Below are 288,358 nucleotides of genomic sequence, written 5' to 3'. Positions count from 1 at the left end.
ATGGATTTACGTTTTTATTGGACAAACTAATTCGAGGTTTTTAATGGTGTAATGGTCCAATTCAAGCGAAAACTTAAAATTTCAGCAAAAGTGATATACTTAGAAATTAAAAACGTCATTAATTGTCAAAATTTTCTCATTTTGCTGACTATGACATTTTATAAATTTTAGCGTGTGTGTCAAACTGTTGCTGCTTGCGTACAGTACGCATAATGCAGTACTTACTTAATTTTTTCGAAAACTAGCAACTTCTGCAGTAAAAAATGTATCTGAACGTAATAATCGGTTTATTAATGTTTCAAAAGCCTAATACAAACTGCAATTTACATCTTAAACAAACAGGAGATACTAGGGAAGTAAGGGTGTAATTAATTGTAATAATTTTCGTATTTTGATGACCTTGACAGGTATCTTTGGTGCCAAAGTGCCTGTTGCATGCATACGGTACGCATTTAACAGGCAGTTTCGCATTATTTTTAGTTTTTCCTAAAATATTTCATCTCTAAAAAAAGGGAGTTTTAACAACAAAAACTTTATATTACGCGTAAGAATATTCTGAGCAAGCTAAGTGTAAGTATTATGCAGTATATGTTATGTTATTAAAAAAAAGTATATTTCTACATTATGAATTGTGTCTGGACATGTTAAGTGGGTGCTGATGTCCTAACAGACCTACTCAGTCGGAAATTCACATCATTAGCAAACAGAAGTGGTTAAGGAAGTAAAAACAAAATTAAGTTTCACTACTTTCGCATTTGGCTTAAGTTGCCATGGATTTACGTTTTTATTGGACAAACTAATTAGAGGTTTTTAATGGTGTAATGGTCCAATTCAAGCGAAAACTTAAAGTTTCAGCAAAAGTGATATACTTAGAAATTAAAAACGTCATTAATTGTCAAAATTTTCTCATTTTGCTGACTATGACATTTTATAAATTTTAGCGTGTGTGTCAAAATGTTGCTGCTTGCGTACAGTACGCATAATGCAGTACTTACTTAATTTTTTCGAAAACTAGCAACTTCTGCAGTAAAAAATGTATCTGAACGTAATAATCGGTTTATTAATATTTCAAAAGCCTAATATAAACTGCAATTTACATCTGAAACAAACAGGAGATACTAGGGAAGTAAGGGTGTAGTTGATTGTAATAATTTTCGTATTTTGATGACCGACCTTGACAGGTATCTTTGGTGCCAAACTGCCTGTTGCATGTATACGGTACGCATTTAACAGGCAGTTTCGCATGATTTTTATTTTTTCCTAAAATATTTCATCTCTAAAAAAAGGGATTTTTAACAACAAAAGACTTTATATTACTCGTAAAAATATTCTGAGCAAGTTAAGTGTAAGTATTATGCTGTATATGTTTTGTTATTAAAAAAAAAAGAAAATTTCTGCATTATGAATTGTGTCTGGACATGTTAAATGGATGCTGATGTCCTAACAGACCCACTCAGTCGGAAATTGACATCTTTAGCAAACAGAAGTGGTTAGGGAATTAAAAACAAAATTAAGTTTCACTACTTTCGCATTTTGCTTAAGTTGCCAGGGATTTACGTATTTCTTGGACAAACTAATTAGAGGTTTTTAATGGTGTAAAAGTCCAATTCAAGCGAAAACTTAAAATTTCAGCAAACGTGATATACTTAGAAATTAAAAACGTCATTAATTGTCAAAATTTTCTCATTTTGCTGACTGTGACATTTTGATAATTTTGAGCGTGTGTGTCAAATTGTTGCTGCTTGCGTACAGTACGCATAATGCAGTACTTACTTAATTTCTTCGAAAACAAGCAACTTCTGCAGTAAATAATGTATTTGAACGTAAAAATCGATTTATTAATATTTGAATAACCTAATACAAACTGGAGTTTACATCTTAAACAAACAGGAGATACTAGGGAAGTAAGGGTGTAATTACTTGTAATAATTTTCGCATTTTAATGACCTTGACAGGTATCTTGGGTGCCAAACTGCCTATTGCATGCATACGGTACGCATTTAACAGGCAGTTTCGCATGATTTTTATTTTTTCCTAAAATATTTCATCGTTAAAAAAAGGGATTTTTAACAACAAAAGACTCTATATTACGCGTAAGAATATTCTGAGCAAACTAAGTGTAAGTATTTTGCAGTATGTTTTTTTATTAAAAAAAAAAGAATATTTCTGCATTATGAATTGTGTCTGGACATCTTAAATGGATGCTGATGTCCTAACAGAACCACTCAGTCGGAAATTGACATCTTTAGCAAACAGAAGTGGTTAGGGAAGTAAAAACAAACTTGAGTTTCACTACTTTCTCATTTTGCTTAAGTTGCCAGGGATTTACGGATTTATTGGACAAACTAATTAGAGGTTTTTAATGGTGTAAAAGTCCAATTCAAGCGAAAACTTAAAATTTCAGCAAAAGTGATTTACTTAGAAATTAAAAACGTCATTAATTGTCATAATTTTCGCATTTTGCTGACCATGACATTTTGATAGATTTTAACGTGTGTGTCAAACTGTTGCCGCTTGCGTACCATACGCATAATGCAGTACTTACTTAATTTTTTCGAAAGCAAGCAAGTTCTGCAGTAAATAATATATTTGAACGTAAAATTCGGTTTATTAATGTTTCAATACCCTAATACAAACTGCAATTTACATCTTAAACAAACATGAGATACTAGGGAAGTAAGGGTGTAATTAATTGTAATAATTTTCGTATTTTGATGACCTTGACATGTATCTTGGGTGCCAAACTGCCTGTTGCATGCATACGGTACGCATTTAACAGGCAGTTTCGCATGATTTTTATTTTTTCCTAAAATATTTCATCGTTAAAAAAAGGAATTTTTAACAACAAAAGACTTTATATTACGCGGAAGAATATTCTGAGCAAGCTGAGTGTATATGTTTTGTTATTAAAAAAAAAGAATATTTCTACATTATGAATTGTGTCTGGATATGTTAAGTGGGTGCTGATGTCCTAACAGACCTACTCAGTTGGAAATTGACATCTTTAGCAAACAGAAGTGATTAGGGAAGTAAAAACAAAATTAAGTTTCACTACTTCAGCATTTTGCTTAAGTTGCTAGGGATTTACGTATTTATAGGACAAACTAATTAGAGGTTTTTAATGGTGTAATTGTTCAATTCAAGCGAAAATTTAAAATTTCAGCAAGAGTGACATACTTGGAATCTAAAAACGTCATTAATTGTCATAATTTTCGCATTTTGCTGACTATGATATTTTGAAAGATTTTAACGTGTGTGTCAAAAATGGTTAGAATATTGCTGCTTGCGTGCAGTACGCAATATGCAGTACTTACTTAATTTTTTCGAAAACAAGCAACTTCTGCAGTAAATAATGTATCTGAACGAAATAATCGGTTTATTAATGTTTCAAAAGCCTAATACAAACTGGAGTTTACATCTTAAACAAACAGGAGATACTAAGGAAGTAAGGGTGTAATTAATTGTAATAATTTTCGTATTTTGATGACCTTGACAGGTATTTTGGGTGCCAAACTGCCTGTTGCATGCATACGGTACGCATTTAACAGGCAGTTTCGCATGATTTTTATATTTTCCTAAAATAATTCATCTTTAAAAAAAGGGATTTTTAACAACAAAAGACTTTATATTACGCGTGAGAATATTCTGAGCAAGCAAAGTGTAAGTGTTATGCAGTCTATGTTTTGTTATTAAAAAAAAAGAATATTTCTACATTATGAATTGTGTCTGGACATGTTAAGTGGGTGCTGATGTCCTAACAGACCTACTCAGTCGGAAATTGACATCTTTAGCAAACAGAAGTCATTAGGGAAGTAAAAACAAAATTAAGTTTCATTACTTTCGCATTTTGCTTAAGTTGCCAGGGATTTACGTATTTATTGGACAAACTAATTAGAGGTTTTTAATGGTGTAAAAGTCCAATTCAAGCGAAAACTTAAAATTTCAGCAAAAGTGATATACTTAGAAATTAAAAACGTCATTAATTGTCATAATTTTCTCATTTTGCTGACTATGACATTTTGATAAATTTTAGCGTGTGTGTCAAACTGTTGCTGCTTGCGTACAGTACGCATAATGCAGTACTTACTGAATTTTTTCGAAAACAAGCAACTTCTGCAGTAAGTAATGTATTTGAACGTAATAATCGGTTTATTAATGTTTCAATAGCCTAATACAAACTGTAATTTACATCTTAAACAAACAGGAGATACTAGGGAAGTAAGGGTGTAATTAATTGGAATAATTTTCGTATTTTGATGACGTTGACAGGTATCTTTGGTGCTAAACTGCCTGTTGCATGCATACGGTACGTATTTAACATGCAGTTTCGCATGTTTTTTTTTCCTATAATATTTCATCATCAAAAAAAGGGATTTTTAACAACAAAAGGCTTCATATTACGCATAAGAATATTCTGAGCAAGTTAAATGTAAGTAGTCTGCAGAATGTGTTTAAAAAAAAAAGAATATTTCCACTTTATGAATTGTGTCTGGACATGTTAAGTGGGTGCTGATGTCCTAACAGACCTACTCAGTCGGAAATTCACATCATTAGCAAACAGAAGTGATTAGGGCAGTAAAAACAAAATTAAGTTTCACTACTTTAGCATTTTGCTTAAATTGCCAGGGATTTACGTATTTATTGGACAAACTAATTAGAGGTTTTTAATGGTGTAATGGACCAATTCAAGCGAAAATTTAAAATTTCAGCAAGAGTGGCATACTTGGAAACTAAAAACGTCATTAATTGTCATAATTTTCGCATTTTGCTGACACTGTCAGGTAAATAAGTTTGTGCCAAAATGCCTGTTGCATGCATACGGTACGTATTTAACAGGCAGTTTCGCATGATTTGTATTTTTCCACAAAACTGTAAATCTAAAAAAAGCGGTTTTCTCTACTTTTACGTTTTCTCTACCTTCCGTGACACCTACAGTACGAAGGTGTCCCGTTTCTGTCTGTCTGGCCGTCTGTCTGTACGTCTGTCTGCGGTCCCGGATTTTTATGAATTATGATACAGATAATCTACGAGCCACCGATTGTTGTCAAATTTTGTATTTATATTAGGAATATCTTGTAGGTAATATCAATTCCCGCTTGAATTGGGCTATTGGAACATCGAAAACCATTAGCACACCCAGATACAATCTATCCCATAGAAATTCCTAGTTTTTTAAGCAAATACAGTATAATCAGCGTGCTTAGAATATTCTTATGAGTAACATAGAGTGTTTTGTTCTTAAAAATCACTTCCTTTTTGATTTAAAATTTTGGGGGAAAATAAATGTCATGCGAAACTCCCTGTTAAATGCGTACCGAACGCATACAACAGGTAGTTTGGCACACACTTTAGTCCCGGTCACTGTTAGCAAAATGCGAAATAAAGACAACAAATAATGCCTTTACTTCCCTAGTATTTTCTATTTGTTAAAGGTTTCAATTTCCGCTTGACTTGGGCTATTGGAACATCTAAAACCACTTTGAATTTCCAGATACAAACAATTGTGTCGAAATGTTTTATTTTTTAAAAAAGTAATTCTAAGGGTGACGTACTTAGAATATTCTTATACGTAACACAAAGCCTTTTGTTTTTTGGATTTACAATTTTGTTGAAACTTACCGCAAACTTTATTAATTATAACATTTTAAATATAAATGCCAAAGTGCCTTTTAAATATAATTAAATTTTGTTTGGCCATCTATCGTCGAGGGGCTGAACTATGCCGTATTTTCCTTATGTGCGAAACTGACTAGTTTATGAGTTTGGTCTACTACAGTGTTGCCATAGTGTGCCGACCGTGCCAAAGTTCCGGGATTACATACATATATATATATTTATATATATATATACAAACTTTGCTCGTTTAATAGTATAAGATAATACCCATGTTTGGGCTGATGAAAATCCTCGCGCCATTTGGGAACACCGATTTCAACGACAGTTTCACGTCAACGTTTGGGCAGGACTTGTAGGTGGTCGTCTAATTGGACCTCACGTTTTACCACCTCGTTTAAATGGAGTTAGGTACTTACATTTTTTGGAAAATGTTCTGGTCGACCTTTTAGACGATATTCCCCTAGACGTAAGACAAAATGTGTGGTTTTTACATGATGGGGCACCCCCCCATAATGCTCGTGAAGTGCGGGATTGGCTTGACCATAATTACAACCAACGTTGGATTGATCGCGGTGGTCCTGTTTTGTGGCCTGCCCGGTCACCAGATTTAAATCCTTGCGATTTCTATTTGTGGGGCCATTTGAAACAACTAGTTTACGCCACACCGGTCGACAGTGTCGAAGAATTAGTGGATAGAATAGAAAATGCTGCTCAAACTATTCGACAAAACCCCGCCGTTTTATCAAGGGTTCAAGAATCGCTGATTCGACGAGCTAGAGCATGTCTCGATAATAACGGTTTACATTTTGAACAGTTTCTTTAATGTTGTTGTATTTTTATTTTATTTTTTTCCTTTATTAAAAATTCGAGTTCAACTAAAATAACTGTTTACGAAGTTTTATTTCTATGAACTATTAGCAATAATTGCAGCAACAAGTTTTAACAATCAGGTTGCTATGCATATAATTTTTACCTGTAGGTTGTTGGTAAGGTAATTTTGTGCATATCAATGGCGCCGAGTGGGGTCAGGATTTTGGAGTTTTTACCTCTGCATTAAAATTAATAATACAAAACGAAAACTTCTTCTACATATTTTCATGAAGCCGTGGTTTTTTTTTCCACCTCTATTTCAAAGTCACCCTGTATATAAAATGTTGTAAAACGAGATTTACTATATGTGTCGAAATAATTTTCGAGAAGTTTTTTTAATAAAAACGAGGGAGAATTGAAATAGCTGTAGCTGATTTTTGAAAACGAATTGTGCCATTAATTTTTTTTTGATGCTTCAAACTGAATTTAATAGATTTTACAAAAAATCTTATTTGCGTTTCGGGCGTGAACGACAATTCAGGCCCGTAATGCGAAATAATTATTTTTTTATTAAGTGTGCGAAATCGTGATTTTTTTAATCGAGTAAAAAACTAGATTCGAGAAAAATCAGCATTCGACAAGTTTCTTTATTATAAGCGAGTAACGAATGAACACCATAAATTTCTATTTTTTCAAAAAATCCTATGGACACTCCCTCCTTTATTATATTACAGTGCCGGTACATGTATTTCCATACTTCACCGGCACTGACTTCACCCCACCTTAGGATCCTCACTCTATCATCTCCCTCACCCTCTTCCTCAATTTCATTCACCTTCACCCACTCCTATTCTTCTCTTCTCAAACACTCTTCTTGCAAATTCCATCAGTCCGTCATACATCTCTTTCGACCCCAACAATCTCTCTAGCCGTCTCTCTCCTTCATCCATCCATTCCGACCACACACAACTTCCTCTCTCCTCATCATACAGTCTACACTCAAACAGAATATGACGGACACTCTCCACACATCCACACCTACACTTGTCCGTTTCACTCAATCCTCTCTTATACAAGAACTCATTCATACTACCGTCACCGGTCAGCAGAAACAACCCAAACATACCCGGCTGAAACCATTCATTCTCCCTAACAAATCTAACATTCGGAACAAAATCATACGTCGCCCTGCCCTTCTCACTCAATTCCCATCTTCTCTGCCAAACCTCCCATACTTTCGCCTCCAACACCTCCATTCTCCCTAAGTCTTCATCCACGCTCGTCCCTGTCTGCAACCACTCCAAATCTCCTGAATTCATTCCTCTCTTTTCCCTAAACATCACACCTCTCCTGACAAATTCTAAATCCCACGGCAACTCACCCATTAACACTTGCATCGCATCCGTGCTCACAGTTCTACACAACACCATACTCGCATACACCGCACACCTCTGACATCTATTCACCAATTCTCTCGCATACCCATATCGCAACACATCATACCACACTGCCACACCGAACGAAGCACACGCCACAACCAATCCCTTATAAATCACCCTTATCGCACCTCTCTTCAAACCCCACTCCTTCCTCAACACCCTCTTCAACTTCCCCATTATGTCAATCACCCTATTACCCAAACTCTCAACATGCGGCCTAAAATTCATGCGTTCACTCACCCTAATTCCCAAATACTTCACCTCCTTCACATACTTCACACTCTCTCCCATCACCCTTACATTCGCCGGCCTATTATCAGACAAAAACCCTTTCATCAACATCATTACCGTTTTCTCCTTAGACAACTCCACACCCACACCATTCCCCCATGCAGCCACCATCTCCATCAAATCCGTCCTCTCTCTTTCAATTTCTCTCCTACTGTTCGCCTCAATCAAACACAACAAATCATCCGCATACGCTACACACTTTATACCTTTCCTTTCAATCTCATTCAACAAACCATTCATCATCAAATTCCACACCGCCGGCCCACAGATAGATCCCTGTGGGCATCCCTTACTTACCTTCCTTTCAATCTCGTCAGCCTCTCCTACCACACACACTCTCCTATCCTTGAAATAGCTCACCCAACACTTAATCTCCTTGCACCCAACTTCCACCAACTTACTCAACACCTCACTCCAGCTCAGATTATCGAATGCACCCTTAAAATCCACAAACACTCCCATAACATACTTCATTCTCGACTCCTCCACAACCTGTCTCACTCTCATCCATGCATCCTGTGTTCCCACTCCTTTCACAAATCCAAACTGGGCACTCGACATTTTCCCTTCCAGTACCTTTCCCAATCGCTCCACTAACACTCTCTCAAACACTTTCCCCATAACACTTAAAAGGCAGATAGGTCTGTACGACCTCTTCAGGGACCTGTCCTTATCAATGTCTTTTAAGAGTATGACCAGACGCGCAACCTTCCACTCCTCCGGCACCCATCCTTCTCTCAAACACGCATTAAACAATTCCAACACATACTCCGGTACCACCTTCCACACAACATCCACCATCTCAGGCGTTATCCCATCCATTCCCGCTGATTTCCTCTTTCTCATGCACCTCACACTCCTTTCAATCTCTCCAAAACTTACTCTCTCCACAGTGCTTTCCTCCCTTTCATACAACCCATAATCCACCGGGACGTCAACCGGGAAAAATTCGTCTAACAACACCTCAACCGTTTCTCCCCAAGTTACTGTTTTCCTATCCCCATCCCATACTCCTACCAGCCCTTCACTCCTCTCTCTCCTACAAAGCTTATACACCGCTCCTCATGGATCTGCATTGCCAACAGTCCCAACAAAACTCCTCCACCACGACACCTTCGCCTCTTTCAAAGCCTTCTTATAACCTTTAAGCAAGCCCTGGTACTCTGAACTATAAAACCTATTCCCTTCCAAACTTCCCAACTCCTTACGTGACAATTGCCATCTTTTGCGTGCCTTTGCAACGCGACTTTTTAACTGTTTCAGTTCCTCAGTCCACCAGGCTGCTTTCTTCCCTTTAGCTTTGACAAACCTCCTCGTCGCTTTGTCCATGGCAATGCAGATCCAGCGATTCAAACTTTCCAGTTGTTCCCTACCCGTTAATCTCCCAAAATTTCCTATACCTACCACGTCAGCTTCCTTTTCCAACTCCGACTTGAACTTTCCCCAATTGACGTCCCCCATTTGCTAACCTTTTCTATTCCTCTTTCCTCCTTTTACACTTCCACTCATACTTCTCACATCAATCATCACACTGTTGTGATCACTCACACCCCAATCACACTTAACCTCCCATGCTACACACTCAAAACTGTTCAACCATCCAACATTCACCACCGTAACATCTATATCCGACTCCCCCATCGGTCCACTGAAGGTGAACAGGTCAGACGGCCTGTTCAGCACTTCCAGATCCAGTTCCCCAATTAACTTTTCTAGTTCCCGTCCTCTTTCCTCACTCCTACGACCTGCCCTCACAAATTTGCTGTGCCATAAGTGGGAGACGGCATTAGCATCCATTCCTATCAGCAACGCTCTTCCCTCACTAGCATTCACCACTTTCCTCATCCACTCCAAATACGGACCCATCTCATCACCATGCTTACAATATACAGACGCCACACACATGCTACCCATCTCACAACTTAAATTCACACACACTCCTAAATTCTCACCTTCCACACTCGTTTGCACAGCATCTACACCTCTCCCATCTATTAACACCGCAGCCATCCCATCAACATCTGACATATATACTTTCATATCACCAGGCACTCCCACAACACAACCTTCTCTCAAATACGGCTCCTGCAACAACGCCACCCTCACACCATTCTCCCTCATGCATACCACCATGTCACACGTCACACTATAGCTCCCCTGACAGTTTTTACTGTACTTGCAATCACCGCCGTTAATCCGCGCATTCCTTAAATTAAAATAAAAACTTTTTTTGTAAAATCTTCTCAAAATGAAGTCGTCTGTTTCTACAATAATAATAATAATAAATCCCAGAATTGAAATAACTAATTAAAATACCACCTGATATATAATAATCAAAACTTAATTTTTGATAACGAATTGTGCAATTTCGCCCTTTATAACTATTTCCGATGTATTTATTACCGGTTGCCTGTATGTACGCGAAATCGCAAATTCGATAGCGCTAATGAACGCCGTACGTTTATTGTATTGTAGATTGACTGTGCGTGTTTGAAAGTCGAAATCGATCGGTGGCGTTATATCGTCACTCGGCACGAACGCCGTACGTTATGAACGGCCAGTGTATTACCGGTTGCATATGCGGCGTGCGAGAAGCTTCGAATTAATCGGTGGCGTTAACGGACGCAGTACGTGTCGGTGTGTTGCGGGTTGCATACACGTGTTCGAAAGTCGAAAGGGATCGGGCGCTGACGTTAACGGACGCCGTACCTCGGCGTATTGCGAGTTGCCTATGCGTCTTTGAGGCCAGAAATCGATCTGGTCACCAGGACGAACACGGCACGTGGAGTATTGTTGGTTGCCTGATCGCTGAATTTGCGTATTACTGGTTGCATAATTGCGTTCGAAGCGCAGAATTTATCGGTGCCGTTAACGAACGACGTGTATTATTGGTTGCCTGCAAGCAGACGGACCAAAAAAAAATACATACAGTAACAATTTGTCGTCGTTTTTATGCGATTGGACGTATGAAATATACGAATTTGTCTACAATTTACTAATGTTATTTTTTTTATAATTATTTTCTTTTATAATTATTATAAGTCCCGAAGGACTCTTCGAACGACCATTCGATACGTCACCCATATCCATTTTATATGTTCTAACATTGGGTGACGTATGTACGTCAATATCGTAAAAATTTCACAACCGTACCAAAGAGATGACCAGTCGTCATTGGAAAAAAAGCAGAGTTGTTCTTATTAAGAGTCTTAGATGTGCTCTCATAAGCCGAAGGAATTCGGTACATGTGGATAGCATGTTCGGAAATGACAGACATGTTCCGTGCAGCCCTTCCTGCATTCGCAAAAAAAAACGAGAATTTTTTAAAGTGGATTGTCTTTTCAACCAAACAATGTGTGGACGTATAGTTTATTCGTGCAGAGGAATAGCTTGCATGTTGTTACGTTTAATAAGCACAGGTTCAGAGCGTTTAAAATATTGCATAGTTAATTCAAAGTGAGAAATTTGTGCTTTAATTTTCTTTATTTTTAGAAATTTCGCTCAACTCTTCGAAAACTTTCAACTGTCAGTAAACGACAGTTATAAAATCCCATTTACGTTAAGTAACAACACCCTCTGATCATATTCATAGACCTTACCAAATTTGAATAAAAAAACAAGTCATATTTGACTGTTGGATTTTCTTTAAACCAAGAGGATTTCCGGCTCAACTTTGTGACGACACATTGGCGTGTAACCAAAAGTTCTTCAAAACAATTTGCTATAATTCGATTTTTGATCGAATTCTCAATCTTGCGTGTGTGACAGATAATGGGGGGCGTGGTAACCCCGTCTTCTGCTCACACATTTGTTCTCTTATAATTTTTACATGTCAGTCTTTGTTACATTCACGGTTAATGAGCGGCTGCAGTGTCTAGTCTTAGATACTCCAAATATTTATTTAAAAAAAAACAAGAATTCGACTCAAGAACGAATTCCACCACGGCGTCTCGCCTAAACAAGACGAATCCCCAAAAGTCTTGCATGTGTGACAGATTTTGGCGTAGTAACTGTCTTCTCTCAAACAATTATCTTATTTTATTATTTTAAGTGTCACTCTTTACTATATTTACAGTTAATGAGCGACTGACTCGTATCTTATATTATTCGATTACTCCAAAATTTACTGAAAAAAAATACAAGAATTCCACTCGGGGTTCAGGAATTCGACAACGGGGTCTCGCCTAGACGACAAGACGAATCCCCAAATCTTACGTGTATGACAGATTTCGGCGTGGTAACCGTCTTCCGTCCACACTTCTTACTTAAGTGCATTCACAATTGCTAATGAGCGACTGACTGTATTTATAGTTAATTTTCAGTCAGATTGTATGATAGAATGTTCCACTTTGTTAGTGGACTTAAAAGTTTGATGACCTGAATTCTGAAAAGAATCATCAAAGTTCAGCATTCTCCTTCACTTTTTACTATATAGAGTGCGACGATTATAAAGTGTACTGAAAGTTTCATAAAGATCACACACACTCCGAACTTTATATTCATCAGAGATTTAACGACGTATTCTCGCTCGGAATCTGGGGAGTTGACGCAAATTCAATAGTTGTTCGATGCAACGGACGACGAATCGTGAAATTCTTGAACGTATGTCACCGTTTACAACAATGTAAGGTTGATCGCATAAGGACCGCCGACGATGGAACGTCCGCCGCATCCGCGATCTCGCTGTGCTGGACCGTCTTTAGAGGCAAGCTCGAACCCAATGAAGGAACTCAAGGATTCCATGAACTTCTAGGCGCAAACGCTCCGAGCAAAGTCTTGAAAATAAATTTAAAAGACACAAAACTTCAGGTCGTTTTCGACGGTGCGATATATTCTCCAAAATTCTCTAAAACACACACACACACATTGTTATGAGGATCGGTCGCTCCCTGAATGAGCGGAAAATAGCGCATCGTAAATTTTTGACTCTAATAAGGCTCTTAATTTCAAACTGAATGCATACATTCAATTCTGTAAATAACTCGAGAGAACAGAATGTATGGTCGTCGAAGTCTTTTGCTTACTTAAAATAAATAAACAGACCTTTGCGACCTTTCGTTCTTGGAAAGTTCGTCTCAACACAAACGCCTCCTTCCTCAAAAGTGTGCTCGCATCTGTGTATTAATTTGGAGAAAACATAACCCGCCGTCTTAAGACACCGAAGAACAGCGGAAACGTGCTGCGAAATTCATTTCGTCATAAATCCGAATTTCTTTTAAAAGTATTGGATAAGACTCACAGACAGTCCGTGATAACGAGAGGATGCATTCGTTGGTCGGTATCTCGAGAGAACACCTCGCACGCCACAAAATCACTCCGTTACCTATAATAGTGGGTTTGACATCGATCGGAGCCAAACATTTCCAAGCGGCCGCATTAGTACGCGAGTAGGGGCCAGGGACGCATGCTTTCCCCAACCAAGGTCCGCCCTGTTAGTATGGAGGCCTATTAAAACAGCAGTAATTGCAGAACGTTGCATATAATAAACGACGAACGCCTTCCTTAATAAATGCTTAACGTCGTACTTCATAATTCATTAACGTTGCACTTTATAAATAAGGAATGCCGAACTTTAGAAACGACAAACGTTGCACTTTATAAATGCCAAACGTGGTACTTTATAAATGATAAACGTCGTACATTATCTGTATGGCTAGTTGTCTTCAGCTTTACTACTGCATAATTGGTTGCCTATAGCTTTACTACTGTATGGTTAATTGCTTTTAGCTTTGTCTTTGTGTCATTTGCTGTCTTTCCAAACCCAGTACTTTATAAATAATAAACGTCATGCTTTTGTTGTATGGCTGGTTGCCTTTAGCTTCGTTTCTGTATGGTGGGTTACTTGTAGCTTCGCTTTTGTATTATTGGTTGTATCTTTTGTTGCCTTTCAATTTTTTGTCGTACCATTGTATATTTTTGGTTGCAACGTTATGTACTTGTGATGTGATTGGAAGTGCTTGCACAGTATCATTACGAGGATCTCTATACTGTGGTGCTTGTATGTGTTCATGTAGTTTACAAAAAAAAAGTAATGGAACAACAAAATGCTGAATAGCGCACAAAAATGACTAATTGTCCACGGGATGAGGTTTTAAATATGGATTTAGTGTATGAATCCAAACCTACCATTGAAAATAAAAATATAAATTAGTGCGGAAAAGGTCCTCTGAAAAAGTGGTACGAGAACCTGAAAAATGAAGAGCGGAAAACAGCCGCAGACGAAAAGTCCGAAAGAAGAAGAATCGGCGAAGAAACATGTCCACAATTTGAAACAATGAATCGTTGTTTTGGTCAAGTTACGGGCATCACGAATTAAAAAGCTTTTGGAGATGTACATCTCATATAGTGGAAATGAAAATATAAAAGCAACAATTAGTCAAGAAGTTGGTGCAGACGAAATCGTGTGGGTTTAGGTACACCAGGATGGCATCACAGTCTTCAGTTCCAATGTTTAATAGAAAAGTCTAGTTGAACAGTGTGGCAGTCATGTTGTATCAACAACCTCAAAAGAAGTATGTAAGTATAAATTTCATTGTTGGGAATAATTTAGTTTTAATAATTTCAAAGCAGTATTGTGAAATAGCATAATTATAAAAACCAAAATCTCGGGTAGGAGTTGTTGACTACGAAATTAAAGAATTTACTTTTAGGAAAAGGGTTTTAGAACCAGACGTTCATATACCTGCTGATTTAATTTTCACAGATATTCAGTTTAAGGGGGCCAATGATATTTGAAAAACGAGCGATATGAAAAAAAAAAATAGTTTACAACTTATTGTCAGACCTACCGAATATATATAGATAAAAAATTTCATACAAATTGGTCAACCCATTTTGGAGAAGTTCGGTTACAAACACTGTGACGCGAGAATTTTATACATAATGCATTATTATTTTAGAACAAATTTCATTACCATAAAAAAGGTTATACTGACTCGACCTTAAAAGATAGACATATGCTGTCGCGGACTTTTCTTTAAAACTTTTAGAGGGGAACAATTTCGTCATACATGATTTTTACGTAACTTTAACCGTTTAAGCAGCGTAAGCAACGGAAGCTGTCAAAGGAGGAATAATTTTCTCGTTTTTCCGAATTTTTCATTGCTACTTCGCTCCTAATGTTCGTAGCGTGATGTTACATAGCCTATATGTAAATATAATACATGGACTATCCAACACAAAAAGATGTTTTGAATTTGAACAAGTAGTTTCTGAGATATGCGTGTTCAAATAAACAAAAGCTTCAGCTTTATTATATAAGTATAGATGACATTCTCTGACAGCCAAGCAAAACAAAAATTCCCCATAACTTTAACACTAATGAAGAATGGAGCAGAGATTTGCAGAAGACAGTGCTGCAAGTGTTGAACGTTTCGGAGTGATTACTTTTTCTAGAACATCAACCTGCTCCATTGTAATCGGAGATTCCTACATCTTCAAGAAATTTGTTTTAATCATCTTTTTCCTTTGATCCACTTCCAACTGTGATTTATTCTTACTTAAGAGTTAAGAGTACAATTACTCTGCGCGGCGGCTTTTTTGGTTTCCTCGTAAATGTACAATTTATTCTCTTCATCTAATACTGTAACCTAAAAAAGCATTATTTTCTTGATTTTCCACCGAAAACTGCAGCTAATAATAATAGCGTTATGCACATGTTTGAAGACAAGAATCCCCTTTTTCAACTATTGTATTAAAAACTTAAAGTTTATCTGTTATACGTGTACATAGTATTTTGCAACGTCCTCATGTATTGAAGAAGTAATAAACACGATAAACACTTAATAATAATAATAATAATAATAATAATAATGATTTATTTTCCAACAGGTGTAATCACCCAATTACAGGAAAAAGAAATAATAATTGTAAAATTATGAATCCAGATATAACTAAACTAAAAAAAATATATATACAAAACTAAAATATATATAATTAAATCTAATAACAGAAAAGTAAAAAAAAAGTAACATTTGCTTAGGATAAAGAATTTTGCGTCATACCACGAACTGTTTGGAAAGAGTCAAAAAATAGATTTACACTATTACAGTAATTATTCGCGTTGGAGCACATCACGTAGATAGGACTTTTGATATTTGCATTTGTTCTGGCTTTGTCGCAATAAAGAGTTAACGAATTTCTCGCATTAATTCTTGGCACAAGTAGATTCAGTTTGGCTAACATGTATGGGCAATCAACTCGGTTGTGAAGTAAGTCATAAAGATGCTTAATAGAAACTATAATTCTCCTATTTTCAAGGGAGTTAAACTGAAACCTATCTAGCAGTACTTGGTGGTCAAAACCTCGCTCAGGATAAATGTCATCTGAAATAAAGGCTAAATATTTTAAGAAACATCTTTGAATTTCTTCCAATCGTAATTTATGTGTATTGTATAGCGGATTCCAGATGATTGAAGCATATTCTAGTTTGGCCCTAACGTATGCAAAGTATAATGATTTTAAACAATCAATATTACTAAAATTTTTACAGTTTCTGATTATAAATCCCAGATTATTAAATGTTGACGCTACAATGGGATTAATGTGTTCGATAAAGTTAAGTTCACAGTCAAACATAATTCCTAGGTCTTTAATATTATAAACTCTAGATAGTGTGTTATCATTGATTGACTAATCAACAAAAATGGGCTGCTTCTTTTTAGTGTAAGTGAGAACACAACATTTGTCTATATTCAGTTTTAATCTATTGGTATTGCACCATCGACTTAACTCACTAACACAATTTTGGAGATGATGACAGTCATGAGAGGATTCAATTCTAGAATAAATTTTTTAATCATCTGCAAAAATAAGCTTGTGACAATTCATTGTGGTTGGCAGATCATTTATAAATAATAGGGACAACAGGGGACCTAGGTTTGAACCTTGTGGTACTCCTGAAGTGGGCCTAAACAATTGGGAGCGAACATTTTGATATTCAACTAATTGTGTTCGATTAAGTAGATATGACTTAAATAAGAGAATTAAGGCGTTAGAAAAACCATAGTTGTCAAGTTCGTTAAGAAGTATGAAGTGATCGAGGCAATCAAACGCCTTGGAGAAATCCGTATATATTACGTCAATCTGACCAATTTCATCCAAGGATTCGGAAATAAACTGAGGTAAACACGCTAGATTGGTAGTAGTAGATTTCTTCTGCATACAGCCGTGCTGCGTTTCATGAATAAGATTGATAATTTATACTCGACTGTCGTTATGATCAGTAATATTCGCTCCCTTAACTTACGGTTAAGGTGTCACACAATTTATCTTGAACAAACTTCATTATGGCTGTAATTGCAATCAAGTTGCTTCACATTTTTCCTACCTAAATAAATGTATTTTAAAATTCGATGTATCCTCTCTATATGCATGTTTGTCTTCAGCCCAGTGTGCATCCTACAATAATGTGCCCACAATTCAGGCTTATGAGCGTAGTAGGTGTTAAAATAATCCAAGAATGGTTGGGTTTCGGCTTCACATTCCAGCTGATTTTTAAATTCCACAGATATTTTGTCGAACGCCAAACTGTCCGTTTATGCAATAATGTTCTTAACTGTTTATAAACTTGAACCTAAAATATTTGTTGTGACAACTGGATTATAACATGCATTTTTGCTCATTTGTCTTACCTATTTTTCTTTTGAGCTGATCTTCGACAAGTTATTACTCTAAATGTCAAGTAAGGGAAAGGTGTCTGAGATGGCATATTTAACAGTTACGAATTTTTTCTAAATCAGTTGTTTGTTTTTTATAAACATAAGTGATACTCTTAGGCGCAGTATATAGCCCTCTATCACTGAAAATCTCAATACAGACGTAATTCTTCACCACAGTTGATTTATGGGATATGTGCCATCATATCCTGATATGCCATCTTACCCAAATAAATTTAGCTAAGATGACATACCTACTATATGGTTTTATATATATATATTTTTTTTTATTTTGCAGCTATAGAGCTGGGTAGGTATAGGTAAAAAGTAACCATACTTTAAGTATATTGCAATATAATGTTAACGACAAACTAAATAACCTTTCTAATATTTAACAAAAACATAAAAATGTTTACAAAAAAGGAGCTATATCAAATATAATAAAGAACGTTCATTGGAAAATATTTTTTTCATTTGCATAAATCACAAGTAAATCGCTTTGTCTTCGATGAGACTCCAGCACAGTCTATATGACACCATTGTAGACACTTTTGACATTGCAACCACACTTCTTTTGGACGAGAATGACTAAACAGTTCATTGCAATATATGCAGACAGTGTCTCCATATTCATCATCAGTTTCATAAGGGTCATCTTCTGAGTTATCACTTTCATTAGGTTCAAAAACATTCTTTAAATTTTTTGACGCCTTTTTACCAGCCGTTCTTAAAGATTTAGCTTCTTTTTCAGCATGCAAACGCTTTGCCTCCACAATTTCTGGTGTAGCATTTATTATTCCACTTTTTCCTTTTCTTCTTTGGGTTCGATTTTGGGTTTCTACAGGAGCTTTGGGTAAAGGATAGATTTCCTCTACAGAAACATTTAATGAGCTTGACCCTCGGCTTGACCTTTCTTGAACATTTAGTGTATTTTTTTCTGGATTCAAATTTCCAGAATCGTCTGCCATATTTGAGCTGCACGGTTGAGAAGAAAGGTTGTCAGATTCTGTATTTGATAATACTACTTTTTCTGTTTCGATGTTTGTTGGCTCAGCAGCTACGTACATCCAATCAGGAATTATGTCGGGATTTAAAGGAATTATTCCTGTTTGATAAAAACCATTCTCTGCAGTAGATATTGTTGTGGCTTGAGCATATGCTTTTTTCAAAATACTAGCCACTTGAAAATGTGTAACCACCCTGCCAGGATGATTCTTTAACCATTTTTCCAGTTCAATGTTGTAGTAATTTGTAAGCGAACTGTAAAATGTCACATCCAGTGGTTGAAGGCGGTGGGTTGTGTGAGGTGGTAGGCAGAATAAAATAATTCCGTGTTTTTTAGTAAATTCTAATACTTCAAGGCTTTTGTGACTGCCATGTCCATCTAATATTAAAAGAATTTTGTCTTCTGGTGATGGCTTAACATACTTTACAAAATGATCAAGCCACTGCAAAAAAACTGGTCCCGTCATCCAACCCTTTTCTTGAGCAAATGCCACAGAACCTGGAGGAGAATTGTCCATTAACTCATTTTTTAGCCTTTTTCGTGGGAAAATTAGAGCTGGAGGTACATAGCTTCCAATAACATTCATAGCGCAAACCACAGTCACATGTTAGCCACGTTCTGCACTAGTCAGGACACCTACTTGCTTTCTCCCTTTTGTTGCAAATATTTTGGAGTTCTTTGACGGAACAGTGGATAGTCCAGATTCATCTACATTCCAAATTCTTGACGGTTCAAATTTGTACTTATCCATTACCAGTGACAAATTTTCAAAATGTTTACTAACTACGACCTTATTAAATCCGCGTGGCCTCGCTGCCGATGTAGCTTCTGGTATTCTTAGTGAAATTGTAGGATGACGCGACTGAAATCCTTTCACCCAATCCCATCCTGCTAGTTGTTCCTTACTAGAGAAATTGTGTGCTATTCCGTTTCTCTCAGCAACATCATACGCAAGTTTCCGCAGGTCTCTTCTGGTTATACCAAAAAACATTTCTTCAAGTCTCTTTATATGTTCCAAAATTTCTTCTTCAACTTCTGGGGTGAAAGTTGTTTTACGTCCTCCCAGGTATCCTTTATTAGCTCCCATTTGATTTTTAATCCGCCTTCTAAGAGTCGTTGCTGGAACACCGAAAGATTTGGACGCCTTTAACCATCCCATTTCTTTCTTTGTCACTGCGTCTATTGCTTTTGCCATTGCAACTGGGTCCCAACTCTGTCGTGAAGTCTTTCTTTGATATCTGCCCATTTTCTAAAAAACTTAATTTTTTAAAATACATATTTGACGTAATACTTAACAAGGTTAAGACGGCATACTATGCCATCTTATCCATACAAGAAATATGCCATCTTAGCCTGATTGTAGTCTCCGTTAATATTTGGCCCACAGAATCTTTAAAATAAAGTCAACACATAAAGTAACTAGCGGAAAATATAGGTTAGAAGTCACTAATTAACGTATGTGATGCAGTGTTTCGTATTATTCATTCGTTTAATGAATAAATCAAGTATATGTTATTAACAGAAATAAGATGTTTTACCCATTTTAACATAAAAAAATCCTTACCTCATAAACAAAGACTCTAACCGCAACAAAATTTTCACAGTAGTTAGATAACACACCAAACACTATTGTCCACTAGCAAAATAACTTAGACAACTTTCAGGAGCAATAAAATCCCACCTGTGCCATCTTAACCTAGTATGCCATCTCAGACACCTCTCCCCTACAATATAATCTAGGTGAGAAAGATAAGAAAAATTAAATAAGTGGTATATCACAAAGTCGATGATGGTGCTTACCAATGGAGTGGTTGGGACATGACTTGAATCCAAGCGTTATAAAATGCGTCAGCCAAATTGGGGCTGATTGTTCCCACTAAGGCTCTTTACCAGTGGATAGTGTAGACATTTTCGGATTGCTGCAACCCACATTTCTTACCTCGAAACCAATAATTCCTTACAATGCTCACAGCATGGTACCAAGTTGAGGTACGTATTGTGAAAGGAAATTCAAAGAAATCGGGTCATTCAATGAGTGACTCGAGAATATTGTACCGCAGGATTGGACATTTTACCAGAGAACATAGAGAAGCGACATAGAGGCTGATTTTGCAAAACCACCCTTATTGACACTGGAGTCCTCAACTGCCAAAGGCAAGCGCCAAATTTAAATAGTCGACGCCCATAAAAACCTTGTTTCATTATAATTGTAATTCGTGTGACCTGAATGAAAGTCAAGGAAACAGTAAGCAGCTTGTAATATTCTGGTAAATTTAGTGTCAATTTGTCGGAAATAAAACGCGTCATTAAAAATATTATGACATTTCTTCTAGTTACTTTTATCCCTAGTTAGAAACAAACACTGCTACCAACGTAAATTGAGGAGTCCGCAACCGTCATTTCATTTAAACTATGACGCTTCTCTGTGTTCTCTGGTTTTACTGTGAACAACCTTTTTTTACGCTGACATGTAAACAACGTAGAAGTAATTTCAGCACGAAAGGGTACAGGGGCGGGGCTTAAGTTGCGCGACTTGTAGCCGGGCCATCAGTGGCGTAACATCGATGCATTGAGAAGGGAGGCTCGGCTGAGTTGTACTTCTTTCAAAAACAATTAAAAAAAGAGCAATTTCTACAAAAGAATACAGACAACCATTTAATAAAAATAAATTAATTTGTTTGTTAAAAAAATAGACTTACGTAACAATAAATTATGATAATCTATCACACAAAATTTGGTATTTTTAATTATTAAACGAGTTTATAATGTGAGGGATTATAGCATGAGTAAAAAATTTCACGAACCCCTCATTATAAACCAGAACCAGTATCATATACTATTTTATAGTCGACTAGTCTTATATCAACAGTTAAATCTTTAGATAAAAGCGGGATTAAAACTCTGAGAATAAGCAACCTATCACTATAATTATATGTTTTTTTATTTTTTGGCACAATTTATCGATACCGTAAAGTCGGATGATAATAAGGCTTAACGTTTTCTGTCTTTAACATCGAAGTAATAACCACAGTTCATATTCTAGCATAACTGTCGTTTATAACTAGAGCTTCGACTGTACCCTAATTTAACAGTTATTATTGCTCACTAAAAATTACCTTTTTACTCCTTTTACTTACTTTTTTATTCAACTCATACAGCACTACTAATTGTTTAAATTCTTTTTCTATAATGTCAACGATAATAAAATAGAAAAGTGATATTTTTATTAACCGCAATAATATTTTAATATTTAAAATCGAAATATTCATCGCCGCTGCCACTGCTTGCACGATATTTGTAAGCCCAAACCAAAACAATGTTCTGCGCACTCCCACCACCTGTACCCTTTCGTCTTGAAAGCTGCTCTAGAAAATATAAACAAAGTAGAAGTAATTTCACCACGAAAGGGTACAGGGGCGGGGCTTAAGTTGCGCGACTTGTAGCCGGGTCATCAGTGGCGTAACATCGATGCATTGAGAAGGGAGGCTCGGCTGAGTTATACTTCTTTCAAAAACAATTAAAAAAATTGGTCTAAAGAGTTTAGACAGTATTTCCCTCGCTGTCGGAAACTTGACGACTGCATGCCTATTGTGTTTTTTTTCTCATTACATTTTTGTAGTGGGAATTAAAAAAAAATTGCGATGACGTCATCAACATTTTTGCAAGGATACGTATATCAGTTGGGATAGATGTAGTGTAATACTAAGAATAACATTGTTGTATTCCCAAATTTTTGGGAAAATGAATTGGGTCGTTTTGAATATTGATTTGTTATAATCAATAAAATAACGAAACAATTTACTCACGTATACGGCGCCGGCGTGTAATATGAGAGGCAACTGAAAATCGTTTATGTATAAGCATTCTTAATTTAAGATGACAAGCGTAACAGCATACGTGAGAGTCAAACAGAGAAACTGTAAACAAAACGACCATCGGTTTTATTGCTTCGACTTCCGCTTGTTATATAAAACATTGGGTTTTATTTTAATTTTTGACGGTGGAATTCACAATTGGTTGATTATAAACATGTCTATACCACATTCGCGGAACCTAGTCAGCGCACAAAACAAATGCACGTCGGTAATGTTAAAATAGATGTAAATAAGCGTGCTACCCTTATGTTTCAACCGAGTTTTTACTTTAAAAAATTTTGTGTCTACCAAATTGGGTTGGTCCAATGTAATACTAATAATAAGTGTTGCCTTTAATTTAATCAAAAAAATAAATTGACTTCATTAATTTTTTTGAGCCACCTCTTAAGAAAATCTAAAAAATATGAATGGAATGATAAATCACAATTACAAACTCATCATATTTTTTGCATTTTAGATAGGATTTATTCAGCAAAATTTAAGGGTGACGTCATCAATTTTTTTAGGAGGGATGAACAAATACATTTTGAACAAAAGTTTACCATGCTTATAATAACTTTAAAATATCTCCAAGATTTCAAAGCATTCGGTTTTGTAATTCCTGATTAAATCGATCAAATAAATTCACGCATTCATTAATTTTTTTGAGTCACCCTGTATATGCAAATCGAAAAATATGAATGGAATGATAAATCACAAGTACAGACTCATCATTTTTTGTACATTTTAGATAGGATTTATTCAGCAAAATTTTGGGGTGACGTCATCAATTTTTTAGGGGGGATGCGCAAATACATTTTGATAAAAAATTTACCATGCTTATAATAACTTTAAAACATCTCCAAGATTTCAAAGCATTCGGATGTGTAAATCCTGATTAAACCAATAAAATAAATTCATGCATTCATTAATTTTTTTGAGTCATCCTGTATATGCAAATCCAAAAAATGTGATTGGAATGATAAATCACAAGTACAGACTCATCATATTTTTCACATTTTAGATAGGATTTATTCGGCAAATTTTTGAGCGGACGTCATCAAGTTTTTTGAGGGGATAACCAAATATATTTTGACTAAAGATTTATGATGGTCTTAAGAGCCTTAAAACATCTGCAACATTTCAAAGCATTCTGGTTAGCAGATTAAAAATTAAATTTCAAAATGTTGTTTTATAATTTTGATTTTTTTTCCAAAAATCTGGAGGTTTCGGGTGAAAAGTCGATTCAGAGTTGTAAACTACATGTGTAGGACTATGTTATTTTATACAATTGAAAACCCATTTACTATGTACAATTTTGAAGTGACGTCATCGCATTAGTGGTGGGGATGATTAGACAAATTTTGGTTAGCGTTTTACCATCTGCATGATATTCCTAATATAAGTACAAAATTTCACAACAATCGGTCCAGTACTTTCGGAGATTATCTGTATAATAAAAATCCGAAACGGCAGACAGACGGACAGACAGACGGAAATGGGAGACCTATTTCTTCCTCAGGAACTACAAAACCGAATGCTTTGAAATTTTGAAGATGTTTTAAAGTTATCGTAAGCATGGTAAGTTTTTGATCAAAGTGTATTTGCTCATCCCCCCTAAAAAATTTATGACGTCACCACAAAATTTTGCCGAATAAATCCTATCTAAAATGTACAAAATATGGTGAGTCTCTTCTTGTCATTTATCATTCCATCCAAAAAATTAATGACGTCAGCTTGAAAGTTTGCCGAATAAATCCTATCTAAACTGTACAAAATGTGATGAGTCTGTACTTACCTATAATTTATCACTCCATTCATTATTTTTCATTGTCCTTTATGGGTACGGATACCTACCATAAATCTCCCGTTTAAAAGTGTTTACAAAATGAGTTTCGGCTTGTATACCTATTATACCTCTTCTTTTCTGTACGAATTCTTAGTAACCGGATTACAACTTTCTACCTTCCAAAATGCTTCTAATTGCCTACTCAAATGTTGGTTTTCCCCACGCTTGGTAATTAAATTGCACACAGCTGCTGGGTTGCTGTTTTTGTTCAAGTTTACCACTCCCTCAATAATGCAACCTAAATGGAAATTTTGAAGGTAAAGTTTATGGGGTTTTTCCGTCGTTTAAAATATCAAAGAAAAGCTCGGTCCCAATAAGCAGGTCCACTTTAGATGATACATTAAATTCTTGATCGGCCAGATGAATATTTTTAGAAATATCCAACGAATTTATTGCAAAATTCCGTAAATTGTTTTACCGTGGGTACTTGATTGGTTCGTTTAGACTGCCATACTTTTGAGCTATGATAATCTAATTTATTCGATAAAATTGGTACCAAAATTGGGTCCCACGTTACGGTGTCTATTTGTAATTGTTTCAGCGCCTCTAAATTAATCGTTATTTCATCTAACAATTTCCTAAAATTCTTATACATGGTCTTAGTGATATTTTGGAAATTTACGAGTTTCCGAACGTGAGCATGTACAAACGATCGTTTATTTTCAAACCGTTTTTCTAATGGATTTCGATAAATAATTTGTACTGGAAAGTGAGAGACCCTCTATCGTACGCAGCGCCTCGCCAACGAGAGGTGATCGCAAATAATGAAATTTTTCAATTTCGGTCAAATCTTTATTGTCGTGTATCAAAGTTTTATACAGATCCCGAAATGAAAGCCAATTGATGCTTTCTGCGAGTGACTACTTTGTTTAATCGGAGGATTACATGTGGTACGATTTTCCTTTTCATGTTTTTCAACGAAACTATTGATTTTTGTGATGGCTGAATAGTACAAGCTTTCAAATTCTACTTGGTCGTTGGTCTCCCTGTCCAAATCTGTTACGCGCTCGACAGTATCGTATTGATATTTATTAAATTCCATAAACGCATCGTTCACGATAGCTAAACGAGCCTTTACTTGCGATCTTTTCGATTTTAAATTTTTTAATTCCTGTTCGCGTGTTAGGGTCATCGTTTATGTAATATGCAATAGACATATACTACTTGTTAAAAATGGTAAATAGAAGAAACTGACCTTTACGCCTTGTTGGTATGCTGCCGAAGATGTCCTCTTGCTCGCGAAACTCACGCTTCCGATTTTACGAAAATCGGCGATGTTGCGCAATCACTCACATGTGTATCCTGCCTCCGATTTGAAGATGATCCGACTCGAAGGACCATATGTTGCGCTCGGCGCAACGAATAAGAAAAACTTTGCCGGTTTGAGCACACCACGCTCGTTGTAAGAGTTAAATGGGGCACTATTGTCACTTCGGTGTTTATTTGTGTTCTCTCTGGTATGTACTAACTAACCCATAACTAACCCGGCACTCGATCGTCTGAAAGTGGTGGGGCACATCCCCTACCCCTATCGTCACTGTTGCTTAGACGCAACACAATCCTAACTTTATTTTTATTTTGCCGTGGGAGGGTATCCGAATACGGGCGTAAACGGACATTTTACCGATTCGTTTTTTAAGCTTATTATTAAACTTGAAGACCAGCTTGAGGTGGCAATTAGTAGAAAATATAATATTCTAATGCGCACCGCGAAGAATTTTTTAAAAAAGGCAATAATTTGCTCCAAATTAATTAAAATAATAAAAGCAAAGAAGTCACTTATCTAGGTCCTCAGTTACATTATACGGATCAGCGTTAGCTCATCTTACACAGAGCTGCAAGTTAACAGGCGCACCGCAACGTTTTTTGCGGAAAAATTAATGGTTTATTAATTAACTCAATTAATAAAATCTATCATTTAGACAACTTGTTATACACTTTTAACACTTTTAAACGCTTCGGCCAAACCTTGCAAGTGATTTAGGATGGCCCAGCAGGCGACATAGTGCTTAGTACTACCATTGTTTAAGTATATTATAGTTGGACAACCTATACGGACAATCACTTTCCCATGTAGAAAAGAATGAATATATATTTTACATCTTACTCGCTTCACTATGAAGTGGCGGTACCTTACGAAAGAGGGTAAAAATAGTCCGTAAGCACGTGATGTCGATAAGGTAGTAAACGGACGTATTAATCAGTATGTTGTACGGGGCGCAGTCACAAAATAAGCAAACGTACGTGTTGAAGACTTTACATACATATATGTAAATGTAATATGTAATATGCATACCTGTTTCAAGGTTAAGGTAACAAAAATTTAATATTATCGCGGTATACCTATCATCCATGAACTGCATGGCTAACAAATATGCGTCCCTTCGTCCACTTTAAAGGTACGAAATTAAACGACCACTACTTTAATTAATAAGTAACAAGTCATCTAATTTGCCTCCAGAATAACTATGGGTTATCATCAAACTATGAACACCAAATTAATTCAATATGAACATCTTCTTACGTATTTTTTTATTAACAGTAGTCAAATCATTAAATACATATTATCTTTGAAACTAAAATGCATTTTATCCTAAGATTGTATCACAAAATATTCATCACCATTTAATACGATTTAGACATCAAGAAATAAATTTAAAATTGCAAAAATTATATCTAGCAGACTTAAAACAGCCTTAAATGTGTCTTGTATGTACGCGCTTATCAGTATGTAGGCATTTTAACGCACAGCAATAATCGTTCCTTATGAGTAATGACTGATGACTGAAAATCGAGAAATCGAAACATAAAAAAATCAAAAAAATAAAAATTGGAAAATCTAAAATTTAAAAATCGAGAAATTGAACAATCGGTTAATTCAAAAATCGAAACATCGAAAAATTGGGAAATCGAAAAATAAAAAAAAAATTGGACAATCGAAAATTTAAAAATTCCGAAAATTGAAAAATTGAAATGTAGAAGAACTAAAAACTCAAAAAATCGACAAAAATTAATAATTTAAAAATTGAAAAGTTAAAAATTTAGAAATCGAAAAACTGAAAAATCACAAAATTGAACGAAATATCAAAAAATTAGGAAATTAAAAAATTGAGAAACAGAAAAGTCAAAAAAGCAGAGTCTAAAAATCGCAAACTTAAAAAATCGAAAAATTGAAAAATCAAAAACCTGAATAATCGAAAAATTGAAGAAGTGAAGAACTGAAAAATCGAAACTTTAGGAAGTGGAGAAATGGGAATATAAAAAAATAGATTAATTGAGAAATCCGAAAACTAAAAATTCAGAAACGTCAAAATTTGAAAAATAAAAAAATATTGAAGAACTGAAAAATGGAGAAATCCAAACATCAAAAAATCAAAAAAAAAAAAAAATAAAAATCTAAAATTTAATAATCGAAAAACTGAAAAATCAACGAATCGAGAAGTCGAGAATTTAAAAAGTTGGACAATTGAAAAATAGGATAAATCAAAAATCGAAACATCGAAAAATCGAGAAACCGAAAAGCAAAAAATCGAAAAACCAACAAATCGAAAAATCGAAACATTGTAAAATTCAAAAATTGAGACATCGAGAAATCGAAAAATCAAAACACAAAAAAATCGAGGAGTCGAAAAATCGAGAAGTCGAAAAATCAAAAAATTGAGAAACCGAAATAGGCCAAAATCGAAAAATCGAAAATTTAAATATGGAAAAACTGATAAAGCGAGAGATTGAATAAGAGATCTCAAAAAATTTAAACATTCGGAAATTTAAAAAATTAAAATACATATAGAACTGGAAACTCGAGAAACCGAAAAATCTAGAAATTTAAAAATTAAAATATGAAAAAGCTGAAAAATTGAGAAATTGAAATAAAAAACAAAAAACTGAAAATCCAAAAATAAAAAATAGAAAAATCTAGAAGTAGAAAAATTAAAGAATCGAAGTATTGAAAAATATCAAAATTGAAAGAAATATCCAAAAATTGAGAAATCGACAAACCAATAAAGCGAAGTCGAAAAATCGAAGAATTGAAGAGCTGAAAAATCGAAAATTTGAGAAGTGGGAAAATCAAAAATAGATTAATTGAGAAATCAGAAAACTGAAAATTTAACGCAAAAATTTGAAAAATTGAAAAATTTAAATACTGAAGAACTGAAAGTCAAAAAATCGAGAAATTGAAAAAACTAAAATTTAAAACAATGAATAATTAAAATATCGCAAAATTGAAGAATCGAGAAATCCAAATTCGAAACATCGAAAAATTCAAAAAATGAGACTTCGAGAAATCGAAAAATCGGAGGATCGAGATTGAGGAGTCGGAAGCTACGCGTTAACACGATATTTAGTCAGAAATTTCAAAATGTCCAAATGTACGTCCGAGCGTACCCCACTCTCCCCTAGTTCTAAATCATTGACTACAAGTGTGGTCTGTAGTTCTAATTTTTCTACAATTCAAGAACGGATGCAGCAACCAATCTGTGAAGGGGAGCTAGGTATTTGTATCAATTTTTTTACACTTACACTATTAGGTCTTCATAATCATAATAATAACATTCAAACCCTGATTCAAAAATTCGTAAATTGACAAGTAACAGAAACCGAGCTGCTGTCAGATGCGTTACACTGTGGATGTGAATAATGGTAAAGTAGAAAGTAGAATTCTAAAGTGACAAAAATAGATTTAATTGAATCGATTCGTCTAAAAAAATTATCGATTCTGAAAAAATCGCAATGTAATCAAAATACCGATTTAAAATCAATTTTTAACCATAAAAAAGAATGCGCGATTCGCGATTCTGCGCACGCACTAACGTAAGGTGGGGGTAGTCTGTGGTAACGTGGAGCGTGGAAGAAAACAATTCGCCGGCACCAAGCAGACAGTGCGTGATGCTGAGAGTAGAAAGATACTTATTTCGCCATGGCCGCAAGAGGTTGTGCTTCTACTAGTAAAATACCATTATAGTGAACTCACACAGTATGTAATTAACCGGGTTAACCAGCAATATCGCAACCCCATAAAATAGCGTGTCTTTCTTTAGTAAATAGTTCCGCGCATTTCGACATCATGTGCGTCTAAATTACGCACGACAGAACAGTAGGTAACTCACCGTTGTGTTAAACCAAAGTGAAAGTAAAACATTGTAACTTTACTGGTATGGGGAGAACGAGATAACAGCTGTTGATAAGGTGAGTACCAAGTAGAAGTAAGGTTAGGTTAATCAGCCCCGCATAATGTAAGTCGAAGTTTCTTGTCGCGATTACGCAATTTCATTATTCGAGGATTATATTTCGGTACTTTCCAAACACTAAGAGACTGAGACCCTTTCAATTTTCGGGAATTAGGTCTTCACATTTTACAAAATTAAAAAATTTAGTTCAAATCAAATCGTAATTCACATTAATTAATGATTCTGATCTTATTAAATTACTTGGGGCTCTGCTTCTCCCCTTGGTCCATTTATTGCCCATTATAGGCACCAAACACTCGTTCAACGAATGCACTGGTTGGTGGAACGTTTAATACAAAGGTGATCAAAATAGTGATGTTGGATAGTTACTTCAGTTTTGCTTAAAATAGTCACCGATTTATCAAATGTTCGACTAGATAAAAAACTTCATAATTTTTAATCATCTCGAAGATTTATTGAGAGTGGTGATTTCATCAAAAACTAAATCGTGATCAGTGTACAATCTTTGAGGAAACTTTGTGATAAATTATTTATTTATTTAAACGTTTTTAATTAAATTTCATTTAATTAATATTAATATTTTTACAGTTCTATTTTGTACATTGCTCATCTTAATCCAAGGCAAAGCGCTCTTGTTTTTTATAACAACATTATTTTCTTCAAATTTCGAAGACCCAGCAGCTCTTAATTTTTTGGCTTGATATACGTCAACTTGTCCTTTCAAGTACGCAATAAGCTTGTATTTACATTAACCTTCTTACCTTCGTACCAATCTTCAAAAGCTTGATAAACCCCGTTGTACCTCATTTTTGATTTTTTTAGTAGCAGGCAGGGTTGGAAAAAATCGGATTTAAAAAAAAATAAAAATCAATGATTTTTTTTGCTTTTTTTTTAATTTTTTGTTTTTTTATTGTTTTTGATTTTTTTAGTTTTTCGGTTACTCACAATAATTCAAACTTTAAAAGTAAATTTAGTACTTCTGTAACCGTCCTATAGTAAACATCGAAACCGAACGCTGTCCATTATTTCAAATACAACAAACAAAGGTCCTGCGAGCAATGTCAAAGTACAATTCGGTATTCATCAAAACCATAACATGGTCGCATCAACTAGGTTACAAAAAACGTTGGTACTAAGAGCCGAGTTGTACAAAACATTGGTCGATCGATTCAGATGATACAATAAACATTATATGCCTAGGAAAATAATAAAGATGAACAACATTACTAAAAATCATTCTTTTTATTTAGTTATCATTATTTTTATAAATATTGAACACAATGGAGCAATTCGAAAAAGATTTTGATATATCCGTATTTTCATTGTATCGGAAACAGGTCTTCAACATTGAATATTCACACCATGTATGCCAACAATACGTTTTCCATCACCTCTGCTGCATTTCTTCTTTGCATCTAATCTTTGAAATAAGTGTATTTACCTTCATACAGTTTCGGCCACAAAATCTTGGGCAGTTCTGTCATTCCAGTGACATAAGCTCTAAAACAGGCTTTACGGACTTTTAACCTCAAATTTGCCATGTTTGTCATTTTGACCTAGACTGGAATGTGGATGATGACGTACGTCAAAATTTATTTTTTAAAAGTTTCAATCACTATGACAAAGCTTAGACTACATCGTGTTTTTTTTTTAAATGACAGAAAAATACTGCTCAAGATTTTTTGGCCGAAACTGTAACGCTTCTGAGATTTGGAGGTTAATAAATTCTCACAAGCAAGGTTCAATATCCATCTTTTCACCGTAAAGCACTGGTTGGCACTGGTAAAGCACTACATGTAACAAGTTTTGAAATTTTTATTTGTTCATAAAAACAAAATGTGCATGTACACATGACAATCAGGCACTTGCGATTTCTCAATTTTCTTTGTTTACGAACTAGTTTCTGGCAAGGAAACTTTGGATATTTTGCACGATATTGACTTCTGCTAGTGGGAGAAACTCATGCAGAACGTAAGAACTAACATTCCCCGGAAGAATCACGGGCCTCGGTTCCCTCGGTCCGTACAATTCTTCCTCGAACATTATAGTCTCCTTACGTTCCTTATGACTTAAATAACTATTTTCCACGACCAAGAGTAGAAGTTGGTTTCTATGGTCGCAAAATCATGTCAGAAGTGATACATTTCGTCCTTAGGGAAAAAAACTCCCTAGGGAGTTTTATTTTTCAGGCAAAAGAAAAAATTATCAACCACCAACTTTAATTCAATTTTTATTAACGTTAATATTAACAGTAACATGTTTGCATGTCTTAAATTGAATATTTGAAGGAATTTCACTAAGTGACATTGATGATACACTCGATGATCCATTTAAGTTTCCATCAGAGGAAACTATTCCTTGTAAAACCTTATTTGCAATATTTGGCTTGTTCTCGATTGAACTTTCCAAATAACTCCGCCACTGTCGTAATTTTCCAACCCCTATGGTCTTTAATCGTCGTGATGTCTGCCTGCAAGAATAAAATAAAATTTATTAGAATAATTTTACTACACAAAAATCAGTCAACACAATTTTATCTTCATTAGTAAATATTCATTGTCCTCTGCTTCTGACAAAAACGTTTCAATCTGACTGTCCGTAAAAACCTTGGATTTGTTCGCAACATATCCGTCCGATTTTCTGCTCAACGAGGCCCGTAGTTTGGCATATTTGCTTATGTCAATATTATCATGTACTTGAATGCAGGATCTTATCATCGAATATTGGGCCCACAACGATGATGATTTGTATTCTGTGGATTTTTCATCACAATACGTGGACAGTACGTTTTCTGAGTAGGTTTTCGCTCTCTTTCTCTGCACCATTCTCTGAAGCTTTATCGTACAAATCTCGTGATTTCTGAAGCAATAAGTTCAATGTTGCCGCGCTTGCAGCGTCCACTTTGGATTGAGGTTCCTCCGCTGGCGCTTCCACAAAAACACTTGCTTGAACCAAAACTTGAACTAATTTCGTGAAACAATCACTTTTTTGATAGTAAACAAATTTTGGTTGTCATGGTATGCATTGAAAATTTCCAAAGCTCCCAAAATTTAAGCTCCTCTTCCGTACAATTTTTAGCTTAATAAAATCGATCGTTTTAGTTCTTGGTCGTCTAAAAAATAGTATATAAACCACGTGCACGAAATTCATTTCGCCCTCAGTGCTTTGTCGGGCTTCCCTTTCTGGCGTCAAATTTGCACTTCTGGCGAAATCGAACATTTCTTTCCCTTGATTTATAATTTACTATTTCATTTCCATTTCCTTTTCTTAATCTCCTTAATCCATTCATGCGCGTCACTGATGAGATGACGAGGCATTTGGCTGTGACATGAGTCTTGCGGCTATGAGAGGAGATAAGCGCCAGATGTTTGCGCGAGGCAGATGTTGAATGCGTCCTATTTCCTGGACCGCCTAGGCGACCCGGCTTCGGACTTTGCCAAGAAAGAAAGTAACCGTCCTCTAGCCTGTGGTATTTTCGGGAGCCGGATGGGGGTTATGATGTCTTGCCCACACCGAGCGGTTAAACTCGGCATGTGTAGACGAACCCCACTTGAGTACCGAATTCACACAATTGCGCCGTATGACCGGAGGGATCATCAGAACCGCAGAGCGGTCGTTATTAATCCGCGGCCAGGCGCAGCGGGCGCCCACGATGATCGGAGCAAAAACGACTTCCTTAGCCGGACATACTTTCTTTGCCGCCCGATGGAGTAGCAGCACGTCATATTTGCCACGCTTGCGTTCAGAAGCCATTCTCAAGCCTTTGGAATACCACGCTATTTGTACATCAGCTATCACAACGATGCCGTTTAGCTGGTGAACTGCCAGATCGGGTTTAAACCATTGCCCGCACGGGGAGCGCAGGTGCGGTTCTTCCTCTATTTTCCAACCACGGGTACGACAGTGGCGAGCGACTTTCTTCACGACTTCATCGTGTCCCCGAATTCTTCAGCCGTACGTGAGCGGACAAGTCTGCAGCACGTGAGCTATCGAGTCATCGACATTACAACCGTTTCGACACCAACCGGCACAGATGGAATGGGTTTCGTCGGGAGATTGTCCGTTCCAGTTGCACCGCCCGGACGTAATCCCTACCCGACCAGTCGGCCGGCTTCACGCTGATCCAGAGCCTACTAGAAGAATCCTCAGAGACTTGTTCTAGGCCCTTGGAGAGGGCGCCACCGGCTATTCTCGCTCTCCAGAAAATAGACTCCGGAAAGTCACCCGCCATGTTTCACAACGAAGCCATCAATAACCCCAGCCTGCAAAGCCCGGTCATGTTCCTTCTCTAGCAGAGTATTGAGCCTACCCAGGAATTTTCGTGCAACCGCTTTACGCATAAGATTATCTCCCGCCCTGAGTCTCGGAAGTGACCTTGACATTCTGCAAGTCGTAGAGCAGTTGAGGAATGACATTATAGCCTTATGAGCGAAATTTTCTGGTCAGGTTTAAGAGGTGATTTCCTGATGCTATCTAGCCAGATTGTAAGGTTGCAGAGGTTCGGTCTTTCCACGCCTTTGTGGCTAAATTCGTGTCCCAGATACTGAAAGGCATTGAAACCATCGACATTTGGAATCAACATGCCGTTGACGGTGTAAGAATATCTATTCCGCGCCACTGAACGTCAGCTTACCACCCCGTCGATTAGAGCTCTACACTTGGCTGGGTTAACCGCCATTCCTCCTTCGTTCTAAAAATGCAGCGACATCGTCGGGCATCAGGGGGATCTCTACATCGTGGTCAGCGATGAGGATCAATTCGTCGGTGAACGCCATGATAGCACAGCGCCCACCGTTTGGTAATGAGCCGCCCTGGTATTTCTCATTAACCTTTTCCGGAATTTCGTCTAGGCAGATGTTAAATTAGACCGGACTGATCGGGTCTCCCTGTCTCACTCCACGGCGGATCCCAATTGGCCTCCTCGTGGCCGTACCTACTTTTATAGAGGTCGTCGCATCTATGGTCGCCATAATGTACTTAGATAGCATTTTGAATATCCCCAAGCGATCTAGCGCCCTACTAATAGAGCAGTGGGATGCCGTATCGAAAGCTTTCCGTACCTGAGGTACTCGTGGAGTATCATAGCGTTCGCAAGAGTGCCGACAATTTCTGTAAAACCCCTCTCGAACGAGCTCATTGAGGCCAACGTTGAAAGACGAGACGCCAACACCACCCTATGCAACAGCCGTTGTACTGCCGAGCCGATAGTAATTGGACGCCAGTTAGCCGGATCTTTCAGATCTCCCTCCTTCGATACCAGCGTAGTTCTGGCGGGAAGGGAGATATGAACATGCTTCTGTTCACGTTCATCGTGTCCTCCATGTCCGGCACATCTTTGAATTCGCTGAAAAAGTCCTACTTGAGCTGGGCCGCTTTCCCCTGAGACCTATTAGGTGGTCTTCCCGACTCCCAAATGGGCACGTTTAGATGAAAAGTCTGAGTGATCAAGCAAAGTTATAATGAATACAATTTTATGACACTAATTCATTCCTTACACTTTTATTTTACTGATGAAACATAAATACTGCACCAAATCACTCTAAAAATGTTTTAATCAGAGAAATACTTAGTAAGCCACCGATGTCTTAGAGTTTTGAACGGGCACACGTTGATTTAAATTGCAGGTTAAACCTGTATGCTGATACTTATTGACGGACCCGAATGGTTGTAAATGGTAACAAAGCGATGAGTAGGAATTAGGAAAGTTTTAAAACTGTAATGAAATTAGTTCAGTTTCCCATTCTGCATTAATTATTTACCTTTGAATTTAGATTTTTCAATCATTTTTTGTATTATCATTTCATTTGTTTGACATTCGAGTGACAGCGGTTTATCGACGGTATATATGATTTGGAGTATTACGAAATAGAAAAGGATGATGAATATTGGACTAAATAAATGGAGACATGTCTGGAAGCTTCTGTTTAAATCCAGTGCTTTCAGAAATAATTGATTCTGGAATCGAAACGGACCGCTCCTCGATATTTAAAGAAACGGATCATAGATCTGAGATTAGACGAAGATATTGCTGTTTATTTAAGGATATGTCCATATTTTAAACAGAGTAATCAACTGAAAGATTACACAATTTTGGCATTTGTTTTCTCTTTCTGGAGGTGGTAGTAATATAGTAGCTACTATGTATAACAATTGCTGAAACAACGTCATGATTTTTCGTCAATTTGTCAATTTTGTTCTCTCTCTCTCTCTCTCTCCAGGATGCGCCTGGACGGCTACATCTCGCTGGTGTTTGTTTGGCGTCGATAGCTCCACCCAAAGCCGAGTTATTCCACCGACAAGCGGAGATATCAATAATGGGTCACGACGCCAACGCTGCGATATGGCGCAGTTGCTGAGTGAATTCCTATATACTTGCACTATGTTTATGTGCTCCTGATACTTCAACTTATTTAAAATGTTTAGGTTGTTTATTATCCGATTTGTTTGTAATTTCGTATGGGGGCTCTTTGTGGAAGGTGATCTACCCCAAATAGGTAAGGTTATAAATTTCTAATATTAAATAGCTCCCACGTTTCGCTTTGGCACAGAGCACATGGATACACGTCCGCACACCACGACAGCTCGACAAAGAGTAGTGGAGGGACATGGAGATGCTGTTGGGGATATCCCCTGTCCGGACCCAACTTGACCCGACCCGACCCGAGCCTTCTTCTTTTTGCCTGAATTGATACCTTCTGCTGATGCACTACCTCGGCCATGAATTACTTTGGGCCCGGGTACCATTTATCCGCACGCGTACGGGCTCGGCCTTCTGGAATATTCCGCCATGACCTTCTTCCTCTCCACTTGAGCCTGGAATCGCGCTAGCATCACATCGGGCTTTTCCTAGTGTTGAGTCTGGCTCTGTCTTTCCTCCGCCTCTCTTGCTTGCATTACTTCCTCCACGTATTTAACCACTATGTTCCAAGACCTTTCGTCCCTAAGCATTATGTCGATCACGTTATTTGGGGTTAACTCTTCTATTGCTGGTAGTTTGCAATCCGAGGTGGAGTGCGCTTGAGCACTTTCGCCGCATGTACTTTCCTGTTGATCACAATTTCTTGCATATGAAGCATCTAGTTACTGTGATATGGTCAGAGATTTTGCATCTAGTGACCCCAATGTAGACTTTGCCATTGTTTAGTAAGGTTGTTCTAGTTTGATTTGTTCGTTTCCCGCTGCTGGGGTGACGAGTACCTTGGGCACATTCGGGGGAATGTTCTGCTTTCTCTTGGTTGTTGTGCTGATTTTACTCGAAATGTCAGCATAGGATTTGTTTTGAGTGGTTTGTGCTAGAGCGTGGATTCTGTGGTTTTGTGCTAAGATTGTATCCTTGATTTCGGATAGACTGTTTTGAATTACCACCGTGACAGATGTCCTGCCCAATAGGGCCGTAGCTACTGCTGAGATGCGTTGGGAAAGTGATTATCTCCTTCTTCCTTGCCGCCGCTTCGCGACTGTCTCTGTATCTAATTGTGGCCTGTATATTTTCTGCTAGTGAGACTGTTATTCTCAAAAGTTCCGGAACTTTTGCATTGCATTTTTTAAGGGTGGAAAATCTTCGGAGGTGCGCTGAACCCTTTCAGAGGGCTTGTCGTCGTCGCTTCTTCCCATAATATTCTTGTGAATTGTTACTTTTTCTACCCGGCTTGCGCCGGGGAGAGTTAGATTCGACTTTGGCTTTTTGCCGAACCTAAGGAAACTTATGTCTATTCGTCGACAGAGAACCTAGGCTTCGTTACCACCTTCGCCACGTGGAGGCAGACTGGGAATGAGCTAGTCTGGAGTTCGGTGGGTAATTCACGCTTAGGCGCACTCAACACTGAACCAGGTCTGAAATCCAGTGTGCCCTTTTCGTTTGAGTTTAACGTGCAACTCCCACCCATTGGATTTTATGACACGGCCCCGTATGGCCGAGGTCTACCAGTAACCGCCCATCGGGTGTAAACCCACTTGGGGGGGGGGGGGGGGGGGAGTACTACTACACAGGAAAACAACATGTCTGTTGCATGATTTTTTTTCATGAATCTTAATAGTTTTTCCACGCTTATTCCAAATAATTAAGCCGTTTTTATTTAGCAGCTCTAGTTTTACAGATATGGGGTGAAGAGCGTTTTTGCTAAAAATGCACTTACTTGAAGATATAAAAATTTGTTAAATGTATCTAGCTTCAATGAAATTTTCTTTTGTATGATTTTCTTGTTAGGAGTACTAATCTGAATGCTCCAACAATAATTAGCCATCATCTTTGTGTACCAGTAACCCTGGTATCGCTCCTCCATTGTACAAATATTTTGGTGAAAGAGTTCCCTGTGTTCCTTGCTGAGGTCACCAAGATTTTCGGGAAAACGGTCCAGATGGCTATGAAGGTAGTGCAGCTTAATACTCATGTTGCATCCAAATCGCTGCCAATGCATTAGTAATTGTTCAACGTGCTGAACGTAGCCATCAGATTTCCTATTTCCCAAAAAATGTTTTACTACCAAAACAAATTCTTCCCACGTACATATCTTGTTAACTGTCATATAGATGATAAAATTTGTATCATTTATTAATTTTCTGATTTGTGGGCCGTCAAAAATATCTTTTTGTAAAAGCTCTCCGCGCTTGCCTCTAGAACACCGTGACAGCCGCCGCTCGTGAGCGAACGGCGCACGCGTTTCGCCTCACCGAGTAAGTAAAGAAACGATGAAAGTAGTGGTATTTCACCGTCGATGTTGCCATCTCCCACTTCTGGAGCACATGGCAGATGGTCTCCTGCGCGTTGCAAGCATCTCTACAACCCTTAAGGTAGTCTGGGTTGGATGGGATACCTTGCGTGGGTAAATTGGCGGTTCGTAAGTGAATTGCACTTACCCAGTCTCTTCCCGTCCAGTTTTTGGGTGGGTAGTCAACCCAGCTCCTACTCGCGGCATCGTCAGAAGTGACCTCATGTCCCGTTATGAACGGACACCTGATTATGTTCTGCCGCCACATGTTCGAGGGGGCCTCAGGACCTACCACCGCCTCGAGTCTCTCACGCACCATCGTCACGTACGGGGACGCCAAAACCGCTTGTAGATTGTTGTCCTTAAATTCGCGGGCTTTCTCCGCCAAGTTGGTCAGGCGCTTTAATAGGATGAACGGAAGGGAAGAGGAAAGCTCCGTCAATCCCAGACCTCCATCGCGAATTTTTGCGAAGAGAGAGGCGTCCTGCGTGTGAAGGTGCAGATGCAGCCATCGTTTGACAAACATCTTGATTAGTTTGTCTGCCTCCTTCAGATCGTTTTTCGATACTCGAGGGTTCTGGTAGCAATGGTACACACCTTCAGTACCGTTTGCGAACCCATCAGAGATTCTCGAACGTAGTTCAAGAGGGTTTCACTGACGCCCTTAGCTCTTAAAGCATCGATCACCGCTTCCTGGCTGACAGAGTCAAAAGCCTTACGCACATCGAGAGAGAGCAGGTGATATTTCTCTCTTGGCAGCTCTTTTACCATGTATAAACGACTCCAACATGAGGAGGTTGGCCAAAGTGCCGTCGATGCGACGGAAGCCCTTCTGGCTGCTGTGCAGGTCGATGTGCGGGCTGATCTTATTTATGAGAATACGGTGAAACAATCTCTGCAGCACGGAGATGAGCGTGATCGGGCGCCAGTTCGCTGGATCTTTCAGGTTCCCTTTCTTAGGAATCAAAACGGTATTGGTAGTTCTCTAGGCGGTCGGGAGAACGTTTCTTAACAGAATGCAGTTGAAAAGAACTGCGAGGTGTAAGTCTGGTATCCTTTTGGCCGATGGAACGTTAATTATGTCCTGCCCCGGGGCAGAATTAGTCCAAAACTGTTTGGCGAAAGCCACGTTTTCAGTTGGTCAGGCGCTTTAATTGGATGAACGGAAGGGACGAGAAAAGCTCCGTCAATCCCAGACCTCCGTCGCGAATTTTTGCGAAGAGAGAGGCGTCCTGCGTGTGAAGGTGCAGATGCAACCAGCATTTGACAAACATCTTGATCAGTTTGTCTGCATCCTTAAGGTCGTTTTTCGAGACTCGGGGGTTTTGGTAGCAATGGTACAATTTGGTGATGATGTACCTCTTCAACAGAATGAATTTTTGGTACGGCTTTAGGGGAGCCTTCCCAAGAAGCTCCAACCAGCGCCTAAGATTATGGATCGACGGTTTCAGCGATCCGGCCGCCGATATGTCATGCCCCAGGAAGGTGTTGAGATCAGACACCTGAGGGGGATGGGACGGTCATCTAAACCAAACTGGGGCTTGGTAAATATTGCCGGCGAACCATGCAAATACTTCACAGACACCGCCGCGCACTTACCGGTGTTCAACTCCATGCCTCTTAAAGAGAGACTTCCGACAATGAAGTTTAAAATTTCCTGCGCTTGAGTGTGAGTGTCCGCAAAAGCCACCAAATCGTCGGCGAAGGCTAAAACAGACAGGGAAAGTCCGTCTGCTACCGCACCTCCGCTGAAGGTTTCATTAACGTCCTTAACAATCGGGTCCAACAGAATATTGAACAGCAGAGGACTCAGAGGGTCACCCTGCCTGACTCCTCTCATGATCTTAATAGGCCTTGTGCTGCCCCGACCCACCTTCAGTACCGTTTGCGAACCCATTAGAGATTCTCGAACGTAGCTCAAGAGGGTTCCTCTGACGCCCTTTGCTCTTAAAGCCTCGATCACCGCCTCCTGGCTGACAGAGTCAAAAGCCTTGCGCACATCGAGAGAGAGAGTAAGTGATATTCTCTCTTGGCAGCTCTTTTACCGATGAATGACATGCGATTGAAACTAGCTGGTACAGGTAACTTTTGAGAGTTTAACTAATTGACCTAACTAGTATTATAATTACAACTGCCGGGCAGTATGGGTCCACGAGGGGGTGGGTGGTGTTGCCGCGGCCGCCGGAGCGAAAGTCCTTGTGGTCCTGCCTTTTCCAGACTATCTTTATAAAAGAGCGGTGAGCCGAGCACCCTCATTTAAGTACGGAGGCGATGCACCCTCGCCTGAAAGGGAGCTTAATGTTAAGGGCATCTTCGAGGGGCTTGTTACAGGCAGGCCAGCTCCCTCTGGCACCGATGATGCAAGGTAAGAAAGTTAAAGCCACGTCGGGCCATTTCTTTTGGGCGGCTTCCAGGAATTTGGCGTTATCATATACCAGGCTTTTCCGGTCCCAGATGGATTTCATGGGTTCCGAGGTCTCCCAACTGATCTGAACGTCGCAGATGATTGCAGTGTGGGGAGAGGGGAAGGTCACCACGTCCGGCTGAAACAGCGTGCCGTCCGGGTGGCGGAGATGTGGCTCCTCCAGTGTGGACCACCCCCTTTTTGTGCAGTGGGCGGCGATCTTTGCCGAGTTTTGTGCCTTGCCACTCTGGAGTCATGGGAAATGGGGCATGAATGGAAGACGTGGCATATGATTTCGTTGGCCTTGCAGCCACCCCGACAGCCCCTGAGTGCCGCGGGGTTGCTCATGATGCCAATCGTGGGTAGGTTCGCGGTCCGAAGGTGAACTGCACGAACCCAGTCCGAACCAGATCAGCCCCGGGGACGTTCGATGATCCAGCGCCGGGAGGAGGGGTCTTCCTTGGCTTTCTCCAGGCCCTTAGAAAAGTCCCCCTTCTGAGATCTCGCGGCGGTGGTAGGTGGGTGGGTATTTGTTAGCTAGTTCTTCTTGCTTCGAGATGAGGTTTGCAGCCCGGACCGAGGATAGGGCCGCGAGGAGGACCGCGTCGTCCGGGTTCCTGGACTTGAGCTTGGTGATACGTCGAAGGAGGATGGTGGGAATAGATATTGCTACCTGGCAGATGCCGAGACCCCCGTCTTTTAGGGGGGCGTGGATTAGGATATCGGCCGTGTGGAGATGGAGGTGTACAATACGCTTGATGTAATGGCGTGTAACTTTATCCACGTTCTTCAGAGTAGCGACGGGGGTCCTCGGGGACATAAGAAAATGAAGGAGGCGTGGTAGAAGGTGTACCCGTAGCAGTGTGAGCTTCTGGTGAGGGCTCAGGGACAGGGTAACGAGGCGCTGGAGCCATGCGGAGAAGTTTGTGAGATTAGGCTTCATGACGCCGTGCGTGTCGAACGCGTACCCTAAGTACTGCATCGGATTTATGTCGGTGATGGTAGATAAGGCCTTCCCGTTGATTCGGATCCCCGGTTTTGTTATGTGGTAAATGTTGCCTGGGGGGATGGCGCCAGGACGAGGGCTCGGCATTTATCAGGGTGCAGAACCATCGCTCTCCGGTCGAAGAATGCGGAGGTGGTATCGAACAGCTTGCTGACGTCTTTAGCGTCGTCGCCGACCAGGAGGAGGTCGTAGGCGAAGGCGAGGACTCGGCATCGGGGGCCACTGTGGAAGGGGCAGTCGTTTTCAGTCATGGAGTCGAGGGTGTCCAGGAGTTCATCAATAACAAGGTTGAATAGCAGGGGGCTGAAGGGGTCGCCCTGCCGGACTCCACGCCTGATTTCGAGAGCTCTCGAAGAGGAACGGCCGACTTGAAAGGAAGTGACGGCGCCCTGGAGCGTGGCCTGGATGTAACTGCTCAAGTATTCGGGGACCCCGGTTCTCTGTAGGGCCCGTGTGATGGAGTGGTGGGATACCGAATCAAAAGCTTTACGAATGTCTAGCGAGACTAGCGCCAGGCCTCGTCGGGCAGATGTTCGTTCCCCCATGAGCGAGTCTAGAATGAAGAAGTTGGCAAGGCAGCCGTCAGTGAGGACGAAGCCCCGCTGGTTTCTATTAAGGCTGACGGTGGCGCTAACTTTGGGTATATGAACCCGGTGGAGGAGCCTCTGCACTGCCGACCCGATGGTGATGGGTCGCCAGTTCTTAGCCTTTCCTGTTTTGGGTACCAAGACGGTACGGAGTAACGTCCATTCAGGGGGCTGGTATCACGACGCTAGGATCAGGTTAATAAGAATAGTGAGGGCGTTGTCGCTGCATCGGGCGACCTTGGGGGCGACGACGCCATCGCACCCGGAGGTAGAGGCTCTCCAGCCTGACTTGGCCTGTCAGACGTTCTCGGGAGTAATGAGCTTGAACTGGTGGGAAGGGAAGCCGCCCTTCGGCAGATATGAATCCGGATCTGCTGGGGACTGGGACTCGAACACGCTCCCGTGCACTTCCATGTCGGGGCCGTCTTGATTGTCAGTGAGTGGCACACCTGCGGCTAGGGCGTCGGCCAGTAACCGGGAATTACGTCTGAACAGGTCTTGTGTGAGCTTAAGCTCGGCGGCCTTCCTCTGTGACTTATTAGGGGGTCGCGCGGGTTGGGGGAGGGGCGATTGCCCTTCTTGTTGATCTTGGGATGTTTCCGCTCGTCGGCAGGGAACAGGTGTTCTAACATCTCATCGATGAGCGGCCCCCAGTCTGCGGGGTTGAGGAGCAGGGCACGGTGGACCCAGCCCCTAAGGCGTCTTACAGAGGGGACGTCCTTCTCAGCAATTTCCCGAAAAAGGGGGCTGAGGATGTCTTTGACGTCTTGCTGCTGGCGGGGGGTAGGGCGGGTGGGATCCATGGTGGGAGAGGGTTGGGAATGAGCTGGTGTAGGCCGAGGCGTGTGGGCCGAATTCGGGGTGCAGGCCGGAGATGCCAGTCCAGTGGAGGTCTGAGACGGCGAGTCGGTGGTCCAGGCGGCCAGGTTCGCCTGCACGAAGTTGATGGAGTTCTTAGGGGATGCCAAGATGGAGCGGGAGTCGGCCGGAAGGCCCCGCCTAAGGGACGTAGCCGACAGGGAGGTAGGTGATCACGTTGATATGAACGGGCTGGGGGAGCTGGGCCCCGATGTGGCGACCTCGCGGCAATGGTGGGGAGGGCGACGTCGAGAGCGGGCGGGGAACTTGCGATGAGGTTGGTGTCTGATGGAGCTGTTATCGGGCCATGGATCGAAGTGGAGGTCCGACCGGCAAGGGACCCGGGAATGATGATTTCCTGGGTGACGTCGTTGCCGCTCTCGACGATCCTGATCATCGTGGGGGAGGGATCGGGGCCGATTGAGGCTTCGACGCTGGCTCGAGAACTATTGGTCGGGTGGGGGAGTGACTCCGGAGGCGTCCGGGTAGGTAGTGGGGGGGGGGAACCGAATAGTGGAGGGTCTATGAGGAGCCACTGGAGCTGCTGGAGGTATCGGAGTCTTCTAGCCCGGTGCTGGTTTCAAGATCGCTGTCGGAAGGGTTGTTGTTCAGGGAGGCAAAGAATGCTTCAGGGTGACCTCTTCGCATATGTTGACGCATGCCTGACAGACTATCAAAGGTCCGTGGGCATGCGTGGCACCGGTGTGAGGCGGGGGGGCTTGAGGGCGTCTCGGGGCATCTGGGGGCAGACCTTCCTGTGTCGGCAGACTCCAGAGTAGGAGTGGTAGATCGTCTGGCAGAAGGGGCAGGGGTAGGAGACGCCCTGTGGGTTGGGTGCCCGGGCCACCTGACCCGCGGCACCGTAGACGGCGTTGTGGCGCCGGAGGCTGGAGGAGTGGCGGTATTCTTTGCCACAGCCTAGGCAGGCGAATTTCTACCGCGGTGTTCTGCGATCAGCGCGAACGTGGCGTGTCCATCCGGATTTCGTCTGCAGCAGCCTTCCGCAGAGTCCGCAGATGAAAGGCGACCCTACGGGTGGAGGGGTGGCTTTGGGGATGCAGGAGTGCTCCTCCAGTGCAGCTGGATCCGGGAAGGTGCAGTTGCAAGCATCGAAGACGAAAGCCATTGCGGTGGAGGGCGTGGGGTGTCGTGGCGCGCGACGCGGGTGGTGGTCGCGAGAGAGGAGAGAGGAAGGAGGATGCAGGGGTCCCAGTGACCCCTACTTGGGCTCCTCCCCCGGGGGGAGCGAGACAGCGTGCGCCTCCCCTGGTGCAACTGGAATGGGCGGTTGGGGCATGTCGGGGGGGAAGGGTGTGCAGCTGGTGGTGGGGGGTGTCAGAAATGGAACACTGAGGCCCTGTGTGACGTAATTCTTTCTATAAAGGGCTCATGTAGGGTTATGGCCAACTAACCCAGTCAGAAAGGTGTGGGCTCACAATGATCAGCTCAAAAAAAATATATACGTGGACGCCACGAATTTATCACAACCTTACACGTTTGGTCACTCTTTACATAGTGCCCACCTAAATTCGAAAGCAAGATCTCTAGGCCAACACAAAGGACTTATACCAAATAAGACAACATAGACTAGCTTAAGATATAATATAATTACGGTAATTCGACAGAGATATAGGTTGTTAACGAATACCCGATAAAATAATTATAATAAACTCAATCTTCTAAGTGTTAAACGTTTCAAACTGGTTAATATTAGATTATCTCGGAAAATCACGACCTCAAAAAAAAAACTAGAGAAAAATTATAGATTGAGACAACATAACGACTTGGTGATTTTCTCCTTCTTCGGGCTGTTCCCCCTTGGGGACCTCGTGTAGTGGCGGGGCGATTTCTGGACGTTGACTTGGGTAACTGGAAGGTATTCCCTTTTCCTCTAACTAAGCACTCCCTAAATCCTTGTCTTACAGGGAATTACCGGGACTCAACAGCATGGTATTCTGGATGGCAACCCTGCATCGGTCGCGAAACACGTACCCCAGAAAAGCCTGTTATTTCAAGAATTGAATATTAATTAGTTTGTTGAATGGGTGTTTCACGTAACTTTTAAATATCGCAGATGTTGCAAGCACATTTAATATTAATATAAGGCCGAAACTATTATATAGAAATCATTCTAGCGATTCCCTGGGAAAAATAAATATGTATTTTTACCTTTGATGGCGTGTAGGCTGCTTGATATTCGAGAAGACGCCTTTTATTTCAAATCCGGCCTTTCACCGCGTGCGTTTCTTTCTATTTCAACCAAAGGAAAGGAATGCACCTAGCTTGCAAAATTATACATCCAGCACCACGCTCTGGAAATGGGCTGTATTCGAAAATTCCCCTAACACTTGGAATTTTGAATTATTATTCTTGCAAAACTTAAAAAGGTCTCACTCGAATGACTGGTAAAATTATACTGACTGCGACCCTCTTATCTTTCCCGTTTCTTTTTAGAGCTGGATCAGAAAAACTTGGCTATTGATAACAAAGTGAATTTTTAAAGTGGGCGGCAAACCGCGAAAATTTAGAGAAATTATTTAATATTAATTGTTGATCTCTATTCGTATATGTCTGTATTTCGGATTTAAGCAGTTCTATGGAACACTGGAGTAAAAAGTAACTGTTACACCTGATATGTCGAAAAGAATTTTTTCCCAGAGAAAATATCCACAGGGTGGCGAGTTTTGTGTTTATGGACAAGGCGTCGGGGGCGTCGAAGTTGGGCTGATGGTGGATTCGGACTCCCCTGACCTCAGGGAATCCGAATATAGCAGGCGTCGGGGGCGTCGCGACGCCCAGATTTCATATGGAGCCCAAATCCGGGGTCAAAAATTTGGGGGGCCTGAATGGGGGTCGTGGGTGGAGAGCGTCGCGGGCGGAAATGGCAGACTTACGTGTTCCGAGCGAGACGGACGGATGGGGGGCTGATCCAGAAAAGGCGTTTATCGGTTGTCGCCGTCGGGGGACTGGCGCGAGGCTAGACCGGTAGGGATGGAAAATAGCCGGTGGAAAGTGCCCGACGGCGAATTCCGAGGTTGTGGGGCGCGAAGACGGTCTCGAGCGTGGACGTTGGAGGGGCTCGGAAGATGACGTGAACGAGTGACGTACGTGTGTAGCGAGATGGTAGGAGTGGCGAGGACGGGCAACGACCGTTACACTAACCGACGGCCGCTATGAGTCAGCCGAGGCCGGACTTTTGAGTATTACGTGGTACATTGCCGAATGCGCTTTACGCATATGCTGACGCAACCCCTGAAACGAATCAAAGGTCCGTTCGCAGATTTTACACGCATGCGCTACTAGAGTGTTCGAGGTTAAAGAGACAGCGCGACCAGCACACACCTTCCGATATCTGCACAGGCCCTGAAAGGACCGGTAGATCTTATCGCACGAAGAGCAACTATACCTTACCTCAGAGTTCTCTGGGGCAAAGCAGGATTCGACCGGTTGCGAGTCGCACGCAGCTTGATGACGCTTTAGGCTGCAGAGGTGCTTATATACCTTACCACAGGATTTGCATGAAAAAAGTTGCTCCTGACTTGGTTCGGAAGGGATCGAGATAGCAGAAGCATTTGACGTAGATATTTTCTCGCTGACGCCCTTCTTTCCTCTAGGACATGAATTGCGTATATGTCTCGTGAGGCCCGACTTCGTCTGTAATACGCTACCGCAATAGGGACACTCCAGATTAGCCGAAGCTAAAACAGAGGTAGATTGGGCGCTGGAGTCGTCATCACCTCGGGCCACTGAATGAGGTTTACGCCCTTTGCAGAATAACCTCTGGTGCGTCTGCAACGTCTTATCCATCGGAAAATACAGGCCGCACATATCGCACGAGTGCATCATTATCGATCCTTATTGAGCGCGTGAATGCAGACTAAAAAAAAGGGGGGGGATTGAACAAAGGAAGGCGATTGAACGTCAATGACACAACTACAACATAAAATTAAAAGAAACATAACCATATACCATTAAGGACGATAGACTAAATTAAGACGAACACGTAAGCACTGAAGCTCGGTCACAATAAAAGTAAAGAAATTCGCTATTCCTGGCAGGTACCACCGCTGGACAAGTCGAAAAATAGAGAATAGGATAAATTGAGATACAGGACGGGAGAAGACGGACACGGGCAACTCAGCAGCCCAACAGCAGATCCCCCCAACCACAAGGGTTGGAGTGCCAATATATCCGTGGCAGAAACTGGTAGATCCTATCGACTCAAAAATCCCGGAAATCAATTCCTGAGGTCGAAAAATACACCCTAAAGTTTTTCCCCGCTTGAGAACAGCTCAGGGAGCTGAGTTTTGGACTCCTGGACTGAGCGTCGCGGGCGTCGATGTTGAGATAATGGTATATTTGGACTCCCCGGACCTCCAGGAGTCCGAATACGCACGGCGGCGTCGGTCGGCGTCGGGGGCGTCGCGACGCCCAATATTTGCGAGTCGCCCAAATCTGAGGTCAGATTTTTTATTACAGGCTTAGGGCCCCCAGCGTCGCGACGGCTGCACAGGTACAACCTCCACAACGACGTGAAAGAGTCCCTAGAAGGCTTGCACGTCCTAGGATCGAAAAGGATGGATGCCAATTAATAAAAAGAGAGACGCTAATCTGATTGATATTAAAGACGAAAAACACAAATCAATAAAAAGGTAGGTTCTTTATCAAGTCTCCGTCCACAAAAAACGATTAAAAGAACCAACACATTAAAAAATGCCGAATAATTTTCGCATTTACTCACCAATATCTCTGGGGCTAATGGGCAGATCTTGATGGGCCATGTGGCAAAATGGCCTCCACCACAATACGCATCTTTTGATACCACACACACATAAATTGGTCCACTTTAAACCACGATACTTTGACACAAACACGGAGCGATGTAAACCGTTTACCCGCGCTTGCTTGAATTTGACATTCAGAGCACTGGGCAGAAATCACATTGCGTCAACACCCGCTGGGGCCATCGCAATGCTTTGTTTTAATTAGACAGTCGGATTCCCCCGGTCCGTGCCAGTTCTGAGCTGACCGTTGAATGGCGGCCGAAGAGGACATCCGGACGCCCTTTCGGGCGCACCCGGAGCCTCGCAGCAAGACGGTTCCGCGGGAGGCCAAGGCACGGGACCGGGCTCGAATCCGACGAAGTTACGGATCCAATTTGATATCGAAAAAAAATCGAAAGACGATGCAGATCTTGTAGTTGTGCAATAGTTTTTCAGTTCGAGGTGTGCGTCAAAATTTAAAAAAAAAATTCGATCAGCTTCAACACTTTTGCATGTCAGTTTCTCAGTTCGAGGTGTGCGTTGAACTTTGAAAAATAAGTAAATAAACACACCTTTCCGGGGTCTCGTCTCGCCGACAAGACGAATCCCCAAGCTAAGGACTGAGTCTCAACAGATCGCAGTTGTAGAGCTTCTGCGGTCGCCGCTTTGCACGCCGGCCAAATTCCTCGGGCGCCTCGAATACAGGGGAGAAAGTATAAGTTGACATCGGGCCACTTTTGAAGAGCGGCCTCCCTAAATTTTTCGTTGTCGCACACACGCCGTTTGCGGAGATGGGCTCCGAGGTTTCCCAGCTGACCTGAGCGTCGCAAACTACGGCGGTGTCGGGGGAGGTGAAGGCCACGATGTCGGGTTTGAAGAGCGTGCCGTCTTGGTGTCGGATATGTGGCTCTTCAAAGGTGGTCCATCCTTTCTTCTTGCAGTGGGCGGCGATCCTGGAAGCGACGCTGTTATGTTGCTCCACCCCGATGTCGTGGGCAATTGGCCAGGCCTGGAGAATGTGGCATATAGTCTCATTGGCTTTACACCCTCCTCTGCACCCCTAAAGTACCGTAGGATTGCTCATAATCCCGACGGTGGGCAGGTTGGAGGTCCGCAAGTGGACGGCCCTGACCCAGTCCCCGCCTGACCATCCCTTGGGGCATTCCTCAATCCACTTGCGAGACGAGGAGTCCTGCTTTGCGTTTTCCAATCCCACTGAGAAGGCCCCTCGGATGATCTCCTGGCGATGGAAGTCCGCTGGAAATTTCTGCGAGTGCTCTTCGAGCTTAGTCGTCAGGCTGATCACTCTAGCGGAAGAAAGTGCGGCTCGCAACACCGCATCGTCGGAGCTATGCGAGGCCAGGTTTCTGATTCTGCGGAGCAAAATGGCCGGGATGGAAACGGCCATCTGCATGACTCCGAGGCGTCCGTCCCTCAGAGGGGCGTGGATGAGAGCGTCCGAAGTGTGGAGATGGAGGTGTAGGAAGCGTTTCACGTAGTGACGAGTAGCTTTGTCGACGCGGGGGGACATCAAAAAGTGGAGTAACCTCGGTAGCAGGTAGGTCTTAAGCAGGGTCATCTTTTGTTTTTATTTTTTATTTGTTCTTCCTTTATATGTATAACATTTCTAGGTACTTTTCAAGATTCTTTTTCCGGACTCGGTGACCACTCTGCAGAAATTTTGCTCCAAAAGTTATCCTTCAATGCTAGTGTTTCGAATGTAATATCCATCTCCATAACTCCATAAAGAATTAAGGATATTTTTGGACCTCGGTCAATTGCTTGATTTTTTAATATAACATGAGGCAGTCCATCTATTGTCACCTGATTACCGATTAGTAAAATAGTAGTCTGGCGCCTGCCAGCAGTGCCTCCAATTGTCACATTAAAATTCATTTTCTGTTTCTTCTTCAACATTAACTGATTTTGTTGGGGCTTCAGCGACAGGACAGCGAGTCGCTGCAGCCAGGCTGAATAATTAGTCAGGTTGGGCTTCATCACCCCATGAGTGTCAAACGTGAAACCCAGGTATTGCATGTCTTTAAAATAAGGTTTAACGCTGGGTATAGCCTTCCCTTCGATACTAAGGCCGGACTTGGGGGCTGGATAGACCGGCCCGCTGGAGGAACGGACGAGCACCAGGGCTCGGCATTTCTCAGGGTGCAGCGTCATGCCCCTGCGATGGAAGAACGCTTCTGTGGTGCGTAACAATCCCTTCACATCTCCGGCGTTCTCGCCAGTTAACACCAGGTCGTCGGCGAAGGCGAGTACGCGGCATCTAGTGCCGTTGCTGAAAGGGCACCCGCTGCCCTCGGAAGAGTCTAGCGTGTCAAGGAGTTCGTCCACCCCCAAATTAAAAAGGAGAGGGCTGAGGGGGTCTCCTTGCTTTACGCCGCGGCGTATCTCGATGCAGGGGGAAGTTTCGTGCCCCACGCGGAAAGATGTTACAGAGCCGCCATGGGAGGCCATAATGTAATCCGACAGACGGTTCGGGACTCCGCTCCTGTCCATTGCACGACGGATGGACTCGTGCAAGACCGAGTTAAAGGCTTTGCGAATGTCGATACAAACTAATCCCAAACCCCGGCGGCTACTAGTCCGCTCGCCCATGAGCGTGTCCAGCGGGATGACGTTGGCCAGACATCCGTTGACAGGGATGAACCCTCGTTGGTTGAGATTCAGGCTGACGGCAGCGTCCAGCTTAGGGATCAGGACGCGGTGGAACAGCCGCTGGACGGCGGACCCGATGGTGATGGGCCTCCAGCTGGTGGCCAGCCTGCGATCCTTCCCCGTTTTAGGGACCAGCACAGTTCTTAAGAGGGACCAATCAGGGGGCTGGTACCGCGGCGCCAGGACGAGGTTGAAGAGAACGGCCAGGGCGTCGTCGCAGCACCGCTGAACCTTCATTGCGAGGACGCCGTCGCAGCCCGGGACTGACAGCTTCCAAGTTCGTTTAGCCGCCTTGACGTTCTGAGGAGTGATCGGAGAGAAAGGTAGCGACGGAGATGGCCCCTTCGACGTGAAGGGCTCGCGGTCGGGAGGGGAGGGGGACTCGAACATCGCCCCGTGTACCCGCATGACCTCGTCGGAGGGATGTCCGGCTCGTCAGATGGGGGAGCTCCAGCCGCGATGGAATCGGCTAGGCCCCTAGGGTTGCGACCGAAGAGCTCCCGGATCTTTTTCAGTTCTGCGGCTTTGCGATGGTGGCGGTTGCTGGCTCTCCCGGGCTGGGATGGAGGGAGGCCGCTTCGCTTCTTGGGTGCTTTGGGATGCTTACGCTCGTCTAGGGGGAAAAGGCAACCCAGCATGTCTTCGATGAGCTCGCCCCACTGGTCGGGTTGTAGTTGTAGGGCGCGGTGGACCTAACCGCGTAGCTTCCTAACTCTAGGATTGTTCTTGTCCGCGATCTCGCGGAATAGAGGGGCGAGATAATCCCTCACGTCCTGGTGAGTGGTCGGCTGGGCAGGAAGGTGGGCGACGGCGGGGCTAGGCTCGAAGGGGCGCTCTGATGGATCGAGGTCCTGGCAGAGTGGATGGTTCGATGAACCCAGAAGGCTGTCCGGAACGCTACAGGCCGGGAGGGTGGTGGGCGGATGCCCACACAGCCTCGTTCTCCGCGGCAAAGTCGGTTGTTCTATCCGGAGACGTGGTGATGGAAGGGGCGTCCTGAGATTGCAACGACACCGTGAGCCAGGGTAGAGAGGGTGCGGCTAGAGGCGAGGCCACTATCCGTGACCTGTCAACAGGTGCCCGCGGGCTCACTAGGGTGGTGGGTGATGTGATGGGAGAAGCGTAAGCGAACCCTGGTGATGAGTCTCCCGTGTACGGAGAAGGAGGAGGCAGACACGCGGCCGGGGATTCGGTGGTCAAGCTAGCACCAGAGAAGCTCACGTTGGAGACCGAGGACACGGGACCCTGGATTACAATGGATCTCCGAGCCTCGGAAGAACCTGGGATGATGATCTCCCTCGCGATGGTGCGGCCATTCTCGACCACCCTGATAATGGTGGGAGAGGGGTCAAGATTGAGAGAAGCCTCGATGCACGATTGGGGTGAGCCGTCCAAGGTGGAAGAGACGCTAAGTGGGGGGCCCGCTGGACGGTGGTTGAAGGTGTCTGACAGGCTGGGCTCCAAGGCTGCCGATGCCGAGCGAGTCGACATATCGGACGCCAGCGATCCGTCCGGGTCGCTGTCTCCGGACGCGTTGGTGAGCGACGCGAAGAATGCCTGAGGGTGAGCTTTGCGCTCATGAATCCTCATGCCTGGGAGGCTGTCGAAGGTCCTCGGGCACTCAAGGCATGGGTGGAGAACGACCTTGGCGCGAGCCTCGGCTGGTTGCTGGGAACACTACTTTTTATGGCGGCAAATACCCTGAACCGAGTGGTAGACCTTGCCGCAGAAGGGGCACGAGGAGCTTAGTCGGGGTACGGAGGGCTTCACGGGGAGTAAGCCTGGCGCGCATATGGCCATGTGTCGGGTGAGGCTGGAGGGGTGTCGATACTCCTTCAGGCACCCTACACAGGAGAAGGTCCGTGCCGCCGACGGGCTGGAGCTCCTGTCTGCGTCGGGACGCAGGCGGCAGCTGTCCCGGATGTGGCGCACCCTTCCTGATCTCGTTCGGATAACTCTGTCGCATATCTCGCCGGGGAGTGGCGAGCCCGGGTAGACGGCACCCGAGATGTCGCGGATGGTCGCGACGCGGAAGGAAACGCGGGAGCAGGGGGGGGGCGCAGAGGTCCCTGTGACCCCTACTCGAACCCTGCTCAACGTGGGAGCGGGTCGGGTGGGCGACTCCCTATCGCCTGGCCGACGAGGCGGGCTGCAGTGAGAAAAGCCTACATGATGGGCCGAGACTCGCGATGGATTGAAAGTTTGTGCTCGGGCCTCTCATGCGAATCAAAGTCTAAAGATTTTCTGTGGCGCCGAAGGTGGACTAGATACGAGTCCGGCGATGTTTCCAAACGCTCGGCGAGGTCAAAGAATCCCCGGATACCCTTTTTCCCGGCTCCTAGGTCGTCTGGGGGCCGAGTTTGCAGCTGGTGTCACCGGCGTCGGGGGGTCGAAAGTGAGAACACCGGATTCTGACTCTACACACCCTCAGGAGTCCGAATATCACAGCCAAACCTTTCCCAGACGCTGCGTCTATGGGCGTCGCGACGCCCAGTTTTCGTGGGTCGCCCAAAAACGGTGTCAATAAAAATTAGGACGCCTCTAGATGTAGAGTACGCCGAGAAGAAGGCGGGCGTCGAGGTGGAAACCGGCGTCCAAGCAGAAGCGGGGCCTGAGTTGGGTGGGAGCCTAGGGACGCGAAAATAAAAGAAAAATAAACCAACTCAGGTGCAATGTCGTAAGGTTCAAAACTCCACGGCGCGATGACGTAACGGTGTTATCGACACGCCGCTTGCCAACGGCCGGAGTGAGGACGCGATGGTTAGATTTTTAACGGTCGCTACCGAACATTTGCAGATTAAAAAATCGATATTTCGCGAAACGCTTGACCGATTTGGCTGAAATTTGGACCAAAGTAAAGCTGGCGTCGGGGCGCTTCTTTTAAGCCCAACTACACAATTTTTACAACACTTTTTACCACCACTTTCTTGGAGTTAGACGGAGCGATGTAAAACACGACCGTATACCCGCGCTTGCTTGAATTTCTTCACGTTTGACATTCAGAGCACTGGGCAGAAATTACATTGCGTCAACACCCGCTGGGGCCATCGCAATGCTTTGTTTTAATTAGACAGTCGGATTCCCCCGGTCCGTGCCAGTTCTGAGCTGACCGTTGAATGGCGGCCGAAGAGGACATCCGGACGCCCTTTCGGGCGCACCCGGAGCCTCGCAGCAAGACGGTTCCGCGGAAGGCCAAGGCACGGGACCGGGCTCGGATCCGACGTCGCCGCCGAAACGGCAACGCTTCACCTCGCCCAGGCCCGGCACGTCAGCCGCGACCCGCTTCCCCGACAAGCCCGACACGCTCCGATCCTCAGAGCCAATCCTTATCCCGAAGTTACGGATCCAATTTGCCGACTTCCCTTACCTACATTATTCTATCGACTGGAGGCTCTTCACCTTGGAGACCTGCTGCGGATATGGGTACGAACCGGCGCGACGCCTCCACGTGGCCCTCTCCCGGATTTTCAAGGTCCGAGGGGAAGATCCGGACACCGCCGCAATTGCGGTGCTCTTCGCGTTCCAAACCATATCTCCCTGCTAAAGGATTCCATGGAACTCGAACGGCACGTCACCCCGACGGGCCGCTATCGCGGCTCCGGATGTCGCGTACGCCGGATCGTACTCGAAACGAACGAACGTTATGTAAGTCGTCTCGGCATCGACCTCCAACGGTACGCGTCTAAAAACATCCAACTCGCTCCGACGAACGCCTTTCTCAAACGAGGCTAACCGAACAGTCTTTGAAATTCACACGACCCTCAGCCAGGAGCGGTCCGGGAACAGTTTATCCGAGGACCGCAATGTGCGTTCGAAATGTCGAGGTTCATGTGTCCTGCAGTTCACAAGTTCACGCGCAATTAGCTGCGTTCTTCATCGACCCACGAGCCAAGTGATCCACCGTTCAGGGTAATCTTTTAGAATATACATTAAGACGCACGTTCTCTCCGGCTCGCCTCGCGACGGCCTGGAACGTTCTGCGTCGAAATTCTCTCGGTTTCGATTGTTTATTAAGAAAAAAAAAGAAAAAAGAAACTTTCTTACGACGTGTTGTCTTACTAGTTCCTTTCTCTCTTTTTTTAGTTAATCGCAAGACTTAATCTCCTTTTCTAAAGCAGAAGCTCAACCGCACAACGATCACTTAACCAAACAAACTAGGTGTGATTTCGTCAAACGGCGCTTCCTAGGAGCGTCTCGAACGACGTTTCGAATCGTCTCTACGATAACGGCGGCATCGAGCCGAACCCGTCGGTCGGACGAAAATCTTTTAAAACCCACTGTGACGATGACGAGCAACGGCGCACGAAACGCCCCGCACGTACTTACGAAACCTGCGATCCGAATCGAACTCTTTGAGGTTCTTTCGCGGATTAAGGTGCCCGAATTGCCGTCTGCCCGATCGTACGACGAACGCGCGTAAAGGACCGGCGCCGCGAGTTCGCATCGGCAGGACGCCTAATCCGACTCTGGACTCTTAGACGCGTTTCCTCTTTCGCATTTCAGCAGAAATTTTTACTGCTTGGAAAAATCTCCTTGCAGTATTTCCGTCATTCGAATTACCGCTACCTTCTTGCCTTGGAAAATCTACCAGGAGACCTAATTTCTCCTCAAAATCCTGCTGGATTCTCTTTTTGCGTGTTTCGATTTGTTTAACACATTCTTTGCTCCTCTGCCATTTTTGCACATTTAACTTATAGGATATATGTAACAAACACTCAAAGAAACGAATCCAAGCGTGTAATGTCGATAGTCCAAATGTTAGCATCTTCAAATTGATATATTTCTGTTTGCACTTACCTATGTCATTCATTTCTTTGGGTGTAGCCTTACAAATGTAACACGACATAGAACTTTTATTTTGACTTATTGAATTACACACTTTCCCATCGATCATAGTGAAGATCAATTTATGATGCACTAAAATTGTGTTGTCCCCGAAAGTAACTCTTGAAGGTTGCACATTGTTTATATCACTTTCTAGTCTATTAATAACAGATTGTGTTAATTCATTCGTTTCCTTAGCAAATTGTATTAATATAGGACGGCAGTATTTGTTAGAAGAAGTGGCAGGATTTTGCCAAATATTCACGTCTGCATGTCCGAAAATACTAATTGGTACTAAAGAAGACAAGAAAATGCTATTATCACGAATGTTACTTGTTTCCCATTTTTGTTTATTTTCTCGTAAACCCGTCGTACCATCACATCCATATTTACATATGAAAGTTACATTTGACAAAGTTTCATTTGGTAGATTATTTTCAGGTAAGGTATCAGAAATCCTTTGGTAAGTATGGTCAAGTAGAGACTGAAGATCAACTTGTGCGGAGCTTTCTGTTATCGATATATTTCGGGGATAGCATTTCTTTTTTGCTTCCCTAACGTAATCGTAGGAAGGAAAAACCTTTTGTAGCTATATACTGATCCTTCCATAATTTTGAATCGACCATGTAAGCAAGAGCCTCGTCTGGTGACATTTTAGAAGGTTTTACACATTTGTGCATATGTTTATATGCACGACATGTTCCAGTTTTCTGAGAGGTTGAAAAAACTTCTGCTAAAATTTTCGCAGCATCATTTTTCCCAGAAGACCGTAGTTTCATTTGAGCTGCATAAACTAACTCATTTTCGGTATTTTCCATTCTCAATTCTTCGGTTCTCCTTCTTTTGGACCGATCGCTAGCTTCTGCAAAACGGACACACGGTCTTCCTATAATATTTTGTTTGGATTCTTCGCTAATTTGTTCCAACGGTGCACGTGCCCTTGCCGCAATAGTTGGATGATTTTTGTCGCTTAATAAAATTACCAAGGATTCGCCTAACCATGTTTCATATTTCTTAAAAAATGTATCTTTTTTTCGGTAACAAGAATTCCATTTGTTATTCCACGAAAAATGACATCCACTAATGCTTGATGTTAAATGCTTAATTCTGAAATTATTAAAAACATATCTTTTTAATTGTACGTAAGCTCAAAATAATAATTTTTTAATACGAAATATAAATTTAATACTAATAACTCAACTACTTGCAATTTTTCGACTAATACAGGCCTTGCGGAAAAAAAGTTTGTAAGCTCCTTGTTCCGTATAGGTTTACTAATTATAATTCGCCGGTACAATTTCTAACAGATGCTAACATTTTTTTGAAACTCAATTTGAATACAAGGAAAATATTTTTGACAAAATTAATTACGTTAGCTTTGAATCCTCATATCGAAACTTAGTCAAGTTCTAACTTAAAACTGAAGAAGTAGGGTAAATTACTTACCTTTAGTTAACACTTCCATCGTAAAAACTTTTTATTTTTGCAAGAAATAAAGCCAATATATGCTGCTTAAACTCACTCGACTTCCCGATGTTTCAAAACGAGACAATCGCTTTGACATCAGCCCACTTCTTTTAATAGAAATATGATGAATACGTTGTTTTTTTTATCAAATTGCGTCCTAAGCATTGCGGATTAACTTATTGGTAATAGATATAGAGTCATAGGTCTTTAAAATATTTATTATAAATTTTTGCCTTTTGGCCGCGTTTTTTGAGATATCGCCCACTGTGCCCTGTGGGCATCCCTTACTCACCTTTCTTTCTATCTCGTCAGCCTCTCCTACCACACACACTCTCCTATCTCTGAAATAACTCACCCAACACTTAATCTCCTTACACCCGACTTCCACCAACTTACTCAACACATCACTCCACCTTAGATTATCAAACGCACCCTTAAAATCGACAAAGACTCCCATAACATACTTCTTTCTCGACTTCTCCACAACTTGTCTCACTCTCAACCATGCATCCTGTATCCCCACTCCTTTCACAAATCCAAACTGGGCCCTCGACATTCTCCCTTCCAGTACCTTTCCCAATCGCTCCACTAACACCCTCTCAAACACTTTCCCCATTACACTTAAAAGGCAGATAGGTCTGTACGACCTCTTCAGGGACCTGTCTTTATCAATGCCTTTTAAGAGAATGACCAGTCGCGCAATCTTCCACTCCTCCGGAACCCATCCTTCCCTCATACACGCATTAAACAACTCCATCACATACTCCGGAACAACCTTCCACACAGCATCTATCATCTCAGGCGTTATACCATCCATTCCCGCTGACTTCCTCTTTCTCATACTCCCCACACTCCTTTCTTTCTCACCAAAAGTGAGATACCACAGATATGGTGTGAAAATTAAGAGAAGAATTATAGATTATAAATAGGAATCAGGTTCACCAGAGGCAGATAACATTCATGAATATAATATGTGGTATAATAAGATAAAGTAAGATTATATTAGGAATAATTATGACGTGAGAAAATGAATAATAATAAACATACACTGTCAGTGTTTCATTAACTACCACCAATGGGACATTAGAGACTAGGAGATTATAAGTAAGGACGGGCTGAATTAGAATTTTGACTAAACCACTAGGGCTTCCTTCTTTCTGCTAAAGACACATTCACAAAACGCAGAGAATTTTTCATAAATGATTTTGTTCTCCAAAAATTGAGCAATATTATGTCTCAAATTGTCGTCCCAAGATCTCACATCGGTATATAAGGGACAATCTAATAAAACATGACTCCAGCCTTCTTCGGGAAACCCGCATGAGCATTCTGCTTGATCAGTGATGTTGCGATCCTTTAGGTACTTATTTAGTGTTCCATGTCCTGTGATAATAAAAAGTTGCTCAAGTGTAGGATGAAACCATTTTAGTTGTTTTGTAATTGAGGGGTTCGGAATAAACTTATATGTTGTCCGTCCTTTGTGAGGGTTCGCCCATTCATTTCGCCATAGATCTAATAATTTACCCGAGGTGTATCTTTTTATTTCGTTTTTGGACATACCAGTGATTTTGTTATCATCAATAGGGAGGTTCCGAGGCAGGGGGACCTCTCTAGCTTTCCTGTATCTAACCCCTAAATCAAGTGCTTTGAACTTCCATGGTAGTTCCCCTAGTATAGTCTGCATCGCAGCCGTAGACACCATGCGGCAAATTGGTAGGCGTGCATATAGAGCTACTCTTTCACACCTATCAATGGCGTCACTTACTGTCGATTTTCTGAGCTCCCCCATCCACACGGCAGCACCGTACAAAGCGAGGGCAGAGAACATCCCATTCCACCATAAGCGAATCGTAGTAATGGAGGGACCCCATTTTCTTCTTAGAACTCTCTTAAATTGCATAGTTAAATTGGATAGACTTGATCTTAGGTTATTAAAGTGGTGTAAGAAGTTAAGTCTGGAAGACACTGTTAATCCTAGGTACTTGACCTGGGTGGCATACCTTATAGCCTGTCCATTTACTTTGATCCACGGGGGTCTCGTTGGCGCAATTGTTCGTTTTAATAACAGACATTCTGTTTTGGAGGTAGAAATGGTTAATCCAACTCTGTCCGCGAAGTCTGCAACGATTCCCATCATGTCTGTACCTCTAACCTCGATATCTTTTCGGCTATTACCCTCTACCAAAATAAGCAGATCATCCGCATATGCCACAATTTTAACCCCAGCGTTAGAGAGGGAGAGCAAAAGGTCATTCATTACCAGGTTTCATATGAATGGGCCACATATGGAACCCTGTGGACATCCTTGTGTGATTTTACGTCGGAATTTCTGTGAGTTACCTTCGAGGACCACAAATCTCTCACTAAAATTTCAGCTTCCTAAGTATCGCTGCCCACGTTAGGTTATCGAACGCCCCCACAAAGTCAATAAATATGCCTAAAATATATTTGAAGCTGGAGTTTTCTACTGTTCTGATCACCTCTAGCCAAGCATCTTGTGTGGATTTGCCGAACGTGAACCCAAACTCCTTCTGAGAGACATTGTCGTTTTTATTGAAATCCTGAGCCAAATGTTCTACCATTAATCATTCGAGAATTTTGGACCAGCCTGACAATAGACATATCGATCTATAGGATCTGGGGGATGTCTTGGGTTTGTCCGGAGATTTAAGAAGTATAATTACCGTAGCTACCTTCCATTGTTTCGGAAAGATCCCCTCAAAAAAGCATCTATTAATGATTTTAAGGATGAAGTCAGAAGCAACATGGAAAAGTTTTTTAATTATTGTACCAGTCAGGCCATCCAGACCAGGAGCTTTACGTCCTTTCATTTTAGAGAGACATTCATTAACCATATCCCGAGTTACTAGGGTATCTTCACAAACACCATCTGCCATCTCAAGTTCCTCCCCAAGCGGCCTATCTGTTGCAGAACCAAAAAACGTGTTCAGAAGTGTTTCTGCAGCTTCCATCCAGGAACCCGCCGTATGTCCATCCACTTCAACTGCCATTAGATCTGTAGGGCCTTTTTTCCCCTCAATAGTTTATAAACCTCTCCCCAAGGATCATTTAAGTTTTTAGTTGAAGAGGTAACATAATTCTGCCAATGGGTTTTTTTGGCTTCAATGATCTTTCTTTTATATGACCTATTTAGAGCTTTCCATTCTTCTCTCAATATTTCGGTACGGTACGGTACGGTACGGTCCAGTCTATCATCCCCGACATTGCTGACATTGCATCGAACCACTTGGAAATCTTTTCTCGCCTTACGTACTTTCTTCCTAAGGGCCGTAAGTTCCAGCGTCCACCACCTTACGTTGTTTTTCGTTACGACCTTGTCAGGAGTAGTTTTCAAGGCACCGTCGATCCACCCATTAAAAGTTTAAATCATCTCATTTAGAGATAGTTGACCAAATCGATCTGCGTATACGTACACATATTAATATTAAACAACTCCCAATCTATGTCCCTGAAAGTCTTAACTGGAGAAAGCTGTTCAGGCGAAGCATTCGGTGTACGTGGGGTTAGTTCAACACTTATAAGGTTATGGTCACTAATCCCTAACTCTGGACAGACAGTCCAAGTGGTAGAGAAGTCCCGAAATAGTCCAGGCCCGGCAAAAGTAAGATCAATATCGCTAGAACCTTGAGGCCCTGAGAATGTAAAGAATTCAGATGGCATATTTACAATATGTACTCGTAGATTATTATGTGTAAGAAATTCCGCAAGTGTTTCCCCTCTAAATTCTCTATTCCTGCCAGCACCCACGTTCTTACTGTGTCATAAGGGCGAGATCGCATTGGCGTCCTCTCCAATTATAAAAGGCAGATTATTCAGACCCGACATTCCTCTGACTATTTTGTAAATACTTATCTCAATGTCTGTCAATAAGGCAATATACACTCCCCACACCAAACGAATAAGAGTTATAGGTAATTATTACAAAGACCGCATCCTCATCAGACACATCGCTCTTAACGAAGACATCAAATTTATCATTATTTACCACAATCGCACCCCTAAGGTTATCCCCTAAGTAAAAAACTCTCACACCGCCAATACCTGCAACCGAACCATTTACCGGAAGATTCGCACCATCCTTCACTTCTTATAAACCTTGATATTGCGTCAGATATTGGCAATCATAAATTTCCATCAGCTAATATCAAGCGTTATAACTTTAAAAAAACGAATCTCTCAAAACTTTATGATGACATCTTTAAATCTAACTGGACATTTCTTCACCAATGCGGAGATGTGAATGAAATACATGACAAGTTTTATAAATACCTATATGGCCTTTTTGATCAATCAGTTCCCATAACTTCAAATTGTTCATCAAATAAGTTCCTGTCCTGGTAAAAAAATGAGATCAGAATCAACATAAAAAATAAAGAAACCTACAGACGTAAATGGGCGAAAACTAACAACATAATATATTGTCTACACTTCTATACTTATATAATAAAGCTGAAGCTTTTGTTTAATTGAACGCGCTAATCTCAGAAACTACTGGTTCGAATTCAAAAAATCTTTTTGTGTTGGATAGCCCATGTATCGTATCTACATATAGGCTATATAACATCACGCTACGATCATTAGGAGCGAAGTAGCAATGAAAAATTCGGGAAAACGGGAAAATTATTCCTCCTTTGACAGCTTCCGTTGCTTACGCTGCTTAAACGGTTAAAGTTACGTAAAAATCATGTATGACGAAATTGTTCCCCTCTAAAAGTTCTAAAGAAAAGTCCGCGACAGCATATGTCTATCTTTTAAGGTCGAGTCAGTATAACCTTTTTTATGGTAATGAAATTTGTTCTAAAATAATAATGCATCTATCTATCTATGTATATAAATAAAAATGAATCGCTGAAATGTATGTACGCGCATAACTTCAGAACGACTGCACCAAATTGGATGATTCTTTTTTTTATGTGTTCCTTATTGTCAGGACAAGGTTTGTATATAAGAAAATTTATAAAAAATAAGACAGCTAAATAGTTTAAAAATTCTAAAAGTTTTGTATGGGAATCGCCACTTCCAATTAATTTCAATAGTTGGCGTTCCTGACGGACCTATCGTCTAACTGACGTGTCATACAAAACTATTTCTTCCGTGCGATTGTGAAAAGTATATTGCACTTCAAATCGTTCTTTGTTTTTTTGTAAAAACAAAACGTCGTTTATTTTAAGAAAAGTCTTGGTTAAAGTGAATTTAGTTACACATTGCGAAAGTTTCTTATTAACTTTGATCTGCCATTCTATTTACCTATATTCACTTTGTTGGTTTCGACAAAACCTCAAACTTTACCGCTATTCGAGGATTTAATTTGGAGTTTTCAATATTTTACAATTCTCAAGACAAAATTTACACATTTGATTGACTGTGAAAACAATTCTGTGTCGTTTTATGAAGTTCGTTACAATGCCGAGAAGACGACAAGTTGACATAGGTCCACGAAGTCAATCCGCAATGATTTATTTCATGGGTAATTCGGATATGGAAGTTGATCAGCCTTGTACTCATAATCAACATAATCAAACATTGAAGCGAGACATTGGGTGGTATGAATCAAACCGAATAGATACTCATATTCGAAGTACGAAGTACCTACTTCATTATTACTCTTATACGAGCCCTAACAACTAAATATTGGGACACAGATTATTTCTCAAAAAAATCCGGTACATATTTTTTTATATCATTCAATTCGTTTGGACTAAATGGAAATTTTACATGGGCATCTATTTTGTCAGAGAGTGAGGTATTTTGCAAATTAATAAATTCTCTTAGAGCGAAAAAATTGTCACCTAAATAAAAAATGTGCTATTTTTGCTGACACTTAAATGTAGGGACACCCGAGAAAATTTGCTAAGTATACCATCGAAATACAAACGTAGTAGCTAGTAAATGCTGCCATTATTATAGGGATCGTAGCATTTCATGCTAGTGTTGGTTTTATTTAGAAAAAAATAGCGGTGGGCTAGTAATGAATATAAAAGATTAAGAGCCCTTGTAAAAACTCAAATACACAACGCATAGCATGTTTATCTAAATCTTGTAGAGAACGAGCTACTGGTGAATCCTTCAAGAGTGTGGAATTTTGTTAATCAAAAAAGGGGAACATCTCGAATTCCCAGTTACATGACTGATGAAAAACATATTGAATTTACAGACCCACAGAAAATCGTCGATACCTTTGCCAAAACATTCTCTAGCGTTTATACCAACAACAGAGCACCATCGTTTGCAACCAGTAATGGCATTTATTCGTCTTTTTCAGTAACATCAGTCAGTCCAGAAGAGATAATCTTATTTATGGGAAAGTTCTCTAACAAGTTAACAGCTGGAGATGACTTAATCCCGAGTTTCATAATTCACGATTGTAGACATATTCTGGCTACACCATTAGCCTTGATTATAAACTTGGCTTTAAAAACAAATACCTATCCGGATCGTTGGAAGATTGCAAAAGTTATCCCCATTCTCAAGAAAGGCAGTTCTCAAATGTTTAACAATTATCGACCCATATCCATTCTACCTAATTTTTCGAAAGTGATGGAACAGGTATCGTACAAACAAATTTATGGTAATGTCCACCCATATTTGTCTCCAAATCAGCACGGTTTTCTAAAAGGTAGATCTACCATCACAAATTTGGCAGTATTATATCAGAGGTTAAGCGAAGAAATTGATAAACGAAGTCAAGTAGAACGTTATTTACACAGACTTTACTAAAGCCTTTGATTGTATTCCCTATGATATTTTGCTTCTTAAACTTAGTGACTTTGGATTCTCAACGTCTCTTTTACAATTAATGCAATCTTATATTAGTAACCGTAGCAATTATATTTCCTACAATGGCTTCAAGTCTTTTCCGTTCGTATCCAGTTCAGGGGTTCCACAAGATTCGAATTTGGAACCATTGTTTTTTAATCTATTTGTCAACGATTTACTATCATCTCTTACCTGTCCTGTTCTGGCATATGCCGATGACATAAAAAATGTTTCCACAATTTCTTGCTTAGAAGATACTCAGTTGCTACAAGCTAATCTTAATATCATCACAAAGTGGTCAAATGACAACATGTTCAAGATAAATAGAATTGAATGTTTGTATATCTGCTTTACTCGTAAAGACGCACACATAGACTCTGTATACAGGGTTAGTCACGAGAAAATTATTTCTGAAAATTATTTTTACGCAACCCAAAATACTAATACCGTGTACCACTTGATACTAACTGAATTTAAAATGAAATGCTTAATCCATGATTGCTTTGACTTTGGCACTTTTGGCAGTGTCACTTTGACAATTCCCGAAAGGAGGTTACGCGAGTGTCCATGGTCGTACCGTAGCCACTCGGAGACTACGCTGACGCCGCTAATAAATTTATTAGGGCTTGGTTCGAGTACCTTTTGATATTTTGCAATGATATGGCTTAGTTATGAGAGAATTATTTCTAAAAATTACTTTTACGATATTTTATTCAAAGGATACAACGTAAACTTGAAAGAGTAATTAAATAATTTAACTACTGCAACAACTGTTGAAAATGTTGGCATGTTGATGCTACGGCGTTTTTATAAACGGAGTGACTATTCGTACACACAGTATGTACGAATAGTACAAGAGCTATTCATACATCCAGTGTGTACGAATAACTACAGTGCTATTCGTACACACAATTGTACGCCCACACACGAATGATTCTGACTGTGCCTATTTTTCAGTTTGATTTCGTTAAATATTTAGTGACCATCATCAAATAGATAAAAGGTACGTGTATGTATATCAGTATCATTCAGTAATTACGTGTACTAACATAAGTCCAATCATAGCTTTGCAGATATAAGCATAACTTCAAACTTTAGCCGCCACAAATGTTCCCAACGTACCTTCAAACTCCAGACATTCCAGATCGAGTTTAATAATTTTTACAAGTACTGCACATCTTTTCTATAACAAGATAATAAAGTTAACAGTCGGAAAAACTTTCGAAACTTACGAAGAGTGGCGCTAACTTTAAAAAATTACGAAGACATGAATTATATATATTTTTACAAAAGAATTAGTGTAACAATTTCCGAAGGAAAGAAGAAACAGGCCGCTAACTGTAGTGATGACGTGCAATATTATAAAATTGATTATGCATGTGCCAAAAGAGGTAAACATTTTAAGAGTAAATTAAAGAAGACACAAAATGATGCAAGATAATTGTCCAGCTAGTATAAAAATAAGTATTAACGATAATCATCAGTTATGCATTACAGAAATGCATAATCACAGACTTGAAGAATCCTCTTACAAATTTATGGCTAGAAATTGCAAACTGGATCCAAGCGACAAAGAAGAAATGGTGCATCTTATGCAAATGAAAGCCAATTCGAAAGACGCACAAAACTATATTATGTCAAAAACAAACAAAATCGTAACCCTGAAAGAAATATAAAGTCAATTGCTAAAGCACTATTAAACACAAACTCGAAGAGATTATCCCGAAACTTATTCAAGAAGGAGACTCAGTAAAAATTTTCCGAAATGGCGACAAAAATCTAAGAGCAATTTACTACCAAAGTAAGACAATGAAACAAATGTTCAAGTACTTTCCGGAAATATTAATATGCGATGGCACCTACAAACTCAATAACCTGAGAATGTCGTTGTACTCACTGTTGATGAAAATGGACATAGTGAAATTATATGTTCTTTTTTGTTGATTGATGAGGACGAAATTACTTTAGGCGAAGTGACTCAGTTATTCAAAAAAGAAAATGCTAACTGGGAGGCAACAAAAACTACTTTCACTGATAAGGATATGAAGGACCTTCACATTTTCAATCAGGAATTTCCAGATGCTAGGCTGTTATTATGCTTATACTACACTCTAAAGACGTTTCGCAGGAAAATTACTGTGGATAAAATGAAGATTTCGTCTGCCCACAAAGAACAGTGCCTGAATTTGATACAGAGGATAACATACAGCCATAGTGACGGAGAGTATATAGAACTAGAATTGAATAAGTTTCAATTTTCCCAAAGTTACGGCATATTATAAGAAAAATTGGCACGACATAAAGGAGCAGTGGGTCTGTGCATATCGTCATCACTGCCTAACATTTGGAAACAATACAACCAGTAGATTAGAAAATATTAATCAAATGCTGAAAGCAGGTATTGAAAAACTGTCTTCTTTGGACCAGTTTTTCACTGACTTCAAGAAGGTGTTTTCTTCATTACCAATTGAAAGAGAAAGAAGTTCACGATTTACTCCTTAAGTAGGAAATAATTAAATTTAAACGGGATACTTATCAATGGAAATATCACAACTTAATTACTCCTTTTGCTTGGAAATCTTTACTGCAGCAATTTTCTTTTATGGTAAGATACAAAATTAAGGAAAACCTAGAACTAAACGAAAAATGACAAATGTGACTGCAGCTTTCTAACCAAATGCTATTGCTATGTTGCCACATTTTGGCTTTAAGAGAAAAAATGGGTTTGAATCCGTCTGACGAAAAGTTGATGCTTAATCGTTGGAAGAAGAATTTTTATTTAAGTTATCACAGAGCGTCAAGCAATATGGAAAATCTGTATGCAAATGATGCATGCCAACAAGTAACAATATTGGATTTCGCATCTCCAACACCTACAGCTGTTAGAGCTAACAAAAAATATGAATAAGCAGCAAAATTATGTTCCAGATTTGCTGTTGTTATATCCGAGTTTGGGACTGAAAAATATAAGCAAAAAATGCAAGACGCCAAATTGCTTCTCAATTATTACGAAATGAATATAGAGGTACTTATATGTGAACTGGCAAGTTCGTCTAAAAATGCAGTCACTAACAAAACGAAGTGCTTGATACAGGTATTGAAGAAATTGAAATGAATTTCACAGAGGAAAATGTTTAATCACACTGTGAAAAAATGTGGAAGAATAGATTATTTACGTTGAAGACTTGAATCAAAGTAATTCATTGGAAGAAATAAACAATAACAACAAAAAACTAATAGAAAATACTCGAAACCAATATGAAAAATGCAGTGGTACATAATAAACATCAGGATAATGAACACCAAGAAACTGCAACAAAGACAAATGAGGAAAGAATAGAAAAACTAATCCCTCAAAATTAAGGCTGTGATTGGCACATCTAAGATGCTGTAGGGAATGCTGTTCAATTAACGTTTGCAAAAATATTTGCTAACAGTGAAGTCTATAGACAGAAATCTACTAGTAATACCATCTCGTAGAATCAAAGTGAAAAATATCATATTTTACCTAGTTGCTCTTTACAAAAAATGAACGAGCCTACTCCGGCAAAAAAAACTATTGTTTAATCATCCAAAACCAACCTAAATGAAGAATTTTTGTTTGAATTAAAAGCAACTAAACTTCCTAAAAAAATGATCCGTTGTGGGCGCCCTAAAGGTCACATGTCAACGGCTGTGGAAGTAAAAAGAAAAAAACAAACTTTTGGGGTTCCAGTAAAATACAGCTTAAAATCAGATTATGAAAAAAAGAAGTTGATCTTTGAATGGATTGGTTTATCTTACGAATCCACTATTAAATATACTACTTCCCATTTACCTACTGAGCCAAAATTAATCAAATCAGAATTTTTTTAAAATGAAGTGCATGTATCTTTAGTCCAAAAAGATTTTGCAGCACCCGGTTATTCTGCTCTACTTCGTTTTTTGATAACTGCGAAAAAAATCAAGAACTTGCACTGCAGAATTTGTAACAAGATGTCGAATGGAATCAGTACTAAAGAAATGTGCCAATATCAAGCGAAAACTGAAAGGTGATTGGTTTTGTACTGTTTACAGTGAAAGCGAGAATCTTTAGTATGATACTGAACACTTGGAGATGTTCTATTAATTATTATTAAACTATCTTTTTTTCGTTCTTATAATCTTCTTAAAAATAGTTCCATTGTTTTGTTTTAAAGTTTTTTTGAAAAAAAAAAAGTACAAAAAATAAAAGTTAAGTCTGTTAGCACTGTTTTGTTGTGTTTTGTTTCTTATGTTAATATACAGAGTGTTATTGAAAGGTACGTACAAAATAAAATCGGCAGTTGGTCTCGAAGTATGGGTGCTAAAAGTTACAAAAATTTCAGGTAAAAGTGTTCTCCTTTTAGAGATAAAAATTATTAAAATTTATGTCCAAATTCGTTGTACGCCTCTGATAAAAAGATCATCTCTCGTTTCTATAGCAACATTTAGTCTTGACAAAAGTTTTATTGTTACAGTTGCTAGGATTTACTAAAATAAATTAATTTTACCTATTTATCCTTCAGTAGCGTCTAAAAAGGTTGGATAAGGGTTGATTTTCCCCTTATAATTTTGACAACACAAAATAAGTTTTTTAGACTTCTTAGACTTCGTGAAGAACTGTCAATTTTGTTGTACGTACCTTTCAATAACACCCTACCTACCACTTAGTCTCTTGGATTTATTTCTAATGCCTGTTACGGTTTGCTTGTATTTGACATAATACAGGTTTTTCTTCTTTGTCACTTATACCCATTTTGCGATTTATAGCCACAGATTTGTAAAAGCATAAGTATACCATATAGTTTTAGAAAAGACGTACAACGGTCGTAAAAATCATTAAATTTGAACTGGAGTTTGAAGGTAAATCGAAGATTTGTGGCGCCAAAACCTTTCAACTTGTGTTAGTACGCCTAATTACTGAGTGATACCTATATACAAAATCTCTATCCATCTGATGATCTGATGATCATGAAATATTCAACGTAATCGAACTACAGATTATTCACAGTAAAGAGAGTAAAATGGTGTGAACAGATGTTTGTATCATTTGTAATGTGGACGTACCTACATGTGAGTATGAACAGCGCGCGTACTATTCATACACACTGTATGTACGATTAGCGCTGTAGTTATTCGTACACACCGTGTGTATCAATAGCTCTTGTACTATTCGTACATACTGTGTGTACGAATAGTCACTCCGTTTTATAAATGGGTGCTCGAAGAGGCCCAGAGGTTACAGATTTGTACTTCGAAGAGGCTCTAGTTGACGCAGAGATGGCGAACTAACACATGCCCATTAGCGGAGAAAAATATTGCTAGAGTACTTACGGCTTCAGAAGAGCGCAGATTGAGAGAGGTACGTCGATCCAATGGGGTTGCAGAGCGGAGTAAACGATGAAGAAAAATGTTAAAAATTAACTAACGTCAAACGGACACTGCCAAAGTCAAAGCAATCATGGATTAAGCATTTCATTTTAAATTCAGATAGTATCAAGTGGTACGGGGTATTAGTATTTTGGGTTGCGTAAAAATAATTTTCAGAAATAATTTTCTCGTGACTAACCCGGTATTCAATCGAAGATGTTTTTATAGCAAGGGAAATGTCAAGCAGAGATCTTGGTGTAATTTTTGACAGCAACTTAAATTTCAATCTACACATTGACCACATAGCTACCTCTGCTAATAAGTCGTTAGGTTTTATAATGAGGATATCTAAATCTTTTAAGAATTATGATTTAATCAAGACTTTGTTCTATGCCGTCGTTTTAAGTAAACTGGAATACGCATGTTTGATTTGGTATCCTTTGTATTTAAAACACAACATGGTATTAGACAAAATTCAAAGAAAGTTCCTAAAATTCCTTTCATTCAAATGTGATGGAACATATCCAGAACGAGGAACAGATATGACAATCCTTCTTCAACGTCATCAGATGTCTTCACTTCCATATCGAAGAGATATACATTGTGCAAACTTTCTAGTGAAAGTAAATAACAAAACTGATTGTGGAAATATACTCGCCAATATAGGATTCAATGTAGCTCAATTATCGTCGAGATACGTAAATACTTTCAATATCCCAAGAGCTCGGACCAATGTTCTACGTCGCGCACTAGTTACTACAATGAGTCGCTGTGCAAATAAACTCATACCAGATATATTTTTTATTAAAAGTCAATTTGTAACAAAATATAACGTTTGTATTCATTATTATTTTTGCACTCATGACCTTTTTTGATAGCTTTCGCGCATTCACCAGAGTGCGGGAGGTCGAACTTCCCGCACACGTGCATTTAACTTCCCGTTGCCATGGTAACCTTAAAATACTCGGGTAGTGTCAACATTGTGACGTGTTGACGGCGCTGTCAATGGCGTTGTTTATAAATAACTCACAGTTAATCTCTTCAGTTTAAAGGTTTATTCGTCGCAAAAAATATTGTACACAACACGTTCGTGAGCCTGCTTCCCGCATTCACGCAAATGCGGCACTCCCTTCGGTCGTGCCTGAAACAAGCGTTCATGCGGGAAGCAGGCTATCCCGAACTAGTTGCGTAAATTACTATTTCGTTTGTTATTTCATTGGTGAGTGAAGTACTGTATTATTTTATTTTTATTGTTGTCCTGTAATTAGGAATGTTTTCCTGTTGGACAATAAAGTATTAATATTATTATTATTATACCCAATCTGCTCCGGACCACCTTTTTTTTATTTGATTACGTTCCCCTACAGGCCAGTGGCCCAATTACAGGGGAACGGGGGACATACACAACACCCAGAGCCGGGCGGGAATCGAACCCACGACCCAAGGTGTAGCAGGCAAGCACGAAGCTACCTAACCCACCCGGGTCCTCCCCTTTGGACAGGTCGTCAGCCAGGAACGCGACGCAGCATCCTGTGCCGCGTACTGGAGGCCTTTGGTAAATGCCCCCTTCTCAATCTCATCCCTAAAATAATTCGGCGGGTATTTATCGGCGACTTCACCCAACTTCTTCTTCAATCCATCTACCCTAATCGTTGACAATGCAGCCTTAAGAACTCCATCCCTCTGGCACCTCCCCAACAAGTTATTTATACGGCGAAGAAGTATTTTTGGTATGGAGACGGTCATTTGAGTGACCCCCAACCCACCATCTCTCAACGGCGATGGATCAGATTGTCCGGCGTATGTAGGTGAAGATGTAACATCCTTTTAACGTAGTGCCTCGTCACTTTGTCGATGTTTTTGAGGGTAGAGGCAGGCGTTCGCGGGGACATCAAGAAATGAAGGAGACGTGGTAGGAGATGGACACGAAGAAGCGTCATCTTTTGGAGCGGCTTTAGTGGTAACGCAGCTAATCGTTGGAGCCATACGTTGCAATTGGTCAAATTTGGCTTTCTCACCCCATATGTATCGAATGAATATCCAAGATACTGCATGGGGTTGATGTCTGAAACGGACGACAACTCCCTTCCATAAATTTGGACCCCTGGCTTGCTCAGTGGGATAATAGCACCATCAGGATTCCTCTTTTTAACCAACACCCTACACTTGTCAGGATGGAGAGCCATTCCCCTTCGCCCAAAGAAAGAGACGATATCCTGCAACAGAAGCTTGAGATCTGCTACATTCTCACCTACAAGGACGAGATCATCCGCGAAGGCTAAAACCCTACACCTCGTTCCGTCGCGAAAAGGGCATCCATTGGAGACATGGGAATCCAGACGGACGAGCAGCTCATCCAACACTAAATTAAAAAGGAAAGGGCTTAGGAGATCGCCCTGCCTAACACCCCTGTTGATCTGAACAACCCTAGAAGTGGAGCTACCAACGGAGAAGGAAGTGACCGAATCATTGAGAGTGGAAGAAATGTACCGAAACAGATAGTCCGGGACCCCCACCCGCCTAAGAGCGCGCCGAACAGACTCGTGCGACACTGAGTCAAATGCCTTTTTGATATCAAGAGAGACCACGGCAATACCCTTCCTTGCTGCTGAGTTGTTCACCATTTTTTAACGCGTAGATTAAACCTCTTTCCACCGCTTGCAGGTGCCATGGGAGTTCTCCCAGAAGCACCTGCAGGGCCTCAGTCGAGACCGTGCGACAAGCAGGAAGAATGGCGTATGTCACTATTCTCTGGCATCAGTCGATAGCCTTCCTAATGTATCCGTTGTCAACTTCTCTGTACCAAACCTCTGCTCCATACACGACTATGGAGGAAAAGAGTCCACCCCACCAGCTCCGAACTGTCGCCAATGAGGGACCCCATCTCTTCCTAAGGACTCTTTTGAATTGGGCGGTTATCTTAATAAGTCGTAATCGCAGCTCCTGAAAATGAGGGAGGAAGCCTAGTCTTTCAGAGATCGTAATTCCGAGGTATTTGGTCGTCTTTTTGTAGGGGAAGTTTTTATTTCCATTTTTAACCCAAGGTGGACGGGTCTCAGACAAAATGCCTTTGAGAAGCATGCAGACACTTTTCTCTTCTGACACTGCTAAGCTAACATTTGTGGCCCAGTCTCTAACAATTTCCATACTCTCATTACCCTTGCGTTCGATACCGAGTCTACTATTCGCGTCAACCATGATGAGAAGATCGTCAGCGTACACAACACATATCACCCCATTCTCGTTCAACCTACGTAAAAGTGTGTCCAGATTTCAGATATAACGCCCACATATCGACCCTTGGGGGCAGCCACGACTGACCCCTCTGGTAATTGATTGTGTATTACCTTCCATGATGACTTTCCGTCCACTGAAATAGGATTCCCATAATTTTAGATCTCTAGACCCAATCTCGACTAACCTCCTGAGGATCGAGTTCCAAGATATATTGTCAAATGCCCCTGAGAAGTCTATAAAAAGACCCAGAATATACTTAGATGGACAACTCCTGACGTGGCTCACTACTGCCTTCCATGCGTCGACTGTAGACTTGCCTTCAGTAAAGCCAAATTGTGTGCTCGAGATGGATGCGCCATTATTCAGGCAGTCATCACATAGACGTTTTACCATGATCTTCTCCAGGACTTTACTCCACGCCGAGAGCAGGCATATTGGCCGGTAGGATTTCGCCTTGTCTTTTGGTTTTTCTGACGATTTTAGGAGAGGGATGACCTTTGCTATGTAACTCCTTAACGACCGAACCTGTTATACCATCTAATCCAGGCGATTTACGACTTCTTATCCCCAGGTGACAGTTCCACCGTTGGCAAGTTCGCGTTTCCAAAGGGAGGATATTCCACGCTTAATGGACTGTATGTGCCAAAAAAGGAGTCCAGGAGTGCTTCCGCTGATTCTCTCCATGTCTCGCAAGTAGTATCACCCGTACGTATAGCCGTGATATCTGTGTTGCGCCGTTGTCCTCTGCACGTCTTATAGACTCCACCCCATGGGTCTTTACCTAAATTCGTTGTGGTATGCACGTAGTCTTTCCAGTGCTCTAGTTTTGCACTTCGAAGTTCGTTTTTGTATCTTCTATTCGCCGCCCTCCACCTTCTCTTAAGTTCTTCCATTTATTATTCATCTATAAATAACTTCATCTTCGTTTCTTCTACTTCTGTTGATCTGATATTTCCTTCTAAGACTACGTGCATTTCTTCGTAGGATAGTTAATTCCGGCGTCCACCAACGGACACTACCCATGGGGTTGCGTGTGCTGGAATACCCACGACATGCGTTCTTAACACATCCATCAACGTGTAACAGCTATTTTTTTATTCAACAGTGTGTGCGGTTTGCCGCCTGTTTTCGAGATTGACCTTACCATCATCTGGTAATGGCAACACTTTTTTGTAGACCCAACTCAAAAAAAAAAAAAAAAAAAACAGAAAAGATAAGGGTCGCCAACAGTTTTATCGGAATAGTCATTCGAGTAACACACCTTTCCGAGTTTTGCAAAAGCAATTATTCAGAATTCCAGATCTTTAAGTGAATTTTCGAATACAGTGCCTTTCCAAAAGTGAGGAGCTGGATATAATTTTGCAAAATAGGTGCAGTCATTTCTTTTGTTGATTTGCACGCGGTGGAATGCCGGATTTGGAAGGAAAGGTATCCGTCGAATATCTTAAAGCCTACACACCATCCAAGGTAAAGATAGAGATTTTTATTTTCCAAGGAATAAGTATTCAAAATAATTGTCGTTTTTGTCCGTCGATATTTGAAATCATCCTTCTCGCAACTAATTACTGCTTGGAATAACAGGTTTTTTTGGAACGTGCTTCGAACCCCAGGCAGCTGATTTTCCGAGTAGAGTGCAGTGCGGTTGAGTCCAGGTTAACAACCAAAAATTCCCCCCTCACGAGAGGCCCATAAGGAGAGCAGTCTGAAGGAGGTCTCGATGTCGTAAAGTTGTTTTGGTTTATTTAGAGGTCAGGGTAGCATAAATGATCTTCTGTTTAGCTATTATTAGTTAAGTTAACTAAGAACGTTGGTAATTCTTACTGTTAGGATGAATCGGCAACCGGTAAATCATACGTCTTACATAAGGACAATTATTTTTTTTATTGAATTGGGAAACGCAAACAGCTGATTGCGAGTGACCGACTGTGAGAATCAACAGATCTAGAGAACGGTAGCGAAAAGAGTAGGTAGATCGTTAGAGTTACTAGGAACGTTTGTTTGTTAGAATTTGGTTATTTATGTATTAGAAGCAACATGAACTGAAAATGAGGTAAAAAGTTGAGCCGCTCTGCCACAGTGATTCCCAAACATTTTGTCTGTTTCTGGTAAGGTAGATTTCTAGGGCCATTCCTAACCCATGGCGGCCGTGGGATATAAAAACAGATTTTACTGAGAAGGTAAGAACAATCAATGTCAAAAGCAATAAGCTTTTTTAGGAAGTTTAAAGCTGCCTTAACCCGTCTGGTGTTCAAATCATCAATGTGAAATATGTCAAGAGGAAATCCTCTAGGAGGGTATTTGCCATCAGCCCTAAACATTAGATATTTTAAAAATCTCCGTTGAATCTTTTCTAAGGAATCAATATAGGTTTTTTGAAAACGGGACCAGACGACACTAGCGTATTCAAGTTTTGAACGCACGTAAGCGTAATATAAAATACGAAGACAATTTATATCTTTAAGATGATAACCACATCGTATAATAAAGCCGAGAGATTTGAAAGCTTCTGAAGTAACAGCATTAGTGTGATTATGAAAAGTGACTTTCGAATCAAAGATAACACCAAGATCTTTAAAAGTATCAACCCGAGATAAGAAAATGTTATTTAACGTGTGATTGTATAATATATGTAAATTTTTATTTGTGTAAGACATTATATAGGATTTGTCAAAATTGACAGGAAGTAGATTACCATTAGTCCAGTGAAGAAATATAGTAAGGTCATTCTGCAGAATAAGACAGTCCTCCATACCAGAAATCGTTTTAAATTTTTTTATATCATCAGCATACCTATATGAGAATATTGGACTTGTTCACAATAATATCATTAATAAAAATCATAAAATAAAGAGGTCCTAACACAGATCCTTGAGGCACTCCGGAGCAAGCTTCAACTTCATGGAGTTGGTAACCTTGATATTTAACAGTCATAGATCGATTAAATAGGTAAGATCGAATTAATTTCACAAAAGAATCAGAAAGTCCGATGTTCAGTAGTTTAGCTAATAGAATATTATGATTCAATTTATCAAAGGGTTTCGAGAAATCAATGTATGCTCAATTTGTTTCGACTCAAAGGCGTCGGAAACAAATTGAGTGAATGCACACAGATTTGTGGTCGTTGATCGGCCATTCACGAAACCATGTTGAAATTCGGTAATTCTACTGTGCAGGGAAAAAAGAAGAATTTTATGTAATACAAACTCAAAAACTTTAGAACAATTGCAAACTAGCGAGATGGGTCTATAATTCTCGACTTTATCCTTTTTGCCATTCTTGGAAATAGGTGAACCATCGACAATTTCCAGGTGTCCGGAAAGGTGCAAGATTTTAAAATAAGGTTGAATAATATCATTAGAGGATATGACAACGCAAAAGCACAATCAGCTAAAAGAAAAACCGGAATATTATCATGACCAGAGATGAAATTTGGTTTAATCTTTCTCAAAGCACTCAAGACGTCCGACTCTGAAATGGAAGGTAAATTGATTGTCAAATCGGACATGTGGTCGTATAATCCACTAGGAACAGTGACTGCAGCTTTGTTAAAGTTACAGCTAAAATGTTTAGCAAAAATTTTATTTGAAAATCTCAGTTAGAAACTCCCCGTCTTTATATCCTTTCTCGATCCCGCAGAATTACAGTACAGGATCAATGTTCTTGACTTCTCTGGACTGTATTCTATTGTCTCTCTGAAGAATCTCGCCGATCTTCTTCCTCTGCCTGTCCGAATAGGACTCTATCAGCAGGCCGCCAGATCTAAGGGGGATCAAAGCCTTCGTGGGGCCGCCTATATCATCGACGAAAAGACTCTGTTTGAGAACCGATTTTATCACACTCCGTTCAGGTATATTATTACTATTATTGCAAACTTAGAGCAGAGGCTGGGGCCTGTTATGCTCTCCGAACACATAATGAGCAGCTAGGCACTTACTACTTGTCCCAGAGAGGGTGTTCGATTTGCAGTTAGAGTTTTATTGTGTTTTAAGGAGATGGGTCGTAATCTTATATTTGAATGTAGCGGTGCTGGCGGAATCTACAAATTCAGGATCCAGATTGTTCCACACACTAAATACCCTATTAGACAGAAAATGCTGACGCCATCTGGTTCTATATCTTTCATGATATATCTTCATGGAATGACCGCGTACACGTGATGTATCGGATAGGATAAAGATGTTAGCAAGATCTACGCTAAACCGATTGGTCAGTATATTATATGTGCAAACTAGATCATTAAGCATACGACGGTTTTCTAAAGATAGGAGATTTAGTGAGGCAAGCTTATCTGAATAGGGATTCTTCCCCAAATTCTCAATGGTTTTTGTATACCGACGTTGTACTTTCTCAATTCTTGCCTTGTCGTTGATCAAGCTGGGACACCATATCACACTGGCCTATTCAAGTATAGGTCGAACGTATGAAACAAATAGGTTTTTGAATAACTCCTTGGTAGGTTTAACAAATGCTTTCTGTAATAGGTAACTGGAAATATTCGCTTTTTTTACAATACGCGTGACGTGATCTGAGAATTTTAATTTATTGTCGATTATAACACCTAGATCATTAATCTGCTGAACAGATTGTAACATATGGTTATTTAAATTATAAGGCATGTTGGGATTATTTTTTCCCAATCGAAGTATGAAACATTTTTGAACATTTAGAGGCATTAACCAGGAACGGGTCCAATTGTGTACAGCGGTCAGGTCATCTTGGATAGTTTGGTGAGATGTTAATGGATTTCCATAAAGTTTACCATCATCAGCATAGAATGCATGAGATGAATTAAGTATTGTTAAGAGATCCCACACGTAAATGAGAAACAATATTGGCCCCAACACCGATCCTTGTGGGACACCTGATAATACTTATCGATTCGAAGATACCTTTGACTGTAAAGGAGCGATTCCGGAGGAAAGCGGCTGTCCACTGTAACAGAAGACCTTTAATTCCGAAGTGTTCTAACTTGTGTAGCACCCGCCGATTAGGATGTATCTAATAATGTAGAATGTAGGTACTGAGATATTAATATAGGTATTATTATGGAAAATAGTTAGGATCTATAGTAATACGAATAGTGTAGGTGCAGAAGCGAATCTAGATGGCAATAGGACAATCTTTACGTATTATTGATATTCCTTGATTTCCTTCATTTCGAAGGCCTTAATACAAAAGACATTAAGCTTGTCATATAGTGTGCCATTGTTAAAGAATTTAGAGGGATTCCTCGGGGTAACCTCCAAGGGGTTCCAATTCCTGAACTCATCATAGCATGGACACTCAAACAAGATGTGTCGCCAATTTTTACTTGGGCTCCCGCAATCGCATTCCGACGTGTAACATAGGTTTTTATCGAATAGGTAAGCGTTCATCGATCAATGTCCGGTTAGAATAAACAACTCTGAACATGGCGAATAAAAATCTTTATTCTTTACTTGTCTGGGATCCGGAATAAATGAGTATGTTGTTCTACCCTTCTCCGATTGTGTCCAATTTTCGAACCAGATCAGACCCAGTTTTTCTCGAATGTTATTTCATTCTTGATTTAACGAGGCCCCTTGCAGTTCGTCTTCTCTTACATATCTATTGACGGGAAAATGTTTATTTTTCTTAATTGTGTGGATTATTCCCCTCTCTACCGCCTGCAGGTGCCACGGGAGTTCCCCCAATAGCATTTGCATAGCTTCTGTGGAAACCGTCCGATATACATGCAGAACTGCATATGTGACTGTCCTCTGACATCGGTCTATGGCTTTTTTTATGTATGTTTTTTCAATTTCCGTGTACCACACCTCTGCACCATACAGTATGATTGCCGAGAAGAGTCCACTCCACCAGCTACGGATCGGAGCTAGCGAGGGACCCCATCTCTTTCTAAGGACCCTTTTAAATCGTCCCGTTAACTTAACTAGACGTAGCCTCATATCCTGGAAATGCGGAAGAAAACTCATCTTCTTTGAGATCGTTATTCCTAGATACTTCGTACACTTCTTATACGGTAGGTTTTTAGAGCCATTCCAAATCCATGGCGGTCTGGTGTTGGCAAGTATGCCTTTCAGCAACATGCACACACTTTTATCTTCGGACGCCTTCAATCCAACGCTCTCGACCCATTCCTTAACAATACTCATGGACTCGTTCCCTTTTCTCTTTAGCCCGACTCTATTATTGGATTCTATCATAATCAGTAAGTCATCGGCATACGCGACGCAGATCACATTTTGTCTATCTAATTGGCGTAGCAGGGTATCCATTACTAGGTTCCAGATGTATGGCCCGCAGATCGACCCTTGCGGGCAGCTTCTGCTAACCCCCCTTTTCATAGACTGCGTATTGCCTTCCAAGGTAACTTTTCTTTGTCTGAAGTAAGAGTTCCAGAGCATTACATCTCTTGATCCTATCTCAACGAGTCTTCTTAATATGGAGTTCCAACTGATATTGTCGAAGGCGCCTGAAAAGTCTATGAAAAGGCCCGAAACATATTAATGAGGACATCTGCGAACATGGTCTACAACTGTCATCCAAGCATCTACGGTTGATTTGCCTTCTCTAAATCCACACTGAGTTGGGAATATGACCGCATCGTTATCGAGACAGTCTTCCTGTAACCGGTCTGTCATTACTTTCTCCAAAACCTTGCTCCAAGCAGAGTAGACAAATTGGCCTATACGATTTCGCCAGGTCCTTTGGCTTATCCGAAGCTTTCAGAAGAGTTATTACCTTTGCCGACTTCCAATTATCCGGGAATGTACCGTCTTTTATACAGCGCTGCAGCACTGCCCCTAAGAACTCTGGAACTGCCCTATGGAATTCCTTCACGATGGAACCAGTAATTCCTATAACTGTCCAACCCCGATGCTTTTCGGCTTCTTAGTTTCTTTACGGCATCTGCCACCTTCTCAGGCGACAGCTCCTCTATCGGCAATTTTGCATTCAAATTTTCAGGATAATCCGCATCTAATTGTCTATGTTCTCCGAAGAAGGCGTTGAGCAATGTCTCTCCCTCCAGGTTCCAGAGATTGTATCCCCTGGCTTTATAGCTGCTATTTCCGTTGCACCCCGTCGACCTCTGCAAGTTTTGTAGACGTCTCCCCTAGGATCTTTGCCGTGCCTTATTGTCGTATGTACTGTAACATGCGTTACGTCTTCCTGTGCTGGACCGGGAAAAGAATAGTTCATCAGCCTAGTCCTGCTTGAGGTAAAAGTCCTCTAATGGACCTGTTTCTTCTGTCCTTTCCCCTTTCTTCATATCTTAGTTTTTCTTTTACCGATGGTAAAATTTCAGCGTTGTTGATGCTATAATCAACCACTTGTAGTTCAACCCTTCAGGTTGTTTTAGCGTAGTTGATGCTATAATCAACCAGGTAGTGCTGGCTTCCTCAGGCTTCACCGGAAAATTTTGCATTTTTTTTTGTCGTTTCAACCCTTTCCAGCATTTATCTTTTTGCCGTAGTGCGTTTAGTTTTAATAACCAAAAATATTATTTTCATCATCGTAGCTCCCTCTTTTGAGTGAGTACGTTTCTATCAAGTATCGTTATCGGTTCTTTATCAATTTCGTTTTTAATTATCGACGACACCTTCGCTACGTCAGAGTGACAGGTCCCCCACTTTTAAGACGACTTCCGGTCAGCGTCGTCTCCCGTCACTCCTGGAATAATCAGTAAGTCCCGGTTCACCACTCTGAAAATTTTCTTGCCGTGTCTTGGTCATTTTTCCACCAGGTGCTATGCTTTGTCTTGGCGAATTCTAATTGCTAATAACGAATCCATGTCTCAGTCCCTTCCGGTTTACCTGTACGCCGCTGGGCAGTGGTCACCTCCGACAGCGCATTGGTCACCTTAATATCTACCCCTACCTTTGAGACGATTCTTGGTTTTTAAGATTTTTCCGGCGACATTTTTCCGAGAGTGTTCACGGTGGTGAAGACTTGTGTCATTTTTGCGCACCAAATTTTTCGTTGCTTGAAAACCCTCAGCAGCCACTTGAGGGTTTTTCCTTTTCTTGTCTGGTACCGTGTGCGACGTCGAACCAAGCCAAGCTTTTTTGGCGACGCCATCTTGAAGGCGGCACGGCTTCTCGTTTGACTTTTTAAGCTCTCGAATTTGAGGACGGCCTGGAACATTTTCGCCGGTACGCCAGAAATAATTTACCGCTAATCGGAACATCACTATCTCTGGAAACGCCCAAGGTCAGATTTTTCCAATCTATGAATTTGCGCCCTACACGTCAAATATAGTTCCATCGCCCTTCAGGCACTAGTCTAAAGAAGTATTCTTAGTTATAATTAATTCGTTGTAAACCAAGCTTACGTAAGCGCGGCCTTTAATTGTGTCGAAATAAGTAGTGTGAATATTTTAATCTCTTTTTTTTCTTTCTTCCTAATTTGATAAATCGGTTGTCCCTTACTTATGTATTTTTTTTTTTTTAATAGTTTGAAACTAAATTGGTAGTTGCTAGTTTCATAAAACATTTTATTTACTAACTACCTGGCGCCCACTAATCAGTCTCCCCCTTACATCCTTTCAATAAAATCGACTGCAAAGAGGTTAAATTTCGAGAGAACCTGCGACCCGCCGCCGAAACAACTGAGTGCCGTACGCGGTGGCCGATTTTCAAAATTGGAAACGGTGCACTTATTTTTGGCGCCCAACGTGGGGCCAGAGAAGCAGTCGATTTTTGTTGAAAGTTTGTATGTGAGATCAGGGCAGTTAACATCTGGAGCTGATTAGTCTTTGAATTTTCTATTAGTCACTGCATTCTTATAAAACTTATTCGTTTAACTAAGACTTATTGTTCTCAACATCGGCACCTTCTTTTTATATTACTATGGCGTTGACGTTCGATGTTTTTGATCCTATATATCTTTCGGAAGATGAACTAGATTATGAGTTAAAAATTCGTGATCTGATTTCTCGAGATGGTGTTGACAGTAAGGCCAAGTTGGTATCAAGGGCAATTAGCAGTGCCGAAACTAGCTATAGGCCGAGTAGGCCCTTGCCTAGGGGCGCCAACGGCAAGGGGCGCCAAATTCGTCCAAAAATTATGTTGTATACTTTTGGAAATTTCATTGTACCCTATAAAATTTTATTGGCAATAACGAAACGCACAGTAGTACAATAGCAAGAGATATTTACAACTTAAGTTGTCGCGTGCCGGTAATCCCCAGATTTTAGAAAGCAGAATAATCCAGGTCCGGGCTGGGACCATCGTTACTTATGAACGGAAATGACCATTATTTTATGAATACAACTACCTGCCAAATATTCTCAGACAAATTCGAGTGAACTGGTGTGAGCCATAAATATTTCTTACCATTCTACTACTGTCCGTCTCGTTATCGTCAATAAATTATAGGGTAGAATGAAATTTCCAAAACTATACCAAGAATTATGTCATACTAATCTTTTTTTATTTTGAACGGAAGCTCAGAAACATGTAACCGGTGCGACAGGTTTTTTAATGTAGGTTTTATTTTGAACTTATATAATATTTATAGATTTATACATATTATATACCTACATGTATAATCTCGATTTTTTTTTCTTTTTTTTTCATATTATATCATAGTATCTGTTTTGCATACTTATTAAAAAATATAAATAAAACTGTTCTGTAAAATTGCATTTTTATGTGTAGGGGAGGGGCGCCTAACGCAAGGTTCGCCTATACCTAAATATTCTTTGGTTTCGGCACTGGCAATTAGTAGGGAACTTGAAATCGTTTCTACAAGCGATCTGACTTACAAAAACGAGGTTTGGCAGATCAACCATACCTTGGAAGCGATAACGGCGTCAATAATCGATATCGATGGTGATTCCGCGAAAGCTGACGAAAAAATTCGGGCAGTTCACTCCCGTTTAGTACATGTCATGCAAAGGTATTCGCGTCTTATCGTCCCTGATGAGGAAGAAGAGATGGAAAAGAACGGTCGGCGTCTGCTTTACTCCACAATTCTAGAACTGGAGGCTGATTTATTGGCCAAGGTACCACCATCGGTAGGAGGTGAACCTGGCACCGCGTTCGGCTTTTCTACTCCGCTGACGACGAGTGGGCCCCGCGCAAATCGGGACAATAATTTTCCGTCCGTTAATTCGAATTCCGTGCCCGTCTATAAATGGAATCTGAAGTTCGATGGCAAAGGTAGTCTCTTGCAATTTTTGGAACAGGTGAACGACCTGGCCCAAGCTAGAAAAGTTTCATCGGAAGAGTTGTTTGATTCCGCGTACGATCTCTTTACTGGACCAGCTTTGACGTGGTATAGATCTGTAAAGTATACAGTTAGCGATTGGCCCTCTTTAGTAAGTCTGTTGAAGACAGTTTTCCTATCGGACGATAACGATGAAAAGATCATGGATATGATTCGCTCTCGCAAACAGCGTCCAAACGAATCAATTTTTATATTCATTTCCGAAATCCGAGCTTTGTTTAATCGCCTTTCAAAAACACCCGACGAGGAGGTACAGTTAAGAATGATCAAGCGTAACATATCACCACACTACTATCCATCAATCGCGTTACATGATACTCATTCCGTAGATGCGCTCTCCGCACTTTGTAAAAAGATCGATGAAGCACTGGAACTTAAAAGCAGTACTCACAAATATGCGCCCCCGAAAGTTCTCGCAATTGACTCGAACCAGCCACAACTGTCGAAAACGACGAACCCGCTGAAGCGTGAAATAAGATGTTGGAATTGTGACCAACTCAACCACACATATACAGCATGTACAGCCCGTCTTACAGTATTTTGTCGTCGGTGCGGCCAGAAAGGTGTTACGGTGAACACTTGTAAGAAGTGTTCAAAAAACGAGTAAAAGGGGTCACAAAAGATCAGTCAGAGCCTCTGTGCCCCCGAATCGCAAATCACAAGGCTCACATTCATACTCAAACACCACCGAAATTCGATCAGGCCAACTGGTCTGACTGGTTAAGAACTGTAAACAAGTTTTGTGTCTTTTCGCGGCAGTTAAGTCCTTTGTTTATCGAACGCGACAACGACAATCGACCATATATTTCCACTCATGTGTTCGATGTGCCTCTCGTGGGATTGCTTGATTCTGGAGCTAATAATTCTATCGTTGGAAGAACCGGAATTTCCATCCTAACTAAATTAGGGCTTAGATGGGATAAGTCTGACATAAATTTTGTAACTACGGCTGATAATCGCCGCCAGGAAGTGATAGGCATCGTAGAGCTACCCGTGCGTATTTCTGATTCTTTACGATTGCTTAAAGCTTATGTAGTACCGTCTCTGGATCATTCTTTGATTTTAGGTAGTGATTTCTGTCGTTTATTTTCTCTTCAAGTAAATTTTAAGGAGAAATCGTGGCATTTGTCTAGCGACGGTGATGATCTAGTAGAATTTGAATTGAAAAATGAGCCTCATGTCGACGCTATTTCACTCTCCGAACTGACTCTAAGTCCCGCGCAACGTGAAATCGCTCGTTTGATTATTGAGGACTTTCGTGAAATTTCCGGGGACAAAAGTTTAGGTCGAACAAACAAACTGACGATGTCAATTGATACCGGCGACGAAAAACCTTTTAAACTTCGTCAATACCCAATGTCTCCAGCGGTGTTGAAGATCTTACACGATGAAGTCGACGAAATGCTTAAGTTAGATGTTATAGAGGAGTCCCACAGTCCATGGTCTTCTCCCGTGTTGATGGTTCCTAAAAAGAACGGCGAAAAACGTTTTTGTTTCGACGCACGCAGACTTAACAAAATTACGAAACATGATTCATATCCTTTGCCGCGTGTAGACCGAATTTTGAGTATGTTGAAGGACGCTAAGTATATTTCATCGATTGATTTACGAAAAGCTTTTTGGCAAGTGCCACTCGATGAGACTTCTCGCGAAAAAACCGCATTCGCAATACCGGGAAAAGGTCTTTATCATTTCAAAGTTATGCCTTTCGGTCTTTGTAACTCCGCTCAAAACATGCAGCGCGTAATGGACAGTATCTTTGGTCCTAGATATGAGCCAAACATATTCGTATATCTCGACGATATAATTGTGACTTCCGCCACATTTGATAAGCATACCGAATTGCTTAAAGAAATAAAGCAGCGTTTAAAGGAAGCGAATCTTCGAATAAATTTGGAAAAGTGTGATTTTTTTAAGTCTTCACTACGATATCTCGGGTATGTCGTGGATGTTAACGGTTTAAGGACTGACCCGGAAAAAATAACAGCGATGCTCAATTACCCCCGACCAACAAACACAACGGAAGTCAAACGCTTTATGGGAATGTGCGGTTGGTACCGCCGTTTTATTAAGAACTTTTCGACCATATGCGCGCCGATTAACGATCTTTTGAAGGGACACAAACATAAAAAGGCTCCTATCCTTTGGACTCCAGAAGCCGACATTGCGTTCACCAACATAAAGCAGGCTTTGGTTTCCGCACCTATATTATCTAGTCCAGATTTTTCACAGCCGTTTGTTGTACAGTGCGACGCTTCCGACACCGGTATCGGAGGTGTTTTGACGCAGGATCTAGAAAGAGGCGAGCGAGTCATAGCTTTCGCCAGTAGATCGCTTTCGAGAAGCGAACGTAATTACTCCGTGACGGAACGAGAATGTCTGGCTGCCGTGTTCTGTACCGAAGTTTTCCGTCCTTATATCGAAGGTACTCCGTTCACATTGATTACTGATCATTACTCCCTTCTGTGGCTTGACAACTTGAAAGAGCCAACGGGTAAATTAGCTCGTTGGGTGCTCAAGCTACGCCAGTATCATTTCACTATGGTACATCGTAAAGGGAAGTGCAATGTAGTACCAGACGCACTCTCGCGAGCACATAACAGACCAAGTCAAATTAGTGCGATAGATTTTCTGCCGGACGATGGAGATCAATCGTATCGTATTTTAGCGGACACGATCTCGCGAAATCCTTTAGAATACCCATTGTGGAAGGTAGAAAATGACTTAGTCTATAAAAAGGTTCGACCCCATTTTCCTACAATTTCCAACGAACTACAATGGAAATATTTAGTACCAGTTTCAAAACGGATGCGTGCTATTGAGGATTGCCATTCTCCTCCTACTTCCGGCCATTTTGGAGTCTTTAAAACTTTAGGAAGAGTGTCAGAATTATACTACTGGCCAAAAATGCGTAAGGACGTGGTAAAGTACGTCCGGAAGTGTAGAGTATGTGCGGAGCAAAAGATCCCCAATGTAGGTCCATCTGGATTGATGGGTAGAGAGAAACGCGTCAGTTTCCCGTGGCAAGTCATTGCGGTTGATTTCATGGGACCGTTCCCACCTTCACCTAATCGAAATCAGTATCTGTTGGTTATTTCGGATTGGTTTACCAAGTATACACTCTTATTTCCACTCAGAAAGGCCAACGCGCCTGCAGTGATAAAAATCTTAGAGGACCAAGTATTTTTGACTTTTGGTACACCACAGTTTATAGTCTGTGACAATGGCACTTTGTTTGCGGGAAGGGAATTCAAACGTTTCGCCGATAAATACGAAGTACAAAAAATCTGGTTCAATGCCCGTTACCATCCCCAAGCAAATTTTGTTGAAAGAACGAATAAAACTGTTGGTACTGCTATCCGCTCATATTTAGAAGAACGTCACGAGCTATGGGATAAAAATTTATCGGAAATACGATTCGCGATTAACAGCGCGCGACACGAAGTCACTGGGTATCCCCCGTCTTATTTAAATTTCGGTAGATACGTGCCTCTTAGTGGTAAATATTATGGGTCTCTGCACGACCAACCTAGCGCTGATTTATATCCTGGTGATCGAGATCAGTACTCTTTGGAACTCGAACAGCTTTCCACCAGTGTTTACGATGAGATACGCCAAAAACTCCACGCGGCTTATCAACGATACGCCAATCGATATAATACAAAACGTAGAAACGTAGAATATAATGTTGGTGATAAGGTATGGAGGCGGAATCATGTGATGTCCGACTTACGACGCAAGGTGTCCGCCAAACTTGCGAAAAAATACGTAATCGCTAGAATTGTCGAAAAAATTTCGCCTTTAGTATACCGATTGACGAATGACGACAATACTAATGCCGGTCGTTACCACGTGAAGGACTTGAAGCCTTATTTCGGGTCAAATTCGGACGTTTCGTTCGGGTAAGCTTGTTCTTTGCTGTACCCAGGCCTCTTTCGTCTTGTTTTCTATGAAGTATTTTCTCTCCTCAGTATTCCTACAGATTCTTTCCTTTTTTAGAGTTTTACCGCCAATCATCGTTATGATTTTATTGTTGCGCCCCACCCCTATGCTTAACCCGATTGTGACAGCCTGTCCAAAGTTTCTTTGACGAGGTTTTACGTAGACTTTCCTTCTTAGGACGTGTGATACGCGTAGTTATCAGCCTTGTGATGATTTATTTCACCAGGGAGGACACAGGAATGCGGCTGCTTGATGTACGGCTCCATTTCTCTTGGATAAGACTTCTTAAAAAGGTTTCCTTTCCGTCAACCTTTTTTTTTTCGTAGGGGAGGTGCAGTGTAACATGCGTTACGTCTTCCTGTGTTGGGCCGGGAAAAGAATAGTCCATCAGCCTAGTCCTGCTTGAGGTAAAAGTCCTCTAATGGACCTGTTTCTTCTGTCCTTTCCCCTTTATTCATATCTTAGTTTTTCTTTTACCGATGGTAAAATTTCAGCGTTGTTGATGCTATAATCAACCACTTGTAGTTCAACCCTTCAGGTTGTTTTAGCGTAGTTGATGCTATAATCAACCAGGTAGTGCTGGCTTCCTCAGGCTTCACCGGAAAATTTTGCATTTTTTTTGTCGTTTCAACCCTTTCCAGCATTTATCTTTTTGCCGTAGTGCGTTTAGTTTTAATAACCAAAAATATTATTTTCATCATCGTAGCTCCCTCTTTTGAGTGAGTACGTTTCTATCAAGTATCGTTATCGGTTCTTTATCAATTTCGTTTTTAATTATCGACGACACCTTCGCTACGTCAGAGTGACGAGGTCCCCCATTTTTAAGGCGACTTCCGGTCAGCGTCGTCTCCCGTCACTCCTGGAATAATCAGTAAGTCCCGGTTCACCACTCTGAAAATTTTCTTGCCGTCTCTTGGTCATTTTTCCACCAGGTGCTATGCTTTGTCTTGGCGAATTCTAATTGCTAATAACGAATCCATGTCTCAGTCCCTTCTGGTTTACGTGTACGCCGCTGGGCAGTGGTCACCTCCGACAGCGCATTGGTCACCTTAATATCTACCCCAACCTTTGAGACGATTCTTGGTTTTTAAGATTTTTCCGGCGACATTTTTCCGAGAGTGTTCACGGTGGTGAAGACTTGTGTCATTTTTGCGCACCAAATTTTTCGTTGCTTGAAAACCCTCAGCAGCCACTTGAGGTAATTATTAAAACTGTCTTTTCCGTCTAAGTGAACCGCTTGGAAATTTCAGGGTTTTTCCTTTTCTTGTCTGGTACCGTGTGCGACGTCGAACCAAGCCAAGATTTTTTGACGACGCCATCTTGAAGGCGGCACGGCTTCTCGTTTGACTTTTTTGAAGCTCTCGAATTTGAGGACGGCCTGGAACATTTTCGCCGGTACGCCAGAAATAATTTACCGCTAATCGGAACATCACTATCTCTGGAAACGCCCAAGGTCAGATTTTTCCAATCTATGAATTTGCGCCCTACACGTCAAATATAGTACCATCGCCCTTCAGGCACTAGTCTAAAGAATTATTCTTAGTTATAATTAATTCGTTGTAAACCAAGCTTACGTAAGCGCGGCCTTTAATTGTGTCGAAATAAGTAGTGTGAATATTTTAATCTTTTTTTTTTCTTTTTTTCTTTCTTCCTAATTTGATAAATCGGTTGTCCCTTACTTATGTTTTTTTTTTTTTTTTTCAATAGTTTGAAACTAAATTGGTAGTTGCTAGTTTCATAAAACATTTTATTTACTAACTACCTGGCGCCCACTAATCAGTCTCCCCCTTACATCCTTTCAATAAAATCGACTGCAAAGAGGTTAAATTTCGAGAGAACCTGCGACCCGCCGCCGAAACAACTGAGTGCCGTACGCGGTGGCCGATTTTCAAAATTGGAAACGGTGCAGGCCATAAGTTAATTCTTTAAATTTATGTATTAATAAATATTTAACCAAGTCACCATTCATGTCAATTATATTGCGAAAAGTGTCCATCGTGAGTTTGTATACGAATTAATATAAATATATTTAATTATTTACCAATTCAATCAAGCGCTTCGTACAACGTGCAACCAACACTGGTCAAAAATATTCATCGTTCGTTCATCTTCGGTTTACTAATCGTCCAAGTACGTTGGATCGCTACAACCGAGCCGGCCGGCCCACCGCGGGTGGAAACTATACGGGAATTCGCGGACTATTTTATGTAAAATATTTTTTATTACAGGAGATGAATACAATTTCAACACTCTACAGTTAGGAATATACCGTATTAAGATATATGTGATCAACTGATGGATAAAAAGATTGCAGTATTGTTTGAATCATCCAATTTTACCCAACTAAATTAAATTTATTAACGACTTTCTTAAACTTTGAAACTTTATGCTTGACATGCATAGTTCTTTAATCAGTTTTTAACAATTTATAATTCACAATCCTGTATTTACATTAAGGTATTAATTAAGGATAATGAAAAACTGTAAATATGGAAATGAATAAAATACAAGAGCGATAAGTAGAAACGAGCACGCCGCATCCACGGTGTCGTCTGCGTCTGCGGCAAAATCGGCCAGAGCGCTATCGGCCGATGTTGGGTGTTTCAATCTACGCCAGAATTGTAACTTAACGTAGCCATATACCGATCGGAAAGCATAAGCCGTAGCTCGTAGAGTACTGTTGGTAATTTTTCACCGCATCGGCCGGCCGGGCCCGTGTCTATATAGGCATTTGACATAGTAAAATAGTTTCTCCCCGGGATGAATTTAAAACATTAAATTGTGTCTTCATTATTAGAAATTAATAGTAATTATTTTTATTTATTTATGTTTATTAATTTTTTAATTTTTAAAAATTATGGTATCAGTCTTTCAAAAATGCTAACAAAAAATTTGGATTTTCAAAAAAAATTGTTTTCTTATTTCTCAAATTATTTGGTACGGCCTGGCCGACCCTGCCGTCCCTGACGAGCCGTCACTGCTGAGGACTGACCTGTACGAAAATGTTTTCTTTTTCTATATTTCGGCACTCTCTCCTACTTACAATCTTAATCCCACCCTTCTATCTGTCTAAGTCTAACTGTTCTTTGATTTTTTTTTTTTTTGAGTTGGTCAACAGGTTGAAAACAAACCCAATGACAGACCAACTAATAACGATGGAAATGCAATGAAAGTAACAAAATTCATGTCAGTAGCTAGAAGATTACTACTTTACCCAGATAGGAAGAGTTTATCTTAACGAAATAATTCCACATCATATAAGTTTGGATTATATAAGGAGCACATTTCATAAATAGGCGAATGTTTTACAATATTAATACGGGGAGTGGCGAGATAAAAATAAAACCGATTACGTGAGGATAACTGTGGGATATAAAATAGTATATTACATACCGAGGCGGGAAGTGTTTCATTATCTTAACCCGTCTGGTGTTCAAATCATCAATGTGAAATATGTCAAGTAAGGATACATGAGGAAATCCTCTAGGAGGGTATTTGCCATCAGCCCTAAACATTAGATATTTTAAAAATCTCCGTTGAATCTTTTCTAAGGAATCAATATAGGTTTTTTGAAAAGGGAACCAGACAACACTAGCGTATTCAAGTTTTGAACGCACGTAAGCGAAATATAAGATACGAAGACAATTTATATCTGTTAGATGACAACCACATCGTATAATAAAGCCGAGAGATTTGAAAGCTTCTAAAGTAACTGCATTAATGTGATTATGAAAAGTGAGTTTCGAATCAAAGATAACACCAAGATCTTTAAAAGTATCAACCCGAGATAAGAAAATGTTATTTAACGTGTAATTGTATAAATATATGTAAATTGTTATTCGTGTAAGACATTATATAGGATTTGTCAAAATTGACAGGAAGTAGATTACCATTACTCCAGTGAAGAAATATAGTAAGGCATTCTGCAGTATAAGACAGTCCTCCATACTAGAAATCGTTTTAAAATTTTTTATATCATTAGCATATATGAGAATGTTGGACTTAATGTTCACAATAATATCATTAATAAAAATCACAAAATAGAGAGGTCCTAACACAGATCCTTGAGGCACTCCGGAGCAAACTTCAACTTCATGGGATTGGTAGCCTTGATATTTAACAATCATAGATCGATTAAATAGGTAAAATCGAATTAATTTCACAAAAGAATCAGAAAGTCCAATGTTCAGTAGTTCAGCTAATAGAATATTATGATTCAATTTATCAAAGGGTTTCGAGAAATCAATGTATGCTCAATTTGTTTCGACTCAAAGGCGTCAGATGCACACAGATTTGTGGTCGTTGATCGGCCATTCACGAAACCATGTTGAAATTCGGTAATTCTATTGTGCAGGGAAAAAAGAAAAATTTTATGTAATACAAACTCAAAGACTTTAGCACAATTGCAAACCAGCGAGATGGGTCTATAATTCTCGACTTTATCCTTTTTGCCATTCTTGGAAATAGGTGATACCACCGACAATTTCCAGGTGTCCGGAAAGGTGCAAGTTTTTAAAATAAGGTTGAATAATATCATTAGAGGATATGACAACGCAAAAGCACAATCAGATAAAAGAAAAGCCGGAATATTATCATGACCAGAGATGAAATTTGGTTTAATCTTTCTCAAAGCACTCAAGCCGTCAGACTCTGAAATGGAAGGTAAATCGATTGTCAAATCGGACATGTGGTCGTATAATCCACTAGGAACAGTGACTGCAGCTTTGTTAAAGTTACAGGTAAAATGTTTAGCAAAAATTTTATTTGAAAATCTCAGTTAGAAACTCCCCGTCTTCATATCCTTTCTCGATCCCGCAGAATTACAGTACAGGGTCAATGTTCTTGACTTCTCTGGACTGTATTCTATTGTCTCTCTGAAGAATCTCACCGATCTTCTTCCTCTGCCTGTCCGAATAGGACTCTATCAGCAGGCCACCAGATCTAAGGGCGATCAAAAGAAAGACTCTGTTTGAGAACCGATTTTATCACACTCCGTTCAGGTATATTATTATTATTATTATTGCAAACTTAGAGCAGAGGCTGGGGCCTGTTATGCTCTCCGAACACATAATGAGCAGCTAGGCATTTACTACTTGTCCCAGAGAGGGTGCTCGATTTGCAGCTAGGGTTTTATTGTGTTTTAAGGAGATGGGTCGTAATCTTATATTGGAATGTAGCGGTGCTGGCGGAATCTACAAATTCAGGATCCAGATTGTTCCACACACTAAATACCCTATTAGACAGAAAATGCTGACGCCATCTGGTTCTGTATCTTTCGTGATATATCTTCATGGAATGACCGCGTACACGTGATGTATCGGATAGGATAAAGATGTTAGCAAGATCTACGCTAAACCGATTGGTCAGTATATTATATGTGCAAACTAGATCATTAAGCATACGACGGTTTCCTAAAGATAGGAGATTTAGTGAGGCAAGCTTATCTGAATAGGGATTCTTCCCCAAATTCTCAATGGTTTCTGTATACCGACGTTGTACTTTCTCAATCTTGCATTGTCGTTGATCAAGCTGGGACACCAAATCACACTGGCCTATTCAAGTATAGGTCGAACGTATGAAACAAATAGGTTTTTGAATAACTCCTTGGTAGGTTTAACAAATGCTTTCTGTAATAGGTAACTGGAAATATTCGCTTTTTTTTACAATACGCGTGACGTGATCTGAGAATTTTAATTTATTGTCGATTATAACACCTCGATCATTAATCTGCTGAACAGATTGTAACATATGGTTATTTAAATTATAAGGCATCTTTACGTATTATTGATATTCCTTGATTTCCTTCATTTCGAAGGCCTTAATACAAAAGACCTTAAGCTTGTCATATAGTGTGCCATTGTTAAAGAATTTAGAGGGATTCCTCGGGGTAACCTCCAAGGGGTTCCAATTCCTGAACTCATCATAGCATGGACACTCAAACAAGATGTGTCGCCAATCTTTACTTGGGCTCCCGCAATCGTATTCCGACGTGTCACATAGGTTTTTATCGAATAGGTAAGCGTTCATCGATCAATGTCCGGTTAGAATAAACAACTCTAAACATGGCGAATAAAAATCTTTATTCTTTACTTGTCTGGGATCCGGAATAAATGAGTATGTTGTTCTACCCTTCTCCGATTGTGTCCAATTTTCGAACCAGATCACACCTAGTTTTTCTCGAATGCTATTTCATTTTTGATTTAACGAGACCCCTTGCAGTTCGTCTTCTCTTACATATCTATTGACGGGAAAATGTTTATTTTTCTTAATTGTGTGGATTATTCCCCTCTCTACCGCCTGCAGGTGCCACGGGAGTTCCCCCAATAGCATTTGCATAGCTTCTGTGGAAACCGTCCGATATACATGCAGAACTGCATATGTGACTGTCCTCTGACATCGGTCTATGGCTTTTTTTATGTATGTTTTTTCAATTTCCGTGTACCACACCTCTGCACCATACAGTATGATTGCCGAGAAGAGTCCACTCCACCAGCTACGGATCGGAGCTAGCGAGGGACCCCATCTCTTTCTAAGGACCCTTTTAAATCGTCCCGTTAACTTAACTAGACGTAGCCTCATATCCTGGAAATGCGGAAGAAAACTCATCTTCTTTGAGATCGTTATTCCTAGATACTTCGTACACTTCTTATACGGTAGGTTTTTAGAGCCATTCCAAATCCATGGCGGTCTGGTGTTGGCAAGTATGCCTTTCAGCAACATGCACACACTTTTATCTTCGGACGCCTTCAATCCAACGCTCTCGACCCATTCCCTAACAATACTCATGGACTCGTTCCCTTTTCTCTCTAGCCCGACTCTATTGACCCTTTTCCTGTAAGATCGTAAAACTTCCCTAGTGACTTTCCGTGCGCACGCATCTTCAAAACCACGTTGGAAATAGTATCCGGCACTCCGGCAGCAGAGCAAAGGCCTGTGACAACAAACCGCTTTGACAGAATGCAACCGGCTACACATGCGTAATCTGTCGCTCATTGGTTAATTTTAACTTGGCGCTCCAAAAAACTGACTTCGCCTGCGCGATGTTGTCTCACTCTGTATCATTGGAATTTATATAATGTCTACTCACTTTGCTTACAGGAAAAGGGTCAATTATTGGATTCTATCATAATCAGTAAGTCATCGGCATACGCGACGCAGATCACATTTTGTCTATCTAATTGGCGTAGCAGGGTATCCATTACTAGGTTCCAGATGTTTGGCCCGCAGATCGACCCTTGCGGGCAGCTTCTGCTAACCCCCCTTTTCATAGACTGCGTATTGCCTTCCAAGGTAACTTTTCTTTGTCTGAAGTAAGAGTTCCAGAGCATTACATCTCTTGATCCTATCTCAACGAGTCTTCTTAATATGGAGTTCCAACTGATGTTGTCGAAGGCGCCTGAAAAGTCTATGAAAAGGCCCGAAACATATTAATGAGGACATCCGCGAACACGGTCTACAACTGTCATCCAAGCATCTACGGTTGATTTGCCTTCTCTAAATCCACACTGAGTTGGGAATATGACCGCATCGTTATCGAGACAGTCTTCCTGTAACCGGTCTGTCATTACTTTCTCCAAAACCTTGCTCCAAGCAGAGTAGACAAATTGGCCTATACGATTTCGCCAGGTCCTTTGGCTTATCCGAAGCTTTCAGAAGAGTTATTACCTTTACCTACTTCCAATTATCCGGGAATGTACCGTCTTTTATACAGCGCTGCAGCACTGCCCTTAAGAACTCTGGAACTGCCCTATGGAATTCCTTCACGATGGAACCAGTAATCCCTTCCAACCCGATGCTTTTTGACTTCTTAGTTTCTTTACGGCCTCTGCCACCTTCTCAGGCGACAGACAGCTCCTCTATCGGCAAATTTCCATTCAAATTTTCAGGATAATCCACATCTAATGGTCTATGTTCTCCGAAGAAGGCGTTGAGCAATGTCTCAGCTGACTCCCTCCAGGTTCCAGAGATTGTATCCCCTGACTTTATAGCTGCTATTTCCCTTGCACGCCGTCGACCTCTGCAAGTTTTGTAGACGTCTCCCCAAGGATCTTTGCCGTGCCTTATTGTCATATGTACAAAGTCTCTCCAATGATCGAACTTGGCTTTTCTTAATTCGTCTGTATACCTCCGGCTAGCCACCCTCCAACTCCTCTTAATTTGTTCAAATTCTTCTTCGTCAGCTCTTAGCATACCACTTCCATTAGCCCTATTTCTTCGTTTTGTTTGGTACGCACGTCGGAGACGACGAACTTCCCTACGCTGCAGTCAACTGAGGTGTCCACCAGCGTACACGCAAATCTCTTAGGCACAGTCACTTGGCATGGTTCCTGTACCCAAGTATCTACTGTACGACACATTTCTACAAGAGGCATCCGTAGAAAATCATCTAACCCAAGGGAAACAGCGCTGCTTAAGATACTATACCGAAACGCAATCTTCTCTTCCTCACTCCTCAGACAGTAAGTTCTTGTGACCACTGTTTCATCCTGTCGCAAATTGTCGTCAAGATCTCTCGTTTTCAGCCCTATGAGTATAGGATTATGATCGCTAACACCGAGGTCGGGTCTTACGCTCCACTCCCAAAGAAAAGATTGTTCCAAGGACAGATTCGCCAAAGTAACATCAATGTCACTCGAACCAGACGTCAATATATCGCCTCTTAAGTCTCTCTCTCTCAGGTTCTTGCTATGCCACACCAGAGATGTAGCATTAGCATCGAGACCGATGAGCAGCGGCATCCTATCAGCACCCAACACAGCTCTTCGTAGATGCATGATGTCAGTCGCCATGTCGCCTCCGTACTGGCAGTAAAGGCTAGCTAAAAGTAAGTTAAAACCATCCTTTGTTACATTGATCACACATTGATATTTACTTGACAGTTTACTTTTTAAAACAAGATCACACACACTTTTTCTTACCGCGATAGCCGCTTTAGGCCAGTCACCGGCGCAATATACATTAAGTCCGCTACCTAGTCCACAGACCAGACCATGAGCCACGTATGGCTCCTGCAGCAAATAAACGTTTATTATGTCCTCACTAAATCTACTTTCAATGTCTGCCATAACACTTAGCGACCTTTGACTGTTATACTGCATAAGCCTCAACCGCATACTTCGTCAGAATATTTTATTTTCCTCCTTTCAATTTCGAGGCGCTTCTTATAAAGAGGACATTCGGCATCAGTGGCAGCGTGTGACCCATTTTCCAAATTGCTGTATCGGGCACAATTTGGGCATTTTTTATTGTCGGCTTGGCATTCGCTGAGAGGGTGATCCCCGGCACATTTCGGACATTTTACTTTGTGTTCAGCGCAGTATTTTTGCACATGTCCAAACTGCGCACATCTATGACAGACTGCCACTCTCAGTCTCTCTTCCACGTAGACGGCCAGCAAGTCCAAGATAGTTTTGCTTCCATGTGCTTCGATGGCTTTAAAAATCGACGGCATTACCTGCATCAGTATATTTTACTTATTTTTGTTTCTGCATTGCCTACGTGACAGCACTTTAAGTCCAGCCTTCCAACCATCTGGCCCAACTGTATTCGCAAGGAAGGGATTTTGACTGTATATTTCGATCAGCAATTCAGGATCCGTGTATCCCTTTTCAACGCCACTCATCTGTATGACCGGTTCCACATTTTTAACCTCTCGGTATTCGATCCTAGTGTCTTTTTTCAAAAGCTCACCAATTCTGCGTCGTTGCACATCATTGTACGACTCGATTAGCACACCACCCCTCTTCAGAGGGATGATGGCTTTGGCAGGCCCACGCATGTCATCTACGCTTAGGGTTTCCTTCAGCACTGATTTAATCCATGTTCGTCCAGGACATCCCCTGCCAGGACAAAACAAAATGTCTCTGCGTCTTCATTGACAAACAGTTTACTAATCGGGAGACGCAGCAAGATGCCGAGCAAGAACAAACTTTTTCTCTATCGAACAATCATTCGCCCCACCATTTCTTATGCCTCAGTAGCCTGGAGCTACGAGCCTTCCAAAACCCAATTTCATCGTCTGGAAGTCCTAGACACAAAAATTCTCCGACAAATTTTCAAGGTCGCCTGGTTCGTCAGAAACAACCAGATTCTTCGGGACGCAAACATTCCGAAGTTAAAGCAATTTCTGCACGAAGTTCGACAGCTTCTCTGTGACCACTTAGAAGTCAGGACCCAGGTGAAAAGGACGAAGTTTTGGTACCTCAGTAGAAAATGGAGAGGTTTTAAGGTGGCAAGCAATTTATTGCAATCCCCCAGTACCCCGTGCCGAGAACCAACATGATGGTCTGCCCAAGGCATTTCCCCTCCCAGACAAAAAAATTGCTTCAATATAATTTTGTCTTCGTCGTGCTCCACAGCAACAACCACCGAAGCCCAGAATGTTCTCCAAAGCTAAGCGATTTGATTATCCTGAACCAGCACCAAAAAGTAATTCATTTCATTATTTTAGTAAATTTTATTTTGTCTTTCTTCAACTAACTTAGTTTGTCTTACAGCACCCGTATGTCAGCGGCATCCTCACGATATTATCCACCAAACCCATCTTCATTGGAGCCACCACGTGCCACGATTTTTGTTAATGCTTCATGGTGATCGCCTTTTAATTCTGACGGATGTTTGGTCCTTGCCACAACGATTCCACATTGTTTATTAGAACAAAAATAAGAGCAACTTAGAATGCTACTACCTTTTTTCAAGAAATGTTGAAAATGTCTTTGCCTAGCAATACAGGCTTCAGAACGTCGCAACATGTTTGTTGATAGGTAAAAAAACACCGGGAGTTCCACGAACAGTAGCAGCTACCACTTCCACTTGTTGTTGAACCTCTTCGATAGTTTCTGGACACTGTTGATTTCCAGAAACTAACTGTTTTATCCAACCGATACCGGCCCACATATTTGTGGAAAGCCGTCGTTGAAAATGTCGGGCAGTTCTTCGACGCGTTCCAAAATTTGTTCTTCAGCTTGCAAGATTCTTTTTATCCTATCACGGCCACGATCGTGAGATGGACGTTGAAGGTACCATGATCTCGGAGATGCTGTACCACTAATGCAAATGTTCGCGCACACGAAATCTCACGATTTGGAAAGCACTCGATCCACAATTCGGGGGCCAACCTAGCGTTTCTGTCAAGTAACTGATACATGACTGGCCCTTTTCGTGTATTTGCACGTTTCTTATCAGTCACTTTTTTGGTTCTTAATCCGAGTCGTTCTGTGCCATTCATTGAAAGAAGTAGGTCAAGGAATACTACCAGCGGCGTGTATAACAATTTATATTTAATTTCAAATAATTTTTTCTAGACATTGCTACCATTTAAGAACGTGAACTTTACAAAGTGCAAAAATGTTATTGTGAGCTATTCCCTATTTTTTTATTGCACATATTTAGAAATCAGGCTGTATTGTTTGATTTATAATCTACGTTGAAACTTAAGGAAATTAATTTCTTACTGGTTCTATAGGTAAGCGGAGAAAAATGTTGTTACCTCGGTGGGAATCGAACCCACGCCTCTCGCTTTCCGGGCAAGCATCCAGACCGCTAGACCATGAGGCGACTTATCTTTCTTCGCTTACCGACGTGTTATTCTGCCGCCACAGTTCTAGGTCTTAAGATATAAAAATGTGTAATTTTAGTGACCATCATTAGAAAATTCTAAAACCATACCGGGCATACTTCATGGTTTGGAATTACAGTTTTTTTTTTAATACAAATTTTAGTAATTTTACATAAAGATTTAATTTATTTCATTATCGATATTTTTCTAAAGTGAAAGTAGTGTAGTCTCTATCTACCTCTAGTACTAGCTGTTGCAATATTTATTTAGTCGTACTTATTTTCGTGCTTTGTTCTAGGTGACCGAATTAGCAGATAGCAAAAATAGACCATCAAGTGCTCAAAATAGAAAAAGGAAACTGCAGAAAGAAGAAAAAATAAAAAAGCTGAGTAGACCGATTAGAACTTTTTTCGACCCGGTAAGTTCGTTTTAATAAATACACGACAGTATGACTTTTGAACAATTTTAAGTGATTTTACTTTAATGCCTAGTGATAATATAGTGATGAATAATAATCGATCCATGGCTTTTCTCTTTCAGGTACTTCTTTATCAACATCAGTTGGGCATTTAGAGGAAATAACGGCTTTAGATACCTCGCTTATTTTAGAAGGCAGTGAAGTCACTACCCATAGCAATCCCTCGGCGACTCCACCAGAATCAACCTCGACGTTTGATATTTCATCAAAATCAACAGTAGATAATATGTATTTTAAATCAAATAAGTTATAAATACTGCTGTGGCATTTGTAAATATTTACTTCCTACTTTATTAGATAAATTACACATTGTACTTTTTTTATACAATATTATAATAATAATAAATAATAATATTTCTATATGATAAATAAATAAAAAGTATATTTTATAATAAACAACAATTGACAATACATGGATATTTACTTTAAATAACCCAGTCGTCATCACTTTGTCAAAAAATACAAATGCACCATATTTTTGGTTTTTATTATTTTTTAAGAGAAAATTAATGACTTGGCCGAGTATACGTGTTTAATTTATGTAAATTGACAACGCAGAGTTAAAACTAAATGTAATCACTCTTACCAAAATATCAAAATTATGAAATTTTCTTTCATAATGGTATACTTATCAAAAAAAAAAGCACCATTTTTACAGTTATTCCAGAAAATGCTTTCTATTCACTTTTTTCCTCGTTCAATTTTGAAAATTTTCACAAAATATTTATAATTTAATGTCTTGGGCAAACCGAATCTCTACAAGTACTCGTAATAACCTCCTTTGGCTATTCATCTAGTATAGTTTTAGATGTCTGTATCGAATTGGAACCGGAAATCAAATTGTTATAAATTCATTTAAAGTTTAATCTAGTCCGTACTTCCGAGCTGAAGCTAAGAAAACGTTGTAATAGGATCCATCTAATCCAAGACAAAACCATAAAATTACTATGTCCATTTCTAATTGGCTGAAAGTTTTAAGAAGATTCGTATAAATTGTGACAATACACACGCACTAGGGTTGCCTTTGAGTATATTGATAATATGTCAGGAAAGGGGGCTCCTTTCTGGAGCAAATTCCATATATCCGCTTAATTTATGCCATGAAAGCATCTAATTTACTCCAACTTTGTAGAGCTCGTAAAATAGTATGGAAATACATAGCTTTGCTTTAAAAATCTACACTGGATAAGTAGGCAACCCACATAACAATATTATTTTTATTGTATTGTACTCTAGGGGCGAGGCAAGTTCTGTATAAATGAGTAATTAAGTATACTTGGGCATGATTAAGCCAAATTTAAATAATTTTTACACAATTAATACAGGTAGTGCAATCTAACAAAAGTGAAATATTTTTAAATAGTTTGGATTAACTAAATTTACTAAATACTCTATAAAAAAAGAAATGACAAGTTACCACTTACTTCAAAAGCATTTAAGTTTAGCAACGAATTTAAAGTGAATTTAACGCAAAATATCTTGTCTATTTACTCCTCGATGATAATGTATGTATTTTGGGTTGCAGTTTAAGATTCGAGAAATTTATTATCTTTCATTTTGAATACTTGTCAAACCTTAATTATTCTATTATACTTTCCAAACAAAGTCAGTTATCGAAAAATCGTTTTTAATTTTGGTAATGATAAAAAACTGAAAAAAAAAACATTGTCACGTATTCCTTGTTAATGACGTATTTTGTGTTGCAGCTTTAAATTCGTCGTTTAAGCCGATAAATAATAATAGGTATATTGAATATACTAGTCGCTTTGGATATGCCAAAATTTTGTCACGACATTTAGACTATGAATACACTGATTATTATTATTACTCGAAACGATATTTAATAATGCCTGTAACCGGAGCTCACCAATTTGTCAATCAAAATAACGTTTTTACTTCTCAAGCGAAAGTTAAGGAAGTATTGTACTCAGGTCGAACGAATGGCCACTTTCATGTTTTCGAGACATTTTATGACCTTACAGTATGAAAATTTGTTTCTCGTTTCTATCTGTCTGTCTGCTGTTCAGGACCAATTATAATGAAATTTGATGTGTACTTTAAGAAGATCGTGTATATGGTGAAACCCTACGCACCACCAAGAATGTAATGGCATCACATCCAAATTTTACAATAGTAAATGTTAATTAAATGTTATAAAATACATTTTACAATTTAAATTTGAAATTGCAAAACAGAATGGTATGAAATTTTGCAAACGTTTTAAAATTGTCGGAAGAATGATAAATCGTTAATAAAAATTTATCTGGTTATGAAAATTGGATACTCTTGTTTCTTCAAAGGAAAAGATGAATTTTAGAACACGTAATTTACTACAAATATTTCCAAGTTTGTTATATTTTTAATGTAATTAAATATTTAATAATAATAATAATAATAATTTTATTTCCAGAGAGACAAATACATTTGTATGGAAATCGTCAGTATAGAAAATAAAACAAAAGAGAATACATTTACCAAGATAAATCAAACCAAGAATTCATTCACTGTATACAAACACTTCTTAACTAAATAATATTTTAGCTTATTTTTAAAGAGCCGCAAATTTGTAGTAGCTGTAATTTCCATAGGTAACCTATTATACATTTCTAAACCTGATACAAACAAACAATTTTTACAAATGGTTTTTTTTTTAATGGAACATGAAACAGATTTTTTTGTCTTGTACATATTTTTGTCATTAATTTCATAATTGTTGATGAATTTATCCCGACTTTTATGTACATATGTGCAACACTCATAAACATACAATGACGGTAAAGTTAGAATTCCTAATTCAGTAAAGTATACCTTACATGATTGTCTCTGTGATACCCCTACCATAACTCTCACAATTCTTTTTTGCAACAGAAAAACCTTTTGTAATGATGATGATAAGCCCCAGATACATATCCCGTACCTGAGCTGAGACTCTACTTGAGCATAATAAATCATTAGTAAATGCCCTATATCGAATACACTTCGGATATTACGGATTAAAAAACATGTCTTAGATAATTTATTTGTTAATTTTTCACATTGCGTGTACCAGCACATGTTATCATCTATAGCTAGACCTAAAAAATTAACATTGTCATCTCTCGATATGTTGTTATTATTCAGCGACAAGGTTATATTATCTAGGTCAAACTGTATATTTTTTAGGTGAAACCGGAGATATTTGGTTTTATTTTGGTTGAAATATAAAGAATTTGCCCTAAACCAGTTTAACACCGTGTCTGTAGCTTCATTACAGATACGCTGCATTTTTGTTGGGTCTTTGTCTGAGATGAGTAACGTTGTATCATCCGCGTATAAGTTAAGACGAGTATCAGGACCAACATTCTTAAATAAATCATTGATATATAGCACAAACAAAATTGGCCCGAGAACAGACCCTTGAGGTACTCCCATTGTAGTAGTTAAAGTGTCTGAATTTACATTATATACAGAGTTCTTTTCAACATTTAAATACTTTATCGAGACGTACTGAGAGCGCTCATCCAGAAATGACTGTAGCCATTCCTGAGCCACTCCGCGGATACCATAATGCCCTATCTTTTCCATTAATTTTCCATGATTAATGCAATCGAAAGCTTTGCTCAAATCACAAAAAAGAGCAATAGGATGCTCGTCATTATTTATTCTATTTAAAAGAGTTTCATAAAAGTGACTTACTGCATCAAGCATGGATAAATTTGGTCAGAAACCATACTGATTTTTATTTAGAATGTCATTTATATCTATATAAGTTTGCAATCTGGATAGAAAACAGTACTCAAAAATTTTTGAAAAGCTAGAATTAAGTGTTATTAGTCTGTAGTTAGTTATTAGCATCATAGGTTTCACCTTTTTTGTGAATTGGAACAACTTTACTCAGCTTTAGTTTTTGTGGAAAGCACCCGGTTTCAAAGGATAGATTAATTAAAAATGTTAATTCATCCGCCACGTATGCAATAACTCGCTTTATCAGATATGTCGGTACATCATCAGAGCCTGAGGATTTTTTGGATTTGAGTTTATTGATTAAGAGACTTATTAATTCATCTGTTGTAAATGGCATTAAGAACATGCTATTATGATACTGTTGTTGAAAGGGTAAGTCTGTGGCATTTGCAATTTGGTTCACCACCTTCTTAGGTGCATCTCGGAAAAACGTGTTAAATACATTAGCAACCTGATATGAGTCATCCACAGATTCACCTTTAGACCTCAAATTAATATTTGTATGATTAGTGGTTTTGTTAGACATTTGCTTAAACACATCCCAGGCACGTTTCAAGACATTATCCGAACCGTACATTAGCCCTTGATAATACTTCTTTTTAGTCGTACTTATTAACAAATGATGCAATTTCTTTGCATTATCATAGACTGGTTTTAAAATCCTATACTTTTTTTGCAAGTTATACAGATCGCGCAATTTTAAACTTGATAGTCGGACCTCATCATTTATCCATGTTTTACTATTGATATTGCGAACCTTTTTTAATGGGAAATGTTTTTCGAAGTATTGCATAAAAATATTGTGAAAATAATCGAAAGCAGAATTAACATCTTCATATAGCTATGTATAGGCGTCCCCAATCTTCACTACTAATATCGTTTATAAAATTGGCTACGTTGGTTTCATTATAAATTCGTTTTTGAGATACAGGTTTTTTTGTCATACCAGTTGATCTTTTGAAGTAACCATCACAGTACACAACATTCTGGTCAGAGAATGTTACTTCTTCTGTAGTACAGAAATTTGTGTTAGGTATATTAGTGAAAACGTTATCTTGAATATTTTTATATCTAGTGGGAGTTTTGACTTTATCGGTTAAATTATATGTACCTAAAGTGTGTTTTAGATAGTCAAAGCTTCCACGATCTCTTATAGGGTCGACATTAAAATCACCGCATATCACAACATAAGCATTACTCTTATAAAACATATCCAGTACTTCGCAGAGTTTGTTGCAGAAAAGGTTAAAATCGCTACCAGGTGATCTGTGACATGTAAATAAAAAAACCCTGACACCGTTGTCCCAGGTAACACCGCAGATTTCAAAATGTTTATCATGACCATAACTTGATATATTGAGAGCAGTTGCTTGCAGATCCGATCGGCTCCAGATGCTGACTCCGCCACCCTTGAATTCATTTCTGGAGAAAAATGCAGCCAAATTATATCCTGGAAAGTTGAATGTTTCTGCACTTGCTGCTGTACACCAAGTTTCGGTTAGACACAGAAATTTAATATTGTTACTAATAAGTTCTGCAAAAAGGACATCACATTTTGTTGTTGTAAGTGCTTGAATATTGAGCAGCAAAAGGTCATTTGTCATATCCCAAGAAGGACAATTTAGAGCTACGGAGTTTTCAGAGGAAGCAACCTTTTGCGAAAAAACTTATTGATGGTTACACCTTGGGCCAAAATTCCGCGTCCATAACTGTTTCGGTCAGAGATGCAGGAATTGTAATTTTAAATGAGTAGATTTCTGGCTTTTTTGCATTAAGTTTTTCACATGTAACATCATTGGTTGTATTTGAAAGATACTCGACCACCTTATCTATAGTCGTACTCGGGTGTAATCTGGTAATATGAAAAGTGGCTACACGTGCTTTGGGAACACTAGTTAAGGATGTTTTGGACGAATTTCCCACTATAGGCTGTGAATTCACTTTATTAAACGTTGTTACCTTTTCATGTTGATTATCTTGCTTTTTAGGACTCCGTCTACGTTTTTTTGTGTGTTACTAGAACAAAATCATTGTCATCTGGGGTGTTTTTACCAAGCGTTGTCTTTTCGACGTTATCGTTGTGTTTAATTTCAAAATTAGTGAGATTTATCAATTTATTCATCACATTCACTTGTTCATCGTGAATCAGTTGATAATTATTTGCCTTGTTTGAATCTGGTATAAATATTTACGACGGATGTTTTTGTGGTATTACTTTGTGCAGACCTGTTATCAGAAATTGTCGGTGATGTTGATGTCAATAGATTCTTTCGAGATATTTCGGATTTAATAATATTCAGTTCCGCTAATAGTGTGTTAAAGCCAGCGTTGATCTCATCTTTTGTTGCGAAAAGTTTAGTACGTTGATTCTGTTTTTCCGCAGTGGCTCTCAAATAAGTGATCTCCAACCTTGATTCTTCCAGTTTATTTTCTAAGACAGAAATTGTTGCTCGCAACTCCAAAATGGTATTTTTCAGGACTTTATTTTGGAAAACATCAGGTGAGTCGCCATATTGTGTATTTTCTTGATCCTCCGTATCATCTACACCTGTATGTAATAGTATATTTCGTCACAAGTATCGAAAGTAACAAATAATATCAAGCGAGTGTTTATAATAGATATAAAAGTGCGGAGCGTAGCACGAGTAGATCTATTAAACACGAGCGCAGATATTTATTAATTTCGAACGCCTTACGAACACTATTTTTTAGACGACTGTAGCATAATAAAAATTTTGAACGAACGACTGAAAATTGAAATTATTAACAAATTTAAATTAGCGTATTCTGCAACCTTCAAAACAAGAAGGCAGTTTCTTTTGCCGCCTCCAATACTGCAGACGGCGTACAAGCGATTTCTTCACTATCACTCATTTGCATTGTGGCCATAAAAACTGTGGCATAAAAAACTGTCAAAGAAATGTCAAAGCACAGACGTTGCTAATAGTCGGAGAGCCCATGACACATGTTTCAGGAAGTGTTTGATGCACTTTGTAATTTTACCAGGACCTGGTGGTTCAGATAGTATATACGAGTAAATAATGAACGGTCTGCCTGACCTACCGTGAGACACCAGGTACTGCGCATAGGAGAAAGGTGAGAAAAAAATGTTGCAAAAAAATTTCTATTCATATTATTCATCAGCGAACAAGGACATTTCAATAATTGAGTTGGTTTATATTCAAAAAATAAAAAAACAACAAAGGCCGACACTTTGGAGGGGTTAACTTCGAAGCAAACCACCCCAAAGTTGAATTTTTAAAAATAAAAAAAAAGTGTTTAATTCACGCTGAAAATTTAATAGCGTGTTAATTAACAACTTTGGGGTGGTTTGCTTCTAACTTACCCCCCTCCAAATTGTCGGCCTTTTTACAAATATTTTTTAATATGTAGAATTAACACGCTATTAAATTTTCAGCATGAATCAAACACTTTTTTTTTTGATTTTTAAAATACAAGTTAGGGGTGGTTTGCTTCGAAATTAACCCTCTCCAAACTGTCGGACTATTTGTACGTATTTTTATTTCCCGAGCTAAGGAAGTATAGTAATCGAGTCCATCGGACCAAATGCCACATTTATGTTTTCTCGATGTTTCATGACCCCTACAGTATGAAAAAAGTAGTCTCCCGTTTCCGTCTGTCTGTCTGTCTGTCTGTCTGGTATCTGTATCCATTTTTATTAGACAAATAATCTCCGAAACTGCTGGACCGATTCTTGTTAAATTTTATAAGTAGAAATATCATGTAGATGATTAAATGATAACCAAAATTTTGATAATTAGCCCATCAACAATTTGATGACGTCATTTCATTGAATTGTATTTTAAAATAATTTTAATGTTATATAAAAATATACTCCTATATTTGTAGTGGCTTTACAATATGGTCCGTTGTTTACCAGGTTGGCCAGGCGAATTGAAGTCGAACTTTTACGTCAAAACTTACCAGAAACTGATCCGCAGATTGTTACCATCAGAAATTTCCAAAAAATACACTTGGCTGATTTCAAATGTGCCATTACGAGATCGGCTTTGGCTGGTATTAAGGAAAAAAAGAAGAATGAAGTTGTCATGCCGAAGGCTGGTGATATAGAAAAATTAACAGCATTTTTAAGGAAGGAGAGCGATTTTCATTACCAAAAACTTAAAAACGGCGGATTTTCTTTTACATCTTGGCGAGATTTGGGCAAGAGCCTTTTATGCCAAATTTTGGTGTTCAATAGGAGACGCGTGGGGGAAATTTCTCGTATTTTACTGGCAGATTATTTGGGGAAAAAAAATATCGAAGAAGAAGATCGCAAACACATGACACGTCTTCAGCTTGTGTTGGCAAAATATTATGCAATAATGCATATATCAGCGAAAAGAGGAAGAATCGTTCCGGTTATGTTGAGGCCGTATATCGTCACGTGAGTATATGATCATTATTTGAACATAATTTGGGCATTTTTGCTGTAGAAAATATTGTAATTGTTCAGTACATTTGACGAATAGATGATTTCATATTCCTAAAATACGCATACAATTTGACGACAATCGGTCCAATAGTTTCATAAAATGCTCCTGTATCTATGATTTGTTAATCCAACATTATTCCTAAGTTAAATGCAAGTTTTTGATAAAAATCAAAATTTAATAAAATATGTAAGAAGTACTATCTAAACCCGTTGGACTTATTTTTGTAACAGCCTTAGTATGTTTTTAAACCACTTTTTCTTCTCTTGCAGTCAAATGGATATGTTCATTGAAATGCGGATCTTGGCTGGTGTAGATTCCAGTAACAAATATTTATTTGGATATCCCAATGCTGATGGTCATTTAGACGCTTCAGTAGTACTAAGAGAATATTCACGTCAGTGTAATGCAGATTTTCCTGGTTCACTGCGAAGCACGAAACTGAGACAACAAGTTGCCACGATGACACAACTTCTAAATTTGAACCAAAATGAACTCCACCAACTGTCCGATTTTATGGGTCACGACTTCAGCGTTCACTTAAAACATTATAGAATGAATGAAATAAATTCACAAATAACTCGGTGGTCAAGGTTTTTTTCAGCTGTAGGACGTACGGATGTATATAGACATCGAAATAAAAGCCTTGACCAATTAGAAACTTATATTTCTGATAACGAAACAGAGGAAAATAATGAGTCAGATCCTGACGAAGCTGTCGAAAATCATGTAGGTCCTGAAGAAGAATTTGACCAAGTTAAGCAAGATACGAATTCTAAAAATTATGAAGCAAAGTCTAAGCACGTTTTTGTTTATAGTTTTCATTTATAACAACAAACTGAATATTTTTTTCATAAGTAATTAAATTTAATTTTCATATATTTCATATAAACTGCGCGTCAAAAGTTAAGGATACCTGTCTTATCCTTAACTTATTAGTTTTTTGATAATTTTCGAAACAATTCTAACTTGTGACGCATAATTTATTACATGTTTTTTTTACATTAATTGTACATAATTACATTTGATACTTTTTCTAATAAACATATTTTCAAATTGTTTTAGCGCCACGAAAAATAATAATAATAATAATAATAATAATAATAAATTTTATTCAGCCATCAAGGTCGTGAATATACGACATCGGCATTGTCACAACATACAAAGAGTTAAAAGTGTCAATAGTGTCATACAAATATATACACATACATACAATTTTACAGTACAATATAGACGTTAACATCGATTCAGTACCTCATCAAAGCTATAATACTCTTTATCTATTAAATATTTTTTTAGTTCCCATTTGAATTTATTTGTTTCGCGTATATTTATTATAGTTGATGGCAAAGAATTATATGCGAGAATTGCTCTATAATGTGGGCCTTTTTCAAAGCAACGGGTTTTATGTTTGGGCACGCTAAGATAAGCATTACCTCTTGTAGTCATCCGAGAGTAAAGATCCCTGTTTTTTTCAAAACTGGTTTCATTAGATCTTACATACATTATTAATTTAAACATATAGAGGGAGGTTACTGTCATTATGCCAAGTTTTTTAAAAAAAGATCTACATGATTCTTTACTTGGTAAATCAAGTATAATTCTTAAAAATCTCTTCTGGGTTATAAAGACTTTGTTCCACTCAGACGATATGTACCAGAAAACAATGCCATAAGAAATAATGGACTGTACGTAAGCGTAGTAGAATTGCATAAGACTTGCAATGGGTAATTCTTCTTTTAGAACACGTACTACATAGCATGCTGTATTTATCTGACTTATTATATTTTTAATGTGTTCCGAAAATTGCAGTTTGTAATCTATGACAATTCCTAGGAATTTTATTTCACTAGATTGCTGAATTTGCATATTATTTATAAATATGTTTTCAAAATTTTTAAAGAATAGCAATCCTGTTTTATCCACATTTAATTTTAGACAATTCTGCTTGCAGTATGTAATCATTTTGTTAATGACCGTAACTATGTTTTCAGAAAGCATATTAAGACTATGACTGCACACCATACACGAAGTATCGTCAGCAAATTGATAAACGTGCTTAATGTCCACGTGTTCATGTAGATCATTTACATACAGAAGGAACAATGTAGGGCCAAGAATTGATCCTTGCGGTACCCCTTGCATGATATGACTAATATACGACTTTTTAGTTGTTAAAATATTGTTAATAGTAGTCGTTACATAAACTCGTTGAGTTCTGCCAGTTAAATATGATGCTATTAATTTATTTACTTGCCCCCTAAGACCATATTTCTCTATTTTATTTAACAGGATGTCGTGTTTAATTGTATCAAATGCCTTTGACAAATCGAAGTAGACACCGGCACATTTTTGATGATCGTCAAGAGAATTCAGTAATGAGTCCATAAAATTAAATAAAGCAGTTTCGGTGTTACGATTAGGTACAAAACCATGGTGTGTTTGAGAAATGATAGCGTTACGTTGAAGGAAATTAATTAATCTATGATATATAATTTTTTCAAAAATTTTTGAGATTGATGACAGAAGAGATATTGGCCTATAGTTGTTAATATTTTCTTTACTGCCTTTTTTGTGAATAGGGATAACTTTGGCTTCTTTTAACTCATTTGGAAAGTAGCCATCTAAAAAGCATTGATTAAGTATTTGAGTTAGGGGTTCACTTATAAGATTGTTGACGCTTTTTATTACGGTTATAGGAATTTCATCAATCCCACTTGAATATTTATTTGGTAACGTGGTTATCAATTTTTTTACTTCGTCTACTGTCACCGGCATAAGGTACATGCTATTATTGACATATTTGTTACTAACTGAATGATTATTAATATTGGAACTACTAGAGTTACTGTCCCTAGTCGGTTGGAATACTTTCATAAACCTATTGGCTAATTCTGATGGATCAGAAATTGGGACATTGTTATCTTTGATTGAATATTGGTGCTTACGATACCCCCGCTGTGTGATACTCTTAAAAATAGCAAACGTTCTTTTTGATTTATTTGTGGAACCATTAATTAATCTATAATTTTCATCTTGTTTTACTTTTTTTAAAAAATTCTTAAAGTCTTTTTTTCCTGTTTAAGTTTTTGGAGCAGTTGTGGTGATTTATTTTTTATAAATAACACATGCAGCAGCGTCAACGAAGCCTACTCCACGTAAATCGCCGACTTCGAAAGATTTGTTGTTGAAGCTTTCTGACCCAGATGAACACATAAGAACGAGAAGAAGTTTTGGACGAACGAGGTGGAGTAATGAAGAACAGAAAATCATGCGGGATGTCTTTAAAGAGGAATTGTCGAGGAAAACAAGACCAACACTGAAAAAATGTCATCAAATTTTTAAACAGTTTAAAGAAACTTTCAATAATCGTCGACCCCTCTCTTTAGATATGTGGGTGCAGAATGAAAATCGTCGAAATTCTGCAACACAATGATTTCGAGGGCTTGTAACTTTTTTTATGTTTGTTTTTTCCTATGTTAACTAGTTTAAATCAATTCATGTAATCTCAATGTAAATTCCCGAATGTAATAAATGTTTAAACAAATTATCGTACCTATTTTAATTTTCCGAGAAGGCTCAATTTAGGTTTAGCGACGTTTCATTATTCGTAAAACAGGAAAGAGTATTTCTCATGTTTCAGTTGTTAATTAAATTTTTTTCTTCATCCATTCCGAAAATATTCTACTATTCTTGTGGTTTGCAGATCCATCCTTGTCACCTCTATTCATTTTTATTTTTTAAACAAATTCAAAAGTATCCAATATAATATTAGTATTTTAAAAACTATAAAATGGTGGTTCGATGTTCTATGAAGATATTTGAAGTTATATTCATAAGTATATTCCAATAATTTAGTAAGCGTATTCCCAAATCTTTCAACATCTCTGCGTACATATTTAACTCTTCCAGTGACAGTAGCCGAAGGCTAAATACCAATTTCTAAGCTGAAGTTAATAAATGAATTATCTGCGGCGAACCATGATCATATATTAACCAGCCTGGCCATTATAAGTATTCAAAAAGAAATAGATTTTAAAATAGCCAAAATAATTTAAAAAATGCAATTTCAAAACGAGAAAAATTGACTTTGATACATAAAATAGCACAGGAAGATAGGATAGTTTTAAGTTTAATCATTTTAACTTTTATGAAGTAAGTTCTTGATCTACTGTGGTTCTTGTGATGTTTTTTTTTTGGAATGATTTATAACTTTATGTTAATTTTAAAATATTTTATTTTATTTTTTTGTTTCTTATTATCTAAATGTAACTCTGTACATTGTATAATTGCAATAAGATTGTATGTACTGACTGTCGTCATTTGAACTTCCTAGCCATATTCTAATGGTTAACGGCTTCTAAGTTGCCTACCCGTGATATTAGATTCTACTGTGGGGCTTTAAACTCTGTAAAAAAAACAGAGTTGATTGAATTTTTACAATGGCGCTGGACATGTACGGATGAAGGCCCTGTTTATTCAGGTTTCGCCAGACAACAAACGGCAAAACTCCTGTCTTCTACAAAGTTTAGAATATCCGACTCAACATCCAGAACAGCTGTACGACCACGGAGTCTAGTGCTTGGACAAAATTCTTCTTTTCTCCAAGACGGTTGTGATAACCCAAACATCCCGGTTTAAATTGACTATGATTGTCTAACAAAATGGAACCCTACGTTGTGTTTTTGAAAAATGGCGGGATGCGTTCAGATGCAAATGGTGGACCCCAAGGTTGGAAAAGAAGAAAGAACTGAGCCAGTAACTAGAATACAAAATGAGAGCATAGAAGACGAAGCACCAACCCTAATAGAAATCGAAAATATCATCAACAGTGGCGGCTGGTGGGTCAAAATTTCGGGTCGGCCTAATATTTTGAGTCTACACCTTAGTGTTATATATTTTCGTAATGTATGGCCGCTACTCGTTAACCACTGACATTTTACGTGCCAGGATGTACAAAACAAATGTATTAAATCAACAATTATTATTAAAAAAAAAAATAGTATGAACTGAAGAACATCGAAGCCGTTATTGTTTTGCAATTTTGTTAGCTATCTATATTAAGCGTTTTAAAAACTAAATTCGCATTGCTGGGTACGGCGAAGAAGGATCTCGCCGGACCTGGCGCAACATAAGTTCCGCCAGGTCTTTGTATACTAAGTGTACTTCAGACCGTTGGATCTCATGTCCAATTGGCCCCATGGGGTAGTACCTGGTATGTGAAGTGTCCATGAGGAGTGTCTATACGTTCCTGATTATAAGTAAGCCTACATAAAAGGTAAGTATAAGCCTTATTAAAAGTTACCCATAAAGACGTTAGGTATATATAAAGAGATGACACAAAGATAATTTAATTAGGAGTTAGGATAGTCCAGTCGATCATTGACAAAAATTTGAAAATTTAGACTTGAGAGATTAATTTATAGATGTATTAGGATATTAGAATACATTAGTAGACTCAGTATTATCAATAAATTAGGGGTTTTCAATATGGAGTGGTAAATAGTAAGATAAGAATGTACGAGGCTCTGGTAAGTATACTGTATTTAGGATGTTAAATAAGAAATAAATGCTTATGAAGTGAAGGAAATAGGATAATAGATATATATAAAAATATAACTATTATATAATGGGATATAACTATCTTATAGTTACTATTAAACGAGCAAAGTTTGTGTATATATATACAGGGTGTTATTGAAAGGTACGTACAACAAAATGGACAGTTCTTCGCGAAGTCGTAAGAAGTCGGAAAAACTTATTTTGTGTTATCAAAATTATAAGGGGAAAATTAACCCTTATCCAATCTTTTTAGACGCTACTGAAGGATAAATAGGTAAAATTAATTTATTTCAGTAAATCCTAGCAACTGTAACAATGAAATTTTCATCAAGACGAAATATTGCTATAGAAACGAAAGATGATCTTTTTATCAGAGGCGTACAACGAATTTGGACATAAATTTTAATATTTTTTATCTCTAAAAGGAGGACACTTTTACTTGAACTTTTTTTAACTTTTAGCACCCATACTTCGAGACCAATTGCCGATTTTATTTTGTACGTACCTTTCAATAACAGGCTGTATATATAATGGGTTTCTCGAAAACGGCTCTAACGATTTCGATGAAATTTACAGATTGGGGTTTTTTTGGGTCAAGAAATCGATTCATCATAGTTTTAACTTCTGAAAATTACAGCTTCATACATTTTCAGCAATTTTCAGGCAGTGAATTATATTTGTTGCTAGGCAACATCAGATGACACTACACGAACACGAGATTGTTTTAGACTATGATTTTAGAGAAGTTTGGGTGACAGTACGTTTGACGTACCTTTTTATCTTCAACTGTACGTACCGAAACATACTCCACTGTATATAGGACGTTAAAATTCACCTTTAGAGGTGAGAAAATTTACGGAAAACTAAACAGCGGATAAAAGGCACACGGAAGTGCGTTGAAATGACGTTACGTTGTCAAGCATTAATTTCGGAGGCTTCGACGGTCGGAATGATCGTTTTCAGGGTTGGGACCGTGTTATTTGAGCTTTTGGGCTCAACGTTTCGCACATTTTCGTAAGTGGCATCTTCATGAGAAGAGTTGAGAAATAAGGAATAGGGCAAAAGAGCACGGTAACTCAGTATCTTAACTATACCAAAGGGAAACTCTTCTGGCAGTAAGAATCAGTAAAAATGTGGTGAAGAAAAAAGACAACGACACACAAAGATAACTTGGGTAATAAATGACATTGTAATAAATATCAAACAATAATTCCAGTTTTCTATTCTTGAATCTCTACATGCCACTCAACAGTGTTTAAAACAAAGACTGCTTACGGAATTTCTTTTTTAATGTGTATTTTTAATTAGTGCGGGTACTTCAAAACGCATACTATAGATACGCCTATTTATCTGTCCTAATCTGATCTAATACTACCAAACGAGCCGAGTGAAGCTCGGTCAACCAGATATTGATGAATTAAGGGATATTAAGAGTTTGACAATTTGTTCAACTTGTATATAGTTGAATAAGGATGCATGTGAAATACGGGAGATTTTGAGATTTATAATAAGATGTAAAATTTGGCTACTAGGAATTGGGAGGTATTATAATGTGGTATGATATTTTTAATTAAGAGAATGAGTGTAGTTAAATAGGAGTGCATACGAAAGGTTTAGCTTATTAGTAATAAGATGTAAAATTAGGCTTTTGAATTAATGAGGTATTGCAGAGCTGGTGTGATAATAAAGAGGGTAAATGTTTTAATAGGTGGGAATCAGAATACACCAGAGACAGTTAGCATACATGGAGCTGATGTGTGGCATAATAGGATATAATGCTTGTAATGAGATGTGAAATTAGGCTTTTGTATTAATGAGGTATTGCAGAACGGAATGATGTTGATATTTAAGAGAATAGTTGAGATTATGAATGAGGATCCGGATGCACCATAGATAATTAGCGTTCAGGGAACTAGTATGTGGTACAATAGGATCTAATAGAGTTTTAATAGGATTGGTTATAATATTAGGAATTCAATAAATGAACAACATACACTATCGGTGTTTCATTGACTACCACCTAGTGATAGACTCAGAATAATAGATTATAATTAAGGACGCTCTTCAATAAGGATTAGACTATACTACAGGGGCTTCCTTCTTCCTGCTGAAGACACACTCACAAAATGAAGAAAATTTTTCATAGATAGCCTTGTTTTCCAAAAATTGATTAATGTTGTGTCTTAGATTGTCGTCCCATGATCGCACGTCGTTATATAATGGACAGTAAAGTAATACATGGCTCCAGTCTTCTTCGGGATACCCACATGAGCATTCAGCGATGGTGCGATCTTTAAGGTATTTATTCAATGTTCCATGTCCTGTAATGATAAATAACTGCTCCAGTGTTGGTTGGAACCATTGTAGTTCTTTTGTTATTGATGGGTTCGGAATAAATTTAAATGTTGTTCGTCCTTTGTCAGAGTTCGCCCATTCATCTCGCCATAGTTCAAGTAGTTTATCCCTGGTGTGTCTTTTAATTTCGCTTCTGCTCATACCGATGATTTCGTTATTAGAGGAAGGGGGACCTCTCTATCTTTTCTATATCTAACCCCAATGTCAACTGCTTTGAGTTTCCACGGCAGCTCCCCGAGTATGGCTTGCATCGCGGCTGTTGATACTGTACGGCAAATTGGCAAGCATGCATAAAAAGCAACTCTTTCGCACCGATCAACTGCGTCCCTTACCGTGGATTTCTTAAGCTCGCCCATCCACACTGCAGCACCATATAAGGCTAGAGCAGAAAACAATCCATTCCAATGGTGATAGAAGGACCCCATTTTCTTCTAAGAACTCTCTTGAATTGTGCAGTTATCTTTGCAAGTCGTGATCTCAAATTGTTAAAATGAGGTAAGAAATTCAATCTTGAGGATACCGTTAACCCGAGGTATCTAACCTGGGTAGCGTACCTAATGGGCTGTCCGTTCACTCTTATCCAAGGAGGTCTAGTAGGCGCTAAGATTCCTTTTAGTAACATGCATTCCGTTTTAGATGTTGAAATGGTTAGCCCGACTCTATCTGCAAAGTCCGCAACGATGCCCATCATGTCAGTACCTCTGTCCTCAATGTCTTTCCTGCTGTTGCCCTCAACTAGAATAAGCAAATCGTCGGCATAAGCAACACTTTTAACCCCCGCATTGAAAAGGGATAGCAAGAGATCATTCATCACAAGGTTCCAGATGAAGGGATCACATATGGAACCCTGTGGACATCCTTGCGTAACTTCCCGCCGAAATTCCTGCGATTTTCCTTCAAGGACCACAGATCTGTCACTAAAATATGATCTCCATAATTTCAAATCTCTCGCCTTAACAAAATTCAGTTTTTGGAGTATCGCTTCCCAAGTTAGATTGTCAAAAGCCCCCACAAAGTCTATGAAGATCCCTAAGATATATTTAGAGCTCGAATTTTCCACCGATCTAATGACCTCTATCCACGCATCTTGAGTGGATTTACCGGCCGTGAACCCGAACTGCATCGGAGAGACATTGTCGTTACTAGTAAAGTCCTCAGTCAATCTTTCGACCATTATTCTTTCAAGAAATTTTGACCAACCTGACAGAAAAACATATTGGTCTATAAGATCTGGGATGTCTTAGGTTTATCTGGGGATTTAAGGAGGATGATTACTTTTGCTACCTTCCATTGTTTCGGAAAGGTGCCCTCGGAAAAACATTTATTAATAATTGCGAGTATGTAATCAGGAGCAGCAAGGAATAGTTTTTTAAGCATCGTACCGGTGAAACCATCAAGTCCGGGAGCTTTACGTCCTTTGATCTTTGAAAGGCATTTCTTAACCATGTCCTGAGTTACTACAGTCTCCTCAAGAGCATCACCTAACATCTCAGTTTCCTCCACAAGTGGCAAATCTATAGCAGGGCCAAAAAACGTATTTAACAGTGTTTCCGCAGCTTCCAGCCAAGAGCCAGCTATGCGTCCATTCACTTCAACAGCCATTAAGTCTGTAGGGCCTTTTCTTCCCCTCAGTAATTTATAAACCCCACCCCAGGGATCATTAGAATTCCTAGTTAATGAACTTACGTAGTTCTGCCGATGGGTTTTTTTGGCATCGATGATCTTTGTTTTGTAGGACTTGTTTAAGGCTTTCCATCCTGCTCTTAATAATTCAAAACGGTCCTGACTATCATTGCCATTAAAACTATCATTTCTTCGAACCATTTGAAAGTCTTTCCTCGCCTTGCGTACTCTTTTCCTGAGAGCCGTCAGTTCCGGCGTCCACCACCTGGCGTTGTTTTTGGTTACGGCCTTCTCTGGGGTAGTTTTCATAGCACCATCAATCCACCCATTGAATGTTTCGATCATCTCGTTAAGAGACATTTGACCAAATTGATCCGGGGTCTGCGTACATTTATTAATATTGAACATCTCCCAGTCTATGACCTTGTGAGTTTTAGATTGTAAAACTTGCACAGGCGGATCATCCGATATACGCGGGGTTAATTCGATACGTATGAGATTGTGGTCGCTTATCCCTAACTCCGGGCAGACAGTCCATGTGGTGGAAAAGTCCCGAATTAGTCCAGGCCCGGCAATGGTGAGGTCAATATCGCTAGATCCTTGAGGTCCCGAGAATGTGAAAAATTCGGATGGCATATTTACGATGTTTAAGTTATTATGCGTGAGAAATTCTGTGAGTGTTTCCTCACGAATCTCTCTGTTCCTACTAGCACCCACATTCTTACTATGCCATAAGGGCGAGACTGCGTTGGCGTCCGCTCCAATTATGAAAGGTAGATTGTTTAGTCCCACCATTCCTCTAACTATCTTGTAAATGCTTATTTCGATATCAATGTCAATAGGAGAATACACGCTCCCCACACCAAACGAATACGAGTTATGGGTAATTATTGCAAAGACCGCATCCTCATCTGACACATCACTTCTAGTAAACACATCGCATTTGTCGTTATTGACCGCAATCGCACCCCTAGGATTTTCACCTACGTAAAAGACTCTCACACCGCCAATACCTGCCATCAAACCATTTACCATGTAGGGTTCCTGTAGCAGCCAAACGTCTCCCACACCCTCTGACATTGTTTTCGCAATGTCACCCATCACTGCCGCGCTTCTTTGGCAGTTTTGCTGTATCGATGTGAAGCAAAAATTAGGGGGATTAAGATTATTATTATTTTTGGACATAACTAACAATTAGAGAACCGAGTGAAAATGAGCCCTGTACTTAGTTGTCACCCGAGTACCTGACCTTCCTTTTTTCAATCTGTAGTCGCTTTTGGTAAAGGGGACACTCCTGGTCGTTGGCTCCATGTCTTATGTTGTCTAAACCACTATATCTCTTACAGTTTGGACAATTTTTAAATTCCGCAGTACATTCCGATAACGCGTGCTCTCCCGAACATCTGGGACACATTTTACCATTTCTCTCGGAGCAGTATTTTTGGACGTGGCCGAATTGAGAGCATTTGTGGCATACCGCGACTCTGAGGTGCTCCTCCACAAAGACCGATAGCAGATCTGGTATGACTTTCCCTCCTAAGCTCATTATGAGTTTGTATATTCGCGGCTTGACTTGTACCAGGATATTTTCTTTATTTTTGTTTCTACATTCCCTTTTTGCGAGTACTTTCACACTTTCGTACCACACGGATTCAGACATCGTTTCGTTAAAGCAGGCATTTTGGTTGTACAGCTCCGCCAGTAACTCTTTATCGTCGTAACCTTTCTCCACACCACTTAGTTGGAGAACCCTACTAAGTATGTCCCCGATTTTCTTTCTTTGCTGATCAGAGTAGGACTCTATTAGAATCCCACCAGTTCTCAGAGGTATTATCGCTTTTGTTGGTCCGCCAACTTCCTTTACGGAAAGCGTCTCCTTTAGGACTTTCTTGATGGTCTTTCTGACCGGGGTAGGGCTTATGTCCATATTGGTACCAGCGTTCTCGGTTTCTTCCCTTGGCAGAGTAACTATACATAGAAGCATATCGGGTTTTTCTAGGCCTGTTGTCGTCCTTATTGGCTGTGATATTAGATGTAGTGTTGTCTGTGATATTTTTATTATTTGTGATTGTCCCGTTTATCGTATTGTCCGTGCTGTTTGTAGTATTATTATTATTTATTGATTTAAGATATTTATTTTCCATCCTTAGTTTTTCAATCGTACTATCTTTTTCTGTTATTCCCTTTTCGTCTCGTAAGTATTTATTTTCAGTTTTTAAGTTGTTAACGGTCTCATTTAATTCTATGACATTTAACAATGTCATTTGCTGTTTCGAGATGAGCGTTAGAATTTCGCTCTGGATCATATGTACTCCATTTAGGATTTTACTCTGCTCCGCCCTGGTAAATGTAATCCTACCTCTACTGCCTTCCGATTCCTTTATGGCCGACTCTCTTACCTCGCTCAGGGCAACTCGTATTCTTTCGAGATGGTCGGAGAGGTCGAATTCCGCTGTTATCTCCTCGAAAACATTATCTTCCACATGCTCGCTGCTAACACTTTCTATATCAATCTCTCTATCGGTCTCGCTCTCTCTTATCGTATCTCTTCTTTCGCTTCTCTTCGCCTTCTGCACATTGTCCACTACTTCCTCGTCTGCTTTTCTTTTCTTCTCATTCTGAAGTGCCTCTCCAAGCCTAAATTCCACCCTGTAAGTATCTGAAGGTGTTCGCGATAGTGAATTTCTTGGCTTGTGGATATCATTATATTCCTCCACTCCTTCAGAATTCATCATGATTCTGGGAGTCGCAACTACTTAGACAGAGCCAATGATATCGTCGGTACTCGGTTCGAGGTGCGCGACTAATTACAATAACAAAAGAATCCTCAGTTCGAGGTGTACGGAAACGGTGAAATAGAAAAAGGACTGGGCGTAATCCAAGATTACTACCCAGTCCTTGACTAGATTAGAGTAAGACAGTAACAAACAAACTCGTAGGTAAAATCTAAAATTGACAAACGTAAACAAACTAAAATTCCGAGTATACAGGCTGACTGCGAAATACACAAAAAAAAATGGGGAATAGGTCACAATATGATTATGTTACTGGCAAAAATTCAGGGTCCTAAGTGGTAGCAGTGTCTAGAAAAAATTATTTGAAATTAAATGTAAATTGTTATACGCGCCGCTGGTAATGTTTCGTGACCTACATAATTACTACAATGAATGGACAGGGGACTCGGAGTAAGACCCAAAAAAGTAACTTTATCAGGCACTTTTTTAATCGCAACGTGAAAAACACGAAAAGGGGCATAGCACTACTAAACGTTGTATACAAAATACTAGCTACATAGAAATAATATTATATGGAACATTGATTAAATGCATATAGATAGACCCATGCTATTGTTTGGAGCGAACAGGCCAAAGGCCGGCGAAAAAGAGATGGCGCACCAACATTCCGCCGTCAAACGCCGGCGAAAAGCTTGGACACCAATCACCCGCATAGGCAACCCAAATCACAGCAACAATACATTTAATAAATCTACCACTCGATAGAGGGCGACGAAAAAAATGTGTAAACATCTCATAGTAAGCATTTAGATAATTTACAACGTTGCCAGATGAGCCTAACACAACTTTGCGGTTATTTCTAGTCGATTAGATTTTATTTCGTTTAAAAGTTTATGGTAAATAAATGGAATTATTATAACGAATAAACAATGCAAACAAATTATTACTTGTTATTTTAAATACTTGTTAGTGTTGATGAAAACATAACTAGTAATTAAAGTTATTCTAGATACGGTCCGGTAGCTCAAATTTTACAATACGAGTGGGATGTTTCAGGACGAGTAGGTAGCCGAGTCTTTAACTTCGACTTGTTTTGTATAATCCGACTCGATGGACCAATGTTTTGTGCAATCAGTCTCGAAGGACCAATGTTTGTACAACTCGGCTCGTCCACCAGTGTTTTTTGTAATCTGGTTAATACGACAATGTGACCCCGAATTGTACTTTGATATTGCTCGAAGGACCTTTGTTTTGTTGTGTGCGAAATAGACAGCGTTCGGTTTCGATGTTTATTACAGGACGGTTACAGAAGTACTAAATTTACATTTGTATTTACAATAACAGGTAAAGCAAAAGAGACCCAAAAGGGTCAGTGGCCGCTTCCGGAAATGGAACACTTGTCCTTTTTGGCTCAATTTTATCGGACTTGTCCGTTTTTTTGATTTTACCGGACTCGTTCGAATCCAGTAAAACGTCAAACTTGACATAGCATGAAGTAAAATAAATAAATTTTATGATGTAAATACAATTAAGTATATTGATAACTCGCTACTGAAAATTTATTGAAATATAATTTGACTTAAAAAAAGATTTTTGTGGTTTTATGGTTTATTAAATGTAATTAAAATAAATAATATCAAGAACTTGTATTATTATATTAAAAACATTCATTGTAAATAAGGAAATTATGTAAATAAACCATAAAACCATACAAAATTTTCCTGCGACCTCTATTCAAAATCCCAATTTACCAATAGGAATTAAGGCACAAAGATGCTTCACTGAATTTATTACCGAGTTTTCAAGAAAAGTGTGCTTATAAATAAGCCTATAAGCGTCTACTGGATTAAAACAACAAATAATAATCATAATTTATTTGTTTTATTTGTTCATTATAATAATCCTATTTATTTACCAGAAACTTCTAAATGAAATAATATCTGGTTGACGAGAAATATCCGCAAATTTGTGTTATATGTTATAGGTTATAGGCTCATCTGGAAACGTTTTCGGTAAGTAGGTATCAATGGAATAATGCGATTAGGTATACTGACCGTTTTAATGAGTGCTCGTCCAATAGTGCGTAAACTAAAATATTTGGTAAATTTTCTTGGAAGAGTTTGTTTCTTCAATGAAAATTTATGGTTTTTAACTCTTCTTTCGCTTGAAAGTCCCGTCATGTGAAAATAGATTATTTGATAACCTGTTTCGTAATAATTGTAAATACGAACAAAAGCATATTTGCATATTCTAAACAACTGGCCATATCGATCCCAAACTTGTACAGATATGTTTTTAATGTTTCTGCTTTCAATGAAATAAATTTTATTTGCAAAATACTGAATGTCTAACGACATATTACGCATACATATATATGTAGGTACCACCCCATTTACTATATTTTCAATCTGTGCATTTTTCGTTTCATTCGTAGGAGCCAGGTAAGAAGTATCAGTGAGACCGGCGGTCTTTCAATAGCTCGTAAATGAAGAGATTTATATAGTGAAGTTTACTAGAACAGTCTGTCTCTTCAATGAAAATTTTAGTTTGTTAACGTAATTAGGTGGGTAGAATTTTAAACCGGATCGACATTTTTACTATGAAATATAGATACAATACGCTATATTCCTTTCTCGCTGCAAGACACAACAAATAAAAGAATAGTTTCTAAAGCTGTTCCATTTTTCCACTGTTTGTTTTCTTTGAGATACGAGTAGTTCTTGTGCCGAAGTGAAACCCCAAAAAGTCTAAAGTCCGGAAATCACAGTGAATTTTAAAACACATAAAAACGACTTCTTTATTTATTTAAATATTGTCCTATAACGTCCTGCGACGTGGAATGGAGTTTCTTAATGTACAAAAGTATGTTAGATAATAACCGAAAAATTTTCTTGGTTAAAATTAAAGGAAACACAATTATTACTTGGAATAAAAATAAAGAATATCAAGAGCTTGTGCTATGTATTAAAAATATTTAATTTAAATAAACAAATTATGTTAGTAAACCATAAAACCACAAAAATGTTTTTTAACACAAATTATATTTCAATAAATTTTCAGTAGCGAGTTATCGATATACTTAATTGTATTTACATTTTACATCATAAAATGTGAAAGAAAATGTCTTATTTTTGACTTTATGCGGCATATGTTACCCGTTTTGTAAGATATATATGACTGCATATCTATGTTTTGTCTTTAGTATATATCTGCCCGTCTCTAGTCTAATAAATTTTCTAAAAAAAATATAGTAAGTTTTGAGAAAACGCATTTAAAAGCATTCTCCTTTGTATTATTAGTAACAAAAGCGAGCACACGAAAGCGTAGAAAAAATTTCCAATATGTTATTTACATTTATTTTACTTCATACTGTGTCAAATTTGACTTTTTACTGGATTCGAAGGAGTCCGGTAAAATAAAAAAAATTGGTCTAAAGAGTTTAGACAGTACTTCCCTCGCTGTCGGAAACTTGACGACTGCATGCCTATTGTGTTTTTTTTCTCATTACATTTTTGTAGTGGGAATTTAAAAAAAAATTGCGATGACGTCATCAACATTTTTGCAAGGACACGTATATCAGTTGGGATAGATGTAGTGTAATACTAAGAATAAAATTATTATATTCTCAAATTTTCGGGAAAATGAATTGGGTCGTTTTGAATATTGATTTGTAATAATCAATAAAATAACGAAACAATAATTTACTCACGTATACGTATCAGAGGCAACTGAAAATCATGTATGTATAAACATTCTTAATTTAAGATGACAGGCGTAACAGCATACGTGAGAGTCAAACAGAGAAACTGTAAACAAAACGACCATCGGTTTTATTGCTTCGACTTCCGCTTATTATATAAAACATTATTATCTTTAAAAACGTGATTAATGTGTTAGTGAGATGTAATTAAACACTTTGCAATGTGATTTATGTATTTTTTGTAATAAAACGTAAGCTCGGGAAACCTGCTTTTGAATTTTATACATAAATTTAGTTCGCTTAAGGCCCAATTCTGAATCGAACCTGTTAAAATTTAAAGGTTGTTAAAAAATAAACAGCCAATCAGATTAACGAATTTAACTCGTTACTATGTAAATTTGCAATTTAACACCCTTTAAATTTAACAACTTTGATTCAGAATTGCCCCTTTATTAAGCTTTTTTTTAATTTTTGGAGCATATGCAACTGCATATCTCTGCATATATTAAGAAAGTTACTGCATATTTGCATAAATTTGGTGCATATCATATGATCATATTTCTCAAAATTTTGCTGCATATTTTCCGCTCTCTACTCATCATATTTTGTACATTTTAGATATGATTTATTCAACAAACTTTTGAGCTGACGTCATCAAGTTTTTGGAGGGGATAAGCAAATATTTTTTGACTAAAGATTTATGATGCTCTTTATAGCCTTAAAATATCTGCAACATTTCAAAGCATTCTGGTTAGCAGATTAAAAATTAAATTTCAAAATGTTGTTTTATAATTTTGATTTTTTTTCCAAAAATCTGGACGTTTCGGGTGAAAAGTCGATTCAGAGTTGTAAACTACATGTGTAGGACTATGTTATTTTATACAATTGAAAACCCATTTACTATGTACAATTTTGAAGTGACGTCATCGCATTAGTGGTGGGGATGATTAGACAAATTTTGGTTAGCGTTTTACCATCTACATGATATTCTTAATATAAGTACAAAATTTCACAACAATCGGTCGAGTACTTTCGGAGATTATCTGTCTATTAAAAATCCGGGACAACAGACGGACAGACGGACAGACGGACGGACAGACGGAAATGGGAGACCTATTTCTTCGTCTTCTAGGGGTCATGAAAGATCGAGAAAACGTAAAAGTAGAGAGTCGGCCGACGGACTCGATTACAATACTTCCTTTGCTTACGCTCGGGAAGTAAAAATTGATCCACCTGATGCATCGAAAGTAAAATTCACGGTCAACAATTGAAGAAATGCATGGCCGGCTCGTTAAATAATGGGGGGGGGGGGTAAAACTGCGCCAAAAAAATTCGTTTTTGAAAAAATACCAAATAGATAAATGTTTTCTGTTGACGAGTTCTGTTCGTGGTTAAATTTAATGTACTTTTTTCTGTAACACGTTTTATATAAAACTGCAGAGCATGGAAATTTACGTTCAATTAAAATTATACAACAAAGAAAATTACCGAGGTCAAAATTGTGAGATAGAGAAATATTGTATGAGGTGAAAAATTGCAAAGCTAACAAAATTTACATGAGATTATTATTTGCCACACTTTATCAACGATTCAAACAAAGAGTTTACATTATGTTAAATTATGTCTTGATCCAAGTGATTGGTTACTTAAAAACAATTAGGTAGCTTTGAAAGTTTGTAAAATCATGAACTGCTTACCCCAAACAAAACACATGGTAAATATCCAGTCATCTTTGCGAGGAAAATGCGTATCGGTGATGTAAATTTTAGTGTTGCGAGGAAATGCCTCGGTGATGTAATTAATCTTTAACGTTTCGAGGAAATGCCTCGGTGATGTAATGATGATAACGATGATACCTAATAACGATGGTAACTGTCTAAGGAGAAAAATCCCCCCCGTCAGTTCACTTAACAAAATTATGAATTTTGTTAAATTAACTGCCGTTAATGAAGTATTAGCGATCTTGTGTGAGAAATTACGAAGTGTCATAATGTAACACTAAAGTACATACAGGAACTTATTCATAATTAGACAAACAAAGTCAAACGAGTCCTGACTAAGTGAATTTCATGAAAACTCCTAGCAAATGTCTGTTACATTGTGTTAGAACCAGTTAACGATTAAAATCCTAACCTGATCGGTGAATTTACAAACAATAAAACAAATTTATAACACGTGTAGCATGGGTCAAAAATTAGAAAGCCGCAAGAATTAGCTGCGCGTGTTGAGGAAAACTGGACGCCATCGGCGTTACGATTAATTTTCGTTAAACAAAGGATTCCTCCCTTTTATTAACTACAAAACCAACTAATTTAACCTAGCTAACTTGCAGCGTCTTTTCACCATACTCACACACAAGAAACCAAAACAATAATGACCCTCTAACTAAAATCCCTCAGCGAGCTACCAAGTACCAGAAAAAGAACTGAACGTGCACAAGGCCTATGTTTAACGATTTTTTTGATTGAATTTTTTTTCAAATTCAAATTATTCAAATGTGATTTCGAGCTGCTGTTAATTAATTTCAGCGCGAAAATTTGATTCAAATTCGGTTACCACAACACATTTTTTTTTCTATACTTAGTGCAGGAAACTCTAGATTTATCTGTTCATTTTAGGCCTAGTTTTTTATCGCATGCCTGTGTAATTAACCCATCTTTTTTAATCCCGTAACGTTACGCCACTGGTAAAACGCTCACGCCAGGTGTTATTGTCTTTTCTTTTCTCGTGTAAGCTATGAACCCATTTTAAACTAAAGGGCATCGCCTCTGATTTTCTCTGATGGCTCTTGAGTGGAGATCTTTTGTCGGCGTGATTTCAAGATTCATTGTTACCAATTTAAACTTGAATGGTCATCCGAGGCAACCAGAGAAAAGCGTTTTGGGATTTTGGTTTTATTATGTTTCTAGGGAATTTGGGGGAAATTTACTACCAGTTACCAAGCGTGGTTGTCTATACCTTGCGGTTTTAACCTGTGGTTTTAACTTAACCACAGAAATTCATAATACCGTAAGTTATAATTATTATTAGTTTTGTCTTGCACTGTGAGATTGTCTTTGTAACAGACTTTCATACCTTCAGAAAAAAAGGCAAATATAATATCCAGATAGTCACAAAGGAGAAAAATAAATAACAAACGAAATGAGTGATTATGGAGATTCTTTCTCATCTACCAGCAGCGATAATAAAGGCGACAAAGAATTGCAAGAGTTTCTCATGGTAGAAAAACAAAAGGCACAATTCAATGCACAGGTAAAGTATGCTTATATCAAAGCCATAATTTATTAATGAATGCTCTCCATGTCTAGATTCATGAATTCAATGACTTTTGCTGGGACAAATGCGTTGAGAAAACAGGGAACAAATTGGATAGCAAAACGGAAACTTGTTTAACAAATTGTGTCGATAGGTTTATTGATGTTTCTCTTTTAATAACGAATCGTTTCGCACAGTTGCTACAGAAGAGTGCTGGTGTTTAGTGAGAAACAGCATGATTATGTTAGAACCAGACGTTTTATAGTGTTTGAAATAAATAAAATTTTGTTTTCGTCGTTGAGTTCTTTTTTAATGAGTGTAGTCTTGAAATTTGCACAACTGTAAGGGTTATTTGAGGTTAAGTTGAAAGTGGGCGTTTGACATGTTTTGATTTTTGACAGTGTAAAAGTACTTTCTTTGAAGTACTTGGTACAAAAAGTTTAGGAACGCTGCATGGACTGCAACCAGCAAAATCTAGCATTGTTATTTTGCTCTTTCTACATTTGATGGTCTCCTTGGGAATAGGGAACAGTGAACAAATAAAAATGTCAACGTTGAAGACAACGCCAAGAAGACCAATTTCATCACTAGTTTCTTTGTAACATTGTTTAGAATGTTAATAATAAGAATACTTTCGATTTTCTTTTAAGGTCCATTGAGTATGTTGCCAAGAATGTGTTCTCCTATGCTGGTTATCTGAAGTTTCTACCACCATACATGAAAGAAAAAATTTTACAAAGACTTGTCAGAAAAAGCACGTTTTCTGGTAATTTAGAATTCAATAAAATACTAGAAGAACTAATCCATCCAAATTTAAAATGTATTGACTTTTCATCAATAAATGTCAATGATGATACACTAAATGCGATGAACGTCTGTAGCATGTTAACTGATCTAAATCTTAGAAATTTTGGAATTCATGAATATACCAGTGAAGGTAACATTTGAACTCTGAGAATATCAAAGTGTAAAAACATGAATTTTAGGTCTGACAAAACTTTTTCAACAGATGCCAAAATTGTTGGTACTAGACATATCCCATTGTGAAAAATTTAATGACTGTGTATTAGAAACGTTATCCATTCACTGTACAAATATTAGTGAACTTCATTGTGAAGGTTGCAACATAACTGACAATGGCATTATTGCATTGGCTCAGCATAACTCTGTGATTAAATGTTTAACAATCTCAAATACTGATGTAATGCTGCACACATTTTTTTATGAATGCCTACTGTGTTTTTAGGTTACAGGGAAAGGTATAAGCGAAGCTATCAAAGACGAAAATTGGCCTTATTTACACGAACTGCGGTTAGATAACTGCACCAAAGTTGATGATAATGTTCTGAAGATGGTTATTGAAAACTGCCCAAAAATAGAAATTTTAACTTTTTATAACTGCGCCATCACAGGTTGATTACTCAAATTTACCAACATTTACCTAGTAACACATTTTTTTAGATCAGACTACAATATTTCAAGACATAACAAACACTTGCAAAAAACTGAAGCAATTATACTGGACAATCAGCTGGTAATAAAACGAATTAATTTATATTTTATATATCTTTTATTATTTATACATTTTATGTAATAACTGCGTAAATATAAAATGAAATCTACATTAGATTATTTAATTTCCTCTTACAGTAAGTTTAGTTCTGGTTAAAACTCTTTAAGCCTTGTTGTTGATGGGGATTGGTGATTGCTTCAGTTGTAGAACAATTGAACGCATACGGGACACATCTTTGTTGCCTTGTTTAGCTTTGGGATTAAAGTCGCACAACTTTGCGATTCTTTCCCACTCTGTACCTGGCTCGATTTCATCATCTTCAGCGACGAATTGTTTCTCAGCATTTCTACAGAGAAAGTGCACTTTTAAATATACATCTTACGCGTATTAAAATACACAAGAGTACTAAAATCAGTTTTGAAATTTAAATCATTCTCAAAGCCCTCATTAAGCAGAAACTTAAAAGAATAAAAAAAATATAGAATAACAGAATAAAATAGGTAATTAATTAGTTTTGCATTATAGCAATAGTGTTCTCTATGTTTGTAGATTTATTAAATCAATTGCCAAACTAAGAAAACTAATACTTACTTTGCTGCATCTCTATGATTGCATGTTGTAACAGTTTCATCAAAAAATTGAAATTTTTATCAAGGAAATCATCTTACCTATTAGCAGCTTTAGTTTTTGCTATAGCTTCTTCATGATTTTTGTACCAGTCTTCCAATTCTTTGCGTGCTACTTCACGAAGTTCCAATTTTTTCCTTTCTTCTTCTTCATCTAATTATTAAATATTACATTAATTCCTACATATTTTCTAAATATAACTAACCTTTCTCTTCCAAACGTTTAATTTGCTCCTCTCGCCATTTTTTTATCTTTTCTGGTTCTTCTCGAACTTCCCTGTTGAGAGGTGGGGGTGAAGGTGACACTAGAAAAAATGTTAGATTAAAACAACAGTCAAGATGCACTACTAGCACTCTCTAATAAAAATAATTTGAACTGATTAAATTCATTCTACATTAAACAGAACTATACTGAGAAAAGCAAATACATTGTCATTGAATTTCAACTTACCTCCTCTTAATAGGTCATGTTCAGGTTTCAAAAAGGCATCAGCTAAAGGAAGAAAAAGATATTAAGTGGCATGCATAACTGACAATAGAAATGTTAAATCAAAGTTTTCCTTAACCATTTGCATCATTATGTTGACTAAAGAAAATGTTCAGAAAACATGCACATAGGTCAAACTTAAGACAGATAACCAGCAGCAAAAGTAAGAGTAAAAATTCTGAACAAGAAACTTACTGTTTTACTTTTGTTAAAATGCGCTAGAGTATTTATTTCTGATAAAAAGTAAGAAAAAAGTAAGTCTGTAATACTTGTCGTGTAATGGATCTTTTTAAGAAGTAAATTAGTAGGTACTGGTAATTATTCTATTAATAATGATTTGAAAAGCAAAAGAAAAAAACTCTACCCAATTTTGAAACTAATGCAAATAGCGCTTAGATAATTTCCACACTTAGCCTGTCCTGATAATGTTATGTGTTGGTATGAAATACTGTAATCACCTAGTATCATTTATATGAACATGCAAATCCCTACTGCATTATATCAGTTATATTTAAAATTAACATCTGAATTATTTTTAAAAACTACTGAAATTTTCTATAACTTCAAAATCAATAATTTCACACATACCATCAAAATCTTCTCTCTTTAGTGAAGTTCCATCTTCAAACCCTTCAACCATTTCGAAACTGCTTGCAGAATTGGTTGGGTCATCTACAGGTAAAGCGATAAACTTAAAAATACAACATCAACTAATAACAATACATGCAAAATAGAGGACATTAAATAAAGTAACGTGCTTTAGATTTGTTTGATACGCCCCCCAATTTCACTTACCTCCGTTTACAAGAGGAACGGACATTGCTGCGGCGGGTTTAACTTCATCTTCCAAACCTGCCAAATCGTTTTGCTCACGGGCCAGAAATTCTGCGGCTGGATCCACATCTGGTTGATCAAAAGCATCAAAGTTAGACATTTTTTAGTTATTAAAAATTACAGCGCTGATGAATCAATATTTTAATTTGTTCTTGAACTGTCAGATGATGACTTGATGACAGAATTGACAGATGACGTTACGAAACCAAAATTCCCTAGAATATCATAATCAATCGGGTGAGTTTCAAAAAACGATCCCCCTACTCTAATTATACTCTAACATGGAAATCTTCCCCAGGGCCCCTTCCTAATGAATTCTGATTAAATTCGTAGTGTCACAATGCATTTTCGTTCTTCGAAAATAGCCTAATAGATGGCTAATTTGATAGTTAAATCAGTTCAGTTATAGCCTCTAGAAATACATTTTTTCTAGGGGTTGTAAGTTCAGTAAACCTGGAATTCAAATTAGGGCGCTTTTGACTTATTTATTTAAAAAATGTTGCTCAAAAACAAAGTAAGTTTTCGATTTCTGAATACAAAAAAGTGACACTTTATGGATATGATTGGGGACGTAAAACGACCTGCGAGTGGTCAAACTTTTGTAAAAAATATTCCAAAAAGTTCATATATAAATTATTTCTTAATGTATTCATTAAGAGAAAACACCTTTATTTTAAAACATGTAGAAACAGAAAAATAAAAATAAAAAACGTAACACTAAACATTACCGTAAAGTTGCAAATAGAAGTATAACATAAACAAAACATTTATCCATCTTATTTAATCAACAAACAGTTGGAACATTCATTACATTCTACAAGACACTCCTCCTCTTCTATGTACTCCTGGTATATCACAAAACTGCTTCCACATCTACATGGATAATTCATCAGATTTTCTTTGTTGAAAATCAAATCACTCTTAGCTAGTTGTGCAAACACCACTGCACTATCAAATTCTGCTTGTGTTTGTAAATAAGTATCATACTGCGTTCGTAACTTTTCATCTCTCAATGTTTTCCATGCTTTATCGATAGTTATAAAATGGTTGGGAGATCCAGCACATTTATCAGGGTGATATTTTCTTATCAGTACTTGATAATTTTGTTTCAGTTCCTTGTACGAAGCAGATTTGTCGCAGTTAAGAACAGAATAGTAGTCGACATCATTTAGTTTGTCCGTCATTTTTAAAGAAAATTATAGACTCGTGGTATCTGCAGTTTGACTTCAGGCACAGCATCTACAACAAATATTGTAAGTTGTTTTCCCTTTTTTGCGATAAATATTCTACTAACTATGCTATTTTATCTATTTAACTACACAAGCAGCTAATGTTCACAAAATTGAACATTAAAACGCAGTGCTGTTGAACACGAAAATGAAACTCGTTAAATTCTAACCTATGTTTTTTCTCTTATCTGTCAAAAGGTGGTCAAAATTGTCAAAAGTGTCTACAGATAGATGGGAAACATTTTATCCGACATGCACTGTCATAATTTAAAATGTGATAATAATATTAGTAGTATTTTCGTTTTCTCTCAGAAAAATTAATGTCAATTGTTAAAAAATAAGTAGCCAATCAGATTTAGGAATTAACTCGTTACTATGGAAATATGCAATTTAACGCCTTTTAAATTTAACAAGTTTTTACAAGTTTAATAGGGGCAAAATCAGTCTTATCTTAGCAAGTGACTAGGTTTAACCCACGGTTGTAGAATAGATAGGTTGATACACTAGCATACATTTGCATATCCCTGGTCAGCGACGCCAATTGCCGATCGCGTCGCCTGGTTTTTGACGTTTTAGGGACACAGAACTCTATAGGCATCTGTCTAGAACCGATGTAATTAATAAAAGAAATCGTATTTATCGACTCCGATCAAATGTCATTTACAAATTTTGTATTGTTCATAAAGCAATGTAAACGAAAATCCCTAAAATAACTAGAACGATTTCCGCTCGACAAGGTAGAGGCGCTAGCTGTCTGTGTCCTTTCCATGGATATAGGGATCGAAAAAAAGCGTCGCCATCCCAAGCCATTAGTGTACAAACCTATCTATTCTACAACCGTGGTTTAACCCTTGCAAGTACTAAGTTTGACTTTTTCCTAGGGAGTCTTATAAGCAAGCAATAGCCCCAGCCACCCATTCCCTCTTCATTCTAGTTTACTAATCTTACTCAATAAGGGTACTTGTTTTTATTTATTATAATAATTAAATCTCCTGAAGGTAAATTAAAGGTTTCACTCCCGGAGAGGTTATATAGTGATCATAAAGAATCTTGAAACTCTCATTTTTAAATGACAACAAAATTATTCTTAATAATTTAGTTTCTCGGGGAAACCAATAAATATTTTTTTAAATTACACCTGAACGTGCTCGCTGCGCTCGCATTCTGAAAGTAATTTTTTAGTTAATTCAGAGTCGTAAAAACATTTACGAATGAACGGTCAACAAGGCTACATAGTTTTTATTGTTACGGTTTTCAAGATCTCCTTGTGAAAATAAATTATTCAGAAAAAAACGATTGTCTAAAATGCGAGCGTAGCGAGCACGTTCAGGATATTTCAGTCCCAGGGGCATTATATTTAGTGATCACAAATAATTTTTAAGCAAACATTTTTAAATAACAACAAAATTGTTCTTAATAATTTAGCGTCTCAGGGACACTACTTAGTAAGTTTTTTAATTACACCTGAACGTGCTCGCTGCGCTCGCATTCTGACGATTCTTTTTTAATTAATTTATCATAATTTCAAAAAATTCGCTATACGTATACGCTATATATTTTTGCAATCAGCAGGTCGGATGTATATTCCTGAATTTTTTCAGAATTTTTAGACAACTTTTTCAAAAATGAAATTTTCCACAATGTATGAGTCGGTGAAATGTATGGAAATGGTTGAATATCTTCAAAACCAATTGTACAAATCACCTGAAATTAGATATAGGGGTACAAGAAATTATGCCCCAACGCAATTTGTCAAAACTACTACTTTCACAGAACCAGCAGCGTCGAGAACGAACTTCCTTTTGGGTTTTGTTAGCAATGCCTTGTTAATGTTTCCTTCAGATGTTACTGTTATTTTTTTTTTAATTATACGTACAAACACTGTTGTTTTCTTTTTATTTATTATTGTCAGTTCCAAAACTGGTGACTATCACCATAACAACTTGTTAGTGGTGCGTGGTGGTGCCTAACCCCAATAACAATACTAATGGTCCGCCACTGACTCGTCCATACTATTCGCCCATCTTTGCGCTTTGCGCATTCATCCCTCCTACTCGATGTACTTCTGATTTCAAATAAGCTCTAGTATAATAAAAAAATGAGATTAGCACCTTTTTTCTTTTTTTTTTAACCTCATACGTTCTATTAGTTCCCATTCTCACACTACAGAAGAACTAATAATTAACCCCGCCCACCCACCCACCCCGCCTCCATGTCAGTGATTGCTTTTATTTGGTCCAAATGAATGGTGGATCTTTACTGCATAGAAATACAATCGTTAGAATGAAAACAGCACTGGTGGGCGGGGCTAGTGCTTCATAAGATAAGGGTGTAGTGGTAAAGCCCACCCACCCCTATTTTGCTTTGAGCAGTCATTTTATTGGATTTGAGACAGAAGTTGAATTTTACATTGACCAATGACAATAATCTAGGATTACATTTTTTTTATAATATTTTATTTTTACTAAAGTTTTATAAAAAAATTTGTAAAACGACTTTGCCGTCGGCGTTTACAACTAAATAACAAACAAATAAATTGTGTGAAGTAGACAGAATGAGGTAAAATTGTAAACGCCGCCTCTCTTTTCCAGGCCAATGAAATGTTTTATTAAGGTGGAGCTTTTGCAAGTGGGAGGTGCATCGGTAATTTTGCTTTTTAGATATGATTCTCACGTCGGTATGCTTATTTAACACCAGCTTATACTTCCTAGATACTTAGTTTAATTATTTATTTATTTATTTTCTCATCAATGGTTTAACAAATTTGACTAAGATTCTGGTAAGATAATAACGTTGTCATTAATTAACAATAGAAAGAGTCATCACTAAAATGAAGAGAAGGTGGGTGGGCGGGGCTATTGCTTGCTTATAAAACACTCCTTAGGAAAAAGTAAAACTTAGCCCCGCCCACCCACCCATTCTCTTATTTTTTTCATGTGAAATAAGAAATAAAACTTATAGCAAATAGTAACTATAACAAAACAATTACGATTAGCACTTTTTTTTTTCTTTTTTTAACCTACGTTCTATTAGTTCGCATTCTCACTCTACAGAAGAACATATACTTAACCCCAACATTTCAGTGATTGCTTTTATCTGGTCCGAATGAACGGTTGATCTTTACTTAACAGAAATAAAATCGTTGGAATGAAAACAGGGCGGGTGAGCGGGGCTGGTACCTTCTAAGATAAGACTGATTTTGGTAAATACCATATCTTTGAAGGAAATAAAGGTGGGAGGGTGGGAGGGCGGAGCTAGTAATTAGTAAGATAAAAGTGTAGTAAATGATATGTCCTCTAAGAAAATAGAGGTCGGGTGGGGGCTAGTACTTGCCAAAATAAGACTAATTTTGGCGAATTACGTACATGGATTATTATTCCTAATACATTTCACCATTAGAATTCACCAATTTTAAATTATTTTAATTTTTGAAATTTTATATGCAATGTGTTTGATATTTGTAATGACAATTTATTGAATTGTAGTAGTTCGGAGTTACCAACAGAAACTATTTGTTTTCAACAAAACGGTGGTCCAACCCATTTTGGACGTCAAGTGCAACAGTACTTAAATGAAACTTTTCCTGGCAGATGGATAGGTCGAAAGGGTTATTAGGTTCAAATTTGTGATACCAAATTTTGTAGGGAGAATAATCAGGTGATTTTATTTAATTAGTAAAATGCTCCAGAAGCGAACAGAAACTGGGTCGAGTAAATAAAAACATCGTATATTTTGTAGTATAGAAAAGAGCAGAACAGAAGAAGTGTAAATATGTATTTATTTATGAATTATATGTAAATACTTTGTATATTTGGTTCTCAACATGGTACCATCACAGGTACCATGGTCACCATCGTTACTAACAAATCAAAAAGTAAGCCGAAGTCTGCCGAAGGTATTCACACATTGGGTGCGTCCAGTGTTGCCAATTTTACTTTTATAAAATTATATTTTCTCCGTAATCTACACCACAAAGAATTGTTTTATTATTTTTTTGGTACTCACGAAACCCCCGCACATAACATAATAAAGAGTGAATCCACCATTTTCCAGACACCCGGTATAATATTTTTTAAGGATGATTACAAAAAAAGAATTAAGCCATTTACTTTATTGACCAAATTAGTATGGCTCAATTGCCCGAAATCTTGAAAATATATTACTCTTATTATTACGATTACACTTTAATGGTGTCAGTACAAAATTTGTTACGAAAAACTCCCTTGAAACATCTCGTAACATGCTTCTTTATTTCTAGTTTAACAGACGACATCATGATCGACACATAAATGTTTGTTTTAACTCATAGGGATTATAATAATAATAAAAAAATGGTCAAAGGTTATATAGTCTGAACTTATCTCGCCTTTGAAATGTAATCCTACTTCTTTAAAAAAATATATAAAATTTGATTTTGCGATTTTCGTTTTGTGATAACCTCTGTAAACTAAAAACCAGCGGCATAAATAACACCCCCGCAGCCCCTGAGATTCTTGGAATTTGCTCTCCCAATTACGGACAATGTAATATATTTAAAGCACATAACTAACGGGATAAAATGTTCTCTCAGCACTAGGTAATAGCAAGCTGAACTTCCAGTGTTTATTTATGTTAATACATCGAAAGAATATCACGTAGAAATTAGTTTGATTTGATTTTGTCTTCTGTAGACAGTGTCTAGAAAAGTAAAAAGAAAAATAGTGTACTTAAATTTTATTTACACATGCAACTAAGTACATTAATTATCATTTCTTATTTATTTTCAGGGTACCTCTGAAAGAATGAGGTCAAAAATCCAATTAAACTTCATTTTTCTGCTTTGTTTTGTTTTTAAATCCACCATCTATGGGTATGTGCCCATTGTTATGAACACCTGGAACTTTACCCAAGCAACAGAACAAGGTAAGACCTGACACTTATAATAACTAAAACGTAGGAGTCGCGACTAATAACACCTCTGGCTGGTCGGAGAAAAATTACACCTCCACACCAGTTGGTTGATGCCTTGTACGGAACGGTGCTCGGGCACCAACCTGCTGGTCTCCAAGAAAGTGCTGGAGTCACTCTTGTCAGAGACTCTTGTCACCAGGTACGCAAGCTAGTAAAAGAAAAACTAACAAAATAAGGGATAGATCTCCACTAGAATAAACAGGTACGCGAGAAGAGGGCAAACCTACGGCCTCACGGAAGGTGGAGATTAGATATAACTTTATGTATATATTTCTATATGGTAGATTTATTTACTCACTTTTATTTTTGTATAGTATGGTCAGCGATGCAGCAAACTTCCATTAGTGCAATCGACGCGGTCAGTCTTGCAGGAACAACCTGTGAAGACTATCAGTGCGATAATACAGTTGGTTATGGTGGAAGTCCGGACGAAAATGGAGAAACAACTTTAGATGCCATGATTTTCGATGGGTACTTCAATACAGAAATGTTTTTTCTATAGAAATGAAACATTTTTGTTTGTAGTGCCACAATTAATATGGGTGCAGTCGGTGGAATAAGAAGGATTAAGAGTGCTATCAAAGTTGCTCGTCATGTCTTAGAAAACACAAAGCACTCATTTCTTGTGGGTGATTTAGCTACTGAGTTTGCTAAAGGTTTTAATTTTGACGAAGAGTCTCTATCAACAAATTATTCTGTTCAATTGTGGAAAGACTGGAAATCGAATAATTGCCAACCAAACTTTTGGCAGGTCTGTTTTTTATAATAATTATTATACATAAATTATAGAAGTTATGTATCTACCAGACACTTTTTTTTATTCAAGAACGTAGAACCAAATCCAACTACGTCATGTGGACCTTATCATGTCGCAGATATTTCAAATGAAATAGACTCCAAAGAATGGCAACATTTTGCATCAGATAACCATGACACAATAGGTGTAATAGCAATTGATCAAAATGGTAACGTCGCTGCCGGAACATCAACAAATGGAGCTAATCATAAAATTCCTGGGTAAATAAAAAAAAAGTAGATAATATTGACTCTAGAAAATAACATCAAAAACTATCCTCCTCACAGGCGAGTTGGTGATTCGCCTATACCAGGTGCAGGGGCTTACGCTGACAATGAAGTTGGGGCAGCCGTTGCCACTGGAGATGGTGATATTATGATGAGATTTCTGCCTAGGTTTGTGTTAATTTTTGCAGTATATATTTTATATTTTTGATTAGTTTTTTAGCTGTTGAAGAAATGAGAAGAGGAGCTTCACCTACGAAAGCTGCCAAAATAGCAATTGACAGAATAACGCAAAAATATCCAGATTTCTTTGGGGCCGTTTTAGTTGCAACAAACAAAGGAGATTTTGGGGCCGCCTGTAACGGAATGGATTCGTTTCCGTTCTGCGTGGCAAGTGAGGAGCTTGGTGGTGTCGTTATTAAAAACGTTGACTGTGAATCATAAAGATAAGAAAAATATGTTAATAAAGTTTGAATTGGATTAATGAATGTAATACAACTTTCAAAAATAAATGCCAGTTTGACAATTTATAAATTACTCACAGACAAAATTTAGTGACAAAGTGGATCGCAATAGTAATCTACAGTCGTTAGTGGCGACTTATGTGTTTACTCCCACTTTATCGAAAGATCGTACTTTCGCGCCATTTTGGCGGAACCAACCAGTGGACGGAAACAGGTACTTTCCGGACAAAAGCCCCGTCGAACGCTGAATTATAGCGTAACACCTTGCCAAAATTAAAAGAATTCTAGGGTACACCCGTGTTTTAAACCTATTTGAACATTCATTTAACGTATAAGTGAACGCCGCTTCTATATAATAAACAGTATGTCCCAGGATTGAGTTTACAATAAGAAAAAAAAAAATGATTTGTGATTTTTGCTTCGCTTAATGTAACAAATAATTCTGCGAGTAAAACTACAGAAGTATACAAATCTGTTTAAATAAACAACAAATCGATACAAACTGATTTATTTTAAAAAGTCTACATTGTTTAAAAAATTTTGTAGATGAAATACTTGCTTTAAGTTAAGCCAAAATGTTTGTTCTTTTGACTTTTTTTGAAAAATAAATAAAAAGATCGTCCTGTAAATCTCGTAATTCTAATTTCTTTGAATGAATTACATGATTAGTTATTAATAATTTCATTTTTATCGGAATTTTAGAATGTCAATTAACTTCACATCCACATTAAAACTTATTAGAAATACGAAATTCATTCTTTAATTTTGAAGTTTAATATTTTCAAAAAAATTGTTTCAGGGATTTTTTTAACCATTTTTTTCGAGTTCTACAAAGCCTTCTTAACACCATACAGTCACTATAGAAAACTAGACCACAGATTTTGACATACACTTCAAAATTTTGAATTTTTGTCGCTGCTCACTGTCCTAAACATACAGTGGCGATCAAAATAAAGTGGGACACTCTTCTTTTTTTAGTGTAATTTTCAAATTTGATTGACGTTTAATTGTCATTGTTAATGAATACCACAGATATCTTACTAGAATAAACTATCGATGATAAATACCTATTCAATGTAGTCCAGTTTACAAAACTAATTTTTTTGAAAAAATTCTTTCAAGATGTGTCCCACTGTACTTTGGCCGCCACTGGAACTTGAAACTTTCTGAATGTCAAAGTGGTCGAATTTTTGTTTGAATCACCTGTATTATATTTTGAAATTTTAGAAACTCACTGTTAATCAGCTCCATTGAGCGACTGCTTGCTTTCATATTTTTTACTTCCCGACCGTAAACTAGGGAAGTACCTATTGCAATCAAGTCCATCAGGTGACTGGCTTCTTTCATATTTTCTCGACGTTTCATGCCCCTAGAACACGAAAAAATAAGTCTCCCGTTTCTGTCTGTCTGTCTGCCGTCTGTTCGAATTTTTAATAGACAACTGTTACACCGATCATTGTCAAAGATATTTATATGTGGATTAGAAATATCGTGTAGATGATAAAACGCTAATCAAAATTTGGCTAATCATCCCCACTAATAATGTGATGACGTCATCTCCCAAATTTACATTAGTAAATGTTATTTAAATTTTATAAAATAAGCTAGTCCTGCGCTTGTGATTTATGAATAAGTGTTGAGTTTTTACCCCAAACATCCAAATTTAAAAAAAAAACAAAACAAAATTGTATAAAACATTTTCCAATTTAACTTCGAGACTGCAAAAGCGAATGCTCTGAAATCTTGCAAACGCTTTAAAGTTGTCGTAAGGATGGTAAATCGTGAATCAAAATTTATTCGTTCGTGAAGTCCCATTTCACGATTTTTCGATTTTCAGATTTCCAATGCTTCAATTTTTCGATTTTTCCACTTTTCGATTTCTTGATTTTTCAATTTTTCGATATTCTGATTTTTCTGTTTCTGTTTTGGGATTTTTCAATTTTTCGATTCATCGATTGGTCAATTTTTCGATACTTGAGCTTTGGAATTTTTCAATTATTCATTTTTTTCAGGTTTTAATTCCTTTAATTTTAGACTTTTCGATCTCTCGATTTCCCGTTTTTCGATTTTTTTAATTTTGTTATTTTTTAAATTTTACAGTTTTAGATTTTTCAATTACTTAATTTTACCAATTTTTCGATATTTTTAAATTTGAGTTTTTCAATTTTTCAATTTCTCGATTTTGGACTATTTCGATTTCTCTACCTTTCGATTTCAAGATCTCTTTTCCAATTGTTCGATATTTCTATTTTTCGATTTCTCGGTTTTTTCGGTTTTTTGATTTTCCATTTTTTTGATGTTTCTATTTTTCCATGTTTCGATTTTCCAGTTTTTCTACGTTTCAGTTTTGAGATTTATTAATTTCTCGATTTTTTCAATTTTTCGACTTTTTAAATTTAGATTTTTCGATATCTTCGAATTTTTTAAACTGTAAATTTGACGATTTTTCAATTTTCCAACTTTTTAATATTTCAATTTTTCGACTTACGAATTTTCTATTTCTCAACTTCTCGGTTTTTTAATGTCTAAAGTTTTTCGATTTGTCGATTGTTCAAATTTTTGATTTTTCAACTTTCCAACATTTCAATTTTGGAAAATTTTCCAAATCTGGATTTTTCAATTTTTCGATATTTTCATTTTAGATTTTTCGGCTTGTCGATTTCTCGACCTCTCGACTTTCGCTTTCTCGATTTCTCAATATTTTGATGTTTCAATTTTTCGCTGTTTGGATTTTTCGATTTTAGGATTTTTCGAGTTTTCGGCTTTTCGATTTTTCAATTTTAATTTTCGAAATTTTGATTTCTGATTTTTTGAATTTTCGATTTTTCAATTTTTCCATTGGTCATTTTTTAGACATTTCAATTTTTTGTTTTCCTAGCTTTCGCTATTCGAATTTTCAATTTTTTTTACTTTTCGTTTTTGAGTTTTTCCCTTCTTTAGTTTTTTTTTTTTCAATTATGTATTTAAATTTTTTTGAAATCTCAGGTTTTCGATTTTCGATACATACTCGAATTTTCAGTCTTTCTACTTTTTTTTTCGAATTTTAGATTTTTCAATTTTTACATTCTTGAGTTTTTCGATTTTTCATTTGTTTTTATTTTCCGATTTTTTTATTTCTTGGGTTCTTGATTTTTTTGTTTTTCCGGAAGATTTTTCAATTTTTTCAATTTTCTAACTTTCAATTTTTTGATATTCCGATTTTTCGAATTTTTGATTTTTCGATTTTCCATTTTTCCATTTATCGATTTTCGATTTTTCGGAGTCGTTATTTACGCCACTAGTTTTTACTTTATTGATGTAAAATTGCAAAATCAAATTTTAGAATTTTTCAGAGAAGCGTGATTTATTAATAAACAAAAGTTTGAAGAAAATAATAATAGCATTTTGTAAAAATCACGTGTTTTTGTTTTATAATTTACGTATTACTGGTTGCATAAGATCGAGGTAAATATAACTATCAAGTTTAACTTTTCACACGTTAATTAACAGTTTATTAAATACTTAAATTGTAAAATTCTGGTGAAACAAACATTAATAAACACATCATATTTTTAATAGCGTGTTTCAATTGCTTGCTCGCATAGGGATTTTTTTGTTGAACGAACACTTCAGGTCGCCATAAGAGTTAGTGAAATAGAAAAAAAAATGTCACCATAGGCTGTCACTTTCTGTTATCATGGGTTGTTTTACAGCTGTCAAAATGCAATAATGGGGATGTTTAGCGACTGTAAAGTATTGTTTTTGGACGTTTTTAACACAAACGTGATGGATTAGCAAATAAAATATGGTAAGAATAAACACGCGAGAATACATTGTTGCTAAACGTAACGAAATTATATGTTTATTAGCAGTTAACCACAATTTTATTAATGTCAGTGTCTCTGTGTGTCATAATTATTTTATTAAGTTAATACGTTTAATTCCATCTTGATCAATTTTCAGGGTGCGAATATTTCCCAGCTGGAACGAGATATAGGCTCTGAACAATTTCCTTCAAATGAACATTACTTCGGTTTAGTGAATGTAAGTTATGCTAAGTCAATCCTCTGGTGATTTCAAAGTAATACATATTTTCTTTTACGTTACAGTTTGGTAACACTTGTTATAGCAACTCTGTCCTGCAGGCTCTATATTTTTGTAAGCCCTTTAGAGATAGAGTATTAGAGTATAAAGCAAAGAATAAGAGGACGAAAGAAACTTTGCTTACATGCCTTGCAGATCTGTTTCACAGTATTGCCACACAAAAAAAGAAAGTAGGCTCTATTGCACCAAAAAAATTTATAGCAAGGCTACGAAAAGAAAAAGGTTTGTTAGATTTCTTCTCTTAATTTAAAACGCAGTTTTATTTTTTTAGAGGAATTTGATAATTACATGCAGCAAGATGCACATGAGTTTTTAAATTTTTTAATTAATCACATTAGCGAAATTATTTTGGGTATGTTTCTCCATAATTATTGTTTTCATGCATTTTTACTTACTTTGTCACATTACAGCCGAAAGACAACAAAACTCAACCACAAATAACGTTAAATCAAAAGGGGCAGGGGAGAATGGCACAGCACATGCACCTCCTGAACCAACATGGGTACATGAAATTTTTCAGGTATGGCGAATTATTCATACAACCTATTTTACTCAACTTTACCAATTTAGGGTATATTGACAAGTGAAACTAGGTGTTTGAACTGTGAAAATGTGAGCAGCAAAGATGAAGACTTTTTTGATTTACAAGTGGACATCGAACAGAACACTAGTATAACTCATTGTTTGAGGTGTTTTAGTAATACAGAGACTCTGTGTAGCGATAATAAATTTAAGTGTGATAACTGCAGTAGTTACCAGGAAGCACAGAAACGAATGCGAGTGAAGAAACTTCCGATGATATTAGCGCTGCACCTGAAAAGATTCAAGTACATGGAGCAGTACAACAGGCACATCAAAGTTTCTCACCGTGTTGTGTTTCCTTTAGAACTGAGATTATTTAATACGGTAAGTTGTTTCAATTTAGTATGTAAGAAATTAAAGTGCAGTGTTTTTTTTGTTATTAAAATGCTGAATACTTTTACTTCTTAAAAAAAGTGATCTAAGTCTATTTAGACAGTATTTCCCTCTCTGACAGTGAGACAAATTTTTGTTTTTATATTATAAACTTAAATTGCTGTATTTATTAATTGAAGTGTAAATGTACAATTTGTTTTAAATATCTAGAAACATTTTGAGATGACGTCATTAAATTTTTGAAGGGGATAAATATTGATTAGCAGTTTATCATGCCTATGATAATCTTGAAATGTTTGCAAGATTTCAAATCAATTGGTTCGTTTTTTCCCAAAAAAAATTCGTCTCAAGTTATTGAGATAGGATTTCCCTGGCCCCTGAAGTACAGTCAATCAAAACCAGTTTCTTACGTAAATTGTAAAATTTGAGTGGCCATCCAATGAACTGGCCAACAGTCTACCAGACAGACATAAACGGAGTGTCAGTTTTTTCATACTGTAGGGGTTATGAAACGTCAAGATAATGCAGTTATACATTCACCAAATGTATCCTATTATTGATCAGATTTTAGACTTGATCTTAAAGATTTTTTTTTGGAGAATTGATGACAAACTATTAAAAAATACCAACATTTTTTATTAATCTTCACCAAAAATTTTACATCATCTCCAAATTTTGCAATTGAAATATCACAAAAAATGACATTTTAAAGTTTGTTTTAGAATCAAACTATGTTGAAGTTATGACAACATACTAACATTAATTTTTTAGAAATAATTACATACTTGGATAATTTTTAAATAAATCCACTAACCGTACCGTACTAACATGCACGCAAAGTGTTCCCACCTCCTTTGAAAACAAGTCCCATGATATTAACAATGACTAAAATTTGTGTATTCATATCTTTAGAAATGACACTATCATTTAAAGATGTATAAAATGAATATTTGTTTAAAAAACTGTTTGTACATATTCAGATTATTTAGAACTGCTTACACACGATGTCTAAAAAAATATGAATGAATGAACAAAGCAGTTAATATTATAGATTAAGTCAAAAATGAATTATCTAGTTTTTGTACCTCCCAAAATTCGTGTATTAGACCTCATTAATTAATTAAATTTTATTAAGAAAATCTCATTTAAAATATGGAGCAATTCATACTTTTTTGTTTGTGGCTGTGGTATAATCCATTCGTATTTTTATCTTAACACAGATCATAAATAAATCAATTATTTTGCAATTTATCTAACAAAGGAACGCCATGAATTGTACATGCTGTTTTTTTGTGTGTGATAGTATGCAAAATCGATTTCATAGAACGAACAAACTACTAGGGACCGTAATCAGCCGTCACTTTTGCCTTATGCCGTTTTACTCAGAAATCGTTTGATTGGTCTAAATTATTGATACTTTTGTTTATGTTTCAGTTTTTAGTTAAACTTAATATCACGTTTTTAGTGTTTACCTTGACGTCCATTTATCATAAAACATCAACAATTTGAATCAAACACGCAATTTTCGTAGACGCAAAAACGCGTCTGTTAGCAAGGGGTTTTCTTTTTTTTACGCAATCCAATTTTCATACTTTCAAAAAAAACTCGCGAAGTTTTCTTGTAAGAAACTAGAATTGTTTAAAATAAGTGCTAATGTTTTCTGTAATTTCAAAACATTAACATTAATTTTGTATTCATCCCTTCTAAAAAAAAAAAAAAATGATAGCAATGCTCCTTTACTTCCGCAGGTTGTTAGAATTTATATTTTGCATTGTTTTTCCTAATGTACAAAGTCTCCCTTCACAACAAAAACTGAAAACATGTTTAAAATGGTAAATTTCCGATTTTCGATTTTTCCATTCTTCAGTTATTCGACTTTTATTTTCTTTTAATTTTTAGCTTTTTCGTTTCTCGAGGTTTTTTTTTCGATTTTTGGAATTTCCAATTTTCGATTTGATCATTTGTCGAAATGCAAATTTTCAATATTTTACTTATCGCTTTCTCAATTTCTCGATTTTTCAAATTTTCGTTTTTCCGATTTTCCGATGTAATTCTTGTAGAAAATTACGGATTTTGCAATTAAGCTTTTTCCCCCTTGGTTCACGATGAACAAAGAAAAATTGTTACAAATGAGATAGGGTGGGTGGGTGGGTTTTATAATTTTATCGCCCACACCACTCTACAAATGTATCCTTTTAAACATATTCTCAATTTATTGTCGTGAAATGAAAATTATGTACACATTCTACTCATGTTAAAAAAAGGAAGCATAATATGAACCCCGCCCACCCGCCCCTTACTCAATTGTGACAACTGTTTTTATTCTTTGTGAGCTGAGAGGCGGAGCTTAATTGCAAAATCCTTATTTCTCCACAAGAAACTACCATCTGAAACATGTTTTTAAGTAATGTTGTTGAAAGAAAACTGTGTATCAAGAAAAAAAAATCAAAACTTAAGCCCCACCCGCCCACCCCAATCTCAAATGTGATAAACTTTTCATTCGTTCTCAAACCAAGGGACAGAGCTTAATTGTGAAATCGATGTTTTCCAAAACAAAAATTTACTAAGTATTTTAAACGTTCTAAATATCTTAGCGTGAAAAAATTATTATATACATATATGTAGAAAAAAGGCAAAACCTATCGCCCTCTCAATTGTAATGATGTTATTCCTTATTAGCTCGGGGGCGGAGTTTAATTGCAAAATCCTTATTTATCTACAAAAACTTATCGTCTAAAATATGTTTTTAATTATGGTGTTAAAAGAAACCTGCATATATTTAGAAAAAAAAAATGGAAATCCCCTCCCCGCCCGACCTTACCTCAGTTGTGATGAATTTTTCACCAAAATATGTTTTAAGTATTATCATATTGTTCATTTTGAAAAAAAGGAGACTGTGTAACCCTCTCGCCTCTACTATGTTAACATTAACAAAAGATGTTTCACATGGTATTTTTTTCTAGAGAAAGAAAGATTTTGCAGTTACGCTCCGCCCACTGGGCTCACGACGAATAAAAAAAATCAATACAATTGAGATAGGATGGGTGGGTGGGGCTTATACTTTTTTTTCTTAATATACATAATCTTCATTTCGCAACAAAAAACTGAAAACATGTTTTCAATTTCTTGTCGTGAAAAGAAAACTATGTACACATATTAAAAAAAAGAAAGCATAATACCAAAACCCGCTCACCCGCCCCTCTCTCTATTGTGATAAGTGAATCCAGAGACACTTAATTGCAAAATCCTTATTTCTTTACAAGAAACTACCATATGAAACATGTTTTTAAGTATCATGTTGAAAGAAAATTTATATATGTCAAGCAAAAAGAAGTCAAAAATTAATCTCAATTGTGATGAATTTTTCATTCGTTGTTAGACCGAGGGGTGGAGCTTAATTATAAAACAGATGTTTCCCAAAACAAAAATTTACCATTGTAAACGTTTTAAATATCTTGGCGTGAAAAGACCATTAATTCATTACATATATCTAGAGAAAAGGCAAAATTTAAGCTCCGCCTACCCACCTCTATCTCAGTTGTAATGATGTTATTTCCTATGAACCCGGGGGCGGAGTTTAATTGTAAACTCCTTATTTCTCTAGACCGTATCGTCTAAAACATTTTTTTAAGTATAGTATTGAAAGAAACTTGTATATATTTAGAAAAAAAAAGCAAATAGAAAGCCCGACCCACCCACCATTATCTCAGTTGTGATGAATTTTTCATCAAAACATGTTTTAAGTATGATCATATTATTCAAAATAGATCATTTTGAGAAAAAGTAGACTGTGTAACCCTCTCTCCCCAACTATGTTAACATTAACAAAAGATGTTTCACTTGGTAATTTTTTCTAGAGAAACAAAGATTTTGCAGTGAAGTTCCTGAACGTGTTATAATTTATTTAAGAAACTGGATTTATTGATTATAGTTCAGGGGCGAAACGTAAAATCAAGAGAAATTTCTTCAAATGTTGCTAAAATATTTAGATTTCGGTAAAAGTCCTGCATTAACCTTAACCATACTTAACTACTTTGAAGTCGTCAACATTTGGGAGGAGGTGAACAATTCTTGTTTCTGTTCTGTAATTATTAAATGGTTTAACATATTTTTTAAATCAATTTTAAGATAAATGGCATGTAGTGATGTTTTCAAACCTTGCAAAGCTTTTAAGGTTGTCGTGAGCATGGTAAATTGTTAATCAAAATTTATCTGTTTATCCCCCCTCCAATACTTGATGACGTGTCCCAAAATTTTGCTGAATAAATCCTATCTAAAATATGAAAAATATTAATAATAATAATAATAATTTGCACGTGTGGTTTATCAGTGCATTCATATTTTTTAGGACTGCTTATAGAATGACTCAAGAAAAAATGAATCATTTATTTTATTGATCAAATTAGGAATGGCTCATTCCATTTTCCCGAAATTTTGGAAATTCAGCAATGTTGTTATTATTACCTACTGATATCTTGTACATATCCAAGTTGAAAAGGAAAACACTAACTTTTTTTTTTTAATCTGAAACCTTCTCGAGTGCTCTAAACCTATTTTTTTTTTTAAGAATATGAAACCTCGAGAGACCCAACTGTATTTTTTTTTTTATTTGAAACCTCCCCGGGGGCCCCAACTGTCTTTTTTTAAGAATGTGAAACATTCTCATGGAGTATGTTATATTGTACAATTTAAATAACATTTACTATGTAAAATTTGGAGGTTACGTCATCACATTTTGGTTAGCGTTTTACCATCTACACAATATCCCCAAGTATGTGAACCTTTTATAAGTTTAGTTTATGTTTTGGAAATATAAATATCCACATGTTAACGTTGCGTTGGTTTGAAATTTTTTTTAATAACTCAAAAATTTTCATTTTATCAATTCTGGAAAAGTTGGAAGAATTTTTGAAGAAATGAAGCCTAAAATAGCTTCTACAAATCGAAATCCACGTGAAACATTTTCAAATGATGCTCAAAAACAGTCAAAAAATTCATACGGGTATTGAAGAATTGAGATTTTTGAAAAATTAACAAAAAATCTGGGAAATATTTTTCGAAGAACTGATTCGAAAAACATACTTATTTTCCGGACCAAGATTTTCGAATAATTCGGTTAAAATTTGCTTTTTTTAATGTTTGAAAACTCCAAAAAATGCATTGAAAAGTTGCCTAAAAATCCTGAAAAAATTTCTGGGAAATACATTTCGACGAGGTGACCCGAAATCGAAAAACACCACGTGGTAATGATCCCGGACCAATATTTATCAAAAATTTTATAAAATTTGATTCAAAAATATATTTTTTTTAAATCTCAAAAATTGAGATTTTTGAAAACTTGACTAAAAATTCTACAAACATTCTGGGGCACTCATTTCGACCTACTCATTCAAAAACATAACGTGTTGATGGTTCTGCACCAAAATTTTCTAGAAATTCAGTTTGAAAATAACATTTTTCAAATACGTATCTTGTACATTGTCATTTTTCATTTTATCGATTATCGAAAAATTCTTGGAATTTTTGAAGAAATGAAGCCGAAAGTAACTTCTACCAGTTGATATCAACAAGAAAATGTCTTTGAGAAATTTCCAATTCATGCTGGAAAAACAAAACATTTAAATGTGGAGAATATTGAAAATCTGAGATTTTTGAAAAGCTGCTTAAAAATTTTCGGATATAAATCTCGACGAGCTTCTTCGAAAAACAGAAAATTTTAAGGACACCGAACCAAAATTTTCGAAAAATTTGGTTGTTAATGATTTTTTTTGCCTGGAAAATTGTTATTGTTTCATTTTATCGATTCTGGAAAAATTGTTGGAATTTTCGAAGAAATGGAACCGAAAATAACTTCTACAAATCGAAATCCACAAAAACAAAACGTCCTTGGGTAATACTAGAAGTGTTCCAAGGACAAAAACGGTCTTTTCATTATTTTTTCCATACTTTCAGAGATTATCTTAATTATCGTAGCCAGTACTTGCTTACTCGCTCCATATTTTCTCAGAGGATATGTTACTTGCCAAAATCAGTCTTATCTAATCAAGAACTAGCCCCGCCCACCCACCCCCTATTTTCTCGAAAGTTTATGTCATTTGCCAAAATAAGTTTTACCTTTGCAAGTACTAGCCCTGCCCACTTGCCACCTATTTTCTCACAGGATATGTCATTTGCTAAAATTAGTCTTATCTCACCAAGTACTAGCAGCTGCTAAGTTAGCTACTAGCTTAGAGGATGTCATCTGCCAAAATCAGTTTTATCTTAGCAGGTACTAGCCCCGCCCACCCACCTTCTCTTTTCTTAGAAGATATCTCATTTACCAAAGTCAGTCTTATCTTAGAATCAGCTAACAACGATCGGAAAATGGAGAAATTGCAAAATCGGAAAACTTAAAAAAAATTTAAAAACTCAAAAATGGGTGCTCAGTCAACACAATATAAAAAAACGCGGCGAAAGCAATTAAAAATTAATTAGTTAAGAAAACTTTGAATATAAAAATTATGTATCCCCACCAAAAAGTTGATGAGCTTATCGCGAAATTTTGTTATGAAAAACTCACTTGAACGTTGAAACATACGCACAACATGCTTCTTTACCTGTAGTGTAAATTTCGCAAAATCAAATTTTATATTTTTTTAAGAAATTGGATTTGTTTTATTGTTTCTTGACGGGTGAGAAAAGTTCTGTTTAAATAATTTTAGACCAGTTTTTCAATATACTCCAGTTCATTTGGATGTTAAAACAGGATTTATTGATTTGATGAAAAAAAAAAATTCTTCAATATTTATTCACACGTTATCAATTATTTGGGATGCTCTAGGAATTGAAGAGGTGCGATTTTTTTTCTTTGTTTCTTTTGTAGAAAAACCATCACAATACAGCCAGAAAATGAAAAAATGTCCACATGTTATACATTTTCTTTGAGTAGTATTATTTTATTTTATCGCCTGCTTATTGTATTTGAAATAATTGTTGGTTGTGTTTTCAGTCTGATGATGCAGTTAATCCCGATAGACTTTACGACTTAGTAGCTGTTGTGATACACTGTGGAAGTGGGCCTAATAGGGGCCATTACATCAGTATAGTGAAGAGTCACGGTTTTTGGCTACTTTTCGACGACGACCAAGTTGATGTAAGTGTATATAGCTGCATAGAATGACCCTTTTATTCCATAACAATTGCAGAAAATAGATGCTTCAACAATAGAAGATTTTTACGGCCTCACGTCTGACACTCAGAAGTCCTCAGAAACCGGTTACATACTTTTTTACCAGTCTCGAGAGAGCTTATGAATTCCGCTACTCCTTGCCTTAGTTATTGAGATGATGTGAGGGAAGTACAAAACGACCTTTCTTTGAATTGACGGGACGGGTAAAAATTAATCTGTGTACATAATTGAGCTGATTTTTTGTTGGACAAACGTTTTTATTTATTGTGTATATTTTATTTTCCGTACTTTTTTCACTTGAACGGGAATTATTTTTGTGATGCAAATATTGTTTTTTATACAATATAAAAATGTGTATTTACCCGTACTTGCAAGGGAATAACGAGTGAATCTTTGTTGTTTCACTGCAATGGAAACATCTGCTATTTGCGACTGCACTTTACACTTTAATGAAGTGCTCTAAATAAGCTCTATTAAAAAGAAATGTCTCTACTGTAGTGGATCAACATGTAAATAAATGACTGTACAGTGAATTTTACTTGTTTACTTAAAACACTTCTTTGTGGACCTCGTTTTTATAAGCAATAAGTATAAATTAAGAAATTAAAAAAATATATATTTGTTTTCCCTGTCAGCAAACTAGGTATTATATAATTTAAACGACGTAAATGAAAATGTAAGAATTATAGAATTTTCAATTGTTAAAGTGAAAGAAACTCTGTATGTTGTCTCTTTGGCTGTGTATCATAGAATAACGACCTAAAAAATAACTAAAGTTCATATAAATCGTTATTGTGATACAAAGTGAAAGGCTGTATCATGTTTTGTAGTTTGCTATTGGGAAGCAAGCACAATCTTCATGTTGTTTTATAGCGTAAAGAAGTAAAATTCATTTCCTTTTTTTCAAATTTTGTTAACAGATATACAGTTTTAAAAAATATTACGAAAATTTAGACTACTATGAAAGTGCTGCTAAGCAGATTTTATTTTTATTCTGTAAATATTCGTTAGATATAAATATATTGAAAGAAAAGCCTGTTTTAACATAACCCCATCAAAAGTCAGAATTAATATTACTTGTTTATTATGCAAAAACCATACATCTTATGCAATAAATTCATATGGAATAGGGGCTAACAGTTCAGCTGGAACTTTTCCACTGACGATATGTGCTGGTCGTGGCTGAGCTGGTTGCCTCTTCAATTCTACGCGCACATTCTTCTCTTTAGCCTCCTTGCGCAATTTTTCATTTTGCTTAACCCTCGTCAGGAAGTCTTGCCTGCATTTTGAATGATTCACATGCTCAATGCGAATGTTAATACGTTTTGGGATTATTCTGCCGCCTACTCGCTTGTTTACTATCACTCCCAAAGCGTGTGCTGTTACGTTGAACACGCGCCCAGTCTTTCCATGGTAGACTTTATAAGGCATACCTTTCTGCACTGCACCGTTGCCTTTTATGTCAACTATGTCTCCAACCTTGTACACTTTCATATACGTGGAAAGCGGTATAACGCCATGCTTCCGAAATTTCCTCGAAAACAGGTCGCGAGTTCCTCGGCGGTAGCCTTTCGAGTTTGTCATGTTTAATTCTGAAAAAGACAGGTTTGAGGTTAGAACATTAATTTTCTTCAGCGAGGTAACAAATAAAATTGAAGAAAAAAATTGAAGAGTAGGACTGTCGTAAACATATTTAAAATTATTGGATATTGTTAAATTTGTTAATTTTTTTGAAAGAAAATTGGTTGACTTACCAACAACACGAACACGCTATCAAAAAGGAAGAAGATGGCGACCATGCGACGAACTTGATATTTCCGGTTCTGTGCTCCTACGACGCGACATCTATCGATGCATTCTTAAGTATAGTTGAAAAGAAGTAATACTTTTATTTTAAATTTTCAGGGATACAGGCGAATAGTACAATAATAGTGTTGATAGTAAAATTTTGCATTTCGTTTTATTATAACATCAATCATTGTTCTCAAACACAACAATTATTAATTCCATTTTGACAATACATTTTTTGTCTCACGCAGGTACCAAAGTTATCGGCCGTGGTATTTTAGCGGTAAAATTTGAATTACATATTGCATGTTTTGACCGACGTAGACTACTTAACTTTTATAATTTCTGCGAGCACAAAATTAATTAAATATGTCCCGAATTCGTGAAACGGTAATCACAAACTGTGAAAGAAAGTTTTTGATGAAGTGTTTATCAGATTGGACTGCAAGTACAAGTAAATAAATCTAAAACTTTGGATTTAACATTTCATTTTTAGAGGTTAGATGGTCGTAGTTTTGATGAATTCAGACCCCTACGCGTAGAATTTGGTAAAGATTGGGGCAGTTGTTACGTCTCGTTAGGCAAAACACGGTAATTATAACCTTAAACCGATCGTCAGTTTATTGTTTGTGTAGTGTTTTAGCCCAAACGTCTTGCGAAATTCAGCAACCAAAGTCGTCAAGACCTAGTGAAGGAATTTTGAATATAAACATTGAATTGAATCCATTAGCCGCACCGCACTTTGAACCTGGTAGACAATCTGAGTTATCTGTGAGGCTGAATAGATTGTTAGAAAAATGTGTGAAAGACTCTAAAGCGGTTGATCTTGAATCATTGTGTATTAAAACAAACGAAAAAGTTTGGGCTTTAAGGGTTGATATAAATGTTATTAATCATGAAGGGAACATTTTGGATTGTGCATCTATTGCAATGTTGGCATCGTTGGCGCATTTTAGAAGGCCTGATGTTACTTGTGATGGAGAGGAGTTCATCATTCACAATTATCAACAAAGGGATCCCATTCCTACTGTGATTCATCATTACCCAGTGTGTATCACATACTCAATTTTTAATGGAGGGTAAGTGAATTTCATGAAGTTAAAAACATATTCTAATTTGTTATTGTAGAGAATTCGTAGTAGCAGATCCTTCATTAACTGAAGAAGGTTCAGCAGACGCCACATTAACAATAGGATTAAATGGTTTCAAAGAATTGTGTGGTCTTCATTTAGGTGGTAAAGCTGAATTGATGCCACATGTAATTCTCAATACAGTGACCAAAGCCACACATAGAGCAAATATAGTAATTGAGGAGATTAAAACATCTATAAAAATTGATAATGAAGCAAGGTAGGTTAATATGAGAAAAGTGAAATATTGTTCTTTTTAAATTTTTGTAGGACAAAAAAGTTACCATTAGGTTTTCACACTGAGAGAAAAGGTGGCGCAAATTCAGATGTGTCTGAAATTTCTTTACACCATTGGCAAGAAATCAAAAAGAGCAAGAAGAAAAAAAATAAACAAAAACCTGTTGAACCAACAGAGAGTCCACAAATTAAAGTTATTGGTGAAGGATTAGCAGTACATGTCCCACAGGAAAAACCTGATAGACAAGAATCTTGGATAGTCGATAGTAGTGATGATGATTTGATGATAGTGGAAAAGCCAAGAGGTAATAAAGCATATAATACCTGATATAGTTATTGACTGATTGATTATTGTCTTGTAGAACAAATACTTCTCCATGACAGTGACAGTGAAGAAGAAAACGTAATCATCCTGGATAGTAGTCAAAGAAATGACTAGGATTTTATAAACTTTTATTATGTAATTTACAAATGCAAATTTTCTCCTAAAATTAATTTTTCCAGAAAATAACTTACAATAAAATTCGATACTACTGAAGCTTTAAGTAGCGTCATTGTTAACACCATTCTTTTGGTCCAACTTATTGCTGTTTGTTTTTACAGTATATATAAAAAATGTCACAACTTCTTTTTCTTTCACTTGGATTGTTTTAAAATGTTTCATGAGTGTCTAAAACATTAAATTTTAAATGTGTTAAATTGTTTCAACACCACTTACGTCTGCCAGTTGTGCCTTATTCAAACCTGGCCTTGCTGAAACTTTGTAGTGTCTTTTGTACCTCCTCAAGGTGTTCACTCCTAGTTGGAATAAATCAACCTCTGGAACATCAGTGTCGGTTTCATTGCTATCATCCTCTGAATCTTTCCTCCTCCGCTTAGTTCTTGCACATTGGATGATCATTTTGTGGAAGTCGCAGATATAAATATGCTTTGCCTGGGCAAAAAACGTCGCATTTTTGCATCACGTAAAGTGGAAAGTTTTCGAGTACTTACTGAACTATCGATGACCAAATTTAACCTTCTCTGTGTCACTGTTTTCTGAATTCGTTTACTGTATGAAGCATTACCTGCAACTTTGTTGCAACGTTCACTATTATCTATCAAACAGCAGATTTGATCAGTGGGTCCTCTTGAATCTTCTTCTCCAGTACTGAATCCGTTCATTATTTGACTTACGTACGTTTTTATAAGGTTATCTTCTCATTTAAAGCAAACAACGCGAAATTACACATTTCTTTGTGGAAATACAACAAAGGCCACAAACTATGCAGATGTAAACGCTAATCATATGAAAACCCCTCCCGCATCAAAACGTTCTTCCTTGTCACCCAAATATCGTATGTCATATGGACTGCGTTTGTTTGTCCTCTCGCCGATCCGATCACTGACGTTTTCTTGCTTTGTTTGTCCTCAGTGACATCTGTGATTCGACGCAACAAGTCCGAAGCATCCGAAATGTGTGTTTATCTGGTTGCCTACATCACGTACTGCTGCATAGCGCTGATGCCATTTAGTTACATATGTATGTGTCGCCTTCAAGCTAAAAACAAGGGCCTTTACAGAATTTTAATATTTCAATGCGTTTTCAAGACCGTGGAGTTTTGTTTAGGAAAGGGAAACATTTTAATAGCAATTACGTAATGGACCATACTTTAGTTTTGTTTATTACATTATTATTATTATTAATCATGTTACGGATTACTCCAATTTACACAGATAAACTAAATAAATGTACAAAAGACTGAAACATATAAGTACTTATATCTAACTTATATCTAACCTAACACTGACTTAGACATAACTCATGTGCAAAATTAACGGCAATTATTGTTAAGAATAGAAAGGAATTCACGTCTGAATCTATGTTTTGAATTCTGGAAAAGATCAAACTTTTCTATGGATGCAAATTTGTTTCCAAGTTCCATTAGTCTATTAATTGGATTATTAAAAGCAAAATTTGTTTTTAACGAAGAATGGACTCTAAAAATGTTTACACTGCGTGTGTTACAAACCGAAGAATCGGGAACATAGAAATCCAATTGTGATAATATTTCAGGGCTAACAATATGAGCATTTATGACACCATGTAAAAGGCAACCATCCGACAGTATCCTCCTTGTATGCAAAGAAGGCAAGTTTATGAAATTGGTGATGATCTCGTATTGGCCTTTATGGTGGGGCCAATGCATTCAGAACTCCAAACATCTAAGAAACTTCTTTTGAATTCTTTCCAAATAATCATTATCCGTCTTATAAAAGAGAAACCATATTGGTGAACAATATTCCAAATGCGAACGTACGAGGGAACAGTAAAGTGTCTTTAAAGAGAACGTAGATAACATGTGACAGTGACGCTATACAAAACCCAACATGTTCATTGACTTTTTGAAAATATAATCGTAATGAGATTTATTAAAAGACAATTTTGAATCAAACACCACACCGAGGTCTTTTATTTCATTTACTACCTTCAAGACACTGTCATTTATTTTATAGGTATGTTGGTATAAATTTTTTACTTTACAGAATGTTATAACATAACATTTATCAGTATTTAAAAACAATTGATTCCGATCACACCAGTTATATAAGCTATTTAAATCAGACTGTAATTCCAACGCATCCTGAGGAGATTTAATAAGTTTAAAAATTTTCAAGTCATTGGCGTAAAGTAAAAAATTAGAATATTTGAAACAAAATTGTAGATCATTGACAAACAGCAAAAATAATATTGGACCACAGTGTGATTACCTGAGGTACACCAGAAGTAACTTCAAAACTGCGGGATATAAAATTGCCAATTCTGACTTGTTGACATCTGCCCGATAAAATCGAAAACAACCAATCTACAGTGGAACTGTTAAACCCTAGTTGACTCAGTTGAGAGATCAGAATGTGATGACCGACCCTATCAAAGGCTTTGGCGAAGTCGGTGTAAATGGAATCCACTTGAGACCTTACTTGAAATGAATTATTAAGAAACACGTAGTAAGACAATAAGTTTGTAAGAGAAGATTTACCTTTACAAAACCCATGTTGATGAGTAGATAAAATCAAAGAAGAAGACCATTGTAGTTGTTTCGCAATAATGTAATCTAAAATTTTGGGGATTACTGATTGGTTGCTCACCCCTCTATAATTTTCTACTTTGGTTCGTGCTCCCGATTTAAAAATCGGAGACACATAACTACACTTCCAAACATCAGGAACTTTGGATTCCATAAGGGATGATTCAAACAATAGGAACAGTGGAACAGCCAAAGTACAAATGCATTTTTTTAATAAGCATACTTGGAACACCGTCGGGGCCACAGGAATAAGAAGATTTAAGATTGCTAATATTTTGAAAAACATCCAATAATGTTACCTTTAATCCACTATCAAAGACTTTTAAATTAGGTGAATTATTATTTTGTAAATTTGTTGTGGGATCAGTAACATAGACTGTAGAAAAATATTCCGCAAACAGATTGGAAATATCTGCTCCATTGTCCGCTTTCTTATCTTTAAGTGACATGTAATTAGGAATCCCATTATCCTTGTTCTTATTACGAATATATTTCCAAAAATAATTTGGATTAGATGTAACACTAACATCAACTTGGGCAATGTACGAAGAATATAAATTTTCATTAAGGGTCTTGCAGCGAGATCGAATCGACTTGAAGTTAAGATAATCTACTAATTTGCTAGACAATTTATATTTAAAATGAGCGAGCCTTTTCTGGTAGCACAAATTTTTAAGATCCCTGTTAAACCATATCGGATAAGAACTCCCAAATTTAATCGTTTTCTTTGGAATATAGTAATTAATGCCTGTAAACAAAATGTCATAGAATATCGAGACTTTAGTATCAACATTTTTATTACTGAAACAAGACGTCCAGTCCACAGATGCCAAAAAATTATTAAGTGAGTGATAATCTCCATTACCAAAATCAAAAACATACTTCTCCAAGAGTAAGGGAGCATCTGCTATACAAGATACAGACCACATATAAGGAATATGATGAAAATTTACATTCGATAACAGATTCATAGCTTCACTAATTTCTATATCCTTAATATTAGAAAAGATTAGATCAAGAAAGACGCCTCTTTCATTTGGGATCATATTAATTTGGTTCATGTTTAAAAACGAATACAACCCACTGATTATATCAAAATTGCTCCGTGGCCCTGCACACGACATAAACATATTGTCATCAATCTTTATATTAGGTAAATTAAAATCCCCTGCAATAATATATTTGGACTCAGGGTATTTGTTAAAAATATTTTCTAAATCATCACAGTGGTTCTTATAAATAACTTCCGCAGAACCAGGAGGAATATAGACGCCTCCCACAATAAAGTTAAATTCCTTAATCTGAAGACGAAGGTAAATACTTTCTACTGATTGACCTATAAAGATAGTTGAGGAACATATATCTTTTTTTACAGCCACCAGTACACCACCACCTCTAACTTTACCACTAACACTAAAACTTCGATCAGCACGAAATATGTTAAAATTAGATAAACCTAGTTCTACATCGGAAACATCATATGTCAACCAAGATTCTATTAAGACCCACCACTGACCCGGAAATGACCGGCATTCAGGCAAGACTTCTATCATTACGAGTACTAAGACCAAGTAATGATATGCATTGATTAGATTAACAGAACAACTTTCGAGACTATAGAATTACAGCATACAAATTAGTCTGCTATTATTCTCTAATCTCACCCCATCCCCAAAAGTCTAGCGTAACTACCGATCATTTAACCGCGCATCACTTGGAAAGTGACCTACACTACTCTGATCTACTGGTGCTAATCTAATCTGACGGACATGATCAGACTGTTCAAGAAACTTACGAACAATATGACATATTCCTAACAAAACAGCTTTTTGAATTTTGATAATTATTGAATCATTCAAATGCAAAGACTTTAAATTCTCAACTAAGCTATTTGGAACTACACCTACATTAGAGATAACTAGGGATATAATTGAAATTTTTTTAAGATTCACCATGGATTTCATTTCTATCGATAATTGTAGATATTTTGAAATCTTGGTGTGGTATGTTTGAATAATGTTGTTTGTGTTAGGAACAGCAATGTCAATGAGAATGGCTTCGTTGGTGTGTTTTTTGATAAGTATGATGTCTGGTCTGTTAGCCGTAATGTTTAAGTCTGTAAGTATTGTGCGATCCCAGTATAATTTGTATTTGTTATTTTCAAGGAACGGAGATGGAATGTAAGTGTAATAGGGTGTCGTATCTTAGATTAAGTTCATAAGTCTTGCTAATTCTTTGTGGATGATTTTGGCGACGTTGTCGTGTCTAGCTTTGTAGTCAGTTTGTGCTAGGATGCTGCAGGAAGAGATTATGTGCTGGATCGTTTCAGGTTTTGCTTTGCATAGGCGACAGCAGTCGTTTCTTATGTTCGCATCTTTAATGATGTATTTTTTTTAATTCTTGGTGTTGATTACTTGGTCTTGAATAGCAAACACAAATCCTTCTGTTTCGGCATACAAACCTGATTTTTTTTAACCAAATCAATGACTTCTTCTTATTGACATGAGTTTCTTCTAAGTCTTTGTAGAATTTTCCATGTAGTTGTTTTTGTTTTAGCCCACTTATTATTTTATCTATTGTGTGGGGGGTGTGGATTTCTTCGGTGTTCGACAGATTTAAGGGTGTGTGGTTCAAATCTGCTCTTGTGATGGTGCGAAACATTTCATTTCTTTCCGTTCGTTTCAAGAAATACTTCTTCAAATCTGAGATTTGTCTCTGACATAAGTTTTCTAGGTTCTGGAAACCCCTTCCTCCATTCTGTCTTGGTAATGAGAATCTTTCAATCGACGATTTTGGATGATGCCTTCTATTATTATAACATCGTAAACACTCGTATTAACTCTATTTGAAAAGTCATGAATCTTAGTATTTAAACCACCAACATTGTGAAAATAAAAATTTATTCGTTTTTTGCTTGACTTCTACCTTCATTCCTCCGTGTAATCAATGCCATATTGTTCCTATAGGTCAGCGCAATGTCGTTCTCTCCACGCGATTTTCTTTCCTTAAATTTCTCAATTATGGAAGAATTTGATTGTCTTTGCCGTGTAGTCAAATCCGGGCGAAAGTGATTTTGTTTATTGGGATTTTTAATGTTAGATTTTAGTATACCCTTGGCCTCATCATTGTTCGAAAAAATCATCTTTAACGGACGTACCGCATTAGGTTTTGGAGGACCAATACGGAAAATTTTCTTTGGCTGTTGGAATGCCCCTAGAGGTTCCAAAATGGACGAAACACGAGTTAAATCGTCAATTACGCGTTCGTCTGCAGATTTAGCCAGTGACTCAGGGACATTGTATAAGAGAACATTCTTACTACGGTCATTTCGGTCATAAATCTCCAACACTACATCATTAATATCATAAGAGTCAGTCTTATTGGTAGAGGAAGTCTTAAGATGAATAATTTCAGATTGTATTTTTCGAACATTATCTTCAACATCAGAAATTCTGTTATTAATTTGCAATAATTTTTATTTACACCCAGTGCATTGATTGATGTATCGTGTACCAACAACAATGAAAAACTATGAATATGTTGTAAAGCATATGGATAAACTATAGTGTAATAACTAATAATAACAGTTGTCTATTATTATTGTATTCTCACATTGTGAAAATGGGATGTGCTGTTTCTTTTTTGAAGGAAAAAATAAATGGAAAGGTTCGTTCAACTTAGCCGTTTTGGAAAACGGCTAACTTACGAAGCGATGCATTATGTGGCTAAAGAACAGTGATGTTAAGCAATAATAATAATAATAATAAGCAAAATCTGGGTGGATTCACAAAACACAAGTGTGGGTGAATAATATTTTATGAAATTTAAAATTATATTTATTATACAAAATTTTGTGTCATCACTAAGGAGATGCAGTTTTAGGCCAGGCGCCTCCCACCATTTTCCGTCAGCAGCGTCCGCTGTTATTGCTTCGCTTCGCCCGTCGGTGCATGTTCGGTCATTATATGTATGTTAAATCTTGCATTTCGCCGCGCGACACTGAAGTGGCAATGATAATGAGGAGTGGGAGTTATAACCGCGTCCTTGAACTATTTTTGCATCTCTCTAGTCATCACGTTGTTGGTGGGGATGATTAGACAAAAGTCAGTTAACGCTTTACCGTCTACATGATAGTCTTAATATACATACAACATTTAGCAACAATCGGTCCAGTAGTTTCGGAGATTATCTTTCTAATAAAAATCCGGACAGATGGCAGACAGACAGACAGAGAGACAGAAACGAGAGACCTATTTCTTCGTACCCTTGGGCTCATGAAAGGTCGAGAAAACGCAAAAGTAGAGAGTTGACCGACGGACTCGATTACAATACTTCCTTCGCTACACTCGGGAAGTAAAAATGTCAGGTCATCAAAACAAACTGATATAAGCATTTTTTTTTGATGGCACTAATAATAATCGTAATATGTAGCCATTATCGTTGGCACTAGTGTCAAAGAGCACTAGTGTGAGGAGCTTACCGATTGTCGAAGTGTGAGTCGCCGCGTGGTTGTCTCCAGTGCGCCCCCGTCTTCAGCATCGCAGAGCACGAACCCGTGTCTCGTGACAGATAAGTCTAGTTTAGCTCTCTTCCCGGAAATAAGTACTTATTCTCCACGTCTTGAGTGGATCTGAGTAGATTCGTGAATTTGTTAATTTAGAACGGCCCCCCCGTTAAATTAAATATACTGTGATAATCCAAACACCCCGCCTTAGACTGATATGTAAACAAATTTTTAAATTGGCTTTGACTGTGGTCGTCTAACAAAATGGAACCCTACATTATTGTGTTTATTTTTGTGGCGGAATGTGTTCAAATGCAAAGTGGTGGGTGGACCCTAAGGTTGGAAAAGTACCGCTAAATAAAACACAAAATATATGGAGGACACACAATTATTTATTCCTCCATCTTGACAAAAAAAAAAAAAAGCTGCGACTAAGTTGGGCAGGTTGAAGACTTTTTACTTTCTGAATCAATGCAAATATTTGAATATCACAAGATTAATAAAAAAAAGAAAAATCTGAAGTAAAGTAACAGGATGCAAATACCACAGTAGATCAAATACATAAGATATTTTGGACGTGTGGCGGCAAATTTGAAATTATGGCAGTCAACGAGAGAACAAAGCTTGAAGCAAAAACTCTATGCAGCGGGGGCGCACAGCGTCAGCGGTACGAGAGCGCCTCCTCGTGAAGTTTACTGCTCCCAACCAGGGCCACATGACCCGTCGAGTATTGAAACACTCGCATCAACTGCGGCCTACTTCCATTCCCGCAAACAAGGTAGCTGGGTAAACGCCTAGTCCACAACAGAGGAAATCTGGGATTACGGGTAAACCTTCACGCAAAGTCAACCCGCCACTCCGTCTGCGCTCCACGCGCCCGGCGCGTTTATTACGGTTAGACTCAAAATTTTCTGAAAATAAACTAAATTTAATCTAGCTACCTTACCGCGTTTTCTCACCCACACCAAACAAAGCAACAGTAACTACCCACCCTCTCAGCTCAGTTGTTTTTTTCAGCGCGAAATTTTAATTCAAATTTGGACACCACAATACCATTTCGACTCTACAACTCTACACTGTAGTATTCAAACTTACTTAAGATTAAGTAACCTTTTGCATCGAATTTGACACCGTAGTTCACTATCTAGTAATTCCTTTTATTAATGTTATTTATTGTTAATTTTTATTTCATTTAATTCGTTCTAAATAAACCACTTTTAAGGGAATCGCCTTGTCGCGTTTGAGTGACCTTATTCCAACTCAGCCAGTGAAAAAAGAACTTTTGAACTCTTTTGACTTCCCGAACTTTGTCTCCTCTGACTTGGAACTCAGGAACTGGTAAAGTTGGAACTATTTGGTGTAGAGTATAAATTTCCTGTTAGAACTTTTAGAGACTTGTGTTTTTTTAGTAAAAAAATTAATTAGAATATGAGTTGAAGATACGAAGCTTAAGCCAAAAAGCCACCATGTGAGTAAAGTTAAAGCTCTAGATCCCAGATATTCGCTTGTTACAGAAACTGAAGCGGTAAATTCGTCCTTGTGTAGTCTAACGACGGTGATTATAGAGTTGGACGAGCAGGTGTCGTCTGATGACGTAAATTTTTGTAGGGTTAAGTCTCGCTTAGTTCATGTAACTCAGCGAATTGAACGTTTCCCTCCAAAACCTGCCGCGGATGGAGTGCAACAAATTGTAGAGGAAAAGAAGGAAACTTGGCTCGAAAATTATCTTGAATTAGAGTCAGATCTGTTAGAGAACGTGGCGGTTAGGACCAGAAACCTGTCTGGTAGGGCAACTAGTTTGCTTCAACTATGCATGAATGCGGTAAAAGGCGTACCGCTGCATGAAGAGGGAATATCTTATGATAGGAAAACCAATCTCATCTCTTTGCTAGAGCAAGTAAATGATCTTATGGTAGCTCGGAATGTTTGTTTTTTTTTGAATTGGCCTTCTCTGGTAACTTTGTTGAAGTCGGTGTTTTTGCTTTCTGATTATGATGACAAATTATGGTCAGAGATTTCCAATTTATGTTAAAACAATGAATACCCTTTTTACTCGTTTGACGAGAAAATCTTCCAAGGTTCGGAAATTGATCATAATTAAGAGAAATTTTCAGCCGTGTTATATTACCGCTTCGGCTCTGCAAGAAGTAGATTCTGTTGAAATTTTGCTTTTGTTGTGTAAGATGGTAGATGAAACCTTGATGAATAAGAGAAATTTTGTTAAGACTTCTCAGTTAAGTGCTGTTGCAGCTCGCGTCTCAATCGCTTCTAACGGTAGTGACAAACGTCGCAAATTTAAACCTAAGTCAAAACCGACGACTTCGCCTCCGAGTAAATCTGCTTCAAGTTGTTGGAATTGTGGAGGTCCAAATCACATATTCAACCATTGCACTCTTTTAAACGCAGATTAACTAATTCGTTAAAGGCTAAATGATGTGACTAATATATAATAGATTCAACAAGCAGGTATTCAAGGCGTCAAAGGAATTGTTATTTTTTAAGTCCATGATTTGATTATTTCTCTAATAATAGTTGCACAGGATACCTTGGACAACACGAATACATTTGTTAAGTGTGTGTAATAAAAAAAACTTACGATCGTCTGATTGTGTAACCTGCGATATTTGTCGTGGGCTTGTTCATTCTGAATGTGCTGGATTATCCAAAACCGAAGTGGACTGCATTCGCTTCATGTCACGTAAGATTCATTTTTACTGTGAAAAATGTGATATTGTAGCGACTATTAATGGTTTGAAAGAAGAATTGGCCAATGTTAAGTACGAGCTGAATGATTTAAAAAACAATCAAAGTAAGGTAACTGATGACCACGATACGAGTAAGAAATTATCGGAAGAAGACATTATCAATGAAATTGAGGACCGAAACCGGCGCGCTACGAATTTAATATTATTCAATTTACCAGAATCGAATGCGGTAAACTCAGATATGCGTAAAGATGATGACAAATCTAGATGTCAAAAAATTATGATACCTGAAAGTAAAAGTGAGTCTGTGAAAATCCTGAACTGCGTTCGTCTAGGAAGATTAAATGATGACAAAATACGTCCTATTAAAATTATCCAAAGATATTTAAAATTCTCATCAAGCCCTAGAAATCTTAAAGTCTTACAAACGTAAGGAGAACTTATATTTAAACAGGGATCTTACTCCTCGCCAGCAAAACCACAGCTTTTTAATTCGCTCTGAATTCAGAAACCGTATAGAGCATGGAGAAAACGATATTTCTTTAAAGTATAGAGATGGTATTCCTAAAATTGTTAAAAAGGATTTAAAAAAAAACCTGTAATTATCCAGCAGACCAACGATACTATCCCAGTTAACCTTACAATAAACTATCAAAATGTTCGAGGGTTAAACACAAAAGTTAACTTATTTTACCCTAATGTTATTGCCGCTAGTTATGACATCATCGCAATCACTGAAACCTGGTTAAGCCAAGACGTTTTAAGTAGTGAGTATTTCAACTCTGATTATAATGTATACAGATCTAATGGTAAAGGAAGAGGAAGAGGAGTATTGCTAGCTGTTAAATCCTCGTTTAAATCAAAAACATTGCCTCTAACATCTCCAATTTCGGAAGTAGATCTGATCGGAACACAGATATCAATTAGTGAAACAGTCAAATTTAATATAATTAACCTATACATTCCACCGGCTTTATCATCTGAATGTTACGATGAAATATTTGACTATATAGAATCCAGTTGTTGTTTATCCAAATATAGTCTTATATTAGGTGACTTCAATATTCCACACTATTTCAAACAGATGGGTACTAATGATTCGTTGCGACAGTTAACAAGTTCCTGTGTTCCATTAAGTGAATTTTTAAACATAAACGATCTAAGGCAAAATAATTACATTTTAAACTTCAATTCCCGTATTTTAGATCTGGTCCTGACTTCTAATGATTTAATTTGTTCAGTCTGTCGACCTGTCACTGCATTAGTTTCTGAAGATGCTCATCATCCGGCGCTAGATATTAATATTAATTTACCATTAGTGGAAAAAGAGAAAAAATTTTGCAATCTGGAGAGTAAAACTACATATAATTTCCGCAAAGGTAATTATCTGGAATTGTATAATAAATTAGCTACAAAGGATTGGTCCTTACTCTTAACTCTAAATGATGTTAATGAGGCAGTTGAATATTTCTATAGAGAACTATATATTTTGCTGGATGCTTCTGTCCCGAAGTGTTCTATAACTTCTTCATCATATCCAGCTTGGTACTCGTCAAAAATAATAGAACAGATTAAACTAAAATATCGAATATGGCAACGTTATAAAAAATTCCAGTTCTCAAGAGATTTAGTTCAAGTTAACACACTAAGGAAACAAATTAAAATAGATATTAATACGGCCTACAGAAATTTTATCACTAAGGCTGAACACGAAATTAAAACAAATCCGAAAAATCTATGGACGTATATTAATTTAAAAAAGAACTGCTCAAGTGTACCTGGAGTTATGGCCTATAAAGGTAATGACGTAACTTCGCCTCAGGAAATTGTTAATAGCTTTGGAGCATATTTCAGTTCTGTATTTGTTAGTAATACTGTCTGTGATAACATCTCTAACTGTGATACCAACTGTGATATTTCTACCGTTCTTCATAATTTTGTGATAAACAAATGTGATATTTTATGTGCCATCAAAAAGTTAAAAGCAAATTTTACCATGGGACCAGACAACATTCCGGCATTTTTTGTAAAAGATTGCGCCACATGTCTTATTGAGCCATTGTGCTTTATATACAATTTGATTATACGTAAAGCTACATTTCCCAACGTCTGGAAGAGTGCAAAAGTGATTCCTGTCTTTAAATCTGGACAAAGAAATAATATCGAAAATTACAGGCCCATCGCAGTAATATGTAACTTTGCTAAGTCATTTGAATCTGTACTGGCCAAAACCTTGTATAGTCATATGTCTAGTAAAATTAATACTAATCAACATGGTTTTGTACAACGTAAATCGACCACCACAAATCTCTGCGAATTTGTTCAGTTTGTATCGAATGCTTTAGAATCTCGAATGCAAGTGGACGTGGTTTACACAGACCTTTCTAAAGCATTCGATGTTGTTAACCATTCTATTTTGTTAAACAAATTAAGTTCTGCTGGTGTATGTGATAATCTAGTTAAACTTTTTAAATCGCTATTAACTAATCGTATCCAGTATGTTGAGTTTTGTGGCTACTGTTCGGATGCATATGGTACTCCTAGTGGTGTAACACAGGGGTCCAACCTAGGACCCATGTTATTTTTAATATATTTTAATGATATATTAGCACAATTTAAATGTCCGATTTTTGTTTATGCTGATGATTTAAAAATCGCAAAATACGTGTCTAGCATAGAGGATTGTCGTTTGTTACAGAATGATTTAAACAACTTTAGTAAATTGTGCACGCTAAACAAACTAAAGATAAATGAAAATAAATGCAAAACAATAACATTTTCCAGATTAATGACCAATATTAATTTTAATTATACATTGAATGATATTCAAATTGAGCGAGTTAGCCAAATAAAAGACCTGGGTGTTATACTGGATCATCATTTGTCATTTATTCCTCACATTCAATATATTTGTGGACACGCTATAAAAATGTTAGGATTTATTTTTAGAAACACAAGTAGTTTTACAAATGTAGATGCTTTGCTAACGTTATATTTCGCATATGTCAGAACAAAATTAGAATATGCTTCTGTAGTGTGGGACCCGTACTATAGCATCCATATTATGGCAATCGAACGCATACAACGTAGATTCTGCAAATACTTATATTATGTAAAATATCATACTTATCCTCCACGATCATTCCCTAACAAAATGTTATTAAATGATTTTAATTTGCTGTCGCTCAAAGAAAGAAGGACGTTCGCCAACATTTACTTTTTATTTAAATTAATGCATGGGTACACTGTTAGCAAAAACTTACTTAGTCAAATAAATTTTCATGTTCCACGATTAAATTGTCGGTATTCAGGCACTTTCATGATAAATTGTAGTAGGACCAACCAACATTATTTTTCGCCATTGAACAACATGTGTCGTTGCTATAATGATGTAGCCCCAATTGTAGATATTTTTGTTACTTCTAGTATTAAGTCTTTTCGTGTTTTGTTGTATAGGAGTGATTAAGTCATAGTTATGTTTTTTTTTCTTTTTAACTCTATTTAGTGTTAGTAATTAATTAATTTGTGAGTTTATATTTATCCTTTTGGACCTTCGTCTGTTGGATAACAAAATTATTATTATTATTATTATTAATATTATTATTAACGCTTGATAGCAATGGAATAGCATTTTTCCTAACTCAGTCATGGGTTTGTATTTCTAGATAGTATTCTGATTTCTCAGGTCATCTAAAGTTAACTGTATTAATTTGATTGCCCTATGGTCTGATAATAGTTCAACTCTAATGTTCCTGTCTACGTTCGTAAAGACATTGTCAAAAGAGTATTTATCTCTAGTAGGAAAATTAACAACTAGAAATAGATTGAATTCAGTCATCAACTCATCAAATCACATAATTTAACTTTAAAAGCCGGATAATTTAAAGATATTATTTAAACTATCTATTTTAATTAAGAATGAAAATATTACGTTAAGAAACACATCAAAATCGCCACTAGGTGGTCTATAAATAATAATAAACGCAGCATTATAATTTTTTTTTTATTCTTGTATGTACGGCGGTGATGACTCATCGGTCGGGCGGCGCGACGTTTGCAATATAGGTTTAAATAGAGAACATGGAATTCAATCAACGAGTCAAGTCGAGTGTATGTTCAGAATCCAGTTGCGCCGGAATTATTTTGTACATAATCGCTATGTAATTCGACATGTAAATTTGAGTTACTAAGAAATAAATGGCTGAGTTTTACCCACGCCGGTTTTAATGCCCGTCCAACGTAACACTGAATAAAGTTATTATTATTATTATTTGTCTTCTTTAGTCAAAATGAGGGAGCCTCCATGATTGGCCAAAGTGCAAGAAAGCCTTTCTTTCTCCCACTTCGTCCATTCATAAAGGCTGAAAATTGACAGTTCCAAAGATCCTTATCTTACTTTGGAGTTGTTGAGTTTCAGTTCATCAATTTCAGGTGACTTGAGCCAGTGTTCGGTAAAACCAACTACTGAAATATCCTCCGCTAGGAAATGTTCCAACTCAAGAAGGTTTAATCTTCTGGACCGAACTTTAAAATTTAGAAAATTAGCTAAATTGGTATATACTTGTGATTTATCATTTCATTCATATTTTTTGGATTTGCTTATTCAGGGTGACCCAAAAAAAAATTGCAAAATTTGACAAAATTTTAATTTTTTTTCCAAAAAGCTGCATGTCAAAGAAAATAACGCAAGATATATATTCATAAATCACACATAAATATGTTATAAAATTTAAATAACATTATTTGGCAAAACTGTAAGTTAACATCATCAGTTTTTAGAGGAGCCGTAACCGAATAAATTTTGATTAACACTTTACCATGTTTCAAATAACTTTAAAACGTTTGCAAGATTCGGAGCATTTGGTTTTGTAATTTCAAAGTTAAATTGTAAAATGTACCTACCTAGTTATACAATTTTAATTTTGTTTAAATCTAATTGTCAATAAGACATGGGGCATGCCGGATTAAATGAGCTGAAAATTTACACAAATAATAGTAATAATTGTAAAATTGTTCCAAAAATTATCAACTCTTTTTCATACGGAACGGAACATATTTTTCAATTCTGTGGGGTGGAACTTTTCACAAAACTGAATATTTAGAGTAAAAACTTAACACGGATTCATAAATCACAAGTGCAGGTTGGGATAAACAGATAAATTTTGATCAGCGTTTTACCATCAAGACGATATTCTTAAAATGCCATACATACAAAGTTTTACAACAATCGGTTTGGTAGTTTTGGAGATTATCTGCCTAATAAAAATCGACACAGTGGCGGACAGACGGCAGACAGCAGACAGGCAGAGAGAAACAAGAGACCCATTTTTTCGTATTCGAAAGGGTCATGTCATGAGACGTTGAGAAAAGATTAAAGTAGCCCGATTCCATTATTTACGTTTGGGAAGTATGATTAGATATTTACTCGGCACTGAAGTTATACATAGCTGATGCCATATGCACTTCGTTTTCAATAATATGTTAATAAAACTGTTATTTTTTTGTAAATTATTATTATGCGTGGTAAAATAGTTTGCTTCTGACATATGTAAGATGTAGGTAAATTACTTAAATTTAGAAACATACTTCATTTAACTCATTAGGAGTTAAGAAACTATTAAAAAACAAACAAAAAAATCGAGTTGAAACAGAGTGTTGTTGGTCTTACGAGGTCGTCCATCTCAGTCTGCCACTTTATCTAGCGTGGTTCATTTCCTGTTCCCGCAGTTCCTTCCAGCCCAGCTATTCAGTTAAGAAACTTACAAGGAAACTGTTGCAGAAATTGACGACTAGCAGCTTGTCTCACAGTTTTCAGAAAACCAATCAAGATACTGCAGCAATTCATTGTTGAAAGAAGAGGTTCTAACAAACCGAGGAGATTTCACGTTTGTTAAAACAGATACCGCACTAGTTGTAGATTATATTTAAGTAGTCCCTGGTGCATTCGCCAAACGCAGAATTTTAGTAATAAGCTTTCACCAAAGGGAACTCGTACGTGACGATAACGCGTATATTACGTTAAGTCTTGCGATAACCTTTATCGCTATTGTTGTAGATCAATGGAAAACGTAGTGAACTGCGTTATACACACTATCTGGAAATTCAGGTGACTGCCTTTCTATAATAAGATTTATCACTTGGAACAAACACAAAGGACATTACAATTTTTTGGAAACAGTTTACCAATATTGTCTTTCTGTTGTAAGTAGGTGCTTCTTATTTAAGAGATAAGTGACCCAGTTTTATTTTGATGAACGTCTAATTTCATATTTATTTGATGTGTCACAGCTTGCAAAACACGAAAATGTAGGTTTCCTGTATAAATTTGTCCGTCTGTCTTTCGTATCGTTTATCCGTCGTGTATCTACTAGAAAATTATTAAACTTGTGTAAACGTCCTCGAACTTATTACGTACTTTCAAATCATAGTTGTATCTTAAAATTACCGTGAAACTAATAAAACACTAATCAAAACTTGTCTGTGTATCTTCTTCAAAAAAATTTGTTCGGTACACGCCAAAGTTTCCAATTATAAGAAATTTCTGAAACATAATAAGTTGATATTAGGTACATAAGCTTTACCAACTTATTACTAAACAACTCTGTTTAAAAATCTAATCACTGATAAAAACAATAAATCTGTTTACACTTTGGCTAATTTATTTTCCATAATAAAGTGGCTTGCTGAAAATTCGCTTATCTATTGGTACAATTTCATTGGAAGGGCAAAGCCCTTCTAAGATAAGATCTGGGCTCTTGATACGCCTAAAATATTCCCTTGGTAACGGTCATATAAACGTAGATATCCTAGCTAAAACTACATCACTTCTTCCTCTTAAACCTATTGTCACGCAGAGTAATCTATAAAATGAATTACTTTATAAAAAAAATATTACTCTAACATACATGTTTTACGTACTTTGAGAATTGTTTAATTCACTTCGGGGAACTGCAAGAAATTACGTATTTTCTTTTCTCTCAAAGCAATTTCGTCTTTCACGAACTGTGTACGACATTGACGAGTGAGGTAAAAGTAATGATGTAATATACTGAGAACTTTAATATTCATACACGTGTTTGTGTCATAAATCAGGAAAAATCCAATTCGAGCAACACATCCTAAATTCGAGTATCTTTTTATGTCAGCAGCGTCTTCTACATTAACTTTTATTCCTGAATTTATGGTGAGTTAAAAGAACATTAAAAACAAGATCTGCAAATTTGGGGGCTTTGAAAAAGTATGTAAATTGCTTCTCTCTTTTTTATTATTATGTTTTTTAATTAAAAAAGTTATTTCATATATATAGTTCATACGTATTTTTTAAAATCCGCGAATGTCCGAAAACTAGCGAACAGCCAGGGACTTTTGCAAAGTTATTCAAAACAGTTCAGATTTAGAACACTTTAGACCGATTACTTATATCTTAGTTAAAGTCATAACTTTTACCGGGACATTTTATGAGCAAAAATAATGTAAAACGTCTAAATAAACAAGTCCTGTTTTACTAAATAAAAAAGATGTTGTTCTCAAACAGGTACTTAGTTTTTGGAGGAAATAAATAGACAAATTTAAATTACCAATTTTCATTGTTTACGATAACTTTAAAAGGTTTGCAAGATTTCAGACTATTCAGTTATGCAGTTTCTACAAGTTAAATTGTGAAATGTTCTAATACAGATGATTTTATTTTTCGAAATAAATAACAGCTGACTCATAAACCACAGATATAGAAGTTTGTGAATTTACGAAACTTTGAATAATATTTACGTTGTAAAATCTTGAAAATGATAATTTACACGATATTCCTAACATACATCTAAATTTCAATCCGATAGTTTCGAAGGTAATCAGTCTAATAAATTCGCTACTGCCGACGATACACAACAAACAATGGACAAATGTAAACGGGAGACCTATTTTTCCATAATCTAGGGGCTACGAAACGCTAAGTGGATTCTGTTACAATACTTTTTCAGCTTACGTTCGGCAAGTGAAAACAGTAAGTTTAACAGTTACATCCAATGCATTTAAAACAGTAAACATATACGCGTTGTCAGTTAATGTTATTTCTAAAAATAAATTCAAAATATACTACTCCTATATTTTCGTCTTTATTGGGTATCCATAGTCGTGATACAATGAATAATTGTATCTCTTATCAAGAAGTCATTCAATTTAATCCAGATTGTGTTTAAAGGTGGGATATAACAAGATGCGTTACAGAGGAAAATCTTTATTATTATTACATTCACACTGATTACAAAGTGATAATTCACGATAACATTTTGTATTTTATTATCACAAATAACAGTCATCTAATGTGTGCTTTTACAAAGGTATAGTGTTGGAGTATTATAATTTAGTCTGAAAGTGCTTTTTTGCGTTTTCATAGTCAAAATAAGAGCAACAATTTGATTCAAATGTTTTTTAACTCTTTGGTTATTCATACCGTAATGATAATTAAGGCCGCTTACATTTATAAAAAAAAATAATACGTTTTTTAAACTTAGTAGGGTGCCAAATTTTTAAATTTTATAATTAGTTTTAAAATACATATTCATGTTTGTGTAATTTTTATATATATTTAAAGTGGCAATACCACATTTTTTTGATATGCACAAGATGATACTGATGCAGAATGTTAATATTATGCTTGCTTATGGTTTAAGATTTAGACAAATAGCAAAAATTATGTCAAGCATCACGAAAGTGCCATAATTGATGATGTACTAGACAATAAAATCTTGACATACTTACGGTTTTGTAGCATCATGCTAAGATCTTAAACCATGCGACATCAAAACATTCTGGTTCCTAATATAATAATAATACGTAGTCGTATATAATTATGCTGTTATTACACAAAGTGCAACAGGATATTTCCAAGAGACACTCAAAGTTGTGATACGGAGATGTTTGTTATTGAGCTTAATTTCGACCAAATAACTTCTCTGATAAGTGTAAACGGTGAAGAAAGATTTTTTTGTCACTTGCTATAATATATTATTTATAATCTTAGTACCTACCTGTTTTTCAAAGATAGATGAGTAAGTGATATTTTACGACAAATTTCCAAACTTACAAATGTATGTATATACATAACAAACCATCTGTTTCTGTTACTCCCTGTAGAATTAACTAGAATTTCCTACCAAAATTGTAAGAAGTCGCCTTTTAAAAAATCCTTGCTTTCAAATCACCGCAACACACATCACACTTAGGTAATTTAACGAACATCGTTCACAGTCCGTGACTCACACTACTTATCGTATGCCATTTATTAGTACGATGTTCATATTCCATCGTACGACACCGATAACTAACCAGGTCCAAGTAACTCTGAAATTGGTAGCTGCCGACGGTGAGGTGAGCCAATGAAGTTTCTGGTTGTTGATAACTTGGGCGTCTGGTGTTCTCATGGGAATTTTTAACGTTGTTTCCTGTGGCGAGAGGGGAACCCCTGGTAGTGAGGACACGCAGCGGAGCTCTATACTGTCCCCACGGGAGTATTTTCGTTCGACCAAGAGGCGTAAAGTAAGAGAACGAGAAGCGAGACCCAAACTATCGGGTTCTGAACTTGTCATTTCTCCTATAAACCTTGACGGAGCCTGAAATAGATAGTTTGTGCTTTTAGTATTTATTTTATATTATCAAGTTTATGATTATTAGTAAATGGTTGTGGCATAACAAACGTTATGCGTGTCCAAAAACGTCCTCAAATTGGCACTTGACGTCACGCACAACTGTAGGGATAAGGAAGACATCTTGCTCGTCCAACGCCAACTTGAGGACGTGTTTGTTTTGTTAAACACACCGCCTTACGATACATTGAACGTTCCAGTTTTCTAATAATCGACATTAGTGAAATTCGTGGAGTTTTAGATACCCCCAGATACACTAAACTCGCCAGAAATTAAAAAGAATACTTATTTCTTATTTATTTTCTTAATTTTAAAACATTATGAAACACGAATAAATTGTGAAATATTCCAGTTACTTAATTTTAGTGCCTGCCAAACAGAAAGTATGCACTTTAATCGTTTCCATTTTAAAACATAAGCCTCAATATCTCTCAATGGAATAACCTTTTAAAGATTTTTGCATAAAATTTCAATTTACATTTTCAACGTTAACGTAAAGCATTAAAAAAACTTTCCTTTAAGTTCCTTTCTGCATAAATCGTCTATCGATTTAGATTGAACTCCGTATTCTCTTTTAGTATTCCTCGGACCGAAACAAAAACCGATTATGGTGTAAATTTTATTGATCGTGTATGCTACCCAAAACTAGGTAATAACAACAGTAATTTATAGGCAATAGGTACTATAATATCGACGCCGATCGAAGGTCAATAAATAAAATTTCCAATATAAGTAGAGAATTTGCTGGTGTAGTACAAAAGAAAGATGGTGGAATAGACTTTTGTACAATATTCAGAATTGACAGCGGTCATAAATTTCCATGTAGCGCACTGAACTGTCTCCCTTACGGGACCATAACCGCTCAGTCTTGCTATTTTTTCTTCGACAATTTAAATAATATATTACGAGTGTGTTCCATTTACCTAAACCCTTCTACCTCGTGCACGTTGAAAACTGTACAAGTTTTACGAAATAAAAAAAAAGTATCCAACAGTTAACTACACACTCTGTGAACTTGAAATAACCTTCTTGGAAGAAGTTTCTGAGACCCTATTAAATTCTTGATGTCCATTTTAACTCCAACGTTACACGACCCAACAAAAAACTCAAATGAAATTACGATTTTTCAGTGTAAAAAGATAAATGCTCTTTGAAGCAAGCTGGTTACCTCGAATCCATTGATGTACCAGGACAGTATTGGTGTGGGGTCAGCAGGATCCGAAACGCATTTGGCTTCCACAGTATCGCCCTCCGCATAAGACGTTGTTAAGCTCTCAATCCTAGGATTTTCCCGTGGTAGAGCTATAAAAGAGAAATCGGAAACTGTAACTACCATCGACAAAACTGGAAATGCAATCACACTGGTAATATAATCCCGTCTCGAATGGGCGTTCTTTGCGGGATTCTCTGCACTTGGCGGTTTCCGAATGCGTTCAAAGTAGACAGACTTTACGTTATCTGGACTTTGGTTCTCTGAAAGTTCAGAGGCGACATGAGACATTTGTCCAATGTCGAATGAGAGTTTCGATGGGTGTAGGTTTTAACGAAATTTTATGGGTGGTTGCGTGAGGGTGAAATTGTTAGTTAAATGTTGTTAACCGACGGTCAATGTTTAGGCTAACGGAAGGTAACAATTAATCCCTGTGCTTTTAAAATTGTAAAATATACACATACGTTTGTCAGAAACAATATGCTGATTGAAAAAAATTAACACACAACTTAAAATAATTTTTTCAAAATTTTGTTGTCATATTCGCTGATCAGTATGAGCAGATCTATTTTCTTAACTATTATTATTATTATTATTATTATTATTATTATTGTTATTAGTATGACAACTTGATAAGTTCACTATGAAATAAAAAACATGGTCGAAGATTATTTCGACAGAGCTTCCTTCGCTCCTGAAGTAGATTAAAACAAATCCAGCTTTTCTGAAAAACTATAAAATTTGATCATGCGAATTTTAATTTTTTTAAGAGAATTCTTGTAAGTTAAAATAAAAATATGTACGAAATAAATCTAGAGAAGCGTGCTGGGCGTATGTTACAAATGAGTATTACTCTTAACGAAATTTTATATGTACTATCAATTTGCATAGGTAGGTACAATATAATGCCAATAAAAATAGTATTGCACTGCCAAATTTTCGGAAAAATGAAGTGAGCCGTTTTTGATTTAATCAATAAAATAAATCGACTCATTCATTTATGTTTATGAGTCACTCTGTATAAGCAATTCAAAAACCTTTAAAGCGTTGGTAAATCACAAGTATATATTCATAATATTTTGTACAATTTGAATATGGTTTATTCGGCAAAATTTGGAAATGACGTCATCAGTTTTTTTGGAGGGGATAAACAGATATATTTTGATTAAAAATTTACCATGTTTGCGATAATTTTAAAATGTCTGCAAGATTTCTGCACTTCCTGATTAACAATAAATCGACTCATTTCTAAATTTTTTTGAGTCAACCTGTATAAGCAACTTTAAAAATTGCGAGCCATACTCATAATGTTTCGCATATTTCAGAGAGGATTTTATTTATTCGGCAAAATTTTTAAATGACGTCATCAATTTTTTGAGGGGATAGGCAAATATGTTTGATTAAAAATTTATCATACTTATGACAACTTTAAAAGATCTGCAAAATTTCAAAGCATTCGGTTTTCCAATTGCAAAATGTTACATAATTTTGAATTTTTTTCCAAAAATTTGACGTTTCTGCTAAAAATACAACACGCGTACATAAACTACACTTGTAGGACTATGTTATTTTATACAGTTTGAAACCCATCAATTCTGTAAATTGATTTTATATAAAAATCGCAACAAATTTAAAGGAGACATAAGTACATCAATTTGCACTGGCGGCTCGTGACCTTTTGAAATGGGGGGACACAGTTTGATTGATTAGTTAAATATGAAGATATAAAACAGGCTCGTATTACCAATTAATAGAAGAAATTGTGTGACGGACAAGTAAAACAGGAGTTGTCCACATACCTTTGGTTTTAAATCATTACTGAGGAGACACACATACAAAACAATTTATTATTTTTTTCACAATCGTACATCCAAGAATATTTATCATACGTGTTACCTCTATTAAAATATCTATGAAAGTCTCTCGTTTTGTCATGAACACTTTTTGTTATTAATAAATCGGAAGTGACTCTCCCTAAATTTTTCACCAAGTAAGACAGAGGATGATTTTTTATTAAATATTCAACGGAATTCATTATTTTTATTTAAAATCAAACAATTTCAGTCTAGCAGAATGAAAATGTAATCCCACTGGTAGTGGTCACTATTCGAGCAGGACCCGATTCCAGATGAATACAGTGACTAGACGCATGGTTTCCATGGCAACAGTGTAAACAAAACGTCTAAATGAGGCATGATTTGGTCTCTAAGTTTTGATGCATTTTATACAAATGGAGCGTGATAAAAAAAATAGTTTTGATAAAATTATGACACCAATTTTCGGATAATTTTTTAAATATTGAAAATTACTATTTTGCTATGTTCAGTGTGTTTGTAGTGGTTGTAATTTTGGGGAGCACGTGCCCTTGTGCCCCTTGGCATCAACCACCTTCGAATAACCGTACTACCTGCATTACAAAAAAAATTGAAAAATGATGTGAGTCGTTCTTGATTAATAAAATAAATTACTTCATTCATTAATTTTTTTTTCAGTAACCCTGTGTAAGCAATTCTGGGAAAATAGGAATGCACTAAGAACTTTAAATATATGTATCCAGACTCATGATATTTTGCGTAAATTTTAATTTAATTTTCTAGGGGGATAAACAGATATTTTTTAGTTAACGATTTATCATGCTGACGATAATTTTGAAAAGTTTGGAACATTTCAGAGCAGTTTCAAAGTTAAATTGTCAATAATGTAGTTATACAATTTTGATTTTTTTCCAAAAATTTTGAAACCTAGGGTATTCTAGGCGGATTCATAAACCACAAGTATAGAGGTATATCACTATTTTTTAAATTTAAGTATGTAGCATTTAATATGCAAAATTTAAAGATTCATTCATACACCACAAATGCAGAAGTATCTTATTTTATAAAATTAAAAACAAATTTGCTATTGTAAATTTTGGAGTTGACGTCATCAAATTGTTGGTGCTCTAAGGGGTCATGAGATGTATAAAAAATACGAAAGAAGCCGTTCATCATATTGACCCTATTACATTTTTTCCTAGATTACGCTCGGGAAGTAAATCATAAATAATGTCATTGTACAATTGTGATTATTTCAAAAAATTTTGTATAGTGTAAAAATCAAGGCGGATTCATAAATCGCAAATATAGAGGTGTATTTTATATAATTAAATAGCATTTAATAGGCCAAGTTTTGAGAAGACGTCACCATATTATTGGTGAATGAGACAATCAGACAATTTTTGGTTAGCATTTTACCATCTATACGATATTCATAAAATACATATAAAATTTCACAACAATCAGTTCAGTAGTTTCGGAGATTATTGTAATAAAATTGCTAATAGATCATGAAACGTCGAAGAAACATGAAATTCATATTTCGCCAGATAAATCCTATTATAATACTCCCCTAGCTTACACTCGGAAAGTAAAATGCATTAATTTTCTTAACAAAAGAAAAAAAACTAAATCTAATCCAACGTACCCATATTTTTTAGTGTTTAAAAATAATTATTATAGTTTTATAAAAATATGAAAATTACAATGGTTAATGTTGTATTTGAGACAAAAATTTAATATAATTTTAATTTTATATTAGATCATGTCTCATTATTATCTCACAATAAAGCAAAATGTTTTAGAGAAGATATAGTGCGTTTACTACTTTGACTTCATAACCATTTTACAGTGGATACAAGGAATGATACTGTTACGAAATACACCCTTACGCCGCCCCAGTACGACGCCTATGGCGGTCGAGAGCCTTCTGGACGTACGCACGGCGCTGATGGGTGAATCATCGCTGTTGACGGCCGAGAGGCGGGCGCATAAAGACAGGTCTGGAGCGTCTCGAAGCGGCGTCCAGGGGAGTCTCGAAGCGGAGTCGCGATGGATGTTCGTGAAGGATCTCGATCAGAGACTATGGGTTTAAATAGAGGCGACCGTAGGTAATGGATTCATTCATCCAGTGAAGACAGTCGAGGGCGCCGGAATAATTTCTGTACATATTCGTCGCAATAGATAGTGTTGTAATTCGAGCTAAAGAAATAAATTTTTTTGAGTTTTACCAACACCCGATTTATTATTCGTCCGTCAATCGTAACACTGGTGTCAGAAGTGGGATTAATTGTGAAATAAATCGGGATTCGAATTTGGTTGGTGCTACTAGGGGAGACCGGAACAAAGTGAACTTTCGAGAAAATTCTCTCCCGCGGTAAGAGTGGAATAACGGAATTAGACTTTCATCACCTGACATTGGCTTCGAGAATTGACATCTGTCAAGGCTCTAGAAGTTTCTAGAAGAAAATTTTATGCCGACTACCACAAGAGCGCAAACAGCCAACATGGAGGAACAACTGACAAAAATGATGAAAATGTTGAGCGAAAATCAAAGAATAATGGAAGAAAGTAGAAAAGAAGATCGAAGAATAATGGAAGAAAATAGAAAAGAAGATCGCAGAATAATGGAAGAAAATCAAAGAATAATGGAAGAAAATTTAAAAGCTATGCAAACTACACTTTTGAACAGCCGAAGCGAAATCCTCCAAGTCGTGCGAAATGAAGTGGACGAGGTGAGAAATGAAATGGAAAACAAGATCAAGGAGCTCGAAGAAAGGTTGCAAACACCACGACCTACAATTGCGACCCCTGCAGAATTCAGTCCGGTGAGAGTTCAACCCCCTATTTTCGATGGGCAGACGTCGTGGACTACTTATAAGAAGCAATTTGAAGCTGCGGCCTTGTCGAATAGCTGGAATGACCAACAGAAAGCGACCGCTTTGGTAGTAGCACTACGAGGTGCGGCCCTGGAGATTCTACAGACATTATCAGAAGAGAACCAGAAGGACTATACCGCTTTGACGACCGCCCTCGAACTCAGATTTGGAGATGAACACCTCCGGCAAGTTTTCGTAGCGCAGCTTAAATCTAGGATTCAGAAGAGTAGTGAATCTCTTCAGGAGTTTGCGGCTGATGTTAAACGTTTGGTACACCTCGCCTATCCTGAAGCTCCGCAAGACTTCCAAGACAGACTGGCAGCAGAAACCTTCGTAAACGGCGTAAGGGTGTATTTCGTAACACTGCCCCCCTCTTCAAATCCGATCGTCCCGATCGGAAGCGTCTTCGTTGTTTCCTTCGTACCGTTTTAGTCGATCGAGATGAACGATCTTCATCTCGATCGACTAAAACGGTACGAAGGAAACAACGAAGACGCTTCCGATCGGGACGATCGGATTTGAAGAGGGGGGCAGTGTTACGAAATACACCCTTACGCCGCCCCAGTACGACGCCTATGGCGGTCGAGAGCCTTCTGGACGTACGCACGGCGCTGATGGGTGAATCATCGCTGTTGACGGCCGAGAGGCGGGCGCATAAAGACAGGTCTGGAGCGTCTCGAAGCGGCGTCCAGGGGAGTCTCGAAGCGGAGTCGCGATGGATGTTCGTGAAGGATCTCGATCAGAGACTATGGGTTTAAATAGAGGCGACCGTAGGTAATGGATTCATTCATCCAGTGAAGACAGTCGAGGGCGCCGGAATAATTTCTGTACATATTCGTCGCAATAGATAGTGTTGTAATTCGAGCTAAAGAAATAAATTTTTTTGAGTTTTACCAACACCCGATTTATTATTCGTCCGTCAATCGTAACAATACGTTATAGAGACAGTTGGATAGTCCACTCGTCGTAAGGTAATGGCCGGTGATAATAACGTGAAAGAAAATGGGGGTAGCAATCAAAAAGTGGCAAAGTCTTGAGCACAGGGTATCCACTTATAATCGCTGATTTCCATCTACCATTAATTACACAAACGTAACGTTTTAGGGTGGAAAGTAACATTCACTTCCATCTCTTGAGATTGAAGTGAAGTATGTAATAGCTCACTTCCAAACTTTTAAAAAGTTTTAAAGTTTCACATTACTAACCGATTGTGAATAAAAGTTCATATTAGGCACATTAGATGCACCGGAAGGGAATTTAATTGATTTACATTAACTGTTTACTGTTTGGAGTTGAAAAAAAAACTCAGCTGTTTAACTATTAACTAACCTGCTACGGTTACGTTGTGTGTTTTCGACGCTAACCGAAATGTTGGAGCATCGCTAGACACTTCGCAACAATAAGCACCGCCACTGTGATCCCTTGTCAGGTCTTTTAGGCGAAGTTTACAATGCACCATGCTGCAATTTATTCCATCAAAAACGAGATGTATTCCAGGGACGGGAAACGACCTAGTATGGGGTTGATGATGAGGGGTATATCTGAAAAAAAAAACAAAACGTAAGTTTCACCTAATTTGGGGTGTTAGACTTTCTGTTAATTTTGTTACTAAATTTTTTCCACGATACTAACTAATTCAAAGTTAGTTAGTTAAAAAAATTAAAATTTGGTCTGGTCTTTAATAAAGAAAAGAATCGTAATTTCAATTACGCAAATTGTTCTAAAACTGTAAAGCAGAGTACATAAATATAAACAAACTTCCACGCCCTGAATGAATAAAACATTGTCTCAGCGCTGTATAATTGTTTCATCCTGAGCGCTGATAGTATGAAGATTAATTCGAATTATCAAGGATTGAAAATTAAAGTGAGGTTAAAATTTCTGAACAATACAAAAAAAAAATACTCCTACGTTTTACATGTAACCATTAGAAAAACCCACCTAAAAAATTCGTGGCCGTCTTTGTACCACTTCACAGCATACAGGATCTCATCGCCCATATCAAAACTGCAATCAAGTTCCATTTCCTGCCGAAAATCTGCTACAAGAGGCGCGTTCATGTGGGTCAGTCGTAAAGCACTTGATTCAACTGGAATTCAGGAAAGTTTAAATGCGACACAAGTATATTAGCACTCGATGAAAAAATTCGGGATGAACCCGAGAAAAGCGGGCGAATTGGACTAATTATCTCGTTAAAATCGAGATTAGGTCTGGATGTGGGCGTTCGTTCGTATCAAATATAAATTACTCAACTACGTAAAAGAGAATAAAAAATGTAGCGTGCAACCGACACTGTATTAACATCTAGATAAATTAAAAACGTGTGCAGTATACCAATTTAGTGTAATCCGATGGCAAACAACGGCTATACATTAATGAAACGATTCGTCGAATAGCTGGATGTTGGATCTAAACAAATTAAACATTCTGCTCTTCCAATGGCTCTTACAAGCGTCATTAAACCCGCAGGATATGAGCCGATACACTATTGGAATCAATGAGGTGTTTTCATTCTTCTGGATTGGTATATTGCTTTTCAGTCGGTTTTTTATGTATGGGGTGGACTGCTTCGTATTCGCTATTTCGTTTTGCCAGCAAAAGCTAACATATTGTAGTGTTCCTATCAATATGTAATTCTCTCGTTACATCAAACCTCACTGGTAGCATCAAAACATGGTTGATGATTTAATATTTACAACATAACTTAACGTTTTGTGGGAAATCACATTTTTACACTTGTTTAATCAAACTATTAGCATAAATAAAATTTATAATAATGTCTACTGTTATCAAGTTATCAACGAATAAATGTGGTTGCTGTAAATCAAATGTTCAATAATAAAATATCCAAAAACCAGTTCACAGAATTTGTGAAATGCAAACAGTAGTTTCCACAAGAGTTGCAAGTAATTTTAAAATTTTTGGTGGATGAACTCAGAACTGTGATGTCACTGGTTTTTATTTTTAATTCAAATTCTAGTTTTTTTACTGCGTGTTTTACAAGACGAAACAACTAAATCATTACTAATTTTTGTGAAAAAATATAACCGTTATTTACACAAATTTTCCTCGCTCCCAAAATGCAAAACCAAACAATCCAGTTTCTTTGAAAAGTTATAAAATTTCATTCTGCAAATTTTATTGAATTTTTAACTCATTTCGTTTCGTATTATGGAACACGTATACGACGCACGCCGGGATAGGATGTCGAGTTCGAGCTACGAGCTCGGTGTCGGTGTCAGTGTCGAGGACACCGACACGGGTTTGAACTGAGTCTGAACATAGGCATGTATCGCCGCGCTATAGAAAGAGTGAGCGAGAAATAAACCATTTAATAAAATGCGTTCGTTTGACTGTTCCAACGACTAAATTAGGTACAATAATTGATGCCGTTTTCACACGCTTTATTACTCATTTAAGAACTGATACTTATATCACTCATTTTAGTCATCATAACATAACTCTATTAAATGATAGGGATAAAGATATCAAAGGCGATAACGCTATGATTGAACAGTAATTTGTATTTTAAATCGAATAAGTTATAAATACTGCTCTAGTATTTATAAATATTTACTTGTTACTTTAGTTGGTAAATTACACATTGTAGATTAATTTTTTTATACAATATTATTATAATAATTAATTATGATATTTCTGTATGATAAATAAATAAAAAAGTATATTTTAATGAGCAACAATTGACAATACATGAATATTTACTTTAATTTACTGAATCATCATCATTAATCATCATTTTGTCAAAAAATACAAATGTAACATATTTTTGGTTTTTATTATTTTTTAAGAGAGAATTTGTGACTTCGCCGCGTATACGTGTTTAATTTATATAAATTTACAACGCGAGTTAAAACTCCATCCGTGCGTCCCTGGGTCGACGCACTCTTTTTTTAATTCTTTTTTATCATCACACTTATAAATTAAAAGGTCACACATATCAGTTTGGATAGGTGCAATGTAATACGGATAATAATAGTCTTGTATTCCCAAATTTTTGGAAAAATGGAGTTAACTGATCCCACGATTTTATGTATAAAATAAATTGCTTGATTAATTCATTTTTTGAGTCATCCTGGATATACAATTTTAAAAAATATGAATGCAGTGAAAAACCACAAGATAAAGACAATAGATTTATAATATTTGACTCATTTTAAACAGATAATTTTTGGTTAACGATTTACCATGACAATCTTAAAATGCTTGCGACATTTCAGAGCATTCGAATTTTGCCTTTGTTTTTGTTTATAAAATTTAAAGAGCAAAATCAATTATTCGGAAAAAAACATCCAACTAGACCCGAATATCAATAATACGATGTTTTGGGTACGAAATTTGGGAATCGGAAACAACTGGATCTCCAACATGGCCAGCAAGGTAGGGATTAAATAATTTTTCAACAATTCCTAATAAATATCAAAATGTATAGTTCCAATCAGTTTGTGTTTAAAAAAGACAATTAAAAATGCCTGTAATCGCTTGCAAAATATTCTAGAGCTGCCTTCACTTACACGTCTTAAAACACGTCAGATGAAAATTTCAAAATTTGTGTTGGAAACGCTGAGGTAGATGCGGTATTTATTGTCCGAACAAAGCTGAATATTAATTTTTAGTAATAAAAAGCATATGTAATTTTATACCGTCTTGGTTCTATTTAAAGAAAGCAAATTTTGTGAATACTAAGCTTTAAGTCCTGTATATTATTTTATTAAACACATTGGACCTTTTGACTGAAGTAAAACTTGTTTTATTTTAAGTAAAAGTGTTCAAAAAACCCATTTTTAAGATGCATTTATCAATTCCTATTTTAAAACTTCGTTATCATGTGTAGTATGAAATAAACTCTCAAACAAGGGGTCACTCGACCCCACACACCACTTAATTTTTTTTATTAATGTGTCATAGTTTTGACATTTTAAGGTCACAACGCATCGCTGTGACCGCCATGAGCATCCTTTGATTACTTAAGCTGTATGCCTAAATTTCAAAGCTTACTTAGGTATAGTGGTTTCAAAGATACAAGAAGGGGAGGGGGGGGGTTGATTTTAAAACCGCACTGTATATAGGTTCCATGTATTATAAATACAAACTTAATATTAAAACATTGGTAAAATTGGTGAAACTATAATATAAACCACCTCGTAGAACTTTGTATTTACTTGAGTTCGTTCTGAAAATTTAAAAATTCATATTACATTAAACGTCAAATAGGAGTTGTTTATATTATTTACATTCCGACTTCTTTTCTTTGTAAAGTTTGCTCTGAGAACTTTATTGCGAATGTAGATTTGTTTGAGTAAGGTTGTGCAAACAGTGAATTACACCTTCTTTCTGGAATAATTTCATGCTGAAATATTTTATAAAGCAAAATAGAATATAATTTATTCCACAGAGAATATACTTCGTAATAAAAAAGTACGTCGAAAAATACATTTACTACGAAACAACTGCCTACATAATTATTATTATATATAGGCCCATTTGAATTTATTATAATGCTGAGCATGAATCAACTGACATTATGAACACGAAAATAATCAAGAGATTACGAAGGGAACATTTTTCGCAAAGAACTTCTTTGCATTGCATTGGAAACATTAATTACTCGGTGTAACTGTAAATCAAATACTTAATAAGAATCAATAACCAGTTTTTATCACCTACACTTTATCTAACAAAATTTCAACCAAATTAAAATAAATTTTAAGTAGGTATGTGTTATATCACAGCTAAAGAATCAAAAAAAACACCTTCATCATACTATCCATGTCGTTTAATTAAATTTTTAAACTGTAATATCACAGTCTTTACAAAAAAAAAAATAATAATAATAGTAATATGAAATTTAAGTTATATGATGGGCAGATGTTTGAAATTTTGTTTTTATTTGAACTTTTTATTAAAAATTGTTCATAATCCCATAAAACCTCTGGACAACCGATCACCTTAAGGCGAATGAGAGAAAATACAAAAAGAGAAGATACGAAACAACTTGATAATTACTGGGGTCACAATGGCTGAAGGAACGGAGGAAGAACTTAGAGTAGCAATAGAAAGTAAGATGGAGGAATTATTTTGCGTGAAGACCAAGGTGAGAAGAGCATATAAGATCGACGAGGCAAGATACATAATTGAAATGGAACAGTGGAATGACAAATTAACAATACTGAAAGAAAAAGCAAAACTAAAGGGAAAGGTCATATTTATTGATTCAAAGCTATCAAAAACGGAAAGAGGGATCCAGAAATGCATCAGGGATGTGGCCAGAATTGAAAAAGGAAAAGGCGCGAAGATAAAAGTGGAATACCAGAAACTAAATGTTAATGGACAGATAATGAAATGGTACCACGCAAACAAAAGGCTAGAAATGGCCAAACCAGATAAAGATCCAAAAAACTAAAAACAATGAGAATGGAATAGGAAATGGAAGTCGAGATGATAGTAATAGACAAAACGTGGAGAGAAATGGAACAATAGAGCAAACCACAGTCAGTGAAGAAGAAGTACAAACAAACGAGAATAAAAAAGGAAGAGGACTTTCGGGTGCAGAGAGCTGATGACTCACTCACCTTAAATTTACACATTAACGAAACCAAAACGAAGCAAAACAACAAAATCTTTGGAATGAAAAACAAAACACGAATAGGAACCTGGAACGTAAGAACAATGTTAGAGGCAATTCAGCTGGTGCAGATAATACATGAAATGGACCTCCTCAATATCAAGATGCTAGGGTTATATGAGACAAGATGGCCAGGAAATGGAGAAATAACAAACAGAAATGGCAGCGTCTTGCTTTACTCAGGGAAAGAGGAAAGCGAGAAAAGAATGGGTGGGGTAGGTATCCTGCTATCCCGTGAAGCTAGACAGAGTATGTTACAATGGAATACCATTTCGGACTGAATTATAACAGGAAGAATGAAGAAATCAGTCAGGAAAATTACAATTGTACAGTGTTACGCACCTACAAATGTAGCAGAAAATGACCTGAAAGACAAATTCTATGAGGAATTATCAGAAGTGATAAGAAACATCAACAAAGGTGACGTAACCATAGTAATGGGGGACAATAACGAAGGAGCTGAAAAAATTATGAACAAACACGGAATAGGAGTAAGAAATGGTAATGGTAACAGATTAATAGAATTCTGCCTAGAAAACAACCTAGTAATCGGAGGCACTTTATTCCCACATAAAAACATCACAAAGTAACATGGATCTCACCAGACCATAAAACCCGAAACCAAATTGACCACATATTAATAAGCAGTAAGTGGAGAAGGTGCTTATTAGATGTACGCAACAAAAGGTCAGCAGATGTGGGCAGTGACCAACACTTACTGATTACTGAAATGAGAATGAGAATATGCGTCGTAAAAAGAAACTGGCGGCACAATAGCACGTCGGTAAGCAGAGTAAAGATAAGTGTCCTTGTGGTGTAGTGGTCAGCATACCTGCCCGGAAAGCAAGGAGACGTGGGTTCGAATCCCACCGAGGCACAACATTTTTATCTGCTTACCTACAAAACGAAGAAGCCCTAAGAAGGAAAAAATTCAACGTATAAAAGCTAAAAGAAATAGATATCAAAGCAGAATGGAGTGTCCGACTAGAACAAATCAAAACTAAACGCCAGAACATAGATTGTAGATGGAAAGAGATAAAAGAAAACATACAAGAAGCAGCAAAGGGAGTGCTAGGTTATATGGAGAAGAAAAGGAAAGAAGAATAATATGAGAGAACTACTTATATAAAATAATGAAAATATTAACCAATAAAAGCTACTAATAAACCATTGTACGACAAACAAAAACAATAACTCATTACAACACTTGAAGAAGAAGTGAAACGATGGCAGGAATATTACATAGAACTACTTGAAGAAGGAGATATGGAAACAGAAGCAGCAATCATAGACGGCAATGAGGAAAGGTGCGAGCTACTGAATATCAGTACCGAAAAACCATCCCGAGAGGAAGCTAAAGAAGCAATCAAACACATGAGGAATAACAAATCACCAGAAGCTGACGAAATACCTGCGGAAATATGGAAAGCGGACCCAGTGAGCACAACAGAACTACTAATACCATTAATAGAGGATATCTGGACAAACGAAGAGATACTAAAAGAACAGAACAATGGGATAATACTTAGTAAGATTACCCAAGAAAGGCGACATAAAAGAATGTAAGAACTGGAGAGGAATGACCCTACTGACCACAGCAAATACAATTCTGGCACATATAACCAACCAACGAATAAAGCAGAAAATAGACAATAGTCTGAGACAAGAACAAGCTGGTTTTAGAAGAGGTAGATCCTGTATATATCAAATTGCAACGATGAGAATGATAATAGAAGAGACAATCGAACAAAACGCAAACCTGATCCTGGTCTTCGTGGACTTTGAGAAAGCATTCGATAGCATAGATCATTGAGCAATGTGGAAAATATTAAAGCAGAAGAGTATCCCGGAAAAAATGATAAACGTGTCAAGTCGAAGATAAGGGATATTTAACAAATAAAATAAAATAAAAATAAAAAAGGGGTCAAGCAAGGCTGCATACTATCTCCATTACTTTTCAACTTTTCAATATCTGTTTGGACCATGCGAAACAATAAACCGGAGAAATGGAATAAGCTGGAGCTCACTACACAATAAGAAACTAGCAGAGCTAGACTACGCAGACGATATCTGCTTAATGTCAAGCAACGAAAAAGATATTAAAAGGATGTTAGGAAAACTTGAAAGAGAAGCAGCTAAGGTGGGAATGAAAATTAATGCAAATAAAACAGTGCTAATGAAAAGGGGAAAAATTCTAACACAAGAAAAATTACTCTTGAATCAACGAGAAATAAAGGAAGTAAACGAGTAATCAGCATGGAGGGAGGAACGGAAGTAGACATAAAGTAAAGGATTTGGAAAGCACAAGGGGCCTTCGGAACATCTGTTCATCGCCACATATTACGCAAAACACTAAGTTACGTATCGTTAACAGCAATGTAAAATCTGTTTTGTTGTACGGCAGTGAAACATGTTTCATGACAGGAAAACAACAACAAAGAATACAAATTTTTATCAATAAATGTCTACGCAAAACACTGAAAATATACTGGCCAAGAAAGAAACCAAATGAAGAGTTATGGAAACTAATACAACAAAAAAATATGAGAGAACAAACCAAAAGAAAAAAGTGGAACTGGATAGGCCACGCATTAAAGAAAGACAACAAAAAACAACTAAAGTGGACTAAGGAAGGAGATGGGAACAGAGGAAGACCAGCAACCAGCTGGAGAAGAATTACTGAGAGAGAAAGAACAAAGAGAGAAGTTGGGGAGAGCTCACAAGAATGGCCAAAGACAAACAACAATGGAAATGCTTTGTGGAGGCCCTATGCTCCGAAAAGAAGTAAAAGGAAATATATATAATAACTCCAATATTAACAGACTTTATATAACTTATGGCTTTTTTAAATTAATTTATTATCGTCTTTTAGCATTTAGGTGAAGTTTTTCCTCACGGATTTTTAAAACTCAATACTTCAATTATTTATGGAAATTTCGGAACGCAGTTTTCACCATTGCTGTCAGCTTACAGAACTTCTTCTTAAGGAATGCTATGTATGTATGTATATACAAAAACAGCTCGTGAATCCACTAGTCATAAAGGAAAAAAGAGATGCACATGACATACAGTAAAGATTGACGAGCAGAGTGACGAAAAAAATCAACTCATTAAAAAATCCAAATCACTCTCTATTTTAATTAAAGTAATATGTATAGTGTTTTAGACCATTTTGAATTTCAAAATTGTTTGCAACAACATTTGATTAAAGAACATTGTAGGCGTATTTAAAAAATTTTGGTGTGCTAAATCCAAATCTGCCAACTAAATTTCTTTATCACTTCATGTTTCTGAAATATGTAAAATACAAGCAACAATTTTTACTTCTCGACTGGAAGCTACTTTTATTCGTCCCTTCTAGTTAGTGAATTATGAGTGTAAAAAAAATGTGATTTGAAGTGTAACGTTAAAAAAAAGTACTAAAGTACTATAAAAACTTGAATAATAAACATATTATTCAAGTTTTTATAGTACTTTTTTTTATTTTAATGTAAAGGCGTTGTTACAGAAAAAATTAAATATGTAGAATAACCTTTACCTATAACTTATCCAAGAAGTTGGACTTGTTTGAACGTGCTTCAAAGGCGAAAAAAGTTCTGTCTGAGCAACTTTGAATTAATTTTTTTTTACTACTATTATATTTTTTGTTTATCATCATCATCATCATCGTCATCTATCATTCTATTATTTTCCACACCACTGTGCAGTTAAGTTTCTAATAAGAATAGTAAACCTAACTGTGTTTTTTATTTGAGTTGACCCTAATATTATAAAAATTCATATTTTTAAATCATTTCCTTTGAAATAAAGCATCCTAAAGAACGTTATTACAAATTTATTAAAGCTCTCGAGTATCGTAATTGTTAGACGCAAACGAGTTAATTCATCACCCCTTTAGAATCATCTCGAATTATCCAGCACAGTCAGCTCGATCTCGCATCTCAGCTCGCCTTTTTAACAAGAATAAAGACTCCGGCACGAGCAGAATAATAAATAATGCGTAAGAATCCTAGCTTACCGGTGTTGAGGAGTAGCAACGTCAGAAAACATGAAACAATGCCCGAGGAAAGCGGGTGAGAAAGAGCCGAGTTAATCGGCAAACAGTGTCCCGCACTCATTAGGCCCGAGTTGTTCTCCTGCTGCCGGTGTTCTGTCAACTTAGTGCATTATTCACTTTTACAGTCTGACGCAAGGGACCATACACTGTACACTTAAGGTTACTCTGGGGCCTCCCGAAATTCATATATTATTCACTCCACCACTCCCACTTTTTACATAAAAGTCAAAAAGTCGGAATTTATCACGGTGCCGCCAAGACTTGACTTGTTTATTATTTATGCCTTCTACAGATGAACATGTCTTAAGATTGTTATCCCCTGTTCGGCGATTTTCTTTTTGTTTCCATGAAGGGAACACGAGGAGAAGAATCTGAAATCAAAGATTGACTGATGTTATTGGTGAAGTTTGCGAGAATGGTGGTTGCGGCTAAAGCTACTTTGTATTCAAAATCCGAAAGAAGTCAAACTCGAGGAACGGAATAGCACTATTATATATTGGCCTTAATTCTGTAATAGGTAATTATCATGACATTTTCTCTTATAAAATTTTTATTACATAACCATAGAAATATATACGAATAACAAATCTTTAGTTCATGTAAATAAAATTAAATTTCATTCTGAAAACATTAAATTTCATTAACTGTCAGACAAAAACAAAAGAAAAGAAAATTCTAACCACTGTAAACATTAAATAAATATCATTTTTAAAATCAATATTGGTTTTCTTAAAAAAAGTTTAAATTTAAACTATTATAAGTAGATTTACAATTTACGTTAACAGTTACGTAACAACTTTCCATTATTTTAAAACCATTACAAAACGTTAACTATAATTTCCCCAGAAAATGAATAGTCATCTCAAAAATTTATTGAATGAATAGTCTTAACGTGAAGTTACTCGCATGCCTAAATTTATTTAAAGAAATTTATTAAAATATGTTTATCCTTTCTTGTAACTTCGGGAGAATATATCTGTTTCATTCCACGAATCAATATTTCTTAAGGACAATTCTGTATAAAAAAGTCTGCTAAATAAACAATGCGGTATTTGTTAACAGTTAGTTGTTAACAAATCTTAATTTAACAGTTTAAAAAGAAAACTTAAAATTTATGCTGGTACGTATCTGTAGAAAAAAAAGCGGTAATAATTGAACTATCAACAAAAAGTTAACTATTTGAGTTTTTGGAAGAATTTTTGTAAACATTAATTAACAATAATTCTTTCTATTAATCAGAAAAGCTAGATATTGTTTAAATTTACGGCTACTGTGAACGAACTCTCCGCACGAAAACTATCGCAATCTTTATTTTGACGTTATCAGTCCCCTCAAATAAGTTTTGCACTAAATTGGTCCGAAATCTTAAAAAGAGAACTGTCTTTATTAAGTTACGATTGCAAAAGATGAAAATTTCACTAATTAATAACTATTATTAAATCTGGTATAATATTTTTGAAGTTTATAAAAAGAAAAAGAATGTGTCGTTTTACCTTTTTGATTTTATTTTTTTTTCTTCACGTGTAGGTATATTAAAATATTGTCTCATTTCATCACAATTATGAGAAAAAATCAGCCAAACAGATTTAAAAAAATTGTACAATTCATTTAGTTAGATAATACTTGACAATTATAATATAATCATTTTTAAATCATCGTAAGATTTTCAAATAATTTGACATAGGTAGGATATCACAGGTCATATACCTATCTGTCAATAGTTTCTAAGTCAAATCGGTACGAAGACCACACCGAATCGTCTAGTATACACATTTAATTTTTTGCAGTTCAGTTTGTTCACATAAATTAAAATTTTAAAAAAATTGTTAAAATTCCTCTCTTTTATGACTGAAAATCAAAATGTAAAGTTAACAAAACTGCGAACTTTTGAAAAAGATAAAATTTAAAATCACAAAAAATTGAGTTGCCAGATTTCGTAGTGCATCTGTTCCTTTTTGTAATTTTTTTATCAACAGAAAAATTTATATTTACCTTGAAATAATTAAATGAAACAGTACTTTAATTATCGCAACACAACGAAAAGAATCGACCGCGCGCTGTGGAAGAAGTTGAACTCCTTCATCAGGCACAAAAAGCGCGAAATGGTGGGCGTGTCCCTAAAAACGTTCGTCAACAATGTTATCCGCGAGAACTTCAGGCTGATACTAAAAGAGGGTTTGCCGAGTGTTCAACGTCGGGCCTTCACCAGGTTTCAGCGCACGCCCTTTGTACCTCGCACTGATAAAGTCGAAATAACCAACTCTAGAAATACCGCATATATCTTTATTATCTCAATTTTGAATCTAGTAGATTCAGCCCTTTCCAAAAATGTGTCAGTGTTATCAAATATACAAAAAGAATGGAGTCGTGTTTTCCAATTTGTTGCTACAATGTATGTGACCAAAAAAGTAAAATATAACATTGTCGTTGAGTCTAACGATAGAAAAAATTTGTGAATCGGCAGGGGTGGCAGGAGTTTGTTAATTTCTCGACCTGTCTATTCTTACATCGAAATTTCAACCTTTTAAAGTATGTCTGTTTACTTCTCCGTCACCTCACTTTCATAATCATAACTTCAACATTTTTCATCGTCTGAGATGGTGAAAAAACAACTCACGCCTTATCTATTTAGAAAGTTTCCCAGCGCCGTAATTTCATGGAAAACGATCTTTTTTAAAATAATTTTGTAATTTGTTTGTGACCCGTTGGCAGTCAGGAAAGATAATAACAGGATAGGAAAGAAAATGCTCCCCCGTCTGAAGTGTTTACGTGAATATGCACGTTGAGTATGGATAATTCGACTGTAAATATTTCGAGGCATGTAAGGTACCGGTAAACAGGAATTTTGTTGTGTTGTTCTACGGAATACAAGAAAGCTGTTTATTGAATTATACTCGTTGTCATAATTTAAACGCACTCTCAAGCATAAATTTATTATTTGTCAAGGTTGGTAATTCAGAAGGCGAATATTCCACAATTAAGTTGCGAGTGTGCGTTATGCAAGTGTCTACGTTTACTAATTTACTTAGTTAAAAAAATTATAACAATTCCACTCAATATATATGTTTTTATTTTTCAATAATTGGTCTAGTAAATATTTTTATTTCCCGAGCGTAAGCTAAGAAAGTATTGTAACAGGGTGCATCCGACAAAAGGGAAATTTGTATTTTCTCGGCATTTCATAATCCCTACAGGAGGAAAAAATAAGTCTCCTTTTTCCGTCTGTCTGTCTGTCTGTCAGTCTCTCTATAGTCTTCTGGCTATTTTATTAGACAAAGAATCTTCGAAACTACTAAGTAGAGTGAATTTGTTTGATTATACTTCAGAATAGAGGGAAGTTTTGACCAAATAAGTGTGCGTGTAATGTTAAAATATTTCCTGTTTACGGTCGGATTTTTTTTTTTTCGAAAAATTTGGATGTCCAAGGTAAAAAATTGGTCTAAAGAGTTTAGACAGTACTTCCCTCGCTGTCGGAAACTTGACGACTGCATGCCTATTGTGTTTTTTTTCTCATTACATTCTTGTAGTGGGAATTTAAAAAAAAATTGCGCTGACTTCATCAACATTTTTGCAAAGACACGTATATCAGTTGGGATAGATGTAGTGTAATACTAAGAATAAAATTATTATATTCTCAAATTTTCGGGAAAATGAATTGGGTCGTTTTGAATATTGATTTGTAATAATCAATAAAATAACGAAACAATTTACTCACGTATACGTATCAGAGGCAACTGAAAATCGTGTATGTATAAACATTCTTAATTTAAGATGACAGGCGTAACAGCATACTTGAGAGTCAAACAGAGAAACTGTAAACAAAACGACCATCGGTTTTATTGCTTCGACTTCCGCTTATTATATAAAACATTGGGTTTTATTTTAATTCTTGACGGTAAAATTCACAATTGGTTGATTATAAACATGTCTATTTCACATTCGCGGAACCAAGTGAGCGCATAAAACAAATGCAGGTCTGTAATGTTAAAGTCGATGTAAATAAGCGTGCTACCCTTATGTTTCAACCGAGTTTTTCCTTTAACAAATTTTGTGTCTACCAAATTGGGTTGGTTGGGGTGTAATACTAATAATAAGTGTTGCCTTTAATTTAATCAATAAAATAAATTGACTTCATTAATTTTTTTGAACCACCTCTTAAGAAAATCTAAAAAATATGAATGGAATGATAAATCACAAGTACAAACTCATCATATTTTTTGCATTTTAGATAGGATTTATTCAGCAAAATTTAAGGGTGACGTCATCAATTTTTTTAGGAGGGATGAACAAATACATTTTGAACAAAAGTTTACCATGCTTATAATAACTTTAAAATATTCCCAAGAATTCAAAGCATTCGGTTCTGTAATTCCTGATTAAATCGATAAAATAAATTCACGCCTTCATTAATTTTTTTGAGTCACCCTGCATATGCAAATCCAAAAATATGAATGGAATGATAAATCACAAGTACAGACTCATCATATTTTGTACATTTTAGATACGATTTATTCGGCAAACTTTTGAGCTGACGTCATCAGTTTTTTGTAGAAGATAACCAAATATATTTTGACTAAAAATTTATTATGCTCTTTATAACCTTAAAACATCTGCAAGATTTCAAAGCATTCGGTTTTGTAGTTCCTGATTAAATCAATAAAATAAATTTACGCATTCATTAATTTTTTTGAGTCACCCTGTATATGCAAATCGAAAAAATTTGAATGGAATGATAAATCACAAGAAGAGACTCACCATATTTTGTACATTTTAGATAGGATTTATTCAGCAAAATTTTGTGGTGACGTCATAAATTTTTTAGGGGGGACGACCAAATACGTTTTGATCAAAAATTTACCATGCTTATGATAATTTTAAAATATCTTCAAGATTTCGAAGCATTCGGTTTTGTAGTTCCTGAGTAAATCAGTAAAATAAATTTACGCTTTCATTTATTTTCTTGAATCACCCTGTATATGCAAATCCAAAAAATATGAATGGAGTGATAGATCACAAGTACAGACTGATCATATTTTGTACATTTTAGATATGATTTATTCGGCAAATTTTCGAGCTGACGTCATCAAGTTTTTGGAGGGGATAAGCAAATATATTTTGACTAAACATTTATTATGCTCTTTATAACCTTAAAACATCTGCAAGATGTCAGAGCATTCCGTTTTGTAGTTCCTGATTAAATCAATAAAATATATTTACTCATTCATTAATTTTTTTGAGTCACTCTGTATATGCAAATCCAAAAAATATGAATGGAGTGATAAATGACAAGTACAGGCTCATCATATTTTGTACATTTTAGATATGATTTATTCGGCAAACTTTCGAGCTGACGTCATCAAGTTTTTGGAGAGGATAAGCAAATATATTTTGACTAAACATTTATTATGCTCTTTATGACCTTAAAACATCTGCAAGATTTCAGAGCATTCGGTTTTGTAGTTCCTGATTAAATCAATAAAATATATTTACGCATTCATTAATTTTTTTGAGTCACCCTGTATATGCAAATCCAAAAAATATGAATGGAGTGATAGATCACAAGTACAGACTCATCATATTTTGTACATTTTAGATATGATTTATTCCACAAACTTTTGAGCTGACGTCATCAAGTTTTTGGAGGGGATAAGCAAATATTTTTTGACTAAAGATTTATGATGCTCTTTATAGCCTTAAAACATCTGCAACATTTCAAAGCATTCTGGTTAGCAGATTAAAAATTAAATTTCAAAATGTTGTTTTATAATTTTGATTTTTTTTCCAAAAATCTGGACGTTTCGGGTGAAAAGTCGATTCAGAGTTGTAAACTACATGTGTAGGACTATGTTATTTTATACAATTGAAAACCCATTTACTATGTACAATTTTGAAGTGACGTCATCGCATTAGTGGTGGGGATGATTAGACAAATTTTGGTTAGCGTTTTACCATCTACATGATATTCTTAATATAAGTACAAAATTTCACAACAATCGGTCGAGTACTTTCGGAGATTATCTGTCTAATAAAAATCCGGGGGCAGACGGACAGACGGACAGACGGACGGACAGACGGACGGACAGACGGACGGACAGACGGACGGACAGACGGACGGACATAAAATGTTATTTCCTAAACTTAAACAATATTTACTCAACAAAATTTTGAGATAATGTGATCAAATTCTTAGGGGGGATGAGCAAACAAATTTTGGTTAACGTTTTAGCATCCAGATGATATTCATAAAATACGTATAAAATTTCAGGACATTCAGTCCAGTAGTTTCGAAATATTATCGATTTAATACAATCGCCAAATATGAACTACTTCATATTTCATTTTTTTAAATTGGTTTAATTTCATTCTCTTGTATCTTTTTGCCGTTTTTTTTTTTAAAGTTCTGTTTAGAAAATGATAATAATTTATCTCTATACAAAAAGGTATACATATTATAAAGGAAAGACACAAGAGAAGGTTGCGTGCAAACAACTTTTCAGATTTTTGTATTTCAAGCAACGTTAGTACTTTTTAACTGGGTTTAACAAGCACCCAACGTCAGATCTAAGTTTATATTAACTTAAGTAGGCACCTCCACAATGAGTTTCGAGCGAGTAAATATTTCGCCTTTCCGTCCACCGTAAATTTCGCATTCAGAATTAACACCGTCTGTAAAATTTAAGCGAATAATGCAACGCATGAAAGTTTGGAACAAACACAAAGGGAATATCAAGAAAATTGCAAGACAGTTTACACACGGCACTCGTAAAATGTAAATTAGAACCGTTGGATCCGAAACGGGTCGGTTGAGATGTTTTACGCTTTTGTGTTCGAGTTGGGCGTTAGTCGCCGTGTTTTCATTAGTTCGTTTATTCTTGGGATGGATGTAAGAAACTGTCAGTTTTCATCAAACACGATGTAATGCTCTAGATTAATTCATTGTCGGCTACCGCCGAGCGTACGTTCCAACACAATGACGTATTTCCCCTAATTATTTAATGGATATTTCGCCCGGGAAAGCTAATAAAGACGGAACTTTGCAATTTGATTTATGCGCTTTTGTATCATCACATAGAGCTGTAATGTGGTGGCGGCTAAGGTAACCTTTTGCCTCTATATGACGTTCAACCAGAATAAAACACAGATAATGCCCAGAGTGCCTCGCCGTAATTATATTATCCTGCAGCACGCTGCTGCTTCACCCTAAATTGTTATCGTTTTTATGTCTTTATCCATCATTTGACTTTTGCACACACACACTCACATACACACATCTGCCACCGTAATTAAATCAACGGACCTTAATGGACGCGTCGCGTCGTAGGCGACAGACAATTTAAGAATTCAATAGACAGAGACCTGCAGTCTGTATACAGAAGGGCACAAAGAGACTGTGAAGATACTTGGAGTTTCGCCGCAAAAACGCATCACCGAACCGCGTTCGGTCGCCAGGAAATGTCCGCGATGAAATATTTGCGAGAAGGGAGTGCGGCAAGTAAACTTTAGACTGCGACAAGAGCGAATGCATGAAATATTGCAGTCGAAAATCGGAAACGTCCAAAAGTGGGACTGAAACCTAGATTAACATCGAAATATAAGCTAGCTGACTTTCATAGAAAACATAAGAAATAAAACTGCTTCATATTTATAAAAATGCCCAATAAAACCTTCCTTTTCACTTTAAATGCTCGCTTACAACCTTAGACATTAAATTGATCGTCAGCGGCATAATTTTAGGGGCCAGCAAAAATGGCATGTACGAAGGCAAGAGCTGCTTAATTAAGATCAATGACAAATGTATGTACATATGCCCACATGTGAAATCCATACTATGCTAATTCGCGTCCTATTCGCTCATTGTCGTGATGTAATAATAAATATTAATAGTCATTCTCATGCCGGCCGTCGCATTTCGCGGATGCAAAACCGACGATAGTTTCGGGGAAACCCTCACTTGTATGTTACTTAATTTTAATAAAACGTTAAAAAACCATTTCGACGGAAATTAAATTTTGCATTTTAATTGCAGTATAGTCCAACAAATCTCGCTTCTTTGAAAAATTGCTACATTTTTTTATTTGTGATATACATAAAAAAGAATAGGAAGTAATTATTTAAGTGGTTTTCTCACTATTCGGTTGGTTGCATTGGACAGATAATTCATATGGGTAGTATTAAACTTGTTTTGCCTGAATTATATTAATTGTGGCAGTAAAATTTAGCTAGTAGAATAAAGGAATTTGAATAGTTATTTAATCGTACACCGACAATACAAAACTTACTCCAGATAAATATGCAGTGTAATTATTATTTGAGCGGTAAAATGAATGAATAGGCAGTTAGATAAATAGTTCGATACAAGTTAAACGTTATTTTATTTCTGTTTCACAATAAGTGTTTTCTTAATCACTGCATTAATAATTTTTAGATTTGTTTACACAGGTGACTCAAAAAAAAAATGAAAGATTCAATTTATTTTATTGATTAAATCAGGAACCGAATGCTTTGAAATGTTGCAGACGTTTTGAAGTTATTGTAAACATGGTAAATTTTTAGTCAAAATATATCTGTTTAACCCCCAAAAAAATTGTCTCAAAATTTTGCCGAATAAATCCTATCTAAAATGTGCAATATATGATGAGTCTATGCTTGTAATTTTGCACTGTATTTACTGCATTAATACACTGACCGGCAAAAAAAACGGCCACACTGAAAAATTTCGCAAAATCACTTTAAAAATTATTAATTTAACTAGTGATCGTTAATTTATTAAAGAATCATTCACTATTGACACATGATATACAAATTAGCAAAAAAAAGAAGACAATTAAACGCAGAATTAAATTTAATTTAACAAAATAACAGAAACAGAGCAAGTACGATATTTTCTTTAAAAAAAAAAAAACAATAAAGGACGCTGTTGTTGTAAATAGTGTTTTTCATCATTTGATTATAAGTGTGGCAATTAATAAACGTTTTCACGCGAAAATAATTCCGTTAACTCTTACAGACGTCTCTCAAAGTGTCGCTCTGTTTCTGTTATTTTGTTAAATTAAATTTAATTCTGCGTTTAATTGGCTTCTTTTTTTACTAATTTAACTTGCTTTGTAGTTATTTAAAACTTAGCCATAAGATTTATTATTTTAGCCGTGTAGCTGGTGGCAGGGAATAAACCCGATTATTTATTGTAAAATATCTCTTGCCGTTTTATTTTATTTTCTTATTTTCGCAGGGGCTCACCACCTGATATCCGTGTCTCCGGCTTTAGAGCAACCCCGGCGTTCCCTTCCCCGGAGAGGGAGCTGGCGCCTGAGCGACGTGTTTCTTAAATCAGCGACACTAGTCGGCCCAAAACTTAGCACACACTGGAATTTCGTCGCAAGTTTTATTTTATTGATCAAATTAAGAAGGGCATTCGCCGAAAATTAGGGAATGCAATACTGTTATTTTAGTATTTACACTGCACCAATCCAAGTTGATATACGTATCCTTTTGTTATGACGTCATCACAAAATTTTATAATGAGTAAAAACTCATTTGAAACAAACGCATAGCACGCTTCTTTACATTTATTTTAACATTACATGTTCACGTATGTTTATTTCAACTTATAGTGGTTCTCATAAAAAAATATAATTCGCAAAACCAGATTTTATAATTTTTCTAAAATGCTGGATATGTTTCTTTATACTTCATGTCGAAACAACTTTCGAGCAATTTTTTCAAACGGGATAGCGTATATTTTTATATTTTTGCATACTCTAAATGAGCTCGTTTTAAGATTTATAGCCCGTTATAACCAGACTTTATATTTGAAATACCGATGCGACGTTGCCATTTTATTACAATTTTTTTGATTTTTTTAGCAATTGAAGTAATCACAAAAAATCGCAATGTTAAGATTTGTGTTATAATATTTCATGGACAGATAAATAATATTTTAGATTTTTATAAACATTGCAACAGAGATCTTAAAGATTACATTATTGCAGTTTTTTTGTGAATCCTTGCTTTGCTAAGAAAGTTCCCCAACTCTTGTTTCCATTTCTCAACATTTTTCCTAATGCGTTTTTTATTGGAGCACAAATAATTAAGTCATCTGCATACATGAGTTCTTTAACAATTATAGGCCTTAATTTCCTGCATCCAAAATTACCCCTTTCGTCCTGTCACTAAATTAAGAGCTTCTGATATCATACTAGGTAATAAATAATAACGGACCCAGTATGCTTCCTTGTCTAACTTCCTTGTTTGTAATAAATTCCGCTGAGTTGAAATTTTGTTCTCTGATAATATTACTTGTCATTTCGTATATACTTCTTATCGCCTCAGTTCTTCGGGTACTTTGCGTTTCTCTAATATATTCCATATCTGTTCTCTGCTCATCGAATCAAATGCTTTCTGAATGTCGATTGCACTTACATAAATCTTCCCTCTTTTTTTATGGTTTTCTCACAAATTTGTCTCAATACAAATATCCATCCATTCCTGAATGTTCCGACCTTCCCTGAAGTCAGTTTGTGAACCTTCTTAATGTTTTTTTTTTATACCCCGCTATTATAATTGTTATTGTTACCTCTCTTTCCTGTGGAATTTTCTTGTCGCACCACATATTATTCAATATCACTCTTAGTGCTGTTTCTCCTCGCTTTTCCATACATTTTAGCATTGTACCATCAGTACACCGATTTTATATTTCTTCATTTTATTTCTCTACTAAGCTCACTACTTTATGCTACGCTCTTATTATCTATCTATTGTTCCTTGCTCTTCTTCTAATATTTCGCAGAAATCTTCCATCCATCTTAAATTGATCTCCTCGTTTTTCTTCAGTATATTACCTCTGCCTTTTATCCAGCGTTTGTCCACTTTTTAACTTCTCTAACCTTCTATACTTTTTTCTATTTCCTGCTCCTCCTTGCAATTTCAATTCGCTTCAACGTTTTTCCCATGCATCCATTTTGGCTTTCTGTACTAAGTTTTGACTCTTTTTTATAATTCTTATATTTCGAACAATCTTCGTCTGATCTTGATATCAGTTATCTTTGCTATTGTTCTTTTCCTTACTTTAATTTCGTATCCCTACTCCACCACACTATTTTTTCTTACTTGATTTTTTATATCTACTACATATGTTTAACGCCGCATCCAGTATAGAATGAAATAACCGGATTGAAAATGGTGTTGATCTAATACATGGAGGAAAGAATTATAATTCTTTCCTCCATGGTCTAATATCATCTGACAATCAGCTTTTTCGTAAAGGTACATTCCTCTAGATTTGAAACAATAAAAAAAACGTTCAATTTCTTATTGATGCTTTACATAATTACATTTTAATAATAAAAGATTTTCAAAGCACGCCTAAGAAAAACTAACATTTTGGAGAGGTCTAAAGTTAAATTCTCGATATGGTGACAAAAGGTAAGATTTGCGTCAAATGTTGATCTTCTATGTTATCAATACAATTTGTAACTGTAAGAAGATGGAATTTATCCAATTTTACGAATATAACTAACGTGATAGCATTTACTCCAATTGATTTTTAAACTTTTTGGCAACAATATAATTAGACTAATCTTATTCAAGTTTTGTTACAAATGTAAATCATCAAAATCCTAGATTAAAACTTTTGATTATCTTGTTAAGCAAATGATGAAAGTTACAATACATCCATATACGACAACAAAAACATCAAGTAGACTCGTATTAATGATTGCGACTGTAATTCTCTAATAGCTTATTGATCTAAAAACTTGAATTCTACGCATTGTTTTAAACATGTATCGCAAAACACATTCATTAACTGTCATTTTTAAAAAATCGTTGTCAATTTTTAATAAGAGATAAAAGTTTCAAGCATGAAATGTTGCATGACAAAATTAAACTTGAATGTTATCTATGCATAGCTTAAAAAATAAAATAGTTTTGCACTACCAATCCATTAATAACTTCCGAAGGGTTCCATGTTCAACAAAATTCTAGTTATTAGTTTCATGGCAGTTTAATGAAGTTGGATTTTACTAACGATAAATTTGTGGATCGAGGAGGATCTTAACGGTGAACAGACTTCAGTATTTTCCTAACAACGTTGTTGGAAGTTCGAATCTTCGTCTATCCTGGTACATTATCGACGGGAAATTAAATAACAAAACTTGGTGCGCTTTTACAAATAATATTTATATCCTCCGGCTACACCCACAGTGCTGATATTATTGATTCATGCTGGAATAATCGAATAATCCCGTTTATTTTGGGGTGAAAATCTAATTAATCGTCGATAATATTGTGGCAATAAGATTCAAACAATACATGTATGTGCGAAACTGGAAGTGTGAGATCACATTACGCCACCACCTGACGTAAAATAACCGATAATAAATCAATCGAATGATTCATGTTGCACGGGTAACGGAAAATGATGAAAACCAGAGGGTGAGACAACACGGAATTGGACTTCGACCACTAGTACGTAACTACAACTACCCCTCACTAACTCCATATTCCCCTCGAATCAATTTTTCCGTGGAAAGATACATCCCTGGAGCACACATATAACCAGTGGCGTACTGTGTATAGGGATCGGTCTCCTAAAAATTAACAAGCAACTAATTAATAAAAGCGGCAAGACGAAATAAAATTTGATCTAAAGGTATGTAGACCAGAGTCCCTGAATTAGAATAAATTATAAAATTTAATTTGCAAATTTTATTTTTTTAAGATAACGTCTTTAAGATAAAATAAAGATACTCGTATGTTGTACTGTTGTATATATGTAGTTGTGTAGAACTGGTAAGGAGCAGGTTAAGAAATATGCCAGGCTATGTTTCAAGTGAGTTTTTCATAACAAAATTTTCTATTGACTTCATCAACTTTTTGGCAAGGACATGTACATATATATAGTATAGTATAGTGTAATACCAGAAAAACGTCATAAAAGTGTTTGGTTAAAAATGTTTTAGTAACTTTCATTTTACTTCTAAAATGTCGTCTGAATGATATCTGTAAGTTCTGTAAACATTTTAAAAAGGCTGTAAATGTATAGGATTTCTTATAAGCATCTTTTACAGGTAGACTCCTTAAAAACTCGAAATACATCCGCCACTGGCACACACAGGTCTACAAAAACAAGAAATAAAACATCATCGTCACACCCTTGTCTGCACTGGTATAGAAAAGGAAATTTTCAAGGGTGATAATCGACTAAACTGAAGCGTACACACAGCAAACAGTCTTCGTCTTCGGGTTATTGCTGTGACTAATGTTTCGGCGTTCTCCTCCCTCGTTTAGATAACGTGACGCTATTGTGCATTTGTCTTGCCGCATATAGAGTTATTAGGCAGTACATTTACCGGTTGTGTGGCGGCAAAAACACGTGACCACTAAATCAAAAATGGGGTGGCTCTAGGGTGAAATTATCCAGAACTATAAATAAACGCCGATAATTATATCTACGTGTGAATCACGATAACGGCTTACTTCCTGATTGCTTCCTTTTGATTTCGAGAATAAATTATATGGGCTGTTGTGAACTGAAAGAAAGTTGGGCGAAACTACATGATTAATTCCTTGTGGGTGTAAAATCAAAGTGGTGTGTTCATTTATGAACACAAAATATATTTTAGTATAACAGAATAATCCGTTTAATGCTTTTTATAAATATACAACAGAACCGACAAAATCGTAATGCATTGAAAACAGAATTTAGTGTATAATATACTATGTACACACAGTGATTAAAACAATATTATTATTTATTATATAAGTCCGGGTAAAACTTCGCCGCTTAGAAACTGATAGAGATATTAAAGTTCTGTACACGCCATTGTTTTTAACTTGAAGGGGGAAGCTTATTTAGGAATGGTTTGTTTTACACAATTTACAGCCGAGGCAATTGATGAAAGAAAACAAGTTGATGCAGTTTATCTCGATTTTCAAAAGGCATTTGAGCAAATAGATCACTACATATTGTTGCATTAGTTAAAAGCATTTGGATTCACTGATTCTCTCATCAATTTGTTTAAATCGTACTTGTTAAACAGAGACCAATGTGTCCGATATCAATGTCATACGTCTAAAAAAATATGTCTTACTTCTGGAGTGCCCCAGGGGTCGAACTTGGGCCCGTTGTTGTTCTTGCTGTTTGTTAATGACATCACTAATATTGTATCAACCGATAGTATACTATTTGCAGATGATTTCAAGATTTACAAAATAATAACATCGATCAAAGACTGTATCGCCCTTCAAAATGACCTCAATAAAATCTTTCAATGGTGTCAAAGAAATCGTCTCTTTCTAAATATTCTGAAATGCTTGGTAATATCGTATTGTCGTAAAAAGTCGCGTCTTCATTTTCAGTGCGTTATAGATAATATCGATTTAAAACGACATGATTCTGTAACAGATCTTGGCATACTGTTTGATGCTAAACTTACCTTTGTTCCACACATTAACCATATTGTTTCTAAAGCGTATAAAACCTATGGATTTATATATTTATAGAAACACAAAGGACTTCACTAAGATACAGACCCGCAAAACATTGTTCTTTTCGTTAGTTAAATCTCAGCTAGAGTACCGTACGGAGCGATTGTGTGGCATCCTATATATCTACCAAGTATCTCTCATTTTGTGAAGATAGAACGTATCCTCCTAGAGGTTATAATCATTCTCATTTACTGAATAGATTTAAGATTAATTCCTTGCACACTAGAAGAATTATTATTAAGACCCACCACTGACCCAGAAATGACCGGCATTCAGGCAAGACTTCTATCATTACGGGTACTAAGACCAAGTAATGATATGCATTGATTAGATTAACAAAACAACTTTCGAGATTCTAGAATTACAGCATACAAATTAGTCTGCTATTATTCTCTAATCTCACCCCATCCCCAAAAGTCTAGCGTAACTACCGATCATTTAACCGCGCATCACTTCGAAAGTGACCTACACTACTCTGATCTACTGGTGCTAATCTAATCTGACTGACATGATCAGACTGTTCAAGAAACTTACGAACAATATGACATGTTCCTAACAAAACAGCTTTTTGAATTTTGATAATTATTGAATCATTCAAATGCAAAGACTTTAAATTCTCAACTAAACTATTTGGGACTACACCTACATTAGAGATAACTAAGGGTAGAATTGAAATTTTTTTAAGATTCAACATGGATTTCATTTCTATCGATAATTGTAGATATTTTGAAATCTTGGTGTGGTATGTTTGAATAATGTATAAAATAGGTCATATAATGTAAAGGATCCTCCAAACAACGGACACTCTCAACAACGGACATGGACAGTAACATTTTTAGTTATTTTCTTGTAAAATTACCTCTTCACGACGGACAGGTAACAGGTAAGGCGTTCCCGAGATTAGACCGTACAATAAAATTTAAAGATTAGGCCAACAGATTCTTGGTAACAGGTCATAACTCCCTTCAACCCCACACTGCTCATAATAAATATGGGTTTTTCCCAAATAGCAAAGATGGGGTAGTTTTTTTTTTATCAAGTTAGTGCGAACGAACTTAGAAAACATTATTCCTTGAACGTTTATGTTTAATAAAAAATTGAAATTACATATCGACACTGCCGAGAAGTTTAAATTAAGAATTCGGCGACTCTCAGAAAAATTCGCCGTTGTTAAAACGCAAGAAATAACAAAGAAATAATATACATGTAGCAATAATCAATAAAATATTGAATAAAATGCATGTATGCATGTACCTACATTGTATGTACGAGTAGCGCTTTCTTTAGTTCGTGTCTTGAAACCTCTTGACAGCGGATATTTCTCCACAGCGGACCAATTGAGATTCCCCATGGGTGTCCGTCGTGGACAGGTTTTACTGTAATTGTCGATATTTAAGTTTTCCTACTTTTAGCCATCAGTATATGTACAGTCCTATAGAGGATACTAGCGATATTTTGCTTTTATTACTAGTTTTAAACGCAGATAGATTTGTTTAATGTTTTCCTACTTTTGCCCTCACCGAATGTATGTAAACGGAATTGAAAGCTCTGAAGGTCAGTGATAATAATAGAAAGAAGTTTTCCGGATTTGGACCATGTCGATTTTAAAAAGAGTTTCAATGTTTCGCCCACTTTCATTAGAGGGTTAACAACAGGACAAGTAGAACGAAAAGTACTTTCCAACACAAGAACTGAGAAGCTAGTTTAGTGGTACTAATTTGGTATTCAAATTTATTTTAACCTACCATCTGTATGAGCAAAGTTAGGCAGTACTAGCGTCGACCAATTGTTTCTGTGCGTCGTTTTATTGAATTTTAACTAAATATTTATATAATCCGGATAACGACGACAAATGTCCTAAGTTTTCTCTTTCAACTTTAAAACAGTTATTTTACTTTTGTTTGACAAACGACCAATTTCGGGTTTTTGGACGTCTCATGGTTTCCCGAATATGAATGAAAAAAGATCTTCCGTTTCCATGTATATATTGCCGTTTGTCATCTATTGATGATTTTATTAGACAGATTATTATTATCTCGGAGACAAGGAAGTTTAGGTGTATTTTACGAGTATCGAATAGATAGGTATAACGCTAACTAAAATTTGTCTAATCATCCAAAAATCTGAAAACGTAATTTAAAAATCCTATTTAAAGTTTATAAAATAATATATTTCTACACTTAAGATTTATCAGTTTGGTTATAAGCTAGGGAAGTATAGCAATAGGGTCCATCTGGCAAATAACTCATTTCAAGTTTCTCAACGTTCCAGGATCATTAAAGTAATGACAAAATAGGATCTCCGATTTCCATCTGTCTATCGTCTGCGGTCTGTTGGCGATTTTATTAAACAGATAATCTCCGAAACTGCTGAACAATTGTTGTTAAAATTTAAATGTATGTTAGAAATGTCGTATAGATGTAAATAGTAAAGCAGTAACCAAAATTAGCCTGACCATAAACAAGTTAATAAATAAAATTCTCAAAATCAAATTTTATCTTTTCTCGAAAAAGCTAGATTTGTTCGACTGTATTTTAAGGACGAGGGAAATTCTGTCTAAATGGCTTTAGACCAATTTTTGTTTAAAACACGTTGATTGTATCAAGATTATAAATAAACTAAATTTTAAAACTTTTTCTGTGTAGGACCTCTACGGTGCTTTACGCACTCAGTACAACGTACGTCTGGGCATACTTCTAATGAGATGATCGATTTCCTCCTAAGGTGTAGCATCCCAAGGTACCTGTATACCTCATGATGAAAGTTCGCCAGAGTCTGTGGAGGATTCGGTAAATGGGGCAATCTTCTCCCCATAATAATGTCCCAGAGTTGTTCAATGGGTGAAAAATCCGGAGATCGAGGTGGCGAAGGCAAGAAATTGACGTAATTTTACTCAAAGAATTCCAGTATAGCTCTGGCTTACATGTGGCAGCGCATCATCTTGTTGAAAAAGAAGATTTTTTTATACCACCACTTTGCATCTCATCCTTCATAGGTGCATATAATTACATACAATTGTCGAACAAGCCGCTGAAATAACGTCCGATTTTAGTGTTGAAATGAAATCACATTCACCTGGAATAAATAATAAGTTTCACGTATCTAACACTAAAGAAAACAGTTCGTCCGTAGTAATAATATTTTCATTTAAGTTTGGTCCAAAGTCAAAGACAGACTGAAGTCTTGCAAAACCCCTTGTAAGTCACTTCACTTCACACTATGAATTATAGTAAATTTTACCACAACATTATTATCTGTAACAATAATAAGTTCGCAAAATTTGTTGTCACAAGGTTGCAAGTTATTATTATAGGCAACCATCTATACATAATCTATTTTCGAACACAAATATGTATTGCTTTTCAATTGATAAAATTTTATAGCTCGCTGTTACCTTGAAATCGTTCATAGCCCAGCGTAGATGGAGAAGTGGGACTTATATCAATGTTTTAATCAGTAAAAAATTAGTTTGTTTAAATCGACTATTGAGACGTGTTTGCCGGTTTCGTAATCATAGTGTTACAACCGTAAAAACAAACAAAAGTAATGGCTGGCGTAGATATTTCCATAGATGAGTACGACGTAGAAGATTTACTTAAAACGTCTCTGTTGATTCCGGATTTAGTAGTAGACGGCATACATTTTGGCCGCGGTGATGCCTACTACAACGAGAACACCTCAATTCAGCTGAAACATAAAACCGTGCAGGTGAAATGTTGGCGAATCGTCGAGCAAAATCTAGAAGAAATCGGAGAAGAATCGAACAACTTCTACAGCTGTGAAACTTACATCGTCCAGTGGAAATCCATCACAGATAATTTTCGTTTCAACACCGATGATGTTTTAAGTAAGCAAGAAAACAATATTTACTTTTATTGGAGAGGAGAAGGAGCGGTGAAGGGATATTCACCTTTACCGGAGTCCATAGAGAAAGAAAATCCCCCTGTAGAAAGAATAGTCCAGTGGTCTGAACCACCGGCTTTCCTTCAGCTTTTTTCTGGTACTTTAATTGTACACAGTGGGAAACAAAACAGTTTAAGTGATGATCCGCATCTCTATATTCTTAGAGGCGAAATGGATAAAGAATTACACTTGTACGAAGTGGAACTAAAGAAGGAAAGTCTGCGCAGCAGAACTTCATTTGTTTTACACTTTTCCAAAGAAAAGGCTTCGATCATCTGGCACGGGAGCAAGTCGAGTTCGCACAATAAAAATTCTATCAAAAAAACAACAGAGAAAGTTTTTGGGAAGAACATCACAGAGATTGATGAAGGATTTGAGAGTGAGAAATTCACAGAGGCATTTAAAGGCGACAGTAGTGATTATTTTGTTCATCCAGTGGAGAAAGTTATAGATTATACACCTAGGTTATTTTACTTTAATAAAATTATTGGAAATTTTTCAATTGCAGAAATTGAGTGCAGTCATAAGAGTAGTTATTTGACAACTTTTCCGTTTCTTCAGTCTCATCTGTATACTGCTGAACAGCCAGGTATATTTTTCCGTCTGAATTTTGCACCGTTCTACATTTTTGAATTGTGTCTTACATTGAAAAAGTCGTCAACGAATGGTTTAGCTTTTTTGAAAATTAAAAAATCTTAAATTAGGAACAGCGATGCTAGCAACAATTTTCTTAAAGTCGCCTGTTTTTCCACATTTTTGTCACCACTTATCCCATTCAAAAACGTCTCTTATGAAGGTTCTAAGGCGAGTTGTAAAATTTTATTACATGAAGGTCTCATAGAATAAGAGAAATATACCTACCACACTAACTTTCGTAATTAAATCATTTAAGGCTTCCGACAAAAACTGGAATATCTTCTTCTTTCACCCTTTTCTAGCACTCTATATAGCTCAACATTACTGCTAAAATTTTAACGCCCAATACAGTTTAACCATTTCCTTTTGCTATAGACAAATAATTCACCAGTTTTACGTTTCGTTGAATTTTTTTCAAAATTTCAGAGGATATTAGGACTTCATCACTCCTTTCGATTATTTGTACCAAAATTGTGCGGAAAGTCACAAATACTTCGAGAGAAATTATTTATGAACATCAACTTTGTATTTGTGTAACAATTCGTTGCAACTTGATGACGGTCAAAATATTAAAGTACCTAAACATAAAATGGACGGTAAAGTAGAGCAATCGTCAAAAACGCAAAATTACTAACTTGGCCAAGTTCATACAACCTCGATAATAAATCTGCATCTTTTTTATTTGTTTAAACAAAAGATAGTTTAACCTTTCCATGAGCAAATACCGGCAAGCTCATCACTTAGAACAGATTCAGTCAATCTAATAATAGTCCAAAAATTCTTTTTCTTTGTTATTCTAATAAATATGTCATTTAGAAAATTTGTTCTACTATATTAACCATAATGCATAGTCTACTCACCGAGCCCAAAAGAAAAATGATTAATAGCAATTAATAATTCCAGCAATCTTCCTTCTGGACGACAATGATGAAATCTGGGTCTGGTACGGATGGGAACGTGACGAAGACGACGAATTTAAAAGCGAATGTTTCGTAGTTGCAATCAACTATGCAAAACAGAAGAGCAAAAGAATAAAGCAACTTGTTCGAATTCATAAAGTAATTGCCGGTTTCGAGCCTAATAATTTCACAAATCTGTTCCCTGTCTGGAAGAAAAGAGAGGACATCGCACAACTCCAAGAAAAGGTTGGTTTCAAATATTGTGACGTATTTTTTAATGATGTATCAAGTCGTAAATCAGGTTGTACAATATTTTAGGATGGTGTGCTGCCGAGCGTAAATCCCATAATTGAGATGATTTCTTACGAGGACGTGGCGAAAGCTTAATTCCATTAGCGACTTCTTGGTTTTATTAAATTATTTTTATTTCAAATACTGGTTGTCTTTAATATATAGTCTCAATATATATTTGCTTCTTACGGAAGTTGCACTTTTAACTTGAAATTTGATTGTTGCATACATGTATTTAATAAAGCATTGGAAGATTGTGAGCTTGTTTTTACCTCTCCTAGAATTACAAAATTATGCTATTCATTTCTGAGGACAATGGAATACCTACTCATTTGTTAACGTTTGTAAGGCCATAATACTTCATAAATTTCTAATATGACATTGAGAAATAATTTTATTTTCCTTCGAATCATATTAAAATTTTGTTAAGTTGGGATTAAATACACGGAGTAATAAATAATAGATGAATAAATTTGAACATTATTTCTGCATACATGTTTACGTCAAGGTAACACTTGATTGTGGCACAAAATAGTAAGATCTGACATTCTGTTCGTATTCCATGTCTGAAAAAAGTAAGTGATAAATAAGTTTACAAATTTGACGCTTATTTCGTCCTTACGGTATTACAAATTCAGCTTACAGAAGACATTTTCCGCAAAAACGTGTTGACTTTTATCTCCAACTTCAAAAACCTAAAAAAAATTATAACAATTGTCACTATCAGTACTGACATTTATCTACCAATGAAATTTCATCACCACTTCCGCACTTTCCATAACAAAGCTTTCATCAACAATCAGTGGGTGAACGCTCTGAGCCAGAAAACCTTCCCCGTAATGAACCCAGCAACCTCTGAACCCATCGGATGCGTTCCAGATATGAACGTCGATGACACCCAACACGCCATAGAGGCAGCTCAAGACGCCTTTCAAATCTGGAAACATACTACAGGCCAAGAACGCTCTTTTTACCTCCGCAATTGGTACAACTACTTGTCTTGCAATAAAGAAGGCCTGGCACAAATTATTCTACAAGAATGCGGCAAACCTATCAAAGAATCAGAAGCAGAAATTCAGTACGGCAACTCTTTCATCGAGTTTTTTTCCAACGAAGCGAGACGTATTCACGGTGAGATTTTATCTAGTCCCGTCCCCGACAAGAAAATCTTTGTGGAAAAGCAGCCCATTGGGGTTGTTGCGTTAATCACTCCGTGGAATTTTCCATACGCTTTGGTGGCAAGGAAAGCGTCTGCTGCCTTAGCTGCTGGTTGCACGTGTGTAGTGAAACCTGCTGAAGACACGCCTTTTTCCGCGTTGACGTTGGCTGAGATGACACAAGCAGCTGGATTTCCTGATGGGGTGTTCAATGTGGTGACCAGCAGTCGAGAAAATACGCCGAAAGTTGGTAGTTTGATGTGTACGAGTCCTTTGGTGGCTGGAATTTCCTTTACAGGCTCAACCAATGTTGGGAAGATTCTGTACAAACAATGCTCTTCGGGCATTAAACGACTGGGACTAGAACTCGGTGGAGACGCACCTTTTATAGTATACGCCTCTGCAGATGTAGACAAGGCAGTTAAAGGAGCAATGTCTTCGAAATTTCGAAGTTGTGGCCAAACCTGTGTTGCTTCAAACCGCTTTTTCATCCACTGCAGCAAATACGACGAGTTTTGTGGAAAACTTCTAGAACAAGTCTCTCAATTAAAAATCGGCGATCTACAAGACCGCGCTACAAATATAGGACCCTTAATCAATCAAGCCCAGTACGATAAAGTGTCAACTTTAGTTCAAGATGCTGTTTCTAAAGGCGCCAGGGTCCTAACGGGCGGTACAGGTACGCCGCTACTGTACCAACCGACAGTTCTCGCTGATGTGACACCAGACATGCAGATTTACAAGAAAGAGGTATTTGGGCCTGTGGTCAATTTATTGCGGTTTAAAGACGAAGAAGAAAGCGTTTGCATGGCCAATGATACTCTCACAGGTTTAGCAGGCTATATATTTTCAGAAGATGTTGCGCAGATTTTTAGAGTGACTAAAATGTTGGAAGTGGGGATGTGCGGAGTAAATGAGGGGGCTATATCTATGGCAGAAATTCCTTTTGGAGGGGTAAAGGAATCAGGGATAGGAAGAGAGGGTTCACATTATGGTATCGATGATTATACGTATATGAAATATATTTGTATAGGAAGTCTGTAAATGTTCCTTTTTAATTCAACGACGATTTATTTCCAGTAGAGAATATTGTGTATAATGAACTTGTAATTATGGTCAATATGTAACCTGTCCAGTAAATAATAATATGACATTTGAACTGTGATTGCCATGGATGTTAAGGCTGATTTGTAGATTGACATAGGTACTACACTATACTATAGACATAGACGCATTCTAAAAACATGAACAATACATTTTTAATTATTACATTTATAAATTGACATAAGAAAACTGTGTAACGTTAGCATAACATAAGAGATGACCAACTCTCATATTTTATTCATCACGTTTTTACTTCCCGAGCGTAAGCAAAGGAAGTATTGTAATCGAGTCCGTCGGCCGACTCTCTACTTTTACGTTTTCTCGATCTTTCATGACCCCTAGAAGACGAAGAAATAGGTCTCCCATTTCCGTCTGTCTGTCCGTCTGTCCGTCTGTCCGTCCGTCTGTCTGTCCGTCTGCCGTCCCGGATTTTTATTAGACAGATAATCTCCGAAAATACTCGACCGATTGTTGTGAAATTTTGTACTTATATTAAGAATATCATGTAGATGGTAAAACGCTAACCAAAATTTGTCTAATCATCCCCACCACTAATGCGATGACGTCACTTCAAAATTGTACATAGTAAATGGGTTTTCAATTGTATAAAATAACATAGTCCTACACATGTAGTTTACAACTCTGAATCGACTTTTCACCCGAAACGTCCAGATTTTTGGAAAAAAAATCAAAATTATAAAACAACATTTTGAAATTTAATTTTTAATCTGCTAACCAGAATGCTTTGAAATGTTGCAGATGTTTTAAGCGCATAAGAGCATCATAAATCTTTAGTCAAAAAATATTTGCTTATCCCCTCCAAAAACTTGATGACGTCAGCTCAAAAGTTTGTGGAATAAATCATATCTAAAATGTACAAAATATGATGAGTCTGTACTTGTGATCTATCACTCCATTCATATTTTTTGGATTTGCATATACAGGGTGATTCAAGAAAATAAATGAAAGCGTAAATTTATTTTACTGATTTACTCAGGAACTACAAAACCGAATGCTTCAAAATCTTGAAGATATTTTAAAATTATCATAAGCATGGTAAATTTTTGATCAAAACGTATTTGGTCGTCCCCCCCTAAAAAATTTATGACGTCACCACAAAATTTTGCTGAATAAATCCTATCTAAAATGTACAAAATATGGTGAGTCTCTTCTTGTGATTTATCATTCCATTCATATTTTTTGGATTTGCATATACAGAGTGACTCAAAAAAATTAATGAATGCGTAAATTTATTTTATTGATTTAATCAGGAACTACAAAACCGAATGCTTTGAAATCTTGCAGATGTTTTAAGGTTATACAGAGCATAATAAATTTTTAGTCAAAATATATTTGGTTATCTTCTACAAAAAACTGATGACGTCAGCTCAAAAGTTTGCCGAATAAATCGTATCTAAAATGTACAAAATATGATGAGTCTGTACTTGTGATTTATCATTCCATTCATATTTTTGGATTTGCATATGCAGGGTGACTCAAAAAAATTAATGAAGGCGTGAATTTATTTTATCGATTTAATCAGGAATTACAAAACCGAATGCTTTGAAATCTTGGGAATATTTTAAAGTTATTATAAGCATGGTAAACTTTTGTTCAAAATGTATTTGTTCATCCCTCCTAAAAAAATTGATGACGTCACCCTTAAATTTTGCTGAATAAATCCTATCTAAAATGCAAAAAATATGATGAGTTTGTACTTGTGATTTATCATTCCATTCATATTTTTTAGATTTTCTTAAGAGGTGGTTCAAAAAAATTAATGAAGTCAATTTATTTTATTGATTAAATTAAAGGCAACACTTATTATTAGTATTACACCCCAACCAACCCAATTTGGTAGACACAAAATTTGTTAAAGGAAAAACTCGGTTGAAACATAAGGGTAGCACGCTTATTTACATCGACTTTAACATTACAGACCTGCATTTGTTTTATGCCTCACTTGGTTCCGCGAATGTGAAATAGACATGTTTATAATCAACCAATTGTGAATTTCACCGTCAAGAATTAAAATAAAACCCAATGTTTTATATAATAAGCGGAAGTCGAAGCAATAAAACCGATGGTCGTTTTGTTTACAGTTTCTCTGTTTGACTCTCACGTATGCTGTTACGCCTGTCATCTTAAATTAAGAATGTTTATACATACACGATTTTCAGTTGCCTCTGATACGTATACGTGAGTAAATTGTTTCGTTATTTTATTGATTATTACAAATCAATATTCAAAACGACCCAATTCATTTTCCCGAAAATTTGAGAATATAATAATTTTATTCTTAGTATTACATTACATCTATCCCAACTGATATACGTGTCCTTGCAAAAATGTTGATGACGTCATCGCAATTTTTTTTAAATTCCCACTACAAAAATGTAATGAGAAAAAGAAACACAATAGGCATGCAGTCGTCAAGTTTCCGACAGCGAGGGAAGTACTGTCTAAACTCTTTAGACCAATTTTTACTTCCCGAGCGTAAGCAAAGGAAGTATTGTAATCGAGTCCGTCGGCCGACTCTCTACTTTTACGTTTTCTCGATCTTTCATGACCCCTAGAAGACGAAGAAATAGGTCTCCCATTTCCGTCTGTCTGTCCATCTGTCCGTCTGTCCGTCTGTCCGTCCGTCTGTCCGTCTGTCCGTCTGTCCGTCTGTCCGTCTGTTGTCACGGATTTTTATTAGACAGATAATCTCCGAAAGTACTCGACCGATTGTTGTGAAATTTTGTACTTATATTAAGAATATCATGTAGATGGTAAAACGCTAACCAAAATTTGTCGAATCATCCCCACCACTAAAGCGATGACGTCACTTCAAAATTGTACATAGTAAATGGGTTTTCAATTGTATAAAATAACATAGTCCTACACATGTAGTTTACAACTCTGAATCCACTTTTCACCCGAAACGTCCAGATTTTTGGAAAAAAAATCAAAATTATAAAACAACATTTTGAAATTTAATTTTTAATCTGCTAACCAGAATGCTTTGAAATGTTGCAGATGTTTTAAGGCTATAAAGAGCATCATAAATCTTTAGTCAAAAAATATTTGCTTATCCCCTCCAAAAACTTGATGACGTCAGCTCAAAAGTTTGTGGAATAAATCATATCTAAAATGTACAAAATATGATGAGTCTGTACTTGTGAACTATCACTCCATTAATATTTTTTGGATTTGCATATACAGGGTGACTCAAAAAAATTAATGAATGCGTAAATATATTTTATTGATTTAATCAGGAACTACAAAACCGAATGCTCTGAAATCTTGCAGATGTTTTAAGGTCATAAAGAGCATAATAAATTTTTAGTCAAAATATATTTGGTTATCTTCTACAAAAAACTGATGACGTCAGCTCAAAAGTTTTCCGAATAAATCGCATCTAAAATGTACAAAATATGATGAGTCTGTACTTGTGATTTATCATTCCATTCATATTTTTGGATTTGCATATGCAGGGTGACTGAAAAAAATTAATGAAGGCGTGAATTTATTTTATCGATTTAATCAGGAATTACAAAACCGAATGCTTTGAAATCTTGGGAATATTTTAAAGTTATTATAAGCATGGTAAACTTTTGTTCAAAATGTATTTGTTCATCCCTCCTAAAAAAATTGATGACGTCACCCTTAAATTTTGCTGAATAAATCCTATCTAAAATGCAAAAAATATGATGAGTTTGTACTTGTGATTTATCATTCCATTCATATTTTTTAGATTTTCTTAAGAGGTGGTTCAAAAAAATTAATGAAGTCAATTTATTTTATTGATTAAATTAAAGGCAACACTTATTATTAGTATTACACCCCAACCAACCCAATTTGGTAGACACAAAATTTGTTAAAGGAAAAACTCGGTTGAAACATAAGGGTAGCACGCTTATTTACATCGACTTTAACGTTACAGATCTGCATTTGTTTTATGCGGTCACTTGGTTCCGCGAATGCGAAATAGACATGTTTATAATCAACCAATTGTGAATTTCACCGTCAAGAATTAAAATAAAACCCAATGTTTTATATAATAAGCGGAAGTCGAAGCAATAAAACCGACTGTCGTTTTGTTTACAGTTTCTGTGTTTGGTTCTCACGTATGCTGTTACGCCTGTCATCTTAAATTAACAATGTTTATACATACACGATTTTTAGTTGCCTCTGATACGTAGGTATACGTGAGTAAATTGTTTCGTTATTTTATTGATTATTACAAATCAATATTCAAACGACCCAATTCATTTTCCCGAAAATTTGAGAATATAATAATTTTATTCTTAGTATTACACTACATCTATCCCAACCCCAACTGATATACGTGTCCTTGCAAAAATGTTGATGACGTCATCGCAATTTTTTTTTAAATTCCCACTACAAAAATGTAATGAGAAAAAAAACACAATAGGCATGCAGTCGTCAAGTTTCCGACAGCGAGGGAAGTACTGTCTAAACTCTTTAGACCAATTTTTTATATTTGTGAATCAAAATAAATAAGATTGTTACTAATCAATTTAATTATGACGTTAGTTAATGGCGACGGAAATCTGACTTTTGCGTCGAAAACAGACTGATTTTGTATGTGATTAACGGACTAATAACGAAATTGATAAAGCATGACAAAATAGTCTTACAAAGAAAAATTGTGCTGTCAACATGTAAATCAACCTTTAGAATTAGTTACGAAAGCCACCAGTATGGCCACATTTCAAACCATAATTTTTTAATAAGTATTTATGCTTTTTGCTCCATTCGTCATGTTTTTGAGTAAATATATGTATCCATTTAATATTTTTTACAATCACTAGTAGGTATACCGATCGTTCAAAATATCGATACTCTATCAGTATGCAAATAGAAGAGCATGTTAGCATGTTACAATATACAAATTTCAAACGAATTTTAAACTTGGCACTTTTTCGAGATGACGTCAACAATTTTTTGCTGAAGATGAACAGAGACAAATTAAAAAATTGGTCGAAAGAGTTTAGACAGTACTTCCCTCGCTGTGGGAAACGTGACGACTGCATGCCTTTTTTTTCGCATTACATTTTTGTAGCGGAGCATTTTAAAATAAAATGAATTAATTTTTTAAATTTTGTCATTATTTGGCATCGACATCTTTATCATTTAAAAAAATAAATAAATTGCACGAAGTCGTCTCTGGGGTGTATAATATGTTGCCTATGCAAAAATTGTCAGGTGTGAATAGATAAAGTGAACAGATAAAATGAACACCCCGTATAGAGTACTTGTATTTAAGACAAACAGCCATAAGTTATGGCCCGTGACACTTATCAACCTGAAGACGTGACGGTGAAATACAAACGAAACTAAAGCATGGTTTCTACGAATTGCAATAACCGGATGACAATGCGACGGTCCAGACTTTTTTATTGATCTGACTTCCGTTTATTGAATAAAACACTACATTTTATTTGGTTTTTGGATGCTGTAATTCACATTTGGTTAATTATAACTTGTCTATAGCTAGGGGAGCATCCGCTAGCCTCCCCTAGCTACGGCCTTATGAGAAACGAGTACCAAATTGACCAATGGACTCCACGACTGTACGTCCTTAGATTATCCTCGATAAGAAAAACGACTTGAAAGTTTTTATGTTTATACATCGGAAGAATGTCACGTAGAAATTAGTTTGATTTGAATACGTTCGACTCCTCAAAACAGGAACAAAACAATTAACTAGTAAGCTACAATCGACAAAATGTTCTGAATATCATTATTATAATTCTTATTAAATAAAGACGTTTGTATTATCACTAGAGAGCGGATTTCTGTCGGGCTACGTCACGATTATAGATGGGGACGCGTGATAATCAGTACATTTAATCTTCACTTATTCTATAAATACAATTAACGAAAACTTAATTCGTAAAACAGCTAGGTAAATGAGAACGGGAATTAACAGCAAAGTACAACGAAACACCGTTATTTATTTTATTACAGCCAGTAATTGCAATTTCCCATCCCGCACGAGCCGTACCGAGTTTGGCCCGACAGAAACCCGCTGTCTAATTATCACATTTTCGAGAAAATGAGATGACTCGTTCTTAAATGATCGATAAAAAATATGAATGCCATAATGAATCACAAGTAAAACTCATATTTTGCACATTTTGGGTAGAATTTACTCCGCAAAATTTTGAGATGACGTCATCAATTTTTTGGGGAAATATAGCTATTTGTGCAATAAGATAGGAAAAGTGACATTTTTCCACGTTCTAGACATGAGATTTTTGATCGAGACGAAGTCGAGATCAAAAACATGTCGTGAATGTGGAAAGACACTTTTCCTAACAAATTGCACACGAGATTTTGTAAAATTAGGTAAAAAAACTCTTCATTATAAATTTAATTGAATGACAAAGTATCAAGTCCCTTTTAATGCAATAAATTTGTTGTCATGGAAAATACAAACAAACAACGCAACATTTTGCAATTTTTCAACGTTTGAAGTGTTTTGGGCGTTTCTTGAGGTAAAAATGTTGGAAGATGAAATTGCATCAGTATTCTGTGATATTGAAGAGTCAGCTACACTGGCACGCAATTCACTATTGCCCGAGAAATCAAAGAAAAAATATACAAAATTGGTCTAAAGAGTTAGACAGTACTTCCCTCGCTGCAACATTTTTGCAAAGACACGTATATCAGTTGGGATAGATGTAGTGTAATACTAAGAATAAAATTATTGTATTCCCAAATTTTCGGGAAAATGAATTGGGTCGTTTTGAATATTGATTTGTTATAATCAATAAAATAACGAAACAATTTACTCACGTATACGGCGCCGGCGTGTATTAGGAGAGGCAACTGAAAATCGTTTATGTATAAACATTCTTAATTTAAGATGACAAGCGTAACAGCATACGTGAGAGTCAAACAGAGAAATATATAAAACATTGGGTTTTATTTTAATTCTTGACGGTGAAATTCACAATTGGTTGATTATAAACATGTCTATTCCACATTCGCGGAACCTAGTCAGCGCATAAAACAAATGCACGTCTGTAATGTTAAAGTCGATGTAAATATGCGTGCTACCCTTATGTTTCAACCGAGTTTTTACTTTAAAAAATTTTGTGTCTCCCAAATTGGGTTGGTCCAATGTAATACTAATAATAAGTGTTGCCTTTAATTTAATCAATAAAGTAAATTGACTTAATTAATTTTTTTGAGCCACCTTCAAGAAAATCTAAAAAATATGAATGGAATGATAAACCACAAGTACAAACTCATCATATTTTTTGCATTTTAGATAGGATTTATTCAGCAAAATTTAAGGGTGACGTCATCAATTTTTTTAGGAGCGATGAACAAATACATTTTGAACAAAAGTTTACCATGCTTATAATAACTTTAAAATATCTCCAAGATTTCAAAGCATTCGGTTCTGTAAATCCTGATTAAACCAATAAAATAAATTCATGCATTCATTAATTTTTTTGAGTCACCCTGTATATGCAATTCCAAAAAATATGATTGGAATGATAAATCACAAGTACAGACTCATCATATTTTGTACATTTTACATAGGATTTATTCAGCAAAATTTTGAAGTGACGTCATCAATTTTTTAGGGGGGAAAAGCAAATACATTTTGATAAAAAATTTACCATACTTATGATAACTTTAAAACATCTCCAAGATTTGAAAGCATTCGGTTCTGTAATTCCTGATTAAATCAATAAAATAAATTGACGCATTCATTAATTTTTTTCAGTCACCCTGTATATACAAATCGAAAAAATATGAATGGAATGATAAACCACAAGTACAGACTCATCATATTTTTCACATTTTAGATAGGATTTATTTACCAAATTTTAGGGTGACGTCATCAATTTTTTTAGGGGGGGATGAGCAAATAAATTTTGATAAAAAATTTACCATGCTTATAATAATAATAATAATAATAATAATAATAATAATCTTTATTTATTATGATAACTTTAAAATATCTCCAAGATTTCACAGCATTCGGTTCTGTAATTCCTGATTAAATCAATAAAATAAATTTTGCGCATTCATTAATTTTTTTAAGTCACCCTGTATATGCAAATACAAAAAATATGAATGGAGTGATATATCACAAGTACAGACGCATCATATTTTGTACATTTTAGATAGGATTTATTCGGCAAACTTTTGAGCTGACGTCATCAAGTTTTTGGAGGGGATAACCAAATATATTTTGACTAAAGATTTATGATGCTCTTTATAGCCTTAAAACATCTGCAACATTTCAAAACATTCGGGTTAGCAGATTAAAATTAAATTGGAAAATGTTGTTTTATAATTTTGATTTTTTTTCCAAAAATCTGGACGTTTCGGGTAAAAACTGAATTCGGAGTCGTAAACTACATGTGTAGGACCATGTTATTTTCTACAATTTAAGACCCATTTACTATGTACAATTTTGAAGTGACGTCATCGCATTTGTGATGGGGATGATTAGACAAATTTTGGTTAGCGTTTTACCTTCTACATGATATTCCTAATATAAGTACAAAATTTCACAACAATCGGTCCAGTACTTTCGGAGATTATCTGTCTAATAAAAATCCGGGACGGCAGACAGACGGACAGACGGACGGAAATGGGAGACCTATTTCTTCGTATTCTAGGGGTCATGAAAGATCGAGAAAACGTAAAAGTAGAGAGTCGGCCGACGGACTCGATTACAATACTTCCTTTGCTTACGCTCGGGAAGTAAAAATGCATTGTCTATGTAGATGAATTTATGCATGTTTATGATGGTGCAGTTGAAAGGTTGTGAATTGTCACTTTGAACAATAAAGGTATAAAATATGTACTCTAGAAACTATAAGTCATAACTAGAGCTGTGCGGTTGAAATTTATTTATCCCCACTATCCGTCCCATCAGGCCAGCAGTGCAGGCCGCTGCAGTCTTGGCTTCCTCGCTTCTCGCTTCCCATTGTGTATTATTTTTCATAATTCACATCAATCGTTTTATTGTCAACGAGACCGGCACTCGAACATTATAAAAATTATTATTCTTATTATTTCGTGGATATGGATTTTAAAATCATCAACTGATTTTCAGTGAACATTATTTTTCGCGTAAATTTCTTCGCGATACGTAACATCGGCTGTGAGCCGCTGGTCTGCCGTAGTAGGGGTCGATTCGAAGCGTTTAAATTTCGACCGCACAGCTCTAGTCATAACGTAATTGTAATTCTCCGCATGTTACTGCAGCAACCGTTCTGTTACTTCTCTGTTTACCTTTAAAAAAGTACACAGCAGAACATGCAACACCTATGATTAAAAGACGAGAAAAGTTTTGTGTAAAATAAATACTAATTAATCTCAAGAATGAATTTTATTATAAATTAAATTTTTACATCAAAGTAAAACTGCGTCAATATAATCCACAAAATTGTTTACCATAATGAATTCCATATTTTTTATACACTGATTCCAAACGGCATGGAACAAATTCGAAAAGTTCAAAACATGCTCAAAATGTCACAGAACAAACATCTTTTATGATCTTATTTTTTTTTTTTACATAGAAAATTATATACACAGAAAAGAGAATTTTAATGACAACGTGATTATGATAACAAATGACCTACAATCAACTTTGCCTTCCGAATTTACTCCATTCTTTATAAATCCATTTTAGAGCGAGAAGTTAATTTACCTTAAGCAAATAGATGTATAACAATTTGTCTCCATAGATATGTGATAACAATAAAAAATTAGTTTTAAATTTTTCGTTATAAATAATTAACCACCTATCACAAATTCAACATTATGGGTTGGATGTAAAAAATTGAAGTAGTTGCTAATATTAAAGTATGGTACACAGTGTAAATATTAAAAACGTGTTTTTACAATTAAAAAAATCTGGAATAAGAAGAATCCAATGAATACGATAAGTAATTAGCACCTACTTTATTTCATCCAAACCACCCTATGCACAAATCACAACTTCATACAGTAATATTCACTCACACACTTATAACTTTCTTTTCTTTTTTAATAAAGCTTTCTGTCTCTTTTCCTCCTCCTCTTGCCTCATGTCTTCTAGATCTTCCATTATACCTTTAAAACAAAAATTAGAGAACCGTCAAAATTGTAACAAAAAATATTACCAATTTTTGTGCTGATAACTTCTTCTCTCATCTGTTGTGCAAATGTAGACTCCATGTTGTCTATGTCATCATCCACATTTCGGTACCTTGATTTATCATATCCAAATATTTCACTAATATATTTTGAGTAATCCTCACTTTCTTCTGGACCATCATCAATAAAATCATCCATTTCAGAATCATAATCTTCATCATCATCCATAATTCTCCCTGAAACAAAAAACCTTACTGATAGATGAAAATTTCAAGTAAAAATACCAACTTTTATTATTAATAACAGGTTTCCTTTTGACGTCCTTTGGTGGAAATTCCCTTCTCCTAACATCTGAAGGGGGTAACTGTTTAGGCTTGAGATCTTTCGGAGGAAATTGTTTAGGTTTCAGATCAGAAGGAGAAAATTGCCTAGGTTTAATATCAGATGGTATTATTTTTTTTGGAACTTCTTTACTCAATTTGGCCATTTCCCTCTTTTTCAGATCATTCAAATCTTTTGGTTTGTTTAGTGTGTTTATTTTACTGCTAGACCCTGATGGTTTTATACTTGGTGAAGGCACAATTGGTCGTTTTTCACCTACTGGTGCTTTATTGCCTGGGATAATTTTTCTACCCACATCGGCAATAACTTTGTTTTGAGGTTTCTTCATAACTTCATTTTTGTTATCATTTACAATCTTCTTGCCTGGGTCACTCACATTTGGTTTTTTCACTTCACCATTCACTTTCTGATTTTTATCACCATTCAATTTTGGTATTCTATTGACTGTTTCCAGAGGAGGCAATTTTCCATCTCTTCGATCCCTCCACTCTTTTTCCCTCTCCATTTCTTTCTTCTGCTTTTTCGTCAATAAACGTTCTTCTTCTTTAGGTTTCTGTTCTATTACGATAGGTTCAAACTGTTTCTTTTCAGCAAGTTTTAACAAGTCATTGAAATTCAGAACTGGAGGCGCAGCAGATTTAGGTTTGTGTCTTGGAGCTTCCTCGTGTCTTGGCATCTCAACTTCTTCAACACAATCTTCTTTGTGTTTTCTTTTCCTTTTGTGAGGCATGTTAGCTTCTTCTTTTTCTCTTTCAATGGCCGCTTTCACTCTCTCTCGGGTACTATTCAAATCGGTGCTCACTTTCTTCTTACTCAAACTGAATTTAGGTTCATCGGGGATTTTACTGTATTTCTCCATCATTTTGTTGTAAAATGCTGCCGCCTCCTGAGAGACATATCCGTAGTCATCTTCATCCGGCTGGATTGGACCAGCGAGAGTTACAGACGTATTGTTTGAATCTACAGCGTCTTGAAGCACAGATTGATTGGCCGATTTCGTGCGTTTTAGCATAACATTAACACGTCGAGTGGCTTTTTTGTCCTATAACAAATGAATTAACGCATTGGATTAAAGCTAAACAGCACTACCTTCGCTCTCAAAGCTAATAATTCTTCTTTCTTTCGATGAGCTTCGAGCTTCTTTTCGCGTTCCTCCGCCTCTTTCTTCGCCAAAAATTTTTTGATGTTGTCTGACAACTGTTGCTTATTCCGTTGCTGCTTTTTCGGAGGTTCAAATTTGGTACTGTAGTACTTAATGCCCTACAATCGTATTTACGTGTCACTCCAAGGTTTTTGCTAATTTAATGGGTTTCATGCAAGTCTGTTCCAGAACAATTAATGTCAGGGTAGCGAAGGTGATACTTACCTCTTTTTTCCCGACTTTCTCATTTTTCTGTGCAGTATGAAGAAGTGCACCAAAATCCATGGTTTTTCGTTTAAAAAATCAGATAAAATTTGCAGAAAATACCACAGTTTTTGCGATTTATGTCATGACATATTTTCTTCTTACGTCGTACATGTCATCATTCGCCATTATCACTGAAATATTTGTGAAGTTAGGCAACTAAGAACATCTGTCCATTACCAACAACAGGAAATCAAAATAACCAAACTAACTAGATGACGTAACCATGGATGTAATAAAACGAAAGAGAGGCATTGTTGGCAGATACGCTATGTAAATTCTACACTCGAATTTCAAAATTTAAATTAATATCGACTTCCTTCAGTTAGTTTCATAATATCATAAAGTGATGGAAATACAATACTTTTGGTTTACAACTATTAGTAACATTAAACACCTAGTGGCAAAGGTTCTCACGAATTTTGGCGGCTTTTTGTAATATTTCAAAATATTTAAAACATTTTTTATTGCTGCAAGTTCAACATGGGGAAATATTGCGTACTATGCATAAACAAAAAAATAAAATTAAATGTACTGGAACAAGAATTAAAAGAGGTGAAGAGTTTAATGAAGAAAAATAAACGCATTACTGAATACAAATCCTGTTATTAGATGTAACAATAAAGAACGAGCAAAAAGACGTTCGCAAACACTCTTTCTCTAGTTAATAAATGAATACGGAAAGTTTATTAAGTCAAATTTAAAAATTGTTGAATTAAAAAAAGACAATAAAAAAATTCTATTTATTCATATTTGTATTGTCTCAATAATTCTTATAATAATGTTAGTTGCATTTCTTGGTGAAACATGAGGGGAAATTTTGGAGAAGATTTGGTTGATTGTCTAGAATATACTGTTATCTAGATGTCTTATTGTGTATTGTTATTCGTTGCTCATCCTTTGTATATGTTGTTTATTATTTATGTGAATGAACAATAAATGTTTGATTGCGACATTGTGTTTTGATTTATTAGTAACAATTTTATTGTTGTGGGGAAAAAAGGTAATGAGATATGTACGGTTGTCGTGACCTGAAATTTCACGTGGTGTAATTAGTTCTTGTATTTCTAAAGACTGATATTTGATTTCGTTTATTGGTTATTTTCAGACAAGTTTTTCATTGTTTGCTACGGACTTAATAAAGAATTTCTAAACAATTACAAATCTCTACAACTTTCAGGACTTTGCCGGATTTCTATATTTTTATTATTAATTAATCACAGTTTTAAAATTAAATTTGACGACGTAAATTTTATAAAAGACATCTTTCGTACTCTTATATTTTTGGAAGTTTCATTCCTGAGCACCTTTTAGTCTATTGAGCAATAATTTGTAGAAATTGAATATCATTTACTTCAAGAAATTTATTGTGTATGCAGACAATGTATCCATGACTTCTAAAATAAATTCTATTAAAAAAAGAATGAAATTTGACAATTATATTCTTCAGTCTTGAAGCATAGATTGATTGCCCCGCCCACCTACCCTCTATTTTCTTAGAGGGTATGTCATTTGCCAAAATCAGTCTTATTTTAGCAAGTAGTAGGCCCGCCCACCTATCCCCTATTTTTATTCTAAAGACTAATTTTATTTCCGTTTAGTATAAGATCAACCATTTTATTGAGATTGGATAAAATGGATCACTGAAAAAAAGACAGGGTGGGTGGGCGGGGCTAATTATGTTCTTCAGTCGAGTGGGAGTGGAAACTAATAATGGAATTTAGGATGTGAAAAAACAAAAAAAAAAGCGCTAATCTCTAAAAATAGCTGTATTTCAATTGGCGATTTTGGAAAAAGGGTAGGAGTTTTCGAAGAAACGAAGCCGAAAATGACTTCTAGATACTGAAATCTACAAAAATGTCCTCAATTAATTTTCGGAAATGGTTGAAAAATGGTCGAAAATGTCAAAAGTGCCAAAATCAGTTTTATCTCATCAAATACTAGCCCCGCCCTCCCACCCTCTATTTTCTTAGAAACTATGTCATTTGCCAAAATCAGTTTTATCTTATCAAATACTAGCCCCGCCCACCCACCCTCAATTTTCTTAGAGGGTGTGTCATTTGCCAAAATCAGTCTTATTTTAGCAAGTACTAGCCCCGCCCACCTCCCCTATTCTCATTCTAACGACCAATTTTATTTCCATTTATTATAAGATCATCCATTTTATTGAGATTGGATAAAATCAATCATTGAAAAAAGACAGGGTGGGTGGGCGGGGCTAATTATGTTCTTCAGTCGAGTGGGAGTGGAAACTAATAATAGAATCTAGGATGTGAAAAAAACTAAAAAAAGCGCTAATCTCTAAAAATAGCTGTATTTCAATTGGCGATTTTGGAAAAACGGTAGAAGTTTTCGAAGAAACGAAGCCGAAAATGACTTCTAAATATTGAAATCTACAACAAAATGTCTTCAATGAATTTTCGGAAATGGTTGAAAAATGGTCGAAAATGTCAAGTGCCAAAATCAGGCTTATCTCATTAAATACTAACCCCGCCCACCCACCCTCTATTTTCTTAGAGACTATGTCATTTGCCAAAATCAATCTTATTTTAGCAAGTATCAGCCCCGCCCACCTCCCTTATTCTGATTCTAACGACTAATTTTATTTCAGTTTAGTAGTATAAGATCATTCATTTTATTGAGATTGGATAAAATCAATCACTGAAAAAAAGACAGGGTGGGCGGGCGGGGCTAATTATGTTCTTCAGTCGAGTGGGAGTGGAAACTAATAATAGAATCTAGGATGTGAAAAAACTAAAAAAAGCGCTAATCTCTAAAAATAGCTGTATTTCAATTGGCGATTTTGGAAAAACCGTAAGAGTTTTCTAAAAAACGAAGCCAAAATGACTTCTAGATATTGAAATCTACAAGAAAATGTCTTCAATTAATTTTCGGAAATGGTTAAAAAATGGTCGAAAATGTCGAAAGTGCCAAAATCAGCCTTGTCTCATCAAATACTAGCCCCACCCACCCACCCTCTACTTTCTTAGAGAATTTGTCATTTGCCAAAATCAGTCTTACCTTAGCAAGTATTAAAATCAGAGACAAAATAAATCCAAACATTATATACAGACACGTTTTTCTACAACTGTAATATTTCTTCAGTCCAGTTCGTTTTTAATTTGTTACGATATGTATCCATCATATTAGACAATCTGATTATATCACCAACTTCAAATTTCGATTTTTTATTTGTAAGTATAACCTTGTATTCGGTTTCTAATAATTTTCTTTCATTTTCCGGGCGGCAAAAAAGCCTGGAAGCGGAAGTCGCGATGGGCGATCCAGAAAGACTTCGACTGCGGGTAGTATGACTTTAAATAGAGGCCACCTTCAGGATTATTATTAATCAGTCAAGTTGCGCCGGAATTATTTTGTACATAATCGCTGTGTAACTAGTCGTGTAAATTTGAGTTTTTCCGAAATAAATTGTTGAGTTTACCCACGCCGATTTTAAATACCTGTCCAACGTAATAGTATTTTTTCAGATCATCATGAAATGAATTGAAGTATGTAATCAGTGCGTAGAAATACTTGATAAATTATTAAAAATGAAACTGATAAAAAAGTCAGATCATAGAGTGACATTCTCATGAGAATATATAAGGAAGTAGAGGAAAGACATTCAGAAATAAAGCCTTTTGCTAGTCCATATCTTACACCTAAAACAAATGGTATTTATGGACATTAGAGATGTACCGACTGTAGGTCTGGCCGACTAACCGACTAGCCGATTGTTCGGCCAGTAAAAACCGACTAGTCGGCCGACTGTTCGGCCTTGCTAAAACCGGTTTATAAATTCGACAGAGAGTGTGTTTTTTTTTTCTATTTCTCTGACTACCTTAAAAATGTGTTTTATTTTAATAAAAGGAATAACTAAAGTTTCTTTGTTTTCCAAAAAATGTGTTAAATTTGTTTGGATAATTTTAACATTTAATTATTTTTAGTAATTAAATCGCAATTAAATATTTAATTGAGGTTCTGTAAACCGGGTTTAATTGTTTTATATACTATTTTAATTTTAATAAAAAAAGCCGACCGATCGGCTGTTTAGCCGACCAGTCGCCGACTGCAGCCGACGATGAAAACCGGCCGAATAGTCGGCTTATCCGAGCGGTCGGCCACTAGTCGGTACATCCCTAATGGACATGCTTGGGAACATTTATCTATTGAGGGAATTTATAAACATGGAGATGTTTTTACTCTTGTAATGGGATCATAAATAATTAATTTTCTCTAAAAGGGCTTGTAACACACATTTGTTTAATGATCCTCTGATAAATCCCAAAATCATTTCAATACAAATCTTACTACAGCTGTTTCTTGGATAGTGTTAAAAATGAGAGTAAATTGAAAAAACAAGAATATAAATTAACAGTAAAAATCATTGTTGCTAAATTACAGTATTTAATATAAGACAGTCACCTAACACTCATAAAAGATCCTCTTCAGACCTTATATATTCTCCTATATCTGCTTGATGAAAGCAGACTGACGCTAAAGGATCTGCATGTTTGCAATCAGCTGTTGACCTTGCTGCAACTCCGAATCCTAATGGTAAATCTGCCATGTTATACACTAGCACACCCTGGTACTTTTCCGTATTTTCACTAATTCGACCTAACCCAGATTTGGATACATGATTACCATACAAGAATTGTTGCTCCGCTGAAGGTTTTAACCATATTTTACTCTTAAAAAAAAGCAAGAGTAATTTAATAAATACACTTCCAATACATACTTGAGCATATGGTGCTAAATAATTGAGCGCTGTTATATGCAACCTGAACTTATTTGTCTTCGTAAATTTCCCAAAACAAGTCCCTGCACAGATCAGTTGAGTTGGAGGTACATTTTCGGCAAGTTTGAGGATTTTTTCTGAAATGTAATAAACTCTGTCTTTTTGTTCGCGAAAGCAGTAGATTCCGTCCGGTCTTTCAATCAGTAGTTTAACATTGGGACCAATGCTGAATTATAAAAAGAAAACGTAAATACATGTGCACTAACCTCTATTGGTTTCAAATGAAAATTGTCATACTCACTATTTTGCTAATTTTTCAAATAATATTTTCGTTCTTTCTTCCGATAATCTTTTCATTTTGAAAATAGCTTTACTCTTCGTATTACAGTATTCGGTAGAATTATTTTTGCACGATTTTCGAATTTGAAGGTTAGTTCGAAGGAGGGGAGAAATAAATTTCACCGTTTAGGGTCTTCATAATAGTTAGGTTGACAATTAATTACTAACGGCGGGTAGTTTAAAAAAATTCTTCGATATTCAAAATCAAAACGTGCAAGCTTTTGTACTTTTGGTTATTTTATTAAAATACCCATAAATAACATTTAAATAGGATTGACCATCAACGCCTAAAGTTAAAAACTAAAAAATGTAAATTTGAATATATCAACATAAGATAAAATTCTGGCAATTTCAACTACATATCTATATAAAACTAAGTTTTCCAAATGAATTTTGTAACATAAATAAATCACAATATTTTTTGTTCAAAAATCGATTATCTGCTAGAGTCTACTTTGTCATAACAATTGAACACTGTAAAAGTTGCTATTAACTATTATGAAGGTAAGCATGGAGACTGTTTCTCCTCAGCAAGTTCCATCAAGTTTGATTTAATTTCTTTACTGATTTCTTCAGCTTCAGGGACTTCTGATATTACCCATGTGTCATCAGTGCTCTCCAATTTTTCACGACAAATGGGACAGGTATTATGGGAAGCATTCCTTAAATTACTATAGTTAACATTTTACAACCAAAACAAACCACATACCATTCTTCAATACATGGCAAACAGTAACTGTGCATACATGGCAATATAACCTCATGTTTCCTTTCTAGACAAATACAGCATTCTTTTGCATTTTCAGTTGGGTGGTCTGAGATGTTATTTAATACTTGTGATACTGTTATTTGTTGTTTAACACCACTAAAACAAGGAAACCTAAAAAATGATAAGGGACACACAACAGGTATCCTCACACCTCCGACTTTGTTCTTCTGCAGAAGACTGACACTTCAATGTCTTAAAAACTTTTAAAAATTCATACAGATTCAACAACCTATACGTACTCACTTTCTGAGTACTCGAGTCAATTTTTACACAAGCTATTTGTACAGTGGCTTTCCAAAATACTGTGGAATCAGTCCCTTTCTTTACGGCAAAAACCAACTGTTTACCTTCTGAATCTAAACGCTGCTTTGACCTGAAATGTTACGTTACATAAGCAGCCCCCATCCCACAAAACTTATTAGTTTTTACAGTTGATTCAGCTCGCCAAGTATAGTCAAGAACTTCTCATACGTCAGAGTATGGATCTCTTCAGTCAGTAATGTCAGGATAGGTTCATCCGAGATTATCTCGGAAAAATAATCCTGAAACTGGGAACTCTGTTGAGAACCCATTTTAGAGTCAAAGTCAAAACAATAAAAGCAACCACCTGACAAGTGTCACGTTAATTGAGGTTATGGTAAGTGGCGCCCTCAACTACATACAAAAAAAAAAAAACGTTTACCAACAAAGTTTATTTGTCGATTAAAATTAGAATACAAAACTTAATTTATTGTTGTGCACTCCTCCCTCGTCCGAAGCCACCTCTCTGCAATAACACAATATCAAACTTTGTAACATTATTTACTCCAAAACTTACGAATTCCAAATCAGCAGTGCCTGCGCCAACATCAGCTTTTTTATCGGCACCGGGGCCTCCTGGTGTTCTTCTGTATCCAGCCCGATCTTCTGCGGGTTTGGTAGATGTTTCCGATTTGAAGGGAGCTGGTCGCGCACGTGTGGTTTCGGTGCGGGCCTGCCTCTTGAGGGTTGATGGTACGATTTCAGGAGGCAAGTGCAAAATGGTACGAAGGTACTCAATACCTTGATTCGTCAAATACCTGAAAAAATAGCATGTACTTGCACTTGTTTGTGTTTCAGTTTCGTGTATTATACCAGTAGTAGTGTCTCCAAGCAAATTGTTCCTTGACATAGCCTTTAGACTTGAGGGATTGCAAAGCTTTGATAACTTGCAAGTTTGGAATACTTTCCAATTCTGGGTGTTTTGGTGCATGGGTATCCTTCTTTGCTACCATTACACCTTCTTTGAAAAGGTATTCGTAGATGGCGATTCGATTCTTCTTGGGCATCAACATTCTGAAAAAACACGGTTGTTTAGTACAAATTTGGGGTTAGGTTTTGGCGAATTGTTAACTTGATCGAATGCAAATAAAATACACAGTGAAGCTTACGTTAGTCTTAAAATAACTAATTGAGGATGTTTATATTATAAAATGTGTGAGGATGATCGAGATAAAGTGAAAATTTTACAAATTACATACTTGAAGCACAATTCGACACCACTGCCAAAACAGAAAGAACTGTAAACAGGCCTGCCAACAATTGTCAAAATCACTAGAATTCTAGAATTACCAAACCAAGACTGGGATTGAAAGTCGTTTTTTTGTGATAACAAGAATTTGTGATTTTTTTAATGCTATTTAAAATAACGTCACATAATGTGATCAAAACATTTTATATCTCAAGGTCGCACATAAATTTTACAATTTCCATAAAATAATAGCACATTTTTTTCAATACTACGTCCATATATTGAAAAGCATACATGAAAATACTTTTAAAAGTTGGTTTCTCACGGAAATGAATTTTTTATATGCAATCGACTATAAGTTCCACAGGTTAAATTAACCTTTAATACCCCATTGGTACAATCTGAATAAAAAAACTGGACAAAATGAATAAGACGTTCACGTTTTTTTTTTTTTTTAATTAAATAGTACACGTCCATGTACCAATTCGACGAATTTTTAACTGAAAAGCAAGATCAAACAATTAATATTTGTAAATTGTAGAAAAATATAGATCCATTTAGTATGTCATGCAATTTCTTATATTAGAACCAAATTTTTTTATTAATTAACTGTTAGTCAAAATATAATATCTGTCGTAGTATTAAGATATTAAATTTACGTATATAAAAAATATGTATAGCCATGGTCCAGAAAAACTAATCTTTTTTAAAATAACACCATACGCTAGATAATTGTAGTAGTTCCGGTGAGAGATTGGGATTTTTTGACAGTTGACATGTAAGTTGGCAGCAACCTAACACTACAAAATGCGCTAAAATTTCTACGCTGACGCTGTCTCTGTTACAAATGTAGAACTGTTGAAGTTCCATTACTGCGGTTGCCTTTTTTTCTTAATATGTGTAGTCATCTTTTCACACCAAGACACTTAAAACATATTTAAAATGATAAATTTGTATAGGGAAATATCGATTTTGCAATTACGCTCCGCCCCTCGGTCTGACAGCCAATGAAAAATTCGTCACAATGGAGATCGAGACGGATGGGTGGAGCTTCTGTTTTGGTTTTCTTTGTATAACACGATTACTTAAGAACAATTTCACTGGTAATTTCTGGTAGAAAAATAAGGATTTTACAATTAACCTCCACCCCTCGGTTTACGACGAATAAAAAAATCATCAGAATTGAGATAGGGCGGGTGGGCGGGGCTTATATTATGCCTTTTTTTTTAATATATGTAGCCATCTATTCACAACAAGAAACTCAGAACACGGTTAAAATGGTACATTTTTGCAAGAAAATATGGATTTTGCAATTATGGGTCGAAGCCTAATTGCAAAATCGATGTTTCTTTATACAAATTTTCCATTTTAAAAATGTTTTAAGTTTGATGTTGTGAAAATAAGTCTACACATTTTAAAATAAATCCACAAATTACTCTTTTGACTTTGTTTTAATTGTTAGATTCTACCACTTGTCAAAATAGAATTCAATTCCCAATTTACAATAAATAAAATAAGTCAGAGGAATGAAGAAAAGAGGTGGGCAGGACTCAGTTTTTTTTCTACAGAATCTTATAAACCAGCAGTAGCTCCACCCACCCACCCTCCCTCTCTTCATTCTAGTAACTGCTATAAATATTGTTCAGTCTTATCTTGCCAAGTAATAGCCGCACCTACCCGCCCTCTATTTTTTTAGAGGGTGTTATTTGCCAAAATCAGTTTTATCTGGGCAGGTACTAGAACCGCCCACCCACCCTATCCTCATTTTAACGACTTTATTTCTGTTCATCAGTATAAAATCTACGTTTCATTCAAATAGATACAATGAATCACTAAAATGAAGGTGGGGTAAGTGGGCGGAGTTAATTTTATATTCTTCTGTAAAGTGGCAAAAAACTAATAAAACCTGGACTGTTAAAAAGAGAAAAAAGAACGGGTGGGTGGACGGGGCTAAGTTTAACTTATTCTTATAGTCTTTTATAAGCAAGCAATAGCCCCGCCCACCCACCCCTTCTTCATTCTAGTGACTGCTCGTAATACTGTTAATTATTATCTTGAAATCCAAAGATCGTAAATCTAATTACGTATTAATTTTTCCCTACGAATATTTTAGTTTTCAAGAAAATTTAATGTCTTGAGTCAACAACTATCAACATTTTTAGGAAATAATTTTGAAAGCTCAATTTCGAAAATTTAATATGTTAGATCAGCTGCTAAGAATAACTACCGTAATTTTTCCAAAATATTTTTTTAAACATGTATCCAAATTTTGTTTTTAATATAAAAAATACAATTTTAAAATCACTTTAAAAGAATTCAAAATGGTCTGAACTAAATTTTTAATGTTTCATGTTTTCTCTCAATTTCTGTAACCGAATCTGTAATTACAAATTTTGAGATAAATTCACAGATTTGAAGAATCTTTAAATGTAAGTCATAAATTTATTTATTTTTCACGGTGAATAAAAAAAAATCATCAGAATTGAGATAGGGTGGGTGGGCGGGGCTTATATTTTGCTTTTTTTTAATATACGTAGTCATCTTTTCACAACAAGAAACTTAGAACATGGTTAAAATGGTACATTTTCGCAAGGAAATATGGATTTTGCACTTATGGGTCAGAGCCTAATTGCAAAATCGATATTTCTTTATACAAATTTTCCATTTTAAACATGTTTTAAGTTTCATGTTGCGAAAATAAGTCTACATATATTGAAATAAAAAGGCAAAATGTAAGCCCTCCCACCCGCCCTATCTCAATTCTGACCATTTTTTTTTATTCACCGTGAACCAAGGGGACGGAGCTTAACTGTAAAATACTTATTTCTTTAGAAGAAATTAAAAACATGTTTTTAAGTATCGTGTTGTTCAAAGAATGCTATGTATATTAAGAAGAAAAGACAAAATATAAACTCTTCTTACCCACCTCAACTCAATTGTGATGATTTTTTTTATTCTTAGATACTTTAAACACGTTTAAAATGGTAAATTTTTGTTAGAAAATAGGGATTTTGCAATTAGAAAACTTCATTACTATTTAAATTAGGGCGGGTATGGGTGGGGCTTAATCTTTAGCTTTATTTTTTTTCTTAATATATGTACATAGTATTCACTGAATAACACGATACTCAAAAACATGTTTTAATTTCTCGTAGAGACATAAGGATTTTGCAGTTAAGCTCCGCCTTCTTGGTTCACGACGAATAAAAAAATCATACAATTGAGTGAGATAGAGCGGGTGGGCGGGGCTACATTTTGATTTTTTTTTTTTTCTTAATATGTGTAGACTTATTTCGACAACAAGAAAAAAGTAATCCTCCACTTTTTTCCTACAACCCCTTTAAATACGGCAAAAATTGAGCATCAAAGTAACTATCAACGGCAACTTGGCAACGGTTTTAGGAGATATTGCAAATAATTTTCAGGAGAATACAAAGGTATAATGACAACGGACACAACATTTTAGTGGTAAGAAACATCAACTCGATGGAATTAATTTTCGTATAGTAAAATTATGGCTCCGAAACAAAAGTCACTACAAAAATTCTCGAGTAACGTAAAACCTAAATTATACCTAAGTGGTCAGTACACCAACTATGCGATATCGCCAAACGATGACTTTGGTGTTTTTTTCAGTATTCTAGGCTGGTCGGACAGTTGGTATTGAGTGTTCTGTGGTTGGTATTTACGACCACCATTAGTTTGACATGACTCTGACGTTTGACGTTTCAATATTTTGATATTTTTGTTTGGTTTAGTTAAAAATTTCTTTTAGTAGCTAATATTTAGTAAACATAAAAAAATGGCTTCTTCGGAAGCGATACAAGTGAGTTCTTTACCCTTGCCACCCATGCAGTACGTAAATCACTATACTGATGAAATGATTCGAAGAGGAAGAGCTCCCAGGCCTCCACCTCCAATACAAGACAATTATCACATGTTTGGTAATGCTTTTAACACAGAAGAAAGTATAATTAGGCCGTTGGAAAGTCAGGTGAGTTCCATTTCCAGAAATAGACCAACTATTTATAAGCTATTTTAGGGAATTAAACGGTTGTACCCTCTTCATTTTGACCGGCGGAGGGAACTGAAGAAATTGAACCAATCGCTATTAGCGAATTTCCTCGACCTTCTCGACTTGTTAGTCAATTGTCCAGACTCGCCACGACGAGCGGAAAAAGTGGAGGACTTGAGTTTGTTGTTTATTCACATCCATCATTTATTAAATGAATTCCGACCGCATCAAGCGAGAGAAACGTTAAGGGTTATGATGGAACTGCAGAGGAGACAGAGAATTGAAACTGCCAACAGGTTTCAGAAGCACTTGGACAAAGTAATGGAAATATTGCAACAAGCAATCCAAAGTTTACCAGAACCCATGGAAATTGACTCAAAATTGTTGGTAGAAACTGACCTGCTTGTCAGTCAAGAAAAGGCTGCCAAGGAGGAGACCAAAACTGACCCCTGCTTCATTTTAGATAGGATAATGTGTAAAATAGTAGATAATATGTAATTGTACAGGTTTCTTACATTTCTTAAGTAAAAATAAACACAAAATGATAGAACTCTGATGTATTCAGAAACAAATAGTCAGCACAAATCCATTTTGTCACTTAAAGATAGCCAGTTTCAGAAAATGTAACCTATTTACAAGATGCTAACATGTAAAAATACTTGCTGATTACTAAAAAGTCAGTTTTAAAATAAATTCAAATGGCTATTCTTGCAATACTGCTCCAATACAACACACAAAATTTTATAAAACTCAGTTTCTCCAATTTCGCCCGGAGCCTCGTCCTCTGATGCCGCGTCCTCGGGGGCGATTTCTCGGATTGCCTCGATCTGAAACTCGCGTTGATTTTAAATTATTGAGAAACTCGTGCACGTACCATAATTCTGAAAATTGTTGCTAAATTTCCCGCTGGGCGGTGTATACAATTTCACGTTATCTCCTGATCGGTTAGGTCGATTCTGCTTGGGTCCTGACGCATTATCAAAAGTGATAGGGACGTGCCTTTTCTGGCCGCTTGCACTTGACGGTTTTTTCTACAACCAACACAATTCCACCCCATTCAAACCCGAAATGCTACTCACCAGTTCTTTTTCTATCGACTCCTGCTTGAAAGACAACGTGATATTACATTTGTACATTGGCGGCTGATAGAACAGATCTTTAATCAAAACATTTATGTTGTTAAGCAACGACGGTGCGATTTTCGCTTTCGCCGCATTCGTAGCATCCAGACTTTCGCTCGACTTTGTTGTGACAACCTTATTACATCCTTGCACGCCCCTAGAAAAGTAAACCAAACGAGCCCTAAAATCTTTCAATATTTGTGGATCATGAGTGAGAAAATCAGGACACTGTCGGGCCAAACGGTGGAAAGCAAACAACAGACATTCAACGAATGAAAATTCCAAGTTGGGCATTTTGTAAACGTCGGCGTTTTCAGGCGGGGGTGGCATGTAAAGCTTGATTTTGTCAAAAATTTGGACGACGTGAAGCGACGGGTTTTCAAATTTTCCACAATATATGCTCAGTTCAGCTAAATGTCGAAGGAGTTGTAGTTGGAATAGTTCGCCTTGCTCGAGAGTTGCTATTTTGTCCCACTGGGGAAAAATTTGGTCACAGTAATAGGCGACGAACTTGGTGGATTCATTTTTTCCCTGAAAGCAAGAGTAGAAATTGTGGGGGAGCGAGGTTAAGACTTACTGAAAATAGAGATAAGGCGTGCGTTGTACACACAATAACTCTGTCAACAATGCCGTCTTCTAAGGGGTCAAAGTCTCTGTCTAATTCCATAATTTCGGAAATAAAATCAAGGAGTTCTTGTTGACCGGCGGCTGTCTTTCCGTACTTGGTTTTCTTTAAACAGCTTATCACCATAACTATTTCATCAGAACTAATATCATCCTATAACACAAACAATAAAATTGGATGCAATATACTGATGTAGTACCACCTGCAACAATTTCTTTGACTCTTCGACTACAATACTTTCAATTTCTGTAGGCTGACTTTCAATAGGCTTTACAAACTTTGACTGAATAAACTCTAGGCATTTCACCCTAGCTGCTGCATTACTCAATGATCGAATGTGGTTATACATCGTGCGAAGAACATTTACCGAATCCTCTTTCCACAACTGTAACAGACACCAAGACGCTGTTGTATAATCACGTTGTTCTTCCAACTGCATCATCTGGGCGAGAATATCAGTGACTTTAGTCAGATGTTCTTTGACATCTTTAACAATCGAAACAAGATACCTCATGGCACATGCTCGAATCTAAAAATTGCGTGTTATCCTTTACTTATACTACCACAACTAGAATTACTTTAGTTTCTTCGTCCTCGCACAAATCCAACATCGCATTCAGAGCCTTGTCTTGCAGAGAAGGGAAATGTTTGAAAAATTTCGACAGAATTTGAGCTGCCAACATTTTCTCGCTTTCATTTCCTTTGATGCCTTCAATCGATTCAATGTATTCATTCGAGTGCTGGAAAATGGTCGTTTATGACAAACAACGCGAGAAATTATGGGAAAACTAACCTGTGTAACTTTATCCTTGGCATCTGACAGAATATTGTACTTTTCGTACAGTTTTTCCAGATTGTCGCTCATTCTGTCGAACTCAAATTGTTGTACCCGTTGTTGTATCGAACATTAAATAATGTTCTTATCTTTTATTAGAAACACTCTTTTTAACATACGTTTTTTGATCGACACCGGTGTTCATTCAGCGTGCCCAACAAACCTCCATTTTTGTTGCGTTAATACAGGAATCTGTAAAGGTAGATATGATTTTAGCTAATCACTAAAAGATGGCACTATCATCTTAAAATAAAATTACATTTATTAATAAATCGTCCTAACTGCTATCTTAATACGAAAATGTATCATATTTTTATGTATATAATCCCGGCAGAGAAGAAAGTAACATGTGCCTTTAAAAGTAAATAATAATTATAATTTTGTTTGTTGGATTGGCAACACATTTAAAAATTTTTTATGGCATACCTGATTGTCAAAATGAAATTTAGGACACCAAAACATCAACAAACTGCATTTTGCTTAAAATATCAAAGACTGCTATGTCATTGTATTTTTGGTTGGGTTTTCAGTTTTTTAGGGGAGAAGCTTCAAAATAAAAGCATAGGTAGATTTTTGTGAATAGCAGCTGTTTTAATTCAAAACCAATAACAGTAAATATCATAACTGTTATGAAATTGTATTGTTGGGTTTTGAGTTTTTGAAGTGTGATGCTTTTCGTGAATAACCTGTGTACAGGATGTTTCTTTTATTTGATACAACTCCTGTAACTTGTAACTTTTTTATTCTTAAAGATAAACCTGTAGTTTTTAGGCAAATTTGTATCATTTTAAACGATCAGGTGATGGTAACCTCACATTTTTATTATCGCTTCCGGTAGGACCGGAAATGACGTCAAGTTTTTTTTTATGGAACACTAGGCACATTTTTTCATAAATGGAAAGATTGATTTCTTGTAAAAAATAAAGAGCAACCAATATTCTAAAATCAATACTTAAAAAGTTGTTCAATAAAATAGACGAAAAATTAATATTTATCTATCTAGTACATAGTAATAGATAGTTATAGTGCTAATGACCTATTTAAAGTAAGTTTAAACATAGAAGTAGGTAATTATATCTTGGTGCGTTAATGCTTTTCTAGTTTTAGATATGTTTCTTTTCAACCTAAATTTTAAAACTGACTAAGGACTTTCAATACTTATGTAAATTGTATAAGTTACAAATTAACCATGAACTATTTATCCTGTCGAGTATGACAGTCCAACAAAGTGTTCCTCACACCTCACACTTGATATCCTCACAAAAAGTTTTATCCATAACTACACATCTAAATTACTCCCCAGACGACAGTTTTCTTTTTTCTTGGAATCTCACAGGCCGTAGATTACAAAAATGCAGTTTTTTTTAATTGGTCTGTCTGACTTGTCTTTCTACCTTTGATAGCCTAAGTGTATCCGTTGCTGTTTTGTTGAAAATTTATCGAAAAAGATTCTACATAGATGATAGGGTATGCGGCTCGAAGAACCAAAAATGATGGGGTAGTTCGGCTCGAAGGATCAAAAAATGTGGATTTGGAACTTGTAGGTCAAACTGGATGATACTCTGAACTAATGAGGTTCAGAGCAGCTATAAGACGTCTGTACTTTCCACCGTTTATTCTCTTAGCCTAACAGATACAAACTAAAACCACAGACTAAAACTACATTTACATATTTAAGTGGGAGAGGGTGGTTACCTCCCCTTCCTTTCCGTTTGCTGGTTGGAAGGCGGGCTTCTCGATTGGGCCGAACAAATGAACAATAGATAACTACTGAACCGACGTTTAGGTACCTAGGTACTTTACGTTAGGCGAGTTCCTACCTTCGGCTGTTCTGGAAGGCTCAATATATTTTCATGTAATATGTATCTAATGTGTAGTTCAAATAGTTGATAACTTAGACTTAAAATATTGTTAAACAAATTTCATTCGAACGTCGCAGAGCAACAGACTTTTTATCTATACGTAGTACACGGGTATCTTTTGCGTTGCGTATACGGGTTGTGTTAAAAATTAAATTTACATTATCACGTATATTTTACGTTTTATCGCATGCATTAAATAAGAGACTTTTTAGAGATTTAGGGCAGTTGCTAATGAATTACAGAGTATCTGTTAAAACTTACGTATTTGTCCGAAAAATTGACGACAAAAGGTTAATAAATAGTTACATAAATCTGCATTGAATTATCGGATTCAAAATCGTATACCTAATCAAGTTTTACAATTTAACTTGAAACAATAATTGCTCTCAGATTAATTAACACATATTAATATTATTATAGATTATATAATAAATCTCGCTTGAAGTTTATAGTGTGGTATAACCTATACCTCTTTATCTATGAAGTAATAACATGCTTTTAGTGGTGCATCAGTTAGGTACACCTTGTTTAAATAATGAAATTTGTACAACAAAATTTCACAGTATTTTAGAATCTACGAAACTATTTTTTTTTTGAAATTTTGGGAAGACGCTGAAACTGATGTCTTATTAGAGTGTTTGTTAAAAGAATCAAAATTTACGAAGTCAGTTTCTTAATTTATCTAACGAAGGAGGTTCTACCTAAATAACTTTCAAACGATGGTACAACAAAGGAATTTTAATACGAATATATAATTTCATGTAATGTATGCAGTGTTGTTTGCTTCATTAGATCCTGTCTTTAAACGGATTTCAAATTTCCCAGATACTGTTCTTTATGTTTCAGTTTTGGCTTTGACAGAGTTTTAGAAATATGCTGAAATTCTATAAATTGCACCTATGTGTGACATTATCTTTGAATAATTTCACTGTTTTATATTACACGAGGAATTAGTTCTTGAACCGAAACCTCGAAAAATCTACAATCCGAAAAGTCGAGAAATCGAAAAATCGGAACATCGGAAAATTGAGAAACTGAAACATCGAGAAAACGAAACATCAATATATCGAGAAATTGAGAAATCGGAAAGTCGAGAAGTCGAAAAATCTAAAAATTAAGAAATTGAAAATTTAAAAGTTAAGCACTGATAAAATCGAACGATTAAACAAAATCGATACAACAAGAAATCAAAAAATGGAAAAGTCGAAAAATTAAGAATTGAAAAATAGAAACATTGAACAATCAAAGAATCGAAACATTGAAATTTCTATACTAAAACGCGAAACCAAAAAATTGAAAAATCGAAAAATTGAAAAACGAAAAATCTGAAACCGAGAAGTCGAAAAATCGAAAGATCGAATATCAAAACATTAAAAAACTAAAAAATTTATAATTAAAAAAATCAAGATATAGAAAAATCTAAAATTTTGAAATTGAAAAATCAAAATATAGAAAAATTGAAGAATCGAAAAATCAAAAAATTGAAAAGCAAATTGAAAAATTGAAAAAAATTAAAAATAGAAAAATCGAAAAATCGAAGAAAAATTGCAGAATCGAAAAACTGAAAAATCCCAAAATTTAAACATCGAAAAATTGAAAAATCGAGAACTCGAAAAATCGAAAATTTAAAAAACTGAAAAATCAAAAACCTGAAAAATCTAAAAATAACTGAAGAATTTAAAAATGGAAAAATCAAGAATTTTAAAAATCGGAAGATTGAAAAGCCGAAAAATATAAAATCGAGAAGTCGAAAAATCGAAAAATCTAATAGGTAGGTATTTATAAAATTTAAAAATCAAAACGTTGAAAAATCTAAAATCCGAAAAGTCGTTAAATCGGACAATCGAAACATCGAAAAATTGAGGAACTGAAACATAGAGAAACGAAACATCAAAAATCGAAATTTAAACATTGAAAAATTGAGAAATTAAAAACAATTGATACATGGAGAAATTAAACAATCGAAAAATTGGAAAATCAAAAAACAAGATTTAAAAATTGAAAAAGTGAAAAGCCAAAAAATTTAAAATCGATAAAATCGAAAAATCGAACATTCAAAAAACTAAAAAAATGCAATATTGAAAAATTGAAAGATTGAAACATCAAAAAAACGAAAAATGCAAAATCTGAACCTCGAAAAATTGCAAAATCTAAAAATCTAAAAGCGGAAATGTTGAAAAATCGATAAACATCGAAATTGAAAAACTGGAACATCGACAAATGAAACGTCAAAAGATCGAGAAATTGAGAAATCGAAAAGTCGAGAAGTCGAAAAATCGAAAAATCGGGAAACCGAAATAGCCCAAAATCGAAAATTTAAAAATTGAAAATATTAACACCCGGTTTATAGAAAGCGATATTAACGTTAATTCGCGATTAACTTTTACCAATTGCGAGCTCTTATTTATATTGCACATTTTAATCCTGTGTTAAATTAGTCGAGGATTAAATATTTAATTCGGTTTTCTTTGAACCGGCCCCTCCAATAATTTAAAATTAAAAAAAAAAAATCTTAAATCCGAAAAATCTAAAAATTGAACAATCGAAAACTCGAAACATCGAAAAAGCAAGAATTTAAAAAATTGAAAAATTGAAGAAAAATTGCAGAATCAAAAAATTGAAAAATGCCAAAAGTGAAACATCTAAAAATTGAGAAATCGAGAAATTGAAAAATCGAAGCCGAAAAATAGAAAATTTAAAAAACTGAAAATTCAAAAACTTGAAAAATCGAACAACTGAAAATACCCAAAATGGAAAATCGAAAAATTGAAGAGTCGGAAAACTGAAGAATCGAAAAACGGAAAAATGGAGAAATTGATAAATTCCAAAACTGCAATGACGATTTAAAAAATGTTTGAATGAATGAATGATGATGATTTAAAAAATTTAAAAATCCAAACTCGGAAAATCGAAAAATTGGCGAACTGAAAAACTGAAAAATAACAAAATCGAAACACAGCAGACGAGACAACGAAAAGACGAAAAATCAAAAAAACGATTATTCCAGAAATTGAGGAACTAATTAATATTAGAAAGTCTACTATAACGGTTTTGTTACGAATTATGATGGAAAGCGATTGTGACGCATGTTTTAGTATTTTGTAAAATATTAGTCGAAATAACATCTGTTCCTACGAATTTTTTGTTAGAATTTAATGTTTACGAAATGCAAAACACTGACATTTTTTAGACAACAAACGTTTGTTTAAATAAAGCACGAACTATTTAAAACATTAAAGCGCCCACGAATTCGCGTTGCATAAAAAGATTAAATCTCGTATCTTTTCCACACAAAAGAGCGCACACTTAATCTTTGAATAATGATCCTAATTGCGGCAATTTATCGTCGTTCGTCCGCAGAATAAAAATTCAAAGCACGTCGCATCAGCATGATGTGAAACCTCCAGAGGCATTTCAGCGCTGGCGACAACATAAATCAAGACGCGCCACGACGCTAAGCGAACCTCTGGGACACATTTCAAGCACTGCTTTCGATATGATTCATAGACCGACAAATGTTATAACTCCATTATAACACTTTGAATTTGTCAAACGCTGCGACTATCCGTAGAACCATTCCGAGGAGAATAAAATGGTCCGTAACAACAACGTCATTATGCGTGCAGCATCACATTCACCCCTTTTTTACTGCTAGTTTTGCTCGAGAGTCATTCCGTGAAACTGTGAGAAATGAGAAATGGCCTACGGGAGTGATGCTTTGATGTCGTTTAAATTTTTAATGTTATTAGCTTACGTTGGGGTTTTGTGCAGTTTATGGTTTATTTATCTCCAGCAAAAATATTGATAACATCACCTCGATAATTATTAATAAGTGTTTGTGTTGATTGAGCTGTTCATGTCCATTTAACAATTTTATTTTTGCGGAGAAGTTTTCAAAAAGATTCCGTATGTTTTATCGTAATCATAAATTAAATAATAAAAATCGTCGAGACATCATCTCCACGTACTTAAATGTATTCTAGCGCTGTTTTCACAAATCAATGTTGTGTTTATACACCCGCATCGCAGCTGGTTTTTTCTACCAACATTTTGAAAGCCTTCATTACGTTTTGTAATAAATTCCGTATCACCATGAGTCCGTACACTTTTATCAGGTGTTTTTTGTTTGATTTACAACAACTTGTCTGGCATACACCGTTAAATCTGCTGAGATAAATATAATTGTGTCGGCTCTTTTCAAAACCTTGCTTGCTTAAATTTATCTGAGTGTAATTCTGATCCCTTTTAATACCTCCAACATCAATCCTGCTATATAATAGTCACATTTCAACGTAAAAGTCGTAACATTTTTATCGCTCCTCTTTCTCTGTCTTCTCTTCTTGTAACCTTGGACAGCGCTCCCATTAATATGCTATGCACATTTTCGGTCACATATTAAAGAAATTATTAACTAGGAATCATAAATTAGACTGACAATAATTATTAGTAAGGACTACTGATAACGGTTTTATTATAACTCCACCGCCTACCAATAAATAAATTCGTTGTCAACGCATCAGTAATAATATACGCCCTGTATATTCGCAGTTGGTTATTCAAACCGAGCAAAACTAATACATTTTTGTTCTTTAATGTTATCACTTATCAGATATAGTTACAGTTTTTACGATAAATAATTATTCTGTTATTTTAATCGTGATTGCATCTGGAGAAATTATAATTTAATGTTCATTTTATTCCTGAGAGAATTTTTTTACACTGATGTAGGGGATTCTGGAAAAATATAAGTCGTTACGGTGTCAGTTATTTGAGGGCTGATATTTTACAACAGGCTGCCATATCTGATAAAATGCTATAAAGTTATTTCTCCTCGACAAAAGTTATATTATACTTTTCAGCTTCTTCACTTATACCTAATTATAGTGACTGTTGATGTGTTTTTAATTCACACAAAAATACATTAATATTGTTAAATCTTTGTGGTCATTTGAAAGGATCCTCTATGCTTCATCAGTTTGTGGGTATCGTTGGTGATTTTGAGAAATAGCGACGGTTACGGTTTTCAGATTTTTATTAGTTGCTTACGGTTTGAGAGCTCGAGGGAGAAGTTAGAAGGGTGTTTGAAATTGTCGACAGGTAAAACATACGTTCGGTTTTGGAGAGGTGGAAGCCGGTAAGGAAAGAGTTTATATAGTTCTAGAAACTGCAGGTAGACGAAAGAGATTGACATAAATTATAAATGCGTTCAGGTGGTTCACGTGTTTTTGGGGGAACAGTGGTTCCTATATCAGTATACATTCTTAACTTCGATTGTTTATGTTTAGACATCGAAAGAATGTCACGTTGGAATTTGTTTAATTTGAATGAGTTGTCTCCACAAGACAGAGGACTAATATTATTAAATAAATAAATAAATAAATAAATACATAAATTAATTAATTCATTAATTCATTAATTAAATTTATTAATCCCAACAGGGCAAACCCAATTACAGGAACCAAAAGGTAACTCACAAAAAAAATAAATTAAGGTAAACGAAACTTAAACATTAACTTAAGAATATTAATCCCTACGATAAGTCCTGTACATACCGACATGTAGTCTTAACAGAGTCGAAATGTATGTCACATTTGTGCGTTATCCTATTATACAATTTACACACTAAAGCTATCGGGGACCTAACAAAAGTATTTGTATTATAATTTAACACGTAAAATAAATTTTGTTGGCGTATGTTTGCGGGTGGCACCAAAAAATTTAATGCTTATAGAAGCTCTGAACAATCGATCTTGTTATTGAGCAAATTATATAAAAAACGAATGATTATAATATTTCGTCGAAAGGCAAATGAACTAACATCAAATCCAGATAGTAAATTTAAGTGGTCAGTACCTCGATCAGCGTAAGTTCCATCTTGTAGATAGACTAAAAACTTCAAAAAATTTCTTTGTATAGCTTCCAAATTGTGACAATGAATATTGTAAATAGGATATCATATAAGAGCACCATATTCAATCCTAGTCCTAAGTAGAAAACAAAATAATAAAATTTTGCATTTTTTTTGTTATTTTTTTTAATTTTATTTATATCGATATGTATACAAGTTAAGTGATTAAAATGAGTTATATATACTATAAATTATACAAAAATTTCTTGTTTTTTTTTATTTCAACACCAACATAGTATACACTGTGTCTTTTTACGAATGCATCATTTTTCGAAAAGAATTCGAAAATTCGCAGTAGAAAAACCATCAACACCACTTAAACACCATGCAAATTCCTATGATACATTCGTAAAAAATCCCCTACATAATATGTGTCGACATTAAAAATGTAGCAAATGACTGTTGGTTGAGTTTGAGGCAAAATTGTAATTTGACAGCATTTGTTTTTGAGCCCACATAGACGAAAAATTCATACTTATTGATAACAATCTAATAACTTGAAAAATTAATACTGATGTCATTTATTCACATGAGTGATCTTTTAAAATGCAGATTTGCTCAAAGAACTATATGTTTATCTTTCAAAATAAAAAAGTTGCAGGGGTTGTAGTTGTATCAAATAAAAGAAACACGTGGTATAATATAAAGTAGTCCAAAAGCGATAAGGTTATATGATCATCATAAAATTATCCCATTGTGTCGAAGTTACCTAAATTTTTTACAATAGAAAAAGTTTTAGGGTGGTAAATAACGTGTCCACTGCAGCTCGACCGGCTGTTGTTTCGTTCAGGGGCGGCTTGCACTAAATATCTAAATCTAAGCAAGAAATGTTTAGAAGACGATTTATTGCCAACCGGTAAGCTTAGTGCGAACCACACAAAGGTGGGATTTATTTCCGGTACCTACTTTACATGTTTCTTGCATTTTTTCCTCTTAATTAATCGTCTTATCTACTTAATCCCTCAGGTCGAACACCGTGGTCGAACTGATCGGTGAGTTTTATGACCACCCGCCACCGTGATAATAGGGAAATGAAGTTATTTTTTTGCAAACTATAGCACACGAAGATCATAAAAATTAATAATAAAAATAATAATAATAGAATATCGAAAGTTGTTCTGTTAATCTAATCAATGCATATCATTACTTGGTATTAGTACCCGTAATGATAGAAGTCTTGCCTGAATGCCGGTCATTTCCGGGTCAGTGGTGGGTCTTAAAATAATAATCTTTAAATAAGCAACAAAGACGACCCCAATTGAATTACAATGTACTGAAATTTATGACACTACCTCTTTTAGCCGGTCGTGGGCTGGTTTACCTAGAAAATTCTAGAAATCCTAAATCCTAACTGACGTTTTCTTCGTTGCTTAATTTCTATGACCTTCCCTTTCCGGTGCTAACTGGTTTTTCAAAAACTATACCTGGGTTTTCGTATTCTAGGGGTCATAAAACGTCGAGAAAATATAAAAATAGAGAGTTGCCCGATCGACTCGATTACAAAACTTACAAAACACCCTAAAAATTAAAAAACAACTATAATTTTAAATTTAATAATACTGATGGTTAGTTTTGTTATTGTATTAATTCGTCGTTATTAATTTTATAGATCTGACACCTTTAAAAATCATCATTCTTTGTTTTTCGTGTCATGTCCGTTCTTCTCTTTTATTTTGTTATTAGGTTATTAGTTACTATAAATTTTATTATATACTGTTGCTTTGAAAATAAGTACCCAGTCGTCGCCCGCAAAATCGGTTTCAGTGAGAAGAAAGTACCGATCCACGGCAGGTAGCGACCCAAGAGGGGAGAGATTATGGTCACTGTAAGGAGTCCGTCATAAAATGCAAATCAGTAAACAACACCAGATAAGCTTATTTATTTTGAAATGAAGGGTACAGGGAAATAACCATCGAAATCCATTTCTATCTATTTTGAAAGAAATTGAGTTGAAAGTTTAAAATGCTGCGGAAAATAGATTGAGAAACCCACAAGGTTCAGTCTAACACAACTTTTTATTTTCTTTATAATGTTTTAAAAATATATAAAATAAACTGTTTATGTTCAAATATAACAGCAAGAAAAATTGGTGGAAAGTTGTTTCGACAGAACTTCCCTCGCACCTAAAATACAATGAAACATATCCAGCATTTTCGAGTTAAATTTTTACTTTAGGTACACGATTTTGTGATGAAATCATCGACATTTTGCAAGGACACGTAAATCAATGTGGATTAGACTAAAAATAACAGTTTTCCAAAAATTTCTGGGAAAATGGAGTGAGTTGAGACTGATTTAATTAATACATAGAATAAATTGACTCATTCATTAATTTTTTTGAACCACCTAGCTATACATATAAGCAAATCTAAAAAAATATGAATGCAATGATAGATCACAAGTAAAAACTCATCATATTTTGCACATTTTTAGTAGAATTTATTCAGCAAAATTTTGAGATGATGTTATCAATTTTCTAGTAGCATAATCCTGAACTTGTGGTTTATAAATACATTATTGAGATTTTTCGACTTTTCGGTTTTTCGATTTTTCAACTTTTGATGTTTCAATTTTTCAGTATTTTAATTTTTGACATTTTCAATTTTTCCATTCTTCAAATTTTCGATTTCTCCATTTTTTTATTTTTCGATTTCTCAATTGTTAATTTTTCAATTTTTAAAATTCTAGATTTTTCGATTTCTCCAGTTTTCAGTTCTTCTTCTATGCATATTTCAGTTTTTCAATTTTCGGAATTCATTATATTTCTGATTTTCCATTTTTTTTTTATTTTTCGATTTTCCAGTTTTTCGATGTTTCGATTTTTCAATTATACGATTGTTCAATTTCTCGATTTTTAAATTTTAGGTTTTTCAATTTTAATTTTTTTTTTTTTTCATGTTTGGACTATTTATTATTGCTAAAAATAAAAGTAAAAAATAACTACCAAAATTGTGACTAAAAATATGTAAAAATTAATAGAAAACAGAACACATTGCTGCTAAAACATAAAAATTAACTGTACTTTCCCAAAAAAATCTATTGCTTGATTACTGTTTTACTAGTATTGCTAATTTAGGACGTTAGTATCAAACGCAGTGAAAGTATTAATTCTTAGTTAAACAAAAAAATAGTTGAGTGTCAAAGTCGAGTGAAACATGTGAGACGTGTGTAAACAAAAGCATCTAAATAATAACTATTTCCCGCAGAATTTCTGGAGGCTTCTAGAGTCGACATTGGCCTGAGCGCGCTCCGGTCTGTGGATCATACAAGTTCTCGGGCGACGATGTATCTAATGAGGCAGTTGAAATACCTGATATGTCACAGCGCAAAAAGTATTTCTCAAAAAACTTTCAAACCTTGATGTCTTATTAATCGAACAAAACAATAATTTAAATAATGCTTAATTCAACGAGATGATAAATTTTGGAAAAATAATATGATAGAGCGAAATAGATAGAGAGAAAAATTATATTTTATGCCTTACTTCCGGAGAGAGTAGATTCTCGTTATTAAACAAATCAACCCATTAGACAAATTGTAAAGAAAAGATTGTACAATTAAAATTTTTTATTTGCATTCGCGTCATGTGTAGTTCATATAAATCTTTTCCCCTTCTAGTATAAACACACACAGGAATAAATAGTAATATTGGAATAGGTTTACTGGAGATATCACGTAAAAAACGTGCCTATAATACTCTACCTCATAGGTGGTGCGGAAAAGAGTATCAAAAAATTAAATTTAAATAAATAAATATGATTGTTCAGGTAAATAAGTGGTTAGTGAAGTGATGAGAATCTAAATCTTGTCAGTTTTGTGTATTGATTTATATATAGAATGACAGATTAATAAAAAATACTGGAATAATTTTTTGTAAGAAAATGTTTTAGTAGAATGTATAAAATTATAAAAATTTGCATACTTTTAATTCAAATTATGTTAGCAATGAAAGAAGTCGACTTGTAAAAGAGTTTCAACAATGTTGGTAAGCTAAAAGTATTGAGTTTTATGACCTAAAGTACCTGGACGGATTACCTGAAAGGGTCGGTCGGCAAGGCTCCCTGCTGTGTCAAACTCAACCATTTATGGAAACGAATCCTTTGTAAATAGAGTTGCCCAGTTTCAATTTAATTTCATTATTCAGTATTTTTTTAAAACGCAAATATTTTGATAAATATAAATTTTAAACAAAAATGACCGGGTCTTCCCCATAGAGCTCAATGTTGTCTTTGCACTGATATAAAAGTTGAAGCGAAAAATGCTCTCTCCTCGTTTAAAAACGCAATTTCCTTCGAAGAATGAACGATTAATTAAACACTAAACAATCACTTATTTTAAAAAAATATTGTGTCTTCCCCAGAGATTTAGACATAATCTATCAATTGAAATGTCGATCTTTTTTTCAAAGTTGAAATTACGCCCGTAAAATGAAAATCTATTTAGCTCATTTTTCGGTCTGCTACTGGGCACCCTTAATATAATAACTATGTTATACTTTAACCAGAACTCTTGTACAGAGTCTTGCTCAAGCGACTATTGACTTCCACTAATTTTGAGTAAAACAGATGGCAGTGAAATTTTAATTATGGTTTACCTCACCAAACCCTCTACCTGTCATCTTGACTGCGGCAAATTTACAAGCGTCTTTAGTTAAGCCCTCATAAGCACTTCGTACAAATGTTCTTATTAAAGATGAACTCTAAATTGGTATTTTCATTGTCAATTTATTTTGATAAGGGATTAGTACAATCGCCTATCCAAGTAGAGACCTTTGTGCTACTAGTGCCCAATTTAAGGGGCAACTGAAATAGATTTTGGCATAGGGAAAATAATGTAAAAGGCGCCACGTGTTTTACGTAAAACTTGGTCCAATCACAACAATTTTTCGCATATAGAATCTATGGAAAAAACTCAATAGATCTGCGTTTTCGTTTTTTGAAAAAACAAGATTTAAACATACTTTTTAAGCTTTACAATTCCAGAAATTTTGAGTGTTTTTATTATTTATGACTTTAATGAAAATTTACAAATTTTACTTCCGCACATCTGTAGTAAATTTATTTTGAAATAGATTTGTTTTTGAAAAATCAAAATTGGATATTAAACAAGCCTTAAATCACATGCGGAAAAAACAGATTCGAAAATACCTATTTAACAAGCTGAGTAATTTTCTGGCTTGTTGGCGATGAGAGTAGGTATACCCCGACAGAACCACCCCTCATAAATAAACGGATTATAGTTAAACCACCAATAATATTATGACTAATATGAATAATCTTTTACCTACTATAAATCATTTAACTAATTTGCGACAGACGAAGGTATCTTAGATAAATTAATTCCAATATTTGAATGGACAAAAAGAGAAAAACTTATTGCAATAAAAAACATGTATTTTATTACCAAATGCAAAGCCAGCTGCACATAACAAAAAGGAAACTTTGTATTTTTATTATTTGGACACTCAAAGGGGTTAAAATTACATACGTTCCATATGACGAACAATTTTGTAAAAAAATTGTTCTAAAATTATCTGTCCGAAATCCTGATTGTATCTTGAAAGCACGAAGAGAAAAAAACACTAAACATTAAAAAACAACTTTAATTTCAATTTAATAAGACTGGTGGTTATTTATTGTTGTTTTAATCCGTTATATAAATTTGACACCTTTTTAAATTATCATTCTTTGTTTTTCATGTCCTTTTTATTTTAATTATTTTATATTAGTTTCTACTTTCCAAGCGTTAAAAGCAAGTATTGTAATAGGGCCTATTTGGCGAATGGCTGCTTTCATGTTTCGTCGACGTTCCATGACCCCTAGACTAAAAAAAAATTGATCTCCCGTTTCCGTCTGTCTGTCGTTTGCCTGTCTGTCCTGTGTGGCTTTTTATTAGACACGTACCTAATCTTAGAAATTGTTGTTAATTTTTATTAAAAAAAAAAATGTTTAACCAGATTGCTGTACCTAGTCTCTAAGAAACTGTTTTAACACGATTAGGAGACGTCTTCTCGTTAATATTCTACTATATTTTTAACAATAAATGAAAACTATCTATATAGTTTATTTTTACACTGCAACGTAATATTTAATGTTTAATTGTATTTCGGTGTATCCTAATTGATTTGAATACACTTTCACTCTCTTCATGTGCTGTATCTTTTAACTTTGGCACAATTCTCATAAATTATGTATGTACTACCTCCATAAATTAATAACAAAACCAAGCCACAATAAATCTCGAATCTGTTCCATAATGAAATATGTATTTTCAGATAAAAATGGAACACATGACCTTACGCTGCACTTTATGCATGTGCTTGTCACCTTGAAAAAAAATTTAACGTGATCTGTTTCTTATCTAGCGTTTCAATTTACAAATTCATTAAACCATGCGAAGCAATACCTGTCTGACCCTACTCCCTGAGGCTTAAATTTCCTTTAAAATTCATTAAATGTTCGGTTCAAGAGCGCTCGGTTCCTTTGTCAACAGTTTTTCCAAGAACCCGACAATTATCTTAAAGATTGTCCAGAATTATATGAATTTTATGGACTCCCAAACTTAATTTGTTTTACAGCCCTGTTGTCAGTTTTATGTTTAGCTGAAGAGCGGGGCGAACTCAGGTACAGAAAAGATCGGCTTTCCGCTGACAGGCTCTTTACCTGTACAATAATTGACGCCTGAGCTGTGAAACAAATTAACGTTGGGAGTCCATAAAATTCTTATAATTCTGGACAAACTTTAACAAGGTTTGCAAATTTGTTGTTGAAGGAAGTTTGAAATTTTAAAAAGTTCATAGCAGGCCTCAGGTGCTACACACTTGTGAAGGGAAAATGTTGATGTTTTCTGTTAGTTGTTTGTAAATGTTTGAGAAAAACATTTCGGCGATTTTTTCAGGTGTTTGCATTCAACACATTCGAGTGTACAAACTACAAACAAACAAAAGTTTTATGATACAATAAATCTTACACTTATAAATTATTAGTCAATATTATTGCTTCGTGAGGGGTACAAACAAGAGTAAGTTTCCGAAATGGTGAATCATGGTCTGAGTTTTTGAATTTTGAATTATAAAAGGCATCGTTGGATTTAGTTTTTCGAGAATTTTTCGTTGGAGTGAGTAACCAGATTTCACTTTTGTGCAGCTATTTGTGATCGTGATGCTAATTTCAGTTTAGTTTCTTCAGGCGTTCGTGTAAAATAAAAATATGTCATGGGTAATGTCAGTATCACAGTTTTTGTTAAAAATGATTTTATGTATTTTTCTTAATTACAGTCTGACAAAGTCCAAAAATTGATAAGGAAACTGATTTTTTCTACTCCCGAATCTAAAACCTTGTTTAGCGGACATACATAGGTACACAGCGTTAAACGATGTTTTATTGATAGTTTCATGATCTGGGGCTTTTTAGGCTCATTAAACACGAGCCGAAGATGCGTTCGAACTCACTAGTCACGTCTTGAATGTGTTCGGCAGTTTTCGTATTCATTAAACACGGTATTTTCATAGGCACTCTACCTGAAATGAAAGAAGTAGAATAAACAGCAGCTGTAAGTGAAAGTTTTGTTCACGTACTTTCGAAACTTGGATAATTATTATATGGATTTAATTTGAAATCATAGAAAAAGCATATACATAGTATGTAAACTTCTCCAAACACTCATTTTTAAACACTCACTTAGCTTCGCTGCGCTCGTGTTTAAATAAACTCGTGACTAAAGAGACGTTTATAAAGCTTGTTACATCGCGATTTAAAACAGGTGATTTAAAAAATATCATTGATTTAAATCATTTTTGATTTTTTTTAATTTTCTTTTTCAATTACGAACATATAATGCATGCCTTTTAAAGGCAATTTAATTCAATAAGGGTATTACCTGCGTACCGCCGCAATTTACGTAAACCTTTCTGGGACACCGCGAAGGCGAAAGATCCATGGCAATTTATAAGTGCAGTCCGATTCTTTTACCTTTGGCAGTGTCGTAAAGTAATAGCAAAAAGACATCTGGGATGTTTACGTTTATGTCTTCCAACTCACTGCGGCTCTAAGCGGTTACTACAAAGAATGTGCGTATTTCGCAACAATGGGTGTAGACCGTTCAAGCTTTCGCGAAAAGAAACTGACCATGGTTTTACGACACTTTCCCAAAATTAAAAGCACCAGACTCTTGGAATTTATAGGATTTTTTCGTCAGCTGCAATTTACATGTGCTGACAGAGCCGCACATTTGTGATTTGTGAATGTCTGAAAATACGCAGAAAATGAAAATTACAAAAACTAAATACAATATAAAGTTTTTCAAAACTGAATAAAAATAATTACCTAAATAAAAGTGTAAACTTAAGTCACATAACTTTTGATTTTTTTGTTACTACTTTTAAATTTTGAATTATTGTGGGTAACCGAAAAACTAAAAGAATCAAAGAAAAATCAAAAACAAAAATAATCAAAACAATAAAAAAAATCGTAACCGAAAAATTAAAAAAATCAAAGAAAAATCAAAATTATTAAAAAAATCAAACAAATTAAAAAAAAATCAAAAAAATCGTGATTTAAAAAAAAATCATTGACTTTTGATTTTTTTCCAACCCTGCTATTTTACGTGAGGTGTGTTTTAAGAGCAAATGTTACTGTAGGAACACGTCATAAAAATTAAAGTTAAGTGTTATCCAGTTAGCTGTGAAATTTAAACAGTTTTTCAGATGAGTTATGTTTCAATAATCATTTTGAGAATGTTTCGTTTTCTTTTCAAAAGTACAAATTTTTAAATAATAATATTCGACAAATTAGTTGATGGTTTTAAAAAAGATTGAATAACTCTTTAGTTTAACACACGTTAAAAAGAAAAAGAGACAAAAATCAATGTCTGGAAGAAGTAGGTTGACGTTAATTTATTGTCACAGTAAGCAGTCGTTTTTTAGATGTTGTGAAATCGAATTCCAATAAAAACTAGAATAACTTTGCTAAGAATATTACTTCATACATAAAATATTTTTCATACGGTTTCAAAAGAAAATAAAACTTATTCTTAAGGTGAAACTCTTTTATGACAAACTAGAAAAAAACGAAAAGACATACGAAACAAAGTGGATCTGGCAACTAATAAATCACATATGCTACTATAACATAGTACAATATTAAAATTTTAGAGTTTTTATTTGGTTTAAACATTAAATATTAAAAACACAGTGGGATACATTTTGATTATAAAGAGTGACAAAGTAGGTACTTTCTCGTAAAGTCTTTCGCTATTTAAATACATCACGTATATATATACTAAATACATTTACTAAGTTTCCTTTTAACTGAATAACAAAGTGAAGAATAGTGGACTTGATTGCTTTATAGTTAGGTATAGGTTTTTTGCTTAAGTCAAATAAGACAAGAGAAATCCGATCTTGTATTCTCCGTAGGTTCCATGAGTGTTCAGTTCTGTCATTGACTTTGTAATTTACCATCTATAGGTATACTTATTCACTGGTTCTGTTCAGTACTAAAGAATGAAGAAAGTACGCTACCAATAATACAGATTATAATAAATTCCAACACAAATTTGTGTAATAACTCTCTATGATATTGTTACGATATACGGGTGAATAAAAATTGGCGTGGGTAAAACTCAACAATTTATTTACACGACTAACTAACAGCGATTATAACTAACGTGACACAACTTAAATGCATTCGTTCCTCGACTTCTTGACTGAATAATCCCGTTCCCGTAGGTAGCCTCCATTTAAACGCATGTTCCCTTCTCGATGTTCCCAACCGAGAACTTTCTGGAATTCATCTCGACTCCCGCTTCTTTCTTTAGCCAATGCCGCTTCGAGTGTTTTCTCGACGCCGCAATCAAAACTTCCGGTAAACCGCTCCATATATTATTCGCCATAAATACCAGAAATCTCGGGAACCCATAGGCGTCGTACAGTAAACTGAATTAAGTACTTATTACGCGTCTTAATAAATTTTACATTAAAAAAGATGCTACAATCATAGTTACATTACACTTTACACTTAAAGTAATGAGAAGTTTACTTTTATTTTCTAGCAGTGTATACCTATGTGATGACAGAGTTATAATAAGTATCACATAGCTTTAAGAAAAAGCTTTTTTTTTACAACAAAATTCTTTTGAATTCTTTTACCAACTACTAACGTAACTATTTAAGGAAACGTGATTTTTAGGTACATGTCAGAATTGTCCTGATATTTATCCTATTGTTGCAATGCACATATTTTACAATTATTAAAAATTTAAAACAAACCGTCACTAGAAATTTATTTTTCAGGTGACATTTTTGGAGTTTGTACGCAACCACAAGTAAATTTTGAAGCTTCGGTGAAGTTCCAGCACTACATTTTGCATTCTCTTCATCTGTATCCATTTATATGGCTACTAAGATAACAATAATTCATTATTTTTTGTCACATTAATCAAGGTAATATCTTCTTCTGTGTTCTCCGTCAGGTAAAGTGCGACTTCAAATTTTGGAGCGTTTATATATGAATCATGGTAGGTTTATTTTTATTGGGATTTATGTGCAAAGATGTGTTGTGTGGTCACCTAATTATAATACACACATAAGATCAATTGAGGAAGTGCAACGTCGTTTTGCTAAATCTGCATTATTCTTGATGGATGGTGTTTATCCAACTCCAGGTTACCCAGAAGATTTACTTCTTAAACCTATAAACCTCCCTTTTCTGTCTTGCAGGCGATCGTATTTTTCTGTAATATTCTTATTTAAATTAATTCACTACCTAATCGACAGTCCAGACCTACTAAATAATATAAACTTTGCAGTTCCAGCATTTAGTAAAAGGCTTCATAATATTTTCTTTAAATCAAAGTTCAAAACGAACATTCTATCAAACTCTATCTATCGAATGATTACAAATTACAAAATATTGAACACGCTGTAGATATTTTTAGATTAAATTCCTTGAATTCTTTCATCAATTTTCTTGTTTGTTAATATTCATTACTTCTAACCTGCCCTGTAAATGGAATTTTCTCCCTTGGGCAAATTAATTAAATAATAATAATAAAAAGGTTTGAGAACCACACTTTCAAGTGTCCTTAAATTTTAAAATTAAATTCCTTGAAAGCGGTCCGTTTAACAATCTACCTGTTCAGGTATTGAAACAAATACGGTCCTGGAAAGGTAAGCGTGGCGAGTAAGCTTGATTGACAGTTTTAACCTGGGTGCAAGTAATCCCAAGTAATTGGAAATTTTACCTTGCAATTCCCATAATTGGATTCATTTGCAATTATTATCTTTCGTCGTACTTTACAGGTTGAGCTGAAGTTATCAGAAATAGTTATACCTACTGGACGCAAACATTTAAGACGTTTATGGCTTCACACCAATTTAACTCCCATTATAATTCAATAAGCCGTCACAGCCGGATGTCTTAAACCCGTTTACTGATAACGTACTACCTGTAAAGACCTTTTCTGGTAAAAGCACAGTTTCGGCAGTTATTTTAACGGCTTCCTCCTTAATTATGTCAATTGTTGCACTACTAAATTTTGGTGTCACATTATTTCTTCTTATATTATTTTTCATTTGAGACCAAATTAGTTCTATGGGGTTAAATATACAATGGTACGGCGGAAATCTAACCATTTTAAATCCACGTTTTTACGCTATATTATCTATTTTACATTGTTTTTCAAATTTTCGAGTGTGTAACACTTATAATACTTGTTTCTTTGTGTAATTTTCTTCAAAGTATAAATCATGTTCTGTAAGGAAATTTTGAATTTCTTCTTTCTCAGAACTCGTGTTGGGTATTTTTTCAAATGCAGTGAAATGCGTTATCTAACACAATCACACTATTTGGGGGTAAGTTAGGAAGAACTGTTTATCACACTTCTTGGAAATACTTAACGACTGGACTTTCTTCAGTTACCTGATTCTTATTTTAGTTAGTAATTTAATATATCGCACTTCTGTTAAATCCAATATATTTCAATTATTTAAGTCATACCGCTTATTGTATATATCAACCCCTTAAAACTAGTTGAAAGATTGGTGGAGGCGCCGGGCATCGCATTTTTTTTTACTAAATATTTGAAATATTTTTGAACTCGCCACAAAAAGAAATGATAAAAATAAGCTATTAATATTATGTAATACCTAGGTATACGTAGCGGTTTTCGTGTCCATATTTTGTTTTTCTGTACATTCTGAAATACAGCACCAAATTTACAAAATTGTGTCAACAGGCCATGAGTGCACTTCTGAAAACAAACATTTTAGACAAAAGTCTTCGTTAGAGTTCATAGAGAAACTACTAATTAAATTTAATGAAATTAAACTTCTTCCAGAAATGCATGTGATGGTTCAAGATAGTTACAAAACAGTGTTACAAAAAGAATGTAGAGTGTCGGTATTCAATTCAATTACATTTATTCAATTGAACGTTAACAGATGGAACTTAAGATATTTACAAAATGGGGTTCAGATGGGGGGTAGAGTGTCGGTATGCCGACTTGGGTAGGATAAAGGGTTTTGTGGGGGTGGAGCTTTAAAGACTTCTACCTCCAGGTATGGGAGTAACCCATTTCTCGTTGTATGTACAGCCTTACCTAATTTGTACACTATTTATTCATTAAAAATTTTCGAATACTTTTCTAAAGATTTTATTTGGTGTTTGAAGTTGGTACTTATCAGTTTATATTGACAGCAGGAGGGAAAAAATTTTCTCCTTCAAAATAAAGTGTATTTACCTAATATATATGTATCAACGTATATGCAGTTGTTAAGTCCAATCCTCATTTTTTACATATCGTGTCAATTGAATTGAATTTTTTATTTCGCTCTAATTAACTTTCCTACATTTCCTATTCAAAGAAAAATTGATTTCCATGTTTTCAGTCAATTCTTAACTATATCAGAAGACATTGTGCATTTGTTGTGTTCAATTTGTACTTAAATTACTAGGAGTATCAGATTCATCAACATCGACTGAAATCTCATAGCTTCATAGCATACTTGCATTAAGTGCACACGTAATTTTCGGAAATGCAATACAAACATTTTAATGAATTCGAGCATTACGCAACTATTAAAATTTTTTATTTAAATAAGGATATTATACCTACCAAAGTACTATGTCGAAAGTGTTTATTATGAATTTATTTAGTCATTTATGCATGTATGTCTTTCTGGAAACTGAATGCCAATTAACAATTTAATAATACAATTTTTGAAAAATTAAATCGATTTATTAATTTTAAACCTACTTAGTTGTGTAGTTTTTAGCCTAAATTATACATATTTCGCCTCATTGTTTTATCGTGCTTCCTTTAATTATGTATTATTTTAAAATTAGATATGTTAATTGTTTATTTCCTGCTTCTAATTATCCGAAAAGTTCATTAACAAAGTCACACATTTAAATTTTAAAAGAGCAAATTTTTAACAAATTTCGTAATTAAAAAACTTGACAAAAGCGAATCCACATAATTACGATAATTTAACAGGATTATAACGTATATGGTGAAGACGAGCAACCTTTACACCGCGGCGTTAACCCCAACCCGTTCCTAATGAATCAAAAGTTATTCATTAAAAAAACATAACCCGTCCACGCATGAGACACATAATTACACATTGCCTAATACTTCACCTCGCCAAAGCCAGGTCCTCATTGGCCCACCGCCCGCAGGGCAGCCATCATCCACACTCTCGCCTTCCATTGGTGGCGTTCCCTAGGCCCCTCCCACCCAGTTCCCGAGACCGAATCTTATCTATTACACTCACATTCGAACACGAGTAGTGTCAGTTCGTGCGACGTATAGTGATCGCGAAGACCTCCCGGTGATGGTATCTTACTACAATAGTAGCAACATGTACCGCCACCAGCAAGCCGTCGCCGCACCACCGGCCAACGCGCATTCCTGGTACGGTTACCATCAGGGCGCCCAGATGGGCGCCGAGCAGCAAATGTGGGAACCTCAAATGTGGCACCATCACGGCCACGTCCCGACGCATTCCGTATTCAACAATGGGGAGTTTTCGGAGTTCGTGCACTCGGGGATGGTGCACAACGAAGGTCACCACAACCAGCTGATGCCGTCGCCGACGATCACGGTTTCCGGGAGTGAACTGTCGAGTCCGGGAGCCGGAAACGGGAGTATTTCGCCTCAGAACCACCACCAGACCCAAGTGCCGAGGCCACCGCCGGCGAGGAGTCCCTTCGAGTGGGTGAAACGGACGAGTTATCAGAGTCAGCCCAATCCTGGTAAGTGATGATTTGTCGATGGTTGTGTTTAAGTGAAGGTTGCGGCGGGTACAGTGTGCATTTCATGTGACATTTCAAAACAGTGGTACATTGTGTTTCGTACTCTATTTCCCAACAAACACAGTTTTCATCATTCGTGAATTTAAATATCTTGACGAAAAATGTTAACTTCTGCGTTATCAGTGGATTATTATTTATAGATACGACCAAAAACATTGAGAGAAAAAGTTGAGAGGTTTTGTATCCGTTGGTGTTTTAGGTTTGGGACGGGGTGGAATATTTTGCTTACGGTTACATGTTACAACAATTATTTACTGTCACTGTGATGTCTTTGAGTACGGAATTAATCGTATTAGCTAATTATTTAAATAGTTAACTGATGGAAGTAAAAATGATCAGTTAATAGTTTTCGAAAATTGGTGTTCGTTATCACGTGCCTACACAGTTGAAGTGTTCTGTAAAAACTGAACAAATAGTGGTGTTATTAAATCCACCAAAACATGATTATACACAGTTGTTAAACTGTAATTTGTCGATCAATAACACTCTAGAATTATTACTTTATTTAAGTACATATCGTGAATTTTAAGTTTTATTAATTACAAAAGAAAACAGAAAAATTGTATAAATATTAAAATTTCCATAAAAAAAGGATGGGTTTACATATACAGGGTCCTGTCACTTTTATCTGTCAATTTCATCTCACGGAAAATTTGGTTAAAACAGTGGACAATTTTTCATAAAATATGTTCATCATAACTGTTGATTTTTGAGATAGTTATTGATGGTAACATCAGAGCTATATCTGTTGGACAAAATTCTTAATAACTAGGAAATTTTACATTTAAAAATGTATTTGTTGCTAAATACATTGTCAAAATGAGATCTATCAGGTTTTTGGTACGGATAAATTTATTATATAAAGGTGTACAATACTTTATAACACTACAAAATGTTTTGTGTATGAGGAAAGTTGAAACTGTTTCTAATTAATGTGATAACTGAATTTACACATTAATTTAATTTTGTAACCAACTGAAACATTTAATAAAATGCTCAGAATTACAATGATGATGATCAAAGGTTTTGTGAATCGGACCACGCGGCGTTGAGAATAACCTAAAGTGTATTCATGCACATCTGAGTAATAGAAACTTTGTTCCTTTCAGGAAAGTAATTTGAGATAAGGTCAGTGCTGCAAACTATCTTTTGGCGGACGCTACTATACAATATCATGTCTTAGGCTATCTGCGTTAATGTATACCTATATCTTTAATCTCTTTTTAAATTTTACAGAATGTAGGTATACTCTTTGGAATAAATTTAACAAAATTGATAGTTTTCAGGAAAGCTCGCATAATGTCTGTTAAACAAAAATTTTGACTTATGTTATATTTACAATTTCTGTGTAAAATTTGATTTTTTAGTCTTTTCTACTATACCGTGTATAGTATGACCAGATATATTGTGCGGATTCTGCCTCAGGCGTCTATTGACTTTCACTATTTTTTATGACGGTTTCACCGCCCATCACTGTAAACGTGAGATTAACAGGAGTGTTAACGTACAATTTATCGAAACAAATTTACCAATTTTTATTCACGATCATCCTACGAGTGTTCAAATGACAAGAACGCTGTGATTCATGTGCATAACTTCAGAATCTAATACCTTCATATTCCCATTCTGTGCAACTGTACATGGAAATTGTAAAAAAGTTTTTTGTTTGACATTTTGAATAACCGATGTCCTTTAATCTATTGTTTACAAAAACTCAGATTGCGTCTTATAGCTACTGCGATGGACAACTGCTATTGACAAGAATGACCTTTAGGTATATATCGGGTGTCTAAGTAAAAACTTGCTCAATAGTGTTGTTCATGGTCATTATTTTATTCCACTAAAAAATGTCTCTTCTTTTTGTCATAAGTTTGTCCTATAAAGTCATTTTCATTTCAAGACCAAAAACTAAGCTTTTGCGAGTATACGAGAAAGCAGTTTCTGGCAGTTTCTAGGTATTTTTTAGCCCTCGTAGATGCACTATTATCTATTAAAAATTAAATATGTAATTTTATTTCTTGGTATAACAGTGATACTAAAAATTGGGAAAGAGTCAATGCGGACTTTTCTTTACATAGAAACCAATGAAATTGTTAGGTGTCATTTTCTACGGTTTAGGCGGAAAACACATTATCTTTTTATTTTTTTATGTAATTTCTCAGTGCTTGAGTTTACACGGCACTGTACTTCTTCAGAAAAAATATCACCATTATTTTATTTTCCTTCGTTTCGAACATCGATTTTTTGTCTTCTTCAATTATTTAGCTGAAAATAACTTGTGTTTTTGTCAGAAATTTCAAAAATTCATCCTCACAAATATATTTTTATTAAATTTTGTTTAACTGATTGATGACGTTATTGCTGTGTTTTAAATTTACTTATACAGATTTTATAACAAAAATGATCGTTCCGGTTCTCTCTCTTGAGTTATTGCATCTATTGTTCATTTTTGTAATTTGCACAATCATCATACTCAAGATAAATTTTTGTATATTCTTTATTTATCCGTTTCCGTCTGCCTCTAGTTTCGTGGAGACATGTAGGTACATACCACATCATCAGGCCTCTCAATAGGTATATCTTATTTATTGGCATTTTGTTGAACAATTTAAAATTTAAACATTGAAGTAGGAATTAAGTTTAGATCATCAGATTTTACCTATTAGCATATTTTACCGATTTGTTTTAACAATTTTCTTAGAAAAAGCTTTTTCAGTTGTCTGAAATTTTGGGACTTTATTTAGTGTCACATTGGAAGTACAAATCAAAACTGGCACATGTATAGAGAAATCTATCATGCGAGGCATGTGGCATTAGTCGAAGGAAATTATTTGCAAATTTTTAAAACTGTTTATCAAACTTTTTACACCATGATGTTATTTATAGTTCCAGCTTTACTTTGACAATATAATGCAATACAAAAGTATGTAATAATAAAAACTACTTCATATTATACCAAAAATTGGTCTCTGGAAAAAATTTCCCTTGCCTATGAAGTACAGACCAACACATGGACAAATTTTGATTAACGATTTACCATGCTTACGATAACCTTAAAACGTTTGTAAGAGTTCAGAGCATTAGGTCTTTTAAACAATTCAAGACGAATTCATGAGCCATAGTACATGTACCAATATGTTATTTTATATAATTTAAATACTATTTTGAGGTGATGTGATCACGTAGTGGCGATGATTAGATACATTTTGTGCAGCGTTTGCCATCTACACGATATTCTTAAAATATTTTTAAAATTTGACAACGATCGGTTGAGTACTAATCTATGAACTGTCTGATGCCTAATGGAGATCGAGACAGACGGCAGGCGACAGATAGACGAAAACGGGAGGCTTAGTGTTTCATAGTGTAGAGATCGTGAAATGTCGAAAAAACATGAAAGGAGGCATTCGTCGGATGGACCTATTACAATTCCTTCTTAGCTTGCGCTAAAAAATAATAAGTACATTAAAATTTAAATTAATTAAATTGATTCTGAGAGTTTGACTGGTCGATCGCTTTAGTCTTGGTATAATTAAGTTAAGGAGCTTTTGTAAATTGGGTTTAAATATTTTAAACATACTATTTTTATTCTTGTTTGGTATAAACTCGTAAACACGTGCCGTGATGTAAACCTTATTTGACTGTAAAATAACGAGGCAATAGTTTAAGTCAAATACCTGGCACAAGTTAGGTTAGTTTTTATAGTTGTAATAAGATTCATCGGACGAATGTTTTCATGTTTTCTCGAAGTTTCATGATGCCTAGAGTACCAAAAAATAAGTCTCCCGTTTCCGCCTATATGTCTGTGTCGATTTTTATTAGGCAGATAATCTGCAAAACTATTGGATCAATTGTTGTCAAATTTGAATGTTAGGAATATCATGTCTGTGTTAAAACACTAACCAAAATTTGTTTAACCGTCCCTACCAACACTTTGATGGGGCCACCTCAAAATTGTGTATAATAACTGTAATGTAAATTCTATAAAATTACGTACTTCTGTACTTGTCGTTTATGAATCCGCTTTAGAGTTTTTCGTTTAGATATCCAGATTTTCGTAAAAAAAAACAAATATTTATTTCTATAACATTTTATTTTTTTAAAGTTATTGGAATCGTGAACAGGTAAAAATGAAGATGGTGAATGTTATATTGCACAATCTTATTCTTAAAAGTAATTGCTTTTTGTTAGAATGCCAATCATTTCTTTTATTATGTATAATTTGCACAAATATCTTCGTAATTATTTCTTCAGTACCTAAGTAATAAAACAATTTTGTTGCCACACAATCGACAAAATTAAGGAAACACTTTTCAAAAATTGAACAACTGGTAGAAAACTTTCAGAACTTTCTATAGGGACATTAGTGTAAGTAAATGGAATTAATGATACACCAACCTTACAGTAATAATAATTATTGAATTAATAAGTGGTATTTTTAGTTGTATACCGGGGAAAGCGGTGCTACATTTTTTATTATCCAGAGTGTTAATAACGAATGGTATTTAAACACTTACCTATGTTTTATAGTTGAAAAAGAATATTTTCAGAATTCATCGCTCTGTTGCTTAAAAGTTTTCATTACAAGGTACTATCGCAAGCAAAAGTATTATCAGTATCCAGCAGCGAAAGGCATTAGTCTTCTCGGCCTTCTCCATGGAGGTTTCCATAATCCCATCATAAATGCTTAGAATAAAGTAGACAAGAACCAAAACTTCCTGATTGGATTAGTGAAAGTTTTGAGTTCGAAACAAGAACTTTCTAAAATTAGTACCTATATTTTAAACTGCACAACAAACAAAAACTATTCTAAGGCTATTTAGACACAATTTCCTTCCACCCTGAAATACAGTCAAGAAATTATAAAATTTAATTTTGCGAATTTATTTTTTTTTGTGATAGCCCCTACAAGTTAAAATTAAAAGTATGTGTAGACCTGGACTGTTAAAGTAACAACATTTTGTGATGACGTTATCAACATTTATGAAGGACACATATATTAATTTCAATAGACGCAGTGTAGTACAATAACAGTGCTGTACTCAAATTTTTGAGAAAACGGATTGAGCCGTCTTTGATTTGATTTTAATTCTTTAAAATAACTTTCCACCGGGGTTAATTCTTAGAAAGCAATTTTTATTTATACAATACCTTGGTAAGAATTCGTTCAATTTTTGAAACAATTAGAACAATCAAGAAAACCGTGTGATTTTTAAGGTATCAAGTAATTTTTTTCGCTAATCAAAACGACATCTAATGGAACGTAGTTTTGATAACGTAACAAATTTAAAAGTTCTGTACATTTGAGAAGTGAACATACTTTTACTAGAACTTCTTAGTTATTTTTAGCCATACATATAATTTAGCATTAAAATTGTACTCTAGATCTTGTGAATCACCCTGGATAATTGACGTATTCTGTTGTATGAGTCCAATAGTTTCGGTATTAATGGATACTTATTTCCATACATTAAACGTCTGATAACATAGATTAGTTTGTGATTTTTGGTCACATTCGTATTGTTGCAGTTCAAGAGAAATGATAGCTAAAAAATTTTCATTCCCCCACATCACCATCCGTGTATTTGTTTAATACTTAGTTCATTCACTTTGATAGAGAGAATAACGAATAGGTAACGTTTTGTCAAATACCTATCTGTTAGAGCTTATAGTTGACGTGGAATTTGTAGTTCAACTGGTACTCAATTTGCAATTCATTTGCGATGAAACACAAGCTTATGAGTTAAATCAATCATAAAATAACAAATATTGTTCATTTTTTAAATTTAAATGAAATTTTAGTTTATTACAACACAAGTTTTGACACACATTTTACAAATGGGAAGAACACTTGATTCATGGCTTGATTCATCAGTTTCTACTTAATCCAGTTTATCTAATTATTTATTGTTTCTTAGAATTTTCAACGTGTGTTAATTTTAATCAGGAGCAAGAAATTAGAAGATTTTTATTGTAAAATATTATTCATCATTGCATTTGTCATAATTTTATTTTATAAATTATTTTTGTACAAAGATATACAAGTAATTTCCCTTAAACCTACAGGTTCTATTTACTTGGCTTTTCGCTTCTGCTTCACGATATACGGAAAAGATATTTATATTTTAGTTTGCATTCACATTCACTTCTTTGCTTTGAACACAGTTCTTGTAGGTGAAAATTTTTTCTCCAAACAAATCGAACGGCTGTTTAAATTTCCGGATGCACTTAGCACACTTCTTATCAATATTAACATGCGCCATTAAAACGTTCTAAATTGACCACATGTCATCAAAACGAACGCATTACATAAACATTTTGAAAGCATGTGGTAGGTGGTGTTATTAATTAATTTATCTGATGCAATTAACGCAGTGGAAAAACATTCACGTTAAATAATGAAATGTTGCTTATAGCCAACACGACGTGGTTTAGTGCCATTTTTTTACAAGACGGGTTGCACTTTTATAAGATATGTAAATCGCCTTGCAACACTTAACGCACATCAGTTGTGGCTATCGGCGTCGTGTTTTCCTCAGTGTTTATTTTTCTATTAATTTATTAGTTTATGAACTTCCAGCAATTAAACCTCTAATTGCTTTATTATGTATGGTATATAAACTCGTAAATCATATTTCTAGTCTATACCTCTGTTCCGTGTCGTTTATCCAAATTTGTCCGTCTAAAATTGCTTTTCTATTTGTTCTAGAGCTTGAAAGACGTCAAAGCTCCGAATCTGTTCCGGTCGATAGTCCCGAGCCCCAAGACGGAATCGGTACGCTTTTTTCTCTTATACCTATCTACCAAAGTAAATTATTCTCAATTTCGAAAAAGTTCCTCTTCCTCTCTTTGTTATGCTTTAATCTTCCCCTTTATCTTTTGCATGTCCGCCGTGATGTTTTTACGATAATGTCGTAATTCTTTTGTGATTATAACGTTACACACACATGACTAATTTCACAATTATGCATGTTTCTGTCCCATTTTAATTAGAAAGGACCGCGTTTCACAATTTAATTGATTTTTGTTGACTGCAATTACCAAAGCCTGTCTTATTTACGAATAAATTAACATGTTGATGGCCTCCAATTCGATATTCATTAATCTGACAGGTGCATCTCGCGTCGCCATATTTTAGTCCGCTTTAATGGCCGCTCGACCAATGGGAATTTTTTATCTGGGCAGGAATCTAACCATTAAATTAATTCGAGAGGGAATACCGGACGAAATAGTTTCGTTTAGCATCGAATGTGAGCGGCGAGCTGCGTTTTTTACCTGTTTATTGCGCCATTTTGAGGAGCGGGCACGCCAGTTTCGTCTGTGGCTTGATTTAAGTTCTTATTAAAGTTTTATGTTCACCAAAAGATCGTAAAGTTCTTCATAAAACTCCATGATTGTTTTACAACCCCTTGGTTTTATTTTTCTTGGCATATTCATCATGTGGTTTTATTTTGTTTTTTAGACCGTAAATTTTCCCGTTCGGACGGTAGACGCCATGAATGGCAGGTATGGACGCATAAAATTGGTCCTGAGCCGCTTTGCTTTTGCTTGGAAACAAATAATTCCCGTCTTTTTAAGCTCGGTAGGTCAATGACCGAAACTGCAAGCGTTTGAACAGTCACAATATTCAAATTTTAGTCGAGGGTGACGCCTTTCTGACAAGATCATTCAGGTTTTGGAATGACGGTCCTTTTGGAGGGATTTCCAAATCCCTCTAAAGTATGCCGAAGCTTTAGTGTACAATGGACCCTAATAAAATAAATACTATTTACCTACTTATAACGGTCTGGACGGCGACAATGTGGTGCTTTAGGATTGAAGATACGTGGAGCCAAGTTTTGGTTTTACTTGAAATTTACCTGCTTTTAACGCTGCAGAAAGTTGAAACGAGAAGTGGGTACAATGAACTATGATTCACTGTAATACCTCATTTTTGTTTTATTTTTCAAAGATAGAAATATGAAATGTGGAATTTCAAAGTGCTTAAAAATGTTTTGAAAAAAAATCGTAAGCAGTTCGTGGAGGATTATTGACATTTTTTAATTCTTGTATAGTTTTTACATTAGTTTTGTAAAGCTGTTAACAAATAAGAAACAAATTACCTATTGATGTTTTTAGAAGCATCATTCAGAAAATTTAATATCATCGTGTAAATTTGGCAGCTGGTTTTGCAAAAAAAATAAAGCAAAGTCGGGCATGGACTGTATTCTTGTTAAGTTTGTTTAAATTTCAAAACCATTTTATTAAACAAAATGACCCTCAAAATCAACTGATGAAGAAATTATAAAAGTTTATTCTGCAAATACTACTCGTATTTCGTTTAGGATATAAGTACCTCATAAAAATTACATAGACCCCATTTTACAAGAGGCTGATCTTGGTTTAAGAACCAGACTGGTTCAAGAGACACTGTAGCAAAGAAAATTAACAAAATTTTGTTAATCTTCTTTGACTAAATAGCTGCATCTAACAACAATAGGATTCACCGCATCTCCACCCCATTATCAGCAGCTCAATATTATCATAAAACCTGTTTAACTCATCTGAGAAACTGGATTTGTTTAAGGTGATTATACTTCAGAGAAAAAGAAAATTTAAAACGTGTTTCAAATATTTGAAAAACTAAGGCCAAAACAAGTAAACAAATGATTTATTCTTCCGCCAGTTAAAAAGATCCTCTCTAAGAATTAATAGTAAAATAACAATTGGCTGCACTTATTACTGACAAAACTAGTTAATTGATGTGTTCTACATGCACAGAGTGATCAAAAAGATGACGGATAAGCTCAATGGTACGTTGTTAAGAAGGCTAAAAACAAGTCGAAAAAAAATGGTTAAAAAAATCCCTGCACCAAACTTTTGAAAATATTAAACTTAAAAAATGAAAAATTAACTTCGAATTTTTGATTTGTTTCAATAAGTTGCATGTCTAATAGACAGTAAAATAATTGTTAATAATGTAATAACAATTTGCTAGAACGTCATTTTTGTCAATTTGTATCGGAATTTTAGATTGTCAATTAAATTAATTTACATTAAGATATCTTAGAATTAATTTAACTTTGAAGTTTAATATTTACAAAAATTTTGTTTACGGATTTTCAAGCCTGTTTATCGTGAGCTATAATGACTTTAAATTAGAAAAGATGAAAATATGTTTCTATAGTGTTATTTTTTATACCAATAATAAATAAATTGGTAAAAATATTTGTTTAAAATATTGATACCTACTCGTTTACTTCAAAAAACACTTTTTCTTGTAAAAATTTTATGAGGTTCCCAATTTTTTGGATAGGATACGCTTTCGAAGCTAGAAATAGCCAATACATAAATTGTTTTACACTCTACACAAGTTGGCAACATCGACATCATCACTGTAAAGTAAGACATTCTGAAACCCTATGCCCATCAACTTCTTCATTCTCTGCTCCTCTGCCCACTCCGAACGGCTATTAATCATCCGCGCCACCTCTTATTTAAAACATTAATTCGAAACGGGAGCGCGAGTATTACATAAATTGTCGGTAAAATTAGCAAAAGCTTCCGCACGAATACAGGACGATATAGTTTGGGAAATAACATCGCGACAGTGTAATAGCGTCAATGGACCCCCAGGGAAACATAACCTCAAACGGCAGGGAGTTGCGAATCGACGCTGTGGCAATTATCAGGCGATACGATACAGTCGTCGCCGCCGCCAACTCCATACACACGTACACACTTGTCTCATTTCGATGAATGTGGATGGCTCTGATATGGAGCCAATTTGGGCCATTGTTGGACGTGACAAATTGGCCCCTTTACGTTTGTTAAATGCCGCAACAACTGGTGTTGTAGTGTTATGGGTTAGGGGCGGTGGTGGCATAACAGAAGATTTTTTATTAGGAGAGTGTACCATATGATTGGGAAAAAGTCGCTTAGTAGGCCATGAAATTTAGTTTTAAAATTCCAAATGATGTTGGCATTCCAGTTGTTTGACAGTTATTTGACCGTAATTGTCAAACTGAACCAGGAAAGCGTTAATATTACCAACATAATTATTTTAATATTAAATTTCAAAGCTCGCTATACGACTTTTTTTCTTGATCATATGGTATTATGCAAGAAATAACTTCAGTCGAAGTCATAAAAGCGTTTATCGTAAAACGATTACTTGTATAATGGATATGTAGCACACTGTAGCATCATATAAAATACTAACTGCTGCCTTTTGAATACTATTTTTAAAGTAGTTTAAGCAACAATTAGTTCCATGATCTAAAGTTAGTAGCTAACCAGATTTTTGCCTAATTCCTTACAATAGATTTCTAAATTATTGCAATTAAATGACACATCTGCTATACTTGTAGACCAAATCTTCAAATGGACTATAATCTCTTAATCTCGTAAATATGCAAACAAAATAAACAGGAATTATGACATTACCACTCTCCACTTTTCGTACTTACTTCATATAACATAAAGTGATAATTTTTTGCTGTCAAATCTAATTTCCATTGTTTTCAGTTGTTTGATTTATCTGACAAATTTTTATTAATGAGGGTACAGAAAATCGCTTAATAACCACGATAAATTTTAACAAAATATCTAATCACATTCCGTCTGCGATTTTGTTTGATTTGGTTCTCCACTGTGATTATTTTGAACAATTTGAGGCTTGTCCTAAATTGCTGATGTTGCAACGTTCTGTGAGAAATCCACAGAACGGCTTTCAAAAATATGCCAACGATAGGTAATTGAGCATTACCTAACCATTGTTTAGTATGTAATCTTTGCCCCAAAATTTTTAAATAAGTTAAGGTATAAGGTACCTGATAAATAAAATCGGCAAAAATCTTATAATCATAGCGTAATCCTTCTTTGAGGAAGTAATTCAGAACATGTTCACTGCGTATTCCAGCTATAGGATTCCTATCGCGCTTTTTTCACCCCAAAATAATATTTCTTCTGATTTTAATACAAGAATCACCCAAATTTCGGTCGTTTCGATATGTATTCATTTTCCAAGGTTCCTTAATTCTTAACGGCTGTCATTTATGTGGTCAGTATGTTTGATTGTTTTTGGTCCGTAAATTTAATAAATGGTCAGTATTTTATAGTTTAAAGTAAGTTTGTTTTGGATGAGGTCAGTAGCTTATGATCAGTGAAAATGTGGTCAGTAAAATTTATATTGTCAGTATTTTAAATAGTAAGTAATGTATTAAAGACAAACTAGCAGTATTTTAATTTGTAACGTCTGTAAATTAATTAAAATTGTTTTTTATAATGTAATGTGGCAGTATGTAGTTTCGCGGCAGAAACATAACCTATAAAAGAGTGACGTGAAAGTCAACATGATGTCTCAAAATACTCTTAATAATGTTAATGCTTACACATCCGACGATGAAGCTGCAAGTTCTGTTTCTACACAGAAAGGAGGACAAAAAAAAACGCAGACATAACTGGAATATGGTAACTACCTTTAATGACAAAAAGGCTGCGGTGGATTACAAGAATTTATTACAGTTAAATTTTATTGATACAGAGTTTTTCGTTTATTTGTAAGACAATGATATTTTTCGTTAAATTGCATTTAAAGTATGTTCTTATAAAAATGTATTTACTACCATTAATTTGTTGTTTAATTTTAGTAAAATGAAAAAACTTTCAGAGTTTAAAAAATATATTTGTAGTCACTGCTACACGTGTTTCGGTACACAGTACCGTCTTCAGGCAGAAGATAAACTGGTTTATCTTCTGCCTGAAGACGGTACTGTGTACCGAAACACGTGTAGCAGTGACTACAAATATATTTTTTAAACTCTGAAAGTTTTTTCATTTTACTAAAATTAATATGGAGTTTAAACAAGTATCAGCCTCATCAATACATACAATTTGTTGTTTATTTAATATAATAAATAAAATTATATTTTAAAGACGTTCAATTATTTTTTACTAACAGTATCTAAAATTTTTACTGATAAAAGGATATAAAATTACTGGCCATACATGAATTATTATTTTACTCAAATCAATGTTATACTGATAATGATGTATATTATACTGCTCGTAATATGCACAAAATACTGACCATTTTTATTAAAAATACTTGCATTTTATTCATATAAATACTGACCAAATAAATAGAACCCATTCTTAACTACCTTATATTTTTGTTTGCATTTTTTTTTTTTTTTTTTGGTTTAAGGAACGCTTTATATGCTTAACAGGGAAGAAAAATTTATTATTTATGTTGTAGAATGCATGGCTTTGAATAGATGTATCCTTAGTCTTATTAGGTACACCATTTTCATAAATAAAGGGTTTTATCATCACCAGCATGATACTCTAGTTAATTACAACACACATCTGTATAAAAGACTGCTGTCTGATTATGTGATTTAGAAGGATTTTGATAAACTCGTCATTCGGTGACAGCGTAATATGAGTTTTAACAGATATTTTTTTCAAATTTATTTGATGTAACATTTTTCAAAACACGCTCGTTTTGAAAGTGGAAAAATGCCTCCAGAAAATACAATTATGTCTCGTACGTTAAACTTTTTACGACTGTAATTTTGAATTAGGCGAAAAAATTACTTTCTTTTTTCCTTAAAAGCGAAAAGTAACATTTTTTGTAAAAATGAACAATAACTTCAGAACGTCATGTAACTTTAGCAATGAAGCAACTGAGAAATTTGTTTTTGTTTACTGTCATGGATGTCTTGTAGTGCTTACGTACCTACTTTTACAGGGTGTCTCAATAATGCCTCTGAATTATTGAAAAACATTTTTGCATAGTCTAATAGAACTCGACTACATTTTTTTAACGTAGCATCCTGTACATTAGTTTATTTCTTTTTAAGGAGCAAAATGAGATTAGATGAAACCATTTTTGATCAACAATCTTCAAGATATTTGCATTTTTACGTAAAAAATGGTGAGATTAAAAAATTTGGTCCCCACCATACGTATAAAGATAAAGTGCTGGAATTTTGCAAAAAACAACAAATTTACACAAAATATTTTTTAAATCAAACGCTTTCTTTGGACATCGAATTTGTTGAGGTATATCTTAATATTTTATTTTTAGAAATTATTGTGAGTATGAACCCCAAAAATCTATAACAAAGCATACTGAGATGACTCCGAAAATATTTAGGATGCAGGCATCTTGCATGTATCCCATTTGAAAGTTATGAGAAAAGTGTTTCAAATTTAATCACAATCAATAAATAAGTTTGATTTGTTGGATTTTTTAAACGTGTGTTAAGGCAAAGTAATTAAAAAAGTTCTGTTCGAAGCCTCCAACTTTGAAATGTTGTGGATGTGCAGGTACTGCCATTTTTCCCATATATAGAAATGCAATTTAGATATGTTGAAAACTATTATAACATTAAAAGATGAACCTATTATACAATCAGTGGTAACTGAAAAATTAACAGGAATTAATAGATACAACACTTAATGAACTCAAATTAAATTAAAAAAATATATAAGTATTTAATCAATTAAGAAATATTTATAATGAGTAGCTACTAGCAGATTATTGAAATAGTGGTAGTTAATAACAAATATCATTGTATCTTACTAATGTTAAATGTTCATAATAATTGAATAGTTATCTAATTAATAGATAATTATTAATATCAACCAAACAAATAAATATGTACAGGCTGTTATTGAAAGGTATGTACAACAAAATTGACAGTTATTCCCGAAAACGTACAGAGGCGGTTCTTGAAATATTTATATTTTAAGGAAAAAAGAATATATCCTCCACAGGGTGTTAAAGAAAGGGATTTGCTTGATAAGTTCAATATTGACTCTTTAAAATTTAGAAGAATAGTGCACAGTGTCTCTTTTATTTATAAATTTATACATGGTAAAATCTCCAGTTCTGACATTCTACAGAAAATTAATTTTTTTGTGCCAAGACTTGAGACGAGATATATGAATATACATTTAAATTACCAGTATGTAGGACAAATGTAGAGCTGAAATCGCCGATGCGCAATATGTGTCAATATTGCAACGGAATTAGCAGTAGAGTTGATATATTAATGTTTTAATTTTATGATAATTGAAAACAAATTGTTAAGAGTTTAACACAGGTGTATTCAAAAATAATAAATAATATATAAATATTATTAAATCCTAGCAACTGTAACAATAAAACTTTTAACTAAATGTTTCTATAGAAACGAAAGATGATCTTTTTATCAGAGGCGTACAACGAATTTGGACATAAATTTTAATGATTTTTATCTCTAAAAGGAGAACACATTTACCTGAACTGTTTTTTACTTTTAGCACCCATACTTCGAGACCAATTGCCGATCTTATTTTGTACGTACCTGTCAATAACACGCTGTATAGCCTGCGTTAAATATACAGTATGTCCCCGGATTGAGTTCACAAGAGGAAAAAAAACTGTATTTTCTATTTTACAAAAAAATGCCTTGCTTAATTCAAAACGAATAAATCTGCAATTAAAATTTTAATATTGTCAAATATTGTCAGGCTGTCCTTAAAATCGAAAAAAACTAAAAGTAACGAAGAATTTAGAAAAATGAAAAATTAATTTTAAAAGTACGGACTAGGAATATTTAAGTTTTAATTGAATTAAGCAAAAAATGTTATTGCTATCATTTTTTTGTAAAATAGAAAATACAGTTTTTTTTCCTCTTGTGAACTCAATCCGGGAACATACTGTATTTAGTTGAAGTCGATACCAAATTGGCTCGCAATTGATTTTATTTAATTATACTTAATTAAGCACTTAGTTATAATTAAATAATCTTTTGAAGCGAATGAGAGATCGTAAAACATGAATTTAGGAAACGTATACGTAGGTATAATAATTATTATCTACTGTCCTTATGAAAAAAAAGAATGTCTTGTCTCGACTACCTGCTTCACACATCTAAAGCTTAGAAACTATAAAACTAAAAAATTGAACTTTACGAATGTTATATTCTTTACAATGATTCCTACTTGTTGCTGTTACTATAAAAAGTTTTAAATGCTATTTATGCAAGAACGTATCTTGAACAGGGAACCATTTTTTCAGAAATCAAAACTTAATAAATATGACAGGTATATTTTTGTGGATGGCCTTTATTTTAAATTTGTCTTAACTGAAAAGGAATAAACACTAAATCTTTTCACAAATGACTGTTATAAATCTTTGCGCATTTTTGTTTTCTGGATATTATAGACATTAAAAAAAATGTAAGCAGTAGGAGTATTTGTAACACTATACTACGGGGTACACAAATATTTTCAAACATATAGCGTATCGGACATTGTACATCTCAAACTCCTTCTGTCACTTCTGTCATTGCTCTCTCACTGTCACTACTCGAATAGTCGATCTAACCTCAAACTATTGATAGACGTTCCGAAAACATTTCAACATCAAGAAGTAACTTGATGTGTTTTTTTATTTCATCACTCGTTATTTCACCTTTGAAAATTATGAACGTACAAAATAGGAAATCTTATTTCATCATTATTACTGTCCCTGCAACACTGACAAATCTCGACACACATCAGTGTTGTGTGAATAATAAAATGTCACTTAGTCTCAGACCACAGACTGCTTGTACAGAAAATTTTAAAAACTCACTTTTTAAAAGAGGACAATAATTTTTTACAGCTCTATATAAAAACTTCCTAAATATCATTAATGGAGTAAGCGTTTAACATGTTTGCGTCATTCCCGAATTAACTGCTTCGAATGCAAGTTCCCAAGCGGTGACTGGTACATACAAATCGCTCGTTTCATTAATTAAAAATAGTTATGTATGTAGATTATAAAAAAAAAAATATTGAGACCAGTTTTTAATATCTTGAGGCATTTGTGAATAAGGAACATTAGGTATAGACAAAAGGAAAATTTTTATTTTTATCAGAAAATACAAATATTAAAAGAGTATACATCAAATATTGTTTTATAACAATTTATAAATAAACGTAAAGTACCTGCGTTTGTTCAACTATGTGGTCATTTTCATTTCTTTTTTACAAGGTTGTTTCTTATCCGACATATTCTGATAAAAAAAGTACAGACATTTTATTTTGAGGTTATATTAAAACACTGATCATACAAAAATACGTCGCTCGCAAGCCTAAATTTAATTAATCTTCTATTTCACGTACATATACATCTACAATGTTAGTGGTGTGATAAACCCGAAAAGACGGTGGAAATATGTTTCAAGTGTTTGTCGAGAGCTTTTTCATCTCCCAGAATCCCTCTAAACTTCGTACCCCTGAACCTTGCAAAAATCGCCCTGATTTATTCAATAAGAAACGTAATAGAGTCACTCGGCTGCTGTAAACACTAAATAGACATCAAGGCATAGGACTGTGGCCATAAAGCGGTCGGCGTGCCTCTTTATGACGGTCTTCACGTTCAGAGGCCGTCGGTCGAAGCACGTTCTCACCAACAAAATCTCTTTATTATCCCGAGCAAGCGCACAAGTCCTCCTAATAACAACCGTCCGCCACTTTTCATTTTTTCGAAACGTTCCAACGATAAATTCGTGTCAAAGCAAAAACCTCCTGCTGTGCAAACAACACATTGGACGATTTATTTTAAAAGCGTTGCCAATGGTAGACAGCCATGTCCAAACAGTGGCTAATCCGATAAAGGCATGTGCCACTTGGACATTGCCTAACTGTCAAACAAGATTAAGATAGATTTCACTGGTGACTGATGCTCGACATATGTTGGCGGGTTTTCACAACACTTTGCGATAGCTAATTTCGGTGTCAATTGGGGGAGACATGAGCATGATTGAGTTTTGAAGAGACGATAATGGATGTAATGGATGTAATGGTGGTGCTTGTGGTGGAGAGTGGTTTTCAACATGTTTACTCTGCCATAACGACGTGTAATGTATTTAAGATAAATTTTTACATTAACCATTAAGTAGGAAATGTACACCTTTTTTATTATTTTTCGAATCTGCGTTTGCCGCTCTGTCAAAACGTGAAACGTGATCGAAACTTTCGGCAGATGCTGCACGCTGACCAATGATCGCGTTTCACGGTAGTAATTATGCGCATTAAAGGTAAGCGGCAAAGTGAACGTCTGCGGAGGGGGCTTGTTTTTTATACATCAGGACATTTTCGTCTCTAGACGCAAGTCTAATAGTTTCAACTGAATATTTACCGATCTTATCGCTTTTAAAACAACCAAGAGATAAGTTATAAATAGGTCGTTTGTGCGTGTGTGGTCGGTAATTAATTGTGTACTCAGATTTTAACGTCGTTGTTCGTTTAAGAATAAATTAATAATTTATTGCGTATTATTTTTGCAAAACCAGCAATTGTAAATTTTATTCAAGTTTATGTTTTGATATCAAGTCGTGACGACTAGGCAGGCATAAATATTTGCGACAAGAATAAGATATTCATTACGCAGAGATAAAAACTGTTAAGGTTTGTAGTTGTTGTTCTTTTTTTGTTTGAAATGAATCATGTTAAAATTTTGGTTTTTATTCTAATAACTGTTGGTATCTTAAATTCTAAAGAAAATTACTTGAAGATGTTGTGATTTATATCAATCGATCAAATGAGTAGGTATCTATACCATTTTTTCTGTTTTTGGCGTCAACTTTGAAAATTACAAAATTTGGTGCCAAATTTATACAAATTAATTAATTTTTGCGGGTATGTTACTTACGTTACGTTAAGAAAAAAAGTTTGTAAAATTATGGAAAATTAAAAAAGTCCAATGTAACTGCGAGTAGTTATGTACTTGTTTCATGGAAATAGGTAAGGGTATACCTATACACTTAATTATTCATATTAATTGTTCTCAAACATTAAGAGCGTTCCTTATTTGTGGATATTTTTTTTTATCCACATTTTTGGCGACTTCTTACTGTTTATTCCTCCAACAGCAGTTTTAATTTTTAATTAGGTGTTTTTCACTTTTAAATAGCGGTGTTACTGATTACTGTAAAACACGAAAATTAAAAAAAAATCATTTCTGCACCACCACCTTTTCGCTATTGTTTAATTTTATTAAGACATTTTAAAATCATTTAAATGAAGTATTTGATCATTGAAAAATAATCAATTATTTGAAACGTTAAAAAACATTCTTGTTATAGATTTTGTGTATCAATGGATATAATACCAAGTTTACGAATTACAATATTAAATGATGTATCATCACTGAGAAGATAAAAATATTTTGTGTTTAAAGAGCTTAAATAACTCTATTCCCTTTGAAAAAAATTTACATCGGTTCTAGAAAAATCAGGGGTGATACGTATTCGTACAAAGAGATTTTTTTATAATTGACCATTCCAAATTTTAAAAGTATTCTCTTAATATATTGAATACATTTATGCTTTATTTAACCGTTATTTTTGTAACCTGTGAACTCTTAACTAATAAGTCAAATCTTAGTATGTTTACCTTTTAATGTGTTATTAAATAATTTATTTTTCAAAATTTTCTCGTAACAGCCTTTTAAAAACAGTAGACGTATTTAACTTCTTATTTGTTTTATTTCTTAAGTTCGCATTCTTTTTGTTAGCGAAAAAAGTCTTATAGAACTTACAGAGATTTTGGCACCTCAGTATGAAATTTAGCTTCTAGTTGAAAAGGGATTCATATCAATGTCGTTCAAAACGAATTTTATTTCACTGTTTATTACACTTACACACTAACAACATTTACCAAAACCACAAAACCATTTCATCTACACAACACTAAAAACATAATCTCAAAACCAGCAACAAAATGAAAGCGACGCATTTAGCAGTTATTGTTCGCCAGAGCAACAATGCAGTTCCGATTTCCCACATTTTTTTTCCAAGACGTGTAGTTTAACCTGAGCGATAATAACAGTCGCTATCTGTACCGATGTCGGATGTTAAAAATATATAATCCTAGTTCAAACATAGCCTCAAGATGCGGAGTATCCTGGTCTAGGCCCAGGACAATACACATGTTGTCAGGTGCGTTAGATCTTATCACGAATAAATAAGCCGCCTCTTCTCATCTCACCGCCCGTTAATCCGTTTGATCAACGATTGCCCTTATCGCATTCACACAGATATACGGGCTAAAATTTTTTCATATTGATACACACTTAATGAAATCCTAGAAAACGTTCGCCTTTGTATTGTTTCCGAGAAGAGTATTTGTGTATCAAAAATGAACGCGGAAAGATGTTGGGAAAAGTTGACGTTACCTTTTAACCATTACGTGATATTTCGAATATACGTACAAAATTTGACAACAATCGGTCTGGTAGTTTCGGAGATTACGTGTCCAATGAAAATGGGTACAGACGCCAAACAGACAGATAGGCAGACGGAAACGAGAGACTATTTTTTTCGTACTCTAGGGGTCATGAAACTTCGAGAAAACATAAAAATGGCCATTCGTCCGATGTTACTCTACTTTTTTAGCTTACGCTTAGGAAATAAAAATCTCTATCTCTAAATTAATTTTGTAGGGCATATTTAACATTTTCAAATAAATTTAGTTATGGAAAAAGAATTCCTCAAACTAAACGATAGAAGAAAAAAATTAACTAAATTGTTGAAGTACTTAGTTGCAATAACTTTTTTGTGCTCATATTGAGAAAATGGTGAATTTTTACTGCATTTTGGATTGAGAAAATTGATCATTTTTCAATCTATTGAATAATGAGCACTTTTCTCCACAGCTTTTGTCCAATCAGAGCGCGACATTTCCTTTTCTCCACAGGTCGCCACTATCACCCCTAATAAAAATTGAACTCGTCCATGTGTTACCCTGGTTATGTTTTGCTTACACGTCATCATTAGGTAATGTTAATGAAAATAATTCTTGATTTTTTTGTCTTTACTTTCTTGGTTATGTTACGATATACGGGCGAATACAAATTGGCATGGGTAAAACTCAACAATTGATTTCTTACTAACTCGAATATACACGACTAATAACTACTACAGCGATTATGTACAAACTAACTTCGGTGTAACTTGTCTGGACACTCGCCTACGTCACCGCTTCTGGACTTCTTTGGAGTCCCCATTTGCGACTTCCGTTTCCAGGCGTTTCTTTAGCGCTCCGTCGCTCAGTCGTATTGAGGACGAATTAAAAAATTATTTTAGTTATTAGTATTTCAAAAATTTACAAGAACAAGTTTCCCAAGAACAATTTTATTTAATAAGTATTAAAAATATGATAATATAAGTATTTGTTTAACACGAAATCTTTTTCGGCAAATTTTTATAAAACAACTATAAGCTACACAAAAAGTAAATGAAAATGCTTTTACATTTCGCAGAATTAACTCCTAAAATTACTACAAAAATTTTGCAAGCAGAGTGTTCTATACTTTGATGGCAAATAGCGCAGATATTCAAAACATAAACATATAGGCATGTTTTGAACGTCTGCGCGATTTCTTGGGCACTTTACCATCAAAATATACAATATTTTTCCTGCAAAATTTTTGTCAATCACACAAAACTAATATGAAGTTCCACAACAGGAATTCGTTATCTTGGTGAAGCTGAAGTCTTACAACAAAGTTAATAAATAAGGATATTAAGAAATGGTAAGAAATTAGAGAAATGACATGTGATGTATATATAGACCGTATCGAGGACATAATAAGCTTCCGAATACATTTCAAGACATGTTGGAAGAATTATGTACATAATACAAATTTAGATTAGTAATTTTCCCGACATGTAGATTATTAAACATGTTTTACATTTCAAGGAGAACTGCCCAATAATTCTTAGATCATTTCTTAGATTTAAAAACTGAAAAAACACTGGTAGACACGAAGATTATTTGTCTAACAGACAGACAACGACGAACGACAGACAGACCATCAGACAGATGAAAAAGAAATTCTGTTTGGTTGACTGTTTAATAGTGATAACAAAGGAGCAGAGATTGAAAATTAATTAAATAAATAAAAAAGGTCAAAATGAGAAACAGAATAAACAACTGTCACATATCTGGTATTTCAAATTATGGTGTTACCTAGATAAAACTGGTAAATACTTGAAAATAACACTCTGAAAAGGTTGAGACGCCGAAAGAATTATAAGAACGCAACTTACTAAGGCTAAATTTTTTTCAGCTACTACTGAAATTAGAAATAAAATTGTTAAAATACCATGAAGAAACAGAAGAAGAGGAAATTACATCTGTGAAAGTGCACTTGCGATGAGCGATTATTCTGCTTTCATGTTAAAAGGATCTACATTCTCATTATGACACCTTGAAAGAACTGTAAGAGATCCAACAGATTAAGACCAACTTGTTTCATCTCCCACTGAAATTAGAAAACAAGTTGAAGAAGATGAAGAAAATATGCCTGTGATTGTTCATATGTGAGTGATCGCTCTGGTATCAAGTTAAGAGATTCTACATTCTTATAATTAGGTGAGTATATAAGAAAGAAATAGGAGTATAAATAACAGAATAAAAGGCAAATTGTTTGAAAGCATTTATTAAGGAATTAAAACCCTTACTTCAAGCTATCATTCAGCTTCATAACGCGATGTTGCCATTTCGTTTTAATAATTGAATCGCGTAAGAGCGAAACATAAGAGACTGACAACATTATTTCTGTAAAGAAAGAAAATGTTGAATTAAGGAACTTTTCTGCGAATTGTAGAAGCATTTTTTTTGTAGTAGTAGACGATTTCCCTCATTTGCCGCTCACTGATTCTGGAAATTTGTTATAGGGAAAACAAGAACGAAGGACAAATACCGAGTAGTATATACGGACCTCCAAAGGATAGAATTAGAAAAAGAATTCACTTTATTTAATCGTTACATAACAATCAAACGAAAATCGGAACTAGCTACTACTTTGGGTTTATCAGAGCGTCAAGTTAAGATCTGGTTTCAGAACAGACGAGCGAAAGAGCGGAAACAAGCGAAGAAGCGTGTTGAAGAGAAACAGCAAATGAACAGTCTTTACCAGCAAAACCTCTTACAGCAGCAGCAACAACAACCACAACCACCGGGTCAGGGGCAACTGATTGTGGGTTTTCCACCCCCAGCGCCGTTTATGATGCATTTACTAAACGATAATCCCATAAAAACTGAAAATAGTGATGGTGGTGATTTAGATAATGTTGCATAAAACCATTTAGTGATTATGCCACTTTCTCAAACCGTCCCATTAAAAGTGCAATGTTTTATGTGCAATTTCGTTAACGCAATAATTTTAAGGTGCATGACTTTTGTTCTTGATAGCTTTTATTTGTATTAGTATAATGTTTGTCTCAATTGGCACAAAATTCTTTAAGGAAATTTTATCTACAAGTATAGTTATATTTAGAGTCTTATTGCATTTCACAAAAAGCACACTTATAAATAACTAAACTAAAGCAACATTCTTCCCACATCTTGCATTAAGTTTTGAACTTTATAAGTAAATTTTGCTTCTACTTTATATTTTAGATTACGTCCAACTAAATTATGAATGCTTCTGCAAAGATTTGATTTGTAAGATATTTCGGTTCAACCATTTTCAAAAACTGAACTGTCAGTGAAAATCTTTTATTTCCAAAGCTCCGTTAAAAATTCATAATAATCGCGCATTTTATCTGCTTTAAATTTTGTGCCAAAATCTTTGAGAAATACATACGTGGTTTTCGATCTCACTTCGATTTTTAGAGAAACGCTTAGGCATTTCATCGTTCAATCTCAGGTTTTAATTGCTGATGCTAGTTTTAAATTAGTTCAGATTGTAAAGATAGATATATATTATATTGTATTATATTAATAAAGAGTTATTATTTTGTAAAGTGAATAGATATTTGTTTGAATCTTTTAATATGATATCCTTTCATTTTTTTAATCAAAATTGTTTTCTTTAAAAAATCTTAAGGTTTTGCAGACTGAAATCAGTATTATCCGTTTCATATATTTACAACAGTCTTCTGGGTACTTTTTAATTATGGGGTCGCTAGTTTATCCGGCTGCAGTTAGTTCTTGATTTCCCTTTATCTATATGTTTTAATAATATTATGTTGATTTCTATTAGTGCCAGTTGTTTTCTAAAAGACTATTAGTTAGGGAGAAAAGTGTTCTTAAGTAGAGTGTTCTTACAGAACACTGCAAGACGAGATTAGGCACAACTTGACCTTAACTTAAGACGATAGTTGGCAACAAAATAAACTCAGGATACCTAGGGCGCTCTCTGAAACATTTGCCTGTGATAGGTTAGGAATTAAAAATTAAATCGAGACTCCACAGATATAATTTGGATGATTTAATGTAAAATACGGGACATGTTTCGAAGACCAGCTGTCTTCGTCTTCAGCCTAATTTCTTTAAAAATTTACTCCAAAATGAGGCCGAAGACGAAGACAGCTAGTCTTCGAAACATGTCCCGTATTTTACGTTAAATTATCCAAATTATATCTGTTCAATTCCTAAGAACCGTTTCACACGGGACTAATTTTTGTACTAAATTGTATATGCGATAGAATGCGCGCCTGCTTGAACTTAGAACTGGTTCCTTTTTGATTAAGCTTCACTTGTTGGACCAAAAACCTATATTTACCTCTGATTATTTCGTTAGTTGTGCGATAATTTTAAATCTTAGTATGTGCCAACAGTATGTTGTCGATGATTATTTATACCGCGCCCTAATTTTTCAGAAATAACAATTTTTGGTTAAAGTTCCCTATTAGTTTGATGATTTTTTTTTGTACAACTTGTTCGATTCTTTTCTAGTTTAAACGGGTTTTTACATCAAAATAACCTTAAGTAATAATGACGTATCCACAACGATTTAGAAGAGTAAGTATAATAATATAGGTATACCAAGAATACGTAGGTACATTAAAAAATTTCAGATTGAACAATATTTTTTAATGTTTAGTTAAAACTCCACTTTGTAATCGTCGGTTCATCGAGAACACCATTATTATTGTATACAGGATCTTCCCATGCCTGTTCTACTGCTTTCCAAAATTCCTCTTTATTTTGGGGTCAAAAATATCTTGGATTTAGTTTCTTTACTATCCCTGCCCATACATATAAGTATTTTGTATAGGATTAAGGTCCGGAATTCTTGTAAGTCGTGAAACCGACAATCGACACCATTTTGCCGATACCTTTTTGACAGGATACGTATCGAAATTTCTTCTCTGATTTTTTTTGTCCTACTTTGGGGGTGCCACATGCGTCCAAACTGGGACCGCTGCTTTTCTTGTTATATACCGGCGACATTGTAAATGTATTGTCTTGTCTGAAGATACTCTTGCCGGCGATCTAAAACTTCTATGTCGATTACCTTTCTAGAGGAATGTGAAAGATTACAGGTGAGCATTAATTTATTGATTTCTTGGAGTAGGTATACAAAATCGATTACTAACTAAATAAAAATAAATGTTTCGTTGGCACTTATTCCAGAAAAACGAACGACGTACATATAGGTATGTCGTATAGTATTATTCACTTGATGGAACTACGTTAACATGCGTTGACACAGTCAAAGATCTAGACGTTATATTTGACAAAAAACTTTCTTTTAAAAACCACATAGTTGAATGTTTGAATACATTTTTTTTACAGAAACTGCCTCTAATACTGTCTATATTACTCAATAATTCGTTCAAAATTGAAGTATGCAGCGGTATTTTGATATTTCATTCACACAACATGTATTCAATTATTAGAATCTGTTCTAAGAAAATTCTTCAGATTTTTGAAATATTTAATTATAACCTATTAAGAACTAAACGCACTATACATGTAGGATTAAACTAAACTAACCGGTTCTTTAATAAAATAACGATCACTGGTTAAATTAATAATTTTTAAAGTGTTTTTGCGAAATTTTTTAGGGTGGCCGGTTTTTTTTGTCGATCATAGGTATAGTGTTGTTATTACATTGTTATTATATTATTGTTTATTGTTTCTTTATTGTATCCCAGTGTTGTTTGTTGTAATTTTTCATTTCTATGTTATTGTATTTGACATATTTGTGACCATATGTATATCAATGTGTTATAAAATTGACTCGCCAGATTATGTGCAAAATGTATATATAATTGATTCAAATAAATACATTTACATACATACATACATTTACATTCTTGTCTGCTTCAAGGGTACTTATTTTACACATGTTCGAACTGTCGTAAAATAGTGGTAATTCTTTATTTTACTCAATTTCAATTTTTTTATGTACATAAATTTATTTTTTTTATCGATTGAAAATGAAATAACTACCTAAGTGTCGTATATAATTGTAATTGCAGTTTAAATGTTTACCCGAATTCGTTAAAAAATATATGCCTACTATACGTGGCGATTTAAAAAAAATGAAGACTTGCAGTGCTACGCGGTGTTTCCTAAATTAAGCTTCCTCTTATAAGCTAAAAACAATGGCGTTTACAGAATTTCAATATTTCTATCCCTTCTTAAGATATTAGGCCCGGAAAGTTAGCTGAGTCCAATTGTACAGCATTTTCACATGAGATGAACAAGTAAAAGTTTGACATTGTTCCATACCTATTCACTAAAACAATGTCAATGAATTCGACAAAAATTTTAAACGTAAACTGAAAAATTAGCCACTGTTGTCAGAATTATCCTAAACAATTTTTAACTTCCTTGTTATACATATATATTATGAAGTGGAGAAAGCAATGGATAACAAGATACCAAAATAAAAATTATTTTAAATAATGAAAGTCCAATCGATTTCGGATATCCAATACAAAATCGTCAATTAAAATATGGTGAAGTTTCGAAAAAAAAAATATTTTTTTTATTTTATTTTTTCTCTGAGTCATAAACGGTCCTGAACCACGTGTCAGAGTTGGTATTTTTTAATAAACTCTGATGTAATACATTTTTGAAATAAGGTCTTAAGATTTCTAAAGAGGACGAATAAATACATTTTAATTTTAAAATTTTGTAGAAGATCATTATAAATTTTATAGATAACTCGTACGCGTAGTGATTAAAGTTTGGATACACTATTATTCCACAGTTAGAAGAAAATCTTACAGCCCAAATTTTAGGCAAGATTTACTTGTTATAATTTTAGCATGACATGATCAAATTTTCAATGTAAATAGCTTCCCAACAACGTATGGCATGTTTTTGTTTTATTGTAATTAATTATAGTGTATATACTGACAAAGAAAAGATTTAAGTCAATATAAAAATAACTAGTGAAATTTTTACATATTTTATATTTCAATCTACAAATACTTACCTACTAGTAAATTCAGTATACGTACAAAATTAAATTTAACGTCTTTGCGTCTTATAAAATATACAAACTTTTAATAAAATTTCGACGGTGTTCTGATGAATACTTCAACCATTACAATAGATCTATGGCTTCACTTTTTCGTTTATAACATTAAGGTTGCCGATTTAATAAGTAGACACAAAAAATCTTAAACCTGCTCTAATGTAAAAACTGTAGATCAGTAGTCTATTATAAATTTTACACTAATTTTAAAAATCGAAACCCAAAACCTTGAAAAAAAATACAGACATACGTACAAATTATTGTAATTTAGCACAAAGAATTTGAACCTAATTAATTACTCTAAAATAAGAAATGCTGTTCTAAATAGTGCGGCGTATTTCAAGGAACACAAAACTTGAAATCTATTTATAAAAAGTACAAAACGTATTGACTGTAATCTTTTTTAATGTATTTTAATCTTCCATTTAATTCTTGTTGTTTTGTTACTATAATATTTGTAGACACAATCTTGACGAGCATAAATCATCAGACACTCCGCACATGTACCCAGAATTTTTTATAGAAACAGAATTGTTCACACGAAATTATCTAAAAAATTCGACAAAGCACACACATATTATATCCAAGCAAAAAATTCCACTTTTTCCTCTTGTTGCAGGCAAAACTCGGACAAAAGACAAATACCGCGTCGTCTACACCGACCACCAGCGAGTAGAACTGGAAAAAGAATTCTACTACAGCAGATACATCACCATCAGGCGAAAAGCAGAACTCGCAAGCAATCTCGGACTATCAGAACGCCAGGTAAAAATCTGGTTTCAAAATCGCCGTGCTAAGGAGCGCAAACAGGTGAAAAAACGGGAAGAGTTCACCCAAAAAGACAATTCGATGACCATGGGACATATGACACAGCAACAGATCATCCACAGTAACCCGACGCAAATCGGACAGAACATTATGACGTCGCAGATCATGTGACCTTCTTACTTGTGGAAAGAAGACAATCTTCAGTGTTTGTGATGAAGTCGTGGTGTTGTACCCAGTGTTTTTATTTTATTTATTTTGTTCCGAGAGTGTTTACGGTCACCATCACCATGGAGATTTTGTTATGCATTAATCATATTTTTAAGTTTGTTATATCATCCTGTATATAAATGTATAAATTTGTACTTATTATTTACGTGTAGGAGTGCTAGAGTATAGTGTTTTTAATGAGGCTTCAAAGCTGACAAATTTCGAAACAGTATTGAAAATGACTTGAACTCATGCAGGTAGAATGAAACAGGAGAACATAGTTCGAAAAACTGCCCAGTGTCAACTAGTTCCAGTGAGAAAGTAATTGATCCAGTGATTTATTCGAAAGCGTTTACTGCATAAGATGTTTTTATTCCATAATGTATTAAATAGTACGTCGTTTTTACTACATGAACCAATTTTAAACCAAACGTCAGTGGAGGTCTTTTGCCGGCAAATCTTTAACCTTAACAATGAGGTGCGCTCCCTCTTGTCATTCTACCTTCATGTTTGAACTGGATTTGAAAGTTCGGTTGGTCTCTCAGAATCTGCAGGTCTGCGTTTTAGCACGTTTTTTTCATTTTTGCAATGTATAAATCTGTACAAATGTTTATGTGCCTTCTTGTTGCTTCTTCTCTACGGTATTTTGTACATAATTAAGTCTACCTATAAGGTTCTCTTGTTATGTTGCGAACATTAGAAGCAGATTGTAATAATTTATTTTTCGGTAAATACGAATAAATGATTAAAAATAGCTGATGCTTTTAATTTAACTAGTTATTAGTTATCCCTCTTCAAATACGTCCGGTGAAGTGTAAGTAAGGTAAGTTGAAAAAAGTTAGTAAGGATTGTATCGTATGTGTCATGGCCAACTAGAACAGAAATTTACAAAATGAAACTGATGATAAAATTTTAATTTAAAAATGTCTGTTAACACCAGATAAATAATATCTACAAAAATAAGATAATACACTGAAATGTTGAAAATTGAGTACATTGCCCACAAATTTTGAATATTTAGAGTCTGCTGAGTTGATATTGCCACACATTAAAATATTTATAAATTTTTTACTTTCTGTAAATTGATTCTAAAATTTTCCACTTAAATATCTATTAATTACGTATGCAAAACCATAGAGTTATCTCATTTTGGCGATTTTTAATACGAATATATTTTAAATCAGCAAAAGTTAAACAGTTTTATGAACCACTTCGTAAAATATTTTCATTTTCAAGGATACTATGGAAACTACTTATAGAATCTATCATTAATTCAAAAGTAAAGCAGTTTTTAGTTTTTTCAAACGCAATTTTAATGTAGATATATAAAAATTGAAACCTGAAGTTAAATACATCAAGAAATCTTCTATTTTTGTCGTTTAAGATTTTCCTAAATCACTTAAGTCAAAACAAAAATTTAAATATGTATATTTCGACAGAACTTCCCTCCTCATTGAAGCAAAAACATTTCAAAAAATCCAATTTCTTAGATAAATCATAAATTTAATTCTCAAACTTAGTTGGCAGGCAAACGAGATTTTTTTCTGTTTCAAGTGAGAATTTCGTAAGAAAATTTTCTAAATAATTTTTCTAAATTTGTACGTTTTTTGCAATGTACTCGTATGTGTATAATTTGCTTTATAATTTTGAGACATTTGTATAAACAATTATAAAAAATATAGACAATAAATTACAGTAAAGGAGAACGTCGCACTACAAATTTCAAACGTAATGTAGTTTAGAACATTTTAAGGAGTCATCAAACTTTTGAAAAGGATAAACAGAGATGACTTTTAATTTGTACGTGCAAAATTTCAGGTCAGTT

At 35.7% G+C, this 288,358-nt stretch overlaps 22 protein-coding genes, 1 long non-coding RNA gene, 1 other non-coding gene and 1 pseudogene across 33 annotated transcripts; 12 read left to right on the top strand and 13 right to left on the bottom strand.

The window, feature by feature from the left end:
• Positions 1-18,295: 18,295 nt before the first annotated feature.
• Positions 18,296-20,013, bottom strand: LOC135137388 (uncharacterized). Its single transcript, XM_064067015.1, has 4 exons — positions 19,573-20,013; positions 19,459-19,526; positions 18,407-19,387; positions 18,296-18,338 (listed from the first exon to the last, which is right to left on the bottom strand). Exons 1-4 carry the CDS (start codon positions 20,011-20,013, stop codon positions 18,296-18,298), a joined length of 1,533 nt encoding a protein of 510 aa, XP_063923085.1.
• Positions 20,014-29,372: 9,359 nt separating this feature from the next.
• Positions 29,373-98,868, top strand: LOC135137768 (uncharacterized). Of its 2 annotated transcripts, XR_010281933.1 has the most exons (4): positions 93,708-94,994; positions 95,058-95,359; positions 98,391-98,510; positions 98,633-98,868. It is a non-coding gene; the product is annotated as an uncharacterized LOC135137768 (long non-coding RNA). The 2 variants fall into 2 exon arrangements; XR_010281934.1 differs by lacking the exons at positions 93,708-94,994; positions 95,058-95,359 and adding an exon at positions 29,373-29,708.
• On the bottom strand, positions 54,462-54,618 carry LOC135137783 (5.8S ribosomal RNA; annotated as a pseudogene).
• Positions 98,869-105,334: 6,466 nt separating the features above from the next.
• Positions 105,335-108,829, top strand: LOC135137387 (uncharacterized). The gene is made up of 4 exons (XM_064067014.1): positions 105,335-105,357; positions 106,195-106,701; positions 107,020-107,541; positions 108,742-108,829. The coding sequence occupies exons 1-4, from the start codon at positions 105,335-105,337 to the stop codon at positions 108,827-108,829; spliced, it is 1,140 nt and encodes a 379-aa protein (XP_063923084.1).
• A 16,794-nt stretch (positions 108,830-125,623) lies between these two features.
• Positions 125,624-126,273, top strand: LOC135137767 (mitochondrial import inner membrane translocase subunit Tim8-like). 2 transcript variants are annotated; one of them, XM_064067502.1, is made up of 3 exons: positions 125,624-125,731; positions 125,788-125,974; positions 126,031-126,273. In XM_064067502.1, the coding sequence occupies exons 2-3, from the start codon at positions 125,864-125,866 to the stop codon at positions 126,199-126,201; spliced, it is 282 nt and encodes a 93-aa protein (XP_063923572.1). In that variant the 5' UTR covers positions 125,624-125,731; positions 125,788-125,863; the 3' UTR covers positions 126,202-126,273. The 2 variants fall into 2 exon arrangements, with proteins under 2 accessions (XP_063923572.1, XP_063923573.1); XM_064067503.1 differs by having other exon boundaries at positions 125,625-125,731; positions 125,804-125,974.
• A 1,255-nt stretch (positions 126,274-127,528) lies between these two features.
• Positions 127,529-129,632, bottom strand: LOC135137765 (clathrin light chain-like). 4 transcript variants are annotated; one of them, XM_064067498.1, is made up of 7 exons: positions 129,399-129,630; positions 129,192-129,275; positions 128,568-128,609; positions 128,323-128,421; positions 128,159-128,270; positions 128,082-128,093; positions 127,529-127,836 (listed from the first exon to the last, which is right to left on the bottom strand). In XM_064067498.1, the coding sequence occupies exons 1-7, from the start codon at positions 129,535-129,537 to the stop codon at positions 127,653-127,655; spliced, it is 672 nt and encodes a 223-aa protein (XP_063923568.1). In that variant the 5' UTR covers positions 129,538-129,630; the 3' UTR covers positions 127,529-127,652. The 4 variants fall into 4 exon arrangements, with proteins under 4 accessions (XP_063923568.1, XP_063923570.1, XP_063923569.1 ...); XM_064067500.1 differs by lacking the exon at positions 128,568-128,609 and having other exon boundaries at positions 129,399-129,631; XM_064067499.1 differs by lacking the exon at positions 128,082-128,093 and having other exon boundaries at positions 129,399-129,629.
• Positions 129,622-137,173, top strand: LOC135137764 (N(4)-(Beta-N-acetylglucosaminyl)-L-asparaginase-like). Of its 2 annotated transcripts, XM_064067497.1 has the most exons (8): positions 129,622-129,674; positions 130,550-130,690; positions 135,433-135,568; positions 135,931-136,087; positions 136,142-136,367; positions 136,443-136,633; positions 136,700-136,807; positions 136,852-137,173. In XM_064067497.1, exons 3-8 carry the CDS (start codon positions 135,448-135,450, stop codon positions 137,078-137,080), a joined length of 1,032 nt encoding a protein of 343 aa, XP_063923567.1. In that variant the 5' UTR covers positions 129,622-129,674; positions 130,550-130,690; positions 135,433-135,447; the 3' UTR covers positions 137,081-137,173. The 2 variants fall into 2 exon arrangements, with proteins under 2 accessions (XP_063923567.1, XP_063923566.1); XM_064067496.1 differs by lacking the exon at positions 129,622-129,674 and having other exon boundaries at positions 130,360-130,690.
• LOC135137386 (dnaJ homolog subfamily C member 24) lies at positions 130,214-130,621 on the bottom strand. The gene has a single exon (XM_064067013.1). It carries the CDS (start codon positions 130,619-130,621, stop codon positions 130,214-130,216), a length of 408 nt encoding a protein of 135 aa, XP_063923083.1.
• Positions 137,174-140,747: 3,574 nt separating the features above from the next.
• LOC135137196 (ubiquitin carboxyl-terminal hydrolase 46) lies at positions 140,748-150,299 on the top strand. The gene is made up of 8 exons (XM_064066783.1): positions 140,748-140,887; positions 141,043-141,123; positions 141,189-141,405; positions 141,455-141,535; positions 141,594-141,703; positions 141,754-142,089; positions 149,087-149,230; positions 149,283-150,299. Exons 1-8 carry the CDS (start codon positions 140,885-140,887, stop codon positions 149,388-149,390), a joined length of 1,080 nt encoding a protein of 359 aa, XP_063922853.1. The 5' UTR covers positions 140,748-140,884; the 3' UTR covers positions 149,391-150,299.
• Positions 150,300-150,333: 34 nt separating this feature from the next.
• Positions 150,334-151,096, bottom strand: LOC135137198 (large ribosomal subunit protein eL21). The gene is made up of 2 exons (XM_064066786.1): positions 151,021-151,096; positions 150,334-150,858 (listed from the first exon to the last, which is right to left on the bottom strand). Exon 2 carries the CDS (start codon positions 150,848-150,850, stop codon positions 150,371-150,373), a length of 480 nt encoding a protein of 159 aa, XP_063922856.1. The 5' UTR covers positions 150,851-150,858; positions 151,021-151,096; the 3' UTR covers positions 150,334-150,370.
• Positions 151,097-151,160: 64 nt separating this feature from the next.
• LOC135137195 (uncharacterized) lies at positions 151,161-152,959 on the top strand. The gene is made up of 6 exons (XM_064066782.1): positions 151,161-151,498; positions 151,551-151,645; positions 151,690-152,133; positions 152,183-152,404; positions 152,455-152,726; positions 152,784-152,959. The coding sequence occupies exons 1-6, from the start codon at positions 151,424-151,426 to the stop codon at positions 152,858-152,860; spliced, it is 1,185 nt and encodes a 394-aa protein (XP_063922852.1). The 5' UTR covers positions 151,161-151,423; the 3' UTR covers positions 152,861-152,959.
• LOC135137197 (histone deacetylase complex subunit SAP30 homolog) lies at positions 152,858-153,820 on the bottom strand. Its single transcript, XM_064066785.1, has 3 exons — positions 153,415-153,820; positions 153,140-153,355; positions 152,858-153,091 (listed from the first exon to the last, which is right to left on the bottom strand). The coding sequence occupies exons 1-3, from the start codon at positions 153,583-153,585 to the stop codon at positions 152,963-152,965; spliced, it is 516 nt and encodes a 171-aa protein (XP_063922855.1). The 5' UTR covers positions 153,586-153,820; the 3' UTR covers positions 152,858-152,962.
• A 955-nt stretch (positions 153,821-154,775) lies between these two features.
• LOC135137385 (uncharacterized) lies at positions 154,776-157,042 on the bottom strand. The gene is made up of 6 exons (XM_064067012.1): positions 156,292-157,042; positions 155,713-156,237; positions 155,442-155,516; positions 155,173-155,381; positions 154,941-155,045; positions 154,776-154,889 (listed from the first exon to the last, which is right to left on the bottom strand). Exons 1-6 carry the CDS (start codon positions 157,040-157,042, stop codon positions 154,776-154,778), a joined length of 1,779 nt encoding a protein of 592 aa, XP_063923082.1.
• Positions 157,043-170,928: 13,886 nt separating this feature from the next.
• Positions 170,929-191,092, bottom strand: LOC135137596 (uncharacterized). Its single transcript, XM_064067284.1, has 6 exons — positions 190,935-191,092; positions 188,904-189,313; positions 180,184-180,331; positions 179,572-179,783; positions 173,508-173,641; positions 170,929-172,306 (listed from the first exon to the last, which is right to left on the bottom strand). The coding sequence occupies exons 2-6, from the start codon at positions 189,001-189,003 to the stop codon at positions 171,962-171,964; spliced, it is 939 nt and encodes a 312-aa protein (XP_063923354.1). The 5' UTR covers positions 189,004-189,313; positions 190,935-191,092; the 3' UTR covers positions 170,929-171,961.
• On the top strand, positions 185,691-185,764 carry Trnas-gga (transfer RNA serine (anticodon GGA)). The gene has a single exon. It is a non-coding gene; the product is annotated as a tRNA-Ser (tRNA).
• A 15,773-nt stretch (positions 191,093-206,865) lies between the features above and the next one.
• On the top strand, positions 206,866-209,418 carry LOC135137558 (supervillin-like). 2 transcript variants are annotated; one of them, XM_064067251.1, is made up of 3 exons: positions 206,866-207,921; positions 208,872-209,113; positions 209,169-209,418. In XM_064067251.1, the coding sequence occupies exons 1-3, from the start codon at positions 206,976-206,978 to the stop codon at positions 209,205-209,207; spliced, it is 1,227 nt and encodes a 408-aa protein (XP_063923321.1). In that variant the 5' UTR covers positions 206,866-206,975; the 3' UTR covers positions 209,208-209,418. The 2 variants fall into 2 exon arrangements, with proteins under 2 accessions (XP_063923321.1, XP_063923320.1); XM_064067250.1 differs by having other exon boundaries at positions 206,868-207,921; positions 209,186-209,418.
• A 383-nt stretch (positions 209,419-209,801) lies between these two features.
• On the top strand, positions 209,802-211,373 carry LOC135137557 (succinate-semialdehyde dehydrogenase, mitochondrial-like). The gene has a single exon (XM_064067249.1). It carries the CDS (start codon positions 209,905-209,907, stop codon positions 211,357-211,359), a length of 1,455 nt encoding a protein of 484 aa, XP_063923319.1. The 5' UTR covers positions 209,802-209,904; the 3' UTR covers positions 211,360-211,373.
• Positions 211,374-220,773: 9,400 nt separating this feature from the next.
• Positions 220,774-223,421, bottom strand: LOC135137472 (protein SPT2 homolog). Its single transcript, XM_064067138.1, has 5 exons — positions 223,253-223,421; positions 222,976-223,146; positions 221,833-222,928; positions 221,571-221,780; positions 220,774-221,520 (listed from the first exon to the last, which is right to left on the bottom strand). The coding sequence occupies exons 1-5, from the start codon at positions 223,310-223,312 to the stop codon at positions 221,435-221,437; spliced, it is 1,623 nt and encodes a 540-aa protein (XP_063923208.1). The 5' UTR covers positions 223,313-223,421; the 3' UTR covers positions 220,774-221,434.
• Positions 223,422-227,658: 4,237 nt separating this feature from the next.
• Positions 227,659-228,493, bottom strand: LOC135137403 (60S ribosome subunit biogenesis protein NIP7 homolog). Its single transcript, XM_064067034.1, has 3 exons — positions 228,334-228,493; positions 228,033-228,258; positions 227,659-227,984 (listed from the first exon to the last, which is right to left on the bottom strand). Exons 1-3 carry the CDS (start codon positions 228,387-228,389, stop codon positions 227,724-227,726), a joined length of 543 nt encoding a protein of 180 aa, XP_063923104.1. The 5' UTR covers positions 228,390-228,493; the 3' UTR covers positions 227,659-227,723.
• Positions 228,494-228,628: 135 nt separating this feature from the next.
• On the bottom strand, positions 228,629-229,771 carry LOC135137481 (RING finger protein 141-like). Of its 2 annotated transcripts, none has more exons than XM_064067152.1 (4): positions 229,570-229,771; positions 229,292-229,513; positions 229,081-229,251; positions 228,629-229,033 (listed from the first exon to the last, which is right to left on the bottom strand). In XM_064067152.1, the coding sequence occupies exons 1-4, from the start codon at positions 229,710-229,712 to the stop codon at positions 228,868-228,870; spliced, it is 702 nt and encodes a 233-aa protein (XP_063923222.1). In that variant the 5' UTR covers positions 229,713-229,771; the 3' UTR covers positions 228,629-228,867. The 2 variants fall into 2 exon arrangements, with proteins under 2 accessions (XP_063923222.1, XP_063923223.1); XM_064067153.1 differs by having other exon boundaries at positions 228,630-229,033; positions 229,081-229,236.
• A 46-nt stretch (positions 229,772-229,817) lies between these two features.
• On the bottom strand, positions 229,818-230,730 carry LOC135137482 (small ribosomal subunit protein eS10-like). Its single transcript, XM_064067154.1, has 4 exons — positions 230,640-230,730; positions 230,254-230,454; positions 229,958-230,198; positions 229,818-229,906 (listed from the first exon to the last, which is right to left on the bottom strand). The coding sequence occupies exons 2-4, from the start codon at positions 230,451-230,453 to the stop codon at positions 229,868-229,870; spliced, it is 480 nt and encodes a 159-aa protein (XP_063923224.1). The 5' UTR covers position 230,454; positions 230,640-230,730; the 3' UTR covers positions 229,818-229,867.
• Positions 230,731-234,318: 3,588 nt separating this feature from the next.
• Positions 234,319-235,194, top strand: LOC135137724 (mediator of RNA polymerase II transcription subunit 7). Its single transcript, XM_064067444.1, has 2 exons — positions 234,319-234,623; positions 234,672-235,194. The coding sequence occupies exons 1-2, from the start codon at positions 234,432-234,434 to the stop codon at positions 235,140-235,142; spliced, it is 663 nt and encodes a 220-aa protein (XP_063923514.1). The 5' UTR covers positions 234,319-234,431; the 3' UTR covers positions 235,143-235,194.
• On the bottom strand, positions 235,187-237,417 carry Cass (cassowary). 2 transcript variants are annotated; one of them, XM_064067442.1, is made up of 7 exons: positions 237,184-237,417; positions 236,969-237,130; positions 236,590-236,919; positions 236,343-236,543; positions 235,724-236,296; positions 235,519-235,675; positions 235,187-235,471 (listed from the first exon to the last, which is right to left on the bottom strand). In XM_064067442.1, the coding sequence occupies exons 1-7, from the start codon at positions 237,253-237,255 to the stop codon at positions 235,395-235,397; spliced, it is 1,572 nt and encodes a 523-aa protein (XP_063923512.1). In that variant the 5' UTR covers positions 237,256-237,417; the 3' UTR covers positions 235,187-235,394. The 2 variants fall into 2 exon arrangements, with proteins under 2 accessions (XP_063923512.1, XP_063923513.1); XM_064067443.1 differs by having other exon boundaries at positions 236,593-236,919.
• Positions 237,418-257,333: 19,916 nt separating this feature from the next.
• On the top strand, positions 257,334-282,090 carry LOC135137384 (uncharacterized). The gene is made up of 6 exons (XM_064067011.1): positions 257,334-257,486; positions 258,490-258,566; positions 258,646-258,649; positions 258,722-259,250; positions 266,020-266,085; positions 281,015-282,090. Exons 1-6 carry the CDS (start codon positions 257,334-257,336, stop codon positions 281,416-281,418), a joined length of 1,233 nt encoding a protein of 410 aa, XP_063923081.1. The 3' UTR covers positions 281,419-282,090.
• A 968-nt stretch (positions 282,091-283,058) lies between these two features.
• Positions 283,059-286,497, top strand: LOC135137383 (homeobox protein CDX-1-like). Its single transcript, XM_064067009.1, has 3 exons — positions 283,059-283,085; positions 283,226-283,361; positions 286,178-286,497. Exons 1-3 carry the CDS (start codon positions 283,059-283,061, stop codon positions 286,495-286,497), a joined length of 483 nt encoding a protein of 160 aa, XP_063923079.1.
• Positions 286,498-288,358: the final 1,861 nt, after the last annotated feature.

This window comes from Zophobas morio, unplaced genomic scaffold (assembly GCF_036711695.1).
Source record: "Zophobas morio isolate AGI-343-1 ecotype UQ-CSIRO unplaced genomic scaffold, CSIRO_AGI_Zmor_V1 ptg000029l, whole genome shotgun sequence".
Classification (NCBI taxonomy): domain Eukaryota; kingdom Metazoa; phylum Arthropoda; class Insecta; order Coleoptera; family Tenebrionidae; genus Zophobas; species Zophobas morio.
Note: the sequence above shows the minus strand (reverse complement) of the source record. Positions and strands in the feature narration are given on the sequence as shown.

Excerpts from the sequence above, each read along its gene's own strand:
- LOC135137388 (XM_064067015.1), bottom strand. The coding sequence starts at position 20,013 with ATGGCAAAAGCAATAGACGCAGTGACAAAGAAAGAAATGGGATGGTTA. Across the intron at positions 19,527-19,572 it reads ATTTTGAAAATTTGTCACTG|ATGAATCTGGACTATCCACT; the intron begins GTAATGGATAAG and ends TTTGGAATGTAG. Across the intron at positions 19,388-19,458 it reads CAACAAAAGGGAGAAAGCAA|CTATGTACCTCCAGCTCTAA; the intron begins GTAGGTGTCCTG and ends TGTTATTGGAAG.
- LOC135137387 (XM_064067014.1), top strand. The coding sequence starts at position 105,335 with ATGAACGGTCTGCCTGACCTACC. Across the intron at positions 105,358-106,194 it reads AACGGTCTGCCTGACCTACC|GTTGGCCAGGCGAATTGAAG; the intron begins GTGAGACACCAG and ends GTTGTTTACCAG. Across the intron at positions 107,542-108,741 it reads TCTAAAAATTATGAAGCAAA|AAAGCATATTAAGACTATGA; the intron begins GTCTAAGCACGT and ends CTATGTTTTCAG.
- LOC135137767 (XM_064067502.1), top strand. The coding sequence starts at position 125,864 with ATGAGTGATTATGGAGATTCTTTCTCATCTACCAGCAGCGATAATAAA. Across the intron at positions 125,975-126,030 it reads AGGCACAATTCAATGCACAG|ATTCATGAATTCAATGACTT; the intron begins GTAAAGTATGCT and ends CTCCATGTCTAG.
- LOC135137765 (XM_064067498.1), bottom strand. The coding sequence starts at position 129,537 with ATGTCTAACTTTGATGCTTTTGATCAACCAGATGTGGATCCAGCCGCA. Across the intron at positions 129,276-129,398 it reads CGTTCCTCTTGTAAACGGAG|ATGACCCAACCAATTCTGCA; the intron begins GTAAGTGAAATT and ends CTTTACCTGTAG. Across the intron at positions 128,271-128,322 it reads TAAACGTTTGGAAGAGAAAG|ATGAAGAAGAAGAAAGGAAA; the intron begins GTTAGTTATATT and ends TTTAATAATTAG.
- LOC135137386 (XM_064067013.1), bottom strand. The coding sequence starts at position 130,621 with ATGACGGACAAACTAAATGATGTCGACTACTATTCTGTTCTTAACTGC.
- LOC135137764 (XM_064067497.1), top strand. The coding sequence starts at position 135,448 with ATGAGGTCAAAAATCCAATTAAACTTCATTTTTCTGCTTTGTTTTGTT. Across the intron at positions 136,088-136,141 it reads GATGCCATGATTTTCGATGG|TGCCACAATTAATATGGGTG; the intron begins GTACTTCAATAC and ends TTTTGTTTGTAG. Across the intron at positions 136,808-136,851 it reads ATGATGAGATTTCTGCCTAG|TTTTTTAGCTGTTGAAGAAA; the intron begins GTTTGTGTTAAT and ends ATTTTTGATTAG.
- LOC135137196 (XM_064066783.1), top strand. Across the intron at positions 141,536-141,593 it reads CATTAGCGAAATTATTTTGG|CCGAAAGACAACAAAACTCA; the intron begins GTATGTTTCTCC and ends GTCACATTACAG. Across the intron at positions 149,231-149,282 it reads TCGACGACGACCAAGTTGAT|AAAATAGATGCTTCAACAAT; the intron begins GTAAGTGTATAT and ends TAACAATTGCAG.
- LOC135137198 (XM_064066786.1), bottom strand. The coding sequence starts at position 150,850 with ATGACAAACTCGAAAGGCTACCGCCGAGGAACTCGCGACCTGTTTTCG.
- LOC135137195 (XM_064066782.1), top strand. The coding sequence starts at position 151,424 with ATGTCCCGAATTCGTGAAACGGTAATCACAAACTGTGAAAGAAAGTTT. Across the intron at positions 152,405-152,454 it reads AAAATTGATAATGAAGCAAG|GACAAAAAAGTTACCATTAG; the intron begins GTAGGTTAATAT and ends AAATTTTTGTAG. Across the intron at positions 152,727-152,783 it reads GATAGTGGAAAAGCCAAGAG|AACAAATACTTCTCCATGAC; the intron begins GTAATAAAGCAT and ends ATTGTCTTGTAG.
- LOC135137197 (XM_064066785.1), bottom strand. The coding sequence starts at position 153,585 with ATGAACGGATTCAGTACTGGAGAAGAAGATTCAAGAGGACCCACTGAT. Across the intron at positions 153,356-153,414 it reads ATTTGGTCATCGATAGTTCA|GCAAAGCATATTTATATCTG; the intron begins GTAAGTACTCGA and ends TTTTTTGCCCAG. Across the intron at positions 153,092-153,139 it reads ATAAGGCACAACTGGCAGAC|ACACTCATGAAACATTTTAA; the intron begins GTAAGTGGTGTT and ends TTAATGTTTTAG.
- LOC135137385 (XM_064067012.1), bottom strand. The coding sequence starts at position 157,042 with ATGATAGAAGTCTTGCCTGAATGCCGGTCATTTCCGGGTCAGTGGTGG. Across the intron at positions 155,517-155,712 it reads TGGCCCCGACGGTGTTCCAA|ATTACATTATTGCGAAACAA; the intron begins GTATGCTTATTA and ends CCAAAATTTTAG. Across the intron at positions 155,046-155,172 it reads TTACTTCTGGTGTACCTCAG|GATGCGTTGGAATTACAGTC; the intron begins GTAATCACACTG and ends AAATCTCCTCAG.
- LOC135137596 (XM_064067284.1), bottom strand. The coding sequence starts at position 189,003 with ATGAGTGCGGGACACTGTTTGCCGATTAACTCGGCTCTTTCTCACCCG. Across the intron at positions 180,332-188,903 it reads GTTGCTACTCCTCAACACCG|TTGAATCAAGTGCTTTACGA; the intron begins GTAAGCTAGGAT and ends CCTGAATTCCAG. Across the intron at positions 179,784-180,183 it reads GACGGCCACGAATTTTTTAG|ATATACCCCTCATCATCAAC; the intron begins GTGGGTTTTTCT and ends TTTTTTTTTCAG.
- LOC135137558 (XM_064067250.1), top strand. The coding sequence starts at position 206,976 with ATGGCTGGCGTAGATATTTCCATAGATGAGTACGACGTAGAAGATTTA. Across the intron at positions 207,922-208,871 it reads GTATACTGCTGAACAGCCAG|CAATCTTCCTTCTGGACGAC; the intron begins GTATATTTTTCC and ends TAATAATTCCAG. Across the intron at positions 209,114-209,185 it reads TCGCACAACTCCAAGAAAAG|GATGGTGTGCTGCCGAGCGT; the intron begins GTTGGTTTCAAA and ends ACAATATTTTAG.
- LOC135137557 (XM_064067249.1), top strand. The coding sequence starts at position 209,905 with ATGAAATTTCATCACCACTTCCGCACTTTCCATAACAAAGCTTTCATC.
- LOC135137472 (XM_064067138.1), bottom strand. The coding sequence starts at position 223,312 with ATGGATTTTGGTGCACTTCTTCATACTGCACAGAAAAATGAGAAAGTC. Across the intron at positions 222,929-222,975 it reads TATTAGCTTTGAGAGCGAAG|GACAAAAAAGCCACTCGACG; the intron begins GTAGTGCTGTTT and ends CATTTGTTATAG. Across the intron at positions 221,781-221,832 it reads ACCTGTTATTAATAATAAAA|GGAGAATTATGGATGATGAT; the intron begins GTTGGTATTTTT and ends TTTTTGTTTCAG.
- LOC135137403 (XM_064067034.1), bottom strand. The coding sequence starts at position 228,389 with ATGAAAAGATTATCGGAAGAAAGAACGAAAATATTATTTGAAAAATTA. Across the intron at positions 228,259-228,333 it reads TTTGAAAAATTAGCAAAATA|CATTGGTCCCAATGTTAAAC; the intron begins GTGAGTATGACA and ends TTTATAATTCAG. Across the intron at positions 227,985-228,032 it reads ATTTAGCACCATATGCTCAA|AGTAAAATATGGTTAAAACC; the intron begins GTATGTATTGGA and ends CTTTTTTTTAAG.
- LOC135137481 (XM_064067152.1), bottom strand. The coding sequence starts at position 229,712 with ATGGGTTCTCAACAGAGTTCCCAGTTTCAGGATTATTTTTCCGAGATA. Across the intron at positions 229,514-229,569 it reads CTTGGCGAGCTGAATCAACT|GTCAAAGCAGCGTTTAGATT; the intron begins GTAAAAACTAAT and ends GTAACATTTCAG. Across the intron at positions 229,252-229,291 it reads GCAGAAGAACAAAGTCGGAG|GTTTCCTTGTTTTAGTGGTG; the intron begins GTGTGAGGATAC and ends ATCATTTTTTAG.
- LOC135137482 (XM_064067154.1), bottom strand. The coding sequence starts at position 230,453 with ATGTTGATGCCCAAGAAGAATCGAATCGCCATCTACGAATACCTTTTC. Across the intron at positions 230,199-230,253 it reads GCTTGGAGACACTACTACTG|GTATTTGACGAATCAAGGTA; the intron begins GTATAATACACG and ends CTATTTTTTCAG. Across the intron at positions 229,907-229,957 it reads GCACTGCTGATTTGGAATTC|AGAGGTGGCTTCGGACGAGG; the intron begins GTAAGTTTTGGA and ends GTGTTATTGCAG.
- LOC135137724 (XM_064067444.1), top strand. The coding sequence starts at position 234,432 with ATGGCTTCTTCGGAAGCGATACAAGTGAGTTCTTTACCCTTGCCACCC. Across the intron at positions 234,624-234,671 it reads TTAGGCCGTTGGAAAGTCAG|GGAATTAAACGGTTGTACCC; the intron begins GTGAGTTCCATT and ends AAGCTATTTTAG.
- Cass (XM_064067442.1), bottom strand. The coding sequence starts at position 237,255 with ATGAGCGACAATCTGGAAAAACTGTACGAAAAGTACAATATTCTGTCA. Across the intron at positions 236,297-236,342 it reads ACGCCTTATCTCTATTTTCA|GGAAAAAATGAATCCACCAA; the intron begins GTAAGTCTTAAC and ends TCTTGCTTTCAG. Across the intron at positions 235,472-235,518 it reads CAACAATTTTCAGAATTATG|ATCGAGGCAATCCGAGAAAT; the intron begins GTACGTGCACGA and ends CGCGAGTTTCAG.
- LOC135137384 (XM_064067011.1), top strand. The coding sequence starts at position 257,334 with ATGCATGTGATGGTTCAAGATAGTTACAAAACAGTGTTACAAAAAGAA. Across the intron at positions 257,487-258,489 it reads AGATGGGGGGTAGAGTGTCG|GATTATAACGTATATGGTGA; the intron begins GTATGCCGACTT and ends ATAATTTAACAG. Across the intron at positions 266,086-281,014 it reads CGAGCCCCAAGACGGAATCG|GGAAAACAAGAACGAAGGAC; the intron begins GTACGCTTTTTT and ends AATTTGTTATAG.
- LOC135137383 (XM_064067009.1), top strand. The coding sequence starts at position 283,059 with ATGACGTATCCACAACGATTTAGAAGA. Across the intron at positions 283,086-283,225 it reads ATCCACAACGATTTAGAAGA|GATCTTCCCATGCCTGTTCT; the intron begins GTAAGTATAATA and ends TATTGTATACAG. Across the intron at positions 283,362-286,177 it reads GATTAAGGTCCGGAATTCTT|GCAAAACTCGGACAAAAGAC; the intron begins GTAAGTCGTGAA and ends CTCTTGTTGCAG.